This window comes from Camelus bactrianus, chromosome 3 (assembly GCF_048773025.1).
Source record: "Camelus bactrianus isolate YW-2024 breed Bactrian camel chromosome 3, ASM4877302v1, whole genome shotgun sequence".
Lineage (NCBI taxonomy): Eukaryota > Metazoa > Chordata > Mammalia > Artiodactyla > Camelidae > Camelus > Camelus bactrianus.
In genome coordinates, this window is record NC_133541.1 from 18,914,890 (window position 1) to 19,203,247 (window position 288,358).

The 288,358-nt window shown below is 34.6% G+C and overlaps 1 protein-coding gene and 1 long non-coding RNA gene across 2 annotated transcripts; one reads left to right on the forward strand and one right to left on the reverse strand.

Annotated features, from left to right (window-relative positions):
* The first annotated feature begins 17,522 nt into the window (after positions 1–17,522).
* LOC123617016 (uncharacterized) lies at positions 17,523–52,014 on the forward strand. The gene is made up of 4 exons (XR_006725107.2): positions 17,523–17,602; positions 21,458–21,656; positions 25,052–25,116; positions 51,881–52,014. It is a non-coding gene; the product is annotated as an uncharacterized LOC123617016 (long non-coding RNA).
* Positions 29,703–189,649, reverse strand: LOC105069465 (cadherin-10). The gene is made up of 12 exons (XM_074356588.1): positions 189,115–189,649; positions 134,382–134,737; positions 76,938–77,232; positions 75,287–75,406; positions 74,695–74,862; positions 53,732–53,919; positions 51,893–52,146; positions 47,111–47,247; positions 42,086–42,207; positions 37,078–37,186; positions 33,128–33,379; positions 29,703–30,686 (listed from the first exon to the last, which is right to left on the reverse strand). Exons 2-12 carry the CDS (start codon positions 134,610–134,612, stop codon positions 30,196–30,198), a joined length of 2,367 nt encoding a protein of 788 aa, XP_074212689.1. The 5' UTR covers positions 134,613–134,737; positions 189,115–189,649; the 3' UTR covers positions 29,703–30,195.
* Positions 189,650–288,358: the final 98,709 nt, after the last annotated feature.

Below are 288,358 nucleotides of genomic sequence, written 5' to 3' on the forward strand. Positions count from 1 at the left end.
GTTCAGATGGAGAATTTATGGTACTTCACTTATTTTAATATTTGGCACAAGTATTTCTTAGCAAATTGTCACATTGAATAAATGCCACTTACCACTCTTGTTACTCTGTGTGCTTGTTTGTTTTTTAGTAGTTCCTTGATCCCTACGTTGCCTTGCTCATATTGAGAACAGAAGTATTTTTTGTTTCAATTTCTGAAAATAAATACTGATATAATTTTTGGTGGATTGATATCTATATTGCTAAAATAACTATTATCTGCATGGTATATATTTATAAGATATTAGATTTTTTTTTTACTTTCTGTTATCTCAGTCTGATTTTAAGAGACTTTATTAATAATCCCTGAAAGTCTTTTACAGATATCTCACATGTCTATATCCACACAGAACAAAAACACTGCTTTTGATTAAAGAAGAAAAAATAAAAAAATAAAAAAAACCAACTTATCAATTCTATTGAAAACCATGCCAACAATCCAGATTTTTTCTTTTTCTCTTATTCCTCTTTTTCCCCCAACTTTATTTTTGCTTGATTTGCCTGTACTTCCTCAATAATTGATTTTAAAATATTGATTGATTACTTCCAATATGTCAGACAATGTGCTACATAGTGAGCATACCGTCTGAGCAACAGAGACAAGATCCTTTCCTTCTTCCAGCTTACACTACAGTGGAGACAACAGACAATAATGAAACGAACGAATACAATGCAATGAAGCATGTGCTGGTGGTTCCCTAGCAGTGGGTACCAGTTTTTAAAAGATCAGGGAAGAGAGATATAGGCTGAGTCCTGAAGACTGAAGAATTCAGTTTCTCCCTCATCCCCTCTTTCTCCTTCATCATCACATAATCCTCTTATTTTAATATTTATTACCATTAACATAGTGCCTATATTTGGGTTTCTACAATGTAATTATTAGCCTATCATTATTTAAAATTTTTGATTTAAATATATTTATACATGTCTCATTTCATAATCACTAAACTCCTGAGACTTACTTTCAGCAAAAGAAAAAGTATGCAATTCTCAAATTGTTATTAGTCTTAAAATAGTAATAGAAATAACCTAAGCTTTTCTATTAGAGCATCTGATAAGGTGGATACTGCAAACACGTAATTTCATGTACCCTAATTGGATGTAACCAAATACAAGCAATCTATCATGTTTCAACATTTATGGAATACAGGAATTCTTCACCATAAACATTAAGAGAAACTGGCTTCCCATTTGATGACATGTTTCATAGTCACACAGTGCCTCTCTTCACATAACTTTATTTATAAGAATAACTTTTTATTATGTGAGTACTGGGTGCTAGTTGTAAAGATTTTGAAACCAGAGGAAATTTGAAAAAAATAATCACACCAAATTATCCTTCCCAGAAATAACTCTAGACAAAAGTTTGATATTTTATAGTTGCATAATGTACATTTGTGTAAATATATATAAATTTAAATTTATATATATATCCATATAATTTACATGTGACCCTTTTCCATGGAATTTTCCCATAATACAATTTAATAGTTGTATAGTATTCCACTTGAGGAATTTTTCTATAAAATTAGTAAATAATTTTGTGTTCTCCAAACATTATTGTTATTTCTAACAATTCCCTTTAAAAATATTATCATAACAAATGTGTTTTTACATGACTCTTTTTTTCATTTTGTTATGATATAACCTTCAAATTGGTAAATGAAATAAAAAAAATTTAAACTATATGATGTAGCCAAAGATTCCAGTTTTAAATATTCTACTTTTGATCCCATTTTGCTAAGTTTTGCTTTATTTAGCCAAGTATTTAAACTAATACAAATGATCTTGTTTCTGATGAGTTAAAACTGTCATTGAATAAGGCAATTAAGAGTGACACCATCACTTCTTATACAATGAACTAAAGGAAAAGAGACTGGTGATGAGAAGATCCCTGGTTCTGATACCTCTGGTCAGAAACAGTATTCTAAATATTCTGAATCTTAGATCTAGCCTAGGACTGCTTCACTGGATATCCTTTGTCTTAGCTTGGGCTGCCATCACAAAATACCAAAGATTGGTTGGCTTGAACAACTTATATTTATTTCTCACAGTTCTAGAGGCTGGATGTCTAAGATCAGGGTGCTAGCTTGGTTGGGTTCTGGTGAGGACTGCCTTCCTGGCTGGGAGATGCCCACCTTCTATGTTCTCATATGGCAGAAAGAAAATTAAGAGCAATCTTTCTAGTCTCTTCTTATTAGGACACAAATTGCATCATGACTTCCTTTAAGTCCAATTACATTCCTCAAGCCCCATCTCCAAATGCTATCACATTGGAGATTAGGGCTTCAACATAGGAATTTAGGGAAGGCAAGACACAGTTGAATCCATAGCATCCTGCTTCTTCAGATCATCCAGCTGAAAATCAAGTCTTCCTCCTCCAGCGTACCTGTGGTGGGTAGCACAGAGGCAGTCACACGGTGGCACAGGAGGACCCACATCCAACACATATCATGAGCCACGTGTATCCCAAGAAGGAAGGTTGGACTGTTGTTAAGAATCAGTTGCCTAAAGAACAAGTGTGGAGAAATGGTCAGAAGATTACTTGAAGGCACTTACTTCTTTCTTCATTTCCTCACCTTCTGTTTTAAGAGTCTGAATGAAAAAAATCAAGAAAATCTATTTCTCTGACTCTATTCTTCAGCTGCATTCAAGAATCATCTGCAACTCAATCCCATGTCTTGTCTCTGCAGGTGGCAAGAAGGCTTGAATCGACACATTGTGTTTCTCTAGTACAAATGACTAGCTCATTCTGTCTGAGCCTTGTTACCTTATCAGGATTCCTTTACAAGGTACAGCTTTAGACTCAGCCTTTGCAGGGTCATTTAGTGATATGTGGATTACATCAGCCAATCTGAGGAAGTGATGACTTTTTCTCCTCCCAAAAAAAAAGTCTTTCCTCCAAGCATACTTTTTACTATACCATTCTAAAACTTTAGCATCGCATATACCTCTAAACCTAATTTTAGGAAAATAAAAAAAACACATTTTCCAAGGACATTCAATAAATTTTCTTTCTTTCATGATTTTTTTTCATATAAGTAACTGTACTCTGGGGTAAGTACTCTGGGATAATATCCCATTTTTGACAAAAATCACAGAAATAACATTGTTAGCAACATTAGAAATATAAGTGTAGTATTTAATTATTTTCAAAGCATTTTCATAGGGATTAATATATTTGACATTCATATCAGCCCTTTGAGATTTGAAAAGAATTATTCTCATCCTCATATTACAGATTAGAAAACAGAGGTATGTTAAGGACATAGTGTGTCCTTTAACCCAGAAACACTAAAAGAAAGGGTCAGGCTGAATTGGGGATTTTTTAATTAAACTTTTTTTTAAAAAGCATACTCTTGACAAAATCCCATAGGGCTTTCCTTTATTATTAGCTGTTCCATGCATTTATATTTCGACTAATCAATTGAAATTAAAAGAAAGTTAGCAGTTTATTTGCCTGCCGAATCTCAAATCACTATGTACATTCATACCCCAGAAGAAGGCTGCATTTTTTCACATGTTTGTATCATATGAAGAAATAACCAAATTGGTTAGTCTGTACTTGCTGATGTTCTGTTTGATAACAACCTGAATTTTGCACTTTCTTTTATAACTGCTATGGAGTCCTTGTATTTGCACAAATCAATTTCCATTTTTTGGAATAACTAGGCTTACATAAAATAGCTCATTAATATCAGAACTTTATGCCTATGTAATATAATTGACTCATTGTAATTAGTGGCATGCTTATTTTTGCCTGAAGTTAGGCATTTTCATTTTTCTTCCTTTTTAACTGGTGGGTCAGAGAGACAAAGCTAAGTAGAAATTTGTATAATTATCCTTTGTATTTCAAAAGTTCTAGAATGTCTAATCAATTTAAGTCACGAACTAGTTTTTTCTCTTTCTTCAAAATCTGTAAATTCAGGAAAATACGAAGCTCTTCAGATGGAGTTCAATGAAGAAATCATATTTTGTTCTACTCTGCCTAACCTAATTTTTATTATCAACATGCTTAAGAAAATAATTAATTAAATTTTTATTTTAATTACTACATTGCTGGCATTTAAGGAAGCGAGACTTTTTTTTTATGTTACACCTTTTGTTCCCAAACTCACTTCATTCCTGCATTCATTTATCAAATATTCATTATCTGTGTCAGATATTTGGCTATATAATTGAATAGAAAGAGAAATAGGGCATGTCCTTGTTTTGATTTTATGTATTGCAGATTCTAAAGGAGCAGGGGAAAAAAACAGACTATAGTAAATGCCATAATAGAGGTGTGTGTGTTACTTCCATAACACAGAGGAAGAGGAGGACACAGCCAACTTCAGGTGGATTGGCTGTCACGGGAGCTTTCCCAGAGAAGGTTGCTTTTAATCAGATTCTACAGTGTTTGAAACAGTCTGCCAGATGTACCAGATAGAAAATGGGAAAAGACACAAAAAATCAGGTATCTTAAAGGGCATGGATTTTTCAAGCGGAGTAAGTAAAATTTAATTTGAGGAAAAGGAAGGTGAAGGGTATGGGCCAGGTGGCTTAGCTGCAGAAAACATTTTAAATGTGAAATTTGAAAGGGGAATTGAAATATGGATGAACTGTGGGCAATGGAGTAAGGCGGAACTTGGCTTGAATCCTGCTTCAACCTCGTAATAACTGTTTCACCTTGGACAAATGACCTGACAGCTATAAGACTTGGTTTTCATATTTGAAATATGGGAATATATATGTTTTATGGGTTTGTCAGGTTTAAATATATAAAATAATAAAATTTATGTGATGAACAGGTGCCTAATTTTACTCAAATTTCAATTACTATGCTGTTGTTACTTGTATTGCTATTAATATTATTAGGGTTTTTTTTCATGTAGGGAGCTCATTCAGCCACTGTGTAGAGGACTCGCTGGGAGAGGAAGAGACTGCAGACTAGAAAATGTCTTCATAGGGTACAGCCATCCTGTGTGCGGAACAAAGTCAGCATAATAATAATATTGAAAACAAAACATTATCTGAATGTATTTAGTGCCTTATCCCGGAAAAACAAAACCAATAGAATATATAGAGTAAGAGAGAAAGAGACAGACAGACAGACAGATAAGGACAGAGAAACAGAAAGAGACAGAGAAAGACAGAAACAGATAGAAAGGGACAGACAGAAGACAGAGACTGAGACAGGGAGGGAGAGAGATTTATTTTAAGGAATTGGCTCTCTCGATTGTGGGGGCTAGAAAGTCTCCCATCTGTGGGGTAGCAAGCCAGCTAGAAACGCAGGAAGAATTTCTGTTAGAGTTTCTGGCTGAATTCCTTCTCCTTCAGAAAACCTGTTTTGGTGCCCAAGGCCTTTCACTGACTGGCCTTCACATTTTGGAGGATAATCTGCTTTATTCAAAGTCTACTGCTCGTAAATGTTAATCACATCTTTTAAAAAAAAATGGTTCAGCTACGTCTGAACTGGTGTTTGATCAAACAACTGGGCAGTGTAGCCTAGCCGAGTTAACACAAAATTAAGCCTCACAACAGGGCTGATTAGACCAAGATTGAATACACTCCACTGACAACATGTGAGATGTCCACAAGGTTGTGGAAGGTGAAGCTGGCACTTCAGCACCAGGGTATCTGATTCCATATTCAGAATGTCACCCATACGCTGCACCAGCTCCTAATAGAAGGAGCTATGAAGGAGAGAAAACATGTGAGAGCCATGTCCGTATGTGGGAAATAAGAGAGAAGAGGAACCAGAAAATTGTTTCCTATGGTTGATTTTAAATCATTGCAGGGCTGGTAGGTAGACTCTGAAAAGACGTGATTGTGGAGGACGAAGAAACGGTCTGTTTTGAATCCGGTAAGTCTTTGTCTTGCAGGACATTAAGCAAAGAGCAACACGTTACTTCCCTGAGTAAAAGTCTTCCATGAAAAAAAATCGTCATTGGTCCTTGCCTCCCTCCTTTTCAAATGTCATCCGTGCTGCGTGAAATGTCTTTCCGCATTTATCCACTCACAACAGCCAGCTAGTCCAGGTTTCGGATGGACTCAAGTCTTCCTTGGGAAGCCTTCTGTGAGCTTGCAGGCACACTTGGCCAGCCTTCCCTGTGCTTTTATAGGACACAGCTCTGTCAGCGCTGTCACACTCTACAGTGACTTCCTGAGGTGAGAACTGTTGTCTGACCCCGCCTTGTACAGTCTGCAGCTAACAAAATATTTGGTTCCTCTCACTGGGCAATAAGTCCCTGCTGAATGAATACAGACTAGTCTCCTCCTTTCACTATTATAAATATGCATACAGTTGAGCTGGAGTGTGAGATACTATGACAGATTTATGGATCTTATAAATATCCAGCTTAAGTGTGAACTAATAGGTGGACTGCCCTAAAAAGTGCAAATTGACTTTGTAAAGCCTCATTCCTGGACTCATTCATATCTTTTCCAGCTTGGTTTGTTTTGATGTTGACTCCAAATTATACATCATTCTTATGCCTGTACATTCACATGATTAGATGTGCTAGAAAAAAAAATACCATTGATACACAGCAATGCTGATTATGGTGTAACTTGAACAAAATCTAAAAATAAACACTTAAGGGGAAAAGAAATCAGTATATACATTACTACATCAGCTTTAAAAAGGCTTTAATTTTTCTACATTGAAACAGACAAACAAATTAGCCTATGTATTTTCTTTTCTTTTTTTTTTTTTGACATCTTATCCATGTGTTCCTCCATTGTATTTCTTTATCTCAGGAAAATCAGGTGGCTCTCTAATATGGTGATATAGTTATATAACACTGTGCTACAGCTTTAATTTTTATAATCATATAAATTGATGCCAGTTCTAATCATTAAAATTTAGTTTATGATGGCGACTTTAGAAGTACGTACTCTGCTCAAACTATATAATGTACATTAATTTATTTCAAAGGAAGAACAAACCCATATGAAAGCTGATTTACACATTCACTTTGAGGCCTTGAAATTCCGTCTGCCTCTGTGGCACTGGGCCACATCACCTGTAGGTCAGAATCTTTCAGGGGCACGTAGGTGTTTAGTAACATTATGCCCGGCAGGATGCACAGTGGGTACACACATCAGTGACTGAACGCAAGGTCTCTCCTCTCTGAGCCTCCTTCTGATTTGTGATGTTTGCATCTGTATATGGTTTCAGGCCAAAAATGAAGGGATGAGCAGTGACTTTGACACATTGGGTGTTTGTATAGGATTATCTCTTATAAAGGCCTTAAATTTGAATATTGTTGACATATGAAATCCAAGAAAAAGAAACAAAATGCTCACTAACTTTCATTAAAAGATCAATCCATTTTAAATAATGAAAATGCATAGATATGTTAATTTATAAAAACTGATTTTATTTTATGCTTTTAGTGGAGGTACGGGGGATTGAACCCAGAACCTTCTGCGTGCTAAGCACACATCCTACCACTGAACTATACCCACCTCCTATAAACGCTTACTTTAAAGAAGCATAGAAAAATAGTTTTTCAGATAAAAGGATTTTTTTTTTAATTTAAAATAGCATGCAGCTTATTCTAATGTTAAGATCTTTACTGACCTTGTTACACTTGACCTAGCCTGTTCTAGGTGAAATCTTTGTGTCTGTATTCTTCTATTCTTTTACTGATTCCTGTGTAACAGGAGTATTCTTGATTTTAAGCCTCTAAATAAACAGAATTGGTAACTCAATAATAACCTGTGAAACACAAACTATTTTCTATTCAGATCAAAACCTCACATTTTCTCTACTGTGTTAAATCATTAAATTATGTGGATAAATCACAAATTATAATTGGGTTATTTTACCAACTTCTTCAAAGGAATGTGCATATTTGGATTAGTATGTCTTATTCTTAATCTCCTTTTAGTTTCAAAGAGTCAAGAGATTTGTATTAACCTCTAGGAGAACGTTCTTGAAGAATGCCTCCAGGAGACTTCCAGGTGTCAGCCCCTCCTCCCACCTCAGCTATAGCTTCAGGCATTTTAAGATGCTTTGCATATTCTGCTGATGTTGCCTTCATTCCTCTCTCTCTTGTATCTTCATAACATAACAAGCATTTGGTGAGTGTCCACTAGGTGTCAGACAATCTCCTAATAATTTCAAGAGAAATTATCTTCACACAAGTGGAAAGAATGGGACAAGCAAGAGGATGGTATGAGAGAGAGGTGATTTTCTGCTTTCTTCTCTTTGAAAATATTTAGGTAGCTTATTTCATAAACACTTCCCAATTGGAGCTGACTTTACAATTGATTTAATTATAACACTATTTATTTAAAAATTGGCTTTGAGTAACAAATTAGTGCAATAAGGTAATTACTCTCTTAAAGACTCGTTTGTAGAAGGTGTTGCATTGTTCACACAGTAGAAAATATTTTAAAGACGTTTGTAAATAATACTTTTTTCATTTATTCATAAAACGTTGTTGGAATATCTTCAATATGGTAGGTTCTGTGCACAATTTCTGCAAAAAAAAAATGTCTATCCTCAAGGAATTTACACTTAGCAAGAGAGAAATTAACATCATAATCATATTCAGAAATGCAAATTGGGATGTGAACTCTATGTACTCAATCAGCAAAGGCAGAATCTCAGTGCCAATATAAAACTTCATATCCCATTCTTACACTTTTAGGCAATTTTCACATTAAATAAATCAACAGCATGTACTCCAAGATTTTGTTCATTTTAACTAAATATACTTAGTTTTCAAAAAAAATTCAAATTCGAAAAAATTTTGTTGGGTGTCTTGACAGCGTATTATAAAGAAAGTCCATTTTTTTCTCTTATGCAACATTGTTTTGAAAATACTTAGGCATGCTCCTAACTGAAAAGAAACTTCAAGAAACTGTAAGATAAAAAGAACTGCTTTACAAAGTAATTTATAAATGTTGTGCATTAAAAGAAGATTATTATTTTAAACTGATACAATATGCTATACATAATGGGAATTTATATTATTTTGAAAATAAAAATGTAATCTCCAAGTTCATTGGTTGCTTCTCTTTATATATACAATAGCCAAAGCTATCTCTCTGAAGAGTTCCTCATTATATTCATCCTAAAGTCCTATCTTGATTCTGTTTAATTTTTTTGGTTTAATTTGTTGCTTTAGTCTCACTATACTGTTTTTTTTCAGTATTTGGTGGTTCATTTATTATCATTATTATTATTATTATTAATTACTATTTGGAAATCCTATTTCATTTCTGATTTGCTGTGGTTGTTTCCAGGTTGTTACATAAAATGGACATTATATACTGATACTACTGAGAGGTATACGCCAGGGTCATTTCTTCTGGATATGAGCTGTTCCTGCTGTCCTGGGTATAATTAGCTTCCAAGAACATTCCTCTGTCGCTTCATTCTCCAGGCTGACACTCACTGCTCCAGCTGAAGATCAAGTGCTACTACTGCTAGTCTGAGCAGAAATGGGAGGGACTTGAGTGGTCGAGCTACTCCAAATCTGTTTTTCCCATTAGTTGCCTTGACAACAGATGTTTCCAGGTTCATTACTGCATCTTGCATGCACTGGCTCAGCCTGGCATTCTCTGATGCTGCTCCTACTTTTGAAGTGATTATCTGCTGTACGTGTTCTGGGAGGTGGCTTCTTGGTTGAGATCTGGGCCTGTCTGCTTTCCAAATGTTAGGGTTTCCCTTAGTATTTTGGTCAAGTGATATCACGTTTTCTTATTTTGTTGGACATGTTTAAATTTATTCTTATTTGTGAAATAATCTTTTTGGTCCATTCATGGGCTGTTAACTGGGAGACTGTATGTATTTCTAACTTCATTTTTTTGTCTCAATATTTTACCAATCTCCACCTTCCTATTGTCCGTGCTGTAAGCTCATATTTATCTTTCAATACCCTGAGCACTGTACTCTTTTTTTTTAACACAATTTGTTACTTTAATCAGAGACTTTTTATTTGAAAATGCACTTCTTTTTGATTCTTTGATTCCTTTCCTCAGGGAATGGTAGCAACATTCCCCCATTTCTTACCCAAAAATGTCAAGGTCTTTTTTTGGTTTCTCTTTCTATCCTATTCCCTCAGTGGAAACTTCCCACTGAGGTTTTCTTAACCTGTTTTAACTGTTTTTTTTTCCTGATAATGTGTTTAGAAAATGTTCAAAATTTCCCTCAGCCTTCATTTCCACTACACTTTTGGTTCCACATCTATTATTTCTTGACTGACCTCCTGCATTCACATTAGTGTCCATTGCCTTCTTTAACACGCCCAACTAATCAATTTATTTCATGCTATACAATATTACTTCTAAATTGTAAATCAAGTCTCATTTTCCCATGAATCCCCATTGCCCCTGGGAAATAACTTATCGTCCTAGATGGGGCACAAGATTCTTCACTATTTTCAGCTCATCTCTCTCTGATTCTTGGAATCCATTAAATTTGGAGTCTTTTTTCCCTCTGATTCCCCATGCTCTTTCTAGTATCCTTGACCGTTAAGTCTCAATTGAGACATCTGGTCACCCAAGTATACAAATGGGTGCCTCGTCAGAAAGATATTCTCTAAATATTTCTTGAAGACATATTGATTACAGAAACCATGTGCTAGACAGGTGGATTCTTGGTGCCATTATCTAAACTATTCCCTTCTTTTTTGTTTTCCAACCATTTCACCTCTGTTTTTAGTCTTCCATTGGCTCCTCAGCAACCAAAACCAAAATCAAACCAAAACAAACCCAAAACTCTCTCAGCAAAGCACAGATAATTCACTTGACTCACCCTCCTTTGAATCATTTTATTGAGCACCAACCTAAAGTAGTTGTATTGGGACCACAACCTCCTATAACATCACAAATCAACATTAATTTGTCAATATTAGATTGAGCCATAAAAAGATAACATTTTTTCTTGGTCAAAAAAGTCAGATTTTGGCAACTTGATGTGATTTAACCTAACGTGTACAGTATTAAATTCTAGAAAATATTAGCACATATAATTTTCTCTACCTTGTTACATTTCCAGTGATGATGTGGTACTGCTTAGAATTTGATATGCAGACACCTCACATGCTGGTCCACCCCTGAATGTGTATTTGAAACAGATATTTTCTCATCTGAAATGGCTCTACCACTTCTTTTCAAAAGACTACTTTTTAGAATACTTTTAAGTTCACTGCAAAATTGAGTGGAAAGTAGACAGTTCCTGTATACATTTTATCCCACACAGCACAGCTTCCCCCGCTGTCAACACCCCTTGACCAGAGTGGGGCATTTGTTACAATCAATAATGCTACACTGACACATCATGATTGCTCAAAGTCCATATTTTACACTAGGGTTCACTCTTGATGTTGTATGTTCTACAGGGTTTTGACAAGCATATAATGATGTTTACCTACCATTATAGTAATATACAGAATAATTTCACTGTCCTAAAGATCCTCTGTGCTCCACCTATTCGTTCTTCCCTCCCTCCCTGGCAACTGCTTATCTTTCTATTGTCTTAAGGGTTTTGCCTTTTGTCATATAGTTAGAATCAGACAGTATATAGCCTTTTCAGATTGGTTTCTTTCACTCAGTAATATGCATTTAAGACTTTTCTATGTCTTTTCATGACTTGATAGCTCATTTCTTTTTAGTGCTTAATAATGTTCCATTGTAAAGATGTACCAGTCTATTTATTCATTGACCTACTGAAGGACATCTTGGTTTCTTTCAAGTTTTGACAGTGATGAATAAAGCTGCTGTTAACTTCCATGTGCAGGTTTTTGTATGGGCATAAATTTTCAACCACTTGGATAAATATCCAGGGCATGATTGCAATGTCAAATGGTAAGAGCATATTTAGCTATATAAAAGAATACCAAACTGTCTTCCAAAGTGGTGGTGCCATTTTACATTTCCATCAGGCTTTACCTCTTTTGATTACTGAGAAGACTCTTGTACACTATTCAGAAGGAGGGCAGTTCTCATTTTCTTTATGAAACTTTCATCATCTCCTTTGAAACTAGGCATTTTGTTCTCCATTTTACCCTAAGTCTTAAGTTTTAAAGCATATATTAAGTAGACTCTAAGTGAGACCAAATACCGGGAAGAAGGCCAAGAGTCTTTCCAAATGTCAACTCACCTTACAAAAGGTTGTGGTGTGTGATGTTGACTCACGTCAGACACCAGAACTGAGTATTTGGGGAAGACACGTTTTAGGGCAGAAGAAAATGTGGGTTTTGCTTGTACCTTTCCGGACTCTACCACACTAATCCATGGTTGCATAAAATGAATTTGATTGCAGGTTGCTTAGAGCATGTATTGCAGGAGTCCTGATCTACTTTGGCATGAAGCTCCTGTCAGAGCATCACACTGGGAAGAGAGGCATCCTCCTTTCAACACTGAAGTAGTATTTGGCAGATTGAGATGAGCAGAGTGATCTAACACATGGTGCTTACTGTTGGGGACAAGACCTCAGAGATGACAGAAATCAGCAAGGCACAGGATTTTGACTGGAGGAAGGGACTCCTTCATCTCAGTTTTATCCTGTCTTTGAAAATTTGAACTTTGAACAAAATTCTTAAGGAAGTTGAGAAGCACTCAGTGCTGTTCAGAAATCAGTTGATATATAAAAAAATCCTTAAGGGTTAAAAATTGACCAAAAGTACTCAGGAAAGTAAATCAGTAGGGAAATAAACACCTCAAAATCAGCAGAAGACAGATGCCATTGAAATACGACTAATGAAATAAGTATGAAATAGGATGTATCAGTTATAGGAATAATTAGAGATGAAATAAAATATTGTATATCATTCTACTTTGAAATAACATGCTATACACTGTAAAGTATTATTTATCATAGAAAGAAGTATCTTTCTGCTATACCTTGAAAATAATTTAAATAACTACAGTTTAATTAAGGAATATTCTTATATTTTTTATTGGGTGAGATTGATACAAGAAAAAGCCTCAAAAATGATTTCATTTAATATGAAAATACAAATGTCTTTATTTATTTCAATTTCATATTTTCTGTAATATTCTGGTATTTTTTAAAGAAAAGTGTTCAAAAACTAAAAAATTCAATGAAAGTCCTCAAGAGAGCTAACCTGTTACAATTTTTAACTTTCCATTTTGAAAAAATGATTATTAGGCTTTAAAAATGTATTCACATGTTTAAATGCTTGCCAAGCTGACAGTGAGTCTTTTCAAATATTACTGTTTTTCTCATCATTAAACCAAGTGAAGTTGACAAGAATGAGGATCTCTGCCAAGAAGAAACATTTGTTTATTCTTATTTAAGAAGGTAATAGAGATTAGACACCTTAATTCCCTAAATACTCAAATTTAGAGGAGATTTTATAAAGATTTTAGCCTTTAGTATATTGTTATATCACTTGAAAGTTTCAAAATGCCCATATAACTTTTTTTGTAATATAAGTTAGTATCACATAGTTTTTATGAGAGTATTGAATGATTGTATTCATGTGACTGATCAGAAAAGGTTATTGTTAAATATAGTATTGGCTAAGAGCATGGATTCAGGTGTTAAACTTACAATATCAAATCTTATTTGGACAAATTATTATCTGAGTGACCTTGGGTAAATTAATAAGAGCTCTCTCCCTGAGATATTATGGGGATTGAATGAGTTGACATCTGTAAATGACTTAGAATGATGTGTTTGACATTCAAAATCAATCAGTGCAATTTACCACGTTAACAGAATAAAAAATAAAATCAATGTAATCATATTAATAAAGGTAGAAAAAGCATTTGACAAAATTCAATACTCAGTCATGAGAAACACCTTCAGTAACTTAGTATGTATAGAAGGGAACACCTTTAATATAATAAAAGATACCTATGAAAACCCATAGCTAACTTAATACTTAGTTATGGACCACAAATTTCCTAAGAAGGGAACTAGGCAAGGATGTCTGCTCTCAGCACTGTTCAGCATTGTGTTGGAGTTCCTAACCAATGCAAAAGAGAAAGAAAAAAAGTCTTTCAATAAATATCAGAAGAAGATATAATTTTGTTTCCAGAAAATGTTATTGCTTTATGTAAAATACTAGTAAATCAGGGGAAAAAAATAAGATAACTAATAAATAAATTTAGCAACATTATGAGATTCAAATCAACATGAAATAATTAATTGTATTTTAGTACACTAGTAACAAACTATTGAAAATTAACATTTTTAAAAGAATACCATTCACAACAACTTCAAATTAAAAGCTATTTAGAATAAATATGGAAGCCTACTACAATGAAAACTATAAAATAGATCAGAGAGAAATTAAAGATTTAAAGAATTTAAACATTATATTATGTAATCTTCCTAAAAATAATATACAGATTCAAAGTCATCCCTGTAAATAATCCAACAGACTTTCTTAGTAGAAATTGATAAGTTGATTCTAAAATGGGCATAAAAATGCAAAGGACCCAGAAAGAAGACTTATACTACTTGATTTTAATACTGCAGTTACTATAAATCTATTGTAATAAGAAGAATGTAGGGGTACACAAATAGATCAATGAGACGGGATAGAGAGCCCAGAAGTAGATATAAGTGTGTAAGATCAATTAAATCTTGATACGAGTACTAACATAATTAACTAGGGAAAGTCTCTTCTCTTCAAGAAATGTTCTACAACAACTTGATATCTGTATGAGGGGAAATGAGAAGGATATGAGAATCAATATCCCTACCACAAATGATTCACAAACGTTAAATTGAAACGGGTAATTGAATTAAACATTAATGTTCCAACTATAAAGTCTTAGAAGAAAATTTAGGATCATATCTTTGTGACCTTTAATTAGAGATTTCTTATAAAAACCACTAACATCATTAAATTTAGAAAAAAAGATAAATTAGACTTTATCAAAATTGTACATTTCAACTGCTCAAAATGTATACTGAGAAAACGAAAGTGCAAGTCACAGTATGGCAGAAAACAATAAATGTAAAGCTGTCTAAAGACTTGTATCTGGAGAATCTGTGTGTGTGTCTATGTTTGTGTGCATGTCTAATAATTCAAGAATAGCATTGTTTATAAAATGTGCAAAAGACTTCTGAATCACATGAAGTGGTGCTCAACATATTAGTCCTCAGGGAAATGTAAATAAAAACCATTAAGAAAAATTACTTCATACTCAACTTTAAGGACTAAAATTAAAATCCGATGGTATCAAATGTTAGCTAGTATGTGGAGCAATTTGATCTTACACACGTTCCTTCTGGGAGTATATGATGTTACAATCGCATCAAAACACAGCTTGGCAGGTTTTTGTTTTTTTTTCCTTTCAAACAAGACCTACACTATGAACCATCATTTTCTAAATATATGACTCAGCAATTACTCTCCAGAGAATACTCACGAAAACTTCTTTCATAGTAATTGAAAGGGAAGAAATGACATTAATATCCATTAATATCTTATCCATTAATGGACAAAGAAATTGTAGCATTCATGTAACTCAGATCCAATAAAAGGAACAAACAACAGATGCATGCAATGATATAGATGAATTTCAAAATTTTGTGGTAAGTGAAAGAAGTCAATTACAAGATAATACATATTGAGTAATTACATCTATATTATGTTCTAGACAGGCAGAACTAACTGATGGTGATTGAAATCAGAAATCTCTTTTGCACAGGAGGAACTTGGGAGTGTAGATTTACTAAAACAGAACCTGAGAAACCTACAGCAATGATGAAAATGTTCCATAGGTTGGTTGAGGTGGGGATTATACTTTGCACATGTTTGGCAAAACTCCAAAATTTCTATACTTAAATTACACCTTATTAAAAAAATAGTCTACCTCAAAGCAAATAAATGGCTTTAATCTATGAATACTGATCTATAACCAAAAAAATGCTACAAAGAGGTAGTTTCTATAAAATCACATACATAATATCTATGTAATTATATAAGTATATAATTTCATATATGTATATAACAGTTTCATATGTATATATAACAGCAATAAAATGTGTTTGAAACTTATATGCATATGTAATTATGTATCTGTATGTGTATACATATATAAAGATGAGTAATATGTGTATGTATTTCTTAGAATACACCAATAAATATAAAAAGATTTTTAAGAATCAACACGAAATTCAATATATATTTAAATACATTTTAAAGCTTGGATGTTCTCCAGTTATCCAACCACACGCTGAAAAGGTCATTTGAAAACCAATATATTCAACTACATCTTTAAAAAAACATGTTTACATATTTAAATATTATAGCCATTATTCCTCCACAACTAGCTCAGCCCTATCTAATTACATAATTTAAATATTATTTTTTAATATCTTGATGATTTTGTTTATACAGATAATTTTAAGAAGATAGATTTGGTTTATACTTTTAATTTAATATTTTTTAGAAGCAGTTTCTTTTTCTTCTCTTTATTATAATAATAGAATAATTTTTTGCCTTCTTTGTGAGACAATCCTAACATATTCTTAATAATTATAGTCTTAATCACAAGCATACTTAATGCCTTAAAACCTTGGTAGGTAAATATAAGTCTTTGCTTCTTGTTTCTCTTATTTTGCAAAAAAAAAAAAGAAAGAAAAAATCAAAAAACAAGTATTAACTAATATTTCCTTCAAACTTACTATTTTTCTATAATTTCAAACCCACTTTTCTCAAATAATTGAGAAGCTATGAACCAAGATGAAAGATACAGAATTTTAAAGAAGTACTTGAGCCAGGATTGAAGATTTTGGCCAAACGAAAAACAAGCATCAGCTCCCAGACTCTACCCTGAAGCTGTGAGAAATTATGAGATTGAAGGAACTTGAGTTAGCAACGCCATGGAACTCTGAAAACTCTGTGGGAACATAGAGGGACCCCATGTGAGAAGAATGGGAGGAATGGAGCCCAGCACCAGGGAAATCACTGCCCTGAAGTGGGACAGGACAAGAGGCCACATGTTAATGTTAGAACAGGTTGGAGAAATTCTTATTTGCCGGTCTCAAAATCATTTTAGTGGATCACAATGAATGTGCTTAAATAAAATGAAAGTAAATTGAAACATCAAGGTATATCTCATGAGTAGCGCTAAGTATGTTCTCTTAAAATATTTGTAAGTTAAACTTTTCAAATGTGTGTGTATCTATATCTGTATCTATAGATCTATTTCTATCTACAAACCTAAACATGTCTCTGTGAGGGGGAGGGCACCATATATATTTATTTTCTTGGGTAAAATATTAGCTCCCTGAGAACATAGATATTGGTCTTTTATTCAACCCTGACACCTATAGTCAGATTACAGCAATACCTGATATTTAATGGGCATTCAATAAACATTTTTACTAAATACAAGTATATTCCACTTTATTAAAATGCACTATGAAAAATATATTTCCATGGTAATGTGTAATAAAACAAGTTTGAAATAATATGCTATAATTTTTAACTAAAAAAGCACAAGACAGGGTTTAGACTTTTACCCCTCCTCTGGCTCCAGTTAGATATTATTAGGGAAAGCAAAACAAAAATCCATGAGCGTTAAAAAGGAGCACCTGACATATGAGGAAGACAATCACAGCGAAAGCCCACGTGGAAGGTAAGCCATCAGTTAAAGAGAATCAGAACTAATATGTGTGTGTGTGTGTGTGTGTGATACTGGAAAGGGAAAGGAAAAAGAACATATTGAAAACATGAAGCAGGAATAAAACGCAATTTTAATAATAGAAAGCAATCAAAGATGTTAGGTATAAAACTACAATTATTGAAAAAGAGATCATCTAGTGCAAAGCCCTCTTATTCAAAGATAAATTGGGACTAGAAACTGAGACGGGGAATAATTGTTTCATGTCTCTGAATGCTCTTTTGATTAATATATGAAAATGTGAATTTGCATATGACATATTTTGTTTTGCCTTTTTGCTGTTTCTGAGACATTCCAGTAATAGCAATTTTATTTAGTTCTAAAGAAACATATTCTTGCTAATTTAATAGTTACAGAAATGAAAGATGACAGCATAGAAGGATCTGTTACTTGGAAAACATTAAAAAACCCTGTTAAAATTTACCTTTACTCATATATTATAGTTTTAAATGAAGAATTAATCAGAAAGAATGTTAGCTCTTTAGTTGTAAAGACTAACACACAGGAGAACTTTGATTCTAAAAGATAACAATATTTGCTTGAATCTGATTTTCTCCATGTATTCTCCCCCCAAAAGCATAAGGCCAATGGGTGGAGAAATACACACACACACACACAGGCACACACGCTCCACACCTTAGCATTACTAAGAAACAGGGCATACCATAAAAATTGCATTACATCCAAGTACAGATACAAACACTAACTTTTCATAGTGCTCCCACTCCGCTGCCAGCCTGCTGGTACAGAGAGCAAAGGTCATTATGTGGGAAGGGGAAATTTAAGAGACTTCTTAAAAAAGCAAAAGGGAAAGAGGAACTTCAATAAATCATAAATTAAATTATCTTTAGTTAGATAAATTCCAGGACTAAAAGCCAAAATACTGAACACACAGCTGGGATTTGGTAGTTCACAATACCAGCCGCAAGAACGTAGTTTGAAAGGGAACAGGACCAGAAGTGAGAGACATGAAGAAATGCTTCTCTGGAGAAGATAATCAAGAAGGGGCAAAAGAAATAAGAGTGGAGGATTAGTATCCTACAGAAATGAAGTAGAATTATCTAACTCCTCACCTTCAACTATTACATCAAACATTGACAAGGTCTCACTTGAATAGTATAAACTTCACTAAACTGACAGAAGTGGATGCTTTTGAACGTGAAACCTGTGTAGAAAGAATAGTGGCCCCCTAAAGGTAAAACATCCTAATCCTGAGAACTATGCATATGCTTCCTTACAAGACAAAAGGGAGTTAAGGATGCAGATGGATTGAGGTTGCGAATCAGCTGATCTTAAAAATAAGAGGTTATCCTAGATTTTCTAGAGGGGCCCAATGTAATCATTAAGGTTCTTAACAATGAGTGATAGCAGCAGAAGAGCAAGTCAGAGGCATGTGATGCATTTATCCAGAAAAGGTCCACCACCACTGCCACTTACTGGCCTTTGAAAGTTGTGCTGTTTCTCAGTGCATTGTGCTCACTCTGCTGAGTTTTACCTTGGCTTCCCATTCCAAAACTCAGGCTCTGAAAAAAGCGGCCAGAATCCACCTGAACCTCAGAGCATTAATAATTGGGGCTGGTGTGAGTTGCTTTGGATGTGTTTTCCACCTAGAAATACTGATAGGAAGTGGGCAAAGCCCTCCAGCAGGCATTAGGCTTTTAGTGTGTTTCCCAGTTATAAGCAAGAGCCCAGCTACTGACTCTTAGGGGAACTGGCTAAGATTTCAGAAGGTTCAGCTGCATTAGTTAATGGCCAGGACAGGAAAGTGACCACCCCCACCCGAGTGTGGGCTACTGTACAAAGGAGCCAGGCAATGACTCAGAAGAAGGAGAGGGAGGCTCTCCTCCCCTGGCTGCTGTGTTTTCAGGCAGCACCAGCACACTGAGTTCTAAACTGTGTGGTTGGGACACCGTCACTGGGAAAGTCATGGCCCATGGCAAAGGCAGATGTGGCTTGGACCCAGATCCCTCTATCGCTGCATACCTTGCTGCTGTCCCATATCATCTCCCAATCCCATGAATATCATGGGAAATTGCGATGCATCATGTTTTCCGCCATTAAGGCTCCCATTCCCAATATTATGGAGATAATAAATGACACCCCAAAAGCCCCGGGCCTGGGCTCTGCTGCCCTAGGTCTGGCCAAAATATTTCACTTTGTCACGATGACTGAAGACTCACAACTTCAATTTGCTTGCGGTTTCAAGGGCATCCAGTATAACTTAACCAGCTGCCCATGGGTTATCTGAATAGCTTGTAACCCACGTAGCAAGATCTAAATTCACTTGAACTAACCACTGCCACCTTTGGCATTAAACGGATAATATTCTACTGTGGTGGTTCTCTGAGGATGCATCCCAGGAAGATTTACTCCTAGTAACACAATATTTACAGCAGAGAAGACAGACGATGGCCCCACATATGAGCCAAGGATGAGCTGCTGAGGTTGGCCAAGGGCTTCAAAATTCCTCTTGCTGTAAAACATCAGTTCACAACCAAGCCTCGTGTTAAGGCAGGCCCAGCACACAGCAGGTAGCTTCACCTTTTGGAAACAACATAGTCCACACTTATCCTTAAGCCTATGTGTGCTTTATATGCAAATTGGCTTCTTTCCACTGGGGTGAACCTCAGCAGGATGCCTTGCCACTGGCCCAGCAAACCAGACAGTGGGTCCTGCCATTAGTCCCTCTGAGCTCAGACTTCCCAGCTGAGTCACTGCAACACCTCGTGGAGTCGCTAGACTAAGCACGGCTTTACTTGGGGTTCTGAGCGTGGGGTTCTGGACCAAACGCCTGCCCCAGACAGCAGCCTGGGACATGACACTCAACGTCAAATGTTTGACGCCTACTGGGCCCCTTTAGAGACAGAGGCATCATAGGGCTCACAGCCCGGATTGCCTCCCACATGATTCCCTGTCCTGCCTTGAGAAGGGATTCAATCCAGCAGAGTCTTGCATGGCCACTGAGGCCTCACTGTTAAAAGGCAGTGGGGTACCTGCAGGGAAGGACTAAACTGAAGTCAAGGGCCTTTGCAGATTATAGGAAAATGAGGCCCCCCTGCCTGCGTGCTCAGCCTATTGCCCACTGACACCGAGGTACGGCTACTGGCACCCCCACTGGTGGCTCCTCCACTGGGCCCCCTTGGGACCCACTGTCTGACGTGCAAAGGGCATTGGTGTTCCTCCCAGATAGCAGCGCCAGCCCGGTGTGCAGTGCAGCCCAGGGGAGGCTGAGCATTTCTTCCTGCTAGCGGCGTGTCCCTAGCTGGGGAGGGCTCTCCTGGCTGGCTCAGCAGGCAGAGTGGTGGCAGTGCCTGTGGCTCTACAAGAGTCTTAAAGGTGAGACTCCCAAGGACATATGTTTTTTTCCTGACACCAGGCAGTAAATGGGCTTGCTATCTGGTCTGGACAAAAGGAAAAGGATAATTTCATGATTCAGGGAAAGTCTCTGTGGCGCATTTCCATTTGGAGAGAGAGAGCCAGCTCACCTAGGCTGATCGTGGTCACGTGTGTCTCTGTGCACACACGGCAACAAACACCAGGAGCACATTATAATCACACGGCAGACTCCTTGTCCAGTCTCCATGCCTGCTCCAAGGCCCCACATGGGCCACCTCCTGGAGTACCAGACATAGCCGGGACACAGCAGGGACACAGCAGGGACACCACGCGCACTAGCACAGTGGGCCCATGTCACCCCCAGCCACGGGGGAGTGACAGTGCTCACGGACGGAGCAGACAGGTGTGAATTCCCCCTTGCCACAGTTCTAGCCAAAGTGGTGGTAAATAAGTACTCTCTTTGTTCCCAAATAGAATTCTAGAAGGCTCCCACGTGGGGACAACCTGGGTGACAGACCCTATTCAGGAAGGCACACTGATTTTCTTGGACCACTGCTGCTCTCTACTGGAGATGGTAGCTGTGTGATCACCATCAGTGATACTGGCAGGGGGCTCCTGCTGGCTGCTTCCTCCAGAAATGCTACATCCACCCTGCAGCCTGCTTCTTTACCAGGTGTGTGCTCATCCCTTTGGGCTGTCGATATAAATAAAATCACACAACATGAGAGTCGTGGGTTAAGTTTCACTTAGGATAAAATGAGGACTATAGCCCAGGAGACAGCACCTCAGAGAGCTCTGAGGAACTGCTCCAAAGTGGGGGGACTCAGTATTATATATGATTTCAGTGAAGCGGGCACGTGCAGTCAAGCACACATTTAGGAGGAGGCTGCTGCTAGTCATGAGGAGCAGATGTCACCGTTAATGAATTTAGTACTTTTCCAGATACGAGGAGAAACAAGAATTTGGGCTTATAAAATCTTCTCCTGAAAATATCTAACTCTCTGAAGAACCCCTGCTCTGCCAGTGTTCCCAGAGCACAGAGCACTTCATTCCTGCTCTCCACCCTGAACTCCTTGCCGCGCATGTTGGAGCTCAGCGGCTGCAGCGGCTCGTGATTTAATCCAAGCAGAGGTAGATGGCAAGTGCCCATGTAATCCAATCCTTGGAGAGGCAGGTGGCAAGTGACAGTTTTTAGTTGGCAGGACCCACCAGGTATTGTAGATACCTCCCAAGCTGTTCAGCCACGGGCTATAGAACATGGAATCTTGTGGAATTTCCACCTAGCTTACAGGTCCCAAGTGCCCAGACTTACAGAGAAGCACAGTGGTTTACTCTAAGATACCCTCCTCAAGCTTTTAAACAGTAAGTGGTTCCCCAAATGGACAGATATGTTACCCTAAGCTCTAACACTACTTAATTCCTGGCCCTTAGATCTCCAACCCCCCGCCCCCACAACACGTACACTATGACCAGCCTTCTCCAAGGACTCCCTCGCTAGCACACACAGGGAACTCCCACTCCTCTGATGCTGGAGAGACATCATTCACATCCACTCACAGGATCAGTGCTCCCTTTATCCCTTTACCATTCTGATTTTCTAGACGTCTCCCCGTCTTTCACACACTTGTGATGTGATCAAGGGTGGAGTAGACAGCACGACCTTCTTATGTTGGAAAGCTCAGGGGACAAACTGAGAGATCAGGATTGTATCAGCCGTGAAGCTAAGGCCAAATGTGTGTTTCAAACACAACTACATATTTTTAAATTAAATTAGATAATTTTAAATTAAAAAGTTCATTCTCTATAAATGACACAGTTCATAGAAATCTCACTATCGTGACTACCCTGAGATATAACGATTTATTGTTTTATCCTTACCACTAGTAGGCTTGGGTTAAGAGCTTAGCCACTTGCCACTTGCATTTCCCAGCCCCATTGCATAAAAAGAGTAGAACCTTGAGCAATTTTACTTAATCCTCACCTGTATATTCTCATTAGTGAAAAGGACATAACAATCAGACTTACATTTTAGGTACTTATGTTTACCACTTAAAAGATGCATCATTATATTTTAAGTGATTTGGAAAATAACTTTGGTGTTCATCTTTACTTTTCTTACTTTTCAACAAAATTGAAAAATGTATACTAATGAAAGTATCAAGGTACAACATTAATTGTGTTCAGTTTTCTATATTAACAGTGCATTGAGGTATTAGCTTTGCAGATAGGGAAATTGAAACATATTATAATTATCTTTAAATAACTTGAATTACTTACTTTTGACAGTAAATAAACCAGAAATTGAATTTTACTTTTTCTATTCCCATCTCAAAAATGAAGTTTATAAAAGTGTGCGTTGAGTTTGTGTTCCTTCCATCCAATCATCTAAATCCTGTCCGCTCAGGCTATCACTTTTGGGAAGACGATGTAAGAAAGTTTCAGTATATAGCTGGCATAACTGTGCATAGCTGCTGTCAAGAATTCCTAGGCAGAGACTGTCATCTTAAAAGGTTACTGTGACATTTCTAGAATATGCTTTTTCAAATATGAATGAAACATGTTGCCTTTTTGGTTGAGGGTAGGGAAGGCATGGAACCTGACATTTTCCGCAGTGCCAAAATTAGAAAACAAAGTATTAGAATGCCAAGATTAATCAATCACTCAACAGGTATTTATGTAATACCTACTTAGGTGTCCAATGCATTTCTTGGAACTAGCATTTTACCAGATTTAAGTGTTTAACCAAACGCAACCTAAAAATTATGGAGTTGCTTTCATTTTAATTGTATAGATCTGCCAATAGAATGTTTCATTTTGGTGCTACTGAAGTACCTACACCTTTTTGAATGAATATTTCCTCTGCTCAGAGTTATCACAAAGGTAGAGTCAAATTCTACCCATAATAAAGTTTAACTCTTTGAAGAAATGAATATCAAAGTTATATAGTTAAGATGAATACATATATCAAATCATCATGTTGTACACCTTAAACTTATACATCAATTATATCTAATTGATATATATCAATTATATCTCAATAACAATGGAAAAAGATAAATAATAATTTCAAACAAATAACTTTGTAATGCTAATGTTCTGCGCTTCTAAAAGAAAGGTAGAATATATTGGAAGTAGAATCAATCACCCTTTGGCTGTTTTTCACACAGATTCACTGACACTGACAAAATCATTTAAGAAAGATTTATTTTAAGCTATGTTAATAGTAAGGATAATGGAAATAAATGTAAACTGTTACACAACAGCATAGATTTTACATATTGATTAAAAACTCATTTAAAATCCTCTTGATTGTAAAAGGAAAGAGACAAAGATTATGGCAAGAGTCTTAGGAATGCTTCTAAATATTTCACAATGTGTAGGAGGTTTGTTCAGATAAATTTTGGAAAGAAGTTGCTGTGCCATCCTTCCTGTGGAGTTGTAAATGTCATGTTCCAAATTCAGGATAATTCCACAGCTGGAAAAGAGCTTTCGCATACTGTCTACCAGTTTTCCGTTATGCTCTCATTGATCGCTAATTCTTTCCTATATAAATCCTTGAATTGAATAAAGAATATCCATTGTGCTACTAATTTATGCATACCCTAAAATCATCCCATTTATAATAATGGTAGAAAGTAAGATTAAATAAAGTAACTTTCTTTGTCTTTTTTGTTTGTTTTTGCTCTTGCTAATTAGAGTTGTGAGAAGAGCCTTTCCTCCTCTTTTTTTCCTTAGCTGGTTTCCACGTCTGGAAATAAAGTAGCTAGTTCAGCATGGAAGTAAATACTGTGTAGCCTTACAGAAATAATGAGATTATCAGGGAAACTGGATTTAAAGTGTAATATGTATAATAAATGTTTGAGTGGATGAAAATGAATTATATAACTAGATAGATAGATAGATAGATAGATAGATAGATAGATACATAGATACATAGATAGATACATAGATAGATAGATAGAGTTTTATTGACTTTTTTTGAGCATATATATTTGTTTTTTAACTTTTGACCATCAATGTACCTCTGGCTCCAAGCATCTTTGTTCATTCACATCCATCTTCTCAAAGGAATCCAATTCCTGTGGTTTGCTGTCGGTTCCTGATTCAGGGTTGTCTCTAAAGTCCATGCCTAGGTAAGTTTGCAGGCTACTCTCTTTGCATATCAATAACTTGGTATATTTTGTCAATTTCAACAAGTGGGATTTTTTAAAAGTAATCAAGAAAATACAAATCTAACTCTTTCTACCTAGTAATCACAACTTACAGGGAACAAATAAGAAAAAAAATACAAGAAACAAATAAATTCAAACACTGAATCCCAGTGCCTTTTAGCCAGGAAGCAGGAGAGTTTTCCTTGGGGCTCCCGTCTTTTGTTCCCTTCCATCACACTCTTTCTCAAAATTTTCCCTGATCAACTGTCCCTTTATTTGGCCTTTTCACAATACTAAGCTTCTGAAAGTCGTGACCCAGACCTCAACCACACCAGAACAGATCCTGAAAAGCCAGTCTCTCTCTGCCTCTAGCATTTATTTTATGTCAATTACCATTATCATAATTCTCGGCACTTTGTAAATATCTCAAACACATTTATCACATAACTTCATGTAAAATGGGACTTCCTCAGATTTGTGTGTCCTTCAAGATGTATCTCTAATTTCCTAAAGCAATCAGCCAAAATAATTATTGGCTAATTAACATTTATCCTTAAAACAATATCCAAGCACTATATCAGTCTGGAAAAAAAAAAGGTTCCTGATAAATGAATAAAGAAATCACTAAGATTCCTCCTATTACTTTGTTTTTTTTTTTTCCTGTTACTTTGAATAGTTCACTATCTAAATAAAGGAGGAGGCAGAAATAGCATATGCATAGTATGTATACATCTATATTTAAAATTAAGTATCATGTGTGATAAATCAAGTAGTACAATATTTACGAATTCTTCCAACAGGTGTTTATCTCTTCTGTGTCTCCAGCATCACGAAAAACAAAATATAAAATCCATGCTCTCATGAATTTTACATTCTATTTGAGGGAGACAGAAAATAATCATAGTAAACAAAGAAGTCATGTAACATGTTAAAATTGTGGTCGTGTTAAGAAGAAAACAACTTCAGTGTAAGAGCAACGGGTCAGTCTAGGGAAATACTGTTAAATCTAAGTAAGATGGACAGAGTGGACCTCAATTTAAAAAATAGCCTCTGATAAAGAACTCAAAGGAAGTAAGGACACAGCTAGAGACAGAAGGAACGGTCAGTGTAAACACACGACGTTAGAGGTGGGGTGGAGAGCAAAGGGTGAAAGGCTGGAGCAAAGTAAATAAATAAGAGATCAAAGGGGTCTGGAGAGGCCTTGAGGACATTGTAAGGAGTTTGCCTACTGCTCTCGAGTAAAATGAAGAAGGAGTAGAGTTTAGAACCACGGAACAATCAAAAGCGAAATTCATGCTGAAAGAATTTCTTTGATCTCAGTGCTGACGGTAGAGTGTAAGTGGGGCAAGGAGACAGGAGGGAGGCCAGGGAGCCTAAGTGAACTGCGTTTAATAACCCAAAAAACAGGTGTCGGCGGTTTGGGCTCAACAATGGAAATGCTGAGAAGTGGTGGGATTCTGCATATGTTTTAAAGATGAAATGGAACCAACTTCTTAGAAGGGGATTTGCAAGAAAATGTCTGGTCCAGAGTCTTGGGCTTGAGCGTGTCGCTGGAGTAAGTAAGCAAAGCCTCGGCTCTCTCCTGAGCGCTCAGCGAAATAAACGACTGAACTATTTACAACCTACACGGTGTCCAAGCCGGAGCCCTGAGCTCCTCTCCCTGGACCAATACTGCACTCTTTCAAAGTAATGGGCACGTCCAGCTGCCCAGCCAGGCACAGGACACCATCGGTCAACTTTATTTCAACGTCGGGAACGGGGAGTACTCTTAGCAGATGTGGAGGGGCAGCATGGGAGCCAGGGAGGCTCCCTTCACTGCCACCAGCAGCTGCAGCTCTCCTGGTCTTACAACACCCCCTAGGGGTGCCCTCCCAGTCTCAAGTCCACAGGGTGAGGGGCCTCCCTGCAGGATCAGCCAGTGCCAGGGTGAGTGGCTGTGTGGAGGGGAAGGGAGGGGCCTTGGCAGGGGTGGGGGGTGGGTAGCAGAGGAGTTTTGCTTGTGAAGGCATAGTGAAGACATTATATATAGATATTTAGGTAGATGTGTTGATAAATGAATCCAAATATATAGATATCGCTAATTCTCAATTCTAAACCCTAAATTTCCTTATTTTAGAATACTCTACACATCTAACTACTCACAGCTTAAATGTCTAATTATACCAAAAAATGTCTGGAACTCTTGCAGTTCTGTGACAATATCTGCTTTACATACATACAGAAACACACTAAGAGCGTGAATTTTCATTACATAAACTTTCTTTGATATTTTGTTGAAAATAGAGCAATGAGAATTAACTTAATCATCATTTCTAATGACCAAACATTTACAATTTTATTTCACTTATCTGAATATTTAGAACATGAAAAAGATGACAGAATAATTTCTTTCCACTGTGCTTAAAAAAAGTTAGTAAAAGTTAGGAATTTTCTTGTAAATTCTGAGTGTTTTGATAACTATTTTGTCATTTTTTTTCACTTTCACTAAGAGAGGCATTACATACACATATAAAGTTATATGTGATTTATTATGACATGTGTAGGATCTAGAATATCTTTTGATTTTTATAATAGTTGCTCAAAATATCTGATGAATGAACGAATACATGGATATATAAACTATCTGATAAAATCAACATTTGTCTGATAAAATCAACATGGTAATGAGAGTCATTTCCCCACTTGACCCAGAAAAGAAACTGTGGACATAAAATATATATTGGGCATTCCTTTGCAAGAGCATAATGTAAGGGAAACTCACCGTCTGAGCAGGTCTTTATCTGTGTAATTTTTAATTTCAGAGTCTCCAAGGAATTAATTATATATTACTTTCATTATCAAACAATATTAGGATATCTCTTTCCAAGGACTGTTTCAGTACTCTGAAAAATGATTTCCGTATAATATCGTTTTTGTTGCCAAAGAAGTCTGCCAATCAATCTCCTTAAAGGGAATTTTTGGAAACCTGGTTTGAATGATGTTAGGGCCCACAGATCCTTTAAATATATAAAAGTTGGATGGCAAATAAAATAAATGACAGAGCAAGTTAATGTCAGTTTGAAATTATCTGAATGAGGATAATTAAAAATATTCAAGTAAGAATTCTAATTACTGACATCTAATATTAATAAAAATAACTAATGCTGGACATTGTAAAACTAATTTTCAGTCAAATGAATCCTATAGTTTGAATCATAACTAACATGAAATGCTGATAAGATATACCTTCTTTTATCTTTTCCATTTTTTGCTTTTTTTATTTGCATGAATAAACCTTCTAGGATATTGAGGATTTTCTTGTTCTTTATTCAGCATATATGATCAAACTTTTTTTTCTCCTTAAATTTTGTCCTTTTGACAGTCAACTTTTTGGGAGCATGAATCCATTCTTGGAATACAGGAAGTTGACCAAGTTAGATTTACTATGGTCTGATGTGTCACTTAGCCTTGTAATGTGACTGTAATTTTAATTAGACCACACAAGGTTGTTTTTCTTTCATGATTAGAATACCATGCAAACTAAAATGTCTGTGGTCAGAGGGATGTGTGTCTTTTCAGCCTGGGAGCTGGGGGTAAAAATATCATGCAAGAAGATTGAAAAAATTAATTCTGCATTAAGGATATGTCAATATTGCCCTTTGACTCACTCCAAAAGCATACCATTTTTGCTAATTGAAAAGCACACAATCTTTGGTATTGTTGACGATATATTCAGCAGGGGATGTGACTTCCTAGTGTAGGCCCAACAAAGTGCTCCATTTATGAATAAATCATGTTTGGATCTTGAGAAAAGAGGCATCAGTTAGTGGCAGTTGGCCTCCCTCAATCTCAGGAACTTCAGATAATTAACCACCAATACTCTTTTTTTTTTTTTTCCATTCTATTGAATCATTCATTGACAGAAAAACAGACTTTGTTACAAACATATAATATGCAATGCATTTTTGGAAACTTTACATAATCACAATGCTGTATCTTAATGGAATATTCAGCATTATTACTGTCATTACTAGGCATTTCAAAGTCACCATGGGAGGTAAGCATATTTTCCATTAAAAGATTATTTCAGTATGAAATCTGTCTGAAATATTATTGCCCATAAACCTGAATAGCACAAATATCATACAAAAATAAGAAAACGTTTTATTCTTTCAGATATTATTTTAGTCAATAAGAGCAAAACAAAATTACTGCATTGCTGGGATTTTGGGATATTCAGCATAAGGATGGCCATGTTTTAAATTCGCTTATATGGTAAATTTTTAGGCGATCTGTAAATGACTATCACTTTTAATGTGAAGAGTTTTTCACATATCACAGCATAGCAGGACTCACTGGAAAAATAATTCTTCCCTAAATCATTCTAATTTGGTTAGAGCTCTTTATAGTAATTGTGATAACTTTGTTTTCTTACCTGCATTCAGTGTAATTTCGTACCAAGATGTTTGGTCCACGGAGAAACTTTTTCTTCCTAGGGAAAAAAAGAAGCTAGAGACAAGGTAGTTGTAAAAACTGGTTTATTTTTTTAAAAATAAATACAAAAATATAAATATAAAACATTAGCAGATAGAATTTGATGAAATGAAATTGCACAAACGTTTGTATACCAGGTTGCATATCACACCTACTAACACCACATGTACATTTTTTGTTTAATTTAATGTATAGAACAGGATATACTTTAAAATTTTTCTTCACCTTTTGAAAAGCTTCATTTGCAAGGGCAGGACGTGTATCTAACAGAAGCGGCTTGTTTGTGAGGCTGCTTAAGGGAGAACTATCCTGTTCATGTTTCTGAAATTATCTTTTATTTCCTAAGATGGACAACACTGAATTTCCATAGCTTTGGCTCTTGGAAGTGATTAAATAAAATGTCATATATATTCCATGAGACATTCTACAGGAAAGAATTAATGTAATTAATGAACAAATTAAAACGTAAATGGGGAAACAAAATTGTGCTGAGTGGCAGGAAAATTCTCCTGAATATCAAATCTCGTGAAGCGGAGACGGTGTCGGTGAAGTTAATTCCTCTTGTTTGAGCTGAGCATACATCCCAGGTTAAGAGTCTTTGTCACTTTCCCCGCCACCATACATTTCCGCCAGCTTATTAAACCGAGGGCCCCATTCTCGGAGGTAATCGTAGTTTTGGTCTCCATCAGTGGTGCCTGATTCCAAAGAACTCAGGGATTCCGCGATGGAGTCGTTTCCTTCGTAGGCGTACGTTGCGAGAGAGTCGTAGGGAGGCGCGGTGGGATCCAGGTCGTGCTCTTTCAGCCTCTCGTTAATGAAATCCCGGACATCCGTGTTATCCGGCGCTGTAGGCGTCCTCCGCGGTATGAATAAAGTCTCCGGAATGATGTCTCGCCGCAGCTTTTTTTCCTCGATAGCGGCAGGATTCCTCAGGGTGCCGATATCAAAGGCTTGGGTATCCTCCTCGCCACCACCTTCATCGTTATAGCTCACGATGTTGTCTCTGATATCCTCTTTCGACAAGATCAGAGGCTCTTTTTTCCGCTGTCTTTTCAGAGCTGCGAACAGTACTACTATAACTTGAAAAAAGAAAAAAAGATTCATTAGAGGGCCATCTAAAAACACCACATAAATAACAAGTGGAAGTACTCTAAAGGGGTTTAAGTTTTTTAGGTTTTCTGGAACAAGTTGGAATTTAGGATTAATTTTGGACTTCCATCGATTTCTTTTTTGTTTTGGCAGGGGGTGAGAGAAGATGGGTAGAGTTTAAGAACACTGATTCTCATTTATTTTTAAAGCAGTGTGAAAGTTTTTTCAAATACAGTGACTTACCTATTTTTTTTAAAGAACTGTTTAAAGATATTTCCTGATTGTACAGACATTATACTTTGCATTAAATAGTGACATAAGATATATAACAAATAGACTCAAACTGAATTCAGCTTCAAATGAAACAAGAAGGGCAAAAATATGCCCAAATTTTTACATTCTTGTGCAATATTAAAAAGGCAGCTTTCTTCCCAAGATATAGAGTATTTGTTTCTGTTAAATAGCTTTGCTGATAGAGCTGCATAGATTTTTCTAACTTATGAAGTTACTGGAAGGCCTTAATTACTGAGAGAAAAAAAGACCACATTATTTAGACATTAAGGTTTAGAAATTTATGAGATTTTCCATGGAAATATATATCATTCATGAGGCAAAAAAAAAAAAAAAAAATTGCTAAATCACGTGAGTGATCCAAGAGTGAATTCAAATTACTACATTGAATTAACTACAAAAACCATGTATGAATTTCAGCTAGGTGTATCTTTACAGGTGTAGACCCACAAGTAGAAATGTACACCACTCAGACAGGACATTTCCCTACTTCCATGAGAAGGTATCAATAATAATAATAAAATTACTTTAATAATCATAATAATGAAAATAGCATAAAAGGCAGGAGAAAGTTAAAATCAAATTCCTCCTGGTTCTATTAGTTTCCTAGTCTCATTCACTATCCCCTAACATTTTGGTCATGATCCTTTAAAAATGATGATTTGGAGAAACATTTGAATTCAATTAGATAAAGAAAGGAAGGGAAAACATCTTACTAGGTATATGTATGAAGAAATATCTAAATTTATTTAGTCTCATTAGAACAGGCATTTAAAAGATAAAGGATTTTTTACTGGTATGGACTAAATGCATCCCCTGAAAATTCGTATGTCACAGCCTAGGTAAATTCCCAGTATGAGAGAATACAGAGGTGCAGTCTTTGGGAAGTAGTTAGGTTACGGGGGTGGAAACCTCATGAATGGGATTAGTGCACTTATAAAAGGAGACAGGAGAGAGATGCTTGTTCTCTGCCACATGAAGATACCAGAGAAGACTGCCGTGTGCGAACTAGGAAGCATGCCCTCACCAAACACGAAATTTGCCTGTGCTTTGCTCTTGGACTTGCCTGTCTCCAGACTATGAGAAATAAATTTCTGTGGTTTAAGTTACCATCCTATGGTATTCTGTTATAGCGGCCTGAATTAAGGCAATTGAATTATTTTGTAAGGTGGTATTAAATTATGTTTTCTTTTTTATTAACTTAGAACTGTAAGACTTATCCTCAAGCTTGTGTGAGAAGGCAAACCAGGGACTTTTTTTTAGTGGGATAAAAAAGAACGTTTTCATCCATTGATAAGTGTTCTTGACCTTCAAAGTGATTAAAAAATAAATAAGCCCTTACCAAGAGAAAGAAAATGTTTATTCTTAAGTTTTTGAGAAAATGTGACCTTTTATTTTGGCTAAATTCATGTATATGTGCAGACAAAGAAACTTGTGACATAAATATTTTAAACCTCAGATTATTTATTATCAACCAAATGATCTTACCCAGTAAAGAAGGTTCTGATAATGAGGACAGTGCAATTTACTAAGATTGGCTTCAAAATCCTAGTTCATTTCACTGCTTCTTGAAATGTCACATACAGTGTTTTTTGATTAGGGTCACAGGAATACTCACAATAGTTTTAAGATAACACAACTAGAGAATAAACCTTATCTGATTTTTAACTTAAAAGCAGTTGAAAAGCAATTTACTCTGGGTTATAAAATCAAGTATTGTTGTTTTAGGGACGAGCGAACCAAGTAAAGGGTTATTTTAACCTTATTTCAGTGAAGAGTTAAGATAGTGAGTCCATCCAGCTTTAATATGAAAAAAAGTGAAAATAAACTTTAGATTTATTGAAAAACTACATACAGTGATTAACAGCAAGGTGCCTTGCCTTGGCTTAGCACCTCAAAACTGTGTAACTTTGGGAAATGTTTTAAACATCTCTAACGTCTGAGTTTCATTATTTATAAAAGGAAGGTAACAAGTATCTGATCAGGTAAAATATGTCATTATAAACAACATTCCACAGTTAATTTATCTCTGTCTTAAATTTGGGGTTAGATTTGGGGGAAGTATTTTCACAGCAACGTTTCCTTACGAACGTGGAGAAGCCATCTAGGAAATAGTCCCATTTCCTCTAAAGTTTCTTACCCAGCAGAATAATGATGCAGAGCAGAATGGCGATGAGGGCCCCCGTGCTGAGGCCGGCGGGAAGGAGCAGGGCTTCGGCGCTGCAGGACTGCATGTTGCCCTGGCTGTCGCAGGCGCACACTCTGATGGTCAGCGTGCCTGTGCTGCTCTGAATCGGGTAATCGTTGTCTGATATCACCACCGGCAGGAGATAGGTACTTATTTCATGTCTGTTGAATCCATTTTTTCTGGTTAAAATTCTGGCAGTATTATCTAAAATAAAGTTTAATATATTACAGAGGGCTTAGGAGAGCACCTGTCTCATCCGGATCACCAGGGTTCGACACATAAATAAAAAGATGTTTATGTAAAATACAAAACTGATATCAATTTCCGTATCAACTGTATACATGGCAATTCAAATACAGATAAGATAAATGAGATAGTTTGAGGAATCTAATATACGATTACTTATTTATTAGGTTTTTGATGAATTCTCAGATGTTTTCAAAATGGTGAATTTTTATGAGTGAATCAGTTATCAAGACTACAGAGATGTTAGCATATTGTTTTTTGAAGTTTTCAGAAAATGGAAATACTACACATACCAAGAAAAAAATCATAGTAAACGTTTTGTATTTACAAATGTATGTGTGCCCACACAAACCCCACATGAACCTAATATTCATGAAGAAAAATGTGGTTGAGTCCCAATACATAAAAAGCAGTGAGGAAGTTACTTAATATTTTTGAACTTTGATTTCCACTCATTAAAATGAATACGATGTGTAATTCAAAGTATTGTTGGAAGACAGCTAATGTGGAGCGCCTAACGGACACAGAGAAAGAAGTAGGGACTTAATACAGGCTAGCATCCTACTGCCCACTGTATTGCTGCTGATATGTCCTTTATCTGATAATTCACCCAGTATCCTTAAATGCAGGTTGTGGGGTTAATAAAAAAGTTTCTTCTAGTTCAATATAGCAAATATTTAAAAATAATATCAATATACACTTGGATGATAATTTCCTGCTCTGTTTGTCCAATGTGCATATTAGTCTTGTTTAGCCAATGCCATAGGGCTATTAAAAATGCCAGTGTAGGGAAGGGAGTGAGTTAGTCAGTTGCTAAATCAAACAGGACAGCCAGAAAGGAAAAAAAAGGAACAATTTTTTTGCAGGTATAGTGGTTGAACATAAAATAATCATTTCCTAAATTATTAGTAAGTTAAATCTCACTACATCAGGTAACTACATAAGCTAGGGAAAGTAACAGAATAGAAGATGTGCATAAGCAAATTTTAAAAATAAAATGTAATCCTGATAATTGTGCAATGTTTACTTTCTTCCAAGAAGTATTAGGATATAATACTCTCTCACACCTATGCTAAAATGAACATTTATATATATGTGAGTATTTTCAGAATCTTCTTGCTTTATACTTTGAAATTTTTTCAATAGTTTCTAATTCTTAACTTTGCCTGCAACAGCTTTGCTATATTAAAGAATCAAAAGAAGTTTTACCCTAAACTAACCATTTCATTTAGATCACTTTATTAAACAGTCAGAAAGTCATCATCTAATAATATTTTTGACCTGTGAGTTAGTGAAAAGTGAGGGAAACTTAATGGGATATGAAGTGTGGTATCACAGAAGCAGGAGATTTATTAAAGAGAGAAAAGAATGATGTAGAATTTAAAGATTTTAAGGTGAAATTATAGATAAATGCAAGGGTGTTTACGCAGGAAGAGCAGCTTTAAGGTGACGTTGTCATTGGAATTTCTTTTAAAATTCACCCAATAACATAAAATAGTGAATTTGTGCAGGATTAGATCAAACTTCCATCACACTTCAGTGGTATTCTATTTAATGTACGTTCGGGTTTATATTCATATGGCTTCAGATCTTGCTTTGAGTAACTTAAATAGGATCAGGAACTCTTCTTAATATCAAAAATGGCACTATTTATCAAAAATTAATTATGATCATCTGTGGGTTTGTCACCAGTTGTGGGTTCTGGCCAGCAGAAGTCCCACCAAGACGGAATGAATTACTTAAGACTCTGGGGAAAAGTCCAGAGAGCGAGAGGGAGTCGGGAGCCAACTCCATGAGCCTCTCAAATGTCTCATATTTGTTGAGTACAGTTGAAGCAGGAATTTAGGGAAGGACAGGGTGGGATTACAATGCGTACAAAGGTTTTGTTTATTGTTGGTGTTTGGCTCAAGGTAAGAAGACCCTTTCTGGTGAATCATAATCGTGTTGAGCCTTTCAGCTTATCAGGGCAGAATGTATGAGAATCAGCTGCTTGACAAGATTTTCTTGGACTCAGGTGGCTATGCCTGTCTCAGGTTGCCCCCTCAGAGGGTCTTACCCGTCATTGGCTAACCAGCCTTCTCACCTCTGAGTCTGCAGCTTTCTATAAGTTGTTTACCATTCCAGCCCAAGGCTGTTTTGGGGATAGAAGACTAACAGCAGGCACACCCAGCATTGATAGCCGTTGATAGCCGGGGGCCTGGGTCATTGCTAAAACCTCAAGGCAGTTACTAAGCACATCTTTTTTAAGGAGGTAAGTGGCTGGGATCTGTTACAATTTGTTAACCCAATCATGGGCTCCCACAATCATCCTTGAGTTGCTTCCCCAGTAACTGTGAAATGCTGTGATAAGACAACACCATTTTGGGTCTCTATTACTTTTTAAAATTGAGAGGTGGCTTGTTGAAATCCAGGGCTCAGTTTAACAGGAACATAAAACAAGTGAAAATACAATTAAAAAGAGGTACAATATTGTCAATTCAGTACTGAGAATGTCCAATCTAAATTCCATGTTTAGGTTACCAGATGCAGCAAATTAAAATCATATGATGGACGTTGTTTTTCTTGAATTCAGATGTAATTGGGCATTTTGTATTTTATCTACCAACTCTGTTAATTTTTCCAATCACAATTATTTTAGGTGTCCAGAGGGATGGAAATTATTAACAATTCAGAAGCTCAGATTTGGTAAACAGATGTTACCAACCAATGTCGTCCCTTCAACTGATTTGTGCAAAGTTTCCACAATACCAAATATAGTTGCTCAGTGTAAAACTATCCATTATCTGAAACTACTTTCTGACATTCTGAAAGCCTCCTAGATAGGTACAGGGACCTGACTCTGCCAGCATACATGCACAGTTAGGAGTTATTTTAAGTATGCCAGTGTAGTTATTAGATTTATTTTAAGAATAACTATATCTATAGCCGCTCTAAAACAAGTATGTCTTTTAAACAAGAGCTAGATGATACAATTAGTTTTAACATAAATTTATCAAAAAGCTCTAATTACATACTTTTGTTTAGACTAGAATAATTACCACACGTTTTCCAAAGAATAAAGCTGTTCAATTTTTTAAAAAATAGTAGCCATCTTCATATTTTTCCTCAAAAATATGTTTCTGCCTTTTTTAAGAATGCAAGAGATATGTTTAGTTTTTTTGATCACAGAGATATTATAAAAGTCATCTATTACACAGGAGAATAGTGTTTGCCATTGCAGTTAGGCCTTTGCACTCAGCCCTTTCACAGGTTAATGTGGCAACTTCTCTTTCTTATGCTTCTCTTATTTTGGTGAATCAGCTGCTGCTAAATCTCACAGAAGTTTACATAAGAGTCTCACTGAGTCATTCATTTCCCTATAGGTGTGTCCTACAATTTTGTTATAGGAAATGATTATTCCCAGCCTTTCTAATGTTTGCAATATTCAATCTTTTCATTAGTACCCACATAGAGACTTCATTCATATACTTTATGATTTTAAAATTCAAGAGATTAAACACTATCAATTACTGTAATATCTCATTAAAAATCTAATGAAAACAAAAATTTGTAACACATTTATAAATTAATATATCATGTATATGGTAGTTGTTACCTTGGGGAAAATTTCTGGTTAACGTCACCTTAAATCACAGTGAACACGTTCTAAAATTTACCTTCATTGTCTTGTACTGTGAAGTTTGGATTGACAGCAGCTAAACTGAAGAAAAATTTCTGTCCACCTAAAGGATCATCTTTGTCTACTGCACTTATAGTCTGTATTAGCTGCAGAAGAGAGAAAAATGTATAGTTATCAAACTTCCTTGAGTATAATCTGCTTTATAATATGTAATTTTTAACATCCACTTTGTCTAACATTTTTAAAAGGCAATTGATTTTCTTCCTTGTGCATGTATCTTTACCTGAGTTATTCCATCTTTTTGTTATTACTTTGATTTTAACGTCTCCCCCACTGTTTATATCTGCTTCTCTCTATTTCCCCTAAATATTATCCATTATTTGTATTAAAATAATAAATAATAATGTTGTATTCTTTACAGTTCTATTTAGATATAGCATTTGAACTGAGTAGGTTATTTCATTTAAACATTGACCTGGAAGAGTTACTTAATGTAGGAAAATTTAGAAAATTATTGTAATTAAGGCTTTTCTCCTCATCAAAAGTAAAGTGAAAACTAATCAAAGAATGTAGATTCTATAAACAATATATGTTACTTTATTAAGGAAAGACAAACATTACCTACTTTAACAGTAGGTTAACTGTTTACTTCATCTGCACTTTCAATCAAATTATGTATTTTTAAATTCCACATATACATACTATGGGGATGGTTATTTTATAAGGGTAAACTCTTGGGTTTATTTTAGGGTAAGAATATAAGAAGCCTTCTCGTAACAAAGTAGAAAATTTAACACCTTATTCTATAATCAGATCACTGCTTTGAACATATTATATAATTAATATTATTCATATATGTAACAAGTATGTATTTTTACATATTTATCAATTTCATCTTTAATTTATATGTATAATAACATTTTATGTATTTTTGCATATTTTAATTTTCAGGAAGGCTTCAGAAGTTTTAAATATGTGTATCAATACCTATAGAAGTGGTCAAATTTATGCTAACTGAAAGGAATATATTTTTACTGCATTAACTCAATATTGTGTTGATACTTGATGGAAATATTTGTTACTGGTGTTGATTTAAAAAGGGATTTTTAAGCTTGAAAAATAATGTAAAATAATTCAAAAATAAGAAATTATTTTAACTATTCTATATTAAGTTTTCCTATAGGTGTCTTATAAGAATAAAAATGTGGTAAAATTGAGGTACTCCCTAATCATTTATTTCAAAGTGATACAAGAAATATAAGTGGACCAAAGATAAATGCTGATTGTCTAGAAGTAAGTAGCAAAAAAAGATTCAAAACTTTAAATCATTTAAAATATATATTTAAAAATACAGCGTAACTGCTTTATGAAATTTTTAGTATTGATTTAAGATTAAATAGAACCAAGAATTTATGGCTAATGGCATATCCATTCAATAAAAAACCAAAGGATGGTAAATATATGAAGGAATTAAAGAGAAAAATGTTAAAATAATTTTAGCCAGTACCCTTGGAGAGGTATCTATTCAGTTACAAAAATATTTCTTAACTGACTTTTGTTTGTGGAGCAGTCTCAAGGATTTTATTTTCAAATAGCAACTTACAGGAATAAGTTGAAGAGGGGAAAATGACATAAAGGAAACAACATATCAAGAAAGACAGTAGGCTAATGGAAATTCTTATGTTCCTATATGGAAAGATTAATATGTTAACTCTCACATACAGATGCATAAAAATGATAGAAATGTAAGAGTAGAGCTAATGGTCTTTTAAAATAAAAACTACAATTTTCCTAATAAATTTACATTTGCAGCTGTGATTACAAATTACAATTCCAGTTCATTTTTATGGACCAAAATAACACAATTCAGAGAACAAAATGACCCACATCTTTACATATCTCTATAAGAAATTATAAAGGTTTACATAAAAATTCTCAATTAAAATGTGCTATTTTAATGAAAGACGGTAGCATTGTATACGCTAGCAATATGTCAGTGACTCATTAGTATATTTTCATTAAATATTATAATGGGAATAAGTAAAACTCATTTAATAATACAGACAAAATAGAATCACATGCTGTAAATCAATATCATATCACAACATATTTTTATGACCAGAAGACTTTTTTTATGCAGATGGAGGCACTTCCTTTACAAGATAGATTTTTTTCTTTGAGACATAACTTAACTTGGCTTTTAGCATCCAACTTCTCTATATCCAGCAGTCACCTTTCAATATAGCCTTCCTTTCCATTTCCAGTCAGACATTAAAAAATCACATTTTGTTTTGGCATATGTACCATAAAAAGTTGCAATTCCACTGAAAAATTGGCAACAAAAAGGAGATAAAACTCTCTTTCCTGTATAAGCACTCACTATTTTATTTCTACTGGAAACAAATTCATTTTGACTCACTTCAAATAAAAGAGGTTCCACAATTAGGGAAATAAAAATACAGGTGATGTCCAGTATTCATTCTGAGCATATGAAAATGAGACAGACAAGTCATTTATATTTTATCTCCTCAGCAATTATGTAATTGGTTTGTATTTTCACAAGGCAATTCTAAAATAATCTTAAATCAGCTTGAGAGGTGTTTCAGTGATCGTATTATAAGGGAGTGCGAGATGAAGAAAGGAGTTTAAGATATTTAGTTAGAAAAATAGCCACTAAGTTCTAATGTTGCAGCTTTTTCAGTGAAAAGACTCGTAGTTTATGCTGATGAAAAAATTCCCTTTGTTCTGGTAAAAAGCACTCTTTTTAGTTGTTAGGAAAGTAACTAAACACCATTCTATGGAAAACATGTAATGAGATCTCGGGGGTTAATAAGGGCCTGGAGCTTGGATACTATCGATGGGTAAACATAAGCTGCACTTCTCCCTGGGGAGACTCCCTGGGAGATGTCCTGTGAGACTGAAATGCTATTGCCTTCTCACAGAAATTAAAAATATATATTAAAACATATTTTATTGAAGGAGTAAGGCATGTATAAGGGGAATTGTAAGAAAAGAGAAACAGCCAGTCCTCTCTTCTCTCCTTTCCCAAGGTCCCCTGACTCTCTCTGAGATGGAAAAGATGGGAGTCGAGTTGCCTAGTTCAGGCACAAGAAAGGACTATTAATATCACATCAGTTGTATGTTTCCCCAGGAAAAGTCTATCCTTAGGCCAGGGAATAGACAAGAAAGGAGGAGGGGGCAGCAATTAACTTTACTTTTGTCTCATTGCATCCACACGCCAAATGAATGGAATTATGTTCCACGTTGCTCTAAGTGCTACTCTTAAAGAGAACTTAATTCAGAGGAGTACTACTCTATCAATAACGAAAGCACACCCAGAAGTCCCCCCAAATCTCCCACTTCCCTAGAAGGAGGGAAGACAACAGTTAAATTAATTTCAAGAAAGGCTCAGTGAAGGGGTGCTTTATTAAATAACCACTTGGCTTTTGCCAGCTAGGATGTCATAACCTAGAATTACATTATTGAGTATACAACAATTTAGTTCAAACAAACATTTTTTCAACCTGTGAGACCAAAAGGACATCTAACAAACTGGTCTTACTAAAACTAACGACTATGGGAGGCTGTTACACTTACAGCCAATTAGAAGAAAATTATTAGTCATGCTCTTCCTGTCAAGTTTGTCAAAATAGGCTAACCACTTTTTAAATTAAAATCATCTTTGATTTTATAATGTTCCCTCAGTATACCAGCTTGTTTTTAATAGTTCAAAAAGTATATAATTACTGAGCCAGATAGAGGTAAAAAAAGAAAAAAAAAAGCATAAGGAAAATAAGCACAATCCCTTATTTTGTATATTTTGAATACATTGGGAAATCAATATTTATAAGGACTCAAAAGCTCTGAAAATATATCTCTTGAAAATCAAATAGAATAACCATAGAGGAAGCAATGTATGCAGCAGTTGCCAAATGGATAATTTATCTTGTAGAGAAAAGGCTTCAGCTTATATCATGCTGAGCCTGCCAGGCAGAGGACTATTTGGAACACTATTTTTAGGGCACACTGTTTCATTAAGAAGTAGGTCGGAAGTAGCTAAGTCATTTAAACATTCCAAATTAAACATTTCCATAACATTTTCAAATAAAAAAAAATGAATCCATTGCAGCAATTCTACCACTTCAAACAATAGACAGGCTATTGAATTCCTATTAGAATCTTCTGAAGGGAGAAGTTGAGTTCTTCCACAGTGTAATTTGCATAAAAATGTAACAATGACATTGATGTTTATAAAGAGCATCAAATGATGTCAAAACACAATACAGTTTCGTGATGGATTCTCTTTCTCTAATAAAACACATTTGGCTCCCAATTATTATTTATAACATGCAGCTTCCTTCTGTGAAGATAGCACTCAAACCAATTAAGAGCATTTCTTTCAGCCATACAGGCTGGAGCTTTTCAAACAACAAAATGAGTCCACTGAGGAAAGACTTAAAGAGTTATAAACAAAGCTGGTGTAGGAAGAATGTTTTAAAGGATGAAAACTAAGTCATTAAGCACTTTATGTGTTGCCATAATGATGAAAAGCAAATACAAGTCTTAGGCGTGAACTCTGCGGTCCTGCTTCAAAATCGTATTCGCATACGTTGGGATATTGATGGGATGTTTTGCTGATCCCCGGTATTTGTCTCTGTTTTCCCCATTTTCATTTCCCATCTCTCAAGCACTTACTAATATTTATGTAATGGCACAGCAGGGTCTATTTTTCCTTTTGTTTGAAAGTTTAAAAAGTTGTTTCTTCTTATACCTTAACTTTCATGGCTACGGTAAAATTTCATATTTACATTAGAGCTTTACGAAGGACATATGAAATGTGCTATACTGTTATTTAAAACGTTTTCAACCCTAAAAACATCAGGCTTTGGTCCTGATTGTTTGTTTTTAATTATATTAATTTTTAATATAATTGCTGGGACTTTATATGAACAATTTTATTTCTTTACTCATTCCCCTCAAGAGGGGACAAAAATTAACGTGCCTGTTAAAATCTTCTTACCCTTTAAAATCCTTTGAGTACTTACCTGTCCTGGTCTGGCATTTTCACACACAAAAGTGTCATAGAACACAGCAAATTGTGGGGCATTGTCATTAACATCCAAAATTCTCACAAAAACAGCCACCCGAGTCATCTCTTTGGGATTGTCTAGAAAAAGGAAAGGAAAAATGTGTTTATGAAAATCATTCGTACACCAGATTTAATTTATATAAGCATCTTGTGGATATTAAGTGCTCACATACAAATAAGCATCACATTCATTCTACTAATTTAATGAGCAAATGCAATAAAGAGAATTACTGCAGAGCCTAATTAAATAGTCATGAATTCAGTTATTACTGGGCTCAAGAGTACTAATAATATTTTGAAAAATAATTTTAAAAGAACAATCCACTGTAATTGAGTTCATACTATACTTGAGTCCTTACTCCCCAAATATGTAAAATAAGAACATATTTACTAAATCTTTATTATATGTCATAATATTACTTAATTTATAACTTTTTTTTTGGATAGAGTAGTTTTAAATAAATTAGTAACTTGCCCAAGGTCATCCCCTAAATCATAGTTGTTGAATTACAATCTACCCTTCTGACTACTACTTTTATCACTAAAATGTATTCCAACAGTTACTCTCAACTCTCCTTTTGGAAATTTTAATATATAACTACTAATTTTACAAATTGGATGGAAATTAACAATGAAATACAAGATTTAAAATATCTCATTAATATAATTATTACTGGTACCATTTCAACAATCCAGGCTCAATTTTGTTAGCAAAATTAGCTTAATAGTAACATGTAGTATAATAATCATGATTTTATTTTGCTAAAAATCAAGAGCTTCAAAGTTTTCACATATAAGTATACATTTAAAAATTGTTTTGATTTGTAAATGGAACTTTAAAATATAAATGTCTATTTAGCCTAACCTTGGGTAAAAACCTCATATTAGTCATAATTGTATTATCTCTACCATGGATTTTTCTAGCCATGTGTACTGATATCTGAGAGTGTTTTGGCATCTTAAATTCAGGTTATAGTCATCAGCCTTAGTGATATTAACATCTCAGTCTCTGGATATGTTTCACCTTCTATGTGAACTTTGACAAAGTCAAGCTGAAGATCACTATAAAAAGAGAAAGGTGATAATTAGCTAAAAACAAAGCAAAACAAACAAACAAAAAATAGCACATGAGCTGAGGGACAGTAGCAATCTTATTAAATGGCCTCTACCAACATGGGTTATGAGTAATATTTACCCTTGGGAAATTTATCTAACTTTCCAATTTTATCTAAATTCTTTTCAGATACAGTGTTAAAAAATATTGTCAGGTACAAATAGAGAGTATCACTACTCAAAAAAAAATTTACTTCTCCTCTTTTTTCTCCATGTAATTATAATGTTACTAAAATAATGAAATCAGCACTTTTTAAAAATAGCATGTAAGAACTGATTACTTGGCAGGGACATTTACAAGGCTGAAATAATATGAAAGAAGGCAGACAGAATTCTAAATCCACTTGAAGTGTATTTACCTTTCCTTCCTCTCTTCAAGAGAAACTTTAAAACCCATTCCCTCTTTAACATTCTTGTTCAGTCTTTCTTCGGTCTTCTTAACCCATATGCATTCAGTTCTCAGGTCTTATTTCATACTTGCTAATCTACTGCTGCATATTGCTCACCTCTTAGTGTGTCAGGTGCTTAGAGTTTACACCCTGGAGTCAAAGAGAGCTGCTTTGATTCCCACCATTCATTCATCATGTGACTTTGGCCAGTTTACATACTCTCTCTAATGCCTTGATTTTACTCCACATGAATCAAAATCGAATTTCTAATCTTATAAAATGATTTGAAAAATTACGTGAGCTAATGCGTGAAAACGTCTTATCAAAGTATCAGTTCTTTGGTAAACACCAGCTACCAACACATGTTGACTTTTATTATTAAGAGGACCTTTACTATCCCTGTTACATCATGTTCATCTCCTTACCTTACTTAAGACCTTATGCTACCTTTCTCCACACAAAGCATCTACATAATAAAAACATGTTAACTAGCTTTCCTACAATTCATGTGGGTCTCAAGAGGAGAATATTTGGGAAAAAATGGAGAGAAGAGAAAAAAGAGAAAAATGCTAGTCTGTTATTTTCCTACATCCCCCACTCCTAAACCATTTACTAACACCCAGAGGCATAATGTTCACCTACAAGTCAATCTTCAACTACCCAAAGTTACTTGTTGCCTCGTATAAGAGAAGGGCGGTCTGATTCTTCCGTATTTTCTAGAATGTGCTCTTTAACCTACTTTTATAGTTAGTGGACATGAGCAAAATGTTTTCTTTCAGTATAAAGCCTTGACATAAAAATAGCTCTTTTATTTTATTCACTTTACCTATGCCACAGAAACCAAGAAGGACAGAAAGTTTCATATCTAAAAAATTGCATCGTCAGTCCCTTCCCTAACACAATGTGCAGATTCTCCAGCCTCTATACACATAACTCAAAGCTCTTCAAATCAAAAGCTAAATCCACAGGGATAACACGCTTTGTAAAGCATCAGGCCTGGAGGCACCTATTCAAAAAACAGTGCTTACACTAATCTTTTTACTGGCAAATGCGGAGGCTTGTGTATAAATAAAAATAGGAAGCATTCCAAGGAAGCAACAGACTGAAAAGTAGCCAGCACACATTTACCACCTGAGCCTGTCAGTCAACCAACAAGCTCCATGGTAGCAAGAATGTGTGAGCCATAAAGGGTCTCAGAATGTGTCCTAAGGTATAAAACCATGCCATGTATTCACAGCCTTCTCTATACCTTCAAGAAGAAGAAAACTTCAGTCATTATCCAGGAATCCCAGGCTTCAGAGAGAGATACCTTTTGTTCCTGGTTAGGGCAAGAATTTCCACCAATGAGGAAGAAGGTTTAGAAAAAGGAGACCTTCGGTCATCAGCTTTGCTCTATTGTTCTCAGAAGGGACTTCAGGGATCACAGTTTAATTTTCAGATGTGGGTATAGGAACTCATTGGTTTCTACAACACTGTGTTTTACCATCCCTCATTGTGATCTTAATTTTAGATTTTATATTCTTCACATGACATATAAAAATATTTTTTAAAGAAGAAAAAGAGGACTTATTCCATGGTATAGTGCCCTAAACGGTTGCCTGGAGCAGGGGTCCTTGCAGTATGAGGGACTACTGCTATAGGATGTAGAATTGAACTGTTGGACGCAGGGTCTGGAAACACACTGGTAAGAAGTACATTTATAGATCATTCTGTTCTGCTTTGGGCTTGGTGTCTGACATACTTACCATAAACCTAGTGTTTAAAATCTAGTAAAAACAATTCTTTATACGCTGTTTCCCTCTAACCCTCATTCCATTTAATAATCGGCACAGCATAATGGACCCCTGACTGTTTGTGGTTTGGCAGGTAGGCATTTCCAGCAGTTACTCCATAGATTGATTTTCTTTAAGGGCAGAAAGTAGGTTTAGTTCTTAAAAAGAAGAACATAATTGACTTAGCTTTTTACAGAATTGTAATTACTTCGACTAGCTTTAGAAGTTAAATTTCTCAAAGTATCTGAAATGGAAAATGCAGTTCCTAGCTCACTGGGCTTGAATAAGGATCTTGAATCAGCCAGAGAGCACACACAACCGTGATTCTAGAATAATCAGACTGGATCCTGTCAGGCACAACTAAACACTGTGATATGGAGACTGATATAGAAATAAAAGCTTTCCTTAAGAAACACTCAAAAAAAAAAAAAACCCAAAAAAAAACCACCCTTCAGTTCACCCTAAGAGGCACAGCCATTTTTATCTCACTAAAGAAAAAGTGGATCATTTAGATGGTAGGACTAATCTTTATTCTGAGGCGTTAAGGTCATTGCTGATGATCTGTCTAGCCTAATTTTATCCTTCTGAGGCGCTTGGTAATTCAGTCCCAATGCTCTGCCTTCCAAATCTGGAATGGTTACTTCAAATAACTCGACCTTGATACGTGTTTGTGGATTCAGCTTAGTTTTTCAGATCTGAAATGTGGGGGCTTAGTTTTTCACCGTGATTCAGACCCTAATTAGTGTTTCTTTTTAAGACAGTTAAAAAGTTCTTCTATTCCATGCACGTATCACAATACAGGGATCTGAAACCATCAACAGGTTAGAGTGTGTGGGCAGGGCTGGCTTCAGAGGCACGGGCCGTTGAACAGGGCCTCACACTTAGAAAGGCTCCACTCACCCTTGTTTTAACACTCTGCTGTTGCTATGTTAAATTCCTTAATCATGTTTTAACAAGAGACCTCACACTTTCATTTTATAACAGGCTCTAAAAATTATATAGCCAGCCCTGTGTATGGGCAAGAACTTTTGCAATTAGAGACAGGTATGATTTTGAATACTGGCTGTGTCTATTATTAGTTGGATGAAATTTTGTAAATTAGGTATAGAATTTAGTATTGGATCTACAAACAGAATGACTAGTTTCAAATCCCAGTTTTACCAGTTCTGGCATTGTGACTTTGGACAAGTTACTGAAACCTCTAGAGTCTTATTTCCTTCTCTGTTAAATAAGGTCAATAAAAGTATTAGGAGTGAAAATTAATTTAAAATTCTTAGAATAATACCTGGCACAGAGTGCTAAATGTTAGCTATTGTTACCAATACCTTTGTTTCTTCACCTATAAAAAGGAAGTAATAATATCTATGTGTTTGTTGTTAATTCAGGGACTCCCAGCATTTTAGTATAGATTTTAATTCATAGTGTCCATGCAGTAAATTTAATACATTTCCCTTTCTCCCAAAGAGAATATTTTTAGTTCCCAATTCTAGATCATTTTTATTAGTTAGTATTAACTGTAGACTTGTGGATGACTATAGCTATTTCTCAGTATATATAGAAACTATTTAAAAAATTATAGGTGTTGAGAGGCCTTTTAAAACCTTAGATTGAAATTACAATTCACGTGTGCAATGAGAAGGAATTATTCTTAATATAAAATGAAACCTAAAAATATGCTCAATATTATATACATAAAATTCATCTTACTGATTTCAGCAGCTATAACAGTAAGATTGTGCCACTGAGATAGTTCACGGTCAAGTGGCTTTGATGTATAAAGGGATCCATTTCCAGAATGTATGTTAAAGATCCTGTCAAGGTCAGTGTGGCGATCCAAGGAAAATCTGAACACGAGGGCAGAGAAAAATACATGCAGTATTATTGAAGGTTTATAGGAGAAAACAGTGAAATGCAAAGACACACATAGAGTGATAAATAATAATTTCAGGAAAGTATATAGTACTGAACTGGAATGCAGACTGTGTCATCAATTAATCACACACACACACACACACACACACACACACACACACACACGCTGACCCTCCCCCAGCCCCACCCCGAAACCTCGTTCCAAGACCTGAATCGACCATTGTTCTGCATTCAAATGCCGGTCTTCTGAATCCTTGCATTATCGAATCATTATCTATTGCCACATTCAACTGACCTTCATGTATTTTTTCCAAAAAAAGAGTTGGAAATACAAGTTTTACATTACCAACTAACTTTGCCTAGTGATCGAGACTTCTAAAGAATTATCACAAAGATCGAATGCATAACATCATCACCAGAAGTAAAGTCTTCTAGTAAGAATATTGGAGATAACATTAGTTTCCTCAAAAGTGTAGATCATCAATTGATGACTGTGTTTAGTCGCTTCAAAGTACAATACACAGGTAGCTTCATTTTCTTACCCATGTGTATCATTATAAAATTTATACATTTTAACTAGATATATTTTAAAAATAGAAAAGTTTGGCATAAGAGTTTTTATATATCTGTAGCAAATGAAGTCTTAGTACATGTATTAAAAAAACAAGTATTCTGCAAACTAATTAAAGGCATCGTGCTGGGTGTCATTCTAAAACTTAACAACAGGTTTATCAATTAGGATGATGTAGTTGGGATAAATCCCATTATTTGGGGGATTGTCAGCCAAGGTTTAAAAGAACTGTACCCCTCACTGGTGGTTCCTGTCACTTCACAATCCTAGTGGTTTACAAATGTTTTAGAATTTTTGAGTTAGCAAGCATCTTTAATGTTCCCTATTAAAAAATTTAAAAAACAGAGCAAAATAAAGATGACAAAACCAGGAATATTATTCAGGTATGGCGTATATTTTCTTAAGAGACAACCGTTATTTATTTTAAGGAAAAATATATGAAATAGCATTTTTAAATTGCATTTTGTGAATAATACTACAAAATAATTTTTAAAATGCCATAAAGCTTTTTTTCTTTTAATGTTCCAAACGTGTATAATATTTCCAAAAATCGATTGAAATTTATGATCTTTATATTGGGTTTTGAATAAATTGCATTAGAAGAATAATTTAACATTTCAATAGTTAATGTGATTTTATTTTTGAGGACTGCTTATTTTAGACTTTTACTTTAAATCAGTTCTAAATAGAACAGACCAGTCATTTACAAATTTCCTTAATAAACCCCAGCCATCTCTATTAACACAATAGGAATTTAGTTTTGTATTCAAACTACCTGTTTTAGCCATTCACAAATTACACAAAACTTTGTATCTCTGTATCTGGAATAATTCATAAATTATATCCCAAGTTGACAAAATTCTTTTATTAGTGAAAGATCCGACATAAATTTTACCTCCTCCTTGGAGTGTTCCGTGAGTATCTGAAGTAGAAGCTATTTGTCCCCTTCCATCCTAAGGTCCCTTGTACCACTTATCTCTGTCATTTATCACATTGTATTCACAATTCATTTCATCTCACATCTCAAACAAGAATCAAACATGAAAATGGCAAGCATCATACTTAAAATCTAGTAGGTACTCAACGAATATTATTTTTCATTCTAAATCCTCTTCCTTAGCAGACTGAGAACTCCTTGAGAAACATGTTAATAATGATGTGGTGACCCACAAATATTCGTTGAATGGAAGAAAGTATAACTGACCTCTGACATTTTGGCAAATGATGTGTACTTATTTCTATAGAAATATGACAGGAAGTTGCAGTATGTAAATCAATATAAAGCATCATTGTCTTAGCCAAATCCGTTTTATGTCTGTGTTGTCTTTTTTCTTGTACTTCAGTTTAAAAAATAATGATAAAACTTAGAGGATTATGTGAAATTACCTTGAAGATACAGAGACATCCTGATTCTTTTTCAAACATGATATAATTACAGTTGACCCTTGAACAACATGGGTTTGAATTTTGTGGGTCTACTTATAAGTGATTTTTTTCAATAAATATTGTAAGTGAAAAATATTGCTTGCTATATCAGTAAACAAAGGATGCTGCGGCCATCAAGTCATCAGTCACTACTACAGCCCCCGAAGGTGAGCTGGAGGGAACTCAGGATGAAGACAAACAGGCAGCCCGCCTCTGCCACCACCCACAGCGGTGCACCCTGAGGGAACTCAGGATGGGAAAAGAACAGGGTGTGAGACCTACATATTTAGGTGCATATCAAAGGAATGATTTCAATGGCAGACTTTTGCATCTTCCCATACATAGAAAAGTGCTAAATTCCTTAACTTGAGATATCTGGTTTTCTTTAATTAACAGTAATCTTTTGATGTTCTGACAACCTGGTCTTTGTCATAAAACTAATATCCTGGCTCCTCCCCTGCCTCTTCAGAGCAGTCTCTCAGAGCTATCTGAAAAGTTGTTATTCTGGGCTTAAGTCCTCAGAAATGTCCACCAAATAAAATATAACTCTCAACGTTTAGGTTGTGCATTTTCTTCAGTTGACAAGATAAACTACAGTATATATTTGTTGAATAAATAAATCTGAAGTTGAATGCTTGGATGCAGAATTGTGGACACAGAGAGCCAACTATGAGGTTATATTCAGATTTTCAACTGCATTGGTGGGGGAGATTTGTGCCCTTAATCCCCAAGTTGTTCAAGAGTCTACTGCTGTATGTTCCAGTTCTCTATGGCAAATTATGTTATTACCTAAGATTTTCATTTTTAAATCAGTTCCAGAATACATATTTTAGGTAAACCTGTCTGATTATTGCATTAGCAGCCACAGTATATGACATAAACAGTTTATAACATGACCAGTATTATCCAATTATCCATCCCTAAATACGTTGCTTTAGTAAAGCTACTTTATTCCTTTGATAATATATATACATTTTTTGATTTGCGCGTTCTATCAAGATTAACATGCAATAATATTCATTTCCATCTTCTACATCAAGTTAGCATAAATTTAAATATGCAACAAGAATCATGGTGTAGACTCTGTCATCAATAAGCAATGATGTCACTAATTCTGTTGCATTTAGTGCACGCAATGGATTCTTTTCTCCTGGTCTCCAGGACTTGCATCCTGATGGAATATTTTACTTTTTGTTTAAAAAATTCACAGATACATTTTGATGTATAACAACCATCAGTCTATAAAAAGATGCAAAATTGATTTCATTGTGTGGAAAAATATCTTTTATACTGTCACTTAATAATGTCACTAGATTTAAACTGAACTTAAAAAAAATATTGTATTTGATTTTTAAAAGGCCATTTTAAAACCAGGAATACATGCCAAGGGAGTGCTTGGTAAGTATTTAATGTGGAAAATTAAGCACGTATATTGGTTATTTAAAAGCTTCAAAGGAAAAAAATCCAAGGAATGCAGCAATTCCACTGAAGATAAATGTGGTGGAGAAGAGGCATTTATGGGGAAGTCATGCTGGCAGATGGGAGCTGTACTTGAGTGCCATATGCAGGTTTTGGCTGCCCATATGTAACCTCATGCTGTATGTGAAGATAAGAAAATATTTAGGTAAAATAATATAAATCAAATAGCAATTTATATATACATGTATATATATAATATGACTCTACTTGAAGATCTGATAGAACCTACAGAAATTTTAACTTTAATTTGAGTTAGTCGCATGGCCCATAAAATTAGAGGTTTCTGACATTCCACTGCAGCATAGTTAGGAGTGTGTACTTGGAAATTGTACAACCACTTGAACTCCTACTTGACTGGCCAACATAGAAAAAAAGAAGCAAAATCAGCTTGCTGAGGATGAAGGAAACAAATGAAATCCAAAACACATGACGGACTAATGGTCTAAGGCAGTCATTTTAATGGTGAATATTACACATAGATACCTGTACTTTTTTAAAATGAGAGAACAAAGGTCAATGAAAACTTTGACCCTTTCTCATTTGTATGTGTTTTTCCCATTTCATATATTTTTAGGTGCCATAAGAAAACAAAGCAAAAAAAAAAAAAATTTGAAATCACTCTGATCTTGTTGGAATGTTCTAAATTTTTTGATATAGCCCAAACAACAAAGTCCCCTTTTGATGATAGGAGTATAGAAGAGTTTCTACAATCATAACTACATTGTAACATAGTTATGATTTTTTTTTTACTGTTAAAACCTCTCTCAACCTCACATATTATTTAAGAACCTGAAAGCACAAATAAGTTGATTCAGCGACACCGCAAATGAACAGCTGAAATGGTGCCCTTTACCTGTACCAGGGCTCAGGACAACAGATACCTCAAAGAGCCAGGCAGATGATACGAGCCAAGTGTCAGGCTAAACGGCACGATTAAAACCGAAGCTAATGATGAGATCCATGCACCTGCTGCCCCAGAACAGACTATTTACTATAAACACTTGTGCTCACCAAATTTATGTGCACCGTACGGAGACACTCTCTTATCTTTCAGTGCATTTAAGTGCTTTAAATAGAATTTCATGATCTCTATGTTTACTTCAATTCCCCTTTCTTTTCTTCTTAAACAGAAGCATAATTACCTGATGGGGCTAGAAGTCGAATCTGGGTCCCTTGCCATCACGGTACCAATGATTGTGCCCACTTCAATATCCTCGTGAACCTCGAACAGATAGGAGGATCTGCTGAAAACGGGAGGCTCGTCCACATCTTCGATAGAGATTTTCACAATTGTCGTGTCTTTAAATGGTCCTAGGTAATAAAAGCGTGGATCCACGTGGGTATTTTCTGCTTCTACCTTCAGAGTGTAAAGCCTTCGGCTTTCGTAGTCAAGTGGCTGTATTAAAAATAAGTAAGTAAATAAATCATCAAATTAGATTGGATTAGAGGGTCCTTCCAAGTTACAGTATGATTTTTAAAGCCTAGCTGAGTTCTGTCAAGTTGTTCATTAACTGTAAATCACTAAAAGTAATAAAAATACATAATCTTTACATATCATATAGAACTTACTTTTTACTTTTTATATACTTAAAATGTAATATTCCAGAACATAAGAAGATGAAGTTTTAAATGTCAGAAAAATTGAAAAGGGTATTAAGACCTGTCTCCTACAGAGGTAACTCATTGTAAAACATGGGCTGGTGAATTGTGTGTGTGTGCGTGTGTGTGTATGTGTGTGTGTGTGCGCTGCGGTATTGGCTACTGTAAAGTTTTTCTAAGCAAAGAATCAGTTACATTTAAAATTTATGTTGTGATATTTCCATCCAGTTTAATCGGCTGGCTCATGGCACTACAGAAACCTGATGAAGTTTTGAAGACTAATATAAAACTTTCAGCAGTTATATGAAACACTGAATATAAGAAAAGCCTTGGATAAAGAGAAAAAATTTGAGAGCTGATTGATAATTAGATTACATTATGAAACAAAAAGGAACTGAAATATTGAATTGGTCACTCTATACTGGTCACTATTCATTTGAAAAACAATTGGTGGGGAAGGGAACTAGCTCAGTGGTGGAGTGCATGCTTAGCACGCACAAGGCCCTGGGTTCAAATCCCAGGACCTCCATTAAAACAAACGAACAAGCAAACAAACATAAAAACAATGGATTGTGTACCATGGGCTTTGCAGTAGAATCTGAGGATAGTTTTGTGATTAGCATGTGGTTATTTTATGCAAATAGAGTGTTCAGGACATTTCACTAGGACCTATGCCTTATTTTTTCTTATAATGATGGTACTGAGTCTACAATAAAAAACTAGTTACCTTCGAATTGTATCACTGAGCATATGTTAGGAGTAAAGTTTAATTTATGGAGCAGAAGGGAAAATGTGAACAATGAAATTACCTTCCCATCCATGCTGTCTCTTTTTATTAGCAACTCTAATTATTGCTTCATACATCTGGATAGATGGCATGCTACTTTTTATGCCTCCAACTGTGAAGATCTATGGCTATTACTAGTTATTAACTATTTTTTTTAAGAAAACAATGTTAATGAAGGGCTTTTATTAACATGGCTCAGAAATACAATCACACATATATTAACTTGCTTTTTAAATTTTATAAAATCTCAGGTTTCATGTTTCAATCAGCAAAAACACTAGACCAAATGTCTAAGGAGAGGTGGAAGGTATAGCTCAGTGATAGTGTGTGCTTAGCATGCACAAGGTCCTGAGTTCAATCCCCAGTACCTCCGTTAAAAGATAAACAAACAAACCAATTGCCTCCCTCCCTCCAAAAAAAAAAAAGAAAAGAAAAATTTTTAAATGTCTAAGGAGATCTTTGGCTTTACGTGCCTCCTATATGTGCATTTACATGAGAGTTATATTTCTTAATGGACAATGCATGAGTGGGTAATACTGATGGAAATCTCCACTTTCTAAACAGCCAGATCAGTATTTCTGCTGGTGTTTTGTACCTTTTTCACAGTTATGATGCCTTCCTGTGTGTCCTTCTCCGTTATGATGTCAAACATATCAGTCCCATCGCCATCAATAATTCGGTATTCTACTTCAGCATTTTTCCCAGTGTCAGCATCAGTCGCTTTTACACTTCCAATGGCTGTGCCAACAGGGGACGACTCCAGAACTCGAAGATGGATGGTGTCTGCAAAGAATAAAGAAAAGAAGAGGGAGAGAGAGAGATTTCTCAACAGAGGATTCAAAGGGAAAATGTGTATTAGAGAATATTATATATCTTTGACTCTACATTAGATGTTGACTAATTAATAAGTTGAATATGTGTAATATGGATAAGATAAAGTCTAGGAACAGAACAAGTGAACATGTGGGGGATTTGGACTGTGCATACTATGAATAGCGAGTACCAACCCCTAATTGTATTAGGAATTCTGGTTTTAAAATGAGTATGTTGTCTTTTTTTTTTCATTTGCACAGATAACTAGAGATTAGCTTTGAGTGCAGATATGCACCTACCTGTGTTTATACAGTCACAACAAATCACAGAATACAAGGTGAATATTTACACATTGCAGTGAATATATTTTTATTGTTTTCCCTTTGTTATTTTTGGTTATTTGCTAATCAGTTTATTTCAACTGCAGGGCAGCACATTACAAAATTCCATGCAATCAGACACAGTGGGGAGAAATCCTACTTCAGTGTGTGACAGGGAAACAAAGGATAGTCTAAATACAAAGTTGCTCTTCACAGCGTCAGTGTAAAAAACACTAAGTTAAACACTAAAATAATTCCATTTGCAGCAACATGGCTGGACCTGGAGATCGTCATTCTAAGTGAAATAGGTCAGAGAAAGAAAAATACCATATGATATTACTTATACGTGGAACAACAACGACAACAAAAAAGACACACATGAACGTATTTACAAAACAGAAACTGACTCACAGAATAGAAAATAAACTTATGGTTACCAGGGCAAAGGGGATGGGAAGGAATAAATTGGGAGTTTGAGATTTGCAGATGCCAACTATTATATGTAGGATAGATAAACAACAAATTTCTACTGCATCGCACAGGGCGCTGTATTCAATATCTTGTAGTAACCTAAAATGAAAAAGAATCTGCAAAGGAACATACGTATGTATATGTATGACTGAAACATTATGCTGTACACCAGAAATTGACACAACACTCTAAACTGACTGTACTTCAATAAAAAAAAAAAAAAAGTTAAAAAAAACACTAAGTTCTGACAAATCCCCTTCCATTCCAGAGGAAAACAAGGATTTCTCTAAGCCCCCAGTGCACCTAGCTGTGCTTCCAGCATGAGCAACCTCTACTGCTAATGAGATTCATGTTTCAGCACCTGATCGTAAACCACATGTCACTGACAGATTAATCGACCTGAAGCACACTTCTGATTAGAGCACCTTCTTGCTCATAAACCTTAAGTCATTCTCCTTAATACACATACTTAAGTCTAGACCTCTTAGCCAGTCATGCTCTTGCCAGAGTACATCTTTCCTAATGTGTGTTTTCCTTTAGTCACTTCCAGGAAAGATTTGTACCAAACTGGACTTTCCAAAGTCTTTCTTGTCAAAAATTCATTTCCTACATCTCTCTATACATTCTTTACATCTTATTTCTCTCACATAAAATTCTTCCCCCACTACCCTCAAATAATCATAACACAATTTACCAAATCGGAGAAAACGGCTCTATCATGGGCCGAGTGTTCAAGGGATAACAGCCCTCAAAATTCCTATGTTGGGCCCCCAGCCCCAACTCAGTACCTCAGAAGGTGTCTGTACTAAAAGACAGAGTCTTTAGAGAGGTAATTATGGCTAAATGAAAATATCAGGGCGATCCCTAGTCTTACGTGACTAGTGTCCTAAAAAAGAGACTTAGACACAGGCAGGCACAGAGGAAGCCCATGGGAAGACAAGAAGATGGCCATCTATGAGCCAAAGAAAGGCCTCAGAAGAATCCACTTTGCTCTCGGACTTCCAGTTTCCAGAACTGTGAGAAAATTAATTTCTATTGTTTAGACCACCTAGCCTGTGGGACCTCGTTACGGCCGCCCTAATTAACTAGTCCAGGCACCTTTTCTGCTCTGTTTGAAGTCATTTCCCAGGAGACAGCATTAAGACTGAGTTTCCACCACACTCCAATTAGTCCCTTAATGTGTACTTTTTCATTCCTTTTCTACATTTTTCTCTACCAATCCACACTACTGAAAGCAACTCTCCGTTCATTCCTTGGCTACTGTCTGTCTTATTGGCTCTCTTTGCCTTTGCTGTTTCTCCTAGAAACATCTATTTCTGGCTATTCAGACGACACTCTCGCTTACTTCCTTCAGGTAACTGCTCAACTCTGCAAACGCTTTCAGCAAAAACCGTACTGAAAATAACCTTATTGAAAATACCACTCCCAGGCACTCTGCATACCACTTGCCACTGCCAGGCATTCTATTATTTACTTGTTTATTTGTATGCACCGTGAAGATGTTACACAGAACAGAGATGACTTTGTAGTTTTTTCACCATCATAATCCCGTTGTATTTTTTGGAGTATAGTAGCTACTACACACTTACTTGTATTTTGGATAACCAAGAAACACCCTAACTCATCTACCAACTCCTACACTTGGCCAAATCCAATCAAATCTAAGATACTCTCAGTACACACTGCAACCGTATTGCCTCTTTGAAAACAGTAATTTTATCAGTAATCACTCAGAGCTTCAGAACTCTTCGGTAGTTCCATTTGTATTTAAAATAAAGCATACATAGGCTGGCGCTGCAGAGACTGGCTCCTCTTCCCTCTCATTCTCCCCCTTCACTAATAATCTCCATAACACTGGTCTCCTTTAGGTTTTTCCAATATGCTTTTCCTACTTCAGCTTGATACACTTTTCCTCTTTATGAAAGACAAAACATCATCAACTCTAGCCTACTTAGTTAAAAAATTTTTCTTTAAATAACAGTAAGTCATTACCTTTTAACATGTAACTGATTTTTTTTTTTTTTTTTGCCTTTTTTGGTCCAACTTTTTTGTTTTTTGGTGAGGGGGTTGTTTGTTTGTTTATTTGTTTTAATGGAGATGCTGGGGATTGAACCCAAGGCCTTGTGCATGCTAAGCACACACTCTACCACTGAGCTATACCCTCCCTCACTGGTCTTTGTTTTAGATATAAGATATCTGTACCCTTCAAGAGGAATTTAGAGTTCTATGATTTATAATATTAGTATTTAAAGTTTTTCAGTATAAAAGAAAACCTGTAGTATAATATAATAAAAATATCCAAAAAGAAACGTAATATTAGAACTGATTATACAAATCTTTATTTATTAATTTATACTTGTAAAGTATCTGTACATTTTTTTAAATCATAGTCACTAAAAAAGGCCTAGAATTCCATTCCACCAGAATATAACAAAACCTGAATGCCCAAACACTGGTCACTAATACAGTGCTTTTCTATAATATAAACTACGTCTTTTTTGGAGATTTGCTGTTTCTAAGTCTGAGGAATGGAAAGGTAAGCGAGGTTAGGATCCCTTGAGACAGAAATTAAGTGAGATATCAGAGATTATTGTGGTCATAGAAAAATGCAAAGAAACCAATCAGCTTGCTTCTTCTGTTCAGCATTTAAAACATTTGAACATTGATAAGTCAATAATTATTTAGCTGATTAAAACACATTAAATCAGATTAGGTTTCTGGCAATGCAAATTAGATCATTTAGTTCAACTTTCTAGCTGGAAATCAATACTTATGGATCACAGAGACAGAAGTATACATTGGAATGTATCAAAAAAGTATGAGCTCCAAACTGAAGAAAAATGAGAACTTAGAGAAGTAAGTAAAAGCTGAAGCCCCTTTTCAGTCTGAGGATATGTGACATTTTCACAAAACTGATCTTTAATTTGACGGCCCCTTGAAGCATGGAGAATAATATCAAAGCCCAGATTATCCACAGGGTAGTTACACACCAGTGAATAGTTTCCACAATAATCTAGGACTAGTAAGTGCTTTGCATTCTATGGAAGGGTGATCAAGGCACCCTTCATAACATTTACATTCACCTTGGGGGTTCAGATGACCCTGGAGAGCTGTATTTTTACAGACATAGGCAGCTTTAACTGCTAGGGGAGAAAGATGATGCTGTGGCATCCACAACAGGTGGGGTGAAGGATCACAGGGCAGTCTACAGTGCCTTCAGGGACACTGTGTATATGGACGAGAAAACCACTGAGATAATGCTACTGAGAGGACCCTGCTTCTCCGCCTCCCTTCATACCTTTCTCCCTCAAGTGCCTTTTGCAAAAGTGTGAGACATTAATAGCCCTGGAAATATGTATCACAGCTCAATAAAAATACAGTCGTAAATACTTGGCTCATAAAGCCACAAAGGAAGGAAAATAGTGGAGTCAGGTGTCATAGGTAAAGAGCAACATGCACATGCCTGCTGGGGTGTATGCACACACGCATACACACACATATATACATGCACACGTGCATATGTACATATGTGTATATAAATACATATGGATCCATAAGAAAAGAGAAATAAGCTAGTAGAAAATAATTAGTTGAGGATGTAAATGGAAAACAATTTACAGGAAGAAGAAACAAGAAAGGCAACTAGAGAGAGACACTGGATCTTAATCAAACAAATGCAAATTAAGATTAAAAAACATGATATGATATCATTTTACACCTACTAAATTAACAAAAATAAAGCCTGAGAAAACCAAGTGTTAAAAGTGGTCCAAAAAGAACTATTTATGCAGAGCTGATGGGTGTTAAATTTGGCACAATGACTTTGGGAAATGTGTTAGTGTCCTAGTGTTGCTATAACAAAGTACCAAAATCAGGGAGGCTTAAAACAATAGAAGTTTATTCTCTTACAGTTTTGAAGGCTGGAAGTCTGAAATCTAGGTCTCTGGCAGGGCCATTCTCTCCTTGAAAGCTTTAGAGAAGATCTTTCTTTGCCTTTTCTAGCTTAGTGTTTGCCAACAATCTTGGCGTTCCTTGACTTGTAGATGCATCGCGGCAGTTACATGACCATCTTCTCCCTGTATGCTCACCTTGTCTTCCCTCCATGTGGCCAAATTTCCCCTTTTATAAAGGTCACCAGTCATATCGGAAAAGGGCCTCAACCCTAATCAACTCCTTTAAACTTGATCACTTCTGTAAAGACCCTATTTCCATTTAAGGTAAATTCTGTAATACTGTGGATTTGGCCTCAAAAATATATTTTTAGAGGACACAATTCAACCCATAACATGATTATATGATGTGACGTTAACTATTAGCATAAGTAAAATCCAGCAATGTGCACAGGGAGCATAGTTGCAGAAATGCCCTACAGAATTATTGTTAGAAAAATTTTTAAAAAAAGAGGAAGAGAACCCAAATGTAAAGAGAATAGGTAACTAAACTGTTACATTATCACACATCCCAGTACAACACAAAAGTGAAAACTATGAGCTGTAGTTACATTGGAAAAATTATGGATGAATTTTAGTTGTATCATATTAAGTGGAAAAAAGCAAATTTCAGAAAATTATATATAGTGTGATACTATTTTTATAAACCATAAACAACAAGAAAAACTTAATAATAATGTGTTTAGGAATAGATTAGTATTATATATATATTTATACATGTGAATAATCTTTCTCAAATATATATATGTACAAAATTCAAGGATCATGCAGTGAATGCAATTATTTTTAAAGTCCTTGTAATGCTTTTAAAGTGGTGCTACTGATATTCTCTTATAGTTATTACATCCTCCATGAAAATACAGAATAAACAAACAAACCCAAATACGCCATAAATAATTGTCAAAGTAAGCATCACTTAAAAGTGTTAGTGTTCTTGGCTCTTGACAGAAGTAAACATCTTCTTTTTAAAATTCAACATCAAATGTCACAAATTTCAATGATTATAACTTTAAAAATATATATAATAACAACAAAAGGAAACATAAGTGAGTGTCAGCAGGAAAAAACAAAAACAAAAACAAAAACAAAAAACACTGAAAAGCAACCATAAAATAAAATTCAAAAGCAAAAAACAAAACAAATGAAACACTTTAGCTGAATCCTATCAACAAAGCTACTAATGTGGAGTCATCACATGAAGAATATTAAAAATATATTCAATGTGTTTTAAGGAGTAAAAGTTGTAAGATTTTTTAACTAGAGAATAGCTATAAAAAGTGGCTAGCTATATTGTTATGAAGCCAAATATAATGAATAGATATTAATAATATAATAGTAGAAGCTAAAACAGTTAAAAATAGTGGCTGAGTTAAACAGGAAATTAAAATCACCAAAGGACAGAATTACGGAGCTAGAGGACAAATAGAAGGAAATACACTCAATTAAAAATTAATATATAATTGTGAGATTGGAAAAAAAGAAAAGACATGGCATGGATCAAAATGTCAATGGACTTGTCAAGGTAACCCCTGATCCTAGAAAGATATCGAGCAATGTCATCAAAATTTGCTGACAAAGTTATTTTGAACCTTGAATGTTCACTATAACTACCGTATTAATCAAGTAGGATAGCCCAACAAAGATAGTTTTAGACTCAGCAAATTTCTTTCCCTTTGGGCCTTTTAAAAGAACCTAATTAAGAATGTATTCCAGGAAAAGAAGGGGCTAAATCAAGATATAGGATTATATGAGATCTAGAGACCTATATATCCAAGTTACAAAAGTGAAAAAGAAATGCCTGGAATGGCAGATTTTCCCGAGATACAGAGATTAACCAGCTCATGCTGGAAGGGGGAGACTGAGGAATCTAGGTTTGCAACTCTGAACGTTGCCAAAATGAAGCTGAGTGCTGTAAGGGTTTCCCACTAACAAATTCTGAACAGCTGTACACACAGCACATCTAAAGCACAAACCCGTAACATCTTGGGAAATACAAATTTACTAAAGAGGATCTTTAATATTCAATAGTTGAAATCATTACATGGGAAATAAAATGTCTAGAGTTCTTCCTCTTAGACTTCTGCGAACCAGTGTATGCTCATTTATAAATTTTTGGACTGAAGATCAAACTTTTACGGGTAATGGCATAGCACTTTGATAACTGCATTTTGAAAATTATAGTTTTTTTTTTAATGACAGTTAAAAAATTCTTAGATATATTTAGTGCTTCAGTGAGAATGCTGCTGGGACAGAAAGACAGAGAGGAAGGCTGAGAATGGTGGATGTAAAGTAAATTTCATAATACGTTTAAATTTGCTAAGATAACCGATAGAGAAATTTTTAAAGTGTTATAAGTATATTGGGGGAGAATAGATTGAGGTGCTACTAAGATCCATTTCCATGAATCATGAAAAGAATTCAAGAGGTATTATTTAAAAATATCTTAAAAATAACAAGAAGAAGATAATACTTAGAGAATTGCAGCTTAACCTAGATGAACTAAAAAGAGTAACACTTTAAAGTTGTTTTCGGTGATGATTAGAGCTATGGGTGAGGAGGAATGGAATGGGTGGCTTATTTCCCACTTTAAAAATTATCTGTAAATTGAATACTTTGATGCAAATTATTTAAAAAAATTGAACAGAAAATTGTCCTGATAATATGAGAGATTATCAGGTCACGGTAAAAAGTTTCTGTATCATGGATCTTTTAACAGAGAGAGAGAGAACAAAAGAAAAAAAAATGTTTTTTTGTTTCATTAATTTTACTGTCACATAGATTTCACTGAGCATTGTCTCTGGGAATTTGCTCTCCCACTTTTTATTTTTAGCTTGAACTTTTTTTTTTTTTTTTTGAGATTGCTTGTATTTTTAGGCATATGCTTAGATTCTAAGGATCTGTCTGCTTTGAACTTGTCATTATAGCTCTGGTCAGGGATCCAAAATCATTTATCACTTCATTTCATTTCTTGGTTGCTGCAAAGATTATCTCTATCACCAAGTTTATCTCATTTGGATGAGAGTAAGCACTATCCATGTTAATTTTCAGTACTTTTTGAGGGTTAGCAAGGCAGTGATCATGCTCCACTGGTTCATATTATAATAAGCCCAAGTTATTTTATATATGAGACACACGCACAGGAGGTGAGTTGTGAATGTGTATATACATGCACGTATTTATTTTTCCCTGAAACACTAATGTAAATGTTTTCAAGGAGTTCCACACTCTCCAGAAAAGCAATGATTAAAATTGAGCTCATTCATCAAAATAGCAGAGATGTTGTTCTTCTGTTGAATAATTCAGCTAGCTATACTATAAAGATATGTATGTTGTAGACACACAGAGAACACACACATTCATGATCGTTTTGATTCTATGGCAGCTTTAGTTCTTAGTTCTTTCAACAGATATTTATTCAGTGCCCAAGATCCATAATTGGATAATCCTTTCTCTGGATTTAGGTTTATGCTCAGAAACCTATTTGGGGACAAGATTTACTGGGTCTATTTCGAAGTTTAAAAAGTGCTTTTCTATATTTTAAAGGTGTGAAAGGGCTATTCATTCATACTTTACAATTTATTTCCAAGACTAGTCTGTTGAGCACAAGTATCTTAGTTTGTCAAGCAAACTGAAGTTGCTTTAATTAAAAGCCTGCAAGGTGTTTACCATCTAGGGGAGCAGCAGGAGGGGATTCACAGAGGAGACAGGCTGTACTGCACACTGACAAAGGCACAGGAGCACCTGTCACCCATCGTACGTTTCCTGTTTCCTCAAAGACATCTATTTGCATGCTCCGTATTTTTTATCTTAGAGTTGATGAAGCTTTAATTATGTGGTGAGCTTTCCTATCAATTCCAATTTATAGTCGTTTTAAATTCATTCCCAGGTGTCACATTGAATCATCTGCTTCTCTTTTTAATGTTTAGGGTAGATAAATATTTCTTCCTTCCTGGTGAGTAGGTTCTGAGTTTGGTTATCAACTTAAGCACAAAGGCATGAATGTGAGGAGGAGACGAGGAATTGCCATTTCTGTATCACCTGTGCAAAGTTATATTTAAAAATCTAAATGTAATTTTGCAAAGAGGACGCCCTAAAGACTGGGCAAAAGATAAGGCTACTTAAATAAGTGTACTTTGAGACTCTTATCAACAACCTCACATAAAGTTTCATTATTAAATATTTTAAACAATTTTGATGTATTTCTGTTTTGTTTTGTTTTGTTTTGGATTCAAACTAAATATTCTAGGTCACTTGTTCTACCAAAAATTTGATCAAAAGGACCTTTGTATTTGAATATTAAAAACACTGCAGATTTGTGTACTGGAATTAGAAATAATTGACAGCTCAAGGTAAGGCATATGATAGGCAAAGTAAGAGAGGTGACAGGGTGACGGTGACTTCCTCAGGAACAGCAAAACAGATGCCAGAAAACAAACGGAAGAGCAAGGAGGGTAAACACAGGTCTGGAAGCTTGGCAACAAATAGCTGCCATTTTGTTTTGTTGATAAAAAACAATAAGGCTCAAAGAGAGAGAATTTGACTTTTTTCCTTTTTTCCCTGCCCTTGTTTCTGTTTTCACATTTACATTAAGAACTCTCAACTTTTACAGAGTTGTTAAAAAAAAAGGACCACATTCGTGAATCAACAAAATAATTTAACATTAGTTTTTTTATTTGCTTTGTGTATAATCTTATTGTAAAATCTCTACGCGGTATAATAATCTCAAACAATACTTGCTTTAAGAAAAATGACACAATTATGCACGTTTATAAACCATTCCATTGTATAATGTTTAAAAGACATTTTTTAATGAGCTTAACAGGAAGAAATTAAAAACAAGATAAAGCTCCTCAGAGGGAACTGCAGAGTAGTTAAGGAAATTATGCAATGCTAAGTGGGCATTTAGGAGAAAGAGGAGGAGAGCTGAAAGTCACACCAGAGACTGACAAAGGATTGAGGCTTTGAAATTGAAGACTCTCACCAAAGGAAAGGCGGAAACCTAAATCTGTTAGCACTGGAGACATGATCACCAACTTAGCTTTGGGCATTTAAGTTAAATTAGAGCAAAACAAGATGCTGCAAGATGTCTATTTCCTATTCATGTCGCTGAAGAAAGCAGCAAAACGAAGCTGTTAGTGAAGTTGCCATTGAGTCCCAGAGACTGGGGAATCCATCTTGATTCATTTCTTTGAAATTGTCTCCAAGTTAATTGGCATCAATAGATACAGCAATGTGTAGGGACATAAAAGGTGTATAGAATTGGGGGAAGCTAGGATAACCTGGAACGACTCATTCATAAACATATTACATTGTATCAGGTACTCAGTCTCTTTGCAATGTGTCTCGACTGAAATTGTAGGCTTACTAAAAACTCTGTAACAGCGACTTAACTGAGTCTAAACATATTTGCACAGCCACACTTGTCCCTATTTATTTATATCAATACGTACTCAGGGGTATTTTTCCAAGTGTGTTCTAGAGGATGCCACAGTACAGAGGGACTCTGACTCCCATTATGAAAAATGCTAAGTAGTTTAGTCTAAGGCAACTTTCCACAGGAAGGACTGGAGAGCTCCAAGGGGATTTCTGTACAATTTCCACACACGCGTATTTCTCTTAGAGAATAATGTATATCATCACACTTGGAAATTGCACACTTCCTAGTTATGTTACTCTAAACAGTTCACCTCGCTGAGATCACACGTGTCCGTTTCCACTTGCATGTCATGTGTGTACCTCAGATCAACATGTTCACTATTAGGTATTTAAAACCCACTAGCTTTCTGCAGGCATCTTAATTCAAAATGTTTAAATCAACCGAAATCCCTGTCTCTCTCTTCAAACAGGCTCTTCGGGTAGAAAACTAGAAAGTATCTTTTGCTCTCCTTTCTCCCTCAAACCTTTTATCGACCTAATTACTGAGCCCTGCGGATCACGCACTTAAATAGATCTCAGATCCCGCCTCTCCTCAGATGTAGCTCAGGCTCCTATTGACTCTTGAGCATCCGACTCAAGCAGTGTGCAGCGTCGCTGCAGGAATAATTACATAAAATGAAGAACTGTGCCTGGCACTCTCCTAAAGAATGCCCCTTAGATAATGTACGTGACTTTTTATTTTTGTATCCCATCCTTTTCAGGATGCTGATTCTGTTACATTTCCATTCTTATCTCTCACAGCCCCTGCTTCAAACCTTGGGATCCAGCCGCACCAAATCACCACATGTCCCCAAATGCCACCTGTGTTCATCCTGTCCTCCCTGACAAAACGCTCTCCCCCTCAGTGCCCCTCCTCCTGCCTGGAAAACGTGTACAGAATTTTCTCTTTCCTGATCCCCTGATATCTAAAGAGTTCATCATTTTATGATTTGGACTTCAATTGACAATGATAGGATGAATGTTATTGTATCATTCTACATATGTATGTGTATATATATTCATATATGTGCATATATACTTAGATTTATGCAACCTATGGTACAGCCTATATCTACACAAAAGCAAGTAAAAGAGTGAAGGAGACTGTGTGAGAGAAACTACAGTGTCATAAATAAAGGTGTGTGTATGTGTGTTTGTGAGAGAGAGAGGGACTGTGTCTAACTTTCAAAATGCAAACCATTTATGGATGCATTCTGTCTCTTTATTTCTCCCTATAGGATAATTAGTTTATTATTTCCTATCATACTTCTTGTCACAGAGCGGGGCTTCAATCAGTATTTAATAAAACAATGTATGCTTTAATAACAATCATTTTTGTAATTCTTACAAACTCTAGGTACTGGAGCCATAGGGGGAAATCCTATAAATATTTGAGGATATTTTGGTGGTCATGGTACAAATCAAGCTATATCTAACCTATATAAATTGTAGAACAGTGCTTTTGAATAGAAGAATATTCATTTTTTTTCTAGATAATAAAATAGGGGAAAAGAGGCATTTTTAATTTCATTCTCCTCTTTCTCTGGCTAAAGCATCTTCCTTGGGACAAATCTGCCTGTTGCTCTACTTAAAATGTGCTTGATAATTTTAAAATATGCAGATCAGCCCGGGGCCTACATTACCTTCGAATCCCCAGTAGAGGAGAGGTTGACTCTATTTACAAAGCGAAAATCAGCGCTTATTAAATCAAACCTCCCTTGCACCAGCCAGGGATCATGGTAGTCTCATAACTCACTGCAAGCACGTGTCTTAAATCCCTATGTATATCATACCGACACTTCCTTGAAAGACCTTGTCTCATGCAACTTGTTTATTTATCCTCCAAGCAGTGAGGATCTTAGCAAAGCAGTCACTCCTGTTCGGTCCTTAGGTATCGCAAAAGCACTAACAAATAAAGGCTTGATTTTCCTGGGTTTGTATCAAAATGCATGGACATTTTAAGAATTCAGTATGTTCTACCTGAAGTTATACCCACATATAGGTACTGAATCAGTGAATTAACTAAAGATAAGATGCACCAGGAAAGATAAAGGAAGTCTCTGATATACCAATTTCTTTCTTGGTATAGTGGTTAGAAAGGTTCCTGAGTTATTGCACCTGGGCGCTCACCTAGCTGTTACTTCTTTTCCAGCTGTAGAACCGTGGGCAAGTGACTTAAGTTTCATATTTCCATTTTCTTTTGACTAATGAAACGGGTAAATAAATTTATTATGTTTATAATTATACAGATATGAAAGTTAAATGAGTTAATTTGTATTACGTTTTATAGTGTTTAGTACATGCTGCAACACTGTGCCTGTTAGTATTATTTTTATACTGCTGTTTTATTTTATTTAAATGTAGGTAAACCAGACAATCCATATTTATGTAATTAAATGAGCTAAAGTCAGTAGCCAATAAAGGTCACACAATTAAAACGGACAAATATCGATATGAAATCTCTTCTAGGCTCTGAGTGGTTCTGGAATTGCATACTATTGCATCTGAACTGGCTGTATGTGTATATAATCTTTGAATAAAATCTGATGGTAAATACAAACTGTTGGCTTCAAAATAGTCAGGAAATTAGAGTCTCATTAAGTTTACCCGTACACCCACATGTCCCATCACCTATAACTTATCTTAAAAAAAAAAAAACCTTTCCTATAAGTGAGAAATTGTGTTAATTTTCAGAACTAATGATCAAATGGTAAATTACTGATTTTTATTACTATTCTCAATAATTCAAGACACAAATATACGAGGTGGCAATAAATTCACTGTTTTGCGTGCACTTGGGATAGATCTATAAGCTTGCATAATAAATATATCAAATTCTCATAAATTTGGCATTGATTACCTATTTGCCTAATACTCTGAAACCTAAGAGGTCAAAGACAAATAAGCACAAATAAGACCATTACTCGAGCATATTATATTTTGTGTGCAGTTTGTAACTTTTACCTCTTCATAAACTCTCAGCTCAGCTATTACATAAATGTGCTTACCACTGGCTCCTGACTCCCAGTGGTCCGTCTGAGCTCGTGCAGACACGTCTGTGACTCGGTGCTGAGCAGACCAGGGGCACGGTTCTGCGAGCCCTGGGTTTCTCTGCAGCCCATGCCCACCGCTAAGTAAAGTGAGAAATAACCTATTCTCTCTTTTCTTCCTTGTAACGCAACGTATGGAAAAGCAGCTACATATGAGTAAGGAGCTGTGGTCTTCTTAAACTATGTTCTAGAATTGGCTCTTTTGTGGGCTGGAATTTTTGCCTGATCTCAGATGCTTATTTTCCTTCCTTCTTCTTGAGTCCTAGTGAAATACTGTCCCATCCAAATACCAGAGCCAAGTCGAAGGCACCAGCTGGTTGGCTGGAACCCTGACCATCTGCATAATGGCTTTTTCTCAAGGCCTGGACCTTCCTTGCTGCTGCCCATCCCTTCCTGTCTGATGTCTAATTTTCCTTTTGTCTTTCTTTCTTTTTTTGGAATGGATTTGAGAGTCTTATTCTACAACATTCTCTGTTGCATTAAGGCAAAGATGCCGGGAGTATCTGCTGATCAGCTATCCCTAAATCGCTGACTCTGGTCTTAGATGAAAATCAGTCTCATACTATTTTCCCAGAGATGCTTTTAAAACAAAGGCCACGTGGGCACAAATCCCATTGTCCTGGGTGTTTATGCCAAGCCGGACAATAATCAGGTTCCAGCAGTTTAATTTTTTCACAGATCTTTTCCATGAGCCTATTTTGTTCTTCTGATTTTAGGGAAAGAAGGAAGTACATGGGGTAAAAGAAACTGAAATTTTCAGGCATGAATACCCGGGGGTTAGATTTTAGGTGGGGGAGTATAATGCTTGTCTATGTCAGCACAATGAAACACAGTAACATTCAAGGACCACAGAGCGCTTGAGTGCTCGCAGAGCAGGAACATTTGATCTGGAGGCCTCACTTGTGGCAGTGTTCATTTGTTCATACAAGGGAAGTACATTCATTTTGTAGTGGTCGCTGAGGTTATAGGTCTTTCCAGGCTTAAGGCACTTTTATTTAATCTTGGGTTGGCCATGAATGAATGGCAGCATAGCATCAGAGCAAGAAAAACAGTAAGATTAGAAACATTGGACATAATGCTTGAGAAGGAAGAAGGAAGGCGAGGAAAGTCCATATATATGGAGAACTTTTGTATGTCACAGTTACTGTATTTTATATATGCCACTTATTTCTTAATTCTAACACTAAATGCAGGAACTGAGATCTAGAGAAGTTGCCTCCTTTTATGCATTTTCAACTTTTGAAATTATTCAGGCCTCCTCAGAGGAGCTCCCCTATCATCCTTCCTAAAACCCCACCCTGCCATCTTCTAGTCCTTTATCCTGTGTCCTTCATGTATATGCTCCACAGTCAGACATCATCTGTGCAGGGGACCATCACTTACATTTCTACACCGTCAACGAGCAGCTCAGGTCCTTGGTTGGCCACTGTAGCCCCAGTTCCTACTTAGAGCCTGGGGTAAAGGAGGCTCTCAAAAATTATCTGCTGAACACCCTTAATCCAGGATTTGTTTCCAACTATTACAACATATTCCTTTTCTATTTTATTTCCTTGTTCACTTCAGCTTCTTAAAGTGCAGGCATTATTTCTCTTATCCTCTTCCTGCCTTTTTTTAATTCCTCTGTTTACTACCCTTAAGCTTCTCGGAAATGATTTCTACTAAAACCAATCGAGAAAGATCATCCACTATTACCCCCCATTATGTAAATTCCAATAGCTGCTATTCAACACTCATTTCATCTGACTTCTTCAAAGCAATTGTCATTTTTGTCCTTTCTGTTCTTTGTTATTCTGGTTTTCTAAGCATTATCAAGTTACAAAAATAGACAGAAAATAGAAAATACAGAAAAGCAAACATTACAGTCATCTATTATTTCATCACTAATGATTATCCTCACCACCTCTTTGAAGCACATCCTTTACTGTTTGCTTTTTTATCTTCACAGAATTTTCCCTTTCATAAAGGGGTAATTTGGCTAACTTTCAACTTCATGAATTCTCCTTCTTTTCCTAATCTTATGGCTTGTAGCAGTTTAAGAAAGGATTTAGATCAAGGGATACATCCTCCAAAATATCTTCCACTGTAAAGGATGCACTCAACCCCCCTCCCCCATATTTGGAAAAGTTCTCCTTCTTCTGCACACCTGCTACATTCCGTACATCGGTCCTATCACACTCATCATTTCATACTGAAATATTCTCTCTCCTGCTAGACAGTAAGCCACTTGTATTCAGGAGTCAAGACTTCTTAATCTTCATGTGCTTAAATGCAAACACAGTGCCTATCACTGGAAGGTGAGCAACAGATTTTTTTTCTACACTAATTGTTTTAAAAATTAAATTAAATCACTTGAAAGAACCCAGGATTCTGAAATAATTTCAACAGTTTTGGTAGTGAAAATGCAATTTAGTATCTGAAGCAAAAGAACCTAAAATATTTTTGGAACTCAGTTTTCAGGTGCAAAAACCTTCTAATCCATTGTCTCTCTTTTAGAATCACACTAAGGTACACATGTTCTATTAATGTTCATGTGTTTATATACCTCAAAAAACACAAGACCATAATGATCACTTAGATCAGGCACACAGTTATGAGTTTGCTCATTGCAATAATAATTCACCATCGTCAATGTTCCTGTGAGCGTTGGGCTCTCTGATCTAATCTCCCTCCAACCTCCTCGTCGTTTGGTATGATTCAACCATGCTGGTCTTCTTTTCTTGACATTCAACTTCCATTCAACACCGTTCAACTTCCAAACTTCCAACTCAGGGTTTCCCTCATGCTGTTACCTATGCTTGAAGGACTTTCCCATCTCTCTGTATGGCTGGGTCTATTCCATCTTGCAGTGTTTGGATGAAATATCACCTGTTCAGCAAGACCTTCCCTTATCCTCCCCCTTGGAACACTCATGTTCCTCTTTTTATCTAGAACTGAGCCAATACCTTATCTGTATAGTATTTTTTTCTTACGTATATTTTGCCTCCCCTGCTTTAATGAAAGATCATGGGGACAAAAAACGTGTAATTTTTTTTGCAATATTCATATATCTTGATTTAAAAATAGTGTTTGGCACAATGCTGTTCTCAGATATTTTAGATAAATGAATTTCTGATTTCACTTGAACAGATCATCACATAATATCAAAGTTTCTCAGCCTGGCCATGGATGACATTTCAGGTCAGGTAATTCTTTGTCATGTGAATCACAGGGATGTTTAGAAGTGTTCTGAGCTTATACCCACTAGATGCCAGTAGTACCCACCAGTTGAGACAAACGGACATGTCTTAAGACATCGCTAAATGTCCTCTGGGGAACAGAACTGTCCCTGATCGAGAATGGCTGTTATGGATCCACACAATAAAATAAGCTAAACAATGAAGGAGGATATGTGGGTTTTCATCTGTCTGTGTCCCTTCCAAATGACTGAGATTTTTATCTTCCAGAGATGGACCATAGTGGGAAATGTTGAATTTGGATCAATCTGCATGAAAGTTTTAAGTTTTGACCCTACTTTTGGAACACTGAATAACAATAATAACAGAGCAGTACTTGCACAGATCAATATTATTGAGCACATAAATACACTAGTGCCAGCCACTGAGTTAAGTGCTTCATGTACCTCAAACTATTTAGTCTTACATCACTCCCTGGAGTATGGACTGCCATCCAGTCGTACGGAGTGGCACTGAAATGGTAGCTTTCCGTTAAGAGGTCAGTTTAATTGACCAAGGTGAAAAAGCTACTGAGTGAAGAAGACAGCATTGGGGCTCATGAGGATGCCTCCACAGTCTGCTCCTGAGCTGTCCCATATGGTGGCCACTAGCCAAGCCTCTAATTCTCATGCAGTTATTGACTGGAAATGTCATTAGTCCGACTTGAGCCTTGAAATAACTGGAAAATACTTGATGAAAGAGGATGTTTCAAAGAATTACGGGAAAGAAGAATGTAAAACATCTAAATAAATTTTATACTGACAATATGTTTAAAGGATAATATTGGGTTAAACTATGTGATTAAAATAAATGTCTCCTGCTTATTTTAATTTTTTAATATGGCTGATAGAAAATTTAAAATTACACCTGTAGCACATATTTTTGGTTTACATTTTGTTTCTACTAGGCAGCACTGGTTTGTTCTTTCTACTATTTCCACTCTGAACTTCCTTTACTTCTTCTCTATATTGGGCATAATAATAATAACAAAGAGTCTATAGAGGTTGGTTGTGAGTTTCAATAATGTGTTACACATGAAAGTCTTCATCAGCTGTGGAACTCTCTTCAAACCTTGGCTATTTATGAAATGATGAGAAATTAAAAACTAGTTTTCTGCATGTTAGATGACTTAGACTATCAAGTAACATCTTAATTGCTAGGACTGAGTGTTCCCAACAGTAAGAAATGATTGCAAATATTCACAGCAGAAAAGATAATTGAGAAAATTAAAATCCATAAATTATGTTTCCATCTATAATTAAAAAATAACGAGACAAGATACAGGATGCTCTAAAATTTCTCTTAACATATTGTGTTGCACATCTGGAGTTGGACATGGATTTCAAACCACCTCTGCCATTACTTGCAGTTTGGCCTCAACATCTATAACTCTCGTTTTCTCATTTGTAGAATGGAAATCATACTACGGACCTTGATGAGTTGTTGTGGTAAAATAAAGTAGGCCAATAAATAACTTGGTACAGGGTGGGATAAAAATGTCATTAAGAAATTTGTTTCCATTATTATTATCATTATTTTATTATTATTATTACTGTTATTATGTCAGGCTTGTGTAATGTACCTACCAGATCTCAACCACAAATTCTGTCTTAACAAAAGAAAAGAAAATAGGGAATGAGTTAATAAAGGTGTTATAATAGAAAAAAAATGATAGAAAGAATTTTCATCGGATATTATCATCATTTAAATCTAGATTTTCCCATTTAATTAGAGTCTATTAATTTGCTTATTGAATGCATAATTTTTAAATGGACTGTATTTTTTTGGTTTCATATTCTTTTTCATTATAGGTTACTACAAGATATTGAATGTAGTTCCCTGTGCTATACAGAAGAAACTTGTTGTATACCTATTTTATACATATTAGTTAGTATCTGCAAATCTCAAACTCCCAATTTATCCCTTTCCATCCCCTTTCTCCTCTGGTAACCATAAATTTGTTTCCTATGCCTGTTAGTTTGTTTCTGTCTTGTAAATAAGTTCATTCATAATTTTTTTTTTTTATGTTCCACATATTAGTGATATCATGTGGTATTTTTCTCTCTCTTTCTGGCTTACTTCACTTAGAATGATGATCTCCAGGTCCATGCATGCTACTGCAAATGGCATTATTTTATATTTTTATGGTTGAGTAGTATTCCATTGTATAAATATACCACATCTTCTTTATCCAGTCATCTGTCAGTGGACATTTAGGTTGTTTCCATGTCTTGGCTATTGTATATAGAGCTGCTATGAACGTTGGGGTGAATGTACTTTTTGAATTAGAGTTTCCGCCAGATATACGTCCAGGAGTGAGATTGCTGAATCATATGGTAAGTCTATTTTTAGTTTTTTGAGGAATATCTATACTATTCTCCATAATGGCTGCACCAAACTACATTCCCACCAACAGTGTAGGAGAGTTCCCCTTTCTTCACACCCTCTCTAGCATTTATCGTTCGTGAAATTTTTAATGATGACCATTCTGACTGGTGTGAGGTGATATCTCATTGTAGTTTTGATTTGCATTTCTCTGATAATTAGTGATATTGAGCATTTTTTCATGTGCCTGTTGGCCATTTGTATGTCTTCATTGGAGAATTGCTTGTTTAGGTCTTCTGCCTGTTTTTGGATTGGGCTGTTTTTGTTGTTGTTGCTGTTGTTGTTGTTACTAAGCTATATGAGCTGTTCATATATTTTAGAAATGAAGCCCTTGTCAAGGACTGTATTTTGGACACATGTGTATATATGCTCTTGAGAATTTAAACTGTAATAATCCTCTTAATGGTCATTTATTACTTATGAAATACATTGTTTCACAAATACTTTTGCTTATTGTGACTATGCAATTAGTTTTTGTTTCTTCTCCTGGATTTGCAGATTCATGCTAAGAGGTGGTCAGGAATACATATAAAATGTGAAATTTAAATTTTATTTCACTAGGCATGTCTTTAGCCCTGTTTTAATAGAACTATACAGATTTATTCTTGATTTACTTTTCCCAGACAATGCTAAAGGCAACATGAAGCTGAAACCTGATTATTTGAATACAGCATAAGCAAACACCCTTCTCTCTGGATTTTAGACCGAGCACCAAAATAACAATCCTGAAGGGCCTATACCTTAAATATCTGACAAAAAATCATCACAAATACATAAACTTATGATTAATCTGCTCAAGAGTATTTTCTCTGAATTTTATAATCTTTCCACACACATGATTTTAAACAATTCAATTAAAATCACACCCTATTAATAATCAAAGTTAGATTAAACTAGTATAAGAAAAGAAGTGAATGCTTTTAAAGAGTCACAATAATACAGTGAATTCTTAGACCATAATTCCTTCTGTGTAATAGTCTTTACCGGAAAGACATAAATATCATAAAAAAATTGCTTTTTACCTTTTAATACTTTATCACAAAGTTATTTAAGGCAGAAAACAAACTAAAATTGGGAGATCAATTTAGAAGTTAATATGCAGCAAATGTTAAAAATTAAAGACATAGATCATACTAAAGACTGTGTTTTATGCCACATTTCCTAACAACATGAAATTCCATTTTGAAATAAAGGCTCTTTTAGATTAGCAGGAAATTGGCTGGGTCTTGGCAGTAAGTTCATTGAGACCTAATACCATCCTCTCTAGCTGCATGTCTACTAAATTCATATTAAAAAAGGAGACTAAATAAATGTAATGTCATAAACTAATGATTCCTAATGACCTATTCTGAGAATGTGAAGGATTCATTCTAAAACACACAATAAATCTATAAACCAAGAATACAAAATGTTTTAGTATGATTGCCATTCCAACACAGATATTACATACAAGACCGACAGTGATATTAAATAGTAGTCTGACAGTCTGTAAGGTTCCCCCTATGTAGTTCTTTCTGGCCAAGTCCTTTATAATATGACAAATCAGATATTTTACTGAAAAATTTTACTCTTAAATTAGAATCCTCATTAAATTCTAAGCAGAAATAAGTAGAAATTTAGCTTAGTTAAAAAAAATTATTTCCTTTGCTAACTGAAAGAATTCTTAGATGACAATCCTAGGTGTAGCGTATATACCTATATGGAGAGGTTCTGTGGTCATAGATCCCTCTGTCGCTGAATGAACTATGTCTGAAATAGAAAAGTTTTCTCTTTTAACAACAGTGAATTCATCGGTCTTTATATCCCTTTTCCCCATTCTTGTAACACATTTTGATCTGTTTTAAATTAAATGAATGGCAATTGCTTTTTTCTCCATTTCTTTTTTTTTCTTTTTTAACTCTAAAGCTTTTGCCCTGCAGAAAGACCATTAAAGGCAGCTTACTCTGGGGGAAACGCGGTGGATTGTCATTGACGTCTGTCAGCGTGATATTCACCGTGGTGGTCCCCGACAAGCCTCCCATCTGGCCGCCCATGTCTTTGGCCTGGATTACTACTTGGTACTGCTCCCTGTTCTCTCGGTTCATGTTTGGTAAAGCGGTCCTGATGATACCTTGAAGAAGACGTAAAACCTTTATTATGCTCATTAAAAAATCTCCACTACTAATTGATTAAGCACAAATTGTATATCTAAAGTAGTGATTTCTGAAAGACAAAATGTTTTTGATATTACTTTTTATAATCTAGAAATTGTAAAAATGATTTGATGTAAATATTTTACAATTTGTGCTGTTTTTCTATTTCCTAAAAAATATCATATGTACGGTCTAGGGACCTACATCCAGATGTAAAAATATAAAAGCAGATATATTTCCATTAGCTCCCTCAATCAACCAACTTTGAGTTCTTTAATCTTTCACTGGGCATCATTAGTCTTCTGGAGTATTCATGTTAGAGTTTTGTCATTATTGTCCCACTTTTTTTAACTTATAAAGATCATAAAGACTATTAATAAACACTGATTCATGATTCCTGACCTGTTTCAGGCTCCACAGAGAAATATGGCTGCCCTTGAAGTATGCTGTAAATGACTCTGGCGCTGTTCCCATAGGAAGGGTCATCGGCATCTGTAGCTGTGACTTGCACCACAGAAGTACCTGAAGTATCCAAATTCAGCTTAGTTCTGCACAGTACCAGAAGGAGGAGCAAAAGCACTGGTTTTCATGGAAGACTTGAATGATTTTTGGCTTTAATAATGACCTCTTACAGAAACATTTATGTATAATTTAGATGAAAATCATATATGTAGAGTTATTATAGGTAAACTTTGAATTCAGCAACTTATTTTATTTGGCCAATAGGTGTATTTTTATGCATGCTATAGATAATGCTACAGTGTATCTGATTATCATCAGTGCAGTCACTTTACAAACCCTCAGGTTTGATGTTTAAACTCATTTTCACATAATAGATTTGTTTCGTGTAAAGGGCATATCTAATCACAAAGGAGTAAGTAGGCTCTCCTTTCCCCTCTCCACTAATTAACTATAAAAATAATTAACATCTGCTCTAGAATACAATTTTATGAATAGATTAAATTCTAAATTTAGAAACAATCCAAGATGATCCCATGTCCCATGAACTATTAAAAGCTATTTAATAAAGTTCAAAATATATAAAAGGGCTTTATATTAAGGTGACTGCCAAAAGTCTTTGGGATTTAGTGAAGTAAATATTAAATAACAATCCCAGAACAATGCTTTTGAGAAACACAGTTGAAAATTTGCTATTATAACTGCTACAAGGGAGAAATGTATCAGAATTTTTTCGTCCGTTTATACTTCTCCCACTTTTGAGAAATGAATCTATTCTACTAAATCCAAATGCATATCTCTAAAAGTGTTATCACTGTTCTCAATGTTTAATTTTCCATGGTTCTCTATTTAACGAAAAAAATGAAAGCAGTCTTAACTTTCTTTGCCTGCAATTACAATTTCTATTTATTTACATTGAAAAGGGAATTCTATTTTCTCAAATGTTATACTTCTAGTTTCTTCATGCTTTCTTTTTTGCAGCTTCTGCAATCGAACTGTAATTCTGTATCAGTTTATGATTAGCTGTTGATTTCAACTGGTTTATTTGAATAAGAGATTTATATCAGCAGAGTTTTATATATAATGATTATAATGAAAGGATGTTTTAAAATATTTAATATGAAGTAATTAGAAAATCTAATTCATTTCATTGTTCATATTGTGTATATAATTCAGACAAACTCCTTTGGCAGATTATGATTAGATTGTATATATGACTCTATATAACATTTATGGTATTCTAAGTGTACTTATAATATATTTAGAGTCACAGTTTTACACAGCTGTGCTCCAAATCCATGTGACAATAATTTGTATTTCCATAGGTTTCTACTGAAGTTCAATGGTATATTTTGGGATTTCTGAAGAAAGTGTCTACTTACTGTATTGTAAAAATGTACAAATCCAAAGGAAGTGAAAAATGCATTAATCTTTTTTTCTGACTCATTTGTAATTCACAAAATGAAATATATACTCTGAGCAGGTAATCAAATTTCAATAAATGATTTCAATAATTGATCATATTTTAAACATTTCTTAATAATTATTTTTTATACATTTTGAATACAGTCATAAACGTTGTAAGTGAACTTACCTACGACAGACATTTCCGGAACACTTGCTGTATAAATTTCCTCTGGGAACGTTGGTTCATTGTCATTGATATCGTGGATTTTGATCACAAATTCAGACTCTGGTTCTACTGGCCTCAAAGTTCTTCTGTTAATAGCTTGTGCACGTAGGGTATAAAAGGCCTTTTCTTCCCTATCAATTCTTCTTGTGGCATGAATGTCACCTGTTTTTTCATCAATAATAAAAAGAGTACCAGCTCCATCTCCAGATAAAATATATTTGAGGGATCCATCTCCTTTATCTTGGTCTGAATGAAGCTAGGGGAAATAAAAAAGCATGTCCATGATAACGTCTAAAGGTACACAATGCGGAAGGAACTCAAAGAAGGTCTCCCAAGACCCATCATTGAATAATGGGGTCAGTTATCTTAGTTCTTGAAATGACAGCTCAGTAAGGATGATCCTGCTCGTCCATGTACTTTAAACAATAGGCCTAGCTTTTTACCAGTGTGACTTTTATTCTAAATAGAAAAAAAGTAATAAAATAAACCAACACAGCTCTTTGCTTTGCTTTGCTTGGTGAATAAGCATTTCCGTAAGCAAACAGCTCCTGACAAAGATATAAGTCATCAGTCTTGATATTGGATGTAAACATCGCTTCTCTCATCTCTTTCTGTGAGTGGAAGATTCTTTTACTCTCATATTATGCATTTATCTCTCCTATAAACTTATCCTCGGCTGTATTTCTGGAATATGTGAGATCCTAAGAACTGTAAGACAAGCAAAGTTGTGTGAGACATGGCCTCTATGTCAGAAGCCCAATCAATCATTCTTCGATTCATACATAAGACAGCAACTGCCCCACAGGTATTTGTGGGGCTCAGAACAAGAGAATGAATATGTCTATATAATGACTGTCTATATATTTTAAAGATATAAATCAGTTAAACTATAAATATAATATGCTCTATCTAGCCTCCTACCTTGTCAAACTGATCTTGTTAACAATTGTAAATGACAAGTTCTGTGAAGACACAAGACAATGCAGGGCAAGCCTGTCTCCCGCCTCCTTGCCTGTGCCCACAACACGAATCTTCCAGCATCAAACCGTAACGTCAGAGAGCTTTGCATACATTCGTGTGGACATCTCAGCCTAGTGCACACCCCATGCCAGTGCTAATGCTTGTCCAGGAGCCCATGTGTCATAGGCAAATGCCATCTACAGTCGCCCCATGGTATCTGCAGGCATTTGTTCCAGGACCCTGAGGAATACCACAACCCGAGGATGCTTGATTCTCTTACATAAAATGGCGTTGGGCGGGCAGCCCCCAGTATCCATGAGTTCAGCACCTGTGGATTCATCCAGCCCTGGATTGTGCACTATACTTACCATCTGAGGCTGCATCTGCAGATGCGGAGCCCACAGATATGGAGGGCTGACGGTATATCATTTTTTAACAGATGCCCACTTGGCCAGCCCTCAGGATTAGGGGTGCATGCAACAATGGTGAATCTGGCCTTTTGGAGACTGACTTGGAGAAGAGATTCTCCAGGCCCTAGAAGCAAGTTCAAGGATGTTCGGACAGGAAATAATGGGTCCCCAGGTACTCTGAGGATGGTCTGGAAAGGGATGTGTGGGTTCCAGATGAGAATGTCCCCTGCCTGTCATGGAATTCTTACCTTGAAGGGAGAGGCTTAGCCATAGGAAGGACAGAGCATGGATTTGTAAAACACAAGGATTGTAAGTTCTTCTCTAATTGTACCTACTACCTAACTAATAAATATTTTTTTATACTAGGATCACAGTTTGATTATTTGCATTAAGAGATTATGCTTTTAAGTTTTTGGGTTTTTTTTTTGTCTAATAAGAACTATAAAAATAATGTGTAGATCTTCTAAGTTTTGATGAAACATATATTATAACTTAGACATCATCATTATGTCTTCCTTTTTTATTGAAGTATAGATACGTCTTTTTAAACTTCTTCTCCATTATAGGTTATTACAAAATTGAATATAATTCCCTGTGCTGTATAGAAAATTCTTGTGGTTTTTTCTATTTTGTATACAGTAGTGTGTATCTTTTAATCCCACACTCCTAATTTATCCCTCCCCACCTTTTGCCTTTGGTAACCATAAATCTGTTTTCTATGTCTGTGAGCCTGTTTCTGTTTTGTAAATAAATTCATTTGTAACATGCTGTCTTTTTAATATCACATAAAATTTAGTCTTAATTAGAATAGGAACACTGATCTGTAACCTAGACAAATAAAAATTGAAGAAAAAAATCCTTCAATTATGCAAAAATTATAGACTTAGACATTTATCTAAGTATGTTTGATTTTTGCTCTTTAGATTACTTAAATTAACAAAAATTTTCATCTAATTGCCTGTAGAAATATCACAGGGATTGCATTCTCTTTAAAGTAAAATTATGTTTCTTTACTTGAGAATTTTATTTTATTTTTTTAAATGGAAGTACTGGGAATTGAACCCAGGACCTTGTGCATGGTAAGCATGTGCTCTACCAATGATCTATACCCATTTCCCTCCCCCATGAAAATTTATTTTTCTTCATAGGAGCTTATGTCAATGAATTTGGCTGTGAAAACAGTTTTATGTGGACATCAAAACTGTTTACATTAAATAAATATTTTAAACACACACACCCTAGTATATTATACTACTGGCTGCTGCTGGTATACAAAAACAGTCTATTTTTTGTTAATGGTTTTTAGTAATTAGAATTTAGCCATCAAATTTGGATCAAACTCCATTTTTCTGATTTCTGGACAAATAACTCATTATGACAGATATAACAGAAAAAGAAAACCCCAAATAAATGTGTACCTTGGAGAAAAAGATATATAAGTCAGGTAACAAATAGTTTTTACCGGACTTTTAGCTACTCATAAACAACAAAGTAAGACTGAGAAACAAGAAATAAATGCTTTTTAACTAAAACCCTCTCAGAAGTAACATACGACTGTGTTGTCCAGGGAACCACTCTGAAAAAGTCACAAGACTGAAGCTTTTTAGTAATTGAAAATGCACATAACTTTCCAATTATATGCGTGTGCAATCCAGTGGCAATTTTCCAAATGACAGACATAAGCATTGCATATTTCCTGTTCTGTCCGGGAATCAAAATAATTCAAGAAAAGATTATTGATATCAATCATCTGATCAGATAGTTTGGTGAATTGTCAGACAGTTATGCTGTTTATTGTCTATTCATTCAACAATTTTAATTGAGGAATGTTTATTTATTCTCATAAGAATCAGGTAGTTCTAAAAGTAAATCAATTCCATTCCAGTGCTATGGGAGATTCAAACACACTGTGTAGTGGAAATTCACACGATAGCACCTACACTAGCCCACAGGAATGAGTGGGATTCCTTCAGTATATCATCGAAACTTCCTGATAAAGGATGAGTGGAAGTTGAAACCTGGGAAAGTTTTTGCATTTTACAAATTTTACAACTCATGAAGAACACTGGATGAATATAGAACATAGATTCAGACTGGAGACAGATATAAGGCAAAATGAGAATCATTAAGACGAGTTCTGCTTTTCTAATCAGTTCGACATGCAAAAAAGTTGCCAGTATGAGGTTTTAATTTTCATAAAGCTCAGTTTTGGAATATGAATCACAGCAGGATTTTTACCTCCACTGATACTACAGAGAGTGAAAATTAAATCTTGTAATTGGACCGCATACTGTGGGAGCTTCCGCTGGATTAGAAAATTGAACATGATAGTAAAGGATTCAAAGAGATGAGGTTTGGAAGATGGACTGTGGCTTTGTGAGTCAGAAATGAAAGGCTTTCTACCTTCTCATAATTAAGAGACATAAATTAGACCTATGGATTTATGTGCTGGTTTTAAGAAACCAAACTTATAATTAATAATTTTTTCTTGAACCATTAGAGCTTGCATAAAAGAAAAGTACGTTCTTCTCTCGCAGAGGGAGACAACAGAACACTGATGCTAGAATAAAAGGACAAAAATGACCATATGTAGGGACTTGATATTAGTTGAAGTTTATCAAAATATTATTAAAATAAACATATTTGTGAACTGACAAGTAAAAAGACTACAACAGATACTGTAAGGCAGAGAGACGCATTTCTAGATATCCTGACCTGGGGAACTGCTTTCTCCAGCTAGATGGACATGGTGAGAGCCAAGAAAACTAACAGGCATGATGACATTGATGATTTCCTGTAAGCTACAGAAAGATGCCAATGGACAAAGTTCTTTAATTATAGTCTTGTACCTAAGCTCCTCCTCTTCTGTTGAAGTTTCTCTTTCTTGTTTTATTTCTTCTTTCCCATACTCTTCCCACCTTACCCTGGTATTGTCTCTCTCCCTCACCTCTTGTGTGTTAAGAGTTTAATTTTACATCCTAACTCATCTACTACGTAATGATCAGACAGGCTTAGTCCTTACGTCTGTAGCTGTCATCACATTGCTCTCCCCTTTCTAATTTGGATATTAGGTATCAATACATGGATTTACTAAACATTAAATTGAATAGAATCAGTTGTTCGTGTGACTGAGAAGTGAGATTATGGGTCGTGTGCCAAATAACTTACAGCATCGACTTTGCAATAAATTTTATATTCATTTGACCTTGTGCTATTTTATTATGTGAGATATTAAGGTTTCTTTAAACATAGAAAAAATGTCAGATTATTGTGGCTTTAGTTCCTCAGTAACACCTGTTCTCCGGTGTGAAACATTTGTGCCACAAATCTTTAAGAAGAATTTTATGTTAATTCTGACCTTTCCTTTTCTTGAAGAAAGCTTATTAAAAATTCACAACCTGCTGTGTTCCTTGTAAATTCACAAGCAGATAAAGGACATGGCAAGATACATGACAATTAATGAAAACAGAACAACTGGTACTGTGTTGCACATTTAAAAGTCACTTTCCTATTATTTAGCTTTTTATATTTAGATGTGGTTAATTATAACTCATTTGCTCATATTGATTAATTTAATAATTAAAAGTAAATAATCCACTGAATTTAAATAAATATTTTAACAACAAATTATTTAATAAAAGCCTGGTAATTTTAAACATGACAGGTTTTTGATAATTTTGTAACATTTCATATAAACATTCAAAGATACTGGTCTAAAACAAAGTTTATAAGCAAGAAGGGGTCTTATGGCTTATCTAGTTTAAGGCCATCTTGACTTTTAAGAGGAAGAAACTGAGATCTAATCAATTTTTATCACCCAGAAGTTAAATTAAGATTACACTTCAGGATAGGTGGTTCTTTGTTGGTGGAATTTTTTCACTTCTTAGTATCAGTCCATTTTTATTTTTCAGTTCCTCACATTAAATTTGGGAATATTATAAAAGTATCAAATTATTAATCTATGAAGTACAGGGAATTTAAGTAATTTGTTACCAGAAGGATAACTGATCAAATATTTTAGCTTATATTTTTCCCCTTGGCTTAAAGAAAATGAACAAGTATTATAAAGTAAAAAACTGCATTTATCAATAATGCCAGTAAAAAAAAGTCTGATTACTAGTTCAGAGGATTTTATATTGCTGTGTGAGAATCTTTCTCATCCACATTTGGTACCATTTGGTACTTTTTGGTTACTGATCATCATTGGTATTTGGTTTGGTATCCAGAACAGGGAAAAGGCAGTAGAGAAAATTGGAACTGTATTTGTAGAGTTCTGCTGGGATTAGATGTATAATGGTTAGACAAATTCTTTGAAGGATACATCTTAATAAATGAATCTAAAAGACAAAAAGATGCACTGAGTTTAACAATTTCTCCTGGGTGTGTGTTCATTAACTTCAAAATATCAGAAATTACTGAATAGATTTTCTAACGCACAGTGATAATTTTATGCCTGCTGATCTTTCAAACAGCTTATATTTTCCATATTTGTTTTTTTAAAAAATCCAGAATGTGGCAAATATGCTAAGCTGTTCTGGTACCATCACCATCAGCATTTTGCTCTAATTGCTCTAGTGAGTCCCATAATATCAAATGGAAAATAAGGCATTGAGTCAAGCAACTTTAAATTTGCATCCAATAAAAAAAAAAAAATACTAGTAAAGATGGCCCAGCACCAGAAAGCAGCTGAAAGCGTGTTAAAGCAAGTAAACACAATCTGGTCAGAAATAAATAAGTAGTTACTCATTTTGTTGAGCCTGGGGTGGGGGAGGAAGAGAGGGTTACAAATCTTGAACTGTAGTATGTGAAGCTTACGGAGGAAGGAGCTTTCTTTGAAGCCATTAGGGATTACTCAGGACCCTGCAGCAGGTCAGACTTCTTACCAGAAAATGCTATAAAATTCTGGAAGCTATCTCCTTCCAGAACTGCTGCTAATTCACATTTTACAGTGTCTCAGCTGGTGTTCATTTCTTTCCTGGTACTGTAAAGATACCAAGATTACACTGGAGACATTGATTTAAATTTTCCATAAACATCCTTTTATAGGGTGGTACCTGCTTCAAGACTTTAAATAGTATGTACAATGCACAGTAGACACATTCTTTCTAATTGTTGCATTAGTTTTCCTTTCCAAAGAGAGTTATTGGGGAGATATTTTAGAGAAGGTTCATTTTCTTTTAGAAGCCTGTCATCTTCCTTCTTACAGTTTTCAACATTGATAAATTATGCAGAATATTCCCTTGCGGTGTGAAAATGACATTGAACATTTCACACCTTATTTTTCCCCATAACTTGGAGAAGTCTTAAGCATCTTAGATTTATATAGGAATATGTGCAAATTCATGTCTAAAAAACTGCCATGTAAATGCAAAATATTTAAAACCAAGGGATTCATTTTTGATTAATAACGTCTACAGAAATCAGAGAAGAAATAATAAAGAACAATCATCTCTTTTTTTCTATGGGCTATAGAGGCTGCAGAGACTGTTTCCTCTCTCATTTTCACCAAGAAAGGCATGATGATAGGAGGTCTGAAAGGAAGGAGACAGCCAGGGAAGGGTATGCTTTGAAGGAGTAAATTTAAATAAGTATTTCTTGAATTGGATTGAACTAAACTAAATTGAAGAGAGCGATGAGAATTCTGTGTGTGGTATTTTAGGACTTACAAGTTTTGGAGATTTTTGCTACAGAGGCAGTATTTGAAGCTGTTGGGTTTCTAAGGCTTGCAAAGACGCTTTTATCTTAAAAACTATAGAGTGACAAGTATGTAATTGGATGCCCAAAGGAGAAAGACCAGGCGGCTGCCTGCTGTCTCTAGGGGGCTATGGTCAAGGAGGGGAAAAATGAACAAGAGCTTGGATCTTTACCTTTATTGGATTTTGGGGGGGGCACTGACTGAAATGAGAATCTAAAAAAGGTCTATGAATGTTATCAAAAAAATTGTGTGTGTTGTAAAAAATACAAAAACAATGTTATATGCGGTGTCAGGGAGCATACATAGCCCCTGAAGTACGGCCATAGAGCGCTAAATTTAACAACCCCTGTTCTAGGCAGATTTTATATTTTTTTTCCATACACAGACAAAAAAGGAAATGAGAAATCAAAAGAAATGTTCTCCTCAGGACAGGAGGTTGCTCATTTGGCTAAGAGACATTCATATCCTCATCAAATGAGGAAACCTGGTCCCCAAAATCTGAAAATATCGCGTCTATACAACTTGTCTCCTTCCCCACTATCTTGAAGTATCCAGTCTGAAAATTCTTACCCCCAGTAAAGATCCTATTTATGTCTTATCTCTTACATAAAGCACTTTTCAAAGTCCTTTATAAGGCTGAATTGACCTCCTTCTTCTGTGCCTCAATTATAATTTGTGTCTGTGTTCAATATATATATACACACACATAAAATTATATATATGCATAAACATATAAAACTTTATAACAACTACAAATTTTGAACTACTATTTTTATAAATCTTTATGGAACTACAAATCTATTTTGAGGATGAGAAGCAAGTTTTTTCTATTCATACAGACTCCTAACACTTCACAGTACATAATAAAGGATTATTTATTTGTAGGAGAAAATGGACATCAGAATCAAATGTCACTGACATAAGGAATAAAGAAGCACCATTTGTGCTACCGCTATGGAAAGTCTGAATATTCTGAATGGAGTGAAATGGAATTAGAAGTCCATAATGAGAAGTGGGGATCAGCAATTGCTCTACATTGAAAGCACGAATTTAGGTAAATAAATTCTTATTCTTCATATTGAAAAAGATTGGGCCTATAAATTGGATAGAAATTCCAGTTAACTATGAGACTGGCTCAGTGGGAGATGATACACACACGGATTACCAGGAGACATATTTAAATTTTTCAGTGAGGAGCCAGGGATAGAAGTGCAAATCCTAATTTCTCTCTAAAACTGTATAGTAAGTCATTGCAGACAGCTGTAATTTAATTAAGAGTAGGATGAGGTTGTTGGGTAATAATAGCAGGATGGCATTCCCACTGACAACATATAGAACATCCTGCTGGACTTACAAAGAAAGAAAGAAAAACATTATACTGTCAAGGCCACATTGCTGTGTAGACAACAGGAACTGAATGGACTAAAACCTGGGAGGAGAGGGTTGTTTGAAGGTGACCTGAGGACTGGCAGCTGCTTTTTCTCCCCAGGGCAATTTGCCAGTCCTGAGCCTGGGTTTGGAGGTAAGAATCTGTGATTGCCCAAGAGGAAGGTACCTCTGGAATAAAAGAGATCAGAAAAGATTTTAGAGTTCACATGGTATTGGAGTAGAAATATTGGGGAAGTGAAGGTCTTCAAATTCTTTGCCAGTCTTTCCATAAAATATTTGTTGAATTATGATTCTGTAGAGGCTAAGGGCCAGGCTGAAAGCTTCTAAAGCCAGAATGTAATTGTCACACCCCCAGAGATTTGTGATTCTTAGGTTGAAGGAAAAAAAAAGACTCATGAATAGATGAAATCTGAAAGCCCTCCAGAGAATGTCACATTGAGCCTGAGGATCTATAGGGACTTCACACCTAGGGGTATTCAACAATTCTCAGTGCCTCTTTTGGCTGAAAATACAGACTTGGTCCCTTGAAAAATGGCCACTGCAGGAGAGAAAAGAAAGCAAGACATGCGCTGTTCTTCATGCAAAGTGGCAAAGCACACAGCTTATTCCCTCCTGGAGACTTCTGTCAGTCGTTGCAGCAGCATCAAGCAAATGAAAAAGAGGCTGGGAATTTCTGAAGGGAGGAACTAAATAGTCTGAAGAATTTGGAGACAGAAAGATAGAAAAGGTTTCACCCTCCTGGAAAAAGGATGAACAGTGGTAGACATAAGCTTTCCAAATGGCAATTTAGCCTGATCTTCCTCAATCTCTGATTGATTGTAGTGATATATTAATTGCTTTATAACCAAAGAAACAGAACCAATAGAGAACCTATATTAATGTCTGTATCTATATCTATTTTTCTTTATATCTACCTATTGATCAGATCATTTTAAGGAATTGGCTCATGGGGTTGTGGAAGCTACAAAGTCTGGAATCCATAGGAAAGGACAGCAAAATATCTCAAAATTCAGGTTAGAGTAGCTGTTGCAATCCTGAGATATAAATCCACAGGACAGGTCAGTAGACCAGAAACTCTCAGACAGGGTTTCTATATTACAGTTTTGAGGCTGAAATCATTTTCCTTTGGGAAACTTCAGTTTTTGCTCTTAAGGTCTTCAGCTGATTGGATGATGCCCACCCACATTATGGAGAGTAACCTGCTTTAATTATATTTTACTGATTATAAAGATTCATTATAAAGGTTCATCTAAAAAAAAAAATACCCCCATAACGACATCTAGACTAGTGAGACTAGTGTTTGACCAAACAACTGGTCACCACATCCTAGTTAGGTTGACACATAAAATTAGTGATTACAGATGATAAGCAAATAATCCAATAAACAAAAACAATAACAACAAAAACTTTCCAGTGAAAAATAACCCATTATACATAGTAACGTGGTAATAAGTATCCATGCAAAAAGGCAAGATCATATGACCTATATAAGAATAAAAACCGAGTAGAAAGAGACTATATATGATTAACATATTGTATTTAGCAGACAAAACTGAAAGATAACCATACAACCATGCATAATACATGTGAAAATGTAAGAAAAAGATGGAAAGAACAGATGAAAAAGAAAGACTGAGGAGAGAATCAAAATAGCATTTTAAACCAAAAATAAAGTGCCTGATATTCATAAATGTATAGAAAGTTTTCATAGCAGATTGGATATGATAAAATACAAGATTAGCCTTCTGGAACATAAACAGAGATTGCCAACATGGAGTTATGTATATAAAAAATACATAAACTGAAATGCAGGGAGAAAACATTATGAGAAAAAAATAGGTAAGATCATAGGATGCTTGTTAAACAGAATCAAAAGTTGCAACACACATGAAATTGGGTTCCCAGAAAGAGAAAGGAGAATGGAACACAAATTATATTTAAAAGAAAAATGGGTATGAATTTTTAAAAACCAGTGAAAGATATCAACCAACAGATTCTGTAAGATCTGAGGAATTCCAAAAGGATAAGTAGAAGTAAAACAACAACTATCCCCATTATAGTCACTTTTTGAAATTTGAAAACATAGAGAAAGCTGTAAACGTATTCAGAAGAAAAGGATACATCAACTCCAAAGCAGCAAGTATTTGTCTGACTGTCTGTTCTCAACAGAATGATGGAAGTCAAAATACAGTGGAATGACATCTTAAAGCAGTGATAGAAAATGACTAGCTACCTGAAATTCTACACTGTGCAAAAGTAGGCTTCACAAAGGAAGGTGAAATAAGTATTTTCTTGGACAAAAACTAAGGGTATTTACCCCCTTACGCATTCAGTAAAAGGAATATTAAACTGAAGTTTTCACAGAACAAAATGATCCCAAATAAAACCTGTGAAGGGAATGAAAACACCCAGAACTGCAATTATGTGGTAAATATAAATGATTACTGAATATACAAAACAATAATAATAATATCTTTGGATGCTGACAGAAAGCACATGACAATAACACAATAGAAATAAAGAAGAGGGGATACAATTTTGAAGTATTCTAATTTAAGCTGGTTTGTGCAAATAAATGAGAAAATATACTGAATTGTGCAGTTTTGTTATGCACATTTTTCTGCATGATTATTATTCCTCAATACAAAGTTAGCATAATTTATCTTGAAGCTATCCCACCCTTCATCAGACCCCACCCCTTCACCGCCCATCAACTCCAGGCTTATAAGTCTGGCTATAATTCCCAAAGGAAATGGATGCCAATATAATGGAATATAAAGAAAAACATAGAGAATAATAAAACAAACAAGTGAGTGCCAGGGTTCCATAAATGTCAAAATTTTGTCCAATTGATGTTGGATCCTTTCTGCTTTAAGAATGAAAATAAACTGTAATTCATCAATTGAAGCTTTCTCTGTCCTATCATTCCTTGTCTTGTAACCTTCTACAAAGCATCATCTTGAAGTCGGGTGCATTTTGTTTCCTATATTTTATATTTTTACAATTTGCATAATAGTACTTGTCCTAAACAGAATGCTTCATCTCCGCCCTTTCCAGAAATCAATCTTCTCATTTTAGTAAACTGCATGATTATCAAGCCAGTTTTTCAAACTAAAATCCTAGGGGTCATTGAATTTTTCTCCTCCCAACTCTACCCATTTATTCCATGAGCAAATCCTTTTGGACTTCCAGTGTACTTCCAGCTGTTTCTCAGAGTCTCCACTGCTGCCATTCTAACACAAGTAATTGAAATCTGTCACTGAAGTTTCCACCTAGTCTCCCCACTTCTATTTCCATCCTTCTGTGGTTACTCTCCACCCAATAGCCAGAGAAGTCATTTAAAAATACAAATTGTTTCATGCCACTACTCTGCTCCAAACCCACCCACGACATCACATTTAGAACAGTCTAAATGCCTTACCCTCATTTACAACAACATTGTGATGTAGCCCTGACATGTTATATTGATCTCATGTCTTTCCATTCTCCCTATAACCACTTCAACTCACTGTTTTTGAAACATGCCTTCCTGTTTCTTAAACATGCTAAGTTTATTTTCATCTCCTGTTTTTGCATTTGCTGTTTCTTTGAATGAGACACACTTCCTCACCTAATTTTTACAGGCGATTCTGTGTATCTCTTTTGTGCATTCAAATCTTTTCTTTCCTATATTTCTCTTGCTCTGTCATTGTCTTCTCAATTTGTAAGAAATTCTTCATAAATCTAAATATTACTAATTTGTTGTTATATCATTACAAGTGTCTTCTTTCGTTCTGGGATGTTTCCTTTAACATTGGTAATAGTTTCTTTGGTCTTAAAAAATGTTTAATTTCAATGTGGTTAATTTTATTAATCATTTCTTTTATGGTTATTCTTTTTTGTATCTTAATCAAGAAATATTGCCTAACCCAAAGTCACATTTACGGTTTCATATAGTCTCTTCACTTTTAATATTTTTAAAACTTTTCTTTGACATTTAGCTCACTTTTACCATCTGAATGTTGTGCATGTGTGTGTGTGGTGTTAGCAACGGATCATTTTCTAATAAGGATTTAAAACAGTTATTTAACAAAGCATTGATTTTAGTTACAACTCTTTCATCTAAAAATTTCTATGTAATTACAGGTATTTTTATTTATTTATTTGTCTATTTATCTATCTGTTTTGATTTGTTAGGCTAACAATAAGGGCAGTGTGGAGGGTGTGTTGCATCATGATGCAGATGACAAATGCCTCCCAGGTGAAGGTGGTTATCGAGTAAGGCCCCAGCTCACCTTCCCCAACTCCCTGGTGTTGCATATCTTCATGGGTTAAGCACAATGTCAACCACCTGGCCAAGCATGCCAAGCTGGGCTTCCTCAACAACATGGCCACCAGTCTGGTCTTCAGCATTGCTGTAGTCAACTCTCCTTCATGGCCCTTGGCGTCCAGAAGTCCACAATGGACGTGGTGTCCCCAGAACATGCCAGGTTGCAGTTATCCACATCCTAGAAGCCACCTCACTTTTGGAGCCTACCTTCTGCCTGGCACTCCCTGAACTTGCCAGGGCAGCCTGGCCCCTACTGGACTACTTCCCAGGATGAGGTGTATATGGTCAGCCACGCCGGCCAGCCTGGAGCCTGCTCCCACTCCTGGATGGTGGGGCAATGAGGCCCAGAGGTAGGACTGTAATCGGGAAGAACAAATCTGACTCCGTGTTAGATCTGTTCCTTTAGCTCCAATCATGTGCTCTGTTTCTCGTGCTTAGTCATACTGGTTCTGCTCCTTTTGTAAAAGAATGTTGCCTATAGTCTCAAATACACAGGAGAGCCCATTCTCAAGGCTCTGACATTTGAGGGTAGAACACTTTTGCATTCATAGAGAGATAAATAGTTGTATAACAGAGAATAACATTTGTCTTGTTGGAAGTTTTCAGGAACATCATGACCTGATCTACATGGACAGCTGCAAGAACAAAGGATCCTGACCCCAAGAAATTTGCAACAACCAACCACATCCCCTCCCCTTTTTAATATAAACGGAGCCTGAATTCTGACTTGGGGAAGATGGGTCCCCAGGACATTAGTCTGTCATCTTTTCTGTCTGCTGACTTTTCAAATAAAGTCAATATTCCTTGCCTCAACACCTGTCTCCAGTTGTTGGCCTGTTGTGCAGCAAGCAGAATGAGTTTGGACTTAGTAACAGGACTGGAGAGCCCCTAAAGAGAAGAATTGTGGCTGCCCAGGAACTTGGGGCAGGCCTGAGAATGGGCCACCAAGGGGCCAGTCTGGCTTGGGTCTCAGGATATTTCCAGAGGGACAGGGAGACGCCCCTCCCTCTGTCCACTCAGTAGCACCCTGGCTTTTTGTGTGGCCCACCCTGGGTGATCCATGACCTCTGCTGCTTCCTAACCCAGGACACTGGACATTCACTGCAGTAGCCATTGGTTGAGGCTTCACAACTGGGCTTGATGGCTGTGTGAGGGAGCTGGCCAGCCTGGTCTTGGGCCCTTACATGTCCTCCACCAGTAGTGACTGGGCAGGGCTCAATCCCCTCTTTGGGGGTGCATGCCCTCATGTTATTAAGCATAAGTGCCCAATAAAGCTGATGCTTCTCCAAAGAAAAAAGCAAAAATTTTTATGTAACCAAGGGTATATTTTAGAGCTTTCTATTTTGCTCTATTTGTCTATTGGCACCAATAATTGACATTATTACTAATAACACTCAGTCTCTGAAACTTTGCAATGATTGTTAATATCCGTTCAAATAAGTACCTTCCCTATCTGTCTTTTAAAAAATTGTCTTGGGGTTATTAGTCCTTCCCATACATATTTTTACATCAGCATGTTACTTTCTATTAAAAAACTAAAATAAAATAGTAAAGAACAAAAATCTTGCTAAAAATTTGATTTGAATTGCAATGAATTCACAGATTAAATTGGGAAGAGTATCATCTTATACATGAACACTTCTTATTCTCAAAAATTGATGTAACTCTATTTATTAAGGACATATAGCTGCCCTTCAGTATAATTTTATATTTTGTTTTTTGATATTTAGCTCATTTTTTTCACCTGAATTTGTGAGACTCTTTGTTAGGTCTCTAAAGACCTAAAGGCACTAGCTGAAGGAGTCCATGAGTATAAACAACTGTTGCCCACTAAGGACATGAGACTGAGATGTGGGGCATTCAAAGGCTCACTCCAAAGCTCCTGGAGTCAATTTTGTCCATCCTGCTCCCCCAGATTAAAAAAAAAGGTACATACATTTCTAGGAGCACCTGGCTATTGCAGCCAGTGGGTTCCTGATTTTTCTGCCCTTGCTGGACCACTCTATGCCGTCCTCCTGGACACTACCCAAAGCCAATTTCCTGAGCTTCAGAGGCATTAATCCCCTTTGAAGCTTTAAAATTAACATTAGCCACATCCCTTGCTCTGGGCTTACCTAATTTGACAAACCTTTTCATCTTTACTGCCACAAAAATAATGGGATTGCTGCAGGTATTTTAGGACAATCTTTTGCCTCTTAGAGACATCCTATAACATATTACTCATGCCAATTAGACCCTGTGGTATCAGGGTCCAAACTTACTTCAAAAGAATTTAATCCATGTCACCTATTTGGAGTATTCCAGAACTATATATGGGCCAGGAATAATGCTTCTGTCCATTGAAGTCCAGTTTCTTGATGGGTCTTTCCTAAAATCCCTTTTATGTCTAATTGTTATGCCTACTGGCATCACTGAACCTTCCATTCCTGGCTTAAGTGAATACTGTGAAATTTACATGAATGGCCTGAAGCCATGACTAGCTATATACAAGAACTAACTGGTATACTTGGAGCATGTTGCCAGCAGGTGAAAGGAGCATGATCTCCACAGACTGACAATACTTGCCATCCCTTTCAACCAGGAGACCAGGTATACATCAAGGCCTTGGAAGGAAACAGGCATTGCCACCTTGCCGGGAAGGACCTTATAAGGTACTGCTAGCCACCTACTCTGCCATCAAAATAAAAGAAAAATCCTCCTGGATTCACACACCCACACCAAAATGGACCCAGATTATCATTCCCAAGATAACTGGAAGACAATCTCTATAGGTGACCTTAAAGGAAGCTTTTCCAGAGCCGGTTCCCAGTCTCCAGAAGCAGATGGCACCACAAAGCAGACAACTCTGCCCTAGAACAGGGATCAAGAAAGTTCACTTGCACCTACCCTCCACCTCCTTTATAGACTCCCCATACACAAGCCAATAAATACATAAATAAATAAATACAACAAAACAAACAAAAAACACCTTTTCTTATTAAAGAACACTTTTTTTCCTTCCACATTAATTTAATCATTTATTAGAACGCCGACTGGAGGTCACTTGTTTCCCAGTTCTACTCCCCGTTTCCACTATGGGCTCTCTCTCAACCTGTGTCTTGCTCTTATTAACTATTACTTTTAAGCCATACACCCCCTTATGCCAGTTTGCCAAACCCTGGTCATGTTAACTAATCAGACTAACTGTTGGTTATGTCAACGTCTATTGTGAGTCTGAACTAGTTTTCACTTCTGCCGATGTGAATACCTAGTGGACTAAATGCAGAAGATGAAGGAACAACAGAGCATGGTACCCATGGCTAGAAAAAAATCAGTCTGCCTCTTCTTCTAGTGAGTTATGTGGGCCCAGGAAAATCTCTGTAGAAACTCAGGGACTTCACCAGATGAAGACAATTGGTGAAAAATTTTCCCTTTATATTAAAAACAGACATGTCCCTGGATCTTTCCTGGGTGACATACCAGGGCAATATTGCAGTCAGACTCTGGCTTGAGTCCATAAATGACACCTTCAAACCTGTCAGGTGACTCTAGCACTGCCTTTTATGCACACATGTTTGCCAAGTCACCAAATATTTAAGATGGTTCACAGCCCACCCCTGCACGACTTGGGCTGTGTCTCAACTGCTCTGCTAATTAGACTGCCCAATACCCCAAACTACACACGAGTGGACCGAAAATCTGGACTAGATGACAAAACTAAACCTTATAGCTGCCAAGCCAAATTGCCAAGATTTCACAACTGGTGAAATCTTACAAACTGACAGGAGTACATGGAAAGTGGAGATATGTGGATGCTAACATTACCAGCAGCACAGAATCCCCAGGTCTGCAAAATTATAGATTCCACTCTGACCTTGTCTTTGAGTCACACCAGTCTTTTTATGTTATGTGACAACGAGATATATAAAGTGTTCCCACCTATGGACTCCAACACTTGGCTCCTTCTGTCACCAGACAACTATACCTTAAATACCAGCCAATTACAAACATAAGCTCCTCTGTCCATAAAGACATGCCATATAAAGATATTGGATGAAAAATCACAGGATATACACTTGTGTCTCACCACCCCAAGTTATTTTCAGTGTTGAGGACCATAGTCCCAAGCTTTAGAACTTATGAATGGGAAAAGGCAGTCTTGAATCTTTTTATGGTAACAGAACAAGAGTTCAATACCACTATGTGAACTTGAGCTCTGCTCCATGCAGAAGTGAACAGCCTAGCCTCTGTCGCACTCTAAACTGGAGTGTCCTTAATAGGTGCACTGACTGCCCAGGAGGGAGGAGCTTATGCCACCAGTGGGGGAAATGCCACTTCTATGTAAATCAAACAGAAACAAATAATGTCTACCTTACATCTATTAAAAGAGAAGATTAATATTTTCCATCAGATAAATGAAGCAGAGCCATTTTATTGGATTGGTCTATTCCGAGGATTGGGGGGCTGGTTTAATGGCATATGAGGAAATGTGCTTCGATTTGATCTTTTTTTGTTTTGTTTTTCATTCTCAATCTAATCTTTCCTCCCTTTGCAGATCTCTTACCACTCAGCAACTAACCCAGTTCTGTTCTCCATAATCACCAGCTCAGCTTTAAATACATGAAACTTACAGGAAATTTTCAGAGGAGGGACCTTATGGGATTCAGTGAAGGCTGCCCCCAAATATGTCACTTTGGCATATTAATTATTTTGAATTAAAGTTACTCTAGAAAGAGCAGGTGCAACCAAGATTTTCTGACCCTCCTTTGTCCTCCTGAAAGTAGGAAATAAATTCCCCATGTGAAGGCTGCCATACCTTCACCTGGCGGGTAGAAGGCATCTTTATCGCCAGAGACAGGGAATTCAGGGCCAAGTAGGCTGTATAAACAAAACTTGTTACTTTTTTATTAATTTACTACCTCAAGCCCAAGCCCTCCTCCTTTTTTTTTTTTTTTTTGCCAATTCTTCACAAAGTATTGTTTCTTTGTCTAAAAGATATAAAGGCTGCCTACTTTGGTTACTTCTTTGGGACTCTGGCATGTCCAAAATTAAATTTGTTTTCTTCCTGTTAATTTATCTTATTTCAATTTAATTATTAGGCTCGCCAAAGAACCTGGAAGGGAAGAAGGGAAAAGTTTTCTTCCCCTAAGCATTAGTTTCAATCTTTCTTTGTAAATATGATTAAGGTCGATTTTTAAAAACAAGAGTTGATTTTGGTTCCATTCCTCCAGCCCCACAATGATTAATTTTCCTCTCCAACAAAATATCTTTAACACCACTCTTGCTTTTTCCTTTCCTCGCAAATACAAATTATTTAAATTCTTCATTTTCTGTGCTTCTTTCCCTTTATTTCAACCACAAACTCTTCCATAACTGCCTTAATTTCCTCAAGCTGCTAAGGCTAAACAGGTTTCATCTTTTTTCTGAAGACGACCTCTCAATACCTTCTGACATGTTCCAAAGGAGACAGTTTAAGATCCAAACTTTGCTTACAACTGTTAGCCGCTGATTTTTCTTCATCAGAATCCTTTGTCTCTCCAATCTTCAGTATGTTTTCCATTTTTGTTGTTTTTCACTCTTTGATTTTGATGTGACATCCAACTATTGAATGTACAAGTATTCTCTTGTGGGACAAGAAAAGCAAGGCTGGATATCATTTTTCTTGAGAATATGGAATATAATACTCCATCGTCTTCTTCATATTAGTATTGCTGGTAAGAAATCTGTAGTCTTTCTGATACCTGATCTTTGCATGAGACCCATGGATCTATTTTTCTTTGGGAGCTTCGTAGAAGCTTTTGTTTGTGCAGATTTCTGAAAATGTATGGTATTGTTCTTTGGTGTTTGTATATTTCTGCCAAAATTGCAGGATACTCACCGGGCAGAACTGTCATTCTGCAATCCCATACCATTCTGTTCCTGGGACATTCTAATTAATTTTTCATTGATATGCCTTCTCTTCCATTTTTCTTGTTCCAGAACTCCTATTATTCAGACACTGGTTCTCACTGTTTTTCCCTTTAATTCCATTCTCCTTTAGCTCTGATTTTCTATCTCTTTGTCTTCTTACTTTCCTTTCTTAATTATTTTCCAAATGTTACTCTCCACATCATCTATTGAGCTTTTTATGTTTGTTATTATAACTTTTAATTCTAAAGACTATTTTTTTCTATGTGAATTCACTTTTTAAAAAAATTATGTGTAAATAGCAGATAGTATTTTCCACAGATGACTGCAACAGTATTTCCAGTCTACATCCTCTTTCAGTAACTTGCTACTCTCTAATCAGGAGGAAGTGCTCCTATTTACAATAGTCAAGACATGGAAGCAATCTAAATGGTCACTGACAGATGAATGGATAAAGAAGATGTGTGTGTGTGTGTGTGTGTGTGTATATATATATATGTGTGTGTATGTGTATATATATATATATATAATGGAATGTTACTCAGCCATAAAAAAGAATGAAATAATGCCATTTGTAGCAACATGGATGAACCTAGACATTATCATATTAAGTGGAGTAAGTCAGACAGGGAAAGACAAATATCATATGATATCACTTATATATGTAATCCAAAAAAATAAATAAATTGTATTTATAAACCAAAAATAGACACATGGATATAGAAAACAAACTATGGTTACCAAAGGGCGAGGAGGGATAAATTAGGGGTTGGGGATTAACAGACACACACTACTATATATAACATAAATAAACAAGGACCTACTGTATAGCACAGGGACTATATTCAATTTCTTGTAATAACATATAATGGAAAAGAATCTGAAAAGAAAAATATATATATATATGTATAACTGAATCACTTTGCTGTACACCTGACACTAATACTGTAAATCAACTACGCTTCAATAAAAAAAATTTTTTAAGAAGAGGACCTGCTCAATAGCCCTCATCTTGAATCCCCAACAAGAGGTGGAATCCAGTTCCTCTCTTCTAGAATCCTGTAGTTGACAGAATGTAGTCAAGGTGATGATGTATGATTTTCGAGGCTAAGTCAGAAAAAGTGAAGAGACACCTGCCTTGGGAGCTGTAACCCTTGGACTACATCCCTGAGCCACTGTGTAAGCAGTCAGCTGTTCTGAAGCTATCAAACTCCAAGGAACCCCAACGAGGCATGGAGAAACCACACAGAAGCACAGAGACACAGAGGGAGAGAGGTCCAGCCCACCCCAATTACTCCAGCTTTTCACCCACCTTTGCCTGAAACCTTATTGGAAACTCTAAGCCAGAAACACCCAGCCACGTCTTCCCCTACATCCTGAACCATAGGAACCATGCTAAAGGATAAAGTAACTGTTGTTGTGGTACATCACTACATTTTATGGTGATAGGTGGTAATGGCTAACCAGAAGAGTCACCTATTTTATTTGATGAGTGGAACATACATTAATTTATATTGAATTATATATTAATATATATTAATCCTGCACACCTGGAAATAAGAGCTTTGTTTACAAGTTTTCCTCTGCATATTCTCTAATTCCTTCTAGTTGCTTTTTTCTCCCTATTCTTTTCCCCTGTAATTCACAGTAACAGCTTTCTTCAAATGTGTTGATTGATAATTTAACTAGATATATAATGCTATGTTCCAAATGATGTTCCTCAGAAAATTTTAGAAATTATGACATTTTCTTTTAACACCCAATATTGCTATTGAAAAGTCTACTCAGAAACTGATTTTCATTTGGTTCTAGTAAAATAATAATAATAATAATAACAATAAAAATCTGATTATACAGTATTTACACTGAAGATCTTGTCCTTATTGTTTTAAAATTTTGTGATGATAGAAATTTAAGCCCCTTCAGTTTAATGTTTTATGGAGTCCTTTCTGTATGATTATTGATGACTTTCCTCAGCTTTGGGAAAAAATATTATGTTGTTTAATATTTGATTATCTCTGCATTATTTGATCTTTTCTCTCTCTCTCTTTTCCTCATTTTCTAGATTTTCTATTAGAAAACATATTAGACCTTCTGGATTTATCCTTGACTGTTTTATTTAGACCATCCCTTTTAAATTTGCTTTGCTTATTTATAATTTGAAATAAAATTTTTGTTTGTTTCAAATAAGCCTTCTTATAAATATCCTACATTTTCCCTCTTTCTTAGAAGATGTAATTTCATTATTCTAAAGTTCTTTACTTTTCTCTGACTTATTTCTTGTTCCACCAGAGAGTGATGCTCTATTTATTAAATGAAGTTCTTTTTTTATGCTGCAAGATTTTCCAAAGTGTTAGTGAATGCTTTGTTATTCTTCTACATTTGTGTAAAAGGTTCATTAGAGGCTTAAATGACTTTTCTTCTTCCTTACAAGCCTGACCATTAAATAACCATGAGGACAACATGCTGTCCAAATGGGGCTGTCAAGCAGCCAGGCAGTGCATGTTGGCAGCTGCTAGGTTAGCTTGCCACACTTCCATAGATTTGGCCACTAAAGACACAAAGTTTCAAAACCAGTTTAGACAGTTTATTACTGTAAGCAGAGCAGGCAGCATGTTTGTCTCAGTTCCCCTTGCTCCAGGTCCCCAGGGCTGATGGGCATCACAGACCCACTGTGCACATAGCGGATCTACAATGGGGAGTCCCCAGGGGAAGTTCTAGCACTGCCTTTATTTCCCTGGGAAGCAAGCAAATCCTCATCAGGAAGGAAAGGGAGAGGCTTTTATCTAGTACCCTGGAATATCACTGGGGAATGAGATGTTTTCTATTTGTACTATTCTCAAATTAAACTAACCGAAGCAAAATGACCGTTAGTATCTGGATGTGAAGAAATGTGAGAGACTAATGAAAAATCATCTTCCAGTAAGGATGGACTCTTGTCTATCAGGATTGAGAACTTCAAGTAAATTGTGCACATGGGGAGCATGAAGGCGATGAGCTCCCATCTCCACTGCTGTACACAAACATTGGGTGTTAGCAACAAACAAATTGTTACTAACACCATAATCACTTCTAGGAAGATACCTGTTTGGATGTTTTGCTTAGGCTATTAATAGAGGTGGGAGGGGGAGGAGAAGACATTCAAGGCAGCACGTTGCTGAGGAGGAAATAAGCTAAATAACCAATGAGTCCAAATTAAAGTTGAAGATAATACTCTCTTCCAAATAATACTCACTTCTGTCTCAGCTTTCTTTTGTCCTACTCTCATTAATGCCCACTTCTGTTCTGGTGATTGGAGGAGCTATCACTGTGGCCACTACATTTTTAGTTGCCCATAAAGTCTTCAGAGTTTTTATTCATCTGAAAGCTCATCAGTTTGTTCCCTTTGGTCTCATCTATACTTATCATTTTATTTTCTTCTTCTTTAGGTGGGAAAGGAAACAACCAAGAGTGTTTAGGCTACCATGTTGAAACCTACTTTAAAGAAAAAAATAGTGCAGTTATACTGAGTAAAATTAAACCTGTAGGCTCTAATTGCACCACAAATAATTGTGTTTTAACTTACATTACCAAATAAAACATAACTGTGCAGGTTGTGTTAACTATGTTTTTATTTTTTGCTGTCGAGTCTCCAAATTTCAGGGATATTTAAAATCTATTAAATGTAGTTGTTTTGTATCATTAGCTCAAGAGGTCTTTTACATAAGGTTGAATTAAATCACTAAGCTTCATCCTTACTGAAAAATCTCTTGAAGTTCTATCACTAATGGTTAAACAAAATTTTTGATTGAACTATCCATTAAATAGTAATTACTTGGATGATTTTTTAAAGTTTAATGAATAGAAAATTATCAGGAATAGATTTAAAATATTGATACAATTTAATAGAATATTTAATACATCCTTATTACAAAGCAGCACATTGGTCTATAATAGAGACCAAGGTATGACTGTACATATGACAACCTATACTAATTGAGCATAATTTCTTCTTCTTATTACTCATGGATAATTATGATACATTCACTTGTTTTCTAGAATTCACAAAAATATTTTTATATATGCTCTCAAACATTTGAAATAATTTAAAACCAAGTTGATGAGTTTTAATCTCAAGATTTTTCATGTTTTTTCTTTAAAATCATAACTATAAACTATATTTGAAGGTGTTCTTCTTTTCAAGTTTGCCTAAAGTACCTCACTTCTTTTGTGTAAATTCTATGAAAAATGTTAATGTGTATGTGTGGTGGTGATGTGGTGACATGGTGGATAACTTTCTGTTGTTAGTACTACATACTACAACTTTGAACATAGACAAAACCGAGGTTATTAAAATCAATTCCTTTTTTATTTTGTATTTGTTATTTTATTTTCTACACTTCAATTTAGAGGCTTTCAATTTACCATTAATATCTTCTTGAAAATATTTTAAGCTGAAATTTTCTGCTTTTTTCGCATTACTTGTAATTTGATTTTATTGCCAGCTATGAAAGGTTTGATATTTTTTTCTCCTATTTTAATACCCTTAAATAATCATTCTTATTTCTCATTGTGTCATTTTCAATTTATAGCCAATCTGATTTTAGTAAAATAGAAACAAATGCTGGTTGGAAAAAAAAAAGGAGGTTCCATATATTTCCATGTAATTTTGTGTTTAATTTTATTTGTGATCCTCTTCACATAAAAATAAAGACTATACACCATTAAGATTCTATACCTTAATTTCATTTTTCAGCTAAGTTGTTTGCTTGCATCTTTTAGTCATCAGTCAAGTGGAAAGAGAAAGAGAGAAATTCACAGAGCTTATTTCCAGTCAGTTAAAAAAAAAAAAAGGCCCAAGTTTGCCAATAAATAAACATATGTGTCAACAAGGACAAATAACTACAGCTTCTGCAGCAACTGGATGAGGTTCCAACTAAACCTTCCCTGATGAATTTAACAATTACTTAAAAATTGTTATAGTCACTAAACAAAATACGATGAATAGAATAGATTGAAGATGCAACAAATGATGCTTGGCAATCTTCTCAAGCAAGAATTGAATTTAATTATTTTCAATTCCTTTGAGAAATCATTACATGAATTTTATATTTCACTTAGAACATAACTAGCCACAGAATTCAAGTCTTTTGAAACAAGAGGGAAAGTATAAGAATAAAATACTTTTGTGCCTATTATAATTTATGTGATATTAAGCAAAATAAGCATAAAAGAAAGAAAAAAAGACAAATTATAACTTTAAGCTGAAAGTAAGAAATAAGTACAATGTAGCCAAAGATTATTTAAGTGTTAAAAATCTGTAGCATTTTTAGTAAGTAATGTTGAGAATTACTTATGTTCTTGGGCAAACTTTCTGTAACTAAAGCTAGTATATTTTATCATCTCAGGATATTTGGCTATACAGCAATGACATACAATTCACATCACTAATTTTGTTTGAAACTTCACTATTATAAGCTTTGATCAGGATTCAGAATTTTCCAGAACATTCAAAATTTCAAATATTCTCCTAAATTATTATTTACATTTAACAAGCAAGGATATTATGACAAAATAATTACAAGAATTTAAGTAAAGAAATAAAAGCTATTGGGATGAAATTTTAAAAATCATAATTAGTCTGGAGGACTAATTTAGAAAAATATATTTTATTTTATATGACTACGCTTTATATGGATAATTCTATTCAATCCCCAAAGGATTAATAAATATATATTTTAAGAGATATTGAAATTCATGACCCTTCTCAGGGTATGATTTTGAGACTGAACAACAATAGCAAAATCAGAGTCAAGAAATAAAGGTGTCAGCATAAAAATTGGAAGAGAAAAAGAAACAGGGAAGTAAAAAATCAAATAAATATTGTAAGAAGAGATATCTTGATTATTACAGCATATAACAGCTTGGTTCAACAAACACAAAGCATGTACACATTGTCAGAATCAAGATGTTCAGTGACAAAGAAGATTTTGTTTTTGTCCTGTGGTGACCTGTCAATATGAAATTTAACACGCATTAATTATTAAAATATTTTACATGTAGTGTTTTAAGATCCAGTATGTTTTCTCATGAATCAAGTTCTATCTCATTCAGCATCCTTCTGTAATTTATTTTTTAGCAAGTTTTAATCTCATCCTTTAAAAGCAAACATTTTGCTTGGGGCAGTATGGCCAGGAGGGTTTGCCTAGTACGAATTATTTGTTTTAACTGGTCTTTTCAGCAGGACAGTTCTCATAAAAATGTACATTTGATTTCGCATTTCATATTGTTAGTGCACACAAATAAACATGCCATTAGGTATTAATGGGATTATTTTCCTCTTGTTTAGTAGAAATAAACAGGTAAAGACAATGGGTTGTGGTCGTTTCACTCTTCAGGCAAATCATCCTACTAATGTACTTTAACCACGGTGTAAATCACAGTCAATTTTAGTAATAATATAGACATCTGTTGAAATTTATTATTTGGTTGTGACATTTCTTAGCTATTCATTTGTGTATACAAATGTATATCTGGGCACATAAAAGAAACTACCTTAATGAATTACCTTTTTTTTTTTTAAACTAACTGAGTGCAGAGCTACAATGTGCACAAACTGACCCTAGATCAATATCCAATCAACGACACTTCCTTCAGACATTTCACTGTTAAGCTGACTCACACTGGAGTATTTTCTTTATCTTAAAAATATGTTGAGAGTTGTGTATATTGGAAGAGAAAACTCAGAATACTGGTTGACTGAAAACATATCAGGTAAAAGAAAGTGTGTTCTGAAAATTGTGGTTAAGATACTACAAAGAATGGATGCAACGGACAATGAAAAGTTATAAAACAGTAAATTGAAAGGTTGAAAAAAAAGTTGGTTGCAAAGTGAGGCTTAAAAAACAAGGCCCAATTTTCATAAGAAAGAACTATTACAATCTAGTTTAAAACTACTATTTAAAAAAATGGAGAATAAAAATTTAGAACTGTTTTAACTGATTAAAATAGAAAAAAATCAATTTACTTATTGTATAGGCCAGATTTCAGTTGCTATTTTGTTTCTGGCCAGACAACAAATTAAATGAATGGTCACAAATTTATTTCATGTTTTTAAAGTGTGTTTAAAGTCATGTTTTAAAGTATGACTTTTTAATATTGTGTTACTTTCATATCATTGCCATTAAAGAACTTACTTACCAGTTTTCATTATTTTATCTCCAAATTTATGAACATCTAACTATTTCTGTCTTGTTTTAACTTAACATTTACTGATGATGTTACATTAGTAATCCACGATCCCAGCTGCTCAACTAAAAGCAAGATCTTCTGTACTTTATGTTGGTTAAATTAAAGACAAGATGATGATGTTTCATTTGGAAATATTTCCACTTCTCTGTATGTGTGTGTTTTAATATTCTACATGTTTCCTTTGACTCACATGTTTCCAGCATACTAAACAGGCCAGCAGGAAAATATGTTGGGAAGAAAGCCTCGTCAACAATGTAGCATGTGGCCAACAAGTAATTATTACTTACGCTGCCACTTCCATTTCTGAGTATTTCCTTTAGATTCCTCTTTGCACTGATGTAAATAAAACTGCGTTGAATTAAATGTGCTCTTTGTTAGAAGCTGCTGTCCTTTTCCACTGATGTGTGTCCTAAGTTAAAATAATGCAATGCACTCAGAAGGGGCTTGCTAGATTTTAAAGGGTTTGCATATTCCTCTTCTATTTCGATATCCAGAATTACAACTTGTATCAATAGATGTTATTATTTCCTTTAAAAATATGGAAACTGAGACTCTGAGAGATTAGGTCATGTTCCTAAGGAATCTTGGCTGTTAATACACGCTGAAGTTGAAACTCCAGGGTTTTTTCCTCTATAAGTGGTTGTCACTATCTTAAGAGTAAAGCAATTTTAGGTAGAAATTTAGTAGCGATAAATTTATGTATTCAATAAGAGCTCTACCCACGAAAATAAGATCAAATAAAGTTGTGTTTTCTCTCTGATGTTTTACACCTATTTACTGATATGCCTAGTACACTACAGTGAATTAATCCAAGTTTCCTGATAAGATAGTACTAGATTTGAATCCTTGCTCTAAAATTTAGTAGCTAAGTAACTAGATATAATAAGTAGCCTCTCTAAGCTTCAGTTTCCTCTTGGTAAAGCAAGAATAGCAATCCTTGTATTACAATAGTGTTGTATAAATTACAGCATCTAAATTGCCTAGTAATAACTGGCACCCATTATGCCAGTAAGTAGTAACTAGTATTCCTTTTATTATTTAATGTTTTAAAGTATTACATATTTTTCATTTTTGTAAATATAATGCTAGTATTATGTTTATATATGATAAAAATGTGAATAGAACTGAATGTTCATGGAATTTTAAAGTAGAAATCTCAGGGGGATTAACATAAATTTCATACTGTATATTAGTCACTTCAGAAATATTTGTTTGGTATAAATTTGCATTTGATCAAAATGGATCAGAGACCTAAGTGTAAAACACAAGCTATAAAACCTTTAGAAGACAGTATAGGAGGAAATGTAAAGGAATTCAGCTATGTGAATAACATTAAGGTGCAATATCAAAGTCATAATCCTTGAAAGAAAAAAATTGAGAAGCTGAACTTCATTCAAATCAAAGACTTCTGCTCTGCAAAAGACAACCTCAAGAGAATGAGAAGACAGACCACAAACGGGAAGAAAATATTTACAAAAGACACATCTGATAAAGGACATTGATAAAATTTACAAAGCTCTCTTAAAATCAACAATAAAGAAACAAAACTCAATTTAAATTAAGAGACATCTCACTAGAGAAGATACAAAGATGGCAAATAAGCACATGAAAAGATCATCCACCATCCATCATAACCATATGTTATCAGGAAATACACATTAAAATAACAATGAGATGCCACTACCCATTTATTTGAATGGCCCAAATCTGGAACACTGACAACACCCTTTGTGGAGGATGTGAAGCAGTTAAGAACTCTTACTCATTGTGGGTCAGGATGCGCAATAGTACAGCCACTTGAAAGACAGTTTGGAGGTTTCTGACAAAACTCTTACCATATGATCCAATAATCATGCTTTTTGGTATTTATCCAAAGGAGCTGAAAACTTACATCTATACAATAACCTGCACATGGATGTTTATGGCAGCTGCCATTGCCAAAACATGGAAGCAACCAAGATGTCCTTCCATAGATGAATGGATAAACTGTGGTACATCCAGATAATGGAATATTATTTAGCACTAAAAAGAGTTGAGCTTTGAAGCCATGAAGACATAGAGGAACCTTCAATGCACATTATTAAGTGAAAAAAACCGGTCTGAAAAAGGATACATAAAGATTTTAACAGTATAATATTCTAGAAAAGGCAAAACTATGGAGACAGTGGTTGCCAGGGGCTGGGGGCACTGGGGATGAACAGGTGAAACATTGAGGAATTTGGGGTAGTGAAAATACTCTGTATGATAACATAATAATGAGCATATGTCATTATACTTTTGTCTGAACCCAGAGGATATACAACATCAAGGGTAACTGTAATGGAACCTTGGACACTGGATGATAGTGATGTGTCAATGTAGGTTCATCAGCTCTAATAGTTGTACCACCATGTGAGTGATTCTGATAATGAGGCTGTGCATGTGTCAGGGGAGGGGTATGTGGGGAATCTACGCACCTACCCTCAATTTTCCTGTGAACTTAAAACCACTGTAAAATATAGTCTATTTAAATAAATAAATGAACAAGTAATAAACAATTCTATGAGGAAGTTATGAGGACAAATTTCAGTGCAAAGAGAAAACACAATACTCTATACATTTTTAGTGGTGTTATAGTAAGTTTATTCTGAATTTAAGGGTAACTCGGTGATCAGCTAAAAACAAGCCATTGTTAGTAAACCGACTGCATTCTTCTTTCCCCTCATCTCTCCCTGTGTAATTTTTTAGGCTATTCCCATTTTTTATTCATCCCTCTCCAACAATTAGATGGAAATGAAAGAATAGGCTATACTTATGTTTTTAATGAATCAAGCTGCTGTGGTGTATTAGAATGGAAATTATAATGTTTTTGTAAAGTTCCTACATTTTGAGAATAAGTACCAATTGTTTGGAATGATGCGAAACTAGAGTAAATCAAAACCAGCATAAAACAATTGACATTAAGATCAGGTCACCCTAAAACATCCTGAAGAAGCTTAAGCTTGGAGCAACAAATCACAATATTTTAAAGAAGCCAAGAGACAATGACCACAGTAATTAATTAAAAACAAAGATTCAGAACTTAAGGGGAAGTCAGGCTCATGCTTCTATTCCCATGCAAGGACCATGCACAGAAATCTAAAAAATAAAAACAAAAACATACCAACAAAAAACACGTCTAGTTCTTATTGTTGACCAACTGAATCAGAATCTTTCTGAGTAGGGCTGATTGTTTGTTATTTTTGTTTACAGTTTGGTAGATGCATATAGTGAAATACTGTGCAACAGTTAAATTTAACACTGTAAGTGTAGAAATAAAATTATAAATCTTTAAAATACATCATGTTAATAAGAAAAAAGAGAAACTGTTTAGCAAAATACCACTTATATAAATTTTAAAAATGCAAGTTAACATTTTAAGTATACTATATTCACAATTTTATAATGAAACATATATGTATTACACCTTAATAACTTAAAAATACTTTTCTTGAAAAGATTTATAGAGAAAGTTGAATAATTCAAGAGTTATTACCCACTCTTTTTATATCTATGAAATGTATTCTTTTCTTTTTGCTTTATTAGCCCTGCTAATATAGAATTATAGAATGTAAAGGTGTCTCAAATTTAAATTCACCCAACTATTCTGCTTTTAGTTATGATGAAACCAGAACCCCATGGGATTAAATAATTTACCCAGAATCATAATGATAATTATGGCAGAGCATGGGATACAACACGTATCATAATACACTCTCCAGAAAAATATCTACAAGACTGTAAGCCTTAATTGTGTTTTTATTTTATTTTTTCATCATAAGCAACTTCAAAACTTTATTTTCTATTTATTCTACAAAATCCCCTTGGTTAATATCATGTAAGATGTAAAAAGGCAAATTGATTTCCTTATAAGGTCAAAACGGGAGATTTTCCATCCTCATCATTTCCATTTAAAATAATGCTGACAGTCTTAACCATTACAATTAGTAAATAAAAATACAATCACAGGTGTACTAATTGCAATGGGAGAAATAAACTCGTTAAAAATTTTTAAACACTCATAAAAATAGAAATTTGGAATGACAGTAAAAAAACTTATCTTTCTCATAACCATTTGAGCATAAATTGTTAACTTGAGATACCATCACTCCTGAGTTCTTTAGTTGGCATTTCCTACCAAGTAAATTATCTTACACATCTCAAATTTTCTATCAAAATCACTAATGTAGCACTGATACAATATTATCATCCTCAGGCTCCATTTAAATTTCACCAATTTTTCCAATACTATCTTTTGCAGTAAAAATATTCCTCTCAAATCATGTGCTGCACTTAGGCTTATGTCTTTTTAGTATCTTTGAGTCTGGAACAGTTAATTTTTCCTTAACTTGATGACTTGAACAATTATGATCATCACACTTGAGTTATTGTGTCGTTATTTTCCTCACTTTAGGTTTGTCTGATGTTTCCTCATGTTGTGACTTAGGTCAGGCATTTTTGATAGGATTATTACAGAAGTGGTCTTACGTTTTTACTGCATCCCATCAACAAAGGACAAATTTCAGTTTATCTCTGTATTGACAGTATTCACTTTGATCAACTGATTCAGTCTTCTCAACTGGAAAATTATAAATTTTCCCTTTGTAATGAATACATGTTTTATTGGAAGCTTTCAAAATGCTATGTAAATATTCCAATCATCATAAAATTTTCTAATCAGGTACTTAATAAATTATACCTTCATGAACTAATGCTTTCCATCTTCTCCAATAGGTTACAATCCTTTACTAACATTATTTATTTGGATGTTCAAATAGCCCTCAGTTTGTCCAGAGGGATCCTATTCAAGGTGCTTCTCTGTCATTTACGTGTTTCTGTCATTCTTAGGGCACTTGCTTGCTTTTTGACACAACAAGATAGGGCAGGTTTGTCTTGTACACACACTGCTCCAGCTGTGGAATCATCCATCTCTTAAATGATCTCTGGTTCCTCTTAGTCAAAAATGGTTATTTAGAAAAAAATATCTGGGGTGTTTGGCACACTCATTGTTACTGGGATGTTGCTTTCCCCAGGCTGTCTCATTGGATACAACTCAGTAATATTTGTACACTACTATATTGCACACACTATAACACATACTATACATATACATAGATATATTTCTATGTCAATACATACAAATATATTAAAAACCATGAGTTCACACCCATATTTTTAATTGCAGTCCAACAGCACAGAAGTATTCTAGTTTTCTTCCTTTCCTTATTTCTAACTCGTTTCTATTACAGAAAGAATATTTGCTATGATGATCCTTAAACTATTCTCATATTTGATCAATCCCTCTATATGTAACAAATCTCCCATATCTGCCACCATCCCTTCTCTCTCAGGAGACATTGGCTACATGCCCAGGTTCCAATATGTCATACTGGCCTTTCCTGTGAATAGATGCCCTCCTCAGCCCACACTCTAACTCTCACACTGGGACACTCCACCTTGTGTATGTTCACCACATCCTTTTCTGACTCAGTCGGCCCACATCAGTCCAAATTCCTATATAGTTTCCTTTACTGTGCTCAGTCTCTGACATTCCACCTCTGGCTGCCATCCCTAAAAATTCCTCTTATCCTGATTTTGTTCATTCTGTGCAACTGAGACATTTTTAGCCCTTGAAGTTGATGCTCTGTCCCAAAAAGATTTAACTGAATTGTTCAGCAAGGGAAAGAAAGGGAAGGAAAAGAGAAGAAGAAAGGAAAAGGTATAAAATTATATTTACTGAGACAACCTAACTGTGTAGGAAATCCTGATCAATCTACTTTTTTTAATGCTAAAACAGTTAGATAAATTAATCAAGGCCACAGTATGCAAGCTCAAAATACAAAATAATTTGTATTTCTACATACTAGCAAAATACACTTAGGAGGTGAACTCTAAAATTCATACCTTTTACAATAACATTCAAAAACATAAAACACTTAGGGAAAACCACAGCAGAATATATGTAAGATCTCTATGCTTAAATTTACAAAACATTACTGAGAGAAAAAGAAGTCCTAAATAGATAAAAAGATATAGCATGTTCATAGATTGGAAGATTCAATTTTAAGATGTGTTCTGGACTGAATGTCTGTGTCCCCCCAAATACATATGTTGAGGCCCTAACCTCAAGTTTGGCTGTAATTGGCAATGGGGCCTCTAAGAAAGCAGTCAAGGTTAATAAGGTCATAAAGATGGGGCCCTGATTCTATGGGATTAGTGCCTATAGAAGAAGAGATTCCAGAGAGTTCTCTCTTTCCCCACCCTATCTCCACCTCCATGGGCACATACACACCTAGGAAAGGCCAATGTGAGGACTTTGTGAAAAGTTGACCACCTGCAAGCCAGAAGTTGAGCTCTCAACAGAAACCAAACCTGCTGGACCTTGATTTGGAAATTTTAACCTCAAGATCATGAGAAAGTAAGTTTCTGTTGCCTAAGCCATCAGTCTGCGGTATTTTGTTATGGTAGCCCAAGCAGATTAATATAAGATGTCACTTCTCTCCAACTTGATTTATACGTTTGATAGAAACCAAATAATAACCCAGTATATTTTAAATATATTTTTGATGAAGCTAAATTTTATACAAAAATGCAAATGACATAGAATTGTCAAAAATATTTGAAAGAATTAAAGTTGGTGCACTTACTTGATTTCAAACCTTACTCTGAAGCTACAATAAGCAAGATAACATATACAATATACAAATAGGTCAATGGAACAGAATTGATCATTCATAATTAGACTAGAATATATATGGTCAACTCATTTTGACTAAGGCATATAACATTTCAAACAGGAAAGTGTTTTTACAAATTATGCTAGAACAACTGGTTCTCTAAATGGAAAAAATAACAGTGATTAAAAAAACCCTTTTCCTATGTTACACTGTACACAAAAATGTATGCAAGAGCTAAATGTAAAATACAAAACTATAAATTTACCAGAAGAAAATATGAAGGAAGAATAACCTTATGACCTTAAGGTCATAAAAATTTTGTTAGCTAGGACTCAGAAAGCACTAACGATAAAAAGAGATAAACAGAAAGATAAAACGGACTTCATTAAAATTAAAAACTTCTCCTCAACATAAAGAAAATGAATGAGCCAGCCAGAGACTGGGAGGAAAATTATTTGTAATAACTATATATCTGACAAAAACTTATATCCAAATGTAAACAACTCCTATGACTCAATTTATAAAATCTCAACAACCTAATAAAACATTGAGCAAAAGTCAAAAAGACATTGCATGAAGGGATTATATGCATATATATTATACAGCAGCCATTAGCCATTTTATTCAGCCACATTAAAGATGCTCAGCATCCTTAGTCATCAAGGAAATGGATGACCATATTGAAATTTCACTATGCCCTCTGCAGAGCGGCTCAATATAAAGATACTACCAACACCAATGTTCTCCAGAACACTGGATAATAGGAGCTCTCATACATTCGTGGTGAGAGTTTAAAATGGTACATACAACCATACAATTTTCAGAAGAAAATTAGAATTTTCTCACTGAGTTAACCATATACTTAATCCACGATGGGAAACTTCATGTCTATGCATTTGCCAAACATACACACACACACACACATGCACATGCACACACATACACACATGCACATGCACACACATACACGAAAGGACCCAAACACCTACCAACAGGAGACTGAATAAACAAGTTGTGGCATACTAATACAATAGAACACCACACAGCAATAACAAAGAATGAACCACTGATAAACACAAAGGCATGCAAAAACCTGAAAAAAATATTATGGTAAGAAAAAGAAGCCACATGCAAAAGAATAGCTGTTTTGTAAATTCCTTTACATGAAATTCTAAATGAAAAAATATCCATCTCTGTTGAAGGAAGTCAGAACAGTGGTTGCCTGATGTGGGTAGGAGACTGACAAAGAAGGCACACAGGGAACTTTCCAGGTGATGGAAACACTTTATATTTTCATGCAATTGCAGGGGTTGATGTATTTGTCAAAACACCACAGACCATACCTAAGATCAGTGTGTTTCGTATAGGTAAGTAAATTATACTTTAAAATTTAAAAATGCTTTTCATAAAGAGATTTTTTTGAGAAAGTTTAAATATGCCAACAAATATAATCTCCCTATTCCTATAACTGTCTAACTCTGTGTGTATTTCTTTCTTTCTTTGCTTTTTATCAGCTGTGTTAATATAGAATTACAGAATGTAATGGTATCTCAAATTTGGTCACCTAAATACTTCATTTTAGGGATAACAAAATGAGAAACACAAGGAATTAAATGATTTTCTCACAATCATACAGAGTTAGTGGCAGAGCATGGAATTCAACACAAGTCCTGTGATCTACTCTCCCCCCAGAATAATTTACAACACTGTTTGCTTTAACTGTGTATTTTCAGTTTTGTGCTTAGTATAAGCAATTTCAAAAAAATTCTTAAAAAGTAGGCTTGTTATAAAAATAAATTAAAAATATAGAATAGAAATCAAAGGGAAAACAATATATTGAATGTACCTCTATAAAGAAAGATTGGGCATAGAGAATGTATTCTTAATTCACATTTTAAAATCATTCAAAATAAAATAATTTAACAAACATTCCAATTAAAAATGGGCAAAGAACTTGAATAAACATTTCTCTAAAGAAGATATACAAATAGCCTTTAAGCCCATGAAAGGATGTTTAACATCATTAGTCCTTAGGGGAATTCAAATCAAAACCACAATGAGATTCCATTAAGATGTCTATTATTCAGCAAAACAGAAAAAAAATCAAATGTTGACAAGGGTGTGGATAAATTAGAACCTTTCTGCATTGTTGGTGGGAATGTAAAATGGTACAGCCCCTGTGGAAAACAGTATGGTGTTTCCTCTAAAGATTAAATATAGAATTACCGTATGATCCAGAAAGTTCACATTTGGGTCTATACGCAGAAGTACTGAAAGCTGGAACTCAAACATATATTTGTACAACAGCACTATTCACAATAGCCAAAAGTGGTAACAACCAAATGTCCATTGACAAGTGACTAGATAAACAAAATATGGTGTGTACACACGACAGAATATTATTCAGCCTTAAAAAAGAATGGATTCCTGATACATACTACAATATGCTTGAACCTTGAAAACGTTATGCTAAGTGAAATAAGCTACACAAAAAGGGACAAATATTGTGTGACTCATATAAGGTACTTAGAATAGGCAAATTCGTAGGCAGAAAATAGATTAGTGGGGCACAGGTAAAGCAGTAATGGAAAATAATTGTTTAATGAGTTTCAATTTGGGCTGATGGAAATTCTCTGGATGGATACTGATGATAGTTGCTAAAAAATATAAATGTTTCTGATACCACTAAATTGTACACTTAAAAATGATTAAAATGGTAAATTTTATGTTATGTATATTTTAGCACAATAATAAAATAAATTATTTTAGAAACTTGATTAGCATATTTTAATATACATGATGTGCAATGCCTTTTATACTTTTGTGAAGAGAAACATAATAAATGCATGCCCCTAAAGACTCACTGAGATATTTTTAAAATAATTTTATTGTCAAAAGCCTAGCTTTGCCTCAGAACCATTAATGTAATTTCTAGAATAATTTGTGCATATTTATATTATTTAAAATGACTGCACGCTTTTTAAAACTTAAACATTTAAAAATTTTAGTATACTTAGTAAATATATTTCATATATATGTATTTCAAATTGTTATTCTTTATTGGGAAGATATTGTAATATGTATGTACTTGTGTGGCAGGTGTGAGCTTTTCTTGAGATATATTTTTGCCTGAAAATGTTCCAATTTTCTGTTGCAGTGTGAATCAATTATTTTCTTAATGATATTAATTTGTAGAAACGTTTGCCTATGTTTTTAACAGTGATAAAATCTTTGCATTCAATTTTGTCTTAACTGAAAACAATAAGGCTAAAAACATTTCTCTGTGATTCGCGCAGAGCTGTCAGCCCCAGTTCTGCCCTGAAGAACAGAATGTTGCCCCAGCTGTGTGAAATCCTTCATGGATTGTCTCAGTTTCAGAGAGCTGTCTCACCCAAAGTCACCATTTCCCAGGGAAACTCACATGCAGAATTGTGGACAGGTAGGCGGGCCTGACTATTTCAATGAAAGAAGTTTCTGGCAGGATAGTTAAGCTCCAGAGCCCCATTGAGGTGGGCTGAAGCCATAGGGCATCACTAACTAACGCTCTCTTAGTTCAATCCTGATTCTTATATTTCCCTTCCACAGATGCTTACGCAAAAAACAAAACAAAAAAGACAAACAAACAAACACCTAATATGTATTTTGAAAGGCTACATCATGCAATACCCCAAATATACATTATTTGCTTGTTACCTGACTACTGTTAAAATTTATACTGGTAAAATGTTCTCTGCATTCTTATCTGATCAGATCCAAAATTTAAAGACTGTCTCTAGAGTTTATCTAAAAATGTCTGCTTGTGATAGTTTTGCATGGCTCATTTTTAATCTAATTTGCTTTGGAACCATTTAAATTTTACCAAGAAGGAAAAAAGCTACTTTGTGAAAGCTTTGAAATCATTCTGATTTTCCCCAAAGAAATTATAATCAAGTCAGGTTCATTGTAGTGTGAGATGAAGAATTTATTAGTAGCCACTGGTTTTGAAGTCTCTCTGGCTTATTACCTATTTAGAAAAAAAAAAAAAAGATTTGTTCCCGCTAGAGCCTTTTTTTTCAAAATTTGTTCTGAGAAAAGAAAAGAAACAGTGCCCATTAATCTCATTTCTTCTCTTAGAAGTTGAAAATTACTTAAGGAATTTTGCAGCAGTAGAGATCCAATTTAAGAATTTAGGGGGAGAACCGATCTTTCTCACTTTACTGTGGCATTCATCATAATCAGCATCTCAGTAGTCAGCAGTGGGTTGAACATGCAGGGTAAATATATTAATCATTTAAATGCCTTAGTGCATTTTACTAGTGAGATTCAAGATGAATCTTGAAGTTGTAGAGACAAAGGGACAGATTTTAAGTTGTTGGACAAAGGGAAAAAATAAGATGTAAGAAATAGAACAGCTTCAATTAAACTAAGAAGAGACTGATTAATGCTAAAAGGCACAGGGGTCGGCAGTAAGAAAGTGCTTCAAAGAAAGAAATGAGTGGCAAATTATGCAACAGGAAAATAAATTAAGTCAGAGGCCAGGAAAGCACTATTATTCAGTTCTGAGTCAAGGTCAGTACAAGAACAATGAAACAATTAAGAAGAAATTCCATGAACTCTGAAGGAAGTTAAGACATTGATGGTTAGAGTAGAGTAGTAGGAAGGCAAGAAGCGAAGGAAATTACTAACATTTACTGAGTATTTACAATATGCCAGAAAACATACTTAATGCGTTCCATAAATTATTATGTTCAATTCTAGCAATATCTTTGTGAAAAAAAATGCTGCTGTACAGTGTTAAATTGGCAAATCTTTAACAATTAACTCTCCAGGGGAAGGAGGCCTGATTTGTACTGTCCGTCAATTTCTATGATATAAATACCACATTTTACTCAATTTTAAACTACTAACATGGCATTATCTGGCATTGAGCAATGCATATCCTGGAAAATTTTAAATGGGCTCTTGCAATCAGGCATGAACTTGCTCCAGCACACCACTACTAATATGTCTGGTTTAATAATGAAGACATTAACACAAACCATAAATCCAGGAATAGATTGACTCAAATTTATGTAAAGCTTTTCTGGTTCAAAACTCCATGATATTTTTACTAAACAGTCTTTGGGAAAAACAAACAAAACAAACAAACAAAACAAAAAAACTTATTGTCTGGATGGCTATGGAGAAGTCAGTCTTGGTCTCATGCTCTAGCCAGGCCAGAAATCAAAATTAATTTGGAGTCTAGAAGGACCTGAGAAATCCAAGAGACAGAGTTAGAGGAATGAAGTCAACCATTCTCTGGGCATCCAGAATGGAGCTTTGGAAACATGGCTTAAACTTCTAGTTAAAAATAACACTGTATGGAGAAGATTTCCCTCTTCCTCTTTTTTAAAACATCTAAAGGAATTTAGGAAATCAAGAAGGAAAAACACCAGCCCCATCTTACAAGAAACCAAGCAACACCCACATGTAGTGAATTTTTATTCAAATGGCAAGGGGAAAAGACACTAAGAGACAATACTCAGAGCAAAGGATCTAAGAAAACTTTGGCAGAGCTCCATTTGACAAACTATTTGATATTACATGGCAAAAAAAAAAAAAAAAAATCAAGACCGTCTTATTTAGAAAAACAGGAAATAGCTATGTGGGCTGATCACAGAAATAAATAGGATGAGTTTCAGCCCAAAAATGGCAGGTAAAATGAATCAAACAGAAAAGTCATATTTGCAGGAAGCTATGTTAATATGAGACCGAAAGAGGAGAAAAATCTACATTTTAAAAAGTCTGAAAGTCAGTAATTTGAGTTGGCTGCAAAGAAGTAAAATCAAACAAACAAAAGTCTTGCCTCTTATTTAGTTCACATATACAGAGAATTCCTGTCCTGCATTCTTGCCTTTGCCTATAAATAACTGGACTAATACATTGTTTTCAACAGCAAGTAAAAAGGGACCAGCTTGTAATCTGTATAACTGTACTAGAATAGGAAAAAAGGAAGCCAAACAATATGACTAATAGATATATACAAAAAGTGGTTATCAGAAAATTATGACAAAACAGGTATGGATTGTTTTGTTTTACAGGATAAAAGAATTTATATGGAATTCCAAAATATTCTACAGGTAATTATTTATATAGTAAATTGTTTTAAACCACATAAGAATTATGGGCACAATATTCAGGAGAGTAGGCATGAACTGCTAAAAAAAAGTAAGAAGAAAATGGGTCTTATATGACAAGAGTAAAAACATTGACATAAAAGTTGATATAAGATATTTTAATAGCATAGAAAGGGGTTAAAACATAAATAGAATTCATGGGGGAAAAAATGAGGAGAGTAAAATGAAAGAAGCCAATTTGGAAAGGCTACATACTGTGTGATTCCATCTATATGACATTCTGGAAACGACAGAACTACGGAGACAGTAAAGGATTATTGGTTGTCAGGGTTAGGAGATGGGGAGGGATGAATAGGTAGAGAACACAGGAATTTTATGTCAGTGGAGTGGTCCCTATGATCCATCCTACTGGATACGTGTCATTATATTGCCCAAACCCATAGCACATACATGTGCAGTGAACTGTAAAGTGAACTATGGACTTTGAAAGATTATCCGTGTAGGTGCATCAGTCATAACAAATGCATCACTCTGGTGGGGGAGGTTGATAATGAGGAGGGTAGGCATGTGAAAGGGCAAGGGATCTTTGAGAAATATCTGTACCTTCCTCATCATATTTCTGTGAACCTAAAACTGCTCTAAAAAGAAATCTTAATGAGCAAATTTAAATAAAAAAGGAATAAGGTACAGGAATAATTTTACAGTGAGGATGCCATTTTAATCCAATAATCACAGTTATTATCAGTAATGGCACAAATTGAGATCTTGTGCCCCCTGACTGCATGCAATGAGAACAGCATCCCTTGTGTGATTTCCTGCTGAAAACGCATAACCCAGATCTGATCAGGAGAGATCGTCAGATACACACAAACTGAAGAACATTTCAGAAGGTAAGCGGCCTGTAATTTGCAAAAGTGTCAGGATCATGAAGACAAAGAAATATTGAGAACTTTGTCAGAAGACAGAAAGAAACCAAGAAGGCATGGCAAATAAATGCAACATATGATTGTGAACTGATTTAGCAAGGAAAAAGAAAAATGAAAGAATGCATTTTTCAAGAAGAGATCAGAAAAATGAGGGAAACAACTTGAGAAGACAAAAATAAATAATTTAACTTCATAAAACTAACTGAATAATTTGTTTACAGGTACCTACTCAAATGGTAAAATACAATATATGCTAGGGAAAATATATTTGCAACTCATAATAACACTCAGGAAGATTTATAATATTGTGCTATAATACCTAAATTTAAAAAAAGACAAAAACAAAACAAAACAACTCAGCAGATCATGAAGTTGCTTTTTCTATGAGAATATGTTTAGAAGGGAAAGCTTGCTTTACAGCTTTGTTGTGTTCCTTGGGTAACAGGTACACAATTCAAGGCCAAAGACATAGACTCGAAATGCAAATATTAAATAGTTAAACCCAGTTTTGTTCGTGCTGTGAACGTAGAGAGAAAATTACCTTACCATAAGCAAAGGTAGAGGAGTAAGGGAAAGAAAATGCATAAGTAATTAAAGGTAAAGAAAAAAAAAAACTCACCGTAAGAAGCTGTAACAATACGCTGACCTTCACCAATATTTTGAGCTAGATTAAAAGTGTGTAAGTAAAATAGAGAACCTTAAGATAAAACTTGAAAGCAGTCAGACAAAAACAAGCCAATTATCTTCATAGGAGAGGCAGACTGTCAGCTGATTTCTCAGTAGCAACAATCCACTAATAACCCAGGAGACAGAGAAATGTTACCTGAAGTGGCTGTCACTCTCAAATTCTATCCCCACAAAAATTAACTTTTTGACACAAGGCCAAAAATATCTTCAGGTTAAAAAAAAGCTGAAGATATCACCACCAGCATACATACTAATGAAAACATTTATTTCATAACAAAGGCAAGCAAGTCCTCCCTAACTGAAAGTCTGACATGGAAGAAGAAATAGTGAAGAGAATGCAAAGTGTGTGAATCAATCTGAACAACCAAGGAACATAAAAGACAGTGACAGTATAATTCATGGTGGAGGTGAATAGCGCTAAAATATTCTGTGGTGATTTCCAGTATCTAGGCGACATTATACATTAAAGGAACTCAGAGATATTTCACAACAACAAAACTTAGAAGGGAGTATGAGAATTTGCCAAGACATAAAAAAATGTGTCATGTATTGGATGAGAAGAATGGACGCACTATTCAAACTACTCTTTTTTTCTGAAATAAAATACTTTAATTACCAATGTTTCTAATCTTTTAAGTGACAGCACACTCAATAATATTAGTTTTATACTGTTTTATTTCCTATAAGTTTAGAGCAAATATTAGAAGTGTTTTGAAGCTTTGACCAAAAAAAAAAAATTCTAAAGTAACAGAAGTTTAATTTTCCCCAATGAATGTTAAGAACAAGCTGCATGGTTTCAGCATGCACAGACATTTTTATAGTCCCATATGACGACACAAAAGGAAGACTTTCTGTACTATTAATCCTAAAGAAGCCACAAACACAGGGTCAGTATACTCGGGATGCATTTTTGTGTGTGTGTAAAGGGCAGAGAGTAACTGTTTTGAATTTTGAGGGCCACGTAGTCTCCACACCATATTCGCTCCTCTTTTTCTTTCTTTCTTTTTCTTAAATCCAGCCTTAAAAAAATATGCAAATTCTCTTCAGATCATGAGCTACAAAGGCTTCTGGATTGAGCCCACACCAGCCCAATTCCTCTGCTAAGAAAACAAAATGAAGCGCTGTCTCTTGCCTTCTGAGATGGCCCGCACTCTGTCTATGGAGCGTGTATCTCTTTACTTTAACCACTGCCCACCTCCTTGTCTTGTAATGAGTGAAGTCTAGTAAAAAGTAGTTAATAAGCCTACTTTTACTCTAAATAAATAAATAAATAAATAAATAAATAAATAAATAAATAAATAAATAAATAAATAAATAAATAAATAAAACGAAGAGTTACAACTAATAAGCAAAAGCAAAAAATGATACAAGCTTATTAAAAATCCAATTAGTTCAAATAAAGTAGGAAGAAAGAAAAAAAGGGCAACAAAAGCAGGTGACAGAAATAGAAAATAAACAGCAAGATGATAGAGTCAAACCTAAACATATCAATAATCATCTTAATGTAAATAGTCTAAATACCACTGCATATTTAGCAGTGAAGTTAATCACCTTGAAGTTTTACCAGGAAAGTCTCTCTACCCGAACCAAGACTAATTGTAAAAGAAGATACTGTTTCAGGTAAAGAGGTTTGACAACCACTCATACTGATCTGAGACAAGGAGGTTAGCTTCACCTCAGCGTACCTCTGGCATCCTCAGTCTGAAATTTTGGAACAGACTCTTGCTTCCATCTTTCTAGGAGTTAATTTAAGACAGTTTGGCTAAAAGTTCACCTAATGAATATTTGACTTTGTATTTATATTTATATGCATATTTTGCATTGTTTTCAATGTTTTGGGCTTTTTGTCACAATGTAAGTTTTAGAAAGGCCAGAACTACAAGCTACATCTTCCGCGTCTAACACATGAACGATGCTCCAGCAATGTAAGTTTTTACTGAATGACTGAGTAAGTGATTGTGAATAAGCACACATATACAGTCACTAAATTTTAAATAGTACATGCTTTCTACTTTGTAACATTTTTTTCAATAACAAAAATGTTTTTTTCTCAGTCGCATTTCCATGTACTTTCATAGTCTGTTTGTTATTTTAAGACCCATGCAAATTTTACATTGTGTTCAGATATCTTAATTGCTTAGCTATTATCCTGTTATTAGAAGTTTGGATAGGTTTAAATTTGTAGTTTTATAAACAGTGTGTCTGTAAATGTTATTTTTTATTTGGAATTAATAATTTCTAAATTTTGCAGATCTGAGTTATCAAATCAAAGACATAAAAACTTACAATTTCTTACATTTGTTTGAAATTACTATAATTTGAATCAAACTATAGATATCATTCATGCATGCCTGTTTCTTATTAATCTGCTAGTGACATTTTTATTTATTTCTGTAACTTTATTTTTAAGATACTTGTTTCTCTCATTTCTAATAACAATTTGAAGGATTCTTTGTGATGAGATTTTTTTTCAATTATATCAGGTATAATTTGAATTTAAATTCCATATATGGATATTTAGTAATTCCAACAGCAGTTAAAGTGAGGATAACTTCTCTATTACTGATATATTCCTGATGTGTTTTATATTTAATTTTCACAACTGTTTATATTACCTTTTAAAATACCTCTTCTTGCACTGTTTCTTTTTTTTCTTTTTGTTTAAACTCAGAGCTGTATGCTTTCCCGGATTATTTGATTTGATTTAAACTTTGGAAGGTTAAATATCCTCACTGCTTTTATATTTTTAAACAAAGTCCTCTTTGAGCGATGTCTTGTTTTAGTGTTGGATACGAACTATCCTGTCCCAACAGGAGATGAACAGAAAATATTTTATAGTGCCAGAAAATAAAAGGGTACTCAGAAAATAAAATGGTGCATATGTCAAAGGAACACAGCAGCCAATTTGATAGAGCTCCCAGTGGTCAAAGCTTAATGAATTTGAGCAACAAATTAAACCAAGTAGTATTAGATTGTCACACAATATAAATATATAGATGACATATATATGTGTATATAAATAAATATATATCTCTCCATGTAGCTACATAAAAATAAATAACTACTAAACAGGGGAGAAGAGACAAATCTCCTATATAGAAGAATTTCAAGTAATTTTGTAAATTCTAGCCTTAAAGGAGTTGTAACATAATCACCTGTTCCTGAAGTGTTGGCTGTGCTGAGTGACTAGTTTCCCAAGAGTACGGTATGGAAAGTGATGCTACATGGAGCCCTGACCCAGGTATCAAATCAAGTTAACATCATCAGTGATGAGTAACACTGACAGCATGTGCCCAGTGCATGATATGATGTTGAAAATGCACCTCACCTCTGCAGTCTTCCTCCCCAGAACCCAGAACCACAGTCTATCCAAGAGAAAATTATCAGGAAAACCAACTGAGAAACAATCTACAAAATACTTGATCAGTAAACATTAAAAATGTCAAAGTCATCAAAACAAAAGGAACTTGAGAAACTTGTACAGCACAGAGAAGTCTAAAAATACATGAAGGCTAAATGCCATGGGGTTTCCCGGAAGAGACAGTCATTAAAGAAGATATAATAAAATCCTAACAAACTATCGAGTTTAGTTAATAGTAATGTATGCCTATAGCTCATAATTTGCAACAAATGTACTGTAATAATTTAAAATGTTAACAATAGGGGAAACTGGGGATGGGGTGACCAGAAACTCTTTGTAACTCTTCTGCAAAACTAAAATGATTCTAAAATAAAATAGTTTTTAAAAAATCTCATTGGGACTCTTTTATGCATTATTGGTTTTTTTCTTTCAAAAAATATTTAATAAATGCCAAAATGCAATTTATGAAAACTGAGTCGAGAAGGAAAGGTAGCCCTGTAACCATTAAAGGAAGTCAATAATCCAAATTTTCCCGTAATAAAACTGTTGTATCAGAAGATATTTTTAAAGAATTCCAGACATTAATGAAATCAATAATTCAACAGCACACACAAGTTTTATAAGGTAATAAAAGTGCTAATATTTCATATCTCATTTTATGTGGCTGTCATAACTTTGATATCTAAGTAGAGGAGGAACAGTTAAAAAAAGTAATTTTACTTAGTGATAACTTGCATTAAAAGGAATGATTTTATAAAGTAGAAATTTTAAAGAAAAAGAGCAAATGGAATTTGGTAATATATCATTTACCAATGTGGACTTTTTCCAAATTTGCAAGTTTAGTTCAAATAAGAAAAATCATTTAAGGTAAACCCTTACATTAACATATTAAAGGGAAAATAAACAGTTCAATAGATGAATACATATATTTGACAATATTTCATATTCATTTATGATTTTAAAACATAGCACACTAGGATTAAAAGGAAATCCTTTCGTCTGATAAAAATATCTTTAAAAACAACCTCACAATTAATGATAAAATGTTGAAAATTTTTTAAAAATTAAGAACAAAATAAAGCGGCTCCCTCTCATGTCATCTATTCAATATTCTATTGGCATTTTTACGAATGCAGAAAGACAAGAAAAAATGTATTTTTTCCTTGATCCCACTCCCACTCTCCTCATCAGAGAGTGCTACAAACATTTGCTCCTCTCTGCAGCAAGACTGTGTGTACTTGCTCCAGTTTCTCTCTCTCCATCCCTATTAAATCCACTACAGAAAGAATTCTGGACCCATTATATCACATAAACATCAAGCTCACCTAGAATCTCCATGAAGCTAAAGTCAATAGTCAAGTCGAAACTCTCTACATACTTGCCTCAGCAGCTTTTGACTCAGTTAATACACTTTCTTCTCCAAACATTTTCTTCATCTGTCTTCTAAGACACCCCCAGCTCTTAGTTTTCCTGGCACCTCAAGGAATATTCATTCTCAGCTGCATTTGTTGGCTTTTCTTCCTCCTTCCCACATCCTCCTCCACCTCACACATATGTCTCAACGTGGGTTTGTCCCTGAAAACAGCCCTGTTTCCACTTTTCTCACTACACTCACTTTCTCGATATCTTACAGTCCCATAACTTTAAATACCATCTATATGCTGATGACTTTTAAGAGGTCCTAGTTTAGAATTCTTTACTGAACTTGTATAATCTCAAAATTCCATTTTTCATTTAGAGCGTCTGAAGTAACAATTTCTTCTTCAAGGAAAAAAATTCCACTTTCACTTCCTTGAAATCCTTTGCTCAAATATCACTTCTAAGTGAGGAAGCGTTGACCACCACCACTGCTCTGCTCCATCCCTCAATATTCCTCTCCTTTCTTTGTCTCTTCTTTTCTGACAGCACTCTTCATCATTTTACATACCATAAGAGTGATCTATTTGTTATGTTTATTTTTAATTTCCTACTAAACATGTAAGCTTCATGACCCAGGATGTGTTGTCTTTTATTCAAGGATGTGACCTGGGACCCTAGAGATAGAGTGCTTGAAAAATAACACATGCTCCACACCTACTGCAGGTTTGGGAATGAAGCAACCAATAAGATCAGAGTGGATGACCTAAAGAAACAATCAATAAAACACTTGAAAACCTTGTTCACAGAAATGAAAGCTCATTATTATTTAGGAAAATGCAAATTAAATCACCAGATTTGAAAAAATAAAATTTCCAGAAATAACAAACTGAGGTCTCAACGCAGAATGAAAGGAACTCTCCTATACTGCCAGTGGGAGTTCGTAGTAGTTAAAACTTAGGAAACTAAAATGGCAATATTTGGAAAACTGAAAGCGAGGCACACACTACAGATCTGCAATTTTACTCCTAATTATATACTCAGAAGTTATTCAATGTACATATGCATCAGGGTGCATGTACAGAAATGTTTGTGGAAGCATTGTCAGTAATAGCCAAAGTTAGGGGAAGAGAAAACATCATATATCTGTTATTGATAGAATGTATAACTAAATCCAAACATACGCATACACAGAGAGCCTCTGCACAACATGATTTAATTCCATAAACTTACTTGAGCGAAATAAGACATAAAAGAATATATGAACTATTTCGAACTCTAGTATGTCATTTCTAACTGGCTACATAGATGTTCAAACTATAAAGAAAAGCAAGGCATTATTAACCCAAAATGAAGCTGACTGTCACCTCTAGAAAGGAGAAATGGTGGTATTGTTATTAGACCCACAGAGAGAGTTCCTTAGGGGTTACCGATTTTCCGTTTCTTGACCCACGTTGAGGTCATTCCACTTGACTTATTTATTCATTAAAGAGTATACATGTGTTTTATTCAACTTTCAACGTGTATTACATTTGAAAATGAAAAAAGAATTAAAGGTTGATTAAGCAGGAAAACTCATGGATCAAAAAAAGACTACTTTATTAATAGAAAAATTGGTGAAAGATATGAACACTTAGAGAAATGAAAAATGTTTTAAATACATGAAGAAATGCTCATTCTCCCTTATAAGAGATATATGCTTTCATTTACAGGATAAAAAAATGTTAAATGATGATCATACAGAGATTTGATACAATTATGGAGACAGTTACTTTCATTCCTTGCTGTTTGGCAGGACAAACTCAAACAACATCAATGGAGAGCAATTTAGCAACACCTATGAAAACTTTAAATTTCTCCAGACTTCGCATCAGCATTTCCCTTCTAGTCATATTCCTAAAGATATACCAGCACCATGTGAAATAAAATGTCATGTTATTAAATTACTAAATAATTTTTAAAAACAACTAAATGCCTTTCAAAATGAAAGTGACAAAGCAAATTAAGACATATCCACTGGAAAGAATGCCATGCAGCTACTAAACATTTTTAAACAGTAAAGCATATCTTTAGGTCCTGAAATGGAGTATGTCCTCAAGTTACATTTTTAAGTAAAAATAAACAAACCACGTTTTATACCATAGCCTAAATTACACCACCATTTATGCAAAAACCAAATCACAGATACTTGTTTAAATAATTCTAGAATATCTCTTGGCATATATACAAAAACCAGAAACAAAATGAAAGAAAACTGGTAAATGCAGTTGTGTCTTAGGAGAACTCTGGATGCCTAAGTATCCCGGCAGGAGTCCTAGTCTGAACTATATACCCTACTTTGCCTTTTAAATTTTATACTAAGTGCATGTGTCATTAATTTCATATACAAATCAAGTAATATGCATGTAACAGCTACAAAAATAAGTTTGACATCACTACGAAATAGTAGAAATATCCCTGTTACCTATGCAATTTTAGCTTTATATTGATATCATTTCAGAAAAGGAAGTCAGCTAACACATTCATTACTGTATTGCTTAAACAGTATGATTGCCGCTGCTGGGGCAACAGACATGATATTATTATTATTATTTATTAATAATGGTGCAGTGAGGTGTAACATTGGTTAGTATACAGTACTCTGGAGTTATCTTTTTAAGTTAGAATCCCATCTCTACTTTGATTGGTGTCCTTAGACAATTTATTTAGACAATAAGGACATATCTTCCTTACTTGTAAATGAGGGATAATTTTTTTTAAAAAACTACCTTATGAGATTGTTGGACTATTAAGTAATAATGAAATAAATTTTAGAAGTATCATTATCAAGGATATGTCAGGATGTTTCAAAATATTATATATCTCATTTGATTCTCACATAAAACTAGATGTGATTTTTTTTTTACACTGTTATTTTGCTTCCAGAAGTGTGTCAAATGTTAGTGGTGAAAAGGGTGTTTTTTTTTTTTAATTGTACTACTCCTGTTGATGATTTAAATGAGAATACCTTTTCTGGTTAGTGATTGTGTGTGATGCTGGCTGTTAGTTTAATAGAGATATTTTTAATTTTAATTTTTAACAAAATTGTGTCCATTCACATCCTCTCTTTCTGTTCATATCACAATATCCTATTACTATTCATCATTTCAAGCTACCTCTCTTCACTTGTTTTATCTTATTGATAACATGCCTATGAGAAACTGATGCGTTACTTCCTTCCAGGCTAAACCAAAGCTATCTGACTTCCATTTACTTCAGATAATTGGAATGGCTCTGTCCTTGGTCCCCACTGATCTCCAAATTGCTACACCTCTCTCCTTGATGAGTTTACATCACTCAGCACGATTAGTCATCAATTCTTTGGAGTCTGTTTCTCGTTGGCCTCTATCATAGTCCTACGCTTCCCCTCTCCTCCCTTCTCTATTTCTCCTTGGATGCTCTCTACTTGTACTCTGTGCTACTTGACAATCATCAGAGCTCATGTCTTTGATCTCTGCTTTATCTCTTTATTATTTCCCTTCAGAAACTTGAGTACCATAAATTCATGCACTCAGTCCATTCATAATTCACAGCTCAATCCCTCTGATCTGTTGAATTCACGATAACAAAACTCACACAAACTAGATTTGGGGCTAAGCTTATGATGCTGGTTTGTACACAGTGACAGCATAGGTATCAAGGAAAACTGAAAACTTCAGTGGTCTTGGAGTTCTTGTGGGCTATTTGGAAGACACAACACAGAATTGAGAAGGTCACTGGCAGAATTTAAGCTAAACGTCAGCCAAAATGGAAAATGTTCCTTTAGAAAAATGGCTATCTTAGTACATATTCTCACAGCTCAGTTTCTTACTTGGTAGAAGAACATTAATCCTGGGCTGAGATTTAACATCTTCATTTAAAATTCTATATTTAATAGTTCTATGTAATCTATAAATGTATCAGGTACAGTTTTAAAAGTGGGGTTGGTAAAAGAATTTTACTAAAGAGAGGATCTGATATTTGCATAAAGTGCTTTGCCTATTGTTAAGTATTGTCTCCTTAGAATTAAGGTACTCAGGAGAGAACCAAAGGTTTCTATATTATATCCCAACAAAATTACTGTGCCCTTTTCTAAACTTAGTCCATCTACCTGGAAGCTTCCATGCTGTTCTTTATTTTAACTTTTAATTACAATTACCAGGAGCTATGAAATGCAGCCACCCAGTTACCAACACAATAATAAAAATGATGATAATAAAAATTTAAGATTAAATAATATTCTTCGGTAAAATGAATACAGAAGTTTAACTATATTATGCTTTATAATATTTAAGAATTCACTTGAGAAAATTTATTAAAGTGCTCCCTCCTTTTCTATTCATGCTTTCATAAGAAGCAACTGAGAATTTGAATATATGAACATTTTCTAAGTATGAGTCACTGCCTTGCAAACACAATAGCATACAGCTCACTTTTTCATTTTCTTTCTGGAAAGGAACATTATTCTTCAGAACAATGGGGATGATATTTAATTGAATATATAATTGTATATTGTCTCCAAGAAAGAAAATGAGAGGGCTTTGGTAGAAATTCATAATACCATAATAATAATTCCCCACGCTTCATGGCCATTACACGCGCACCTGTAACTGATGAATTATACCGAGATACTTTTTGAAGAGCAAATTAATGTGAGGTATCAAGTTATTTTTCATTCACAGAGTTTTCTCCCCAGATTTTGCCAACAGTCTTAATTTTCACATAATCTTCATTCTAAGATTATACTTCTTAAAAGTTCTATATTTAAAAAATAATGGGTTAAATGGTAGATTTAAATTTTTTATTTGAATGTTATTATTTTTAAATAAGAGATAAAGTTTTTAAAAGTTTGGCATAGAAAAATTCTTTGAGTTACTTTTTATTATTATTAGTCTATTATTATTATCAAAGTCCTGCCATCTACTACCAATTATTACTAGTCCTTATAAATTCATTGGCCTAAAACCAAAGAAATAATATTTTTAGAAAATAAATCCATAATTATCTCTTATCAGAAACATATTGCAATAAAAATAAATTCAAGGGACTTAACTTAGGGAGGTAGATTTTAAAAGATGTTATGTGAAAAACTGAAGAAACAAGAAAAAGAGATAAAAGAAGCTTCTGCGTGAGGGGGTTATAAAATGGTGAATACAAGAGAGGCATATACAAAAATAAGACAGTGGTGAGAAAGAAAAGATGAAAACATTGAATCTCTGGGTTACTAATTCAAGGGGTAAAAAAGAAGAGTGGGAGGGGGGAGTGCCCACAAGTCACTGTAGTACAGTGAGGGGAATGGAGTGTGTACATGCGTGTAAGTGCTGTGAGTGTATTGTTTTGGGATGGTTGTAAAGTGATCTTCTCACATTTATACATGAATAATCTTGATATTTGATATCATGTTATATAAATAACTTCATGGAAGAGTTTATTAAACATACGTTATCACTACTACCAGTAAGGACTTTTAAGTAAAAGAGTAATTTTGGCTGTTATTTATATATAAGGGGGCCCCATATCTTTTTTTTTTTTTCAAATATTCAACATTCGACATTTTGCTTAAAATGCTAACAAGGAGTCTATTCCCATTATTTTAAATGGGAAATAAATATAATGCTTACACATTAAACCCAAATTCAAAACCAGTTTACTATAAAAGTAACTAAAACACAGTAAAATCTCTAAATACGAATAACATGCTGTAATGTCAGTATATACAGTGTTTAAGCCAGTGTTACCTGATCATTTAAAGGTTAACGTGAAATTAGCATGGCTTCCCAGAGTGCTTACAAAATCTTAGATGCACATTCTTTTTGAAAACCTTTGTTATTAAACTATCTATAGATAGTTTCAAAGCACCAAGTGTACCTGGACTGCAACTCAGGATCTTAAATACTGCATTGTTAAAGTGTTAGAGGGAGCTTTGAAGATGTAAGTATATGTTTTTCTATATAACTTCTGATGGAAATAGATGTTGTATGCATTTTGAGAGTTAATAACCAAGAGATGGTCTCCCTGGAAAATATTATCAGAGTTCTGTTAGGACATAACTCTATCTAAAAATGCTTTTATTACCTCTTGCTTGAGAATTTGTATGAAAAATCTTTATAAACTCTAAATTAGGTTCAGCTTTTTCGTGTAGTTGTTATCAGAAAAACATGTCTATATTCATCCAAAAAGTCCAAATGTCTCCTCATCAGGAAGGTCTTTATAATCATTAAATCTAAAGGATTTTCTCAGGGGCAAGGTATAGCTCAGTGGTAGAGTGCATGCCTAGCATGCATTAAGTCCTAGGTTCAATCCCCAGGACCCCCATTAAAAATAAATAAATAAACCTAATAACCTCCCCCCAAAAACAAACTAAAAAAAAATTTAAAAATATTAAGAAAGATTTTCTGCCAATGTCTATCAAGCCATCCTGATTTATTTTCTTCCAGGACTTTTTCTAACTAAAATCATCTAACATATTAATTTGTTTTGTGCCCAAAGCTTTTATAGTTGTCATTAATAGGGTTCGAATAGAAAACAATTATATATCAAGAGCCTGCGTACTCCCATCCCACCACTAAAGCAGGTCTATGGGTATTGAACAGCTAAATGTGTCTGTGTATGTGTTTTATGTAGGTTCTCTTTATCATGTTTGTTTAAAAAAAAAAGTCACCTGGGAGTTTTTAGTCTCAACATTATAGTTTTTAAAATATTCAGGAGAGTGTTTCCAACTCTCGGAACTCTCATATAATATAAAGTTCTTCCACGTACTCACTTGAGATCTGCTTCCCCCTAAGAAGACAGCGTCTTCTCTCCATCCTGGTTCTAACTACTCCTTCCTGTGCTGCAACCAGGTTTGACTTGATTGTACCCAAATTTTTAAGGGCAAAACGCATACGATCTAATACGGTAGGCACAACTGGTATTTCCAGACTTTGTAAATGTTTAATGTTGCGTTATTCTCTTATGAATAACATTTTTTCAGTTTCTGGGAGATGTCTCTTCTAGAACTTTCCAATGCTTACTTCATTATAAAGTATTGCACATCAAAAGCCTCTTCCAAAGAAATAAACTGATAAATAAAAAATAAAAGTATATACTTTGACTCTCCAGTCCCAACATTTAATAACATAGATCCATGTAACACATATCCCAAAACTATTTCATTTCCACCTTACTTACAAATACTGCAGAAATCGAACATGGGAATATTTCGCACTTACTGTTTTGTTCTTGACTTTGGGGGCCGGTGTTGTATTTAAGACAAAAAGAGCCTCATAACTTCCTGTTATCCTCATTTATTATTTTCTCCTTCTCTTAAAGGTAGATACCTTGTGAGCAGAGAAATTATATTTTCACCACTATACTTAACACCAGCATAGTACCTGAGTTGTAGAAGGTCTTCTAGATATTTGTTGAAAGGATGAATAAATAATTCATTTATGGTGGGTGTGTGGAGCCCACAAGTCTACAGAAAAGAATGATCAAGAGACTGGAGTCAAATATATGCTTTAAGAATTAGACAGAATATGAATAGGAAAGCAGGTTTTGAAAGAAATCCAAGTTAGGAAAAGCAAATTCTGACAGCAATTCCAAAGAAAAGAAACATGATTATAGTTGAGAGCATATTCAGAAGCAAGAACCCAGAAAGCAGTAAAGTAAGGACTGAGCTGTTTAGGAAAATGTAAAAGGCTATGGCAAACTAAGGAGGTTGAGGACAGGATTTCTCAGTCTCAACACTATTGACATTTAGGACTGGGGGTCTGTCCTATGCATGGTAGGATTTTAGCAGCATCCCTGGCCTTTGACAACTAGATGCCAGTAGCATCTCCCCTAACCAGTTGTGAAAACCAAAAATGTCTCCAAACATGGATGAACTTCCCCTGGATGACAAAATAACTCCCCAGTTAGAAATACTGATGTAGGGTATTTTGAACTCATCATGCCCATTGAGGGGACATGTGGGTAAATAAGGCAGTACTAAAGGTACAGAGTTGAGATGAACTAGCAAAATGCATGGCTTCCATCATTTTCAGTGTGGGACAGGTTAGAGGAAGAAATTGAAATACCTAAAAGTGAACTGAAATGCTGAAAATTCAAGTGACTAGAAAGATGCTTGTGCAAATAAAAGCAGTTGGTTCCAGGGAGAAAGTTTCCATTGGCTACTCAGAAAGGAGGATGTTTATATTGGGTTAAAAACTATGGGAAGACAAAGCCATGGCAGACTACGGGGAACCATGTATCTCTTGGTAGAAAGTGAACTTAGGTTATCATATGAGGACAGAAGAACAGTAAATACCTGTGGTCTTTTTACTCTCCTAAAATAGAGTGCATCATTATTGCTCTAGCTCTTTGAAGCCATCATTTCTTCAGGAAAAGGGATATAAAATTAAGAAATAATTAAACATGGTTTCTGTTTTTCAAGAATGCTAGACAACTGAGAACTCAACAAGACTTACAAACACCAATTTAAGAACATATGTGACAAATCTATTCTGCGTTTAGAGAAGAATGGTATCAGTGAGGTACCACTAGGTCTAAATGGCCTGGTGGCCCCAAGAATCTCTTTCATAACTGTGGACACTGTATGTTTTCATTATATCAAGAAGATAGACACAGTTGCCCTGATTACTTTCTAAAGATTATTAATATGTTTTTACTTCCAATAGTTAATTATTTTACTGTGCTTATCAGGTTTATCATTGACCAACTATGTTATTGATTTTTTGATGTTTTGGGATTTTTCTCAATCTCTGGTTTTGATTAAAAATCTATTTTTAACATGTTTTTCTCCACTTGAGAATAATTATTATATAAAGAGCAAAGTTTGTACAGTAAATAAAATTAGTAATTCACTCAGAACTGTATGCTTGTTACAGCTAAAAGTGAATTCAAGACTATCTAGTTTAACGTCATTATTTGTTTGAATATTTGGAATCCTAGAAATTATCTAGGGTGACTGAATCAGGCAATGAGAACTTGTGATAAGCTACATGTAAAAAGACATTAAACTAATAAAAATAGTTTACAATCACAGTGTTTCTCAAATATTACTTTGGGAAATTTTAAAATGTTTATAGAAGGCTGAGATTCGAAAGCAACATAGGGCAAAAGTACATACTTGAAGTTCAGGTTTTAAATCCCTTGCTTTGGAAGGTAAAGAAAAGGTAGCAGGCATTATCCTGCATAGGATATTTCAGTGTGATTATCTCACTGAAAAGAAAAAAAGAATTTACACCAAATATATTTTGGTTTGGAATATATTTAGTTGAATAATTTAGAGGAAAGTGTTTTTTGTTCATTGGGAGCTGAACAAAGAAATGCTTTGAGTGTATCACTGCTTAGCTGGTTTCTTAATAATAGTCATGGCAGTGACAATTCAGCCACTGGCTTTCTTTCTCTTTTTCTCTCTCTCTTTATTTCTTCTTCCTTTTTTTAAAGTGGGTTTTTAAGTGTTCATATATGTCACATTTATAAGGTAATCATATTAAAATAAGTAAAATTTAAATATATAATGTACCTTAAACATATCAATATGTATCTATGTGTAAATATATAAAACCACTGACAAGATCAATACTATAGATGAGAAAATGAAGGCCAGGAGAAGTTAATTGATTTAACCATGAGAGAAAAATAGTGGCGGAAACAGGGTTCCATCCTAGTTCTTCTGACCGGCAGTTTTATCCTTTTCCTAAGCTTTCCTCTGCTTTAACACAATGAGAAATCAGGGTTTTCTTCCCTTTGCCATATCCCTTTGAGCAGTATTGGGTTTTTATCTGAGAAATTATATGACATCCATTCTTTGTAGGGTTTAGCTGGCTAATTATCTGGTATTTAAAAATGCTCTCCCTCTTCAAGTATGTGCTTTCTAGCTGGTCCTCAGCCGCTAGCCCCGATTCTGAGCTTCCAGTGCATTTTCATCAACAGTGGAGTGTCTATCACTGTATTCCCATATGTCTAGTAATTGGGACATGTGTTACTCCTGCATCTAAGCTAACCTAGAGACACTGAGTCACTTAGCATCAGTATCACATGCCTACCTTAAAGAAAGTAAAAACTGGGAGTAAGGTATCTGAAAGAAAGGATGAATATGTAATAAATTCAGTATAAGTCATGTTGGAAAGAATATCTAGGGAATTTTAAATTTTTTAGATTTCATAAAGAAAATATATATTAGCCCTAAATTAGATGCATCATGATATATGTTTATAAAAATATTCTATATTGCCTATTGCCTTTTTTGCATATACTAATCTACATGTTTACATCTAAAATAAGATCTTTAATTACATAAATAATTAATGCAATATAAATAGTTAATATAAGTAAATAATACACATACTGTACAATAAACAAGGGAAAGTTAAAGATAGCTATTTCACAGGTCTTGACATGAAGAAATGATAGAAATACAAAACGACCTTTAAATATATGCTAAAAAATAGATGCTCTGGATGCTAGAGGTAAACTCAGAGCTACAGCATCTAATATATTTCTGTTGATCCGGTAGTTCAGGACATACTTATAGAAAGAAACTGGTGAACATATTCCATAAATTCCTTATGCCCCTCCTTATTAAAGAATTTTCTTGTTTGCTTTCATAGAGCAGAGTGAGGAAAAATAAAATAAACGTTATATATAAAAAATGCATATATCTTAAGTATTTACCAGCTTTAATATTCCATAGTGATATTTATTATTATTTTTCCCTACCAAAGAGCCAAGAGGTATCAGATGACTCTGAGAATTCAATTCAATACAACTCAGCTTCATTTAATTCACTGAATTTTAAAATCTACTGTAAGAGCTAGAAATAGAGATACAAAGTTATGTTCTTGGTTTCAAGTTATTGATATTCTTTGGGGAGAGAAGAAAGTACGTAAGAAGTAGCTTGACTCTATCAAAAGAGTTCATAATGTAATGATAATTCAATTTATTAACATTAATTAAATCCTCATTAAGGACTAGATGAAGGAAAATGTATGCAAGTTAACAAATAATCACTATGTCCAAGAAGAACCAAAGGAAATTATTTATATTTCTATGGTCCAGATTTCTGTTATGTATTTCATGTGGTTGGTTTCAGAAGCTGAAAGTTGGCTCTTGCAACAACCATAAAATTTCCCTTAACGTCTGACCTCATGCTTTCAATCAGATGACACCTGTAATAAGTCCACTACCGTGCGCCTTCTGGTAAAATTGTTCAGGTTGCTGTTTCTTTTTCTTCTCCTTCTAGTCAATATGACATTTAACCTTTAATGTCATCTTTCTCATATTGCCAGACATTTAAAAAGGACTGAAATAATTGGAACATGAAAAAACATATCAAAGTGTTTTTTTTAATCAATGAACATATATTTTTTCAAAAACAGTTCTTTTTAGAAGACAAAAACTTCAAGCACAATTTTAATTTTGTGAATGAAGCTATTAAAGTTTAGGTTGATGTCAAAGTCACCAATGCAATAGTGGATCTATCATAATTTTATAGTGTTAACATTGATAAATGAACACCTGCTTCCCTTTGGTGAGTATGCTTAACTTTTCTTTTTTCTTTGACATATTTTCATAAACTATCTGTAAAAATAATGATACTGACTATTTAAATGAATTTTCTTAAGACATTACCTAATTTTGATTAGATTCAGATAGTGCCAAGAAAGAAAATTGGAAATTAATAAAATCTAGTGTATAAAAGCAGTCATCCTTACTCTTATGTCACATTTCTCCTTCCACTCCCAACCACAACTCAACTTCCTCACTAACTTTTACAATTCAACAGCGTGCAATCTCCTCATATCGTCGTATTGCAATAAGGAAACAACTCCTACCTGCTTGTCTTCCCATATATTTTTCCTTTATATAAATGTACCCAGAAAAATAAGTAACATTCATATCTGGAATAAGTTTTCCTATAAATAAGCATTAGTTTGGCCTTAGGTCATATTTTTAATGACATTTGCTTTCTCATTCTATAGAATATTAAACAATTTTTAAATACATCTTTCCTTCCTCACAAAAGTCAACAGCAATGCCAAATTTACATATATGTGTGTGTATTATATGCATGCATTATCACTTTAAATGACTAAATTGACATATAATTTTCTCACCATCATTGATTTCTAACTACAGATTCTGAAACTGCAATTTTTAGTACCTCTTTAACTCATGAGGTAGTAGGCAGAATTAATTCTAGTCAATGAATTCTTACATTTATCATGTTATATTCATTACATAGTTTTTCAAATTATAATTTGTATTCCATAAGCAAAACTTTCTTTAGGGATATTTAGAGAGTCAAATTTGAAAGAATGGCAGTGTTGACAAGCTTCAAATTTTCTTTACTGAGATGTATAAAAAAAGAATGTAAATATTTGCCATTTCAATACAGACTTACCTTGCCTACGTATTGATAATCAGATCCTGTATATTCCTCCAGTAAGAAAAATTGATTCCACATCCAACCACGCTTTTGACGATGCAGAATTTTGCCATCACTTCTAGGTATGCGTGCACCTAAAATTCTTTTCTGGGGCACAGGAGTCCTTCTGAACATTATCTCTGGAGAACAGAAATGTGGCAGGCATACCCAGAGTAGAAACAGTAGCAAAAATTGATATATTGTCATAGTTCACTTCTTGACAATTCCCAGCGTGGATGAAGAAAAAGCAGTCCTATTTTATTGGGTTGAATTTTACTGTGTTTCAGCTGGTTTCCAACATTTCATCAATGTTTTGGACATGTTTCCAAAAGCTTCAAACAAACAAACAAATAAAAAAAGTCAGTTAACAACATTACGAATGTTACCTGTAACTTTAAAGTTAAAGATTAAAGTCACTGTAAACTTGAAGATTAATTAATAAAAGAAACCAAAATATTTACTTTCCCTCTTTTACATAAAATAACTTAGTTTTAGAAACATTACTTGTCTAGTAACGTGTCTACAATTTAAGAAAAATAATTATAAATAATTTCTTTCAAATTCTAAAGAAAGGTCATATTAAGCTTTTATTTCTTTTTTTGTCTTGGCACTTTACCGGTTTTCAAGAATTGTGACCTCTATACAAAGTGCAGACATAGTTAATTTTGCATGTCAACTTTTTCAGATTAATTTAACATAAATTTTGAAAACAAAATGGTAATTTTAATAAACTACAGGAAACATGCATTTGTCATGCAATTCAATGATATTTAAATGGTTTTTAAACAGCAGCACAGTTTCTTCAAATTTAATCCTGTTCAAAGGTAAAAAGTTAAGCCAAAAACGAGACCAAAAAATCTGAGTGTCTTTGGCCGAAGACCTCTCCCTTCATCCCTTTTAGGTTGGTCTGTGGAGGTTCCTAGAGTAGAAAAAACTCACTACTATAGTAAATCAGCCTATGATGTAACTTACACTATTGTGTAGAAGGATTTAATCACGTTGTCAACTACACCTTTGATACAATTGCACAGTGTGTCCACTTCTAACCGGCCCCTTGCCGCTGTCTAGGACTCCATGACGCCCAGACTCCGGACTACTCTGCTATTACTTTTTCTCAGCAACATGTCCCAGATAATCCCACTAAAATTCAAATCAGATCATGTCACTTCTCTCCCTAAAACACTCTGATGGCTTCTCATTTCACTTTGATTAAAACCCAACATCTCACAAAGACCTACAATGCTGTTGTCAATTTCATGACTGCTGGTCCCCTCTCATGTTGAAATTAAATTCCCCAGGGTGCTCCTCAAAATTGACTTCTTTCCAGCCAAAGTGTACTTCTTGCTTCAGTCTGCAACACACTTCATATGTGTCTCCTTGTAACCAGGACCTTTCTACTTCCCTCCACCCGGAATGCTTTTCCTGTAGATATCCACGTGGGTAGGTCCCCTGCTTCCTTCAGTTCTTTCTTGAAATCTCCCCTAATATTTTGTATATCCCAATATACTACATATGTTTCATTTACTTATTAAGTACATCTTTACTCTCCTTCCTATAATACCATGAAAGAAGGTAATTTTGCTTTTTTTGCTAGTTTTCACAGTGACTAGAACAGAATCCTGCACAGAGTAGATGCTCATTAACCAGTTTGAAGGAATGAATCAATGAACTGTAAATTGACTCAAACATCTGAGTACCATTACCTCCTCTATATAGTTACGCCCAAATAATAATATTCTAAAATTATAGTAACTTTTGTTTTTTATTTATATTATTGCTAGGATATTTTTATTTAAAATTTTTCTATAGTTTTTTGTTTGTTTGTTTTTTGTTAGGTATGAATTTTATTTCAGGATATGATAAAATGTTTATTATAAAAGGTGGTTGGGGGACCAAAAGGACTGAATTCTACTTCTGTAATATGACAACGCATGCTAAGTACTCCGGCACATAGATTTATGCTTTCATTCATAAGGATTTCTAAGCAGTCTGTTTACCTTTTTGTTTGTTTTATTATTAGGATGATTTAAAGGTTAATGCAAAAATGTTTTAGAAATAAGATTAATGGTGAGCAGTACCTCCCTAGAGGGTATTAAATGACAGTGGAGTTCTCCAAGGCGCATGAAGCATTCAACATGACAGATGTAGCCTATATTAAAATCTGTCAGGTTAACGCTATACTTGGAGTATAGAAATTATCTGGTGCATAAAATGGTTTTACATCACAAAGCACGGATGATTTTACAGAAACTCAAATTGATTGGATTCTATGTAAAAGGAACACTTATCAAAATGATATTTGCCTTTTGAAATGTATCAGGACATTCTCCAGAAACTTACACTGTTCCTAAAGGTTAGGAGAGAATCTGCATAACTGAGGGTTTCTGCACTCTTCTATAAATGTTTTAAAACTTAATGTAGCAACAGCCATTCTCATTTCATCTCTATTTTTTTCAATTTAAAAATATTTGCCAGCAACTACATGCTATATTGGTGATCATTTTCAATACAATTATAACCTTACCTATAATTTTAGGAGCTTAAGCACTAATATTTTGGTGAAGGAGTAGGTGGAGATCGTATTGGTAAAAGTTATTAGTAAATAATTGGATCTTCACACATGCTTGGAATGATTTTTCTTCATTCTTCATTCGTTCTAATTCACATAGTTTAATGGTAAATTTCCTGAAGAGTCTACAGTTAAATGTATTTTTTAATTGTTAAAATCATTTATTGGTATTAGCAAGGTAAATTTTTACAAAATAATTCATTATAGTAACACTGTTAGTCTGCTTTAGAGGTTTTTACATTCTTCATTTTCATTAAACGAACATAGCATGCATCCTAGATGTTACAGTTGCTATTATTAGGAAGAATAACAACAATATTTAATTTTACTTACACGTTTTATTGTATTTGTCCACCTGACTGCTATTATGTCCCAGAATAATGGAGGATATTAAATGAATTTTAACACTAATTTAAGATCACTAAAATATGTTTAAAACAGATTTTATATAAGTATCTTATAAAACCATTTCAAACAGTAAGATTAAAAAATAGAAAATTAATTGTGATAATTTTGATTTATAAATTTCTTTAATAGGTTGGGTTTTTGGTCTCACATCTAAACATCTTTGCCTAACTTAAGGTCAAAAGTATTTTCTCATGTTCTCTTTTTGAAGCTTTATAGATTAATTCTTAACAGGTAAATAGGTCTATGGTCCAGTTTGAATCAAGCTTTGTATTGGAGCAAGATCTGAACTGAAGTTCTATGTTTTGCTTATGAATATTCAGTTGCTCCAACACTATTTGTTGAAAAGCTCATCCTTTCTCCACTGAACTGCCTTTGCACCTTTGTCAAAAATCGATTGTCTATATATTTTTGTGCCTGTATATTTATGGACTCTCTAGTCTATTACATTCATCTATTTGCCCATCTTTATATCAACAGCACACTGTCCTGATGAATATAATTTATGTCTTGAAATCAGATAATGTTTGTCCTCCAACTTTGGTCTCCTTTTAAAAAATTTTTTGGTTATTTTAGAACTTTTTGCATTTTACATTTAAATTTTATAACCACCTTGCAATGTATTAAAAAAGGCCTGTAAGGATTTTGATTGAGATTGCATTGAATCTTTAAATAAACTTGAAGAAAACCGACAGCATAGTAACAATGTCTCTTTTGACCTATGAAACACTGTATGGCTTTCCATTACTAAGTTCTTTTCAATAATATTTCATAGATGTCAGTAATCAAAACTTGCTCATCTTTTGTTATAGTTGACATATTTTAATGGTATCATTTTATTTTTTGTAACCATTTTACTGAGGTATGATTGAAATACAAAAAGCTGCACATATTTAATGTATATAACTTGATGAGTTTGGATATTGTTAAGAGAAGAAATAGACACACCATAGCCGAGCGGGAATATACGATAACAGATCGCAAATCATATCTGATGATAGACCTGTATCTAGAATATATGAAGAATTCTCAAAATCCAACCATCAAAACAAAACAAAACAAAAAAAACACAACACCCAATTTAAAAATGGTGGGAAAATATTTGAGTTTACCTAAGAAGATAGAGGGAAAAAATAAATGCATGAGAAGATATTTAACATCATTCATTATTTGAGAGATGCAAACTAAAATGACTGATCATTAACAAGTGTCAGTGAGGTGTCCAGGTAACTGTACTTTATTTAACTTCTCTCACTGGTGAATAGCATGTTGCTATGTATATATAGGTGTAGTGGTAAACATTTCTTGAATTAGGCAATTAATATGTTTGTAAAAGAATCTTTCTGAACAGGTTGAACTGTTTATGGTGAAAAACAAAAGCTAAATTTTAGAATATGAAAATATTACATAAAGGGGCTGTACTTGTTTGAAATTGTAAACAGAGTTATAATCAGAAGGAATCAACGGGGTTGAGACCACAGTTAAACTATCCCCTGAAATGAAAATGCTCAAGGGTAATGAATTTCGATGATGTCATTTTCAGTTAATAAATTTAACTTTCAAGAAATTCTTGCAAAACCACATTTCCTATTTTTAACCTCAAAGATAATTTAATATGAACACATCAAGTTTAAGAATCACTAAACCACCTCTTAGCATTTCTGCAGTCCCATAATTCCAGTGCTTCTCAAACTTTAATGTATATTCACATCTCTTGGGGCTTTTATTAAACATCTGTGCTCTCAATCAGCAAGTCTTGGGTGGGGTGCAAGATTTTGTATTTCTAATATGCTCCCCTGTAAGGCCACTCAGTTGGACCACATGCTTTGAATAGCAAAGCTGGAGACCTTTCCAAACTTAAAATCATCTTCAGAATAGGTTTATGACTTTTTTCCTGTTTACTGCCTCACAGCCCTGGTATGTTGCCTATTACACTGATGGGGAAATAAAATATAAGATGACTATTGTAGCAAGATTAGAACATTTTTCTAAGTAATCAATCTTTTTCTGCATTTTTTTAAACTAGAAGAATCTGTTTTATTCAAGTCAGCACACACTACAGTGATTATATTCTTATGCTACAAACTGTTTTCCTTTTTCATACATTTTAAAACATTTGAACCTTATTCTATTTCTGCAATCACAGAGTCTTCATTATTATTTTGAAATACTTATCACTATCATTATTTTCTCTATAGCCTGTCAATTTTATTATAGGAAGCCAAGAAAAGCAGATCACAAAATACAGTATAACAGGCATTTCAACACCTCTCATTATTAATTAAATCTCCACAAATAACAGGTAAATCAATTAAGCTGCAATCCATCCTTGGTTAATGAAAGGAATAAGTCATTCTTCAAGTCAGTTGATTATGTTGATTAGAATCTTAATGTACCAGCTTTTTTTCCCTTTAATTTTACCATTTATAATCATAATAGAAAATACTAAAGATTATTGAGACCAAACCCAAGCCTCTATGGATGAACAATTTTAATCCTTTTAGAGTTTCATAGCACCAATACAATCTAATGAAATTTCAACATTGAGAAATAAAGGAACATTTTTCAGGTGTGTTTATACAATTAAAATGAGCCAGTGCACACTAAAGACCTCCTTTTCATACAGCTGATACCATTTTATGCATCTTGTATAAAGCACTATGTGAGATAATTGAATCAAAGCATTACACGAAGGACTCGAAGAATATGAGTCCATATGCTTGATCATATTTTCCAAGAGTTCATTACACATTACCTACTGTGCTCTAATGTCATAGAAAATATTCAATTCTACATTGAATATTTATCATTCTATTTTAAGTATGCATTTGCATATGTATCTCTGTTTAGACTGTAAGTTTAAAACAAGGCTTTATGCCTTGCATCCAAAGTTACTAACATAGGATTGCACAAAGTGTTCAGTAAATACATTTTGAACTGGATTGAATATTATCATTTTTCTAAAATATTTCAATGAGAAGGAAACCTGGTTCCTTTCCCTAAAAAAGTACAACAGATGGAGGACCATTTATACCACTTTATGCTTATATTCTATTTATACAACATCACAGCACTCACACAAGACATTCGTCAAACAAGCAATCAATATATCATGGTCGAATGAAATATGCAACGCGAAGGTTTCCTAGTCTCAGATAAGTTATCAAACATTGCTAGGATTTTTACCAATGCAGATAGAATTCCAAGAATCTCTGATCCTTGCTATTCCTCTCAGATTCAAATTCCCCTTCAAGCAAAACCATTTGAAATTAATTGTATTCTCCAGGAATGTGACCTGCACATAAACCAGTAATACACTTCTCCAGCCATGCTACATGCTAACATCCTAACGTGTTAATTTGCAAAACCAAATATAACCCATATAAATTCTGGGCAGCGGGTGGATAAAGCATATGGCAGGGGTAAGAAGCATTGGTGAGTGAGACACATAGCGCGGTGTGGTCATTTTCTCTGATTCCTGCTAATAGGCTAAAGAAAAGTGCCCAAGAGTTCTTGCTACTCTCTCAGCAGCCGTTTTGAACTTCAGCAGCAAGTGTGACAGTCCCAGAAGTAACTTGATCCACGATCAAGTCAGCAGTGCTAATACAGCTGTGACATTACACCTGCTGCTTCCTGGAAGTCTCGTTCTGCTGCAGTTGGATTTATTTCATTACGTGGAAATCGGTAGCAAGAATGTTCTCAAGGTAAATTAAAGATGTTAGGATAAAAGCCATCTGGTACCCAATTTTCTTTGATCCAGGACTTGAACTGTTCTGAAAAGCAGTGAGTGAAGAGACAGAGAGAGTTTGGGAGTTTTATTAGGAATTCCTATCCAAGATGGGTGTAATTCCTCATTTACTGCATTAGTAGTAGACCATTAAGAAAAAAAATCCACAGCTGGAAGAAAGAACCCGTTAAACGTCATTTCCGTTCAAAGTTGTTTCTATGAAGACCTGCGCATGCGCTAATAGTGCGTGAACAGTCACTGTACACTAGCTAGCTCTACTGTGCGGATGTGTGAAATATACACTAAAATGGGTATTGCAAAATGTGTTCTTGCTGTTATACCTGCAAATGCAAAACTATACATGACACTCATTTGTGAAAATTAGTCAAAGGTGCAAACATGGAGATATATTATTGGCCATTAAAATATACTTAAAAGTATAGTCATTACATGAGGATAAGCACTGTGATCATAAGACAGATCTCTGTGGCATTTATAAGACAGGCTTAAATAAAGGAAGCAGAAAATTTTATCAGCACTACTTTTTAACTCTGATTATGCTTCAGAATTTGCACAATACTGAAAAGCCCACTTGTAGATACCCTATATTATCTCTTCATGGAAACTCATTACGTAAAAAGGATTAACTCCAAAATTATGTGTCTATAGCTAAAAACATGCAACTGGAATAGCATCGTGTTAGCTAAATTTCATCTTCTGTGGGCAGAAAGTGACTAGGTTATAATTTGTCACCATTTTTCCTAATGTTTGGCTCAGTGCTAAGTAGTATTTTCATCACAGTCTTCAACTGAACTAAAAAGAGAATACAAGGTTTATTTCTTTATTTTCTAATATTTACTTATTAAAAATTTTAAAGGTATCAATGCCTAAGTATAGACTCTAATACATAGTATTGGTTTTGTAAATACTTGGGAGTAATAAGCTATATTATAATGAGCTCCCCAATGAACTAGTGGTACAAATCACTAGTTTGTATGTGTAGTTTGTTTGTATGTGTGTTTTCATATGTCTCCATGGAGTGTGTTTAGAATTTTCATTCCATAGCTGGGGCTACTGAGGTTCAGAATTACTCTCTGGGCAATGTTTATGGAGTAGCGTCTCTGTGCCCTGCATTTTGCTATGTGAAAGCTGTCAGATTTTGGTGAGACCCAAGATGCTCACACCATTTAAGAGTGAACAGTGTGGCTGGGTGAAAGAGAACCTCATCCAAACATGGGGGGGTCCGGGACATCTTTTTGGAGAATACCATGTCCCAGCTGACACACAGGGGAGAGGAGACAGGGTGCCACCATGTGTGCACATGAGTTCATGTTGTGTGTGCATATATGCACAAGTGTGCAAATAAGTGAGTTATGGTAACACAATGGGATGGAATTGTGTTCCATGAACTGGAAAAATGGGTCAGAAGTACATAATGTGTCATAAACAGGGAAAAGAATGTGCAAGGCTCAGGGGGAAAAAGAAGCAAGTGTACTGATGGAATGAAATTATTTCACCTTGACTATATGACATGATTCTAAGACAATTAAGTTCAAATCGAAATTTAGGTCCAGAATTTTTACAATGTGAAGTCCAAATCTTCTAACTTTTCAGCTGCAATTTTCTCTACCTTAACCAGGGCTGGGTTATGACTTTTATGGGCTCTACACAGTTTGCCTTCATGAGCTTTCTTGTTAATAAAATACTAGAAAATATATTTTACAACTACATTCATATAAAGACACGTATATTAATACTACATATTAAAACATTGTTTTTGACCTAAAAATTCAACTTTTTCCTCTGATTTAAAAAGACAAACATTTTCATGGGATCCTCCCTAAAAAATAATGAGGGTCCTAAGCTCAGAGTGAACTCTGCCTAATGGAGAAACCAGCCCTGACCTTAGCAGCAAACATATCATCAAGCACTTTTACACTGAGCTTTAGAAATAAACTTTTCCTCCTATAACTTAAGCTGACAGATATGGAAACAGTGTCAAAAGTAATGTTTTGTGGCATGTTCGGTCTCAGTTAGTGTCATAAGAAGAAACTCAGGTCACCAGATTCCCCTTGCACTGTTCTGAAATGTCCTGCATAATTTAATAATGAATAGATGTTATTATGATTAAAACTTACACTTTAATGCTCTTATCTAGAAGACATCCTGGCTAGTTTCCAGTGCTGAGCACAAATAAGATAGACCCATGGGGAATGGGGGATTTCTGACACTGCAGGAAATGTGTGAACTATGGACCACAGAAGTATTGGGACACATATAGTAAGATCCTGGGTAAAGAATATTTATTTAAAATGTTATTAATAATGTATTTAGACATGTAAATTCCATACATTGCTTTTGACTTGAAGCATACCATTAACATGTTGAATTTTGTGTATAAATTTGATATTCATGTCCCCTTGAGAACAAAGATTCTGTAGCTAATTTTTCCTTTTTAAGGAATTATGTCTCTGGAAGGAGAACTGGAATTTGTTAAGATTGTGAATTAGTTAATAAAAATGGGATTTTAAAAGTTTCCTTTAAAAGTATGGTTACATTTGCTGGTTTCTGCCCATATTCTCACTAGCCCACACCCAGATCCTGGCTCTACCACTACCAACGGCTTCTTGGAATTCTAAATGAAATACAACGTGCAATCTTTAACATAGTAAGTTTCACGACCACTCACTTTAGAAAATCTTGGTTTTCTTATATGTGTGTATGACTATTTTTTGTAGTACAAAATCAATGGGGAAATTATTATGTAATTATTTTTAACCTTTAGAAAGCATTAAGGTTGATAAATCTGCTTCACTGAATCATTTGGTACCCAAATCCAGTGTGAAAAATCACTACAACAGAAACCTATACTTACTGAAGGTAGTCAGATTCGTAAGCTTTTGGACATTAAAAGAGGTTATGCATTGGCCCTTGAAACAATTATAGACCTGACATATGTTTAGTCACAATCACTGTGGGAACCCGAAGGACTCATCATTTCAGTGAGAATTTAGTGGGTTAAGATTGATGCAAGAAAAAAGTAGTACCTCAGAAATGGACCATTAAGACTCAATCCATAAAATACCATCCACTCAGTTAATTGCAAAATATTCTTTCAGGCAGAGCCCTGTTCAGCATTTCCTAGCTCCCTTGGATAACTGATACACCTCCTGTCTATACCGCTGTCTACACATCCCTGATACCTTCTGATTTTCTTCAAGGGGATACTTATTACATGGTGTTATATCCTGAGTTTTTAATCATTCTTCTAAAAAGGCATTCTGCATCTTGGTGAAACACATCCTTTTATTGCTTTATGGTGTGTGTGTATGTGTTGATGGACTGAGTAAATCAAAAGCAGTATTATATAGCATGCATTTCCATTTGAAAGCATCTTAAGTTTTTTTCTGCCTTTTACCATCACAGAGGGAGATGGAATTCCAGATACATGGAGATGAGGATGTAGGAGTGGGATATAGAAAAGAAGTTAAGAGTTTATTTAGAATGTATTTTCTCACTTTCTTTCTCCCATAGATCAGCTCTGGAATAAGAATAAAGGAGTGACATGTCTCAAGTAATAATTATCTAAAATGAGAGCCTCCTGCATTCATTCAACATTTCTCCTGATTTCTTTTGTAAATAGGTGTATTCAATCTTTTAAGGTTAACCCTTTAATCATTCTCATAACTTATCCTGAATTATTGCAATTTCATTCAATAATGAAACCCTAAAACCTAGCCAATTTCAATTTTTTTAAACAGGAGTAAGAAAACCACAGAGGAATAAATAAAACATCTGTGGTATATCCAGAGGAGCAGAAGACACAGCGTGATAAGCAAGTACAGGACTTTGTACAGCTAGAGCTATCAGCGTCTGCCCTCCTTAGCATTAGTTGTAAAGACCGTTCTGTTCAACTTGGACTCCAATGCAAACCAAGCAGTCAAGGTGTCAAGGTGTACATGTGTGTATACCTACATCTACATCGATATCTATGTTGATATCAATGTAGATATAGATATCGATATTAAAAGATTATTAAAGAGCTATTTCTAGAAGCTCCATGCTCATTAATTTAAAAATCTAAGTGAAACAGACAAATTCCATGAAACACTTAAACAGCCAATCTCAGTCAAGAAGAAAAAGATAACATCAATAGTTCCATAAATATTTAAAAGATTGGATCTATAGTTAACCGCCACTAAAGAATGCTCCAAGAGCCAGACGGTTTCACTGGCAAATTTGCGCAAACATTTAAGACATTTACCAGTCCTACACAAAGTATTTCAGGAAGTGCAAGACTAGAAGAATAATTTCCAATACATTTTAGGAAGACATTACCCTGACTGGAAAATGATCAAAACCAATACAAGAGGGAGAAAACAAAACTGAAGAGGATTGTAACACACAACACAATGACTATAGTTAGCACTGCTGTATGATGTATACGAAAGCTATTAAGAGAGTAGTATTCCAAGGAGAATATTTTTTCTGTTCTTTTTATTGTATCTATATGAGATGATGGATTAGTGTTACCTATTGTGGTAATCATTTTGTACTATATGTAAATCAAACCATCATGCTGCACACTTTAAACTTATACAGTGATGTATGTCAATTATTTCTCAATAAGACTGGCCAACAGGTACCTAAAAAGATGCTCAACATCAGTAAACATCAGGGAAATGCAAATCAAAACCACAACTGAAATCTCACCTCACACCTGTCAAGATGGCTGTATACAAAAAAGATAAATGTAATTATAAACGTCCTTTATTAAAAAGGATATTTATCTCCATTGCACTTTCCTTTATTGAATATTAAATATTTTAATGATTAAAAGCATTTAAGAGTGTGTGCTTTTATAAACTATCCAGGAAACAAAAGCTACTGCATACTATGTATACATCTAAGTACGCAGTATCCAGAAAAAGATTATCATTTTGAAATTTTTTTCAGATCAGTGAATCCTTTATTTCACTCTGACACATTGGTGTTCCAAAGAAAAAGATGCCCTAAATTATATGCCAAATCTGGTTTCCTGTTGTTCTTTAAAACTCCAGCTAGTTATCAGTTGTCAAAAAAAAAAAAAAAAAAACCCACAGACTAAACCTAATACCTAAGAGTGTGCCAAATATCTTTTAGAAAAAAAAAAATCTCTGTAATCTCATCAGGACTTCATATCCTCAGCTTGGCCCAGATACTCACAGTTTCAGAAAGCAGGGAGTCAGTGCAATAGTGCATAAAATATGAGGGCTCTGAAAGCCCGTGCCTGCTTAGGGGAGTGTGTAATTTAATAAAGTGTTCATTGATGTCAGCACACTGGCTCATCACACTTGTGCTGATGTTGCCGCCTGCAGCACAGAGACTCCTACTGCTAATTAGATGACTGAAGTAAGATTACATCTCCCTTGGAGATAGACACAAAGGTGGGAGAGTTATTCTCAAAGGGATTTTTGATTTGCAAGCATCTGATGGACTAGAACAAAAATAGGGAAGGGCACACTTTAGAGACAGCCAACTAAGGAAATGAACTCAACAGAGTTGCATTATTTATAAGAACAAAAGTTATGAAAGATACCACCAGGCTTCTGTTGTTCCTACTTTACTCACACACAAATTTCTAATGTAAATTATAAATAAGGAATAATATTTTTAGGACTTACATGCTAAGCTTTTCAACAATCCCTTTTAAATCCCAGAGAAATGCAAGAGCTATGAGTTGAAATTCTACATGTTGTAGTTTACACTTTATTGTCAAGGGATGGCCATTAGTTTTACCTTTCATAATTATATTCCAAAAAGTCAAGTAAATGATTTTTCAAAGGAAGCTGGGAAGGACTTTTCATCTAAGAGCATACAAGTGAAAGTTTTGCTCATATTGAAGCAAAGGCAAATATTCTGTGATGATTTTCGTAAAAGCATTTTAATACTTTAAATATTTTATCTCATAGCCTGACCTAAATATTGAATATTATCTGTTGATAAAAAGTTACTCAGTACTGTTGCAAAGATAATTTTATATTTTTAAAGCAAATCCTCTATTTTTGTTCATTTGTTTTTTTACTTGATAACATCAAATGGACATTTTTATCTTCCTGATAATGTTTTGAATTGCCAGTTTGCTACTGAAAATACTTTGACAAGAAATGTTACTATTAGGAGAAAGGACACTAAGCTGTATGTGAGGTGATAGTTTGTATTTTTGTAATACTAATATAGACACATTCTTATAAAATAGAATAGATTACAAACAATTATCCCATTTTAAACCAGTGGTAATGAGAAAAGACATGGAGCAGTAATGGATTCTGTTAGCAAACTGAGCCATCTCTCTTGACTTTTCTTACTTTGGCAATACCACATATGTTGCTCTTTAATTGCTTAGTGCCCTTATGTTTGGAATATTTTAGCAAAAGATTTCTAAATATGACATAATAGTGCAAATTGTGTTATTCCAATCTCTCAGTGAAAAGAAATCATTAAAATTTTTATCATCCTTTCATTTAACTAACCAATTGAATGAACACCTCTTTAATACTTAGCATAAATCAGATACTGTGATAATCAGGATTTAAAGGTACAATATCCTTTTAAATAAGCTTAAAATTCATCAGAGAAAATAGAGATATTAACATTATAAACTGAATGAGAGCATTTTTAAAGTTACTAAAATGTGTGCATTAAAAATTCCCATTACACGTTTCTCATTGCTACACCCTGACTGATTTAACATTATTTTTTGGGCTAGAGGCTTTCGGTATTAGGCTCTGAGGATCTGGACAGAGTAAGATTGTGATTACTTAGCATGAAATTTTACATTGTATTTGCTTCAGCAAAAGCATAGGCATTTGTAGAATAAGTGCCTTGAAAGTCAGTAATTGTTAAGTGTGTAAAGCTTTACTAAGAACCTCAGTATGGAGGGAACCAAGGATAAAGTGTAGGCGAATTATCATACCACAGGAAAAGGAGAAATCACTATGGATTCCAAAGAAGGGCTCTCAAAAAAAGAAAACAGACTGCCCAGTGGTCAAACTGCATCAGTCCCCTGGTTCCTGGCACTTTCTTCTTCTTGTATACCTCTAGCCAACATCCTTGAGGCTTGGCTGAGGGTGGGGAGGAAAAGTTGGAAGCACAGACTGGGTGGTAGGTTAAAAATGACTGATGAGTGCATTTAGCCTCACAGAGCCCCACATAATTAAGCATGTTGTGAGGAAGCAACTCCAGAACCTGCTGGAGGAAGTCATTAGGAAAATGTGACACAGGTTTTGACCAGGTTGGCCCAGGAGCCGGACCTAGGCAATCAGTGACTCCTTACTCTCTACCCTGTCCTTGGACTGTACCTTATGTCCACTGTTCCTGCACTAAGAGCTACTTCAAGGACACATCCTTGAAAGAGCAATGTTTTTTAAGACCATCTGGACGGCATATATCACTGAACACTCTTAAGGCATACAAAACTTATAATTCTACAAACTCTTAAGACTCTGGAGGTCAGGAGCGGAGATCTACTCATCTTGTGGGCTGCCCAAGACAAGCCTCGTATGTCAGATCCCTTCCTTATGAAAACCATTACCTACCACTTTGGAGTGATCTGCTTTTCTTTGGTCCCTGCTTGCCCTCCGTGTATGGAGGCCAGTTTGAAATCACACCTGGTAAATTCCCAAGGTTGTGAACCAACAGACCCAGAACAAAAACTGGATGGCAGAGATGAAAGGATGAGAAAACAGGACCACAGACTTCAGCAGCAGATTACCACAGGACATTGCTAGAGGCCAGCACAACTCTGGGACCATCTACCAAAATGATTACCCCTCAAATGTCTACAGTGTAGGTTTTTAGGGACCGACCAGCTAATTTGCAACAGGAAAAACAGGAATCCAAAAGACCACGTGCCACAACCAGGAGGCTATGTGAGCTTCCTTGCAATGATCTGATTTCTGCTCTTCCCTATGAGATCTCTCCCTGCAAACACATTCCCCAGCCTGGCTTGAGCCATCCTCACCACTACCAGCAGTCTCCTAATTCTGCCATCAGCTAGCTTTGCATCTGTGGTCAGGCACCCATCAGAATTACTGATCATGTTGCTCACTGCCTCTGTCAGATATCTATTCATCTCTTCCCCTACGAATCCCAGGATTCAGCTATAACATCAGGTTATGATTATAGTGCAAGACAGGGGTGTAGAAAGAGGAACAGGGAGTGGAATGCAGTAAAATTTACCAGTATATTTTAAGGGGGCCAGGGACCCAGAAATATTCTACATTAATGTACATACACTAGACATTTTTAGCTAGTTGATCTTTGCTTGCAGGGTCTAATTTTATCTTGAGACAGTTCTGGAGAATTGACTTTTATATGACCAGTTATGAGCCAACCATTGAGCAAGGTACTTTCACAAATGCTAAGTTAATTCTTAAAGTACTGTGAATCAGATTTCTAATTACATAAATCAGAAAAAAAGGCAAAGAATCCTCAAGATGCATGAGTTGGGCTATAGAAAAATAGTACCATATTAAATAGCTTCTTAGACATAAATTGAATTATTTAATCTTAATTTCAATAAACAGTCATTTTATAGTCCATTTAAAAATTGTATTGACTAGGGTCATCTGTACTTTTGCTTCCATTATGCTAATTGTGTTTGATTAAATTTAGAGATAGATATTTAAATATTAATGTGTTTTTTTCATATTATAAATATGAATGTTTGGACTCTATTTCAAAAACACTTATGAATAAAACATTACATTTCCTCTGAATGGCAAAGTTGAATAGATCTACCAAATGGAATTATGATCCCTGAATACAGAGATTATATATTGATTTAATTTATTTCTGGTGAAATCTTCCCACTAACATCAATAAATATTTCCTGGCAATATTCTCATCCTCGTTGTTTTATTTTCCTTTGTCCAAATCTTCAGTAAGATTTTAAGTGCCTTGTACTTAGCTTGCATTTAGAGGGTAGAGGCAAAGATGGGAAATGATAAACAGGTAAAGAAATGCAAGCTCTGAGGTGAGAGGGCTGGACACAGAGGGATGCTGCCCCTTTAAATGATCTCCTAAGAATATAACAATTGCTCCTTTGCTGTCACTGAAGGATCGACAACCAGCATTCAGTAAGAGAAAATGAAAAAAGCACACAAAGGCCTCTGCAGAGCCAGCATTGGCTGGGTGACTATTATATGCCAGACACATTTCTATATAGTTTAAATAGTTTCTTATCTTAGATTACTCAATGTTTTGATTTTCACCCCTAGGACCTAGAATGGATCCTTGTATCTATAGTCACTCAATAAATTCTTGGAAAGTAATATATTATTTTTCCCTTACAGGATACCTACAACTAGGTTATATTAAGTGTTAATCTGATTTACTTGATAAATCAAAGAAGGTTGAGGAGTTAAGTAACAAATCTAATTCAGTACAGCTGGTAAGTGGCTACACTCAGATTTTAAAACAGTCATTCTCTCTCTTACTTGTTTATTATACTATCTTCTAAAAACAGATTGTTTATAACATAAAACAATAAGAACACAGTTATATGAGACAGAATAAACAGGATCATTAAAAAATTGTTAAATTCTTGTCTCCTATTTTTTAGAGCAGATTTCTTTTTAACAATTGTGGTAGGTATGCATCTAAATGGTTCACAATGATTTCTTCTTACTATTCACATCCATTCTTCTTCTTGAATGTAGGCTGGCCTAGTGACCTGCTTCTAACCAATACAATACAGGAAAGGTGAAGTGATGTTCAGTTCAAAGATTGCCACTTACATCTTACTGGGAGACTCTCTATTGCCTTCTCTGCTTGGAGACTGACCCTGGCCAAAGGCCAAGAGCCATCAAAAAACTGGGACCCTCACTCAGTCCAATAACCATAAAGAACTGTATCCTGCCAACAACCATCTATTCAGTCCCTCTCAAGACACCTCGATTGCAACCATTGAAGGATCCTAAAGCAGTGGATCCAGCTAAGTCATGTCCAGACTCATGAGCCACAGCCACTGTAAGATAATAAATGTATGTTGCTTTAACTAACTAATTTTCTTGATAATTTAATACATGTTAATATGTAACTAATACAATAATATTCAAATATATTTTTTACAAAATCAGATTGCTTATCAATTTGTAATTAATTGTAATTGATAGTTGCAATTATCAATGAAGCAATGATCAATTGCTAATGATTGTGCAAATACATGTAAGAAAGAGACTAAGTGTCATAGTGGCCCACTGGAAGTAAGAATAATTCCTTAAAATACAATAAATGCTATAATTACTATGGTTCCAATTGCAATAAGATATTTTAAAAAGGAAATTTTTCAAAAGCTTTAAAAATTATTTGGTGTAAACCCCACTTTTTATGACCTTATCTCATTCAAAGTTGCATTTTTTTCACATTTTACCATCTTTGAATGTTGAAAATGTTTTTCAGTTGATGATAGTTGGATTAAAAGAAGTTTATTCTCTTATTGACATAAAATAACTGATGAACCACAATAACTTACAAATGTGTTAACGGTACACATTTTTAATGTTTTTTGTTCTGTAATTTTGGTATAAAAAAACAAGGCTCGTGAAAACCACAGTCCTTAGAAATTCAGAAGTCAATTTCTGAAAATATATAGCCCTTCAATTTTATACACATATTTCTTACAGTAGTTTAAAAAGTTATTTTTTTTTATCTGTTCAAATTTATTGGTGTTGTCCCATTTAATCAATACAGTGAAACTGATGTGAAACAAACTGAACTTCGGGAAAAGTAAGGTAGGTTTTTGATCTATCTAAAAATGTATGTGGTAACAGCCTCTGATGGAATATTACTATCATATTTTTGAGTTTGTTTTAAAGGACGATTGGATTTCTTTATCAGGATTGTGAAGCACCTATTTGCAGAGCATAAGGACACACCCCTCTGAGAGATACAAGTCGTGTCTACTGTTTCTGAGACAAACTGCAAATAACTGATTGTGGGAATCATTGCCACCATCTGGGATAATCCTAGAGCACAACGCAATGATTTTCAGTCTACCCTTACTGGAAGTATCTGTTTCTTAAAACTGAAAATGGATAACTGAAGTGCAAATCCGCAGTAGAAAGCCTGTGGAGAGTGGCTTAGGTATCAACACTGAACCTTCACTATTTCAAGTTTTGTTTGACTACAGCTGTAGTTAGTGAAAGGACCTTTAAAAAACTCAGGAAAAACTGCATGTGTATACTCTCTGCTGTTAATATATCCACAAGCAAGTAAAAATAAATGGGTGGTTCGATAAGATTCATTTTTGCAGCAGTATGATTCACTTTTATAGCCTTTCCTGCAAAAAGAAAGACTAAATCATCTTTATTTTCTATGTATTCTCTTTGTTTTCTATATAGTAGTTTTCCGAATTTTGTCCATTGTTTTCATTGTATTCTTCGCTCTCTTGTTTGCCTTGCAGGCATCCTCTTCACTGAAAAAAAAGGAAACGACAGCTTTCATCTACTATAAAGATGAAAGAATGTCCTTGGAAGTATTTGGGGCAGCGAGAGAAGACCTTCTCAGTAAGTAGGAGTTGGACAATGTTGCTACATGGGAAATTCTGGCAATTGTCTCAAGCTTTAAATAAACTAATTTGGGTGCACGTAATTTATTGGTCATTAAAGGACCAGTCTCTTATGAAGATAAAAAACGTAAGGCCGATGCAGTTCTTTTACCATTTTCTGAGCAGCAAGACTTATAGCAGAAGGGCCTTTCCTGCGAGGGGGTCTTGATTGCACCTCTCCCTCCTCTGAAAACACCTTGACTTAATGATTCAATAAATAGATGTATGTTGAACGAAGCGTTTAAGAACAGAAAAATGGCAAAAGCAACTTTAAATCTGAGAAATTATCTGTCTAAAGGGATATTTAAACACCAAAATTAACAGATGGTTTTGAGAGTAAAAATATGTATTCCAGACGAGTATGACTAAAGTCAGATCAGACAGCTAAGGAACACAGTCTCATAAAAATTTTGATAAGAAGCTTTCTGGTCCTATTGTATGGTCAGTATTACTATGTGTCTATAAAACAAACATGGTGAATCCGAAAGTGTTAAAAAATGACTTGATATTGATAGGACAGACTCGGTGAGATACAAGGATAGGCCCTACTGTTGCAATAAAAATGTATGAAGTAGGAAAATGCAAATAAGTATAAATGAAAGGTATGTTTTAATAATGGGAACTGACACAACACAACATGTTCTGTAGTCCCTTTCTAAATTATAGAGAGATACAAAAATATCTGTTATTGTCGTGAACTTAATTCTAGAGCTCAAATCCTTGCAATGGTAGCAGCCCTTCCTCCTGATCCCATGGTACAGAATTTGGAGACTATTAATTTAGAACAGAAAAAGTAAGAATCGTGAAATTGTATTTGCTGTTATCACTATAGTTGAGGATATATATACCAAAGTTTTAAATTTTAAATAATAGAGGGTTGATAAATAAATTATTTGGGAAAGCAACCAGCATGACAGTTGCAGAAGCCAATGCAATGGGTCAGGGATCAATCCCACCGTATTTTCTCTGCCGCTGCCATTCACAACCTTCTTATTGTTGGGGCCACCATCTGATGAAGCTAGAATTTAATTTTGTTTTCCAAACAAGGTAAACAGAGAACCAGGCACAACCAGTAGGCTAATGGTGTCTTCAATTCTTCAATAATTCCCTCAGCCTACTAGACTAAAATATGATATTTGGGGATGAATCCTGGGGACCTGTTTAAACTGGGGCATAGTATAAAACTCATGTTTACCTTGGTTTTTATTTTTCATTTTGCCACCTGCTTGTCCTTTGAAAATTGAGGAGAATAGGGCTCATTTTTTACCCAGTGCCCCTCTGCTTTCCTATTGTCTAGAACAATAGCTGAAGACGTGCAGGCTTTGGCTTCAACCATCATGCCTTTTTCAACTACAGAAGTACCTGGAGGTATTCGCATCTTCTGATGTCACTGGTGAATGTGACCACCTCCCCAAATAATTAATATATTCTTAACTATGTCTTCTTAATTAACTTGAGTTATACTTGTATACAGAAAATTACACATAACTAATATATGCATTTTGATGAGTTTGGACATATGCATACCTCCGTGATATCCTCACCACAAACAAGGTAATGAACCTATCCATCACCTCCAGAAGATTTCCTGTGTCTCCTTGCTTTGCGTGTGTGTGTGGTAAGAACATTTTGCATGAGCTCTGCCTTCTTAGCGCGTTTTTAAATGCACATCACGGTATTGTTAACTGTAAGCTCTATGATGTACAGCACATCTTTAGAACCTATTCATCTTGTATGAATGTAACTTTATACCCATGAAACAATTCCCCATTGTCTTCTCCCCTCCATCTTCTCAAGTTGCACGAGTACTCACAATGCATTACGATACTGTCCCTGCCTGTTTCTTCACACTCATCTCATCTATTTCTGTTGATTGATTTTCTTCTGGTACACTGGCCTCCATTCATTGCACCCAACACGTCAAGCCCACTTTTGCATCAGGATCTTTACATCTTTGCTGTTCCTCCTGCATGGAGAGCTCTTCTGCTCACATTTCACATTTCTCAAGTCTCAACTCAAATATCACCTCTTCAGAAATTTCTGACTATTTTACTTAAAACTATCCCTCAAAGACATTTTCATTCACTTCACCTCATTCATTACTTTCATAGATTTCATCACAGGGTGATATAATTGTTATTTTTGGCTACTGCTTAACTATATCGTCTCTCCCTAAAATACATTCTACAGGAATACAGGAAACCAATATTTATTGTTTTTCAGTTGCAGCCACAATGCATGGAGATGTCTTAGCACATTTGTGGAATGATCTTCTGTTAGCAATAAACTGAATGAAATAAACAATGAATGAATACCTTAAGTCTTCTCTAAGACAAAGGGGCTTCCCTGAAACCTTATATACTTATCATGGGTGGTGCTTCTCCTGGTAAATATAATGCCCCAAATAATATAAACAGACCTCTCTAATTTTCATTTGATTTCCAGGTAAAATTTGGATTCACTTTCAAGCCTGCCCATTATAATGAAAGACTCTCTTTATATTGATGATGTCATAAATTAATTATGTAATTCAACAAAGTGATCAAGGTTGAGTATGCTAAATCTTTTGGAAATTATGCCTTGAAGCATAAAGTGGTCCTTCCTGCGATCAACCATAGCAGATATTCACTACCCAAATCTCCGGGCAATTAGAGGTTATGATTTGACTATAGAGTTTTTCATTTATCTTTTCATAGTGCCAAGGTACTAGTACACTTTGTTTTTTAATTACTCCAAATTATACCCATGAGAATTCTAAGTTTTTATGCAGTGTTATCTATAATTATCTCATCTGTTATGCTTTTTCAAAAAAAAAGTATATATTCTATTACATTACATGGACTAAGTTTTTTTTTTTTTTTTTGGCAGGTTAAAAAAGAGAGGGGAGTATATTTGTAGTAATTTTTAATATGTATCCAGATTTAGTAAAAAAAAAAAAAGTAGACTTTAGTTATCCAATTTTTCTGCTGCAAGGACCAAGTAATATTTATATATTTAAATGTTCACTATGTAAGTCATTAAAGGAAGGATAACTTTTTGTGTTTCCCAAGGCTAATAATAAGAATCAATAATTTGTTTTCTCAGCAGTAAATCTGTATTATGTTTAGCATTATGGTTTTCAAGATTTTTTGCATTTTAAGGGAGGAACACTGGATATGGGTCTTACACTTGGGGATTTTTTTTTAAAGCTGAAAGACAAAACAAAGGCGACTAAAGTACAAAATAAATAGATATAAAAACAAATGGTAGCATTGATATATATCAATGAAGTCAGTTCAAAGTAAGAGCTATTACTAGATTGGAATTAAACTAGAAAACCTGAACATAACTAATACTCTTCATATTAATCAAAAAAATCATTCAATCAATTGTTCCTATTCTATGAGAATTTAGATGTGGAACAAAATGAAATTTATTCTCCAGAATGTTTTGGTAGGCATTCAGATGCTTTCATTGATTCCAGATAAACAGGAGTATCAAATTTATATATCTAATAGACCACTGGACTAAGGCCCAAGTCTGGTGTTTACCGTTTGTATGTCAGCTAAATTGACTTTGTGGTGTGACCAAAGATCACACTGGTGCTCAGAGTGCACGCACTTTTTTTCCCCTCTAGCAGCTATCTTATGAATATAGCTCATATTTTTTCAAGAAGGTCTAAGCAAGATAATGATTTTAGAAAAACACAAATCTCTCATATTATGATTCCATTTACTTTAACATCTCATCCTTTTAAAACACATGTCGCTTTAGTCAAAAATCTTTGCATGAAAGATGAAAAAGAATGACAAATCCAGCCTCTTCCAAATGCATCAAGTTGTGAATTCAGAGTGCCCTTAAATCAGGGCTTTTCAACGGTATCACTGTTGATATTCTGGACTGAGTAATCCTTTGTTGTGGGAGTCCAGCACGTGAAATGTAGGACGCCAAGTAGCGTCCCTGGCCTCTGTCCATCCAATGCCAGTGGCAATGCCCCTTGCTCAGCTGCGATGGACAAAAATGTCTCCAGACAGTGCCAAATGTTTTCTAGGGGGTGAGGAGGAAAAACCACCTTCAATTAAGAACCACAAGATTGTAACATTGCCTAGAATATTTATATTTAGATAAATAATTTAATTAAGCACTGAAAGCAAATGCTAAGCAAAATGTGCACATTTAAAGAAAAAAAGAAGGCTGAAATCAGGACCTGAAGTCCTGAACAGAAGCAGGCCTAAAGCATATGTTTGCTAATTAATCTGTATGCAAGATTACAATGGAAGCCAAGTTTTCTGTAAGATATTTTTCTGTTTTCCCATTTCTAAGCTATTTTCAAAAAAGCTTAAAGTTCAAAATGACTTCGGAGTTAATCTAATCGATATAAGTAATTTTATAAGTGCAAAAAATTAGTCATTTTAGGGGTAAATTATTTCCCAAAGGGTTCATACTAGCATAGCTGATCCAATAACCCAAAATGCTAGACTCCAGTGTCACACCAAATTCCCCAAAACATGTGTATATTCTCAAGCCTAAATTTAGGCACCCTCTAGCAATACACTGAGCTGAAACTCAGGAAAATATTGTAAAGCCCTTTTGCTTTAAAGTGTGTGGTTGATATGGCTTAATAAGTTCTATTCCGTTTTAATTGGCATAGAGACTTGCTGGAGAAATTGACATGAGGTACGTGGGAGAAGGCAGAGGCAAGGATGCTCAGGTTAGGAGGAGCTCAGAAAGTCACTTTCCACAGAGGTATACTTATTACAGGTTGTATCCTGAGTCTGTCTAACCATCTATCTTTCATTTTCACTTTGGTTTTCATTGAAATGCATTAACTTAACATACCTTTTCTTCAGTTTTTGTTTTGGGCAATAATGACAATAAAATAGCATTTGTAGTCTTTTTGATGACTGATCATGGCTTATTTGATATTTTTCAATATCCACAGTACTTCCCCAAATTAAAACAGAAACAGGTGACACTAATGTAAAACATGGAAAAATACATATATTCATTTGTATTGGCTGATGTAATCAATTGACTATTTGAAGTAAAATTGGATCCTCATAGTCTGTCAGCATAAATTCCAAATGACTGAAAGAGTAAATGCATATGAAAGTCGTTAAGAGAGTAAATCCTAAGAGTTCTTGTCACAAGGAAAAATCTTTTCTTCTTTTTCTTTAATTTTGTATATATATAAGATGATGGATGTTCACTAAAATTATTGTCATAATCATTTCATAATGTATGCAAGTCAAATTGCTATGCTGTACACCTAAAATTTACACAGTGTTGTGTGTCAATCATATTTCACTAAAACTGGAAGGAAAAGGAGTAAGTGGAAAAGTGAAAATATTGTTTAATATTTTTCAGATTTCAGAATGAAAACAGAACCAAAAAATAGATAAATAAGTATAAATGAATAGAAGATGTTACAAAGGAGTAATTAAACAAGCATTTCTAAGTCTCCATTTGCTCCTTCTATTAGGATTACACATTTACACCCTTTGCCATGTACCTCCAAAGAGAAGTTGCTGAGTTAACGACACCCACGTCCTCACCCCATTCACTTTCATCCTGGCCATGTAACTTGTTTAGGCTAGCTAACTGGCAGACCTCGGAGCAAGAAAACGACTAGGATTTTGTTTGTTCTGTTTTCATAAAAACATCAAAGGAATAACTGACAAATATAAGCTTTGGCTATATTTCCAAATACACATTAATTTCATATTAATAGAAAAAAGACGATTTTGGTACTTCTTGGAAAACATTTGGAGAATTAAAAAACAACTTAGGATCCTAATGGAATCTAAAGTCAAAATAAATCAGAAGGTACTTATAAAAATTATAAAAATATCATATCACAATTATAGATATGACATTTTAAAAAGGTATTTAAAGAAAAGTTTAATGCATTAACTAAGGAGATAATAACTATAAAAGCTATAAGAAAAATAAACTTACACATTTTAAAGACAATGTGCATATTTGGAAAAAACACAAGCAAATTATATAATAAAGGATTTAATACCTCTAAGGGACTTTGTTTGTACAATGTACTTTGAGAAATTAGTAAGAAACAAACAACGAGGACCACAATAAAAAAAAAGTAAAAAAAAAAAAAAAAAAGAATAGGCAATTCCCAACAGAAAGATAAGAATCACATAAGAATGTTTGTCATTATTTTTGTTGATGATTCTATTTTAAATAGCCTTCCAATGTTGACTGAATGTCCTCACTTACAAGTCCTGACTCCCAAGGAAGAATTCCAATGAACAGATTTTTTTAGCCTCCTTTGCAGTTAGGACACCTACCTGTGAATTTGGCTCCACAAACGAGATACATCACAATCCTGAATGATACATAAATTGGTAGAAGTGACTGCAGGCAACAGAATCTCAGGGCAATAGAAGAAATGTTCAGTTTATTACAAGACCAGGGAGAGCTGATGGCTCAAAACAAAAATCCAGCTGAAATTAAAAATGAAATTTTATCATCCCTTGGCTGGCAGTAGCAAAACAGCTAATTAAATTATGATGTAGAGTAAAATGCCCACTGAGCCACAAGACTTTGGGGGACAGGTTGGCTGTTTTGAGAAAACAGTATTAAAAGACTTCAGGAATGTGTAAAGTGTGAAGGTGGGTTGGTTTTTTCAAACTGTCCTGACAGCTTGAAGGAAACAAATAATAAGCTTGAAGCCTTATGTCTTGGCTCAGGGCACAGAGAGAATCCACGGGAATTTCATGACTGATGAAGTAATCTTGTGTCATCTACAACTGCAGACTTGGAGCTCCAAACTCAGAAGTTTGATCCTAATAATTTTAAAATTTTAAAGTTTGTTGCATACAGTCTCATTACTACCACAGTATATGAAAGCTAGTAAATTAATTGAGAACAAGTTTAAGAGTCTGAATACTGTAGCAGAAAAGTGTGGTAGGATCCAGATGGCTCTGTGTCCCCCAAATTCCCCAACATCTCCAAGGCTTCACTGTTAGCAGAAGCAGGCCTTCCTTCCAACTCCAAGAAGGCCTGGTTTGCTTTCACTTAAAATCCAATAAAAACTTCATCTGAGAGAGTAACCTTACCAGGGAAAATTATTCTTATCACTCCCATCCTCCACCATTTCTAATTATCTGCTGATCTAAATTGGAATCAGAACTCAACATGCCCCAGGGAGACAATTACAAACTTAAATTCTTGAAGAGATGATTAAGCGTGAAAACACTGTAATAATTTTTGGATTTGTACTAACAAAAAATCTAGAAAATACGTAAATGAATAAATTTGGAAGGTGCTAAACGAAGGATAGCAGAACAGAATTTTAGGATGTGACATTTATTAATATGGTTGCCCTTCCCCTAAATTTAGAATTGTTGTGCTAACCTCAGCACATGATAATGGGGTTTGCTTTGTTGCTTAGCTAGCTAATTAAAATATGGACTTAATGGGGACTCTGAGATACCCAAAACTCTTTGGTATTATGTGTACAAAAAGATTCATTTAATTAAGGAAATGAGAATGGTAGACTGGTTTTATCATGTGTAACTCACTCAATCTATTCTTTACTTCTCTTAAGAGTGGAGGGCAAATGCTTTCTAACCTTTGTATTGAGACATACGCGGATGACGGCACATCAGCACCTTTTAAAAGTCTTGTAGAGGCTGTTTCCTGTTAGCTAGAACTGCTGTTAAGAGAGTTTGCAGTAAGAGGCTCCTTTTTCCTTGGGCGTGATGAGATCCTTGGGTGTGGAGACCAAATAATATCAATGAACCATCAGATGCAAAATGTAATTTCTGTATAATTAGTAGTGGTGCCACAGGAGAACATTTTCCAGTAGCTAAGTGATCATAACATTTCTAGAACTGAAATAGATGTACAGAACCCTAAGGTCTACACGATTTATATAACTGAAAAACCTTGTGGTTGGTCAGGTGGAAAAATGATACTTCAGCTACAGCTGAGATGTATAGCTTTTCAGCAAAATTCCGGACCTGAGTCATTTCAAAGATTCAGAGCCTGGTGAATGATTAAGTATCTAAGTACACCTGAGTGTTAAATATGAAAACAGCACAAATATCTTCTCTCTAGCTCTAGCTTTTCCAAATGAGACTGTGGACATTTTCTGGGCTAACTGTGCACTGTGGGGAGAGAAATGGACATTTGGAAAATACGGATAAAAGTTTCAAGCTGATGAAAATACCTAGGGACCCGAAATATTTTCTGACCCACTGGCTGGAACGGGCCAAATAAATGTTAAAACGGACTTCTGATGTAATTTCACTTCATGATCAGCTCAGTGAGGCTTCAAACCTAACCCAGTAGCAACGTCCACAATTTCTAGGCATGTTAATTGGAAGAAACATGCTCAGAAACTGGAAGAAAATCCCCAATAGCTAGCCAGGATTCATTCCTTTTTCCTCTGCCATATTTAGATTTTTATATTCCACTCCTACCATGTCAGGTCACGTGCCTCAAGCAGAGACTTAACCACATCCAGAATCCCAGGCGCCTCGTTCCAGACTGATTCAAGCTAAGGATTCTCAAAGGATCTCTTCAGTTCTCAGTGACATCTCTGTCTCTCTCGCTTCCTCTCTCTCCCACCTGTTAGTCATAAGCAAGAAAGCCTGTAACTTAGATTCCTCCTGGCTACTTTTTTACAACTATAAGACGCCTTATCACTGGCAGAATTCAAAATGTTGAATGGAGAGAAGAGAGCCAGAAGGAACCCGGGTCCATGAAGAGCATAGAATCCCTGTATTGGGCAACTCTAAAGCTGCCCCATATCTGGCCCTTGACTTTACTGAACCAATAGGTTTACTTAATTATTTAACTAGATTCACTAACTGGAGGTTCACTAAAATTTGCAAGCAAAATCATTTTCACTTTTTGTGACAATCTGTGGAGGTATAACTGGAAATAAAAGAGTCTTTGTTGGTTTAGCTCCATATATAGAATAATGTATTATTTTCTTTATGAAATTCTTCCCTTTTTTCAAAAAATTCAAAATTTTTTGTTGATAAGAAAGCAATTTTCATTAAACAACAAGAATGCTGGCTATCTTCACATAGCACTTGGGATTTGAAAAAACATCTTATTAATGCCATTAAAAACTTGGCAAGTTTGAGATTTATTCCCAAAACATTTCATGAAGGTTTTAAAATTTATCAATAGAATTATTTATTAATTTACTTATTTATTAATATTTTACCATAGTTTTTACCTGTTACTTGAAGATTTTAAAAATAATTTTAAAAAGGCATAAATAAGGATTTAAACATTTGAGTATTTGAATAAACCACAAATTTTATCCAGTGAATAGTTTAAATCCTATAACTTCATTAATATAATTCATATTTCTAATATACAATGCCAAGTATTTTAAGTTAAATAATTTATGCCTACATTTTCTTCCTAAAATTAAGATGCTCACACATACTTTATATTTAATTTCATAGAAGACAGTGTAATTTACATCTTGCTAAAATGTGTAAATGGGTGCTTAGTTATCATGTCTGTGTTCTTGCCCTTTCAATCTAAAAATACAAGTTAACACGCATTAATGTTAAGAGTTAGGAAACTCACATCACTGTTTTATATAACTGATCTCACCAATTCAAAAATTAATTCATGTTTTGAGTTATTTTTAAGTTTGCCTGCTTTAGTATACTACTGAACAATCCAACAGAACACACTAAAACAATAAATAACAATTATGAAAATTAAAATTTTGACAGAGCCTTTAAAATTTGCAAACAATTTAAAATTAAATAACCAAGTAATTATTTTATAAAACACATATTGAGAATGATTAAGATGATAGGAAATTTATCACTGACCCTACAAAACACCTCCTCTAAATACTTCCAAATATGTCATTTAATTTCAGAATAAGATAACCTCTACAAAGAAATAAGAAACCTAATTAAAGAAAAGGAAGTAGATACTGAGCTCCATGGTCAAGAATAAACATATGATTAAACTACCATAATATTCACGCATTACTTAGATAACTATACATTACAACCTTTTCTTTTTCTCAATGACTCTGTAAAGTGGCCAGCACTAGTTAATCGACCGCTTGCTTTATAAGTTAGATGGTTATCCGTTAGATGGAACCAGTACCTCCTTGAAATCACTATGTCAGAATAAAATTAGGCCAGAGTTTAAAAGATACAGTTAATATAAATGGAGAACTTTAATGAAAATACAAAGTTCAGAAAAGCGAAAGGCTTCATGATATTCACTTAATATTTGCGCATTAAAGTAGGATCGTCATGTGAGTTTTAACAGTGATACTTAAATTAGTAAGTAAATAGCATGTTAATTGAAAGGATTTCAAAAACAGCTGGTAAAGGAAGCTCTCAGAGACCAGGTTTACAGTTTGCGTGTTCACTGCAGTTGTCGCTTAAACTGGCTTGAACTTTTGCTTCACAACTAATCAGCCTTCAGTAAACATTCCTAAGAGTGCAGTTTCCAGAGACCCAGAGATTATTGCCATCCTTCCATGTTAAGTTACTTTAACCCAATATTATCCAAAATTACGCTTATACTAATGGTTTATTTTTCTGAGATGTGCTCTTGAATGAACAGATGATGAATCACCTCATGATCTACACATAATGGGGGGAAAAACACTGAGATTGGACACTGATGAATCATGGGGTGTAATCTACCCTGACAACAGCTGAAGGAGATACAGGTGAAATCAAAATATTTTTGAAAACGGTATAGAAAATGGAGGTGGGGTTGGAGACAGACTAACTGCTAAGATCTTGCCTTAGTGCTTCTGGGCCGCTATCACAAAAATGCCACAGACTGGGTGACTTAAACAACAAATGTTTCTCTCTTACAGTTCTGGATGCTGGGAAGGCCCCCTTCTAGTTCACAGGTGGCCATTTTCTCACTGTGTCCCTACCCGGGGAAGGGGCAACGGAGCTCCCTAGGGTCTCTCAAACCCTGCTCATGAGGTCTCTACCCTCATGACCTAATCACGTCCCAAAGGCCCCCCTTGCAAATCCCTTCCCACTAGAGGTTAGGTTTCAGCAGGAATTTGGGGGAGATACAGTCACTCTATAGCAGCTATGTTACAATTCTAAAACTGCATGGCTCTACGGTTAAGAACCCTTTTACAAGGCGGCCAAAATGGGTTTATAGGTCCACAGATGATGATGAAATAAGCAGTGTTCTAATGAATCTTCTCATAATGTTCTAAATCCTCCTATAATCTGAATCATACATTTGGTACTCAATTATTTTATATCTTTATAAATAACTTTATATGCATATGCTTTTTAAAATTCTTACCTAGACTATAAATTCATTGTAATTTCTTACTTATTTTTTTATCCACCTGTCTCTCTGCCTATTTCCACATCTAAGACAGAATATAACCTCAGTAAATGACTTGGGATTGAATGACTCCTACCTCCTTAAAAACAACCAAACAAAGTGTAATATTATTATAGCAACTTGGGACAGTTTTCACATATCCTGACAGGAACTTTGGTATGTTGACTTCCTCCCACATCCAAGGAGGAGAAGACTGAGCATGTTAAATTCAAATAAATTTCACTAAATACAAAGAGTGTAGTCTTCCATTGTCAATGATTTTAACCCCTACCCTCCCAAAAGTATTCACCAAAAGAATTAATATTTTTAAGCATCTGAATTTTTCCTAGATGAAAACTGTCCACAACTTTAAAAATCATAAATGTTTCTTCCCCATGTCTTTAAAAAAAGAAAAATATGTCTTGATATTAATATGTATATCAGAACAAAAAGGTTATAATATTGGTAATATTGTGTGTTAACATATGGATGTGCATTGATATATAGAAAGTAAATTACTATGTTTCATGTTGAAATAAAATTGTATAGTATACTTGTATATGTAATCATAAGTACTTTGGAAAAAGGTAAAGCTGGTGTTTTATTTTTTCTCAACTATATTCATGGAGAAAAAGTTATACACACCTGGAATGCTGAAAATGGTTTAAAATTTCAGGACAGCTTCTAGAAATGCAATTTAATATTGTCCATGCATTTGAGTATGGTTACACTGTTAATACCTGTCCTTTAAAATACAGCAAATACTGCAACAAAAATTCAAATAACCCAAATCAGATTTTTGATATGTTAGTAAAGCAACATATTTGTTTCAGAAGTCTCTTTCTGATAAAACCAAAGAAGCCTCATTATTCATAATAAATAACCCCCTCCAACTCTTCTTTTTCTTCTCCTTCTATAAGTAAACACCATCAGTAAGTTGGTGTGTGTGCATTTTTATGCATTTTTTTCTATTTCTGCCAAAATGTGTGTATCCAAAAACAACATATAATTTTATTTTGTATTCCTTCTACTTAAATGGTATCACACTGGGCTTATCTTTTTGTGTTTGCTTTTTTATCCTTGTTACCATTGAGGTTGGTTCATTAAGAAGTATACTTTTAGCAGGAAAATGAATAAAGTATACTTGCAGATATCAACATAGACACTTCTCCAAAAATATACTATAAATCCTTTCCTTTTCAGTTTTACCTTGCTGTCCTCTGACATACAGCTTTTATTTCTCACAGATGTGAATATATTACATTTTTTATCACAGTATAGATAGCAATAGTTTTTCTAATATTCCTGAATTTAGATTTTTTTTTTCCTGTTGTCCTTTTGTCAGACAGCCCAAAATGCAGCATTTAATTATTTACACCTATTACGTTTTTAAAAAATTATGTATATTACAAGAAGAGTCCACATTCCTGTAAGATACATATAATCTTTTTCAATAGTCAAGTCTCCAAGTACACTGAGAAAGCACAGTATTAAAAAGTAAAGTTCTTCATTTTGTTTAAAATGAAGAAGACTTATTTATGAAGCAATTAAGATAAGAAAACATTCTGCGTAAGACATTATAAAACATGATCATCTCAAAATCGGGCCTCCGAATAAAGGAAGGTCTCTAAAAATGAAGAAGCACATTAATATTGCATTTGATTTTAAATCATATAAATCCAACTTTTTTCAGGCAATGGTAAGGGCAGGACATATACTTGTCAAAGCGGTGCTTTTCTGACCTTTATATATTGTTGTGAATTCCTCTAGGTAATCAACTCTGAATATGCCAGTTATAAATTACCACAGTTAAGGGACAAAGTAGGGTTTTTTTTTTTTTTCTTTTCTCATTGCCACAGTTTTCTAAATGGTGTCTGTACCAGTCAGTATTCATATTAGACATAAAGAATGTTGACAGAAGAGGCACAAAATATACAAATCCCATAAAGCAGCAATCAATTCAGCCAAGTGACTAGCTCTGGACAGTTTGTTTCAACTTGTGAAGATTTGGAAAACTCTTAATAGTTTCATCTTGTCCTCAAGGTCTAGCTGCCAGCATAATATACAAGACATTTGGACTGATCAGCATTTGACAATATTTTAAGGTTGAACGTGGGAAAGATCTGACAGCATGCAGCCGAGATCAGTCACTCTGATGAATTCAATTCAGGGATGGACCTCCTTCACCAGCTCTCTATTGAAGGGCACTCGGAATGGCCAGGTCAGGGGAGCTGCTCCTTAGCGTGTCTGTCAGTCCCCTGGCCTCTCACCGCTCGTCCAGACTACTGACGTGTGTCAGAGCAGCAGTGGGGAGAAAGCCACCAAAATGGTGAACGAGTCTCTTTGAAATCTTTAGGATTGGTTGCCATCTAGAAACCCAACAGAACCCCCATATCTATTTATTTATTTAAAAATTCAACCAATGCACGTGGATTAAGAGCGCACAGAACTAAACAAATCAAACAGTATTCTGGGTCAGTACTTAGATCTTATTGGAAGGATTCAAACAGAAAACATGGTAAGTTAGTAACACAGCAGAAACAAAACAAGCAGATTCACTGTCATCAAGAAGTTTGATTTCATTGGGAGGTTATCAACAATAAACGAAAGAATAAATTAAATACATGGTATGTTGAGCGTGAGAAGTGCTTAAGAAACACCCAAACTGGAAAATGGCATAAGGAGTGTTGAAGGATTCCTATTCTAATTAGGGGAGTCAGGGAAAGCCTGTCAGGAGGGGTCATGTTCAAGTAAAGACCCGAAGGAAAGGAGGGTGAGCCTGGCATATATGTAAATGTGTATGTGTATGTGTGTGAAAGTGTTTCCATGCAGAAGAGACATGGAAATGCAAAGGCCCCACCTAAAGCAGAAGCTTTCCCGCTTCTGAAGGGAAACCAGGCTGGCAAAAGTGGTGTGAGCCTTGGGGGAGCAGAAAGAGATGAGGCTGACGAGGGAACGGGGACCAGAAGGGAGAGGAGTCTTACCAACTCTTGCAACAGAAAGTGAGATGTTTGCCCAGAATCATCTTGTTAGGTAGTTAGCTACGTGGGGGCACTGGGCAGACAGGTGGAGGAGAGGGAGGATGATCTAGAAGATGATGTTATGCCCGCCTCCAGCATAAAGGGACTTCACTTCTTCTAAATGAGCACCAGCAAGAAACTGGTTAGAACCCAACAGCTGCAACTGTGTGGTAGCAAAAAACAAACGTAACTGGACACGACCTAAAGCTGGTTGTAATGTAATTAACATTGCAGTTCAGGCCCCCCATGGGTCTTTCTGTGTGCACCACGGGTAAGGACATGCACAAAGGAAACAAACATGACTAGGCATTCCAGGCGCAAGAGCCGTCAATCAATCAAAAGACCGCCTCTAAGCCAGGGTGTAAGAGAGAGGGCAAAACAAAGACCACTTTTCCTCCCTTGGATCAGCCTGCCTCCTGTTCTTGAAGGAGTACTTTTCTTTTCCTAAATAAATCCTTTAAAATCTATTGCTACACAACATACTCTGTCTCCCACCTGTAATCTTGTCTGTTGGGTAAGACAAGGACTGGGGTCTTTTCCTTTTTGGGGGGTAACAATCTGACTTATGTGTGCTGAGAATAGGTTGAGGTGGGACAAGCACAGAGACCAGGCTACTCAAGTCAGGAGCCAGGATGAAGACTCCAGAAAATGTTGGCACAAATTCAAACTCCTGAGTCACAGCTGCCCTTTGACAAAACCCGTTCACTTGATTTGGTGAAAGACTGGAGACCAAATTTCTTCAGCTTCTGAATGTTGTGAGCAGGAGTACACACAGTGGGTCAAAGATACACTCATCACAAGTGGGTTGTAAGAATTTGCCAGGAGGGAGAGGAAAGGAGCATGAGGGAAGAAGGGACGTTCTCCCAGCTAAGCCATGCCAGATCCCTTAGTGCTGCTGAGACTAAAGGCTCGGCTCTAGGAGGCTGCAGAACGTGGAATGTGTTAGGAGGGATGAGCATGTGCAAAACACGTGCTTTAGCCAAGTCGCTCTAGCTCTGATTAGAGAATGGATCACCATTCCAAACCCGCCAGCCTTGGCAGTGATAATCATGAAGCACTTTAAATCTGCTACTATCAACTTCTGGGTACAGACTCTGTCATTCTCCTCTTCAGGTCTCCAGCACTTAAAAATGCTGAAACTGAAGAGGCATTTATTGGTGGTGCTAGTATGGCATCTCTCAATATTTACAAGACACCAAACACTGCTTCATGTATTTTAATGACAAACAAATAAAAATACAGGTAGTTAGGGGAAAAAAAATACCCTCCAATGTCAAGTTTATATGTTACCCACATATTTTTAAAAGTCTTTACTTGGAATGCTTTTGTTTTGTAAAACTCAGAAAAAAATAGAAATCATCCAGTTTAATTCTTTCATTTCAAAAAAAAAGATTCTGAGACCAAATAAAGTTATGTCACTTGCATATTTGACCTTGGTTCTGGCACTTTGTAGGACATAAAAAAAAATGTGGGGTAGCTTCAAAGAGTGCTGTGCTTCTAATACCAAGTGCAGAGAAAAGAAGAGAAGAAAAAGGGTATGCCTCTGCCAGAAATGAGTATGATTTCACCTTTCCTTTGTGTCACACAGGAAGCAGACAGAGGACTGGGACACAGAGCTTGTGGCTCAGGGCAGCACCAGTGTTCATTCGCAGCCAATTCCAAGCCAGCGGTTCCTAAAGATGCAGGAAGCCAGTCAGGCACACTCCCAACAGGGGGACTAGTTGTATTTAACAGTTTTGAACAGCTGGAGAGCACACAGCTAAAGACCACTTGAGCATGAAAGTGTCTGATGATTGCATATAAAATATGACATGCAATGAGGAGAAAAGGTAATAACAATATGCGACAGAACAAACGTGCGGGGACAGTCCAAACTGTGTAAGTTGCATAACAAATTCTAAAAGGGAGCTGTCGTTGTGATGTACATTCCTATAGCAGGATACTTCTTTCAAATCAGAAATGATTTAAACAATCAGAGAAATTCTCTCTTTTCAGTCACCTCAGACTTACATGAAGTTTGCAACAGAGAATCAGAGAGCCCCAAACAGATTTGCAGAGCTGGCAGGAGTTTTTCAGTAGCATTTAAGCACCATGTGAACAAAAATATTTATGAAAGGCTACAACCCTCTGCTCAGAGTATCTCTTACCTTGCGGAAAAGGAAAGCTAACAGAATCAAAGCAAGCAGAAGGCAGTGCTGAATTCCAAAATGCAACTGCAGGGTGAGCTGTACTTTTAAATAACCGCATATATGTTTTTAGAGGTTTGTCTCACGACTCGTGTCTTTTTTTTTTTTCCTTCACACAACTGTCAACTCTATCAGTGATGAAAATGAAAAATGTATCACTCAAAACTATTTTTTGCATTTTCCGCATTGCACCTTATCTAGTGAGAAATGAAATTTCTCTCCCCCCCTTTTTCCTGAGAAATACATTTCTGAAATGTTTCTCCACTATCAAGCAGGTTGAAGGAAAAAAACAGGACATAACCAGATACCCACACAGGAATCATTTTTTGGAGAACTCACTAGTGCCCCAAGGTACAGTCAGGGGCAAAAATCCAACCATAAAGAAGCTGCATCCTGCTGTGAGAAATAAATCACTTTTAGACCAGTAACACCTCTTTCTCTGCATTGTTTCCTCCATAGCATGTATTACAATCAGCCATATTAAATTTAGATTTTTTAAATTGTTATTTAGATTTTTATTATTTATCCTCACTCTAGAATGTAAACTCCATAAGTTCATAGATTTTAGTCTATTTTATACATGTTTTTTCTTACCACTACTTCAATCAATATTTAAATGAATCAATTTTTAAAAATCAAATATTGCTGAAAATAGTTTAATCAAATTGTGGGTAAACAACATAAACAAAGAGAGAGGAAAACATAAAGTCTCAGAGACATGCAGACAGCTATGATGAGGCGACACATTAAAGACCAGGAATGGTGGTCACGGAGGTATGCAGTTCCTAGGTCAGTTTATGAAACTGCGTGGCTATTTCCCTATTAATCACCACACAAGGCTCAAGTCTGAATCATTTCATTGTATTCTGTGCCTCATTAACCACATCCAAAAGTTTCTTTTACTCTTTTTTAAAAAAATATTAATTTTGCAATTTCATTTCTGAGATAATAGATTTGGAAAGGAACTTAGAAGCCATCTCTTTTGAATGCCAAGTTTTTGTGGAAGGCAAAATACACTGACGAGGTATCAGGGTATGTATTAAAGACCTCACTTGGTGAAAAGGGCAAGACAGGGTGGGGGGACCTATGTTCTTAAACGCTTACTCCCTCTGTTGTGACTTCTACAAACCACTTGCATGAGTGTTCTCCCGCAATGCGACTGCCTGAACTCAAAGAAGTACAATAAGGCTAGAAAGTTCTCACAGAAAGACAATTAAACTATCATTAAAGAAACGGAGGAGCTTTGTATAGGAAGATCTGAAAGATTAGATTCTTCAATCTGGAAACTCTGACATCTATTAAATCATGAAGAAGGTGGGTAAGTGTGGAAGCCGAGCTCTCCACACACTTCAATTATGCCAGGTCTGAGGGCACTCTCTGAAGTTTAAAAGAGATAAATTTAAGACAAATAATGGGAAGTGCCATGCTTCTTTATTTATTAGGTGGAGTGCTCATGGAAGTAACACAGCCAAAGAATATAATGGGTTCATAAAAGGTTTAGATAAGAAACATACAATAAATCAATTCTGGACTATTCAAGGGAAGTTGCCCACAGTACCATTAATACTGCTTTTATCTTTGCCGAAGTACAGGGCTCTCCTTGCTCTTTCGTTATCGTTGAAGTGATTGAGCCTGAACATTTTCACACTGAAATTAAAGAACCAAGTGTCTTGGTACCATGGGATAAGTAGCAGGAGCTGACGTGGTTCAGCTCTACACGTAATAGGGACTCAGTAGCTGAGTGTTGAATGAATTAACTTCTTGCAGCCGAGGTGAAACTTCCAAATGACCATGATGAAACTGTGATGAGATGTACTATATATTCACAAATTCACAAATAGAAAAATGCAATAAAGGCTATCTCTACCAGATATGCATTCTAGATTTTGGTACACAGATCGGTTTGTTTTGAAGCATCTATTCTCTTGGTGTTTGGGATCTATAAAATTCTCTCATACCATGAGGTCCTTCACATTTTAAAATGTTAATCTTAGCTGCAGCATAAAATACCACCATTATATACTACTCTCACTCAGCAATTATGATTTGCAACGTTTTTACTGACTATTGAGGGATCCTTTTAGATTTATCAAGGGCTTTTATGTTGAATCATGTTCTCTTATCTTGCTGCTCCATTGATGTGAATGACTTGTAGAATAATCTTACTGGAACATGTATACATAAAGAATAAGAGCTTATTTGCATGTTTGTAAAATGATAAATACATGTGCTTATAATGCAACATAAAAAGCAAAAACTAAGCAAAAATCTCAAAACCAATAGCATTCAAATTAATATTAATTTTACATAATAGATTCCTTTGGTTTACAAAACTAAGTGGTGGATGAGTGTGAATACAGAACTGAGAAATAAAATGAAAATTATTTGGAGATTAATATAGAGAGAGCAAAGTAAATTCTTAGTTCACTTTTCTCTAGGTGGCCAAATTTTCAAATAATTCATATAATTCATTGTAACATCATCTGAAGCTCAGTTGGCAAAAACTTATAAGATACATAATGTTTCCACCTTTGTTCCTTTTTTAGAAACTGAAAGGTGGCATGAAAGCAACAATGGTCACAATGGAAAAGTGGATCTCAAAACAACATGAGAGTTATTTGCTACAAGATAGTTATTGGCCTTCATATGTGACTATATTATATACATTATCATATGAAAGCTTGCTGTTTTCAAATTCATGTAAACTGAATTAGATTTGAGAAAATCTGATTTATGTCACAGCCTCCACATGGTTTTCTAATAGTGAATTTTTAAAAATATATAAAATCCCTCTTATGATTAGAGCCACATGGGGAAGAATTGTTATTGAATGCTTCTCTCATAATAACTATTCAGTTATTATATATATAATAACTCAGTGAGTAGTGTGTCTGCATACAGAAGAACTTATTAGCTTTTTTGTTTGTTTTCTATAAAGAGACAATGAGGGCATCAACTTATGCTATAAAGATGAGTTTGAGAGTTTGGAATTTTTCATTTTCCATATGCTCAATTGGGTTCATGATGAGTGACCACTTCTTTAAAATTAAATTGTTTTTTCCAAAAATTAATCCATATTAATGATAATAATTTCTAATGAAATTATATGTATACGATAAAAATGGTTCTCTGTCGACACATGAGTCCCTTACCTGTTCCCAGAGGCAATCGTTGTGACTATTTTCCTATGAATACTTGAAAAATGTTCTATGTACTTTAAAAATATCATTATATGCCTTGTTTCTCCAACTGGGAGCATTACAAAAAATAATGCTATATAATGCTAAGAGAATGATACGAAGTCCACTGAGGAATTTATAACTACTTTGTAAGTGATGGCTACTTTAAGTTTTTAAGTGGTTTTAGTGAACCTTTCCTCCCTACAAGGCAAGTGTTCTCTTCATTATTCATATACTTTGACACCTGCGTTGTGCATATTATTAGAACAGTGCATTAAAATATGGCACATTTGTTGTACCTTTACATCCTAAAATCTACTTATTTGGGGCCAATTTTATCCTACTGAGAAAGAAACAGTAAGTCATTAATAAATAGAAATTTTATAAAAAGGAAAATAGGAGTAGAAATGATCATCCAACTCCTCCTCTTAGGAACACATACGTGACATATAAATGGGGGTAGAGGTTAATAACAGAGGCGTAGGGACCATATTATCAAAGTTTGCACTCTGGCTCTTTCACAGACTAGCTTTGTGATTTATGAGACTCATCTAACCTCTCTGTGGCTCAGCTCTTTAATTTAAAAAATGAAGATGATAATATTACCTGTCTCTTTTAATATGATGATTAAAAGAAATGCTAGATGTAAATCATTCTGTACAGCGTCTAACACCTAATAAGTTGTCAGTAAATGATAGTGTCCTTTATTATGGGTACCATCAATATTTAATCATTTGTTTCAAACCTTCATAATAACAGAATTAACATCTAAAAATAATCAGTATTAGTAAAAGCACAGTGAAGTTTTCGTTATTATATTGAATATGAACTGCATACCACACAACACTAGTACATTACATGTATTATCTTAGTTAATTATTAAAAAATAAGGTTATGAAGTTAATATTGTCCGAGTTTCCATTTGACAGTGAGGAAAGCTTTGATTATTCTTACAACAGTGTAATAATAATATAGGAATGGGAGTTTTAAGATATAAGTTCTGCTTCATATTTTGCCAATAACTAGCTATGAGATTGAGAACAAGTTGTTTTCTCAGGAAAAGACCAACAGAGCTTGAAATAAATAATCCCCAGTCACACAAATGAACCTGAACTGAAGGAGAATTTAAATAAAATTATCTGACACATTGAAGATGCTAATTCATTAGTGTGACCATCGGTAATTTTAATAGCTTTGGACATCAGAACACTATCAGCAAGCATAGACTAGAGGTAATTATGCTTTCATCAGTGGGAGAAACGCTAGATGACGACCACCAGGAGGAACTATTTATGAAGTGGAGGAAAATATCAGACATCAAGTGGTAGCTCAGAGCATGTATGCATTCGAGAGCACATGAGGAAATAGCTGGGGATGGAGAACGGGCAGAATCAGACACAGTATTTATTAGCATAATTCCATTGACACTCTCAGTGTTGTCTCCTTGGGAAGACAAAAGCTTGGAGTTAATTTTGAAGCATTTGGATTTATATTAATCCACTATTTGAGGCATATAAGATGCTAAAAATAATGGTTGAGTCTTTTTCTTTTTAACCTTATTTGTCCTAAGGAGTTCAGAGTAAAAGAATTTAATTTTTGATGAACTTTTAAAATGGTACCTTTTTATAAAATTTGTAACCATGTTTAACCCCTTAACCTATTACTCAAGTTTCTTCATAAATACAGTTTTCTCAGCATAAACTCAGCTTAGTTCCTTAGTGGAACCAAACTTCCATGTTCATTCTTGTCTTTACTCGTTTCACGTTCTAGAATAACTGCCCTTTGCATACACTCGATACATCCTCCAGGCCAAAGTCAAGTAATAGTTTACCCTCCCACATTATTTCTGCTTTCTGACTTATACTAACGACTCCTGGTGCTTACTGGTCTAGAGTCATTTTAATGCTTAATTATATACCACAGCCTGTGCCACTTTGTTTCTCAATAACATAATCTGTCTCTGAATTTTTCTATTGTATTTATCTACTGTATAACACAAAGTTCAGGACATAATACGTACTTAAACCAATAAATAACTATAAAGCAAGAGTCAAAAAAAAATCAAAAAGTTGCATATTTCTTTTGGGGGGGGCATAATTTAGGTTTATTTATTTATTTAAATGGAGTTACTGGAGATCGAACCCAGGACCTCATGCATGTTAAGCAAGTGCTCTACCACTGACCTATACCCTCCCCGAGGAAGTCACACATTTCAAACTAAATAATGTCCCCTTTAATGCATCTACTTTCAAGAATAAATTTTAAATGCATTTGTGAAACTTTCCTTGTTAAAACTGATTTTAGAATCAGTGTATGGGCTCAGACACAAAAACAGCACAATAATTTCTAGTTACAATTATTTATCTAGTGTGTGCTTTCAAATCATTTAGCAAGAATTTTAAAATATATATGGCCGTACAACAACTCCAGATACAGTAGGTCTAGGGTGGGCCAATTTTGAATACTAAATGAATAAGATAATCAACCAATCAATCAATCAGGTTGAGAAAAAAACTGCCTTAGAGTTTGAACTTATTAAAAAAAAAAAAAAAAGCTTTAGGTTAATGGAGAGATCCAGAATATTATCCAGTAGAAAAGAAGACTATTTTTGTGTGTTTAATGATATTTAATCTTTCAATTACTCTATGGTAGTATATGTATCTGTAAAAAGTAAACCATAATATATGCTCTACTTATCTGATGCATTAATTTCCTTATCACACATTTGCTACTATGTGGCAGTTTGAGCTAAGTGCTGGGATTGTAGAAAAAAATGAACAAGATCCTGGTTTTAAGAAAATAACTACATACAAAAAAAGAAATAAGGCACATACAAAAAAAAAACAATTCAAGGGAGATGATTGCCCATGGTAAAAGAGAGGTATAAATAAAAAGTTGTAAGTTTTCCAAAGCTAGAGTGCCCTTCCAGCAGGAGAACTCAAGAAATACCTTAAGGAAAAAGTAACTTTTGAAGTCAACCTGAATGGTATGTGTTTTACCAGCAGAGTCTGGGGGCAGAGTGGCCAATAAACAAAGCTAGAGAAATTAAAAATAATAATAATAAAATAATGCATAAAATAAGGAGAACTCACTTGAAACTGAGAGCTGGTCAACTTGTCTGTATTTTGAGGCAAATTACAGGGGTTTGGACAGAGGAAACTACAAAGATTTTAAAGATCATATCAGGTTAAGAATTTGGATTTTGCCCATAAGCAGTAATAATGCTGGAAATATTTATTAGGAAGTTATTAATTACAAAACAAAAACTAAAACAACTCTGCTAAGTGCTTTGTAAGCATCGTTTCACTTAACCCTTGTAACAGGTTTAAGAAGTAGCCACATTGTCCCACCTTCAAGACAAGGAAACTGAGGCTTAGCTAGATTACGTATCTTGGCCAAAATCCCCAAGCCCCTTGGTGACAGAAGAAATACTCTACTGCCCGACTCTGAGTAGAGAATAATTTAGCACTACGTATTAGCATCTCTCAAAATGGAGTTATGCAGAAAAGTGTTTGAGCTAGTGTGTGACACAACGTGTCACAGCAGTAAGGGTTTAGATTTAATCTCATCCCTGATGGAGCCCCCTCTTGGACTCAAACACTGGCATGTGCAACTCATCTTTAACTTCAAAGTTAAATTCACATGCAATTCCTTGAAATTATCAGCTATTTTCTGTGCTGACTGTCTCTTGTAAAACACCAAAAGGCATTCGAGGTTAAAACGTTTGAATATGACTTGTTTTCCATCACATCTTGATGCCTAACATACTGCCTTCCCCATAATGGAAAATCAATAAATATTATTGAATGAATAACTGTATGAAAAAAAATGAATTAAAATATGTTTTAGAAAGAGCTAGAGAGGAAAGAGAGATCAGCCAGGAGGGCTCTGGATGTACAGAGAGCCAAACCTCTTGTTTCATTAATTTCACCTTTTAATAACCAATAAAATAACCAATAAAATAATACTTTCAAGTCCCCCTTCACCTTCCCCATGATTAAATTTCCACGTTCCCTCACCTAAATTCCCCTAAAACTTTGTTCATCCTACAAGCAAAACACTAATTTATAATGTATTTACTGTTACATGTTGCTCTTTCCAACTATGTTTTCTTCTCATTGAGGAAGGGACCATATTATCTACCACTGTTTCTCAAACTCTTAGAAGGTTGTATAATATATATTAAGAACTCAAAAATGTGGTTAAATTGTGAAGGAAGGATGTAATCTGAACCTTTTCTCTAGTATTGAGTTGGAATTTTTTTTTTTAAAAGGACCAATTGTACAGTTTTTATACAGTTAGAATTAAAAGAACTTGTCAAATAACTGTATTTGAGGAGGAAAATGTAAGATTATAGACAATGCATTTTAGCCCTAGGACAGTGAAGAAATTTTAAAGAATTTTAAAAATGGTCTCAGGATAATGGTTAATTGTCAAAATCTCCCTTATCACTTGAGGTTAAATTATCTTTGGGCAAACAGGTATGTTTAGACTAAAATTGAGAAGGAACTAGAAATTTCTAGCTAAAAATGTCTTGGGTTGTTTCTTGGTTTTTACTCACCAGGGGAGATGCTCCCATTCATTTCCTTTTATATTTATAATTATTCACTTACTATTCATTCTGCAGAAAAACCAAACCAAAACAACAACAAAAAACCTTGCTCTCAACAACAGCACTAAATGTGGCTGTGACATCATCACAAGGTTTCTTCTAAATTTTAAACATTTCTAAACTCTTAAATATACCATTTCAATTTCTGTCTCCCTTTTGGAGTTGAAATAAATACTTTGTTTGTATATTTATTTAAAATACACAGTGTGCAGCACTGCATAGAAAAAAAAAATAACCCTAGCAGTCTTTTGAGAATCAAAGCAAATCAATAGTAATATCTCTTAGAATAGAAGCACTTTTGTTGACAGAGGGAACATGCTTTAATGGGAAGCAAAGTAATCTTTGTTTTGTAGTCAGACTGTTGGGCTGTGCATGAGAAATGACATGCCCTGACCACTTGTTCTACATTAAGAGGCAGCCTGGCATGTTCAAAACAGAGAGAAAATGGTTTGCTTTATAAAGATGGACAACTCATGGCTTTAATACAGAACATGTAGATAATCTTCACAAGATTTTTTTGTTATTTTATAAATTTGTCTTCAGTTCCCATGAAGCTTTAATCTTTTAAAGGAATCATCCCAGTGCCCCAAGAGAGGCAACTTGGGAGCTGTTCACACTGCAGCCCTTAAATGTGACAAGGCTCTTTCATGTCCAGTCTCGGCATTGAAGCCTTACTCAGTTTTAATGATGATACTTTGGGATGATAACATAAATGTTTCCAGACATAGAGATAGATAGATAGAAAGATAGATAGATAGATAGATAGATAGATAGATAGATAGATAGATAGATAGATAGCTAGATAGATAGATAGATAGAGAGGTAGATAAGGAGAAAGAAAGAGATAGAAAGAGAGAGAGAGCTGTAGATAAAGCAATAAATTAGTGGACTTACTTTGCTCATCTATTGCTATAGGCAATGTATAAAGAAAATTCATTCTGACCAAATTTCTTTATTTTTACCTTCAGCTAAATAATGAGGGTAGATAATGAGAGGATGAGGAAGATCACACAAGGAATCAATGAAGGTTCAGACTTCAAAATCTAGAAGTGTTTGTTTTTGGTTTCTGGGAAAGAATTATTTCATTTTTAAGTGCAGGTTCTTTCTTGTGAAATTGCAAGAGAAGCAGTAACCAACCATGGGCCCTGCTCTTATGCAAATGTGTTGTTAGGTTATAAAAAACCTAGCAAAAGAGACTTGACATTTGGCGAATATGTACATTACACTATGTAAATTATAAATTATTCTGATATTTATGAAAAAAATGAAAGCAAACAATTTGTCTGAACTTCCAGTGAGCCCATGGAAAAACACTTTCAATGACTAGGGGTTGCTGGTACCAGTTCCAAGCTCTTTATGCAGGCTATATGTTTACAATTAAGTTTTACAAGATGCAAAAATCACAATAATGCAGCCCCTGATTTATTTGTGCTGCACACCAGAGGATGTTGGAAGGAATTTTGCCTTGAGAAAGTTAAATGGCTAAGGAGCCATTAAAGCTGACATGCAGCTGCACAGTAAAAATATATTTTAGTTTAAAAATTATATCTTGCCTCAAAAGTGTTGTTTAAAGTATTTTGTTTAGATTTCTGCAAAACAGTATTTTCGTAATTCATATCAACATGTAAATAGTAAATCGCTTCAATCTAAACATGATCCATTTTTAGTGCCATTTGATAGCCCTTAATGTAAGTTCACATTGGTTTCAATGTTTTCCAAGTGCAATGTTCACTTGGACAAGAATCTGAAGGGAGGCAGCTTTCCTTAATATACTACAAGATGACCACAAGGTGGCTCCAAACACCGAAATATGTTATTTTACCTCTTGTCAAGTGAATACCAGAATTTACCCTCTAAGTGGGTCAATACTTCAGAAAGATAAACTCATGTCAACCCTTTGATTAAGTATTGAAGTATAATTTATATTATTTTTAAATGCAGATAGTCAACACAACACATCAAGTGGTTGAAAACCTTGAAGACTTTGACAGACTTTGAAAGTAAATTACTTAGTCTGCATAATTACTTAAGATTTCATTCAGGTTTTTGAAATTAATTTCTCTGGTAGTTTTGCACAATTTTATTCTCACTTGCTTTTCAATTAAATGAAAGGAAATACATACGCAATTTAATGAACTTTTTCTCTAGCATAATTAAAGAATTTTAAAACTAAAGAGAAAGCATGTCTAATTTTTAGCCCTCAGAAGGCCTCATTCTGAAAGTTCATATATCTAGAAAATCAAGTAACTAAAGTATATAATATTAACTGAATATTTTAAATTGGCCATGGTAATAAGTCAGCCATAAAGTTTAATCATTTAGCCAAATATGATAGTGTACTCATGACAAAAAAGAAAAGAATCTTATTAAATGATCATAGCATTAATAAAGATCTTATGAAAGAGATTATGAATTTGATTAAACAAATAATAAATAATTAAACAGATAACAAATGTAAATACAGAGCTATGACAAAAAATGGAATTTACTATAATCACAAAATTGTACTTGTCGGTTAGTTTTAGTAGTCTCTGTTATGACACCTCACCTTTACATATTGATGGGGAAGATTAAGTGTTAAGCATTTTCTTTAAATATGTGAATTTATAACATAAATACATTCACTAGTCCTGAATTATAAATAAAACTGGAAAATTAAAACTGTGATATAATTCTGAACTTTTAAAAGAAGTTTTAAAAAGGAAGTTCATATGGACTCATAGAAATGTATATTTTGTAACCTTAATGTTTTGGTTTGTTTATGTTAAGTCCATAGAAGTCATTTCAGATGCTTTTCAATATAGCATCAAATAGAGCCACAAAGAGGAAGAAAAAAGCAGGAATAGTTACTTTTAATTGATCTCCATATCACTTTAAAATGTGAAGAATCAAAAAATGAATTATCTAAGGAAAACCTGTTAAAATTTTCACATTTGCAGCAGCTTCTGTCTCCATCAGTTTCTGGGACCTTGTCTAAGAAAGCGGTAGCCCACTGACCTTTCAGCTTGTAATATAGACTGCAGAATTATCCTTGAGATTTATAGGTACCAAAACTTTAATGGGATTATTTCTGTAATGCACTGGCTCTGTTCATCATTCTTGTTCTAATTTTCATTACTCTGACCTCAAGAAGGAGAATCTGTGAAAGGAACCATCATTGCACTACATTCAAAAATGGTACTTGTTTCACCTGAATGAGTTTATGAGGCTTATGGAACTCACAACAGTTAGTCTCCATCTTTCCAATGCTTTCTCCTGTCTCTGCCTTTTTGGGTCCTTCACATCATTTTCAGAATTCATATCCATTAATTCCCTTGTTCATGTAATTAACTAGATGTGATTCTGAGAATGTAATTTAAGTCTGTAGGTTACATTCTCTCTTTAGGCAACTGACATTTTCACAATCATTAGGGAATAATTATATTTTAACAGGAATATATTGAGTCCTTTCCAGTTACTGTAATGGATGGTATTAGCCCTTTCCAATTGTAACAACAGATAAACTAACTGTGTCCTTGGAAATGATATGATTCAAACTCCCGTTTTCATAAACAAAACAATTGGAGTGAGAAATTTATGATGTTGATAGTAGAATTAGTGACATAATGAGACTTAAAACACCATGTAGTTTTCACTTCAACACAAATTAAATTTTAAATTTAAATTAAATTTTCACTGCAACACAAATTGAATCTTAATGTGGTAGCCAAATCTGCATCACAAGCTATGGTTAAAATAAAACATACTAAATATTCATGAAAAAGCATGTCATATGAAGTTACAAATAAGAATACCAACAAAAATATCAGGCAACAGTAACAATATAGATAGCATTAGAACACCTCTGTGCATCTGGAATTGGTAGAACTCTATAGGAACTGTGTCTTTCAATCATGACAACCACACTATCATTTAAGGACATTGATTAACCCCATTTTACAGATGAAAAAAACTACCAGCAATATTAAATATTAAATACATGGCATGTGACACAGGATTTGAACCCAGACAGTTTGGTGCCATCGTCCATGTTTTATCCATCAAAAGTCCTTGTGAGTATACGTAGGTCAGAGTCACTACATTCATTAAGAAAGGCAGTCTCAGTGTTTCTGGCATGTAGCCTTATCACCATGTCGTCTCCCTATTAAACATGATCTTTTTCAGGTGTCCTCACAAAAACAGAATATTACATAGAAGAAACTTTCTGACAGAGTGACCAAGTTTGAAACTCAGTGGCTTCTATGGACTGAATATTTTAATTGCTTGTGGGGGTGTGGAAACTTCTGTTCATAAGCATTTTTAGTAATACAATTTTGGGATTTACTTGGTCTTCAGATATGTACTTTTCATTTAGGCTTTGTGTCTGGGATCAGAAAACTAGACTCAAATTTGAGTCCTTGCTGTGAGATGACCACTGGCTCTTGCACATGTGAAGTGCATACATCACCAACCAAGATGGCAGCTCCTAACTGACGCACCAATTCAGGACCCACTCTCAGGACTCCAGCTGAATAAATCTGAGGCTACACAAAAATGCCTAATTGAACTAATCTGCTAACTTATTTCGATAGTTTCTTGAAAGATGTCATGGAAACTTGAATACAATTATAAAAAAAAGTGAAATTAGAGCCCCATATTATACATCTGAAAAGTACCTAACACTCATTGTTCTTGTATTAATCAAAATTAGAATATAATAGCAAGTAATGTGATTCATTTACTGACTCTGTGCAACAGAGGTTTTGCTTTGTTTTGTCTTTCTCTTCATTCTTGTATCTCTGGCTGCTTGTACAGTGTCTGGTTTGTGGTAGATACAAAAACAATAGTGACTTGGGGGGGAGGGTATAACTAAACCTAGTAACCCCCCCCAAAAAAAGAATAGTGAATAGAAAAATGAATGAGTGAATTAAACAAGATACTGGGAAATTTCTTCAGTAGTTTACATAATAGAAAATCAAAAGTGAAAAATCTTTTAGGTGAAAAAGTAACTTCCCAATGACATTCACTACTATTCCAGGTTATTTGAAACATTTAGAACATAACTAATAATATTTGTGTTATAAATCACATGATATTTAATTGAGAATATCTCACATTAAAAACACTACCTCCTCAAGCATAAAATTTATATTAGATTCATCTTCATATCTCTGGGTAAGGCAATAATGGCTCATAGGAACTTCTCCCAAAATGAATCAAATTAATCAGAAGCCAAGAAAAAATTGAGCAAGTGATTGTTTAGATATCAGGGGATCATTCAAATTTATTGAGTAAAATGCAAAAGAAAATATAATACCTGTAAAGGAATAAATATACAGCTATATAGGACAGCCCCAAATCTAAAGACAGTTAAATTAATGACTGTGAATTTTGTGTTATCATAGTACTCACTTTGTGAACAGTATTAAAAATTGAAAGTTTCCATAAGTTTTTTTGGGGGGGAACAGTGGTTAATATGCAATGTTTTAGTTTGCTTCTAGAAAGGACGTCTCTTCTCATTCACACGGTTTTCATCTTGGATCCACCCAGAAACGGGTTTGATCCAACCCCCACCTATAAAGTGGTGAATTAATGTCTTTACTCTGAAGTCAAAATTGTGATCGCTATTTCTCTAACTCCACATCTCCACTAGGCTGGGTGCCCAGCAGAGGCGTATACCTAACACCGACATGTCCTTGTCCCAAAAAGAAAACATGTTTTTCCCCTCTTTTGTTCAGATTTCATACTCAATGATGGAGGATAGTTCAATTTCAAGGGAAAAAAGTTTAGCCAAGCAATTATTTCTCTTAACTTAGATTTTAGGGATTTCATTTCCTCAGTATATTTTTAGTATTGAAAATAAATGTATCTATTCCCAACACAGTGATATTTTACAAAATGATAACAATAAAAGTTACATAGAACTATCTGGTTATTAAATGTTGAAAAAATTAGGGCATATTTTTAAAGACTAATGTATTAGTTAGAAGATATTCTTGGAAAATGTAGGGGGTTTTTTGTTTTTTGTTTTTTGCATCCATCCCAAGTCCTTATGGCCGTAGGTAAACAGATCATTTATTTAGTGTAGAAATTCTACAGAAAAGTCTCCACTCTTCTCTCTAGCAGGGGGTAAAAATAGAAGAACTAAAAGAGAAGAAAAGGGGAAGAAGAGTGCTTGGCATTCAATTTTGAACAAATCTCCAAAAGAATAACCAAAGCCTTGGTAAAGGGAGTGGATAAAGAAATAAGAAAGACTTTCTTATAGGTACTTATTCACGGGGGAAGGATTTATTCCAATTTAGGAGCAAGATGCAGACAGAATAAATGTTTGTGTTGGTAGCTTTCACTCTCTAGAAACTACACATGGAAAAGTCACTCTGGTGACAAAATACAGTTCAAGACTACAGAGCAGGAAAAACCCCAACTTACAATGCTTCAGAAAGAAGTAAAAAACCAAAAACCAAAAAACTATATATATAGAGAGAGTATAGTATAGTATATATACATATACACACTTCACTAGCCTAATGGTTAGTCATTATGTACTTAGTTTCTGCTTATTTGGTTAAATAACTTGATAAACACTTGATTTTATTACAATGGTTTCTTTTCTCTATGCCATTGCCAAAGCAAATAAATACCATGCTGTTGGTATGAAAGTAATATGTAATTCATAATCTTTATTTTATTAGCAATAGATTGAAGGCAATGAGTTCAAAGTAGTGAAATTTTAATTTTTTACTTCCTTTGAAGCAAATATTTCAAATAAAATAATTAATATACTATACGGGTGGAAGATTTACATGGTAAACACAAAGCCTGCAGGTAGTTTAAATATTTTCAAATCAACCTATATGTGGGGCTATAGTTTAAAGCTGGTCCTAAGAAGTCAGATCATCCAGAAACATTATGGTTCTTCATCTAGATCTGAGGTCTGATCCAAGAATTATGGAAATATTCTTTACTTTTAAAAATCACAGGAGTTACCATGGTTTTTCAAATGGACTTGATTTAACTTGGGAGTAGAATTATATGAAAAAGGAGAATCAGCCACATTTGTGATATTAGCATTATGCAAAAAATATACTCAATAACCCAGGGAAAATAATTCCCCAAATGTTCTGCTGAACTGGATTATTGTTACAGTTTATGTTTCCAAATTTTCAACTGGAAACAAGAAAGAGCAATGGTAATTCTTTATGCTACAATATCTAAAATAGACATTTGCTCATTTTATATGAGTTTACAATTTTAGATTACAAACTCGTAATATTTGTATTTTGCAACAAAGAAGAATAAACATGTCTGATGAAAGGCTGCTTTCTGAAAACATGCAATTTATGTTCAATTTATGTTTAAAATCAGGGCTCTGTCAGACTATTTCAGTATCATCTGTTCCAGTAAATCAACAAAGATTCCCAGTCAATAACTGATGTCCTGAGTACAATAACTCATACCTGTGCACTGTATATTCTGATACTTCAGAGAAGTCATTTCATTAATAAATGCTGACTCCCCATACCTGGCTTACTAGTGCAGTAAACTACATTGGCATCAATTTCAGTTCCTTAAAAGCCTAGGTGTTATAATGTTTATAGGAATTGCTTTCATTTGAAAGGACACGCTCTAGTCAACTGAATTGTCATATACTTTATGCTATAATGCAAAGGATAATGTCGTAAATCCAATGTATAATGTGGCAGATGATAGAATACTGGCCATAAAAGTCACAAGATGTACAGAAATATTATTTCATATAGGGGAATATAAAAAAGCACATGGGAAATTCATTCAAAGACTTTTGTCATTGTCCTAATGGAGAGAGGGGAGGAAAAAGGGAGGGAGGAAGAAGGGATGGAAGAAGGTGAGGGAGAGGGAGAGCTAGATCAGCAGGACTCTGAAGTGTTTAGATATGTCATCTAAAGAGGAATTTCCTGTTGTGAAGCAATGTTGTTGTATTATACCCTATAGCCTGTGGCTTAATCCCATCCTGAAACTGGAAATGTTATTTAACTTTTATATTTCTGCATCATATAGAGTATGTAGAATCAAGGCTGCTTTCTTAAAAAAAAAAAAAAGCTGGTGAGAGTGATTTAAAATCTAGATCACATGGTTTGGTAAAGCGTTCTGTTACTGACAAACTCTCTAAGGCTCTATGTCCCTCTAGGAACATTGTTATATGAAGGCATTTCAACTTCCTATAGACAGTTACTGTTTTCAAGGAATACTCGCTTTACCTCCTAAAATGAAATAAAATGTAACTTTATTTTACTCATTTTTACTCAATTTTCAGCTTTCCCTTTCTTTAAATCGACTACTGGTATGATGATATTTAACAAATGTTTCTTAGTGATGGAGAGGATGGAACATCACATACATTGCAAGAGAGAATAGGATAAAAACAAAAAGACACTGGTGGAAACAAAGCACCTTTATTGTTTAAAAAAAAAAGTTGCTTTTTTTGTGAGAAATTGCATTGATAATGAGTTAAGCAAAAGTTATACTGAAACACTTTTTGAAACTCTCAGATGATTTTAACTGATCGATGCTAATATTACATTAAAATATTGCATTTCCAGAAATCTACAACTTTCTGTGATAGGTGTGATTTTCTTATGATGTTTGTGCCTCTTGAGTTAGTTGGACAAAGGAGGTATGGCAAAGGCAAAAATGGCCTCATGTGTTTCAGACATCCTTGCGAAGGACAGCACAGCTGGATTATAAAAGGGCTCGAGGGCTCATACTCAAATATCAAGTGTGATGAAGCCGCTATAGGACAAGAGAGGAGGCCAGGGGTGACCCTGGCTGATACTGTTATCTCAGAAAACAGGCACTCCTTGTCGACTGTTTGAGATTTTCTCATTCAGATGTGTGATTTAAAAGGTCTACAATTTTGAGTGTTGAATTTATTGGAGGTAAAAGCAGAGATTGTTATAACACTGCTCTGTGGACATAATTCAAATGCTTTAACTAGAAAAAAAAATAAGGCAGATTTTGAAATGCTTAAATTCAGGATTTTTCTTCGATCAGCATATTTTGGGATATTGTAATCACACAAAAAATTAAATGTTCTCAATGAACTCATTGGCCTGAATAAAATGTGAAAAGGAAAATGATTTTTCATGTTAAGTTTCATTTCTCAAATATCAGTTCATAAATGCTATTCCTTGGACTCTTTTTTTTTTCCAAAATATTCATAAGAGGGATCATATACACTTGGTATAATGTTTAATCTATGCCACCAGTGCTCAGCATTAGCCAAACAAGAATGAGGGCACCTTTCTTCACTTTACGTTACTTAGTTTTTAACTTCTGTTAAAAGTAATATGCTTAGTAAAGTGACTTTTCTGAAACTCTATTCCAGATAATATTTTAGGATAATCAAAAGTAGAGTTTTCAAACATCAGCCTGAAATCTGGAGACCAAACATCTGCATAAAATTACTTATGATTAGCATAAATAAGTTTTATATTTTTTGACTTAATACTTTGTTGTTTCAGTATTTTACAAGCACTTCTAACGTGGCAACAGTATTAGAATGCAATTTGCATAGCAGAAATAATATATTTTGGCCAGTGCTTTCAAAACCCAAGGGCTGGACTAGAGGTAGTTGTGTTTAAACCCCTGATTTGTATGAATTGCTTACTATGCAACACTGTTACTGATAATAACACTTAACGAAAACATGGTTCACTTTGCTGCTGAATCAGCATCATAGAGTTAATACTGTTCCTGTGCTGCAGCCTAGCGGAATGATTTGGTATAAAAATGACATATTCCAGGAGCACTGTGTTATCACTTGCTGCAAAGTAGGTTAAGAAATATACAAAATAATTCCTAAGCTCAGAAATCCCTAGATAATATACACTCTGCATCATTCATTTGTTAAAATATGAATTTAGGTATAGATCAAAAACTGCATCTTAAACTCTGAACTCATATTCCCATATTTTGGAATTAACCTTTTCAGTTTCAAATACACTCTTTTTCAACAGGGGGAAAAAACCTCTTTCAGAGTACACCAACTTTCTCAATATTGTGCCAGAAATGTATATCTCTCTAAACAGAGTATCAATTTTCTATCCCTTTTTTCTTTTATTTTTAAGGAAGAGCTCAGTGTGGGTGAAAATCTAACTGTGTAATATTAAATGCAATACCTGTACTGTTCTTATCAACAAACAGCTAGTTTTTGTAAACATCGAGGAATATCACCTGAAGCATTAATTAGGTTCCAAACATTCTTACCACTGACCTCACACATATGCATGTATATGTGGATGTCATACAGATTATGTGCTCCTTTCCAATGTCCCTGTTTTTTTATTATTATTTTTTTCTTTTTTCAGACATCTAAGTGTATGGAATTCTATTCTTTGATTGGAGTCAGGGAAGGCATATACATTCACCAAGGAAGTCAATTTGTTACCAGCAAGTATTTGAAACCCAAGAAGTACCTGATTTAATGAAAGCAGATATTGATTCATACTTTAAAAACACATCCAAAAAAAAAAAGAAAGCAAATAAAAGAAGCATTTCTTTATGCTTTTATCATCAGAATGGATTTATATTTGATGTATCCCTAAGCCACAAACACTCTGTTTAGATTTGTGCACTCTCTAATGCCTTTGCTCCCCCCATCCCCAGTAACCACTATTTCCTTATACATTGCCCATTGAATACATACATGGCACACTGACTATGCTTCAGGGAAGGGGGCAGGCAGATTATCCATGCAACTTATCATTTACCTATTTTTCTGTGACACAAACCTTTTCCTCTTTTCTTCATCACTTTAACTAAAAATGAACCTAGAGCTCTTGTCAATGACATAATGTTTTCATGAAAGTTCTACTAATTAAAAATCCTCACCATACCAGACCTAAAAAATGAGCACCCTCTTGCCAAGCGTTATTCACCACAGAGAAGCTCTTGTAGCTACATTTTAAAGAAGGATACAGAGGGGGATGGTGTGGAGGGAAAAAGTCTACTAACATATACATTGAGGTATACCAGTTGTCAGCATCAGAGGGACTGATTATTTTTATTATAGAGACTTCAAGACCAAAAAAAAAAAAAAAAAAAAAAGGAAAAAAAATACCCTGCACCTCGAAACAGCTCAGAGTAATGGATATGCAGTTTTGGATAACAGAAGCTTTTACTGGAATGAAGAACCATTATAGGAAATAGATCTGTTTTTTGGAAGCAAAGATGAGAGGTCAATTTTAGAATGATGTGTGTCTTTGATTGCACCTGTAGACCACCCCTTCCCTTTTTAATGATAAGGAGCTGGAAGGTTTTTATTGCAGTGGCATAAAAACACTTTCAGACTACTGCTTTTGCCCGTACTTACAGTGCTATCAATAGTTATTTGTTGGGGACATGCATTTAGTCTTGCAATGTGCTGCATTAATTTAACACCACATAAAATATGGATTTTATTGCAGCAGAGACAATAAATGCTGCAACTGCTGACTACATGCATTTAATCTCCCTTCTTCATCTTTCCCCTTATACTTCTGATTCAGATATGAAATGTGAATCGAGGAATTATGCCTATTCTATTCCCGATAAACGCCAATCTATCTTATTTAGGTAGATGCTTTGTGACCACTGGCAGGTTCAAGGAATCTGTCTTTTGCCTGTCATTTCTCTTTATATTGAACCTACAATGAACTCTGACCGTAAGTAAGTGCAGAGCGGATCCATTCGTACGGAATGTAAAGCAATGCTGGATGATCTTAGACTTCACAGCAACAATGTTCTCCGCAACTGATTTTTAAAATTAAGACGCACAAGTACAGGCATGACAAAGGACACTCCATAATATACTTTCAGCATTTGTTCAGAGTGAGTGAATTCACAGACTCTAACAACATGACCCACTGCTGAGCATACGCAATTTATCCAGTTTTACATTACCTCTCCAGATAGTCAAAGCAGTTGCTTCTAGAACCCAAAATACAGGTTTATGGTTAGTAAATTTTTATGTCTTAAAAATAATTATTTGAAAATAACTGCTGAATACAACTTAAAAACAAACATTTTTCCCCAGGGAAAGAAAATAAGAGACCTTAAGGGAGTTAGGAGGGGGAAAAAAGAGAGAGAGAGAGAGAGAGAAAGAGAGAGAGGAAATCTTCCTACCTTTTTTTTTTTTATCAGCTTCTGGATAATGGAAGTTGGTCCAGTCAAAATAACCCTGGAGAAATTGTCACTATGTCCCCTTTTTTTGTTTGTTTTCGGCTGTTAGTTTCTATCACTGATTCTACTTCAATCTAACTCAAGCTTTCTCTCAGCATCACTTTTAACTCTGGACGGCAGGGAACCGAAGAAAACGGGGGCGAGCTCTCTCTGATTGGCTTTCATTCAGTGCTTCTGATTAAGGGGAAGGAAAAAAAAAAAAAAAGGAAGAAAAGAAAAGAAAAGGAAGGAGGGGAGGGGAAAAACCCTTCCTCACTCGGAGAGAAAGGTTCTGCTGATAGAGCTGCAGCACTCGCCATGGGAAGGCTGGAGACTGGGGAAGTGCTGGCTTTTGCTAGCACACAGCGATTTGCAAGTGAATGCGAGGGGAGGGCGCATCCGAGGGGAGGGCGCATCCGAGAGGAGGGCTTCGGCGGATAGGCGTCCCCTCCCCCTCAGGGCAGAAAGCCTCTCTGTTTCAAGGCTAAGGTAATCAACCCGATCTAATCCGGCTGTGTCCGTAACGCAATCTCAGGAGCGGCACTGCTTCTTGCAATTCTTTTTAAATAGATACTTCTTCTGACAGATATATTCCTGCACCATCCTCACGCCAGACGACCGAAATACACGAACCGAGTGCCAAGTCAGATCGCAACCAGATCTGACACGTTACCAGAGTGATTTTCGCTGCGGTTTACATTATTTATTTTTGCTTTCCGTGAACTTTTCTCTCCTTGATTCTCCAAATACCTTATTTTTGTTGCTCATTGTCATAGGAGAACACACCTTGCTCATCGTTTTGGAATGTCCGTGAGCTAGTCTTGTCTGCTTAATCTTAGCTGCTTTGCGTTTTGATACTTCATAGATAAAATATTTTATTCATAATGTAAATATGCAGTTAATGCTATTGAAATATTTAGACTTTGGGCTTGATACAATGTCCTTTTTTGGTTTTTTTTAAACTTTTTTTCCTCAGAAATATGAGTGTCATGCCCAAACGTCCACGTGGAGGGGGTGGTGCGGGGGGAGGCAAATAATACATCTAGGTGATTCTATTTACTTTACCATCTAACTATTCGTCTCCCTATTTATTTATCTCTCCATTAGGTTGGAATCAACCAAAACCTTACCAAAGGATGTCAGCATAGCTCCACAAAATAATGAACACCTTTATATTTTTCTGGCTACATGTAGATACTTTTTTAAATAAATGAATTACATAAGCATACTGTAAAATAATAATATACTATAAAAATAATTGTAAAACTGGAGGAGGAATTATGAATATAATCTTGCCTGTCTATGACTTTTTTTAAAAAATAGATAATACTGCTCAGAAATGTTAAATGAGTTAAGATCACAGAGCTAACTACTGACAAGAGTTAAAACAAAAATGACAGTTCATATTTTATATTTATATAAACACATTTCTATAATTATATGACATATCTACTTACGTGCATTTACAGTTCCAGTTTAGTTCTGGTTCTGAGACGCCACACTACCTCCTGGGGACATATTTGATTATTCTAACATCAGTAGGCCCCTCACACAGACAGAATAACAGGAAAAGAAAGCAGCTCAATCTGGGAGAGAAAAAGGGCGCAGCGATTCTAAATTAGATTTCAAAAAAAGTTTTAGTATACCACAAGGTTATTATATGACCAATGTTACCAGCTAGTTTTATATTCTAAAATACCAAATATTTCTGTTCAATAAAATGATATGTAGAGCCGAAAGGGACTTTTGAAACTCTTAATTTTGCAGACGAGGGCATCTGGAAAATTGTGATGACCCTGCTAGAGTTGTGTGCTAATTCTTACATTTATCTCAAGTTTGCGTATCTGTAGTGTTTTGTTTTGTTTTGTTTTTAACAGAGTACCTTAATTTTAGAGTCAGGTAAAATAAATATTCTATTTTTTTTCTGTAATGTATTTGTGTTAATATGAAATATGTGTTCAGTTTCATGCTGCTGTTGACATATTAAAGTTGGCTGTCAAGAGAAGGTATAGAATCTCATCGTCTCTATACAGAAATTATACAGCATTCAATTAAATGTAATAGGTCAGGTGCACACATGGATGATGGACTTTTATTTGATTAACTATTTTTGTATGTTTATTGTTCATTTCAGGATAAACGACATGATATGAGAAGTTGCTTACATTATGTCTAAATGGGTCCACTTGAGAAAATAATCAAAGGCTGAGATCAGATATAAAATGCTGTTTTATGAATGAAAATACATGTTGCAATGATGTATTCCCCAAATAATAATTGCATTTTTTTTTAACAAGATAGAAGTTCATTCTTCTCTTACATACATTTCTGAGTTGGTGTGATTGCTATGCTCCCTGTAGTCATCAGAAACTCAGGTTCCTTTTCTCTTGATGCTCAACTAGTCTTGTGGAGTTGAACTCATAGATGGTATGAGTGATCACCCCACATCAGCTTTCTAGAAAGAGGAATAAAATAAAGACGGGAAGGATGCTCCCTTCCCTTGGAATCTTCTATGATTTCATCAGATGGAAATGAGACACTTGGCTACAAATTATTTTAAGGGAGGCTTGGAAATGTAGTCTTTACTCTTGAAAGCCATTTGCTCAGCTAAAATCACTCATGCTGCTAGAGAAGATGACAGAATTGGATAGAAATAGCAGGAGTGCCACTACCTCTATGTATCATACAGCAGCATGTTTTATAACTGTTTAGGGAAAAAACCAAAAATTTCCTCTTGTTTAAAATTAAAATTTTGTCATGATGTTAGAGAATGGTATCCATGCAAAATAAATTTTAATCACACTTTAAAACTTTGAAGAATGAAACAATGGTATTGCCGGTTATTGCATTTTCTGTTTTAGGGTCAGGTAGTGTATTAAATAAATGACAAAACAGCAAGACATCCATGTATTCCAAAATTCACAATATGTAGATACAGATATGAGAGTGACAGAGAATTTGAACAATGAGTGTATGAAAACTTATCCCATTTTTCTTAATGCCCTCCTTGCATGAGATTCAAATGCTACCCTATTGAATAAAAACTTTAGTAATAAAAATTAAAATACAGAACAAGCAAAAAATTGGCTAAAAATTAAAACCTCTGATAATTTTTGTTTTATTAAGCAACATCATTTTTCAGTTCCTTCTTTCATTCTATAAATGGTTTAACTTGGGATTCTGCTAATTTCTCTATTTCTTTTGAGTTTTCTCCAGAAATACTGTGTAAGTGAGTCCTGCAAATTAGGTAAAGCATCCCTATAGTCGCCAATGTAAGGAACTGTCACCCCCATGGAAAGTCAGTAAAAGGAACAGTGGGCTCTGTGTAAATGGGACAAATGGATCAACGCCTCACAAAAGTGTCCCTCAATGTGAGCAAAGGCCACATGACCATTATAAGCAAATAAAAGCTGATGAAAACTTTAAAAACTACATTCCCATACTTTTTAAAGCTAAATGTGAAATTGCACAGAAAATGCCTTACCATAATCATAAAACATTCAAGACATTGAAGAGATGTTTTCATTATAATAATGGGACCCTTTGAAGGCTACCTCCTTCATTGCAAAAGTAAAAGAGGCAATTTGGTTAAAATCAATTAAATAAATGAACTTTCTATTCCATGTGGAATTATATGCCTAAAAGTTGTCACGCTCTTGCTAAACAACAATCATTAGTCCTTAAGGTGTCACTTGCTAAACAGCTACATACTTGTTTTAAAACAATAGCTCCTCAGGCATATTTTCCAGCCTTTCTTTTAATGGTACAAGAGATTATATCACTTTCCACTATAACAGTTAATCAAATCTGGTTCTCTTTTTATGGCTGTGACATGAGAGTGGAGAAAGTCTACTCTGCTTCACCCTCCTCAAATACAGTGGCAAAAAAAACAAAAACAAACAAACAAACAAAAAACACCTGTCATAGCTTGTTTGACACAACATTTTTTCTAATCTCCAAATGTAAAAGTACATTGCCCCAGCAGTGAGTGGTCAAGGAGGGGAAAGTGGAATCGAATGAGATTCCAATGGAATCCATATTCCATTTTTCAGATGTCCTCATCATCTTTGAATTAGAAATCAAGTTAAATAAAGAGAAAGTCAAGGGGAAAAGCATCAATGTGGCCACATGGATAATAACTGAAGAAGTATGGCTTTGCCATCACCCTTACCTGAGGCACTGTTGCCGGCCGTTTGCATCACAGCAGTGGGTGTGTGATTCTGGAGCTAGAAGCGCTCTTGATATTCACTTAGTCCTCTTGTTTTATTAATGCTGTAAATTACCATCTATCACTAATTATTGTTATTTCATTTATTTTGCCTGAAGTAGCTGGAGGGGTTTCTGTTATCTGCAACTGAATTAAAACCTGTTTGTAACAGTACCCTCTGTTACTACTGATAAGCCCTGTCTCAACTTTTCTTAGACCATGTGATTTGGGAGTGGGACAAGGGAGGCTCGAGCCAGGAAAAAATTAAAATATCAAATCGCCAGTTATACTTCCAAAAAAATGTAATTATTTTGAAAAACAATCAAGAGTTGATGAAAGAACGTGTGATCTGACATTTATTTGGATCCTCCTGCTCCCTTCTCCTCATAAGCCACCGCGTTCTGTATACTTTAGGTATAAAGGTCAGGGCTGGTTTTCTTTTTTAGATCAAACCTGAATCACATCTCTTGATTTTTTTTTCCTTCTATTTTTAAAGTAAAAATTTGGGGTTATATATAAAAGATTCACAAGTAAACTGAATCTTATCGACTTAGCAAGACATAAAATAGATTGAATAATTCTCATATTGATTGAAAAGTAAATTCTTATTCAATCTGACTGCTTCCATCTTTACCTGAATAAGGATAGTGGCTTATTTGAAATTTTGAAACATTGGCAAAGTGAAAGTAATCAAGATTGAATCTTCTGTTGTTTGGTGATGATTTAAATTTACACCTAAGAAAGTGATTAAAAGAAAAACCTTTCAAATAAAAAAGTGGAAAATAATAAATCATAACTCTAATATATTTTTAATTACATTTAATGAACAAAAATATAATCTCATGTTTATATTTATTTTAAGTTGTATTGTTAATACAGAGAGTAGGTCTGAATGGTAAAATCAACATTTTAATTAATATTATCACTCTGAAAATCCATTCTAAGAATTCTTAGAATCTTCTTCAGAAAAGGCAATATTTTAAAATAAATATCTGTTATAAAAGACTAGAAAAATCACAACTGTTACTTGATTTCTTCTTTCTAAAATATCATTTCATTCCTCTTCTTCCTTTCCTTCACTTATTATTTGTCAATAATGGTTAATTTTGTGATAATTTACCCTACCTGGAAACTCCCAAATTAGCTTGGTGGATGTTGGCAGAAGACTTGGGACTCTGAAGTCAGAGACAAAAGGCACAGGAAGCAGTACAGCCATCACATCTGTGTCAATTCTCTTTGTCCCCACGTCTCCTTTGGGCATTGCCTGAGATGGGCTCATGTCGATGTTGCATTATACTTGAGAGACACCAAGCTTAGGGAGCACATAATGGACTGTGAGCAAAACAGCCTGAACTCCAAGGAGAGATAGTACTTTTATGTTGTTGTACCATATATAAATCCCCCTACTCTGATGGAGACAATAAGTCATCATCCAAGGCTGTTCCTATACAAATGCCCTCGAAAATATAGTTTAAACAAAAGGGGGGTTAGTATGTGAGAGAGACATATGGAAAACTGTCTCCCAAGATTATTATTTGTTGATCCAATGAGAAATGTCAGCTGGGAAACACACTTACACCAAGAAAATGGTCACTCTAGTCTTTAGGAAAATTTTGAACATGACTGGGTCTTCTACCTATAGGACCAATGATATGGCCTGTGACAGTCTCTCTCATTGATCAAACTTTACTCAAGCTCCCCTGACAACGAGGCCTGACTTTTGGACTTCTGTGTTCATCTCTGCATTGTCCAGTTTTAGCGAGAATCCTACTGACTCAGTTTAATCAGAATCCCCACCCTCAATATCTGAACACCCTCAGTTTTTTATCAAGTTCCTCATGCTCCACCATCCTCCAGGTGATGTCTGACCTTCAGTAAGAATCCTGGTAGGTCAGTTTAGCCAGAATTCCCCCCTTACCCCTGACGTTTCCTCTTAGCTTTCCATCCACTGACCCCATCCTGCTCCTGGACTATAATTCCCACTTACCCATGCTGTAATCAGAGTTTAGCCCAATCTCCCTTCTCCACAGAAGACCCCATCTCAATGGTCCCTTTGAATAAAGTCTTCCATACTATGCTTTGGCAAGTATCACTGAATATTTTTTTCTGTAAAAACTTCCATTTATAAGATAAATGAGTACTAGGGATGTAATGTACACCATGATAAATATAATTAATACTGCTGTGTGTTATACATGAAAGTTGTTAAGAGAACAAATCCTAAGAGTTCTCAACAGAGGAAAAAATATTTTCTCTATTTCTTTAATTTTGCATCTATATGAAATTATGGATGTTTATTAAACTTATTGTGGTAACAATTTCATGATGTATGTAAATCAAATTATTATGCTACACACTTATAACTTAGTGCTGTACGTTAATTACATCTCAATAAAACTGAAGAAAAAAGCAGTAATTTTTCCTTTAAATGTCTGGAACAATGGTGCACAAAATGCAGTCTTAGATCAACAACTTTAGCATCACCTGAGATCTTGTTATAAATGCAGATTCTCAGGACCTTCTCAGATCTACTGAATCAGAAACTATGGGGGTGGTCAGCACCCTATTTTCAAATGTCTCGAAGTGGTTCCTAGAGGTGAAATTTGAGAATCAGTGCCCTACAGTTGCTTTAAAGCAATCTAGAAAAGTAAGAAACCCCGACTTAAAACTCACGATTTATAAATGAGAGACTTGTTTATGCAATCACATATTATTTTAACACATATATATTATGTGCAGAAGCACTGCAAAGCATGGTGCTATTTATGAGATTGTGGGGGAGAGCTATAACCATGAGCTCGCTAAATAAGGATTTAACCATCTAACGAGAGAGACAGAAATGAAGACCAGTGAAACACTAAAGTAAATGAAGGGGAAGAAAGGGGGGAATTCTGCCAAGTGTATATGAACGTAGAAGTAGTTACTCTGGAGGTTTCAAAATATAGTATTACAACTCTGATTAGCGTCAGCTTCGTTTTTAATTTCAGCAGTCAACACGCTAGGGGACGATGGCAGTGAAAAGGCCTGGCGATGGTGCTCCACCTGGCAGCGTGTTGACTAGACAGAGTCGCACCAGAGTTGACAAGAGAACAAGAGGGAGGAGGGGTTCTGAACTCCTTTCTTACAATCTCCAGTAATGATGGGAGCTCACTGCACATTCAAATGTCTGTTCTTACCCGAGGTGTGATGACACGCAGCCCTGTGTAACCCTTCACGTGATACATGGAAGAGAAAAAGGAAAGGGGACTGAAACAACGAGAAGGAACAGGGAGGGGAGGAGGAGTTTCATAAAATCAGATTCCCAAACTAAAGGAAACCAAAAATACCTTCTTCTTTATAGACTGGGCTGGCTTTGTGGGTTTGCATTCTGTGTAGTCACACAGGGCCCCGTGCCTAGAAGGAGTCTACCCTTGGTTTAATGAGCTGCTTGTGCAGTCTTGAGTTTCTTAATTTTTGAATAAGGGGTTCCGCATTTTCATTTTGCACTGGGGCCTGTGATTTTATAGCTGAACTACTTATGATGCTGATGCATTATGATGTCATTCATGCACTGAGAAGTTCCCATCACAGGTGAGTGTTTGAACAGTAATCAGTGTTGACATTTAACAGACAAACACATCAATAAATCTATTTGTCATTAGTAAACAAGGACAATAAAGTGTGCTTGACTCCTGTTAAGCTGGAATTGACTCTGAACATTTGATCTCTAGCATCAAGTCACTGGCATCAGGCCTCAATGATATCAGAAGGTAGAATTTCCTTCATCCATGTATTCAGTTATTCATCCTCCAGCTGCTTATTGAGCTGTGACAATGCCGTATAGTTTGCTTATCGCTGGGGATATGATGGTGATCAATAGCTTACTCAGTCCTTAACTGCACAAAGCTCACTCTCTGATAGGAGAAAAGAATAATTATTTAATCTCACAAATGATTATATTACTATTCACTGTGATAAGTGCTATGAAAGAAGACATAGCACTTATTGCATCTTATAAGGGTCTTGGCCAAAGTGGGGAGGGGCTAGAAATGGGGTCAGAAAAATTTCCTAGATGAGGTAAGGTTTGAGATGAAATTAGGAAGACGGTGGAATGCCCTTTACTCCAGTATTTTTAGAAGAAATCATTTTGTGTTACCTGATAACACGTAAATCATGCCCTTCTGGCACCACCTAATTGGCCAAAACATTTTTGTTGCTGCAGGTATCTGTAACCACTACAACAATGGATTCCTAATTTATCAGACATGTTATGCATACATGTATCATTTTGTTGCCCTAAGAACATCTTGCTCATGCTATAGGTCACTGGAATAGAGCAAAACAAACAACTACTACAATGTACCAAAGGTTACATCTAGCCCCATGAAAGTGGGTTAATCTTTGCCAGATTTTCAGCCACTTTTCAGCACTAGCAAAACAAAACAATAACAGGAGGAAGACAACAACCATTGAACCATTTGTTGATTCTTTGGTACCAGACCATATTTTAGGAAAATCATAGAGGAAAAAAAATCTATGTTGAGACCATTCATTTATATAGTGAATTATGCCATTGTTTAATTTTATGTGAAGACTTATTTATTTTTATATCATAATATCTGCATCAAACTATAATTTGGCTGATAAACCAAGATTTATCAAGTATTTAGATTTTTTTTTAAACATAATCTGAATCAGCTCATGGTTAGGCCAAAATAAATGCACTCTAATTAGAGGAGTTTTATTTTGAGACAAAGGCTTATATTTCACAAATTTCTTCATTTAATTGATACAGCAACTGTTCAACTAGATACAAGATCTCAAGCTAAGTATACTTGTTTACATTATGCATTTCTTATTCTAACTCAATTAATGCAAATGGATTAAAAGTCTTTGCAAATAATACACAATCAAAAGAAAACTTCAGGTGATTTATTAAAATTATTAGCAGTTAAATCACTGCCTAGTTTAAATGTTAAATTTAAATTTAAGAAACAAAATAAATCAAAGCATAGGAATGATCATTTGTGAAATTCCTGAGTTGCTTTCTATAAATACTACTCCAGGAGTGGAAATTTTTTGTGTGTCCTTTATTAACTTTATTTTTGTTCTTTGTCATCATTCTAGTATAGTAAAATGGTTTTTCTCCAAAGTAAAAAGAAAATACTTAACATTTAAGGAAAACAAGAGAACAACATCATTTAACAAAATAAGTAGTGCTAAACCTAAAATTATAAACCAGTGGGAAAGATTAAATCTGTAGAACTATCTGTGACTTTCAACATTAACACATATCAAGTAACGTCATAATAAACCCTAAAACTTTTTAAATGTTTGTACAGGCATGATACTCACAGTATTGTAATCATCTTTGATTTATCTTATGTTCAAACCTAATTATTTTTTACTTTTTTCATTTATCAAAAGAATTCCTTCCTCTATTTTAATCCTGAGATGCCTTTCTCTCTCTCTCAAACACCTCCCTTAGTAAGTCTTCCAGACCTATTTAACATTTTTTGAGTAAGTTCATGATCACTCTAATATTAGTCAATCTAGATGTTTTCAGCACCTTACATCTTGCTCTGGGTTGGGAGAGGACCATAGCAAGGAGAGAAGGCCTGAATTGAGGAGCATATGCAGGGGCCTAGAAGTGGGAAAGAACTGAGTTTGAATCATAGCCCAGGACAGAGAGACCTCCAAGCTTGGCTTCATCACTGGAGGCTTCTGGTCCTGACTTGGGGCAGGTGGTTGTTACTCCAACAGTGGGCTGTTTTCCCTCCGTAAAACCAAGATGTAGGATAAAATGTACTCTTCTAAAATACGGGTTTATAATTCACTATCCCAGCATTTAATCTTAGAATTCTACCTACAGTCTTAAAAGTTTCTCAGTCTTTGTCTCTCTGATCAATAAAATCTGTCAGGTAATTAATTTTCTTTTTTGGGGGTGGTTAGAGAAGAAAATTATACATGAATAGAATCCACTAAAAATTTATGAAACTGATAACCACATACAGATCAGAAAATTGAAATTTTTATCTTATTAGCAGTATTGACACAGCCATGTGAACCATATGTAATATGTGGATATATTTAAATTTAACACAATATACAGCCACATATAAATGGCTATTTGATATCATAAAGGGAAATACATTACAGATATTAACTACCAGAGCTTTGAAAATCTTTATCATGATATTATTACCTTTTATCCTTTGTGTTCTTCTTGTTAGCTTACAGTCTATGGTGCAAGATTGCACATGCCCATTTTTGAAGCCAATAGAAATAAACGTGTAGATTTTTATTTATACATAATTCCTCAAAAATAAGATATAATCAAAAGTTAAATGATAATAATCAGGGCAGATTTATGAACAGAGAATAAATTCAGATGATAATTATTTTGATGATTGTGAACTCTTTTCAATAAGAAGATACTGATGTGTTAATACTGTTAGTATGAAGTGTTTAGACTTCATTTGTTTTCTCCAGTGACCCCACCACCCACCCACATATACTTTGGAATCTTTGGGGCACTATCTAGCTTAATAGGCAATATGCTGCTGTGTATTTTGTTTTTCCTTAAAGAATAAAATTGTTATCTGATTATAAACATTGAATATGAGATTTGTTTCTTTTTTATATACTTAACCTACTATTCCTTGGATGTGCATGGGAGATGTGGTGGTTTGCAGACAGATCACTCTAATGAAAACGTGACATATTATTTCACTATACCTGAAAATTCTATTTTATATTCAAATTAAATCACAATTAATTTGAATAGTGTGTCTAATTTCAGTATCATATACACTATTCCTACTTATAATTATCTATTTTAGTTACCCAATACAACTTGGCTTATTTATTCATTGAACAAATACTTCTTTAATGTGCCTTTTATCCCAGGGACTATTCTAGGCTTTGGGGATAGAGCAGTGAAGAAAATATAGAAAGTTTCGTTCCAAGAAACTTGCTTTTGACTAAGGTGCGAAAGAAAGTAAGCAAATAAACAAGAATATAATAGTACTAAAGATGGTGATAAGTGCTACAGGTAAAAACAAAACAGGTAAGGGGGTGTGGTCAACAGAAGAATGGCACCCAAAGATGTCCACAATGCAGTCTTTGAAACCTGTGAATATATTACCTTACATAGTAAAAGGGACTTTACAGATGGGATTAAGTTAAGGATCTTGAGATGAAGATCCTGCATGATTCTGGCAAACTGAACATAATTACATGAGTCTTTCAAAGCACAGAACATTTCTCAGCTCACAAAGAGATTTGAAAATAGAAGAGAACCAGTGAGATGTCAGTATGAGGAGATGGATAAGCCAAGGACCTTGGTCATTCTCTGAAAGCTAGAAAACACAGGAGAACAGATACTCCCCCAGAGAAAAAGGAACACAACCCGTGCTGACACAATGACTTTAGTCTAGTGAGAACTTTGTCAAAATGCTCACCTATAGAACTGTTAAGATATTCAATTTGTGTTGTTTAAGCCTCACATTTGAGGTAATTTGTTCCAGGAGTGATAGGAAACTAATACAGGAGATCAAGAGAGACTGATCAGTATGTGCCTTTTTGCATAACACAATTAGAGAAGGAGTCTTTGATGATGTGATGCTTGAGCAGAATTAAATGAAGTGTGGAAGCCAGCCACCTGCATACATATGGAAAGAACTCTCCGGGCCGAGGGGACAGCAAGTGCAAATGCCCTAAGGCAGAAACACGTTCAGTTGTTTGAGGACTAGAAAGAATACCATCCGGACTGAAAAGCAGTAAATCAAAAACAGAGAATTCTGAAATGAGATGAGTCCTGGAATCAAGGAGCCCGGCTTGCTGGGCTGATTCCATCATGGCATTTTATTCTAGCTGAGATAGGGAACTCTTGCAGGTTGGGGGCAGAGGAAAAACCTCAGCAGATTTAGATTTAAAATGGGTCATTTTGATCACCCAATGGAGAACAGACTGTAGGAAGGGAAAGAGTAGGAGTGGTCAAGCTGAGAGACCAACAAAGAGACTTGTTCATGTAGAAGATGATGACATCATGGAGGAATAATTATATTTTGTATGTATTATAGAGATAAGTTAAATGTAACAGGACTTGCTGATGAGTTACAATTAGTGCTAGGAAAAATAAATGAAGGATGACTCCAACTGCAAAACGGAGTTGTCAAACTGAAGTGAAAATGGAAGGAAAAATAGGTCTGGGGCCAACCAAAATATCTGCAAATGTCTGTTTTGCGATTTTTAAACATTTATTTTCTACACCTCAAATATGTTGCATTTCTGTCTCTTATTCTACCTTCACCACTGCATATGACTATTATTGCTTTCATTAATTTAAACTTTTCAGAATAATACTTTAGAGAAGAAGACCATCAGCATTTTCATGTTGGATGCTCACCCAGAAGTTCATAGTGTCAGTGTTTTATTCTTACCCATCTTCCTAACCATCCTGCAAATTATACATTTTTCACTTGAGTAGTTTCCAGTCAATGCTTTTTTAGATAGAACTTTATTTGAAAATCAACATAAGAATGATATTTTGAAGGCATATTCAAATTCATTGCAGTGAAATTTCAGAACTGCAAAGTACTGCTCTTTGATTTTCTCAGCCACGGCAACTGATTCCCAGGAGATATGATGTGGGAGTGAGCACTGTTGGTCTAAGAGGTGCTAGGTTTCAAACATTAAAAATAACTACTATTGTTTCATTAATTAAAAAATGTCAGCATTGTATATTATAAAGACACTGTACTAGGAATGAGAGGCATAGGTTTGTATACTTAATGTTAAATTAAACAATGAATTAATCAGAAAAAGTCAAAAGTAATTTGCACTTAATTAAAATACGTACAATGATTGCCATCTTGTTGAAAAGTAGATCCCAACAATAAACTCTCTCCAAACCTGTAAGAAGCACCTAAACTTATCAATATAAATTAAAAATTGTACATAAAATATTTAGTTTAATTTAACTGAAATGTGTATATATCTTACTATATTATAGCAAAGTAGTATTTTAAACATTTACTGATCAACATAAGTGCCCATTAAATCATCACCTGAGAAAATAATTTTATTGGCAAGTAATGAAATTATTTTGATTATACATTTTGTAGAATATCATCGAATATTTGAAGAGTTTAGAAAGTTGTAAAGAAAAAAGCATAATCCTACAAGATTTGTTGTGTTAATACTGACCTTTGATGTTGTCATGCAGGCATGCATGTCTGGATGAATTCTTATACGTACCTAGGGTGAAGAGCACCATACAGATGGAGAAAATAATATTCTATTAAATAGCAAATAGTTTATAATAAATAGTAGTACCAGCTGAGTCATGACTTAATACTAATTTATATCTAAATAGAAAAATGTATTTTATGTGAAAAGTAATACTTCTTTCTGTTTTACAATAAAGAATGGATATTCCACAAAATTCAGAATTTTATAAACAGTAGAATTAAATCACTATTCTGCTAATTTACTGAAATCATCTAAAAATATACTGACCCAGAATAGCATCTGTTAACCTCATTGTTTTTCTGAAAATTAAAGTGAGATGTGATCAATGGCTATGCAAGGGAGGCTACAATTTTCTCCAACTTAAGATCATCACTAGTCAAAAGAGTTTTTTTTTTTTCCTTCTGTAAATAAAATTTAGTGATGTCAAAATTAAAATGTTCAGTTTTGCTTTCCAAATACTTAAAGAGTGATTGTTCTGTGTTGGTCTTATTTTTTTTCACCAAATTAAATCACAAAGTTACTTATTTTAATTTATTCCATGTATTTGTTACAAGGCTTATATTTATAAGTTAAATCACTAACTTTTATCTTAGTATTTGTCTACCAATTTAACCCAACAAAATTTTTCTGATGTCTTTTAGCAAACATTTGAGAAAGGACTAATTGTGATATTTAAGTGTCCTTCACAATTACGTTTTCTTCTGACTTTTAATCTATGACTACATCATGTGACTTCCTTTCTAACATATTGATTGTTAACTAACTCACTAAATCATAAAATCTTAGATAGAGTTGGAACCTTGGGAATAAGCCTTTCCAAAGTCATTGTCTGAGTTGAGTAAGTGAAGTTAGAAAAATATTAATTCTTGCTTGATATTAAAATGCTGATTTTTAGCCAAATCAAGACCTGTTAAATAACTGGATTTATTTATTCTTGTGCATCCTAACACAGAGTTAGAGCTCACTGAATCACATGTCTTTTGGGTTCAAGACACTTGCTAACTTGGAGTTGTGTATTTGAAGTAGAGGATTAAATTTTCAAGAACACGTTTGTGCAAATAATGTCCATTTATGTAGAGTCCTTTGGGTGATACTCCTCATCATCTTCTTTTGTAGACTTTGTAGTTTTCTCTCTCTCTCTTTTTTTTTAAAGTGAAAGACTGGTGATCTATTTGCATACTTCCATTTTCACTCTTACCTCATTCCCAAAATTTAAGGAAATAAATATTCACATTTTCAAGTTCACTTTTCAAGGCTAGGGTACCAAACTATGCCTAATGGATGGAAATAACGGGACACTGGAAACCAAACAAATGAACTTGGCTGTATTGTTTTGATTTACTATGATTTCACCAATTGAAAAACCAGTTTTCATGTATTATGCAGAATTATTGTAGCTTTGTAGGTTGTAACTTATTTGACAAAAGTTAAGGCATATGGGTCAGTGTAGACTAAAAAGAAGCTTTCTTCATGATACCACGATAATTTTTCCCTGAGCTAGAGTTTTGGAATTTTAGAGCTTTGAAATATTATTTTTAGTGCAGAGTATGTTTCAATTCCATAAAGAAATTTCTACCTTTTAAAGTACAAACAGTACAGTACAAAATGGTAACTCCATAAAGAAACAAAAATAATACAGAGTTTTAGCTTAAGGTAACATATTTTTCCTTTTCCAAGGGGGAAAAAAACACACACACAAACAACAGCAAAACCAAATGAAGATTTTAAGAGGACGGTGGCCTTTATGTTTCATGTATAAGCTGGAAAGCAATTGAGGGTGTTTGACTCCAGTGTCTTTACTTTCACTGCCTCATACAAATGTAGGTTCTAAAAGTTTCTAATGTGTTGGACTGAATGCAGGTAGGAGCTATAATGAAGACCTATGGGAGATTATTAATTCAAACTTTCGAGGCTCAGGGATGTTGGTTTTTGTTTGTTTATTTTACCCACGTTTCCGTTTTGCAAATCAACACAGAGTTAAGAATGAAAGAGATTTACATGAAACTCTTATTTGGTACCATATTTTATAGTAGAACCATATTCAACTATAAAGTTATTTCTAGATGTTTGTGTATTCAATATTATTATCATAAAGTACTACTCATCTTCTGAAGGGTTAATAATAATACAATTTTTAAATAATTTGTTCTCTATAAAATTTTAGCAAAGGCAATTTGGAAAATGGTCCATATGCTTGCCCTCAGGAAAAATTTCTTCTAAGATAATTTCTTCGAATACTGTTTCATTTATAGAACATTATATGGAAAAATTCTACCATAAATTGATCACCATCTGACAACATCTTATATTTTTTCTCTCATTTACATTTTCATTACTGGTCAATTATAAATGTAAAACTACCAAACAAGCATTTACCCACTCAGTGACACATTTAGGGTACTGAAGAGAATATATAAAATAACATGATATGTAGAAAATATGCTATATAAAGCTATGTTTTGCAGCTTTAAAATATATCAGCTTTTATATGTGTGGCTCAATCAACAAAACAGTGCAACAACTACTTGAAATTTTAAAAAATGCAGTCAATTTGTTTTCAAAATGTTAAATAATATTTTTAAAAGCTTTTGGAAAAACTCTACTGGTTTTTAGTCCTGAGTTCTGTAAATTTTTATTTAATGTAGACACTGACTAGGTCTGCATTATTTCTGACAGCAGAATAAACATGGTTTCATTTAGAAAAGTCTATTCGAAATGAAGCATTTATATGTGTCTTTGGTGCTTAACTGATATTGTCTAAACTGAGATATGCTCGTTTAGGAGATAAGATAGCAATCTTGGTATGTTTGGAGAGCTAAGTATGTTATGCAGAGCCCTGTATGTTATTTTTTCATGCCTCCTTTTTCTCTTATCTTGGGATCAGTGATAGTGATATAAAGGTGGTGATTGGAATTTATCATGTCAATGGGAAAACAGGTGAAATATTTTACCGTATTACTTTACATTAGAGGATGTGTGGGACAGTTCTTGTCTTAGCAGTAGGGCTCTGTCACTCAGCGGCTGTGTGACATGGTACAAGTGACTTAAATTCCCTCTACTTTCATTTCTTCATCTATAAAATGGAGGGGTAAATGTCCCTACCTGGATATTAAAAAATGTGTTATATGTGTACAATGTTATTCTGACTTAAAAAAGGACATTCTACAGTATGTGACAACACCAATGAACCTGGGGGACACTACGCGAAGTGAAGTAAGCCCATCACAGAAAGATACGTAGCTGAGGCCCCTAGAATAGCCAGATGCATAGAATCACACGTAGCATGGCGATTGCCCGAGGCTAGGAGAGGGGGAGTGGGGAGTTTCTAATCAACAGGCATAAAGTTTCAGTTATGCAGGATGAATAAGCACTAGAGATCTGCTGTTCAGCATAATACCTATAGTCAACAGTAATGTATGACACACTTAAAAATTTGCCAAGGGTGGAGATCTCATGTTAAGTGTTCTTATCTCAATAAAATACAGTTTAAAAAACTACAACAGCCTGACAGCATATTTGAAATCATTATAAGTTTTATGGGGATGAGCCAGGTAATCTTCCTCATTAGTGCAAAACAGTGTTGCTTTCATAACATGCTTGTTAATTTCATCCAGTCTTCCTGAAAGTCATTGCTTTAATGTAATAGAGTACAATCTTTGTAATATTTTGTCTTACTTTAAAATACCTTCATGTTCATTTCAAAATTTTTGAAAATAAAAACTAGTGTATTATCTTTGAAAACACACATAGATTTTTATTTCTGATTTCAGAAATGACTACATGAATATTAGTTATCAGTGAATCAAACATAACTTTAATCACTGAAAATCAGTTGTCTTAGTATTTTAAAAAGATTTTAGATTTGCTTCATTTTATGAAAGAGAGTTATTTGAAATATTAAGTATTTCATTTAATACAATCAATGATTTAATTAAAGGATATAGAAACATAACACTTCATTTCAGATGAAAAGCCCTTAAATCACCATAATTAAATTATTTGGATTAAAAATACTATATTCATATATAATTCCTTGAAAAATAATTTATATATATACTTATGTATTTAACTTAGGTCTACATATCAATATGGCCAAATGTAATATTTTTAATAATAATGCACTTCTTTCCAGGAATGGAGCTAATTTTATTGGATGACTATCGTTGTAAGCTATGAACTAAGTCTGAGGAAGTTAGCGTGAGCTGACCTGTATAAAAAAAAAAAAATGTAAGCAAGAATTCCCATTTAAATCTCTTTGGGGGAAGTCTCCCTAGACAGAGCTGGTATGAAGTGAATGTCTAACGAGATTTTCAGTAGGAAATGCTCTCTTGTGTAGTAAAACTTTATTCCTAGATACCCAACAACACATTCACTTAAGTCCACATTTTTCAGTAATGCCATGTAGAATGGGTTTCATTTGGTAAAACACTGAAGTGTACACTCCAGTACTGGCTTGAAGCAGAAATAGAAGTTTTTTAAGCCAGAAGGATGCCATATTTGACTCTCAGTGTGTGTGTGTTTTCTTCATGTAGTTCAAAATCAGAGTGCATTTATAAGATGCAAAATAATTTATCAACACTTGTATTCTTTTAGATATACATATCAAAACCAAAATAAACCTCTATTCCCCAGAAATACTTCTTAAATTACTTTGTCCTCTTTCTTCCAGGACCTGCCCTCACAGTCTGTAGCTACTCCTATAAACCCTTGACCTTCTTGATCCTCCTCTATCCAAAAATGTCTTTCTTATTCTTTAGCTGCATTTTTCCCTTTCTTTTTCCTTCTTTATTATGTAAACTGTATATATCTTTTCACTTTAACCAGGGTAAAAGTAGGTTAAAAAAAATTACCTGTGTATCTATCTATCCTAGTGGTTAGTAGTTTAAGGCACACGTACACTCAGAGAGAGAATCAAATAACATTCTTTATTTTCTTTCAATCATTTTAGCAGACTAGAAGTCTCTGAGAACCCAGTGGAACAGGAAAACAAGAGATTCTTCACCACCACCCAGCTTGGCTGTTCCCACTTTCAGCTTCCTGCCTGTTCATGCTTAGCAACCTGTACTCCTGGAGCTCTTGTCTACGAAAAGCCCACTTACTCCTAAGAAGCGTAGTTAAATGGTGAAAAACGTGAATCTGGTAGCCAAAATTCCACAGCACAAATATTTGCTTTGCATCAACTAGCTATGAAACACTGGGAAAATCATTTATCATTTCGGCAATTCATTTTCTTCCTCTGTAAAATGGGGGAACATAATAGTCCCTACTTCATAGCTTTGTTTTGAAAATTAAAAGAGTTAATTTGTACTCATAATAAGGTAATTGATGGAAATAAAAGGGAAGTATGTAAATCGATTTTTACCACACACAAAAATGTGGGAATTGTCTGTATATAGAACCAAAGATTAAAACTCAACTTATGTGCAAAGAAATTTAAATAATTGTGACATTTCTTGTTATCCTGTTATAAATATTAACATTTTAATTTTTCTTCTTTTCAAATGCAACATTAGCAATCTATTGTCAAAGAATAATGACAAAAAATGGTTCTATATTTATATTAAGTTTCCCACTCATACTATAGTATAATGTAACACTCTTCAAATAACCTAATTGATAAAAGTTATCTTTATCATCATCATCATCATAGTCATTAGTCTCCTTAGAAAAATTTACTAAGCTTCTTCTGAGCTTAGATGAAAGAAAAATTTGGAACAAAAAATAAGAAGACAAGAAAAAAATTTCTATCACTTTTTTATATTCAGTAGCACAAAATACCTTTTTTTAAAAAAGAAAATAGAGAAAAAGTTTCTATATTTAATAACTTCAAATTAAAATGTGTTCTAACTCTATCAATTATCCCCCACATGATTTTTAGCAATTAAAAACATTGATCAAACCCTAGTATATCTCCCTGCAGTTTTCACTTAGTTATATTCTGAATCTTTGCAAATCTCTATTTGATTATAATTTCACAGAATTAAAGATGCACTAATCCAAAAAACATGCTTTCATTATCCCACTATAAGTACAAATATAACCATGAAAAATCTGTTTTATCTTTCCATAATTGTCAAGATATGACCTACACATTTTTCCAGATTTCTTTCCACCTAAAAAAGATCAATAAGATGGCTGGAGTGAATAGGGAGCTATGGAAAAATATAGAAGGATATTATGACAACATAAGAAAGTCAATTACATATTCAAACGTCTCATTTAAGTCATAAGCTAAATGTAATATGGCATTTATGCAAATTATTTCACACTTCTCAGATGCTGGGTAAGTCAGCATCTAGGGATTAAACCATCATATATAAGCTTATTTACAATGGTTACTTAAATAAAGCATCATTCCATTTTCTCTGACTTTATTATCATTAGAGATTTCACAATTTAAACGGTCTGAGTAATATTTAATTGTTTTTTTAGGGAAAAAAAAAGAGGACTTATTTTCTCTCCCCCACTTCCAAGGGAAAATTTCTAATGCTCAATCTGTTTACTAAAAGACAAACATTTCATCCATATATTTGAGGCCAAGTACAAAACTGATAAAGCCTGTTATTTCAAATCAAATTTAAATTTTTAGAAATTCTGTTTCTCACCATCCTACTCATTTCGCATTGAAATTTTTCAGCCACAGTAGCCTATCCAGCTTGGTTTTCTGTGCATGTCTTAAAATAGCTATGCAATCTTTATTGTTGATATCAGAGATGTATCATTTAGGAATATTATTCAAAAAGTGTGAAATTTTTGTTGTTGAAAAGTGTTGCACTAAACAGAAACACACAGGTCTAATTAGATTTTGGTACCCACAGCACACTAGGAAAAATAAGATAATAGGATTATCACTCAATCAGCAAAGGCTATTGGGAGTAAAATATATTTGCAACATTAATACATGCTCCTAGAAAAATAATAACATAGACAGACCAACTTACAATCTGCAGAACTCTCTCAAGAATAATTTTTCAGAAGGGGAAAGTGAGGCCAGAAAATTTAGAAAATGTGACAGGTCACAAAGTCAAGCCTTGAGTCAGACTGCAACTTATATCTGAGTATAAATCTTAAGCTCTTTCAATTCCGCTATGAACCATTTAAAAAATCGCCTTTGATTTTGTACTTATTATGAAGAAGTTTGCTCTCAACTTGAGGTGGCATGAGTAATATATATGATTCAAAGAGTGAGAAAGCTAAGCCAGTATGAAAAGTAATGCTAAATCATGTTTCAAATATCAGTGGGTGTTAACAGTCATTGAATAATTCTTTATTTGGCAGATAGAAATTGAATTAGATCTTAAAGAAGTAAGCAACTTGAATAGTTTAGAATGCATGATTAGGCAAGGACCAGCTGTACTTATTTTAAATAATGCAAATTGAATGGCATATCATAATTCCAATACTTCCTCCAAGTGCAGTACTATGACATTCCATTTCTACTAAGATGTATTCATGTGTATATGTACATATATATATGAATACACATGCAAGTTATGAGTGTGTATATATGAAATTCAATAAACTTAAATGAATTTCCGAAATTTAAGGACAAACCAAAATTAAAGGGTTATGATTATCCTATTATCATCATCGTCTAAATATTTGATAGCATTATAAATAAAATGCCAATGGGAGGTAGCTATCAGTAATGGCAAAACAGCTCAGTATCAGCTGTTATCAGACAACTCTTCTCACAGCGAGAAATGATAACCTCTGGACAAAATATAAAATTAATTAAATGAATAAACAAATAAAATGTAACTATTTGAAGGAAGAAAATAGAAAATCACTGAAAGGAAAGTGCTGGAAGAGAAAGAAAATCAGATATTTAAGTAAAGGCAATCTTTTGGGAAAAAAGCAGCATACTAAGTGAAATTCTTATGCTTTAAATATTTCAATCAGTGAACCTTGAATAAAGCAGATAATCCTCCATAATGTGGGAAGGCATTATCCAATCAGTTGAAGGCCTGACTAGAATGAAAGGATGGTCCTACAGAGCAAGGGAGAATTCTCCAGCAAACTGCCTTTGGACTTCATCTATACCATTGACTTTTCTAGGTCCCAGGCTTCTGGCTTTCAGACTGAAACAGTATCATCAGCTCTACTGTAAGCCCACACTGCAGAATTGAACTTGCTGGCTTCCATAATCATTTAGCCAATTTCTTGCAATAAATTTCTTCATTTGCTTCTCTCTCTCTCTGTATATATATATATATATATATATATATATATATTCTATTGTTTGGACCTATTCTAAGCAAATTCACCTTTTAAAAGCAAACTTCTCTTTGCTTGATTTGGAGCACAGAAAGGATTTAACATATCAGTGCTCACTTTTAAGATGGAGGGGCCAAATAAAAAGACTTGAGTGGCTTCTAGAATGTGAGAAAGGTCTCAAAAACAGTAAGTAGCCCTAGGCCAGGAGCTAGAAAACAGTGGGTACCTCAGTCTTACAACCACAAATAAAGTTATTCTGCCAAAAACAAGAATGAATTTGGAAGTAGATTCTTTCAAAGTCTCTGGATAAAAGCCCAGCAGATACCTTGATTTCAATTTTGTAAGACCTAGGCATCTACAGAAACTAATACAGTATACCCCGGTTGATAACATACAAAACTATGCGAAAATGAACGGGTGTTAGTTAAATTAGCTAAGTTTATAGTAATTTGCTGTGGAGCTGTAGAAAAATTATACAATACAGGTATTATAAATTCTTAAGACCATGGACTAAATAAAAATGTGGCCATAATAAATAAACCGACCATTTCAGAAAAGAAGTAGAAATTATATTGAAGAATCAAATGAAAATTATAGAAGTGAAAACTATGATATCTGAATTTTTTTTAAGGTAAGGACTCAACAGTAGATTGGAGATGGCAAAAGTAAGGACTATAAATTTGAATGAAGATCCAGTACGAAATAAAAAGAGAAAGTCAACCAAAAAATAAAAAGTAGAAAGGAACAGAACATCAGTGAGTTGTGAGAACTGTCAACTGGACTAACATATATCTAATTGGAGTAACACAATAAGTAGAGAAAAAGAATGAGAAATAAAATAAAAACTTATCTGAAAAAAATAATTGCTGAAAGTCTTGCAAATTTTATGAAAACATTATACTAGAAATCTAAACAGCTCAGCAAAGCTCATATAGGAGGGGGAAAAGACCTTATAAGCAATCTGTTGAAAACCATAACTAGGAAATATTTGAAAATGACTTTTTAAAAAAAAGCACATAATATACAAGAAAAAATGATAAGAAAGACGGTAGATTTTTAAAATCGGAAATAAACAAGTACACAATATAACAAAACAAAAAAGTAACTGTCATCCCAGAACTCAAGATCCAGTAAAGACATCCTTCAGAAATGAACACAAAATAAAGACAATTTGGAATAAACAAAGGTTGAGGAAATTCCTGCACTACTAATAATGCTAAATAAAATTATTCAGAATAAAGAGGAAATTGGACAAGATTAAAAACTTGGATTTATAAGATAAAATGAAAAATACCCAAAAAAGTAAAATAAATGGGGAAATATGAAAGACAATATTTTTGCTTCTTTTAAATTTAAAAATAAATGACTGTTTAATGCAAGCATTAAAATGTGTTAAAGATTCTGTAATGACACTGCAGTGTTGAGCTAAGGTTTGTAAACTTGATCAACAAAGCAGAAGACAGAGACTAGAAATAGATGACATTTATATAGACAATTGATTTTCAACAAAAGTGCAAGAAGTTCAGGATGAAAGAATGTCTTTTCAGCAAATGATGCTGCATCAACTACATCAACTAGATAAATGTTGGAAAAAAGATGGTCCTAAATCTTTGCCTTATTCCACAGACAACAATTAATTTGACACAGATGGTAAGCCTTAATGTAAATGTTAAAACTATAAAACTTCTGAAAGAAAATGCAGAAAAGAATCTTCATGACCTTGTGGTAGACAAAGATTTCTTAGAATAAAAAGAAAAAAATGTATAAAACATTAAAGAAAAAGGGTGAAGATTTGGTTTTATAAAAATTAAAGTAGTCAGATTTTGGGTTTTAGTCCCAATATGTAAAGACCTTATTAGTTATCAAATCTGTATTTATATCAAGATTTAAATTAATAAACTGAAAATAAATTACTTTTCTTGGACCCATCAGAGAACTGAGGTTGCAGCATGAACCATCCACCCTGAAATCTGGAAGGAGAGGCAGATCCAGAGATTCAGAGCTGAGATCTGCTTACCTGCAGAACAGTCACTGGAGCCATAATCTTGAAGGACATTTTAAGGTAATTCTGATAAATTTTTGGAAACTAAATGTGGACTAGCTTGAGAGTGAGAAACACCTGGTGCTATAGTCTTGGAGTGGGGGTCCCCATGAGTTTGTGGCTTTTATCTTCAGCAAATGTGCCAAGTTCTCGAAGATTCCCTCATAGCTCTGGCAGTGGAAAAAGATTAGTCATTGTGAAATATGCCTAGAGCATTCTCAATTAATAAAAAATTCTCCAGGGTAAAAATGTTTCATCAGAGCTTTATTCCCGTAAGAGAAGAGCTTTTCTTTCCTCCAATTCCATCTCCCATAGACTTCCCCTCTCAGATAAGGGAGGGAAAAAGCTATACCACCTAAAAAAAAAAAAAAAAAAGAGAAAAGCTTCTTAAAGTCACAACCCAGACAAAGAAGCCCACTGAAACATTGAGATTTCATCATAAGATTTTAGAATGCTTTCCCCCACACCTGACCACCATACCAGCAGGGCTCCAGCAAAATAATAGTGTATTTCAGCTGAAAGAGGGTCAAAAAGCAGACTGTCTCTGAAGAGGAGTACTGAGGGAAGCCAAGTGTTAAGACAGCAACAACAAAATAGAACACTGGAGGCATCTGAAGCTTCTGGCACCTACAGCTATTGCAAATATTAAACACAGTCTAACTTCCAGCCAGAATACACACATTCTCTTATTAAAGGCCTATTCACTTCAGTTCCTAGAACCCATTAAACATGTCTGGCTTTCAACAAATATTGGAAAGCATGCCAAAAAAAAAAAAAAAAAAACAAGAAAAAATAAAATCTGAAGAACAGAACAAGTCAGGAACCAGACCTGGATATGACACAAATGTTGAAATTATTCAGACAAGGCATTTAAATAACTATGATTAATATGTGAAAGGCTGTAATGGCAATAATATAACACATAATAGAGGGTAATATAAGCAGAGAGACAGAAACTGAGCAAGAATCAGAAGGACATTCTAGAAATTACAAGTGCCATAACAGGTTGGAAAACGCTTTGGATGTACTCATCAGTGGAACAGACTTGGCCAAAGAAAGAATCAGTGAGTTTGAAGATAGTTCAATAGAAACTTCCTAAACTGAAAGATAAAAATTGAAAAAGTAATAATAAGAAACAGAAGAGAACATTCAAGGTATGAGGGGGCAATTTTAAAAAATGTAACGTGTAATTGAAATACTAAAAGGAGAAAAAAGAGAGTGGAGTAAAAAAAAATATTTGCAGTAATGATGGCCAAGAAATGTCTAAAATTAAGACAGACACCAAAGTACAGTTTAGGAAGCACAGAAAATATCAAGCAAAACAAATTCAAAAACAAAAAATAAGAGTTAGATATGTTATGTTCAAACGGCAGAAAACATAGACAAAGTCTTGAAAGCCAGGGAAGAACAAAACCTTATCCAAAGAGGGACAAGGGTAAGAGTTACAATGGATTTCTCACCAGAAACTAAGCAACTATGCAAAGAATAGAATGGAATAATATATTTAAACTGTTGGAAAAACAAAAACAAATACAACAACAACAAAAAAATGCCAACCTAGAATTTTGTGTCAAGAAAAATTCTATTCAAAAGCAAAGGAGAAATAGACTTTCTCAGGCAAACAAAATCTCAGAGACTTCATGGAGAGTAGACCTGTCTGCAAGAAATGTGAACAATTCTTCAGGGGGAAAGAAAACAACATAGGTCAGAGAATCACATTTTCCTAAGAAAAGGTACAATGTGAGGGAAGGGATAAATGAAGATAAAACAAAATCTTTTATTTTTCTTATTCTTAATTTACCTAAAAGATGAACGTTTGTTTAAAGAATAATAGTTACAAACTATTGGGTGATTAAAGTATATGCAAGTGAAATGAATGAGAGTAATGTCATAAGGGACTGGATGTCATAATGGATTGGAGGAAGGAATCAAGAATTCCTGTTTTGCTCTGTTATAAGGTACTTGTACTTCCTATGACGTGGAATAGTGTTAGTTGAAGATATACTTAGATTAGTTTAAAATTTATATTGGAAACTTCAGAGCAACTGCTAAAATTTTTTAAAGTAATATAATTGTAATGCAAAGAGAGAAGATAAATGGAATATAATTATTTTAAATATGAATTTTCTAAATAAACCAAATAAAAGACAGACTGCCAAATGCATAGAAAAAAATAAGATCCAATCATTTGTTATCTGTATGTAACTTACAAACAAGTTAAAGTAATGGGTGAGACAGCTTTACCATGTTACCTCTATTTTTTTTTAAAGCTAGAATAGCTTTGTTAATTTCAGACAAAGCCGACTTCAGAAGGAAATTATCAAGAAAAACATGAGACATTTTATTATGATAAAGGGGTCATTTTCCAAGACAGTGTAACAGTCTTAAACATCTATGCAACTAACAACAGAACATCAAAATGCATGAGGCCAAAAATGATAGAACTGAGGGAGGAATAGAGAAATCCACTATTATAATTAGAGATGCCAGCAGTCTTCTGTCAGTAATTGATAGATAAAGTAGGCAGAACATCAATAAAGAGATAGTTGACTTAACAGCACCATCAATCAACTAGATTTAATTGACATTTAAAGAATATTCCATCCACCAAGAGCAGAATACACATTCTTCTAACAAACTGAAGTGCATCCATACAACGGACTATTATTTAACAATAAAAAAAAAAATAAGCTATCAAACCACAAAAAGCCTTGGATGAATCTTAAATGCCTATTGATAACTGAAAGAAGTCAGTCTGAAAAGAGTGCATTGTAGCCTGTATTGCTCCAATTCTATGGCATTCTGAAAAGGGCAATAGTATAGAGATTGTAAAAAGAACAGCAGTTTCTACGAGTTTGGAAGTTAGTGGAAGTGAGGTTGAATAACTGGAGCACAGGGGACTTTTCGAATAATGAAACTATTGACACTGTAATGGTGGGAGCATGACAGGATACGTTTTTCAAAACCACAGAACTTTACAGCACAAAGGTAAAACATTTATGTATGCGAATTTAAAAGATGTTTAGAAGGTCTGGGCATCTGAGAATGAAAACTGGAATGTGATCAAACAGTCTGGTTGTAGTACAAATAAATGAAACAACCTCACTGAAGGGAGTCAGGAAAAAAAGGACTAATAAGTAATTCTGGAAATGAGTAGATTCTGTAACATTCAAGGCAAAACCAACGGAACATCAGCATTTCACTCTAGCTGATAAAGTTGTTTCGCCTGGGAGTAATGGTTCACAATTCTGATATTCCCTGTGCAGTATACTGCAATTGAACAGCATTCTGTTGCAGATTGTAGGAGCTAGGTTTCCAGCTGATGAAGTGGGAAGTTACTGGTAAACCAAGGACGAAGGATACAATAATCCATGTGGTAATGGATTAGAGTTGGAGACTTCAGGATGAACTCACAGTTTGCTTATTACACAGACAGAAGGTTGCATATAACAATAAATACAGATATGCATCTGTACAGGTTAGTGTAGACATATCAGTCTCTTGTTCTTTCCACTCTGATGGCTTGGAAGCAATGACACCCAGTAGTAACAAGCGTGTCTAACACCTATAATTGGTTTCTAACACCATTCTCCATCAAGAAGAACCAGCGCTCCTTGGAGAAATGGCTGATTCTAGAACTGAGGCAGAAAATATAGTAAGATAAACCCGAGATACCCTGTAGTGTGGGAAAGTAAGGCAGTGTGCAAAGCATGTATATACCCGTGAAAAAATGCTCAGCACCGTATGTCATTTAGTAATTACAAATTAAAGCAACAATGAAATTGTCGCCACACACTTATTAGAATGACTAAACTCTAAAATATTTTTAAAGCCAAATGCTGGCAAGTATATGGAACAACAGAAACTCTCATTCATTGCTGGTCAGAATGCAAAACATTACAGCCACTTTAGAAGCAGTCCACAGTTTCTTACAAAGCTAAATATAGGCTTAATATATGCTATAGGAGTCATTCTTTCAGGTTTTTATCCAAATGAGCTGAAAATGTATGTACACACAGAAACCTGCATAAAAAACTTAACAACAGGTTTATTCGTAATTGTCAATAGTTAGAAGCAACCAAGATATGTTTTAATAAGTGAATGAATAAACTGTCGAACACCCATGCAATGGAATGCTGCTCTTCAGTAATAAAAAGACAAGAGCTATCAAGTCAAAAAAGACACAGAGGCATCTTAAATGATTATTGCTAAGTAAAAGAAGAATGCCTGAAAAGGCACTGTACGATTCCAACTATATGATGTTCAAGAAAGGGAAAAACTGTAGGGACAAGAGAACAATCTGCCAGGGGTTCAGGGCAGAGAGGGGGACGAATAAATAGTTGGAGCGCAGAGGATATTTAGGAGAGTAAAACTATTCTTTATGAAACTATAATGATGAATACATGACATTACGCATTTGTCAAAGCACACAGAATGTACAACATAAAAAATGAACTCCATCGTAAACTAGGAAGTTTAGTTAATAATGTATCAAGATTGGCCCATTCATTATAACAATCTATCTCGCTAATGCAAAATATTAGTAATAGGGCAGATGGAGTAAGGAGGAAAGGAGAAATATGAGAACTCTCTGTGGTTTCTGTACATTCTTCTGTACCTCTAAAACCATCTAAAAATAAATTCTGTTAATTTTAAGTAAATAAATAAATAATAGACCATAAACACACACACACACATATATATACAAACAAATGAGGGAGTACGTCAAAGGGACACAGAGGTCGACTGAAAAATTTCTAAGAGCCAATGCTAGAACATTTTGAGAAATGAAATAAAGTATCACTGTATTATAATCAAAAGTATTAACTATATGTCCGTGAGTTCATACTGATAAAAATAAATTATTGAATCAATAAACAGTGGAGGAGAAGACACAAATTTCTAGTGCCAAAGAATGTCAAATAATTTATGTAGATACTCTATCCTCAGGGCGGTGCATAACTTCTCATCCTTTCAGTTTTGGCTGTGTAATAGTGAGTGTCTTCCAAAAAACACAGTAAGGAATGAACTCCAGTCTCATCCTGAGAAAAGTATTAGACAGATCCCACTTAAGGGACATTCTACAAAATCCTTGACCAGCACTTTTCAAAACAGTCATGGTCATCAAAAACACTTGAGAAACTGTCACAACCAAGTGGAGCCTAGGGCGACAGCTACTACCTGTGATCAAATATCCTGCATGGGATCTTGGAACAGAAAGAAGGTATTAGGGGGAAAGACTAAGACAATTTGAAAAAAAAAAGTGAACTTTAGCTAACAACAGTGCATTGATATTGCTCATTAATTGTAATAAATGAAGCATACTAATAAAAGATGTTATTAATAGGAAAAACTGGATGTGGAGTATATGAGAATATTTGTACTACCTTTGCGATTTTTCTGTATATTTAAAGTTATTCTAAAATAAAAAGCTAAATGTCTAAAACAATGTTCACTGCTTTTCAAAACGTTATTAAGTAAATGAATAAGCATGCCAAGAATATGTATGCCAGATATTTATAGTTAGGATATATAAAGACTTCCTATAAACTAATAATAATTATTTTTTAAAAAATAATAAAGTTGTCCAAAACACATAAAGAAAATTATATGAAAAGTCAAAAGGAGGTTATATGAAAGACCAATAAGCAACTGAATAAGAACACAACATCATTAGTCATCAGAGAAACGCATATTAAACTATCTTATACCTAATAAAAAGGGTAAAATTAAAAATACTGTGTGTGACAAGTTTTTAAGAGGATGGGAGCAACTGAACCCCACAAACATTGCTGATGAGAATGTAAAATGGTGCCACACTTTGGAAAAGTGTTCAGCAACATCTTATAAAGTTAAAAGCACACCTACCCTGTAACGCAGCAAAAACACTTCAAGGTGTTTAAGTGAAATAAACACCTAGGTCCACCAGAAAGACTTGCTCATGAATGTTTATAGCAGATTTATTAATAACGAACGAAAGCTGACAGTTCAAAATTCCTTCAACATGGTAATGAGCGAATAATTAGGGTATATACATGACAATTGAATAATCGTCTGCAATGAAAGGAATGGACCTTTGGAACATATAAAGCATGGATGAACCTCAAATCATCATGGTGAACCCAAAAAATTAGAAACAAAACAATACGTACTCCCTAATTCAATTTATATGAAGTTCAGGAACAAGCCAAACAAATTCTGTGGACATAGAAATAAAAATAGGTTTACTTATGAGTAGAGGGGGATTGACTAGAAGTGAGCATAAAGGAACTTTCTGGAGAATTAAAAACATGTTTTATGTTAATTGTGTCAGTCCTCACATGGGTGTCTGCATTTATAGAAACTCATCAAATTAAGTTCTCTGCAGTTTATTGTATGTAAAATTTATCTGAATATAACATTTGTCATATTCGATGAAGAGCTATTAAACTATGTGTTGTTTATAGATGCCTATGGTAAATATTGAAAAGCAGTTTATTTTTGCCACAGTTTACTTGATTCTTTTTTGAGTAAGTTGACGACAGATTTCTTTTTTTTTTTGAAGTTTGCAAGACATAGCAGACTCACTTATTTTTATAAACCATGCATTTACAAGGGATGGCATTTAAAATACCTGTAAATGTATATATTTTGAGTTTTGTCTTATTACTCTTTAGTTATGCCACAGCAGTACTTGAAATGTGCTATTTTTTTTCCTAAAAAAAAATCTTGCAATTCACACTGAGAAACTGAAGGGACAAGAAAATAACGGGTGAGATGTTCTAAGCTCCCCATTCACAAGACTGATGCTTGCTGCATTCCCGAGAAAGAAATGTCAAAGTATATACGATAGGAAAATGAAAGGATTAAAAACATACTATAGAACTGAGGGCAGCAAAAGGACAGAAGGTCTAGAATGACAACCATGATTTGTAGGTTGCAGTACAATTTACACATTAGTAAGAGCTTACCTGGGTGATACGGTTAAGTCCCTCAGGCAAAGAGCTCCTGTGGAGGGCAGATGGCATCCTATTTCCCTGGTGTCAGAATCTAGGAATATCTGTTTTACTGAGTTTATTTTAAATAAACATTTCTCCTTCTACTGAAATATTACACTACATGCCACAGAAAGCAGAAGGGATGATGATGCAGCATAAAACTGTGAAACAGCAACAAGAAGCCAGGGCAGCAGGTGCGCTTGGCTGAAGGATGGGAAAGACACAGTGTGGCACAGACAGTGGGAGACTAGAAGAAATGCACAGGCATTTTATAGGGAGAAAAAGTTGGTAACAAATAGGGTTGAAAAGAGAACACAGCAATACGTTCCTGGTTTGGATGCTGAGAACAGAAGTAGTATTTATACAGGGTAAAAAATTAAGTGCACATCTCGGAAAGAACAGCAAAGCAAAAGATAAAGAGTGGGAGGCAGAATCTTCGTTGTAATTATGCACTTGTAGAAATAATTATAACTACTAGTATATTAATGCAGAGGTGGGCTAACTGGGACCCACAGCCCCAGTCTGGCCAGTGACCTGTTTAGTGTGGCTGATGAGATAGGAATGGTTGCTACATTTTTAAATGACTGTAAAAATGGAAACTGAGAGACCAGCAAACAAGCAAGTTCCAAAGAAGAATACGGAGCAAAATACGTGGCTGCAAAGCCTGAAAATTTACTTACTAGTCTTTTACTGAAAAAAAAATTGTTCTCCCACTAGACTAGTCAGTAATTCAATATTTAATTAATCCAGTCATTACTTTGAGTCATTTTATTAGACTTGTTAATAAATAATTTTAGTGCTTCTCATGTTCCAGAAATGTTACATGCTGAGGAAATACTGAGGAAGATGACACTCTAGAATGCTGTCCTCCTGCAGGTAAAAGGACCCATTTAACAAATATTTAGAATATAAGTAATTACAATAATGACAAATTCTGGGTAAAAGCATATACATTTTTTGGCAGGGAGCACGTGTCAGGGGATTTTGCCTAAACTATACAACCATTGATGGCTACCATGAGAAAGTCATCACTAAAATGAGGGCTGACGGATAAATATGAGCCAGTGAGAATGAAGAGGACAGAAGGAAGAATAGTCCTGATGGACAGCACAGCACGTGTAAAAGCATTTAGGAGCAAATGTTCTTTGATGCACTTAAGGAAAAAAAAATACTATCAGTCTCCCTGGAACATAGAGCACGAGGAAATAAAAAAGAATTGAGGTGAGATGTGACCAGAGAAGAGAGCAAGAATGGGATTTTGCAGTGTCTTGTGGAGTATGAGTGTTTTTTCAGTCTACCCAGCTTGTAGGTGAGCTAATTGTACCCTGTCTTTCTGCCTCCAGCCCAGAGACCAGCAGGAGACCCTGGCTTAGCATTCCAGTGGTTGGTTCAGGGATGTGCAAATAAACTCTAACAAGACCATATTATTTCCTCTTCGGAGATTTATCAGAATGATGTATTAGGAAATATACGTTAAATATATTAGGAAATATTTAAGCTATAATGTCATGTAAGTCTGGAGATGCCACTGGCATCTTGAATCCATATGCAGAAGTCTGCCTGAGAATAAAGTCAATGAAAAGAAAAACATTGCTGAGAGGGAATAAAAATGACTCAGATCCCTGAGGACATAATAGGAGCATCTTTCTAGCCATGTCTGAGGAATATATCATTGGGTTTTTGTCAGCTTGATGAAACAATCATTTAGTTGCTTATTAAGTCTTTTGAGTTGGATTTTTGTTACTGACAGCTGGAAGAGTCCTTAAACATTCTGGATTTTATAAAATCTCAGTGGTGGTAATTTTACCCCACATTTCCTAAAGTGTTCTTTTTAATTTTCTCATTTTGAGGCAATTGAAGAGAAACGAAACAAAGTAGAAATCTGTGCAAGAGAATTTTCTTCAGAAAGCTGTTGTCTGTCTCTCATGGAAGAGGGAAAAAAATACTTAGATGTATTTGTTCACTCAACATATATTTATTAAGCTCTCATTATGTGCCTGGCATTTTTCTAGGTGCTAAAAATGTAAAAAAAAATAAATTAAAAAAAAAATCCTGTCCTCACAGGGCCTCTGCTTTAGTGAACTTAAGCTTAATCATGGATAACACCTTAACTTAAAATATAAAATAAATCAGGAATAACACAATAGAGTTCTGTATATGTTGAATATAAAAACATTATAATTTATCAACTTCACCAATATAATTCAATTCCAATTTCTATGACAGGATTTAGAAGGAAATGGGCCAATCCACATGGGCTCTGGCTTCTGAAAAAAGCCACCATTTCAAGACAAGCAGTGAGGTGATTTTTAGGTTTGACTTTTCCAAATTTGAGCTCCTACAATTTGTACAATATTGTAAGACCTAAATGAATTGCTCTGATTCTTCTTGGACAACAAATAAATAGGGACTTATAAGACTGAATCAGTGGTTCCAGAGCAGCCAGTACCAATGTACCAGCAGTGACCTTCTTCCTCAGGAACAATCCCACTGTGGGTTGAATAATGGAGATGTGGATAGTTGGTGTCACTTCTTTCCTTAGTTATAGAATTGTTCATAGTGGAGAGTAAAGGAAAAGTGTGTGAGCACAGCTCCTGCTAGTGCACTAGTGCCCTGATTCAGAGCACCTGACCTACTGTGAAGGTTCTGGAGATAACAGATATTTTGACATTGGTGAAAGAAATTGAAGATAATACCAATAAATGGGATACACCATGCTCATGTTATAGACTAATTAATACTGTTGCACTGTCCTACTACCCAAAACAGTTTACAGATTCACTGCAATCCCTGTCAAAAGGTCCATGACATTTTTCACAAAAGTAAAACAAATAATCCCTAAATTGTATGGAACCACAAAAGACCCCAAATAGCCAAAGCAATCTTAAGAAAGAAGGACAAAGCTGGAGGCATTATGCTCCCTGTTTTCAGACTATACTACAAAGCTATAGTGATCAAAACTGTAAAGCACTAGCACAAAAATAGGCTCATAGATCAATGGAACAGAATAGAGACCCCAGGAAATAAAACCATGCTTATATGGTCAATTGATTTTTGACAAAGGAACCAAGAATATACAGTGAGGAAAAGACAGTCTCTTCAATAAATGGTGTTAGGAATACTGGACAGCTACATACAGAAGATTGAAACTGAACTACTTTCTTACATCATACACAAAAAGAAACTCAAGGTGAATTAAAGACTTACGTGTAAGACCTGAAACCATACGACTCCTAGAAGAAAACATAGGCAGTATACACTTTGACACAGTCTTAGCAATATTTTTTTTGGCTCTATCTCCTCAGGCAAAGGCAACAAAAGCAAAAATAAACAAAAAGGACTACATCAAATTAAAAAGCTTCTGCATACTGAAGAAAACCATCAACAAAACAAAAAGGCAACTGATTGAGTGGGGAAGATATTTGAAAATTATATATCTAATGAGGTATTAATATCCAAAATATATAAAGTAATCACACAACTAAAAATTAAAAAAACATACAATCCAATTGAAAAATGGCAGAGGATCTGAATAGACATTTTCTCAAAGAAAATATACAGATGGCACGTGAATATTTGCTCATCATTAATCACCAGGGAAATGCAAATTGAAACCACTATGAGATATAACCTCACATCTGTCAGAATGGCTATTATCAAAAAGATAAAAAAAAAAACAAACAAGTGTTGGTGAGGATGAGGAGAAAAGAAAATCCACATTTTTGCTCTGTTCTTGATGAGAATGTAAATTGGTGCAACCACTATGGAAAACAGTATGGAAGTTCTTTCAAAAAAAATACAAATAGAACTACTACATGACCCAGCAATTCCACTTCTGGGTATTTATCCAAAGAAAAGGAAAATACTAATTAAAAAAACCCTATGTTCATTGCAACATTATTTACAATAGCCAAGATATGAGCAACCTAAGTGTCCATAGATAGATGAATGGATAAAGACAATGTGGTGTATATGTACAATGAAATATTACTCAGCTAAATAAAATAAAATAAAATAAAATCTTGCCATTTGCAACAACATGGATGGACCTAGAGGGTATTATGCTAAGTGAAATGAGTCAGAGAGAAAAAGACCAATACTGTCTTTCCGTAATTTCTTTATATTTGGAGTCTAAACAAACAAATAAACAAAACAAAACAAAACAGAAACAGACTCATAAATACAGAAAACAAACTGGTGCTGGTGAGAAGGGTTGGGGGTGAGAGATTGAGTAAAATGGGTGAAGTGGATTAACAGGTACAAGCTTTCAGATATAAGATAAATAAGTCATGGGGATGTAATATACAGCACAGCACAGGGGACATATCAATATTGCAATTCCTTTGTATGGTGACAGAGGTTACTAGACTTATGATCAATTCATAATGTATATAAATGTTGAATCACTATATTGTACATCCGAAACTAATATAATATTACATGTCAGCTATAATTCAAGTTAAAAAAAAGGTGATTTTGAACTAGGTGGAATGTGGATATGAGATATGAATTGAGTGAGGAACACTGAAATAGCCCCATTATTACAATTTCCTTTGAATCTGACCCTGCCTTTAGTCTCTACCCCCAAACCACCCCAATAAATTATAAGCCCCAGAAGGAGGAGACTGAAATTTATTCACCAGATGATACCTAGTGTTTAGAAACACACAATACTTTGCAGGTAATTGGTACATTTTTTAATTAAATGAATGAGTAAATGAATGAATGAGAGCACCAACTGAAGAAACCAACAAGTTTGTTTCTAATAAACATTCAACTATGTACCTGGATCCTTTGTTCTAGAAATATTGTGTGTATAATCACACTATTTTAGTGGTCAAATAATTAAAACCAATAATCTTTTGTGGGAGTAGAATATAAATCCATGAATACAGTACGATCTGACTTGGGATAGGAGGAGATAGAAGCAGTGCAAGGAGATATATCCAGAAATATCTCCCACTAGAAATACTTGAATCAATATCTCTGCCATTAAAACGATGTCAGTGTATTAAACAGCAAAGGTGGAGCCCTGATAAGGTCCCCTTTAAAATGCACATCTATTATCTGTAGGAAAAAGAGTGACAAAGATTAGTGTTTTCCACTAACACATCAATGGTCCCTGACATATCACTGTAAATTCATCTATTACAGAATCTCATTGCTAACTTAAAATGAGTGAAGTTTGGGCAGAAAAATATGGAAGGAGGTAAGACAATAACAGGAACAAAAATGAGTAAATATAATCCAAATTCAAGAAATGTGGGAAAATACAAAAGGGTTAGCAAGAAGCCTAGTAGAGGACCTAAGGAGCTCAAATGTCTTCCCTTGGCATTAGTCAGTCAACTGATACTCAAAAGTGCTGAACTTAACAACGTATTTACTCCCTGATAACGCATACACTCCCTGATAACGCATACTTTGAGTGTATCAGCAGGGATACACCTAGATTGCAATGAGGCTCCTATGCTTTGATGTAGAGCAGTAACAATAGCAACAGTCTCAGTGGAGACTTGTCTTTACGTCTTCCTCTGCTGAGCCAGTAAAGGATCTAAAGCAGCAAGGAGGAGTGTTGGAGGGATGCACTGACCAGGAAAGTCAGCTCTGTGTCAGGCTCAGAGGGAGACAGGCATCCATCAGGAGCTACCGCCAATGGCTTAATGATCTAAACATTTACTTCACATGAGCTGGAGTGGGGTTCTGCTCGGTGATGGGGAGTACAAATGGGGAGTGTAGCTCCCAGGAGGTGATAATGGTCCTGCTTCAGGGTAAGCTGAGGCATGCATGCCCATTCGTTTAAAATAATTCGATTGTGTTGCATGGCTTTACAAAGAATTTATACTTCATATTTATAATATACTCAGCAGATGCAAAGTATTATATACAAAATACAAAATGAGACTTGGGTATATGAGGCTTTTCATGTAAAGAACAAGTAACTGATGCTCCTAACTTATCTGTCAGAACATCACTTACTGGCACAGCGTTGATTGTCCAGTGTCTTCTCTTCAGAATTTGTACTCTGCTCCCAGCAGGGAATCATCACAGTAACCTTTTTCTCTGTTTTCTCAGCTCTCACTCTGCCTCCTTCGCGCCCTATTCTCTGTCTCTTCTCATTTGTGGATTTGATCAGTTTCCAGGGAAGAACATAGAGTCGGCATCCTCCACAGGTTAACTAACAAGGCTAAAGGCTTAGAATTTAAAACAGCACAGTCATTATGTAAATACTTGCATATATGAAAAATATTCCCTTATGACAGGGAATTAAAGTGTACAGCTTAAGTGTAAGGTGACCCTCATATACTGCAAATAATGTCATATCAGGGAAATGTCACTTTTTACATTCCATTTCACTGCTTGCAAGGACAGATCAATTAAAGACAGGGACTGGTAAAAATTTTGTGTTGATGATCTAGGCTAAATGCTATGCTTGTGTATAGATTCTTTGTTGTATTAGCTCAACTGAACTTTATGTTTCCCCCTGACGCCCCGTTGGTTTCTAGCATATGTGTATGTAATCACTAGTGTGTGACCTTTTACTGTTTACCACTTAAATATCTGTTCCCTTGACTTTTGCCAGCTGTACTAAGAGATGTTCCCAGGTATGTTTTTGGTCCTGTCAGCAGTTTAAGTATCAGAAAAAACATAGCTGTGGATTTCTCAGAAAATTCTCCTTTTTTATTCCCAGTGAGTTAACCATCTCACACTTGAATATAATTGATTACAAGTCTAATGTATGATCCTACAATTGTTTACACTTTAAATTTTTCCTTCAATTTAATTTCAATATCCAAAACATATATCTTCAAAGGGGATAGATCCGTGCAAAGAAAAGAGAAAGATAAGACGCACATTAAATATTTGAGACAAATTGCTTTAAGGTAGATCATTTCTTTGTTGTATTTTCTGTTTATTTCTCCCTTTGCCCAAAACACAATAATCTGAACTAGCTGTAATATGAGGTAAACGGGAACATTAATGGGATTTGGGGACCCTGATCAGGATGGAAAGGAAAGTTAGAAGTTCTTAAAGCCTCAGGTATGACTTGTGCTAAGTTAATTATTTTGGAAGTTATATTAACTCCTTCTGGCCACATGGATATTATTTACTCAAGTTTGTTACTGCTCTCTTTATAAATATCTCTCCAGTGGTCCTAAATAGTGATTGCAGCTTTGAAACTTGCCTAAGTTGTTAAAGCATTAAAAGAAGAGTAATTTAGACATGTGAAGTATATAGCTTGACAGATTACAATGAGCATTTCTCTTCTTTCAGATTCTTCTTTTTTTTTTTTTTTTTTGGACGACATTTTCCTCTTCCTTGAACAGGATAAATTTCAAGTGGCAGGGCCCCTAATAAGTCTCCCTCTTACCATCTAATGATAACTGTGTTCAAATGCAATGGTCTTTGACAAATTGAATTCTAATGTTGAATGTATTCAGAACTTTGTTCTAAATGTGGGAAGATAAAATTCCCTGCTATAAAGTTGCAACATAGTACTTCCTGTGATTTTAAAAAGAGTTTGTGATATCTGATCTACTTCTATATCACAGAAGGGGACTTAAAGCTTGGAACAATTGTCTGGATCTCACTATTTTGATATTTCTGAATAATAATTAGAAACTTTTCCCATTGACAGCCTAAGGCTCACAGAATATGAGTCTATTTGAGTGGTTTGGAGGGTTCACTCAATTTGAGGACTTGTATTTTCTTAATTCTAAAATTTTGTAGTCATTTCTGCTAAAATATTGCTACTCTTTTAAATTCTTGTTACATTTATCTTAGAGACTTCAATTTTTTTAAATGCACATACACACATACACACAACTTCTCCATGATTTTTGTATTCATTTTATCTACATATAATGTTATATAAATTTGTTTAGTTTCTTCCTGTTTGTGTTGTATAATTTTTGTTGATATGTTTTCTTCACACTATTCACCTATTTCCTTTTGAAAATTAAAATTATGCTTTAATAAAAACAAATTTTATATCATTACTTAATTTAATTTGGAGTAAACTATATCCACTAGGTTTTATTTCATGTCATTGTAATTCATTCATGTATTCATTCATTTTAAGCAGCATATAGACATTACCCATAGACTGACTCAAAAAACAATACTAGAAATACATGTTTACATGAAGCTATGATTTGAGCTATTGCAAAGTTCTCTAACATTAAGACTCATACAGAATGATCATATTGTTTGGTAAATAGTTACAAAAGAAATTAAACTTTTATCTCTAAAAAATACAATTTATAATTCAGATAAGGAAAAGGAAATGAAATCTTTGGAGTATGTTCAAATATGTTCATCTCACATATCTAATTTTTCTAGCTGAGCTATCATTAATTTCCTGAAGTAAATTTTTATGTACAGAGGAAAAATAGATTTAAGGTTTTTTTAACCATGAAAAGATTAAAATTATAATTTAAAAAATATTTTTTAAATAGAACAAATTGTATATTTTATTTCTGGAAGGAAACTTACCTCATCTCTAGTTTAATTTATTACATTTATAATAGATAATGGTATAATCACTGTTTAATTAAGTTAGTACTAGATATATGTAGATGTACATATATATACACATTACATATATTTTGAAATAACATACATAGGATGTTGAATATTTCTACTACTATATAGTGCATTTGAAGATGTGTTCATTAATATTAAAACAATATATGTGTTTCGTAAGTGTCTAGTGAATATACTCTTCCCATTAAATATTATTATATAGCAAACTAGTGACATTATGCAGATAATTGTTTAATATATTTTCTCAGCAAGAAATTAGTATTAATTGAAGCAAAAATCTTATCTGTTGATTATGTTTTTTTTAAAACACTATAGATGAGATGATCCAAGAATAACCTTAAATTCATTTATATCTAATGTGCTGCTCTCATATATTTCTTCCTAGGAAAAGTGAATAAGTGATAATTATTTAGAGATTTTGAGACCACTGAAATACTTGCCTCAGGTGGTATCAGAAGAGCTTAGATAAAATGTATTTTTGCCAAAATTTGTACACTTCTCTGTATCGAAGTTTGACTACATTTGAAGGTTTTTTTCCCTACTTTTATCATTTCTACTTAGGCTAATTAAGTGAGTTACTAATCTTCCTAGTTTAATAGAAGGTATGTAGGGTTTTAACCCTTTTGTACTACAAATATAATCCAATAGGGTCTCTAACAGTACTGTTTAAAAGGCACAAATTACTCTGCTTTGTTCTCTAATTTCTGTAATGTTATAAATATACTCTTCAAAATGAGAGTTATGTAATAAACAGTTAACGAGTAATTCACTATTTTAACCATCTGGTATATTTTTTTAAAGATTTGTGGAAGTTTAATAGGTATTTCAATTTTACCAATAAAAAGTTTAAATATCCTCTATCTTCAAGATCACTAATGTTAATACAAATATCATTACATTAAAAGACAGAAAATGGATTTTGCCATTGCAATACAAGTAACTATGTTTAATTATTACTATGTTACTATGTTACATATATATTTCTAAATTCTTATAAAACAATGAGTGTAGCAGCTAAAATGTTTCTGAACAGAAGAAAAAATTGTGAGACATGTCTTCTCTACTGTGAAAACATAGAAGTCACAGAATCATACTAGTGTGGCACTGTTGAAAATAGTCATGAGGAATCAGTGGAGTGGAATAGATAGGTTGATATAATTAAGAAGTTATACATAAATGAGAGAAAGGTAACTGTTTCAAAGTGCCTCTTGTTAAATTGAATCTTTGTAATATAATCTCTATATTAAGCCTTCCCTAGTGTCTTAGTCAGCTCAAGTTGCTATAACAAATACCATGGACTGGGTAGCTTAAACAGCTAACATTTACTTCTCACAATTCTGGAGACTGGGAAGTCCAAGATCAAGGTGCCAGCCAATTTGATTTCTAGTGAGAAACTACTTACTGGCTTGCAGATGAACACCTTGCCATATCCTCACATGTTGGAGATAGAAATCATTTTTCTCCTATTTTCTTGTAAAAATGCTAATCCCCCAATGAAGTCTCCAACTTCATGAATGAATTACTTCCCAAAGGCCCCAGCTCTAAATGGGGATTTGGGATTCAACATATGAATTTTGGGAAGTCACAAATATTCAGTCCAAGCACTCAGTATCAAACTAATAAAGAAATAAAGTGCATAAATGAACACTAGTTAAAAGAGTTAAGTATGGCCAATGAAATTACAAAATATTGTGTTCTGATCTCTATTAAAAATAAGTAAACTTTTCTAAACAGAACATCAACAAACTCCCACTTGCCTGCAAAGAAGAAAAGCAAAACCAAGGGATAATTGTTGAATCTGACAATCTACAAAGAAAATACAATAATAACAAAGTTTAAACTAGGAAAAAATTGCAAGAAAATATGAAAGGGAAAGGGTTAAAATTCATAGTATAGAAGCATTTTAAATTACTACACCTAGGGAAAAATGTACAGTTAGTCAGTTCCAAGAATAAGAATCAAAGATATTCAACAAAACTTTAAAGACCTAAAAATACTACCCTTTTCATAACTAGGACATTTGGAAAGAATTTATTTTATATTTTAAAAGTAAGATACAGATTTAAGTGGGTGAATGGTGAATATGGCAGTACTAAAAGTAATGTAGCTGCTCATACTTACTGAGCATACATTATGGGCAGGACATCTTTCTTAGAATTTAGTTATATTGTATTACCAATTAATCCTCACAATGTCCTTATGAAACGGGTGTCATTATCATTGTTAATAGAGGCACAGAGATGTTCAAAACTTGCTTAAATTTTCATAATCAGTGGAGTGGAAGAGTCACTATTCACTTTCAAGCTGATTCCAGAGGACAAGTTCTCAATCACAACACAGTACTTGTAAGTTTCAACAATAATATTTACCAGTTATGAACATTACATTTTGCAAGACTTTATGGTAATCAGTTATACACGGCATGTTAAATTATCTCTAGACTTTATGTTCTTTTTGGACTAGACAAGGAAACTGAAGCTCAAATAGTTTATGTAAATTTCCAAAGTTGACAGGGCTGCCAAACAATAAAACTGGGTGTGAAATTCCAAATTCTTGCAGTTTCATGCCCTTTCCACTTTGGCACGTTGCCTTTAAGTCTTTCTCTAAAGCAAAAGTAGGGCAAAAAAAAAAAAAAAAACTTTAAAAAATCATTAATTTAGGCCACGTTTCTTCATTTGTGGGAACCTCTACTAAGGAAATAATAAGAAATGGAGACAGTATTTTATAGTCATAAATATATTTGGCAATCATAATTGCAAAAAGATAGAAGCAATTCAAATATCTAACTACTGAGAATTATTTAATCCAAATACTGGCTAATATGTAGCTATTGAAAATCAAGTATTCAAAAATATTTAATGATATATACATGCATTTGTTTTCCCTCTATATGTACGCACAGAGAGACAGCAATGGAGGTAAGTTCATAAAAACTAGTAGCAGTAAATAATATAATATTCTATAATGTAATTAAGTGTTTTCTTTGTATTTCCCTGATTTTTAAACTCTCCTGTTTCCTGTTCTTTATTTTGGTTATATGACCTAGGAAAGAAGAGCAAAGGCAAATGTAACAGAAGTATGCCTAAAGGAAAGGTAAATAATTAAATAAGCAAAAATTGAAAAAAAAAAAAGGTTTATTTCTTCTCATATAGTGAACATCTCAAGACAATTGGGTAGTCCATTGAGTCTCTAAATTAGAGCAGATTTGGATGATTCTGACAGTGTTCAGACTTTGTTTTCATCCTCTGAGACACTAAGATTCACCAGGGAAACCTAGCATTCCAAATGTGTTAGAAAATACATAATGTGTCAACACACTGTTGACATGGGAGTGATACTAGGAAAATCTGTTTGGGTCTATTAATAACACAAAACCAGTTCATTCTAATAGCAGGAAAAATATGAGAACATTCCAGGTTTTACTCCTTTCTTTCTTTTTCTCATTTTTGTGCTTACTTGCATTTGTCTTATTACTTTATAAATGAGGAGAAATGGTGAATTTTTTAAGACATCTGATGATTTATCTGGAAATTTCTCTCTTATTTGATGAGGGTTATTTCCAAATTATAGCCAGAATTATTTTAGCCATACATTGTTTTAGCCATACATTGTTTTTCCCCCCATTTTTATTACTTCATTTTTCTCTCTCCATTGCATCAACTCTAATGCTACCATAAAATGACAAATGAGAGAAGAATATTTTGCAAAATTAATGAATTGGCCTAATATTGGTTCATTTAATTTATCCGTTGATTGATTCACTGTTTCTGACGTTACCTTTTCCCAAGTAACAGAGAAAGGAGAGAACAAGAGGGCTAGGTGGGCGAACCTCATTTTACCAAAATGTATCCACAGGAGGAAGTGTCCACAGACTGTAAGTACTCGGTAGGTTTCTTTTCTGGCTCACAGTGAAATAACTGACCTGCATCTTCCAACTTCACTTCCGTTACCTATGGGGACAAATTGCACAGAAAATGTGCATAATATTTATTAGCTGCATAGGTAGTTATTACTAGTCGCTTTGCTATTTCTTCTATCCAAGTTTGCTTAGAAGCATCAAGAATATCTCTTTTTCTCCCCTACTGATTGAACTGTGAAGGTTCTAAGCTTGGCCAATGCATTGAGTTGCTTCCATTTTGTCAATAAGCATTTTGGAGAGATGACAGTGAAACCTGTCTGGATGTATACTGATTATTGCAGTCTCTACAGAAATGTGTGTAACTAATGTGATGTTTAACAAGGTGACCCAGTGATAGTGATGGCAGTGATAACAAGTGTACTGAAGGTCCCAGCACAGTTGTCACCTCGATTTAGCGAGGCAAAAGAAAGCTCTGCACGATTTTTTTTCCCCTGGGTAGCTTGTTTTTCATTTAGTTTGCTCTTTCATTATTATTATAAATTGAAATTAACTTATTTCCTCAATCTCATCATTAATATGCTAAGACATGTCAAATATGTCCAACTACATTGAGCGATTTGAATACATTCTATTTTAATCTTATTGATTATATTGATCTATTCTACTCCTCAACACAACACAGCCAAAAATATGCCATCCATTTCAGCAAATGAAACCTCTAGGTGAAGGTTAATTACAAGGCTTCTAAATGAAACAATTGAAAAGAGACAATGATCAATTGAAAATAGACCCTAAAAGAGTATGAGCATTCTTCCTTACAACATAACGGGTGGAATTATAAGCCACAGATGCCAGTTCCCAGTTCCCCATGCCAGCTGGGGGTACATTTGATCCCACTCTTTCCCAGTGGATTTGAAAACTGCTTAATTATCCTTGGATTCTAATGACTATGTTTGCAGCAGGGCACTGAGACCTAAATCCTTTCTCTGATGCAGAGATATGTTCAGTTTATCTAGCTAAAGAGAGAATTATTTTTTCTTATGCAGATACATATTAGACTTTGATATAGTAAGGAAAAAAGTGCATTTATATTCTTCTAATTTAAAAAAAATTCAGTAAATCTGCCATGTGTGTGTGTGTGTGTGTGTGTGTGTGTGTGTGTGTGTGTGTAAGGGAGGTTGGAGAGAGAAGCAAACTGGCACTTTCTCAGGGACAGTTGAGCTATTTGCTATTCCACAGTTGCTTCAGGAGTCTGCGGTGGCAGCTGGTAGTGCTTCTCTCATGGCCATGCTTCCAGGAAATGGCAGAGAGCTAAGACTCAACCTAAAACAATAAACTCAACCTTATTAACAAATTATTCCTCTTCCCCACTTTCTACCGATCCCTCTCCGGAAAACATCTGTCTTCTCGGTCTCCCTTTTGGAATGCACAAAGCCACTTCTAAAGTTCACGGCTTCCTGAATGTTTCTCTATTCTTTGTTTAAAAATATATTTTTCCCCACCATCATCTGACAACCTTTCAGCAGCAGAAGTTGTGCCTACTATTTAGTTTTATTGTCTCTGACAAGAATACTCTGCTCACATACGAAGCAATGAAAAACATGCATGACTAATGAGGAGTAAAAATTATTGGGAGAAATGCTATGAAATGAGATAAAGCCTTTAGAGAAATTTAGTTTTAACAATCTCATCCATCTCCTTACCAAAGGAGCCCTTCTTCTAATTTCTTATTTTGTGCTAGGATCGTATTTTATCTTAGTTTCAGGGTATTACTAGTTTTTCTCTTCTGTATGCTTTTTTTTTCCTCAAGAATCCTGCCTCCCGTTTATATTGCACATTCATCCGTTTACAGTTAACTAAATACCTTTCAAGACTCATTGATTACCACCATCGCTTTCCTCCCCTTTCATTTTCCCTGATGAAATCCATGTTCTTAATTCAAATCTATTTTCAATAAGAGTATTTCTCTGATGATTTTCTTCAGATAGGCACCAGAAAGTTGCATTCTTTTGATTTTGTTGTTGTTCTAATTGCCTTTCTTCTGTCTGACAGAAGTGCACTATTTCAGCTGGGGACATGATAGGTGCATCACAGTCCGAAGTTCTCCGTAGGCTGTAGATGTTCCTCCTTTGTCTCCCGCCTTCTATTGCACATGAGGGTTCCATTTTTTTCTTTAATTCTTGCTCATGTGTAATCAGTTGTTATTGCCTAGAGGATTTTTCTTTCTTTCTTTTTTTAATTTGTGAGAGATAGGATTTTACCAAGATATCGCCTCTTATTCTCTGTTCATTTTCCAGTAACAGCTTGATATGTAGTAGGTCTCTGAGAAACACGCAGGGTATATGAACGAATAACTGTTGCTAATGCTGGTTACTCTGCTAGATAGCGTGATAGGTAACCTCACCTCCTATTCATTGAGTTTGGACTTTGATAAAGTAGACAGTTAAATATTTGTTTATGACAAGAAATACCTAGTTGGAACTGTTTAGGGATTCAGTAAAGTTCTTTGTGTAGATGTAAATAAATGATTTATTTTAATGGACTGCACAAAGTCATCTTGGCTTTTCCAAAAAAGCCAATTCTTCTGTCTGTTTACTTCAATCACCATAATCACCAAATGTCTGAAGGTCTTTGCTTAGAAAGAGAGAGGCTATAGGGTGCCAATCTCCTATTTTGCGTCCTTGCTTCCCTCATCATTTGGGCATCTAGTTGGTTAGATATTGCTAAAACATACAGACAGTGATTTTACTGGACCTCACCATTTGTGTCCATCTCCAATCTAGAAAGGTTTAAGGGTTTCATCCAGCTTATGTGAGGGGCTAGAGAGTTATTAGGCTCAGGGATGGGGAGAAGTCAGAGATATGAAAAGAGAGCATAAAAGTAAGACTAGAAGCAAGAACAAGAGTGAAACACAGGTAAGAGATCATGAAGTACATACAGTCATATTAAAAGTATGAACTTGAATGCAATGAGGAGGTGCTGAATGGAAATGGATTCATGATGTGAACTGACCTGAAAAATCACTCTGGGAGATTTTATGGACAAAAGCGATGCTGGACTGATCTGTTAGCTATCTGATAAACAGACAAAATACATAACCCTCATTTTTATGAAATGCTTTCTGTCTAATCTGAAACAATAGCAACTGTCTAAAAACAGTCTAATAAGTATAATGGAATCATTCATTTCTTTGGAATAAAGAAAAATGCTCTCATATATGTTTGCACTTGATTCATATCTTGGCTCTCAAAAAATATATTAGCCTTTGTTTAAGGTTTAGCTGCTTTTTCACTCTTGTAAGAATTTCTTTGGAAAGCAGCTGGGTGTGGGAGGTTTCCTGAGTCTTGCAGGGTGTCTGCTGACGTTCTGAGATGTCCTTGAAAAATAAAATAAACCATGAGAACATTGGTCCGACCAAAATGGACAAACATACCTATCAAAATAGAAAAGCAGCTCTTTTTATTGGTACTCTTTGGCACAGCTGGCTGGGAAGAGGGGCATACTCGAAATGCATCTTATGTGAGTATTTGTGAAACTTGAAAAGCTACTGTTTTCAGGTTATTTAGAAATTATCACTTAGAGTAGTAATTTAAATGTTTATATTCAAACCTTTTAAATGTTGATTAATATTAAGATGTATAATTAAAAAATACACAACTGTTCCGCAGAAAGCTTCTGGGGTTCTCTTCTTTTCATTGAGAATATCCCAGTATCACAGTGCAACACATTTGATTCTGTTCAGGGCAATATACTCTTAGAGGTCATAAAGTATATTCAACTTGTATGTGGTTTGTGAGGATATGCATGTATGTGTTTGTATCTGTGCAGGCATATGCCCTGCTGGGTTAGGTGGAAAGCTTCTTCAATAAATAACTGTTCAACAAGTAATTGTGTTATGCTCTTTTTCTTTTAACACGAACCCCTGAAAATAAAAGACAGGTGCTACTCTAACGGTTGACTGATTGGCTGATTGGCATATATCCTCATTCTGGTATCATCTAGCATTTTTTTCAGTTTCTGCCAGAATCCTGTTTCATTGTTTTCTTTAATCTTAAAATATAAGCTTTTTTTTTTTTCTCCTGAAAAAGGCAACTATCCTAGAATGTCTTAAAAGTAATTTCAAAGTTCTTTCTCTTCAAACACACAGCACTCCCACTAGGCAAATGTATTCAACAGTTTGTTATTAATTCTTATAGATGTTATTTTGATTACTCTTGAATTATTCATTTTAGGCATTACTTGTTATTTGATATTTTCTTTCATCCAATATATTATTAAATAGGATATTGTTTCTAGTTCTTCTCTCCTCAAAATATAAGGTTCTATTTTTTTTTTTAATTTTGTCCTATCAAGATAATTTCTTTTGACTTTGGACTATGTAAAGGAGGATATTTGTTGCCCAGACTTGCTGTTCACCTCTCTTTTTCCTCTTTGACCTCCAAACTTGTGCCAGCTATATCTTCAGTTTTGTCGTTTATTTAAATCTGTTTGCACTTCTTCGAATCAGAGTTAACATATTCTTCCTCCCAGAGAACACTGTCCTCAAAATCTGTGGGGATTCACTCTTATTATTATTAAATTGTTTTCATCCACATTATTCCATCTCCCCGATTCAATTCTTTTTCTGTCATACCCACAAACATCTACCTATATGATGCATGTTTTTGCAAAACTTATATGAATTTTCCCTTTCTCTGTTCTTCATTTGGTTTTTGTATCAAAGTAATGTTACCCTCCTAAAATTAATTTCAAAAATTTCTTCCTCTTACATTTTCTCAAAACATTTCCATAGGGCTTATAGTATTTCTTCTTTAAATGGTTGAAAAAATTCATAAGCAAAGCCATCTATAGAAAAATACACATTTTTTTCTTGTAGGAGGAAAGTGTTTTATTATGAATTTAATTTTTTAATAAATACAAGACTGTTTAGATTTACTCTTCTGTCTGGAGTCAATTTTGATAATTTGTGTACTCAAGGAATGCATCATTCCTTCTGTGTTTCTAATTTATTGGCATTAATATTTTTGTAACATTCCCACATTATTTTTTTTATAATGCTAGGATTCATGAAGATGTTTCCTCTTTCAGTCCTGTTATTACCAATTTACGTTTTTCTCTTTCTAGCCTTGATGAATGTATCTATAGATTTATTAGTTTTATTAATAATTTCAAAAATAAGCTTATTGTTTCATTGATTTTCTTTCATTTTCTTTTTCTTTTCCTTTATTATTTCTTTCCTCCTACTTCTTTGGGTTTACTTTGATTTTTTCTTCCTCTGCATGTCAGTAGGGAAAACATTCTCTGTGCTTTCACTCATCTGAAATATAATGAATTTAAATTTAAATTTAAGGTTTTTATAGAATTCTATATCGACTCTTTTTTTCCCCTTTTTCTGCTTTACAGATGTTATCTCATTGTCTTCTGACCTTTTTCGATGAAAATGAAGCTATCATTAAAATTGTTGTTTCCTTGTATTTAGTATGGCTTATTCATTGTTTGCCTTTTTTTTTTTTAAGTTGGCTTCCAACATGTTAATTATTATATACCTAATATCTTTTTTAAAAAATTTATCCTTAGGAATTGGTCAAGCTTTTGGATACGTAGGTTTATGGTTTTTTTAAAAAAATGTGTGAATTATTTAGCCAATATTTAAAAAATTTTTTCTGCACAATTTTATTTTTGAGATTCCACTTTTGTTATAATGCTTGATCTCACCCAAAATGAAACCTTGTTCATTGCTTTCAAAACATTACATTTTTGACTATGCTTCAGATTTGATCATTTCTATTAATCTCCCCCTAAGTTTATTTTTTTTTGTAGTCTCCAATTCGCTGTTATGCTCATCCAGTAAAATTTTCATATTCTACATTGTCATCTTCAGTTTTGAAATTTTCAGTTGGTTATTCAGATTGATTCAGTTGCTCTCTTGCAACTGCCTTTCTCTTCAATCATTAACAATATTGCTAAATTATTTATTGCATTTTAATATTCCTTACATCTTACTTCTCTCCATCTGCACTACCACCAGCAGACTTCACACCACCTTTAGGTATGACTTTTTACTGATTGCAATTTTATTTTCACTGCAGGTGACTTTTATCTAGGCTAGTTTGTCTATAATATATTCTTCACATTATGGTCATAGTGACTCTTTAAAATGTGCATATAATTATGCTATGTCCCCGTTAGAAAACACTCAATAATTATCTACTGCTTTCAATATAACATTCTATGGCCTAGCGTTACATTAGAAATGATTATGGAATAATGTCTCTTCAAAGTCTCTCTTTTTAAAAATATCTTCAACATCATCTCTTATCATTTCTCTATTTCCTCTCCATTTACACTTTATGGAATAGGCATACTTGAATATTGGCAGTGCTCCTTAAAGCTCTGTTTATTCATATTATTTATCCTATATTACTTCAACCTAATATTATTTCACTGTTTTAAATCCACCTTTATCTACATTTTTTTACTCAATGTATTCTAACCTGTTTGAGGACAAGAAAAGAACAACACTTGGTAGGATTAATTAGTCAATAAATTTTGATCAATGAGTAAAATCTAATGAATCATCAAATAATGTTATTTAAAGCTTGTTGAATTCATTCATAAGGTAAATGGAGTGAATGAGAGTGGATGTTTTAAAATATTTACCTTTTTCAAATTTTTAATAGTGCCCAAACCCCTTGAAAAAAATATAAGTGATAGAATAGGATGGAATTAACCTTGAAGCACTGAATGAAGTAGTTTAATACAATAATTAAAAATAAAATTAATGTTAACATCCTGGTGAACTGCACTGAATGAAATAAATATTGGCTTCCATAGTATATTATCTTATATTTTTTAGTGAATCTTATTTTTTTAGCTCTAGAAAGCATAAAGACAGGACAAGGAGAGAATCCATGAATATTGCTGGTTAGTTACACAGAACTAAATGAAATATTGGTGAATTACTGATCCTTACTTGTAGATAAACATTGCATTTTAATAAGAGAAAGTGATAACAACAAAATTTCCATTGTTAGATATAGATAAGTATTAAAGTATTTTTGTTAAATGAATCAGATAATACATCAGTGCATAAAGGTACATATCAGAATTCTTCTTCAGCATGAATTTACTGACAAAAGGATGTGAAGTACAGATAATTTGGAGTGGCAATTTACAAGTGCTGTTTTCAGAAGGGACCCAGAAAATCATTGTTCAATTTGAGATCCAGGAAGTATAGATTCTGATGAAAGCAATAAGTGACCTTCAATCAACACTATCTTTGTTTTCCTGTCTGATACTGTCAAAAAAGTTCTCAATAATAAAGGCAGAATTATCACACGAATAGATAAGAAATAGTAAGTTTCTTAAAATAAACAACCATATGCTCCAGTTTTTGAGAAGGGAAGCAGAGTTTCGAGACAAAATGGAGAAAATCTTTAGGGAAGTAGGCCAGGACAGAAAGAAAGAAAGAAAGAAAGAAAGAAAGAAAGAAAGAAAGAAAGAAAGAAAGAAAGAAAGAAAGAAAGAGGTATGAAAATATGAAAGCAATTTTTTAACAAGTTTGATAAAAATAAAATGGTGACATAATAAGAAAAGTTACGCCTTATCATACAACATAATACATTTTTTAAAATCATCTCCTCATATATTGTGAAGTGCAGTACTGTCTTGGTCAGCTCTGGCTGCCATAACAGAATACCGTAACTGGGTGGCTTAAACAACAGAAATTGCGTTCCCTGTGGATCTGAAGGTTGGAATTCCAAGCTCAAGGGGTCACCATGGTCAGGTTTTGGTGAATCTCTTTTCTTGGCTTGCAGATGGTAGACTTTTCTATTGCGTGCTCATATGGCAGAAGAAAGATAGGAAGCAAGCTCTTTGGTGTCTTTTGTTACAAGGGCTCTAAAACTTAATGGATTGTTGATGTCTTTGGAGTCAAAAAATTACTGAGGTCCAGGTTCTTAGAGAAATAAGAGGAGCGGGTAGTTGTGACAACAAAATTCTTAAATTTGAGGTTGTGGCGGATTATCAGTTATTGGTAACAAAGGTCTCACGTGTGATCATGAGTAGTGTGGATGGCGGGGAAGTTTTTGTGATAATCCATTGGAGTAGAAAATATAAACTCCAGAATATTAAAAAGATTACCTATGGAGATATTAAAATTATCACCATTCAGGACAGAAATATTGGAAAGAATGTCAACAAACTAAGGGCCCAAATCTTCAAGAAATAAGGGCAAATGGAGATGACTCCAACGTGATCAAATGGTCAATGGAATAAACTGATAGCATTAACTTTGAATATGGCTTTCATATTATGCTTAATCAGTGCTGTATTCTATGCCAGCCATTATGAAACAGCAACTGTCTGGAGAAATGTACCGAATAATATCAAGTACCTAGAGACACATTCTTTCACTTCACATATCCTCAGGGAGAAGAACTAGTTATAAAGGATAGAAGTTACAAGGTAAATGCCAGCTCTAAAATTTCAATATTTTAAACAATGGTTTAATTTTGAAAGAATGAGCCACAAGACACTGGATGTTCAAAGTTTGTATGATCATCTATCAACGATTCTGTAGAGATTACTTATTTTCATGGGAAGTCTTTTTTTACCACTCCGGTATTTTACCCTTGTAATTGAAATAGTAGGAGAATATCACACATTTATCAAATAACTCTCTCTCTATTTTTCTCCCTCCCCATCTCCTACCTTCTTTTATTTCCTTCTTTTCATAATGTGCCAGGTACCGTGCTAGCTGCAGTAGATAAAGAGTTAAAAATACATTCTGTTATTCGAGGTACTAAAATTCTCATGTAGGGTCAGGAAATCCAAAAGTGGGTATGCATATCTTTAAATAGACTTCTGTAAATGATGCATGAAAGTAGAGTCAAGGATGACTTTACGGAAGAGAATATTCTAGAGCTGACTCTTCAGAATGAGGATGATTTTGATGGTTTGAGAAGAGGAAAAGCAAATTTTAGGAAGTAGAGAAAGGATTTGCACTGATGTAGAGGCACAAAAGAGTAGATACTAGGAAAAGGCCACGTTGACTTTGGTGGGGGACGTTTGGGGTTGGAGGAGAGGAGCTGCCGGGATGAGAGGAAGAAGGTGATGCAGGGACTATAGGCAGGAGCTTGATCATGAAGAGCCTTACAGTTATACCTGTAACCAGGAAGTTTATGCTTTGTTGGTTGCTTGCTTCCTTGCTTATTTTTCTTAAAATACAAATGTGGTCATGTTACCTCTTTAGTGTGACAGTGGGGCCTACCAAGTTCTTGTCCCAGCAGTCTTCCTAAACTCTGTCTGCACCTATTCTCCCTTGCCCTTTTTACTGAAGGGGAAATCCTTGTGCTCCACCGCCACCATAAGGTCCTCCTAAAGCTAAATGTTCTCCTTTGCCTCAGAGTCTGGTTAATGCTCTTCCCCTTATTTGGGACATTTCACCCAACGTTCTCCATGACCTACTGCCTTCATTCTCCTTGCCTTCAATTGGCAAACTCATATGCCACTTTCAAATTATGGTTGATTACAAAGCCTTTGGCTGACTCTGAAGCATTTCTGGGTCCTCTATTTATGGGCCTGTACGGGAACTTGCTTCTGTTTTTGTGGCACACATTTCTTCCACATGTCATTGCTAGCTAAACTTAAGTCTTCCATCTTTGACTGTAAAGTCCATGAGATGAGCAGCTCCATATTTCTTTACTGCTGGGACTCAGCTGAATGAATGATGTCTGAATGGTAGGGTGGCTGAATGAAAAACACATCGATCCTATGAGAGTTTGGACTCCTTTCTGCAGGTGATTCAAATTTAGTGGCTCCAACAGGGGAGTGACTCCATCCAATGCATGTTTTAGAAAATTCTCTTTGGTGAGCCTGGGGAGGAAACTTGCAAAGAAGCAGAATTAGAGAACAACTATCAGACTATGATTTAAGAGGATATTTTAATAGTTTATGAAAGGACACTGTGGAGGACTACTAGAGAGTATGGAGTGAAAGTAAAAGATTACAGCGATATTTAGATGGTGTACAATAATTAACTGGATGTATGGGAAGAGAGAAGATGATGAGGAGGACATGATCCTGGCTGATTAACTAAGTAGATGATGGTGCCTTTCATCAGAGCAACTACTAGAATAAGAATAGCCTGTCAAGGCAATAGGTCCAGTTTTAAACAGGCTTAAGCTATTCACCTAGAGAGAAAATGGACTTTACAATATATCTGTTACTCTCTACATAGATTTGGACAGGAAATCTGTTATGGAATCAGTATAAAGGAGATAATTTTTAAGTAATGAAATGAACAAGCTGTTAGCAGGCAGAAGTATAAAATGAGAGGGAATTGGATAGGACATGATTCAGGGGAGCTTCAACCCAAAAGGAATGGGAAAAAAAAAGCTAAGAAAAGTTATAGGACAAGGAGGAGAGACTTTTACATGGAAGCCAAGGGAAAATAAAATCTGGAGCAAGTGATCAAGCATATCCGATGTGGTAGGGAGGTCAAATCAAACAAAAACTGAAAAGTGTTTGTTAGATTTCAACACACACAGGTTATTGCTGCCTATTGTCAGAGAGGTTTCAGTCAAATGGTAGGGCTGGCAACCAGACCACAAAGGCTGAGGGTGATTGTGAGGAAAAAAGTTAATTAGAGGATTGGCTCTTCAATGGAGAAATGTACCTGTGTTGGGAAAGAGAAAGAAAGCACTATAAGGCAGTCAAGCTAGTGGAAGGGTGTTTGATAAAATGTTAGCTCAATTCCAGTATTATTTCAGAGTAAAAACAATTATGTTTTCCATAATAAAACAATATCCCCCAATTCTATTACATGTATACAATGCTCACTCTACAAATATGAATGCTTGCCCTGCTAAAATTTATACCATCCATATGTTTGTTTCAGGATGAGTGTTCTCGTATTTGTTCCCAAATATTTTCATCTGAAGGTTAAGATGATAAAAATTGGTTCGATAGGTACTTAAAAGTATTTCGTGACATTGAATAGATATTTAAATCAAAAACATCTCTGTGACTCTTCCAGCAACAGCTAGTCTGGAGTGCTGAAGAGGTAATGCATGCCACTGGGAGCTCACTATTAAACGTCTACATAGCATTAGGAGACAGGATTTTTGTCCTGGTACCTCAATAGACAATTTATCATTGACAGTCACTTCCGTTAAGACTGCAGTCTAATTTTTAAACACTCCTTTCCTCACCTTCAACTAGTTACAATGTCACTTTGTGTATTGTCATAAATATTTCATGTTGGAAATTTGTCAGGAGGAGAAAAAAAAGCAATATGCACATGGTTATTCCCTGAGGTCTATTCTCTAATAGCTAAAGTGTCTTACAATAAAGAAATTAAGTAAATTATGGTGCATTAGCTTGGAAGCATATTATTCTGTCTTTAAAATAATCATGAAAAATTTTGCAACATATGCATGTGATATAAAGTACCATTAAAAAGCAGACTATAGAATAATGTGGTCATCATTATTTTCAGCCATAAAATATGCATGTCCCTATTGACAATATTTGAAAGATAATATGCAAATATAAAAATAGCTGAGAAATGCTTTTGATTTACAGAATATTTTACTTTCTTTAGAATTCACTTTAATTGTTTTCTAAGAAAAGAATTTATCCTCGGCTCCGTTGTTGCTATTCTCCCAATTTATCCAAATGCATACAAGAAAGCTAGGGAAAAAGTGTCAGCAATTAAAGCTACAACACCTGAATTCAAGACGTTTCTTGGCTTTTGGTAAATGATATTCAGGTAACATTGTACTATTATTTTCTCTACAGTATATTGACCAATGAGTAACATTTCTCTCCACATAAATGGGCTATAGGAACCTCTCTTTCTAGGATTACACAAGTGATCTCAGTGATTCTTTATCTATGACATAAAATCCAAAGACATTTTGGTTTTCCTGAAGATTGCATTCTGCTCTTGGGTGAAGGAATTGTTGGGCACAAAGTCCAACTTCACAGATGGTTATTAGACTTGAGTTGCCCTGAGACAGAATCCTTATGTTGCTCTGTGTTACTCTATATTTGGAACTAATTGTATTTTCACTCAACAAAGGGTTCAAACACACGCAATTAAAAACAAAGTGCAATTGTTTCCTTTGATCTAAATAGAACTAAAAGTCACGAATGTTTTGCTGTTGCTGTTGCTGCTTGCTTTTAGAAATGGATTGTTTAGTTAATAGGCCTTTAACAGATAAGGCATCAGACTAACTTATATGTTAAAGTGAATTGCAAGAGGAATACGCTGCCCATGTTCCGGCTGAACTCCTGGAGGCTGGAGTGCATTGGCGTCAGGTCCAGAGAGCCTTCAGGCTGATTCAGGGAGAGGTGGTGCTGGTGGCCAGCAGGTGCAGGGCCCATAGGACTCATTCACGTAGAACCGGGCCAGCAGGATGCCACTCTCACTTCAGCTGATTTCCCAGCAAGTTTCCCTGCTTGTACATAACAGTTCTTTTCTCACATGTCCACTTCTCTTAGCCTTTTGGTTTCCTCAACATTCTTCCAAGGCATTCACACATCATGAAAAACTGGGCCTCTTTTTATTCCAGGATTCCCCAAATTAACCCAGCTGCATATTAGGACTAGATGTGAATTCAAGTAAATCCTCTGAAGGGTAGATAACTTTGCCTCAGCCCTGCAGGGAAACTGTGAAGATGGCTCACATCACAGCATAGGAAACGAGGGAGTATTTCTAAATTCTCAGACACTTCTGGGATGTACGTATTCTCTGTGCAGGTAGGCAAACAAGGCTGGGACAATCTGGGAGCAGCCCTGCGACAGAGACGCAAGTCCTGGCAGCTGGGAGAGCAGAGGCACTGTGATAATGTCTGTTATGCCACAGTTTATATATTTGAGGCATGTATGTTTTTTCAGTCGTCTTTCCAATAACTGTATTTCCTTATTAAAAAAAAAAGTCCACAGTGACTTTGCTTGGAAGAGCCACATACCATTGTGACACTGATGGAGCCTTCTTACATGACTGCCTTTCTCCACAGTCCCTTTTGATCTCACAGCCATGATATTGAGAACTGTATCTCATGAGGCCGGCTGATGTTTTTCAATTTACTAGAAGATATTTACCAATAGCCCCAGTCACAGAGACTGAACTAACATTTGGATGGATGGATGAGTTAACATTTTTTTGACTAAACGATCCAAAAAAAAAAAAAAAAAAAGCAGGATCAACGAGACAGGCTGATCAGATGTAAGAGAAGCCCAGTGGTTTATCAACATCATTGTCCTTCTTGGCCTATCTCACTAAGCTCTGATACAGATTACTTAAGGAATAATATGGTGTCAAATTTATGATTCTCCTCTAGAATATTAATTTATATGAAGTCATATATTTTTGGAGTTCAAAGAAACTATGTCTCTTCATTCAATTCTCTCCTTTTAAAGTTGGAGAAGCCATAGTTGAAGAGATAAAGTATCTTCCCAGGAAAGTGTGGATTTAAAAATACGAAGGATGTTACTTTTGACTCTCTGCTCAATTATTTCCCTGACCCTTCTTCCTTATGTGCTATTCAATTTTAATAATGTTCCCTACTGTCTTTCTGCAGTGTGAGTGTGTTTTTCTATGGTAGGCACTTAACGGCTGTATCGAAAAGAAAGCTCAAATCATGTTTCAAGTGGATGTGCGTAATGTCGTAGCTTATAAGCTTTCTATAGTATATTTTAAAAATTTTTTCTTATTCCATAATTAGCTCATATGGTAGCATATGATTGATCATTTGATTTTCCAAGTTGGTATAAAACTTTAAACATACATAGCGGTTCTAAGGAAAAGCACTTGTTTTTTCTCCTTCAAAATTGCTCTTCACAGTGAGACGTGATCAGGAAGAGGCAAAAATTTCAACATTCTAAACAGTGTACGTGCACAACAGGTCACAGTTAAGGTTACCTTGGGAGTTCTAATTCTGAATTTCCTGAATTTTGTGGGTTGAAATCATAACTTTAATGTTCCATTAATGCAGGGTGTTTTTTTTAACACTGAATTGTTTTATGCCTTTTATTCTGCACTAATGGACATTGTACTGATTTCTCTGAATATCAAGGAGAGTTCAATATTCTGGTAAAACTCTTTTTGGTTCATGTTTTATTTTTTTTTAATCCTTTTATTTGAGTTTGACTAAGACAATTTAAAGCTTATCTATCAATAACCATTTTTTTTTATTTTATAGTAAAAGGCCAAGAAATATTGTTTTGAGTGTATTTAAAATTGAAATGTGCCTTCTGAAAACTTTGAAAAAATTATGATTTGTTTTATTGTTTTAGTAGCTTTAAAATACAATTAAATCATTAGGCCAGTATCTTTGTCATTCAAATTTAAAACCATCAGACTATCCATAATAAACAAACAAACAAAAACCAAATAACAAAAACTTCAGTTGGACATGAATATGAATTACACTTGTACTCACAGTGCAGCTCTTTAATTCTGAGATAATTTGTGAATTTATTTTAGGGGTGATCATGTTTTAGTATACTTTTACATAATCAATCAGAGTTCTGAGTTAGTTGCTCAATAAATATTTATTGAACTATAGTTCTCAAGATCCTAAGATTATAGTGTTTATCTCTACTTTCTATCCCAAAATATGCCTCTTCATTTTAAGTCAGAGGTGTACACACCAATCATAATTAGCTCACTCATAGCTCTAGTACTGAGCATGATTCTGCAGCAAATTAAAAGAGAAGAAAGATGTAAATTGGTAATTATCAATAAACCTATCACATGAAGATAAACACATGAAGATAAAGATGCTTAATGAAAGCAAGGAGTGTGTTTTGTTTACTACGCTGAGCCAGGAGCAATAATATAATGCTATTTGAAATCGTCTCCCTAGATCTTAAATGGTATGTTTGCCCTTTTGGCATCATGTTGACGTCTTCACATATGAAAAATCAAAGGTATTTCCCATACATATTTTACATATAATTTTTATTCCTATAAATACTCTTCAAACACGTAAATATATGAGTTTTTGAAGCATTAGAATTAATAACAACAGATGGAATATTTGAAATAATTGATATTGTATGAAAAAGGAGAAAATCCAACTGGGTAAGCTATTTTCTGTGGGCCAATTACTTCCAGTAGGCCAAAATGGATGACTCTTAATATGCCACAGTATTTAACTCTCATGCTCAAAAGGTTATTCTTTTTTTTTTTCAGATATGCAACTTAATATTCAGATAGGTTAAATATCTTGGTAGAGGAGAAAGCAGAGAATTAGGACATGTTAGCACAAAAAACTAAAATGCACACCAAAAATACTTTTTTGGCATTTGAACATCAAATTTGAACATCTGTATACTCCTTGATCCACAATTTTGTTCCTAGATGTATACTCAACATAAACATATACTAATATTCACCAAAATTTATATGCAAAAATGTCCATAGACTTACTCATGATATCCAAACCTGAACACAACTGCAGGATCTGTATGTATGCATATACATATATATGTAAAATTGGGTAAGTTCATTCAATGGAATATTACACAGTAATGCTAATGAACAAAATAGACTTATGTGTAATAAAAGAAAAATATCTCAAAAACATAATGTTGCACTAAAGAAGGCAGACACAAAAAAATTTATGCTATATGAATCTTTTCATATAAATTTCAAAAACAAAGAAAACTACTTTGGGGTTTGGGGTTAGGATAGTGGTTACTTTGGCAGAGGAAGTCATTAGAAGGGGAGGTTTGAGGGGATAATTTTGACTGGTAATTTTGCGTCTTAATCTAAGTTTTAGTTAAAAAATGTAATTGTACATTTATGATTTGTGAACTTTGTTTTGAAATCTATACTGAAATTTCAGTTAACCCAAAAAATGCTAAATGAAAGTAAAATATATTTTGGAGTCATTTAGGTTTAGGTCCAAATGTATCATTAGTTTTACTTTAAGTTGTTTTCAAGTTTTGGATGGGGAAATGAGTCTGGACCACCTACATTATAAAATTGCTTTAAAGATTAAGAACAATGACCAAACTACTCATGGTGCAAAATAAATATTTAGGTAATAACTATTAGGTACTTGATTCTTTTTAATGTAAAAGTTCCAATGCATATTGAGCACATATCTGGAAATCTGATCTGTGTCCAATTCTAAAGCCCACAGTTTTTCCTTAGATCATATTGTCTCCTACTGTGATTTTTCTCTTAAGGAAGAATTGCATACCATAGAAGTTAAGGAAAATTATTATAGAATAGTATATCAAAAAGCATCAGTAGAAAAGAATCAACAATTATCTATCATTTTTAGCTTAAACCTTTTTTTAAAAAATCTAGGATGAAGGAGAAACATATTTCACATTTTGATTCATTTGAACTCTCAGTGACCTCAAAACAACTAGTCATATCAGTACCAGATGTTCTCAACAGTGAGTTTGATTTACCAGTTGGTATTTTCTTTCATGCGAGTTCAGGATCTGATGACTTGCAACTTAACTAAAATTTTTTTGAAAAGAGAGAGAGAGAAATTGAAAACAGTCCACATGGATCCCTTCATAACCTTGTCATTCTGTCACTGCACTCCCCGGTAATGCTGAGTTCTCTTGAACAACAGCTTGTATATTTCTCTGCCTTCTGACAAAACAGAAAGATATTGACAATTTTTTTTAGGGTACAGTTCCTCATCTGTGCAAAATGTCATGATTACTTGTTTGAATCACCAGGTCTCTTGCAGGTGGCTTTTGAATGACTCCAATTTCTCCTCTACCAGATGATTTGTTGAAATTGAAAATGAGTGTGGTTCATTTAAGCTAGGGTACAGAATATTTGCTTGTCCTCATTTTAAGGAAGTGTAAATAAACTTCCTTGGCATATCTTGGATGTAAGTTAAAACATACAAATTTAACTGCACTGCAATGAAGGCTGCAAGGCCAGAAGACAAATCTAGAACCTGGTGTGAGAGCTTCCCAGAAGGTTCTGAAGGAATGAATGCAGAGTAGATATTGACCAGCTAAAACAGTATGGAGGGGATAAAGATTTCTCACATATAATTCATTGACATGCCTACCAGAGAAACCAGGGTGGTGATGGTGAGCTGTCAGGATTATAACCAGGGTGTGCATTTACTACCCTGAGCCATCAATGGCTGTCCATTGATGACAGTGAGCATTTGACATGTAGGACATGTATCCACAAGAAAAAAAGACCTAGTCACTTACAGCTGTCCATTCATGAAGGTAAGCATGTGACATTTCGTAAGAAAGAGACCTTAGTCCCTTAGACTGAGTCCACCTACAGTATCTCAAATAGTGAAGCCCTGGGATTGTGGATAAGATCAGAGTGAATGAATACGAATAAAGCCCAGCCAGAGTTGGGTGAAAAATCAATCAACAACTGCAGGGCAAATAGCTACATAGAAAGGGTTTTTGTGGCACTGGAATCATGTCTGATAAGCAGCAACGCAACATTGTAGAAATAAAAATTTCAATTCTTTGTAGCCCAGTGCTGAGAGTTAGATGATTCTAAGAACAACAAATGAGGCTAGGCCTTTACAACAACTAGTTAGTATGTTTACAGATTTTTTTTTTTTCCCTGGGAACACAGACAGGGCTGCTTCTCATGATAATTCAAAGATTTGGAATTCTGGACAATAGAATCAGGAATATGAAGTTCAGTCAACATTTCCCTAAAATATTTTTTAAAACATACTGTATTCACTTTTGGAATAGAGTTTTTTTCCTAGAAAATTCAAATCTATAGAATAAGAGAATAAATTAGTGATTGCCTGGAGCTGAGTATGGAAAAAGGGAATGATTGCAAATGGGCAAAAGGAAATTTTTTTGGAGTGAGGGAATTTTCTAAACCTGGACTGTGATGATGGTTGCACAATTCTGTGAATTTGCTTGAATTATTAAACTGTATGATTAAATGGACTTTAATGGTATGTAGATGGTACCTCAATAAACCTGTTTTTAAAAGTCTTTTAATTTAGACTTCTCTGGTTTACAGGCTTTACTCCTCACGGTCTTTTCCTTATACTATTGCCATGTTCATTACTTTTTCATTTTGTGTGATCCCTTCTGGCTTATAAAGACCCTCAAGAAAAGAAAAAAAAAACAAAAAACAAAAACAAAAAAAACCCCTCCCAAACCAGATCTAAGATTCCTTAACATCACTAAAAATGATCATTTTCTTCCTTTTTTCATGGAAAGCAGAATAGAAAGACAGATTTAATAGGTTCTGTTTGTCTTAAGCAAGATACAAAGGTCTCTGGGCTCTTACCAAAATATAAGCCTGTATTCTGTAATGAAAGCAAGACTACACAATGCCTACAAATCTCCTTTTATAATCCTTTTTTATGTTAAAATCATACTAGCCTATTTTTCATACTTCCATAAAAGAATAAGAAGAAACCACCCTTTTATGTCTTTTGTATGTGAGAGAATTGGTATGGAATGACTAACCTTGAAGGAAAATAGAAAAAGTGTAAGAACAACTCTCTCTTTCCCCTGAAAGCCTTACTTGGAAATAAGTTTCATAATATACTTTTTCCAAAACTCCACTGTTGCCCACAGACATAACTTCTTCAACTTCTGCTCTACTTTTTCAAGTAAGAAAGGCCAGTTCTTTGTGTCAAGACTATGTGATGACTGGACAATCCCACTTCAGGGAGAGGGCTTGAAGCAGAGGGTGACATTTGCATATACTCTGCCCCTGAACTTGATAATATAAGAAGCCTATGGGAAAACACATGACAAATCTGTATCTTTAAAATTTTTCTTTCTCACCTTACCAAGAGCAACAGAATTTAAATTATAGTCTGGACTGTGTGTGGGATGAAGCCCTAAATTTGGAAAAATTCAAAGGGTAATTTGAAATGTTCAGAAATATTTTTCAAGAAGAGCTACATGAGTGAAACTTTGGCAGAACAACTGCATATTTGCAAAAGCTTTTATTTAACCTTCACTTAGGAAAGAACCGGAAGAGGTGTGCTGTTCTTCCAATGCAATTTTTTTGTTCTGTATGCCCAGCACACGTGAGGAAGCATAAGTTTAAAACTCCAATTTTTATTTCTTTTCAGGTTTCCTAAAGAGGTTTTTCAAATTCTATTATTGTCAGAATAATTTGTAGTTATTTCTAAGCTATGACCCTCTTTCATTCTGTTCTAGAAATTTACATATACTGGCTTTGCCACAGGGAAGTATTATTTCATGAAAACTTTAATTCTGGGCTCTGTTTTTCTCTTTCATTCCATTGTTCTATTAGCATCAATTATCTGAAGGCTAGCTGTCTACCTACTGTCCTCCATCATGTTATCCTTTTATCTTGTAAATCTCTTTGGTTTTCTCATCTGTAATCTGAGACGGTTTCTCCCTCTCTTTTTTCGCACATCTGATTCCATTTTCTACAAAATAAAACTTGCATTTACTTCCTCCAGTGTAGGTTTATTTTTATTTTTTGTGGTCTTAGTTTTGTTGTAGATTTCTTATATCATGAATTTTCTTTAATCTCATGCTATTATATATATATGTTTATATGTATATATATATACATATGCATATAAATATTTATCTGTTGGCTCCTCATGGTCTTCTGCCTTTTCAAAGAGGGCTTTTTTTTATTATAGTAGAAACATATAACATAAAATTTACCATCTAAACTATTTTTAAATGTACAGTTCAGTAGTGTTAAATATATTCACATTGTCATAAAATAAATCTCCAGAGCTTTTTCATATTGCAAATCTAAAACTCTAAACCAATTAAACAACTGCTGCTTTCCACCATTCTGCCTTCTGTTTCTATGAATTTGACTCATTTATTTGCGTCACACAAGTGGCATCATACAGTATTTGTCTTTTTGTGACTGGCTTATTTCACTTAACATAATGTCCTCCAGGTTCATCCACGTTGTTGCAAATAACAGGATTTTTTTATTTCTATTTTTTAAGGCTGAATAAAACAGCTATTTTGAATAGTGCTACTATGAACACAGGAGCACAGGTATCTCTTAGAGTTTCTGATTTCAATTATTCTGGATATGTACCCACAAGTGGGATTTTTGGATCATAAAGTAGTTCTATTTTTAAGACTTTTGAGGAACCCCACACTGTCTTCTAGTTCAGGTGCACCATGTCAAAACTCCACCAGCAGTGATCAAGAATCCCAATATCTGGAATAACAAGTGTTATTTCTATTGTTATTTTTTATCTTTTTAAATAATAACCATCCTAATGGGTGTGAGCTGATATCTCACTGTGGTTTATATTTATGTTTTCCTGTGGTTTTGATTTGATGATTAGTGATGGTATGAGTCTTCTCGTATGCTTGCTGGCCATTCACAATCATTTTTTGGAGAAATGTTTACTTAAGGCCTTAGCGCATTTTGAAAATTGGGCTATTTGATTTTTTGATTTTAAGTTGTAGTGGTTCTTTATGTATCCTGGATATTAACTCTTTGTTAGATATATAATTTGCAAATATTTTCTCCCTTTCCATAGGTCGCCTTTTCAATTTGATTTTGTTCTTTGATGCACAAAAATTTTTCATTTTAATGTAATCTTATTTACCCATTGTTCATTTGTGACCCTCTAGTCTTCTAATGAATCTCTAGGCGTGAAGTCTTACTGAGTCACACTTACATGATTCTACTCTGTAACATTATTGCATTTCTAGTGACCTTGTCTGCAATCAACTTCTTCCTCAGTGCTATCAAACTCCTGACCAATCAGAAAGAATTTATCATTGCACCAGGTTTAGTGTTGTCTTCTATATCTGCATACATGGAATCTGGTTTTCTTATTCTAATTCTATATAATAACATTAATATTGATTCTGAAAAGAATTTCAGACTATTTTTATAAAATTGTCTGCTCTTTGAGGTATGTAAAGGTAGAAAGTTTAGATCCCAAATACAAGTAATTAAATTTCTCCAAATTTTCTCAATATTTTTATATTCTTCACCTAAAACCACACATAAATAGTTGAGGAACTGGCCAAGGAAGAAATATAGCTTTTTGTTAGAATTTTTGTCTTTATTTTTTATGACGAAATGTTTCTTAACTAATAAGAGACAGTTTCTCTACCAGTATTTTGCTTAATAAACTAAAAAGTTTCACAACCATTTTGATGGTTCTACACAATTTAATGCCACGTATTAGGTGATAGGAATAGAAAATTAATGCACTATGAATTCAAAGGGCTTCTCATTTAATCAAAACAGAAGATAAGTTCATAAAAATATGAGTAAAATACACACCAAAAGATGAGTAGCGAAATAGACAATAATAAAAGCTAATTATCTACATTACTTTTGCTTTGAAATAAAACATGGCCATTTAGAGCACTGACTATAATTAAACAATTTCAGATAAAAATGCTATTCCTGTATCCATTAATCAACAATATTGCATTGTGATTTAAAATTAATTTAAGTATTATTGCAGTCTCTATAGATTATTGTAACTCATTAACTTAAAGTGAAGTCTCCCCTTGACGCATCAAGGTTAAACAGAAGTGTCCAGAAGTATGCCTTTATTCTCATAATTTACTGTTCATTATAATTCAAGGTTTATCTGAATGGTATTTAAGCCCAAATTAATATTTATAAGTCAATGGTAGGTCATGGTATAAAGATATACAGTAAGGTTATAAGGTTAATGAATTTAAATACATATTTTGATTTAGTAGTCTGGGCAGTGGCTTTGGAATCTGCATTTGAGTGAGCATCTCACTCAATATAGGCGGTCAAAATACTTACTTCCAAAATTCTGACCAAGCAACTCACTGAGAGAAAATCATAACAAAAGATGTAGATTTTAGGACATCTGCCTGATTATCATTTGGCATTTCCAATAACTGCCTAGCATCTTAGATCTGGCTGTTTTCACAGCATATTAATATAACATGTCCAAAATGGAGTCATCAGTCTCCAAAGCATCCTTTTTTTGTCTCTATTTCTTATGCCTTTAATAACATCTTTATACTCACTATCCTCTTCTTTTTTTTTCTCCAACTTTATAACTAATGCCCTATTTCAACTGTCTTTACACTCATTCCACCTCCCTGGACTACTGCATTAAACTTTGATGGACTTCTTAACCCCTGTTCCAATCCACATGGCACAACATTTCAGACTAATTTTTTAAAGCCACTCTGATTGTGTTAACATTTTTGCATAAAATCTTTTAAAGAGTCTTCATTACTTACCAAATGAAATGTACCTTAATTTTTTAATGTGAAGCCCAGAATTATCTGTCCCCAAGCTGACTTTTCAATTTTGTCAAATCATATTTCTTGTTACATGATCTCTGTTTTATTTTGCTTCAAACTGCAAACCAATTAAACTCTTCACTATACACTACTTGAGTTACTCCACTTTTCCATTTTATGTTTATGAAAGCCCCACATCAAAACATTTCCTAATTTACCCTCCTGAAAGCTGATCTTCTAAAACTGCATAATCACTTTTGTTCTTTTCCCATTACTCTTATATTTAATATTATATTAAATAATGACTTACAAATAAGTCTAATTTTCTTTTGTAGAGCAGTTTTCTAAGAGTGGAGTCTATTTCAACTTCATACACCCTCAGAAACTATTTAAAGCTCTCTACAAAATAGCCATTAAGATTTTCAACAAATTTTTCTCAGCTCCCTATTTCAGGTTTTACTTCTTTTGACCCAGTGTCCACAAGCTAGTACATATTATTTTCCATCAGTAGAATGTATAGAAATGCAGTCATTGCATTTAATATTTAATAAACATTTGTATAGAACTTACTTTTGCCTGACATCCTTTTAATTATTAAAGGTATTACATATATTCTATGGGAAATCCTCAATGTTATTTTATATTTAAGGTGATTGTAAAAATCACAATATACTTGATTCAAAGTAATTTTGAAAATACCAGTGCAATACAGAAAACTGAGCTTTATGTAAATTAGAAATATTCTTCCATCATGTCAACTATAAAATAAAACATAGAAATTTAAATCCACTGTAAAAACTAACATTTACTTTACAATAAACATGTAGGTAATTTTTGGAGATATTTCAGGTTATGAACTACTGGGATTTACATAAACTCTTAATGCAGATACATTAGCTTTCTATACCTGGTCATGAAGAATTGTATAATATTCTATGTACTGCTAATTAGTTTAATATTACCATCTAATATGGCTTTTTCTTTAGAAAGTCCCCTAAGTGTAAAACTAAGTATGTGATAGGAATGATTACAATTTCTTGAACATCTATGGAATTGAATTTACATATAGATTCTCATTTTGAACTAAAACTAGGCTTGCTGGTATGGTGGCTCGTCAATGGGAATTAGTCTACTTATACTAGAACCATACTTTCATTCATAATTTGTATACATATGCAGAATTGGCAAAAAATAAATTATAAAAGAAAAGATAGTCTATAATTGCAAATTTCAAACCAAATATCTCCCAAACCAGGTATCAGAGAGCATACACAGTTAAAATTTGGATGGGGGTGGGTGGTAAGGAACTATCTAAAGTATTAGAATAATTCTTCCTCTGTAATTATTTTGTGTTATAAAATTGATTTAAATTTTTTTTTCATTTAGTGAGAGTTTGACTCTTTCAGGCTTTAACAGTTTTAATAAGGTATTAGAAAATTTTGTGTAGCTGTAATGCTTAATTCATAATATGTACAGTTGTTTTTAATGGAGTTCATTGTAATATAGATGGTATATAAAGACATGGGACTAGAAGTCACTCTGAAGGTGAGGGCTATAGATAGTGAAGAGCTGAGGCACCTTGTTCATTCTTGGGGCATTCCAACCTTTAGGGGTAAAGCAGTCAATCATTTCCTCCTCCATGACTTCATTTGCCTCAGGCAGATAAGACTTGGTACCTTCATCATACCTTTAATTAAAACATTTTATGAATGTTCTTACAGCAACCTTACTTAATGGAGGAAGGTTTAAAAAAAAAAAAAACCAGAAGAGATCAAGAAAAGAAGTCAGAGAAAGAGGCAGGCATCAAGTGGAGTTTGCAGTTAAAAGAATTAAAAAGAGAAGTCCAACCCTCCGTGCCAGCGCTGGGGCTACCACCTCCTAGGTGCCTGCAATAATAAACAGAACAACACATGCACTGATTGCTATGTTGCAGGCACTGTTTTCAATGGCAACATCCTTTAATCTTCACAAAAATGCCTTGAGGTGGAAACTACTATTAGTTTTATGTTCCAGATGAGGAACTTGCAGTGCAAGGAAGTTGAGTAGATGCTAAACCCCACAGAGCTCTGTAAGTAGTGGGGGTGAGGGAAAAACCCAGGTAGTGAGAGACCAACTCAGGAAGATGAAACCAACTCAGAGAGTCTAGCTCCAGCATCCAGCATCCAGCATCCATGATTTTTAATTCTCCTTTTGATATGGGTTGAATCATGTCCCCTAAAAAGATAGGTCAAAATCTTAACTCTCAATACCTCAGAATGTAAACTTTTTTTTAGAAATAGGGTCATTGCAGATATAATTAGTAAAGGTAAGATGGGGTTATGCTGAGAACAGTGGGCCCTTAATCCAATATGAATGATGTTCATATAAGAAAAAGAAAGAGACAAAGGAGAACACCATGTGAAGACGCACACGAAGAAGACGTCCATGTGACAACAATGGATCACAAATTGGAGTGATGTATCTATAAGCCCAGGAAAACCACCAGAAGCTAGAAGCATGGACTAGCCTCTCTCACAAAATCCTCCTGGAGGAACCAACCTTATTAGCATCCTGATTTTTTATTTCTAGCCTCTGTAACTGTGAGAGAATAAATTTCGATTCTTTTAAGTCACCCAGTTTGTTGTACTTGTTACAGCAGTCCTAAGAAACTAGTATACTTTCCAGACATCCTCTTTCTTAGAATTTTATTTTATTTGATATTCAGTCCTTATTTTGCACTATATTGTAAACTTTGCTTTCATTCAATAAAAATGACTGTCTACTGTATTCAAGGAAAACTGCTGAGAAATTGTGAGAAATGGCAAAAGATTGGAAAAGAGAGTATTTATTGGAAACAGTCATAAGCTTGTTAAGGATGTGGGTAAAGAAGTTGCACACAGTATTGGCTTCTGCAGTAGGTTGGTACTGAATGATAGAAGAGGAAATTTGGACTTGTTTTGCTTCGGAGTGCCACTGAAAGTTCCTGGCCAGAGGCGTAATACGACAAGAAGTATGCTTTAGAAAGATCAATGTAACATAAAAATTAGATCTTATGGAGTAGAAATAACTGGCGGCAGCATGAAGACTGTAAGTCTGGGAGGTAATAGTGTAGGTAAGACATATGAAGACAACTAGTATTTGTGAATAACCTTTGAAAAGGATTCTGGGGAAGGAAAATACAGAGGATATAATAATTGCACATGTAGAAACAGGGAAGACAAAGATAACTTCACATTTCCATCCTGGGTGAATGAGACTCTAGTTGTGACATTACAAAGACAGTTTGTGGCAAGAGATGTATTTTGCTCCATTTTGTACTCAATGTTGATCTTTTTTAAGTATGCACTACTGGTGACACAACTGAAATGAAGAATTCTTAAAAATAGCTGGAAATGCATAACCTAATGTAGAAAAGAAACAGAGATCATTGTAGCTACCATCCTTCGGCTGAGCGTGTAGTCTGGGCCAGGCAATAGTAAGAGCCTCCGGGTACTGTTTTATTAATCCCAAAATACTTCTGAGAACAGCAACCAATACTATACACATTTAACAGATAAGGAAAAATGAGGCAGAAGAAGGTAAAATAATTTACCAATGCTGCACTATTTGTGAGTGAGGAGCCGAGACTGGAAACCACGTTATCATACTTTGTACTTTGGACTCATCCTCATTTAAAAATGATTGCTAAACTGGATAATTAGATGAGATTCATGGCAGGTTAGTCAGGAGAGCCAGGACACTATTCAGAATACATGAAGTAACACACCCCAAAGGGAGTACTTTCCAGCTTCTTAGAAGAGAGTGAAAACTTCCCTGCCTAGCCTGTTTTTTTTTCCTTTTAAATCAAAGATTATTTTAGTTGAAATGACCCTCAAATGGTCTACCACCCATTTTTACAACCACTAGATTATATTTCTTGAACTATTATTTGTATTAAGTCACAACCTAAAAAGTGTACTTCCATTTAGGAATTTAAAATAGAAAAGACATAAATTTCTTATGCTACAAGGCCAGTCAGAGAAGCTGAAATCCCTCTGTAGCTCAGTCTTGCTATTTAATCAATGAACACACAAGGCTCAAGTCATTTAAAAAGCATGTTATTCTTTTCCAGGATAGTTTATAAAGAAAGAAGTTTCCATAAAATGTAAATAAAATAATAGCAGCAGTGTGCCAGAAGGGCCAGTGTGTGTTCCACGCATGTTCTATTTCCCTGGAGATTTTGACTGAATGGATTACCTTTTCCACTTCCCCCACTTAACCAGCTTTGACACGAGTGTGGTAGACTGTTAGGTTTCTATATTTAGCCTGAAGCTGAGGGAAGTTCACTGAAGTGTGAAGTACTTTTAAATATGTTTTGTATAAAAATTTGCTGAATTTCAAAGCACTTTGACATCTCAGTGAATAAAAATTGCTCAAAACACAAATCAGTGTAGTTAACTGTACTAACCATGTGTGCTTTTTAAAATATGGAATTGTACTATTATTTTGGGCCCATGTGGGAAGGAACATTCCTTTTATAAGAGTCATAGCTAAATAATTTGTATAAAAAGATATATTTGGTGTAGTAATAGATGGTATTTAAAATAGGTTGCATCAGTGTAACCTTAATAGGGTCAATAGAAGAATGACCTAACTGTTAACTAAATGCTTTAGGAGCTTTCAGCTCTTGCGGAAAGCAGTGGTGGTCTTCTGTTTACTGAGAGTAAATTGACCCGATTTCTCTGCACGGCTTTAGTGTATCACGGGTATTTTTAGCTAAGCTGGTTTCTGTGAGAAATACATCATCATAATCTACTTTAGACTATTATTTGGTAAGGATTACAGCAGAAACATAAATTATTTATTAAAGAAGGAAAAATATTGCTGCTGTGATTCTACGGTGATGATGATTATTTAACTTTTTTTTAGCTGTCTGCAAAGCTAAAGATATTAACCAGGCACTAATATAAAGACATGTCCATTAGATGAAGGAAATCATGTCTTGAGCAGTACGTATTTAGTGAACAATGTAAATAATAGCCTACTTCACTTGTGATTTGACTCTTCAATAACTAGCTTTATACTAGAGGACATTACAGTGGAATCTCCCTAAAAATATTTACATTGATAATTTTTTTCCGCTTTATTGATGTATAATTGATATATGTGAATTGTGTATATTCAAGGTGCACAACTTTGTTCAGGTATGGCTCTCCTGATCTCAGTGGGCATCTTTATGACTGTAATTTTTAATTTTCTGTCTAGTAAATCACATACCTCCATATAACTAGGATCAGTTTCTGGAGACTTGTCTTATTCTTTTATTTGGAACATATTTATTTGTTTCATTATTTTCCTTGACTCTCTGTGTTGGTTTCTGCACATTAGATGAAACAGCCACTTCTGCAGTCTCCACAAACTGCACTTGTACAGGAGATAGCCCTCACCTATCAGATAGGCCAGAGATTCTGGGTGCATCTCAAACCTGTGTACTCATCCAAATCACTGTCTTTGTTCTTAGCAGTTCCCGGGAGACTAGAGTGTGCCAAGTCTTGTCGGCCCCTGAGACAGGTAAGATAACAGCCCATTTTTCAATAGAAGCCAGATGTGGGGTCCTAGTTATATGGTCCAATTCCTTCCCTCCTCAGGAGGAAGCTGGGAAGTGGAGCTTATCACCTGCTCACTCTTCATTGAGCTGGGGAGAAGAGTTGTGGCAAATGTTTGCACACCCATTCAGATCACATGATCTTCCAAACTGTTGCTTCACTCTCTATCACCCTTAGGGGCCTGGTAAATGCTGGGCTCCATCAAATCTTGGAGACAGGTGTGGTAGAAGCCAGTTCCTTGGGTAGCAGCCAGAGAAGTTGGTAGTCTATAAATGTGTGTCCAACCCCATGTAGGGAGAAGCTGGAGCTGTGGTTTTATTGTTGGAGTAAACCAAGGAGAGGGGCCTTGGGATGGACTAGTGATTGTCTGTCCATCATCTCCCATCATCTTCTAACATCTAAGTTAGAAGTCACTCCCTTGGGCAGCAGCCAGAGAAGCTGGTGCGCTAAATGTGCAGTCTAACTGCTTCCAGGAAGAAGCCGGAGCTGGGCTTTACTGTTGCAGTGAGTGGAGAGAGGAGTCACGGGAAGAACCCACAGGGCTGTTCAAAACCATTGCTTTGTTCTCTGTAGACCCAAGGACACTAGTGAATGCCAGGCCCCATCAGCTCCCAGAGACAGTAGAGTCAGAAGCCAGACCTCAGGCAAAAGCTGGGAAAGTCAAGGTGCCAGATGTGTAGTCTAACTCCTTCCAAGAAAAGCTGGAGTCTTAGTTTTATCTCTAGCGTGAGCTGGGGGAAGAAGCCACGGGGAACCCACATGTTCATGCAGACTCCCAGGGAACTTGTGCTCACCTGCCCTGTCAACTCCCGAAGACAGGTTAGTTAGACGCCAGACTCTAGGGCAGCAGCTAGAGAGCTGGGTCAGTGGATGTGCAGTGTAGTTCTTTTAGGAAGCGCCCAGGAGCTGGACTTTACTGCTCTCTGCTGACCAGGGTGAGGAGACGGAGGACGTGCTAGTGCACCCGTTTAAAACCCCTTCTTTTCTCTCTGTGGCCCCCGGAGTCTAGTGCATGCTGGGCCACTAGCTTCCAGAGTCAGGAGAGATGGAGTCATTCCCTTGGGCAGCAGTCAAAAAAGTTAGGGCAAAAAGGTTTCTCAGATTTTGAGGGAAAAGGGGGTCCTTGGAAGGTCCACCACTTGAAGAGTAAGAAGGGATACAGGCTGTCCTTTCCTCACCCTGGGAATCCTCGTGATCCAAAGAAGGCCCTGTGGGGATGGCTGCTGGGCAAGAAGGTAGCCCTGTTGTTGTAGCAAACTTGTGGATTAACCAGGAGAGTTTTCAAGATGAACTGATGGGTTTTTCTATGGTGACTATATAATTTATAACCTAAATCTCCCCACTTTTGAGAGTGAAGAGAGATAAATCATTGCACCAGAAGAACAGATGTAAACAAGGATTAACCTAGGAAAACTGGGATGTAGGGCTATCCCAGTTATGACCTAGTTATTAGAGAGCTCTGTTGTAAACATTTATTTTATAAAATGTTCTAAGTTAACTAAACATTATAAGATGTCCTAATTAACTAAAAGGGAATAAGAAATAATACACATTTTGAGTCACTACTTGTGTCATGTCTACTCTAACCCCTTGGTCAAAGGAAGTCATCATGGCCAAGCCCAACACCAAGAGGAAGAGGAATACTCTCTGCTTACAATGAAGCTTTGGCAAGAGTAAGGATGCAGGAAGGGATGAAGGACTGTGGCCAATAATTGAATCTACCATACCTTCTGTCACCTGAAATTCCAGAGCTACCATACCATACTCAGCTGCAAAGATAGTTAAAGCTGAAAGAGACCTCAGACCTGGTTCCTCATTTTGAAGATTCCAAATCTGAAGCCCAGAGAGCAGAAATGACTTGCCCAAGATCACATAAAAGCTGTGACTGTATCCGGACCTAAGTCCAGTGTTCTTTCCACTGCAGTCTTTGGCATCATCCCGTGCTTATCAGGATGGACAAGAGGACATAGCTCAAGGAAGGCAGAGCAAAGTCTGATTATTTGTGTATGATCAGACCTGACCCAGTCTTCTTCTGGAGTCATTCTCTAGCCCCTCAGCTCATTTTTTTCACTTGAATTCACAGAATTAAGAATATATTTAGCATTATTCTTAGTAAGGGGAAAAAGCAATCTATTTTCACTATTATTCAAAAAATATAGGCTATCTAATTCTAGAAAATTGAAGTTATTAGTCTAGTGTAGCTTAATACACATGATGCATGTTTTAAAACTCACACCCATATGTTGCTCTTCTCAGAAACAGAAAACAAGTAGTGTAGGATCATCACTACTTCCTAGATTGGAAAAATAGATTGTCTTCAGACAAAAAAAACCCTTGTAGGGGTGGTCACTAGACGTGTGTTCCAAAACATTCTGTCCTCAGGGAAAATCTGAAAGTTAGGTGTTCCCTTCTGATTGTACGGCATTGTGCTAGGAGGGGGGCTTATGGCAAGATTATCTGTCAACTTTTCCTACCCGTTATGATGGAGGTATTTTCTCAGTTACCCAATGTGCAGGAGTCTCTTGACCAGTTTCTGAATTTCTTACAGATGAAATTGATCCATATATAGTGTACTCAGTGTGTCCATACTGACAAATTTGATTTAAAAATTCTGGCAACCATATAAATGTATTTTTATTCCACAGAAATGTTTTAAATTAGCATTCCTCCTTTCATTCCAATGTTAAATACATGACTGGTGTTATGTACTCAATAAATACGTGTTTACTGAATGAATGGATGAGCATTATTACTTAAACATGCTTTCCATTTATAGTCTCTGATTTGATCCTTATTTTTCTTAAATATAAATCAAAATTACTGAAAGTGGAAAAGAAATCAAATAATTGATTGCATGATCTCTAAGATTCTCAAAACATCTTCTGGTTATAGATCTAAACTCTTGGACTCAATATAACTCTCTTGATATGCATAAGTATGTTTGAACTTGACATAGAAATTCCTTTCTACTCTTGTGCTTCTGTTCTAGTATAATTTAAAAATGCAGATATATGCCATGACTGATGACATATGAGATATTTCTTTTTAGTGTATAAATCATTTCTAAAAGAGAAGTCATCAAGCTTCAAAAGTACTATGCTCAATATTTCCTTTTCAACTGAAGATGAACAAATTCTCAGTAGTGTGTAAATGAAGCAGACAGTTTTTTGGTTTGCCAGTTAGCGACTTCAAACTCTGCAATTATATATGAAGGAAAGTCACTGGATAGTCTCACTAAAATATGGTTTAAAATTAGAAATGGAATTTATTTTCTCATACTTTTTTTTATTAAAAGAGAGAAAACAGAGGCAAATAAAGAACAGTATCTGTATCTTAGAGGTCCCATCTGCAGCCAAATAGAGTAGCTTATTAATAGATTTCCATGAACTTTTTTACATTTTTAAGTGTTGCACAGATACTGTGTTATCTGTGATCTCTCTAGCTTGCTATTATATTTGTGATAAGAGAATGTGCTTTAGTAAAATGAAATTAATTATATTACTTGCAACATGAATTCACTTTGCATTTGCTTTGAGGAAATGTAATTTTTGACTGTGGCTATCTTGAAGAGAGCTAATGGTACAAATAATCCTCATTCTTAACTTTTGGAGACTTAACACTTGGAGAGTTATACATTAGATAATTGTAGAGTAAAGAATTGGCTCTAGAAATGGGCTAGTGTCATATACATACAGTTGTTGTTTGCCTTTTCATTTCAATAACCAAATAAGTTCTAACTGTAATTGCATTGTACATAGACCTCTCAGGTTGCATTTTGTTTTTCCGAAAGCTCCTTTTCCCCCAAGGTCTTCATGTTGTTTCCTACAAGTGAAGCATGTTGCATATTTTTAAAATCTGTAATAAAAAAACTTGAGTTGGCAGGAATATCTTAGATCATTTAGTTCAAATAATAACATTTCATAGGTGAATAAAAAAAAAACAAAGAGAAAAAAAAGAAGTTCTTCTAAAATTACTTAAGTAGTTGGAATAGAACTGAAGTTTTCTACTGTTTTCACAAAAACATATCAACTCTTTTATTTTCATTATGTTGTTGGTGGTGGGCAGATATTAAAAAATATATCTGCTATTCTACTTTGGTAGGTGGGACGCATTTATTGATAATATCAAACAAGTAATTTTGCAGTGTAGGAATAATAAACCATCTTTAAAGTCTCATTTAACTCATTTTCATAAGCAAAAATAATTCGAGAACTTTTAATTAAGCCAGAACAACTAAGCAACCCATTCAACTACATAATACTTGAAATACAGTCCATGCCAATGCATGGATTGTATTTTTGAGCTCCATGTATAAATAAGCAAAGATAAAAACATCAAAGTGTTATATATGAAAATGGAATTCTCATTTAAAAAGTTCCTAGGGGTGTGTGTGTGTGTGTGTGTGTGTGTGTGTGTGAGAGAGAGAGAGACAGAGACAGAGAGACAGAGACAGAGAGACAGAGAGAGACAGAGAGAGTACGAGGTGCTGCCAAAAATATATTTACTCTCCTTGAGCACAGAGTGAGGGTCTAGTTCTTTCCAATGAAATGCGACAAGTGGCATGTGTTGCTTCTGGGCCAAAGCTTACAACAGGCAGGTAGGATCCTTCACGCTTTCTTTCCCTTTTAGGGCACAGGACACATCCCACGGTGAAGCAGTAGGAAAGGAGAGAGCTACAGAGTAGAAGCAGCTCTGTTCCTGGGTCTTGAGGTATCACATGAAGGACAGGAGACCAGGGACAGCCGAGTAGGACTGTTTTTTGAAAACTTCTTTTTGAGAACTCATTAATATTTGAAACATCTCAAATTTGGATCTATTTGTCTCATTAATTTCCATACCATAGGTATTTTGTTGAACCATTTTAACTTGTTGATATTTCTAGTTTTTAAATGAATCTCCATACTGTTTTCCATAGTGGCCGCACCAAGTCACATTCCCACCAACAACATAGGAGGGTTCCCTTTGGTCCACACCCTCTCCAGCATTTATTGTTTGTAGATTTCTTTAAATGATGGCCATTCTGACCAGTGTGAGGTGATACATCATTGTAGGTTTATTTGCATTTCTTTGAAAATCAGATAATCATACTAAATGAAGTAAGTCAGAGAAAGAAAAATATCATATATCACATATATATGGAATCTAAAAAAGATGATACAAATAAACTATTTATGAATCAGAAAAAGACTTAGACATAAACAAACTTATGGTTACCAAAGAGGAAAGAAGAAGAGAAGGATAAATTAAGAGTTCAGGATTAGCAGATACGAACTACTACATATAAAATATCTATATATCTATATATCTATGGGTCCTAACAACAAGGTCCTAATATATAGCACAGGGAACTACATTCAATATCTTGAAATAACCTATAATTAAAAAGAATATATATATATATATAACTGAATTATTATGCTATACACCACAAACTAACACAACATTGTAAGTCAACTATACTTCAGTAAAAAAATTGAAAAATAAAATTGTTGATGTTTGACTATTTTTGAAATACAAATGTAAAAATTTTATAAAATTTAACCTAATATAATTTTCAAAATTTTAAATAAATAAACCTATTCTTTTCTTTTCTTTGAATGATAAGCCTATTTTATTTATTTTTTAATTAAAAAAAATTTTTTTTATTGCGTTATAGTCCGTGTACAATGTTGTTTCAATTTCCAGTGTAGAACACAATTTTTCAATTATACATGAACATACATATATTCATTGTCACATTTTTTTTTATTGTGAGCTACCACAAGATCTTGTATATATTTCCCTGTGCTATACAGTATAATCTTGTTTATCTGTATTAGATATGCCTGTCAGTATCTACAAATTTCGAACTCCCAGTCTGTCCCTTCCCACCTCCCCCTCCACTAAACCTATTATTTTCTAAATAAAAGGTGGCATAACTTCTGCATTTTAAAATGCTATCTACTAATGTCATAGTTATATTGACTATGTACAATTTTTCTTTCCTTTATTAAATTCAACTCCAGGAGTACATTCTCCCATTCTTCTCATATTTTCTGTATGTCTAAATCAATAACTCTTTCTTACTTTTTCATTCAATTTTAGTCCAGAACAGCAGTTTCTCTCAGTACTTTCCTTACATATGAATTCAAACCATGGAAGTATTAAGCCATATCTCCCTCCACATTTCTTGTCTACTGGGTAGAATTATAATGCTCTTACCAGCTTGTTTCATTTTCCCCCCAAATTCTATCCACCATCTATATATCTATTCTTGAGTTCATGAATTATTTTTCCATATAGGTGAAAGCTTTCTTGGTATACACAAATATATGGTTTTCTTCATATTATTATTAGATATGTTTTTTTAAATTAAATTTATTTTAATAGCCTATGAATTCATGATTTCTACACTACACGATTTTGGCATTATCCATGTGATGTTTATGTCCTGTGTTAAAATTTCATGCTAAATTTATTACTCATAAGCTGTTACTAGTTACATCCAAAGATACATTTTGTTGCATAACCTGTAATTATTTTTCCTTGTGAATTATTAGGGAGTATTTTATTTTAATTTTACCAATCATCTTTTGGTTCCATATCTGTTGTCCTCATTTATACCCAGTTTTAGAATTCTTCTGGGTTATGTATTTTTCCCCATCGTGTTCACATTAAAGGTCTTGTCATTTGAATGGAGACTGCCATGCCAAAAGAGTGAGCTTATCTTTTTATGCCACGGAACCACTTGTTGTAGGCACAAGTTTGTAAAAACTGTTAATTGGCATACTAAATATAGCCAGCTGTTCATTTTCCTTATTGCCTTAATTTCTTCCAAATCAGAACTTTAACTGGAAAAAAAAAGAAGAAAACTCAACTTAAGCCTTCTGGTCCTTCGGTCTCATTTCTACATTAAATAAAGTAATTTTCTTTGCAAGGCAAAAATACAGCCTCTTAGATAAAATTTCATTTGGCTCTTCTTAAATACTTAATGTTTTCCAAAAAATCTTTTTTCAAGAGAACATTGACTATGGCTTCTTCTTTTAATTTTCAGTAATTATTCTTTATAGGAGTATGTTACAGGCATCAAGCAACACAAAGTATCTCTGACTTATTATGTGATGTTTTCCTTTTCTACTAAGCTCTCATTAAATAAATAAAATGAAGATTCTCAGAAACATGTTTCATAAACCCAGCTGGCCAGGAAGGGGATCCTTCCAAAGGGAGAGATCTAGGTGTTCTTCCACAGAGAGCATACGTCATCATGATCACCCTTTAATCAACCGTATCAGTAGGAGAACATTCTCAAGATGGCTACACAAATCTAGCTCCTGAAGTATATTTTCTGAAATGAACTTGCCAAACTAAGCCATTTTTCCCTCTATGAAACTGATTTTTATGTCCATCCACACCATCTGTTCCTCATGAAAACAGAAAATTAGCTTTGTGTTGACCTGGCATCAGTTAGTTCCATTATCTCCAAATGGCTCATTAAAAAATACAAAGGCTTCCTCTACCAGGATATAATACTTTTAATTTTATCCTTAATTCAAAATAATTATAATCACTATATTATCTTTGTGCTTCACCATACTACTTCTCTCATCAATATTTTATGAGATCAACTGGTTCAATTTTATGGTCTTATTTAAGACTTCCTATACTGGTGACAATACAAACCCTAATTTCTACTTTCTGGTAACTATGAGTCCATGGGACTTCACTTCCATCAAGCTACATTCAGTGAAATCCCAACACATTATTTCTATGTTAGAATTAGTTACTGTCTGGGTATAGAGCATTATTTTAAAAACAATTTAAGTTTGAAAACGGGTTCTATTTTTTTCATAAATTTAACTTAAGGTAAGCTACTCAAAAAATATAACAGATTGTAACAAAATATCTATCTAACATTTATCAATGAAATTAAGATAAGTTATTTTTTTCAGCTGCATCTCTTAGAACTGAGTTTTGGATAACCATTCATACTACAATGAGGAAATTGATGACACAAGGATAACATAAACATACATAATTCTATGAAAATATAAAGCATGGAGTATACAGAGGGATTATTAGGACCTTAATAGGAATTCCCACTAAATTACTTTTAATGGCCTTTAGATAATGCATTTAAAATCATTTATTTCAGAAGAAATATATTTACACTACTCTAACTTTCAATAAATATCTATTAAATATATGGAGAATTTAAAAAAATTCTAATAGCATGAGAATAATGATAAAACATACATAATCTCTATTGAAATGGCCACGTCTTGAAAAGTGGAAGGATTGTCATTTATGAAAAAAGGGAAGTTTATACCAGGTTTATTCATAATTGCCAAAACTTGGAAGCAAGCAAGATGTCCTTCAATAGGTGAATGGATAAATAAACTGTGGTACACCTAGACAATGGAATTTTGTTCAGGAATAAAAAGAAATGAGCTATCAAGCTATAAAAAGACATGAAGGAAGCTTAAATTTATATTACTAAGTAATATAAGTCTATCTAAAATGCTACATACTGTGTGATTCCACCTATATGACATTCTGGAAAAGGCAAAACTATAGAGACAGTAAAACAGATCAGAGGTTGCCAGGGGTGGGGGGCTGGGGAGAAGGAAAGGTGAATAGGCAGAGCACAGAAGATGTTTAGGGCAGTATAGTTACTCTATGTAATAGTATAATAATGGATATAAGTCAGTACATATTTGTCCAAACCCACAGAATGTACAACACAAAGAGTGAACCACCATAATGTAAACTGTGGACTCTGGGTGATAATGATGTGTCAGTGTAGGTTCATCAGTTATAATGAATGTACCACTCTGCTGAGGGATGTTGACAATGGGGAGATTATGGATGTGTAGAGGTAAGGGGTATATGGGAAATCTCTGTACTTTCCTCTCAATTTTGTTGTAAAACTAAAAGTGCTCAAAAAATAGTCTTAAAACAAAACAAAACAAGAAAGTAAAGGGAGGGATGAGAGTTCACACTTGGTCCATTTCTTAGGATGGAATTCATACTGACAGGAGATGTTTAGTCAGCAAGGTTAAGAACACAGGGGTCTAGGTAGGCAATTTCCATACATGTCTAACAAAATTGTCATCACAGCTCTGAGAATAAACAGCGTGACTCAGAGAGGGGCAGAGTTTGACAGCAGGAAGCCTAGGCCAGCTCCTAGGATATCTAGGCATACAGACGCCGGGGCGCACAGGAAGATACACAGGTGAGGTGCTGGTGGAACACAGCCCAGGAGCCTGTGTTTTCAGAGCAATAGCACCAAGAGTGTGATGAGGAATGGAAAGGAAAAAAATTATAGTGTTTAATTTGCCACTTGGAGAACAGAGTAAGAGATAAGAATGTCCTGATTATAAGTCATTTCGCTTGTAATGATTGATTCCTAGATGCATGTCAGTTCTTTTTGGGTGATTTTTCTTTTTTCCTATCCAGCCTATCACAAATGTGTGAAGTCCCCTGATTCTAGTGATTGTATTTTTTAATCACAAAAGTAGTATATACTCAATTTAGGGCACAATTCAGAGAAGCGTAAATGAGTTCCATTAATTTCAAACAATGACTATTTCCAGAAAAAAAAGAAAAAAACTCACTTTAAAGACAATTTTATTTGTACCCTCTTGTTTTGTTCTCTGCATATGCCTTTACAACTCAACAGGATTCTTTGTATATATCTGGCTTGACATTTATTCAACTTTCTCTTCAATAAACATGTGGCTAGGTAAACACACCTATCTTCTCTCAACCAGGCTTTCTTTCTTGAGATAGTCTATTTTATAGACTACTGAAGAACTAGAAAAATCTTTCAAAATGTTAATGTACTAAACATTTTTTAATTGAGCATCCTTTCTATGCTACAAACCACATTTTACATTTTTATTAAAAGAAGTGTGTCATTAACAGATATGACTGTATTTCTCTGATGAACTGATGGTTTTGGATAATACTCTGATATCATTAAATACGTGAAGAGTAAAATAATAAGTATCTGATATCGTTAAAAATGTGAAAAGTAAACTGTTCTCATTATGGAAATGAAACCTTGTGCATATAAGAAAAAAATCAAGTTGATTCACATCTACTAATTCCTCAGCAGAGGTGACAACCTCTTTGCTGCCTTAAATTCCCAAGCATGCTGGTGCATCTGAGATTACATTCCAACCCAAGTCAAAGGTTTACTCTCATAGAAGCCTATCATAATGCAGTAAGACAGACTGAAGTTAATCTCTGTAATCGGTAATCACGTGTATCAGTTTCCTATTGTTGTTGTAATACATCACCACAAATCTAATGGCTTAATATGACACAAATTTCTTCTCTTATATTTGTGGGAGTCAGAAATCTAAGCCCTGTTAGCAGGACTTTCTTACTTTTGGAAATATCAAGGGAGAATCAATTTCCTTGCATCTTTGGCTACCAGAAGCCACCTGCACTTCTTGGCGTGTAGCCCCTTTCTCCACCTGCAAAGTGCATCACTCCAACCTATGTTTCTATCATCACATCTTTTTAATCTCTGAACTTGACTGACTGCCTCCCTTTTATAAGAATGCTGTGGTTATATTAGACTCATCCAGATAATCCAGGATAATATCCCCATCTCAAAGTCCTTAATCACATCTGGAAAGGTCTCTTTGCCATATAGGGTCACATAGTCACAGGTTCCACTGATTGGGCTAAGGACATCTTTGGAGGCCTTTATTCATTTTACCACAACATGCAATATGCAAATTTTATCACCAGACATTGTTAAAACACAAATTTAACATGTAAAAAGAGACAAGACTTGAACTGAAAAGTCCACAACCCATGCATAAAATAGCTTAGAAGACTTTATAATTTTAGCATTTTAGATTATTTTCTTTGCCTTAAACACTGGTTAAACATAGATGTATAGCACAAATCACTATAACTAACATGATCTATAAGATTAAACTCTGCCTTGAAGATAAAATAATCCTTGAACAGAAAATAAATCTCTGAAAAATGAGTATATAATAAATGAATCTACATTAAAATTGCTCACTAAATGCAAAAAAATTAGAACAATTTGTTTTAAGTTACCTTCATCAGAAATTTTATATCATCTTTTCAATTATAGACAAAATAAGCAACATAAAAGAGGTGCAACTTTGCCCCCAATCATGTACAAAACGTGTCAATGGGATGTCATGTAGAGACATGAAAAGGAGACTCAAAAGATACTTACATATAAGCATCAATAAAACGTATCTATAAGAATTAGAAGTAGGAGAAAATAAGAATAAAGAAATATTTTTAGATAGTGATTTTAACCAGGATGAGGGGTTTAATACAGAAAGAAATTGCTGGGCAAAAATGTTTGTTTTCCTTTTTGATGCTGAATTATGGAGCAAAAGGCGATATACTCAAGGGGTAATGATGAATGATTCCCACTCAGCATTTCAGCTTACCTCCTTGTACGCATGTACCTCTATTCAGAGGCTGCATGAGAACAGCTTTTCTAAAATTCTTTGTTTCTATCATTTTGATAAAAGTAGGTCCTCCAATTAGATATACTTATATAACACTTGGAATGAAGGAAAGACTTGGAATAAAGACACCATCTTTTAATTGATTGGCTCCTCCTCCTGTCAGGCACTGTTGTGAAGACACTGGGTTTTTCTATAGCAATCTAGTCCCTAGCTTCCCTGGGTCAGCAGACAGGGGTGCAAGTCTGACATGTGGGTCACAGCTACAGTGTGTGCTCTTTAACAGCTCCTGTTGTTGATTCCAGGGTCCTAGCCTTGCCCCTGCAGTTGTTCCAAAAATTTTAAAAGCACCTGATCATTGCATTAAATCTCTTTGTGTTTGAAATAACTAGTATAGATTCTGTTCCTTTAATTGGTCCATAGCTGATCACATTTTAGATGGAAGTTAGTCCATAAGTACGGATTTTAAAGCAAAGGAATAGAATTGAAAGTACACATTTGGAAATCATTAGAGTATCGGTCTTGGTGGACATACATAATAGATATGAAATTGAAGTCATCTGGGAATCGTTACAAACTCTGGAGAGTATCAGTACCAAAAGAAGGCACAGGAAGAGAAGCCAGCCAGAGGAGTTGGAAGTGAAAGTATATAAATTCTTAAAGGAGATTTCAAATCGGTTTTAACATTTCCCTTTCCACTACTTTACTAAATTTTCTCTTCATTGTCCCTGTGTGTTTTTCCAAACTCTCATTATCTCTTGATGTTGTCATCATAATTTTAGCTTCATTTGCCTATGCTGGGGCCAATGGTAAACCAGCTCAAATATGTGTACTTTATGATCATAAAGTTATTCCTTTATTCACTGCTCATAATCACTTCTTGTCAAACTTTAAGCCAAGGCATTTTCAGATATTATATTTCTCTATTCTTGATTTTAGGCAGCTGAGCAATTATGTGGAAATTCACAAAATCAAACTCATCTAGTTCTCTACAAATTCATGTTATGTAATATAATATGAAATGTTCACTCAGCAGTGCTTGATAACCCTTGTGCTAAGATTATAACCTGGACTATTTCCTGTTTACACACACACAACACACACACACACACACATTCACACATATAGGCCTTTACCTCTGAAAATAGTGTGTTTATTCTTTCCAAGCTAATCCTTCTGTTATTTATTGTGCCTCTTTATGTTTTATCCTGGATTCCTTTATTTACACAGTATTTTTATTTAAAGACCATGGGCTAGAATATGAGTGAGCTAAATATAGAGTCCCCCAGGACTGGCCCTCCTAGAACTTGCAGAGAATGTATAATGAAGATCTGACTAACCTGGTTAGAGAGATTTGCAGGATGCTCTTTTTCATGGGGTTGTCAGGGAAGACTTCTTTGATAAGAAAATATTTACACAGAGACCTGAAAGAAGGCCTTCTGCCTTTCTGTGACCAGTCTTTTATATTAATTTGCTTGAGCTTTTAATACATTTAAACATACATCTATTTCTTATGTGTGGTACACATCTGTCTTAACTTGGCTTATGGTGTGTTGAATATAAATTAGTCTTTCAACTACATAGCCTAATTATCAACCTTTTATGACTTCTGAGGGTTAAAAATAATTCCTAATCAATAATGAAAAAGATAAATATTTTATTTAGTATTTATTTAATATTTCGCATTTACATTGAACTTTTACTGTGTATTCGTTTTTATACTTAGAACTTGGATCCACTTAGAATTCATTTTGTCATAAGGTATAAAATACTGATACATAAATGCAATATATGGACAATTTAGATAGATAGATCTCCAACCGTTTCTACAGCAGTCTTTGAATAATTGATTCTTTCCATACTGATTTGAGATGTCATCTTAATTTTAAACTAAATTTCTCTATATATTTGAGTCCATTTTGGGCTTCCTGGTTTGTTCCCTTGAACTGTGGGATTATTTTTACTAAATTTTGAGTTAAATAAAATTTAAACACAATACATTATTTTAGTAAAAGATTACTAATCCAGTGAAAATATAAAATATTATAACATATAATTAACTTGGCTACACAAGCCTTAGATTTGAGCTAGGAAGATGATTTTACTAAAAAGTTGTATTGATCAGTAAGTATCAAAAATTTTCCTCCTGACAAATTATTTTTCTGCATTTTCTAATTTTTTATCCTAGTAAAGTTCTTATAACCTTTCCAGGTATAAAAAGTCCAGCGAACACAGTATGAATAATTTGTTTCATGCCTTTTTTTTTTTTTTTGAAGTAGCACTTTTGCATAAAACTTTCGTACTGTTTCAGGAAGGCACTTTGGCATATGCTGGTTAAATGCTGTCTTCTTGTTACAGACTAAATCTGTTTTCATTCAGGTTGGTGCTTTATGCCTCCAAGCTAAAAAAGGATATTTAAAATCTTGAGAGAAATGATTCACACTCTCTTTGGCAGCTAAAGCTACAATCTTTGTCTTTTGCTCACTCCTTGGAATTTGATGAACTAAAAGATTAAGACAGCCATACCACATGTATAAACCAAAAGCTTTTAGTTCTCATACTGACAACACAATGGCTTGTGGTTTCTCAGAGAAAAGTCACTCATCTCTGTTGTTACAACTGTTTTCACATATGATAAGTGATAGGAACCTGTCTTAAGAATTCTTTCTTTTTTTTAAACAATGCAGGATTATTATTTTTTTTTCTATTAATGAACATGAAAAAGGTCAGTTCTCAGCAGCAAGTGTAAAAGCGTAAAACCTAAAGCATGCACAATTCGCTGCCTGGCTTATTCGGAGTCTCCTTGCTAGGACCCATAAAACGTGATAGTTTGGTAAAAGTCAAGGAAAGTTAATTGTGAATCAAGGAGATGCTGTGACATACATGGACAGATCTATGACAGATGTTTCCTAAAGGGAAGTGAAATAAAGGTAGTTTGGGTTTTATTATATGGAAATTACTTTAAAAATCTACTGAACACTCACTCTGTGAAAAAGAAATGTGATAAGTTCCGTGGAGAACACAGAAATTAGAGATAAGGATAAGGCTATGATTTAGTGGATGGGTCCATTAGCCCATAATTTTAGGTGCATTATCTTAATTAATAATTAAATCTCTGTCATGTACATTATAAGTGTAATGTAAGATATTATCTCATATTATAAATATGAGAAGGAAATCCCGAAGAATTTGCATCTGCTTCCAAAAGTTGCTACATGGGGTGAAAGACAAGTTACAGATACAAAAGAAGGATCTGTAGCATTCCGGACCCTTTACCAAAAGAGTTTTATAAAATAATACAACCACAGTCTCTAGCATCAGAGGATAGAATCCTATTAATGCAACTCACAAGCTGATTGAGCTTGGGGCAGGACGACACTTTGGGCTGACAGTACCTGCTTCATGTGCTTTTGAGGTTGTGCACATAAGAAAGGATGAGATATCTTGGAGTATAAATAATACAGTGATATTTAACTATTTTTCTTATGATGATGATATTTTTGTCCATAGAGTTAATGTACTTTCAAAGAAGACTCATTCCTGTCCTTAAGATTCTTACAATTTAGAACTTCAGTAAATTATCTAACGAGCGCAACACAAGGTGGCATCTTATGCAATAAGGCGAAGATAAATGACAAAGATAGGAGAAGAAAGTATTCTACAGAGATTAGGAAGGAGAAAGATCAGCTCTCGCCTGGTAATAGGTCAGAAAACCATTTAAGAAAGAAACAGCCCTGAGATGAGCATTCCAAGACTGAAAAAGAAAAGTTCAGCAGGTGATGATGAGGGGGTGATGGAGGGAAACTCCAGGTGGAAGAGATCTGCAGTATAGAAATCGCTTTTTTAAAATTGTTGAGGAAATGTGTGTTGAGCAGAATGTATAAAATTCCACTGGTATTTGTAAAAATGATTAGTGAAAACCAAGTTTGGAAATATTAACTGGGACATACGAGAGAAGCCTCTGTCAGTCCGTGCTGTGGCAGGCTCGCAGTATCATCGTATCAGCATTAAGTGCTAGATGAAGTGCGATTTGGTATTAAGAATTACTTCAAAGTTAATTGTTTTGAAATTTATATTTTATGTCTTTAGTGTCTGTTTGCTGCCAAATATATGACATATTAACACACTAAAACAGCACCCCTTAATTTAACAATATTGCCCTAGACATATGCCAGATATTACGGGTAAATTACACAAATCATTCTCTTTATGAGCTTATGGATGATTTTGACAAGCAGTCTGTAAAAGGCATTTTTTGCCAATTTATTCCCATTTGTGGTAAAATTATGTGGCCATGAAAAACCTGAACTATGGAACACTTCTTAAAAATCACAACTTAATTATCTTCAAGAGTTACTCCAGCACAAGTCTCCCTCTAGTCAGTTACATGACCCTGCATCTGTCATGCAGGCTCTGGAGGCCTTTGCTTCAATATCTCTAAACAAGTTCTGGACAAATGACATCCCTGGTCTTTCGTGGTCAAATCATTATGTGATTGCAGTTACATTAAACACAATTCTGTCAGGAATAAGAGAATCAGAAATTAGATTATACACATGAAATAAATTGAAGGAGGGACAAAACAGAGGTATAAAATTAATTCTAAAAAATTTTGATTAAAGTAGATATTCTAACTTTATGTAAGGGCAATAACATCAATTTTCCTGTACAAAAAAAGTAACAGCAATTTTCGATAACTTTCCCCCAGATTAAAAACAATCTATGGCTCATGTTTCAACTATTTATGAGGGAATTTTTAAAAATAATTTTCCACTTTTGTCAATTGTATATGTGTCCTTCTTGTACTTTGATAAAACATTCTATTTAAGAAGTTCTCCCCAAACTGTAACATACACATAAATCTTCCAGGGGATCGTGTGAAAATGGAGGTCTGATTTAGTAGGCTGGACACAGGACTGAGATTCTGCATTTCTAACAAGCGTTTAGGTGATACCTATGCTGTTGTCTGAGGACTGCATTCCATGCGGTAACGTTCCGAAAGACTTCTCAAGAATCCTTCTCTAAATGCTTTTCTCTTGCTGGCTTTGTTGCTCTCTTAGTGGCTGCTGCTACTCAAGTATTTTGAAAACCCTAATTGAGATCCATCTGGTTCAGTTGTTTGGGCCAAAAAGCCTGGATTATCCCTTCTTTTTCATCCAATATCCAATCTTATTGGAACTACCTTGAAACGTTCAGAATATGACCGCTTCCACCATCTAGCAGTACTTCTAACAACATCATCTGCTACGATATTGGTCCAAAGTCCTTTCAGCTTCTCCCTGGATTCTTATAATAGTTTCCTATCTGCCTCCATGCACATACCCTTGCCCTCCAAAGTCTATTCTCAATATAGAATCCTGGATGATACTTCTAAAACCCAGTTCAGATCATGCCACTCTTTTGCTGGGAAGTCTCACAGCATCCATTTCACTAGGAATGAATGAAGGTCATTTACAATGTCCCACTAGGTCATACAGAGTCATGCTTCCCACTACCTCTGTGAACTTACAATCTGCTATGCCCTCCCTTGCTTTAGCCACACTGACCTCTTTGATGTTTCTTGAACTTGTTGGGCATGGTTCCCTTGCTATTCACATAACTGTTTTCTTTACTTATCTTAAAATTTTTTCAGATTTCACTTTTCAATAAAGTCAGTCATGGCCACTCAATTAAAAATTATGATTTACCTTGCAGGCAAGTCCTGATCCCCCTTACTGTAGTCTTCTTTTTTCACATTTTGTTCTTTAAACACTAATACACACACACACACACACACACACACACACACTCACTCACCAAAGCTTCACATACAACATTATCTATTGAGCATGTTCATTGATTTTGTTTTGTCTGTTTAGCCTAGTAGAATACAAACTACTTAAGGGTAGGGATTTTGCCTATGCTTCCTTTATTCTTTCCATCACTGATTTAATCTGAGCACTTCAATAGTGCCTGGTACATATAGGTTGTTCGTCAACTGTGTGTTGAATGAAGTAAGCAGGATAGAACGTGGGGACCTAGCCAGGACTCTCCTTGACTTCACTGAGGCAGATGTCAGATAGCAGTAGGTTGTGAAAGAAATGGAAGGTAAAGAAATCAAGATACCTTATGACTAGAATAAGCATGCCTGGAAGAGATGCAACATATGGGAATCTGAGTAAGATACTTATTTTCCTTTTAGTTTAAAAAAGTGAGACACAAGATTATAATTATAGAGTGAGGGAAACAACCATCAGATAAAAAGATAGCAGTTGATGAACCCATGTTTCAGAGTAATAGTTGGAAAAAAAACAAAAACAAAAACAGAAGAGCTCAAGTAAAGAACTTGTCCTTAAATAGGAACAAAAGTTGTGTTCTTTCAGGAGGAGTAAAATGAAATAAAGATATTCTAGGTCAGTACTTGGAAAAAATCCACTCCAGCTTAACTCAATGTCATTAATTAGTGGTGAATTTGGGGGGTTGTGAGAGGAGATGTGAAAGAGAAAGGTAACTGAACATGCCAAAGGATTGCTGCTTAGCATAGAGAGAAAGACATTTTGGGTGTTAAAGATACCAGCCCTGTACAGTTATGCAATGATCACTCAGCAAGGTGTGGATTTCTGTGTTGCTGGATGATGCCGAGTTGGGGCTTAACTGAGCAAGTGAAGCAGAAGAACAGAAATGGTTCAGGAGAACAAATATTAGGTCTATACTAAACGGCGAGCTGCTAAAGTCAAGGTAAAACCTGTCAACTATCTCCGGTATTGGAATGGAAAATAGAAAGACTAAGGGACAGCATTCAGTTCTGGGTTATCACAGTTTAAAACAGCAGAGTGGATTAGTTAGGAGGTATAATATTGCCCAGGTAATGGCTATATGTATGGGTGGCAAAGAGGGTTGGAGGTGCAGAGGATTAAATAGTTAAGGGTGTTAGGGAAGCAATGTAAGGATGGTGTGGGTTTATCATTTACAAGGTTAACCCTTCATCCTGATCTGTCCGGGGCAGTTCTGTACTTGACTGTTTTTCCAGCTTCAATATTAATAAAGCCTCCTTTATACTCAGATTTGTTCCAGCTTGAATGATAAACTATTTGATAAATCTATACATAGGATGTATCAATTTTTTTGAGGCAGAGACCAAATTCTTCAACAGTTTTTGAAAGAGAATCAGTGACTTACTCAATAAACCACAGTAAGGAGGAGTAGGTTGATAAATAGTGCAAAAGATAGAGACTCACATTCTTTCAGATTAACCTAATTATTTAGATTAATATTCCTAGTAGTGCAATATTGTATCTAAAATATACCCTTCATAAATCTGCCCTCAAATTCTACTCAAGGTAAAGCAAATATTAAAAAGCAAGTATTGTGGCCACTCTGACACTAGTTATTTAAGCTAAGGATCCTCAGTTTCTTCCAATGTTTCTCATTTAAATATTTAACTCTTTACCACCTTGAGCATTTTTAAGAGGTAATGATCAAAAATAAATAGAGTACTTTGTCTTGTCTGATAAAGGAAGACTCGAATAGTATTGTTGGAGCTTTTTCTGAGTGTTAATATTCCTACTTATAAAGCTCATATGTGAATTAATTTTTGGTGCTTTTTGTTTTTGTTTCATTTTTGGCTGCCATGATACACTTCTAACCCACATTTCTATTGTTTTCTTCTAACTCTCCTAGAGTTAATTTTGTATCTCCCTGGAGTCTCAGGCTCATATATACATGACTACCTTCTTGACAGCTTAACTTGGATTTGATAAAGTATATTAGGAAGGCCCAAACTGCATCTTTGATCCTGTTTTTAAAATACTTACTTCTCTCTTTCTTCATTGTTAAAATCCTTTTCCAAGATGTGATTTCTTGCCTACATTACGATGAACGTCACTAACTGCTCTGTATACTTCCAACTTCCATGTTCGTCTACATGTTAATATACACAGTGTAAAACAATAATATTTAGAAAATACATACAGTTTGTCAGTGATCTCTACTATACTTATGAAAAAAATACATATTTGCAATGGCTTTTAGTTCCTACAGGAACTTTCCTATTCCTCCAACTTCATTCCCTCTCTCCTGCACTCTAACCCTTTTGGCCACGCTGGCTTTCAGGCAGTTCTAAAATTATGCCAAGTTCATGCACATTTCAGAGCCTTCACACTTTCATCTGCCTAAAATGCACTCTCCTGGATATTCACATGGTTTCTCTCAGTAAGACCACCAGTATTTCAGATAGTTATATTCTGAAGACCAAACCTAAAGTGGTGCTTCCAAGTCTCTTTATATCATAATGGACTGTTTTATTTACTTCCTCACATTTGCTACAATCAGAAACACTGTGTGTGTGTATTAGACTATGTTTAGCTTCCCAATCAAAATAAAAGCCCTATAAAAGAGAGAGATTATTTTCTGTGCCAACACAACATTCTCAGTATCTAGAACTGTATTTGAGACAAAGTAGCTGTTTAGTAAATATTTATGAGAATATGCATTATTTTTATACAAGGAGAATGCTTGAAATATTCAAAGTTTAAGATGATTGTATAAATCTAGCATAAGATAACCATTTTTACCATGTTTCTTTAAAACAAAATGAAAAGAAAAAACAAGTTGGATTTTTCCCTGATATTTAGTGAAAGAGGGGTTAAGTAACCTAGCATAAATAACAGAAATCTGTTTCTTAGTATTCAAGATGGATTTCTAACTTATTTGAATCTTTGTAGGTTTATGAGAAAAGCCCGAAGATGAGAATTATGGAGAGATTTTCCTATTAAAATCAACAAGGATTAGAGATAGCAATATACTGAAGAGCTTAGGTAAGTTGTAAATTTGGAATTTCTCCATTTGGAAGACCTCTGAGCATTCCTTAATATATTTTATCAGGGATCAAGAATTAAATAGATCTGCTATGCAAAGACTGACCGTATGCCTTTTACCATGAGTCAAATCACTGAGCTCAGTAGTTATGTTAATGGAATCTGACATTCTATAGTGAGTAATAAAATGTAATATGCATATTTACACTTTCTTATCCATATGGTCATTCTTAAAAGTCTACCTTTACCAAATGTATTTACTTATATTTTTCTTTTCTTTTTTGCTTCTCTTTTCTTTTGTATCTCAAAGATACAGAATTAGATTAATCACATTCAATTCATGGTACAAATAATCATCAACCTGTAGAAACATTTTGTATTTTTACTATTGCTATTGTCTCTGTAAGAGTTCTAATATCTGATAATAACTTTTATCTTTACCATTGGATATCCTAAAACACTTTTTAAATACCTCTTAGTCTGCGTGTGTGTGTTAGACATAAGTAAAATACCCTCTCTTTTGATGACCATAAGCTTATTCACTATTAATCTGATATCATTGCTCCTTAAAATTAATCCAATTATCATAAGAAACTCAGCATGTATATTTAAGGGTTTAGCAAGTTCAGACAGAATTGTGAAAGGAGGATTTCCAACTGTTTCTCTATCACATTGCATCTCAGTGTGTGAAATCAAGATTAATCTTCCTCCCTTTCTCCTTCCTCCCCTCCCTCCTTCCTTCATTCCTTCCTCCCTTCTTCCTTCTGTTCTATCATTTATCATCTGTCTATATTATTACATAAAAATTGCCACTAAGCAGGATTCCTTAAATCATATTTTTAAGGTGAAAAATATTTCTTGAAAATGACTGAAATGATCATTTTAATTAAAATTATTTTGGATGAAACACTAAACATATTACACGACTTCTGATCAATACCAAGTTTACTAAGAAATTTGTAAAACTTAAGGAATAAAAAGTATACATATGATCATCTGGGATGCTTTCAATTTGGGGATATTATAAATAAAGTTGCTGTGAATTTTTGCAAAAATGTTACTTTGTAGATATATGCAGGTATTTATCTTGGGTAAATAGCTAGAATTATAATTAATTGATCAAATGATAAGAATATACTTCCTTTAACCAGTAACTCAGAACTTTTAACAGTGTTTATATCCTTTTACACTCTAATCAGCAATGTTTGAGAATTCTGGTTGCTCCACATCCTCACCAATTTTGTGTCCTCAGTCTTTATTAATTAATTAATTAAAAAATATAGCTGTAATTGGCATAACATTGTATAAGTTTAAGATGTACAATTTGTTGATCTGATACATTTGTGTATTGCAATATGATTACCTCCACAGTATTAACTAACACCTCTATTCTGCTACGTAATTATCATTTCTTCTCTGTGATGAGAACAATTACGATCTATTCTCTTACCAACTTCGAAGTTTATAAAACAGTATTGTTGACTATAATCACTATGCTGTGCATTAGACCTCCTCTCCAGAAGTTATCTACTAGTTACAAGTTTGTACCCTTAAACCACATCTCTTCAATTTCCCCACCCTCAAGCCCCTAATAATCACCATTTTACCCTCTATTTTTAACAAGTTTGGCTTTTATAGATTCCAAATTTAAATGATGTCATACATAATTTATCTTTCTCTGACTTCTCTCTCTTAGTGTAATGCTTTAAAGGTCCACGTATGTTGCTGCAAATGCCAAGACTTCCTTCTTTCTCATGGCTCAATAGTAGTACATTGTATATATACCACATCTTCTTTATCCATGCATCTGTTGAGGGACACTTAGGTTGTTTCCACATTTTGGCTAGTGTGAATGAATAATGCTGCAATAAACATGGGAGTGCTGGTATCTTTTCAATATCTTGTTTTCATTTTCTTTAGATATACACTCAGAAGTGGGATTGCTGCTGGATCATATGGCAGTTCTATTTTTAATTTCTTGAGGAACTTCCATACTGCATACTAATTTACATTTCCACCAACAGTGCAAAAAGTTTCTCTTTTTGCCACACAGAACACTTGTTATCTCTTGTCTTCTGGATGATAGCCATTCCAACAGGGGTAAGGTGCTATCTAATTGTGGTTTTGATTTGCATTTCCCCATGATTAGTGATGCTGGGCACTGATTTTTGTACCTGTTGCCATCTGTATGTCTTCCATGGAAACGTGCCTATTCAGTCCTCTCTGCTCATTTTGTAATCACATCGTTTTGTTGTTCTTGTTATTATATTGCATGAGTTTTTTAAAAAATATATTTTGGATGTTAACTCTGTATCCAATATATGGTTTGCAAATATTTTCTCCCATTCCGTAAGATGGCGTTTCATTTTGTTGATTGTTTCTTCCGCTGTGCGGAAGCTTTTGTTTGATGTAGTCCCACTTGTTGATTTTTAATTTTGTTGCTTGTGCTTTTGGTGTCACATCTGAAAAATTATTGCCAAGACCAAAGTCAAAAAGGTTCTCCCCTATGTTTTCTTCTAGAAGTTTATGATACCAGGTCATATGTTACAGTCTTTAATCCTTTTGGAGTGGTGTAAGTTAGGGGTCCGACTTCATTTTTTCGGCATGTGATTATCCAACATCCAACACCATTTGTTAAAGAGACAAATCCTTCTCCACTGACTGCTCCTGGTTCCCTTGTCATATATTAGTTGACTGTATATACAGTGGCTTATTTCTGGGATCTCTATTCTGTATCATTGGTCTATGTTGTTGAAAATAAAATGACCGTATCAACTTGGACTATTTCTCAGCTCTCTATTACATTCAATTGGTGTATGTGTAAATTTTTAGGTTAGTATCATGCTGTATTAATTATTGTGTCTTAAAGTGTACGTAGTATAAATCCTACAATATTGCCCTTTTTAGCAAATTGCTTTGTATAGTCTAGGCCCTTTGCATATCCAACTGTATTTTAAAAACAGTTTTTCAATTCTTACAAAAGAAGATTGTGGGACGTTTTTATTGAGACTGAACTGAATTTGTGGATTTCTTTGGAAAGAGTAGTCTTCTTCACAATACTGAGTCTTTCAAATCATGATCTCCATTCAGTTATGTGTTCTTTAGTATTTCTTACTAATTAAAAAAAAATTGCATGTTAGCATGCTTCTTTCTAAATTTATTCCTTAATATTTGTTTTGATGCTATTTTTAATTTTATATTTCAAATGCTTGCTACTAAAGTATAAAATAAAATAAAATTTGTGTATATTGACTTTATATTCAGCAGCATTGCTAAATTTGCATAACAGTTCTAGTGGTTGTTCTACATTACCCTTAAGATCTCTGTTAATTATTATGCAATCTGGAAATAGAGACATATTTATTCTTTATTTACTTCTTCCTCTTCTCCTTCAACTTCTTCTTCTTCTTCCTCTTCGTGTTTGATCTTTGTTTTCACATTGGATAATACTATCGTTTGATCACCAAGCTCACTGACTACTTTCATCTTTCACCTTTATTCCGCTGGTCAGCCCACTGTATTAGGTTTACATTGCTTCTGCAACAAATGGCCACACAAGTATTGATTAGTGAAACACAAAAATTATATTACTATATGTAGTTTAAAAAACCTAAAAGGATCTCATTGGACTATAGCCAATGAACGATACTCAGGGTGTCTGTAGGATTGTATTCCTTTCTGGAGCCTCTAAGCCTCTAATCTGTTTTCTTCCCTCTTTTAGTTTCTAGAGGCCACTGCTTCTCTGGCTTGTGATCAGCTTCCTCAATCTTCAAAGCCAGCAAAAGTAAGTGGAGTCTTTGTATCTCCCTGACCTCTCCCACAGTAAAGTCCTCCCCTCCGATTTTCTCTTCTGACTTCCTCTTCCACTTAAACATCCTTGTGATTACAGTGGGACCACCAGATGATCCAGGATAATCTCTCCATTCCAAGGTCTGTTCTCTTAATCACATTTGCAAGCTTCCTTTAGCCATGTAAAATACGAAATTCAAAGGTCCTGGAGATTGGGACGTGATGATCTTTGAATCTAATCCATATCCAATTAATGAAATTTTTACTTCAGACATTTAATATTTTGGTTCTAGAATTTCCATTCGTATTTTTATTGTGGTTCACTTTATTCTGCTAGAATTTTCTACATTTTCATTCATTATGAGCATTTTTTCCTTTTCATCAATAATCATAGTTATGATAACTGCTTTAAAATTCTTATCTGCTAATTCTAATACTTGTGGTCAGTCTCTTTATATTGCCTTTCCTCTTGAAATCCAATCATATTTTCCTATCTCTTCATATGTTTAATAATTTTAAGATGTAACCTTGACATTTTGAATGCTATGTTTGGAAACTCTGGGTTCTGTTACCTTCCTCCAAATGGTATTGATACTTGTACATGTGGGTTTGTTTTAGCAGACAGTTAACCTGATTGTACTTAAACTACAATCTTTGTCTCTTGGATATAAACTCAAAATTTGGTACAAATGGAGAAAAGACAGTTTCTTCGGCAAGTGGTGCTGGGAAAACTGAACAGCCACATATAAATCAATGAAGCTAAAATACTCCCTCATACCATACATAAAAATAAGCTCAAAATGTTTTAAAGACTTAAACATAAGACATAAGACTATAAGCCTCCTAGAAGAAAACATAGGCAAAATATTTTCTGACAAACGTCTCAGCAATGTTTTCCTATGGCAGTCTACCCAGGTAATAGAAATAAAAGTAAAAATAAACAAATAGGACCTAATTAAACATATAAGCCTTTGCACAGCAAAGGAAACCATAAACAAAACAAAAAGACAATCTATGGAATGGGAGAAAATATTTGCAAATTATATGACTGAAAGAGATTAATTTCCAGAATATATAAACAGCTCATACAGCTTAATAAGAAAAAAGAAAGCAACCCAATCCAAAAATGGGCAGAAGACCTAAACAAGCAATTCTCCAATGAAGACGTACAAATGGTCAATAGGCACATGAAAAAATGCTCAGTATTGCTAATTTTCTGAGAAGTGCAACTCAAAACTACAATGAGGTATCATTTAATATCAGTCAGAATGGCCCTCATTAAAAAGTCCACAAACAATAAATGCTGCAGAGTGTGTGGAGGAAAGAAAAGGGAACCCTCCTACACTGTTGGTGGGAATACAGTTTGGTGCAGCCATTATGGAAAACAGTATGGAGATTCCTCAAAAACCTAAACATAGACTTACTGTATGATCTAGCAATCCTACTCCTGGGCATATATCACTAGGGAATTCTAATTCGAAAAGATACATGCACCTCAGTGTTCATAGCAGCGCTATATACAATAGCCAAGACATGGAAACAACCTAAATGTCCATCAACTATTGACTGGATTAAGAAGTTGTGGTATATTTATATAATGGAATATACTACTCAGACACAAAAAAGAATAAAGTAATGCCATCTGCAGCAACATATATGGAACTGGAGATCATCATTCTAAGGGAAGTAAGCCAGAAAAAGAAAGAAAAATACCACATGATATCACTTATATGTGGAATCTAAAAAAAAAAAAAGAAAAAAGAAAAAAGAAAAAAAAGACACAAATGAACTTATTTTCAAAACAGAAACAGACTCACAGATACAGAAAACAAACTTATGGTTACTGGGGGGAAAGGGCGTGAGAAGAGATAAATTGGGAGTTTGAGATTTGCAGATACTAACGACTATAAATAAAATGGATAAACAGCAAGTTTCTTCTGTATAGCACAGGGAACTATATTCAATATCTTGTATTAACCTATAATAAAAAAGGTTATGAAAATGAATATACATATGTATATATATGACTGAAACATTATGCTGTACACCAGAAATTGACACAACATTGTAAATTGACTATACTTCAATTTAAAAAATTTGGTATGGTGATTTTAGCCTTTGTTGTGCCATTTAGAGTATGCTCTGTACGTGTGGCTCATGGGTCAGGTAACAATTTGAGTATACGTTATACACATAATTTATCATTGCTTCTCTCTTGTTCTCTCTTTTCTTAGGATTCCTTCATCACTTTAAAGCATTGTTTTACTATCTGGTTGTCCCAAATACTATTCTCTCTTTTTTTTTCAAGGCAGAACTGCTGCAGTTTTTCTATCAGAGTTTGATTTGCCTCTTAGTCTTAAAGACCAAATATACAGATATCCCATTCAGGGTCATCCTCATCTCCAGAATGTTATTCCTTCTTCCAAATGTTACTTCCCATGAAAAACAACAACTACCTTTTCTCCTCCTCCTCCTTCTTTTTCTTTTTCATCTCCTTCCTTTTGGTTATTCTCTCTTTTTTTTTTGTTTGTTTGTTTTCTTAATATCTTATACAGGCTATATAGTTTTTATCTGCAAGAGGGTTGATAACTATGGAAGCATACTTTTAAAACTAAGAATGTCTAAGAGCTGCTGAAACTCCATCTTTCTAAATATTATGCTCACAGATTGCATTTTTCTTGCTACCAGATTTCTCGCTGAAATTTATAAGAGTTTGGAAAGGAAGCATCTTTTTTTCCCTCAAAGCTGACTTGAAAATACATTTTATTTTATAATATATTAAAACACTTTTAAAGACATCGTCAAACAGACTATAATAGCTCAATTAATATCTAATTTTCTTTTTGTTGGACACTGATCCTGGTAAAAATAAAACCTACTTCATTCATTCATTCACGCACTTAACTGATATTTATTCAGATCTAGCTATGTGCAACACATTTTTTAAGTGATTAAAATATGAAGGGGACCAACAATCTCATAGTCTTGCAGCTTAGGAAAAAAGAGTAACATTCAACAGAGTGTCATGCAAACAAAACATTTTTGAACAGGATAAGAGACATAAAGGAGAGGGTCATGTTGATAAGAAAGTATATATTAAGTGAACATCACTGAGGTGTAGAGGCTAGTGTAGGCTTTCCTGAGGAAGTTAACTATTGAAGTAAGATCTGATAGAAAGTAAGGTTCGACTAGATAAGGACTGAATTCAGTGGATGAGCAGGGGAAGAAAATTTCAGGCAAGGTAAATTGCCTGAAATGTTCAAGATGGAACTGCAGAGAGGTCAGAATAGCTAGAGTACAGAGCATGATGCTAAATGAGACTTGGGAAGCAGATGGAGGACAGATGATCAGGGTTTGTGGGCCAGGCTACAGTCTTTGTCCTTAGAGACAGGATGAATATCAAACTAGTCTTTGTCGTTAGCTCTCACAACATTTGTAGGCTGATAGTATGAGTTTCTTGTGTTTTCTGGTAATTAAGAATGTCTTTCCCTTATACAATGTATATCTGTATTCTAACAGGAACTTTAATATCATGCACAATAAAATAGAAAAAATAAACATAACATTCTGCATGAAAAACATAAAACAAAGGAAAATATTTGGGCATGTGTTTTGTTTAATCAACTAAATTTATTTAATGTTAATGGAAGGGTGGCCAATAGTTTGAGGGTGTGTGCTACATATACAAGGTCTTATTTCTCTTGGATAATATTTAAAGCATACTGATTAAGCACATATCTGAACATACGTATGTCATACCTAGAAGAAACTAAGTGGCTGCAATGTTCTTCAAAACACAGTTTATGAACTCTCTGGGGTGTGGTCATCGCTTTTTGCAACTTCTAAGAAATATGGATTAAGGACATTATTTTACTGGGATCTCAGAGGAGTAATTACATAGTCATACATAAGCAACTGGGAACCTACTACAAGCAGTATTTAGCAATGGATTTCTTATTTCTGAAATACCAGCTTAGATTCATGAAAATTATCAATACTTATATTCAAAGAAAAGCAATAAAATTTATGATTGATGAATAGTTCTAACGCTTCAAACTCATCCAGATACTTCTTTCAAGTCTGAAGGAAATGTGCACTGTTGAGAAGTATCAGATGAAATCCAGCTGTATTTTAATCCCTTTTCAGTCTATCATCACAGAAAATATTGACTATTTTTTCCTTCAAACATGCAGCTGTCAACCATCCAACTATGGGCCTAGATTTACATTATAGTTTTATTTCCTACCTATTCATTTTCATCTAAAACACTTGTTCCATGAAACAGCTTTTGCTGTCTGAAAAAGGAAAGCAGGATGTGCAGTCTCATCAAA

Bases quoted from the DNA above. Each gene is read 5' to 3' on its own strand.
- LOC105069465 (XM_074356588.1), bottom strand. From the start codon at position 134,612: ATGACAATATATCAATTTTTGCTACTGTTTCTACTCTGGGTATGCCTG. The intron at 77,233-134,381 runs GTAAGTCTGTAT...TATTTCCCCTAG, and splicing joins ATTATCAATACGTAGGCAAG to CTTCATTCAGACCAAGATAA. The intron at 52,147-53,731 runs GTACAAAACACC...TTTTTAATACAG, and splicing joins GCATCATAACTGTGAAAAAG to CCACTTGACTACGAAAGCCG.